We start from the raw sequence: 288,358 nt of genomic DNA on the forward strand, positions 1-288,358 counted from the left end.
ACTCAGACAGCCAGGCTGCTCCGCTGGCACTAGAATCCCTTGAGTCAAACTCAAAACTAGTCAAGAACTGTAAAACAAACCTAAATGCACTGGCTTACTCCAACAAAGTTACACTTAGATGGGTACCAGGGCACTCCGACATTAACGGAAACGAAGAAGCGGACGAACTTGCTAAAAAAAGGGCGCAGACACACCCCTGGTCGGCCCAGAACCCTTCTGTGGAAGTACAAAACGAGATACATATTCTCTGCTCAGCAACTTAGAAAAAACGAGAGCAATCGATTGGTGGAAGTTCGTTAAAGGACAAGAACACTCGAAAGCTCTGATCAAAGGGTTCAACAGCAAAACTGCTAAGGAGCTTTTAAGACTCAAAAGGCACAAAACCTGCGCGGTGACCAGAATACTGACTGGACACTGCAAGTTGAACAAACATATGTTTCGAATTGGCAAGAAACAAGATGCGACATGCAGGTTCTGTCAGGAGTCAGAGGAGACTGCAATGCACATTCTGTTCTTGTGGACTACTAATGTCAAAAAGAAGTACCTACCTAGGGCGACACGTAGTGCAACCCTATGAGGTACAAAACATTACGGCCCAAAGAATCTGGAACTTTCTGGATGCAACGGGTATTAGTAATGAACTTAAAGGGCCGTCACAATAGACCAATGCTGGTCAATGCGACACTCAAAGGCCCACAACACCACATTAATAATAATAATGTCCCGCGGGGGCAGCTTGTGGCGAGCTGACGGTGAGTGGCGACACCGCGGACCCTTATTCCAGAGGGCCCTGTCATCTGGCCCTCGCCTCTGTGCTTGCCTTGATTGGCTGGCCAGAATGGAGTCGCAAGAGCAGGACTTATGCTCCAGGTTGGAAGTGTAAAATGTCATAAAGCCGGCGGCCTGCTGAACGGATTACCGGGATCTGGCTACCGTAGACTCACCTCTCGACAACCTCACAACCACTCCAAAGTGTTGCCCTGTTGTCGCACTGTGCGTGCGGCCATTGCGGGGCCCACTCAATGAGTTGGCGAGTCACCACCTGTCATTTACAATTTTGAGACTGATTGTCACGGCAGGGGTCCGCTAGTCTCTCCCATAGCCCATTATCCAGTCCATCCAACTTTCAAATCTATAGCCCATGACCTTAGTTCCCATCGCAGCACAAAAGTGTTGCACTGCAATAGTCTTTGCACCTGGAGGGGACCATCTCCGGATGTACCACATTGTGCGTTCGGGGATAGTATCCACCACATGTATCCCTTGCTTTTAGATTAAAGTGCCTTAAAGGGCCTCTGCGCTGTTGGCTTCGGCCCCACGTACGCCTCCCAAAGGTCCGGGACCCCATGGTCCCGAGATATGGAAAATACATACAAATAATAATGTTAATTTTATCACATTTATAATACTTAACTCTGTTGGCGAAAGTTTTCTCAACATATTTATTTATATATTTGTATATATATCACGTCCAGAAGTAATTTATTAATGTAATCTACAACCAGAAGAATAACAACTTATCAGAAATCATCTAAACATACTTAAAAATCCTAAACGCTGCATACTCTTACAGTGCAGGTACGCCGCGCGACACAAAACATTTTTTTTAACAGAGTTATGAAAAAAAATGTTTGACAAGTTTACTATTCTGTATAGTACGATAATTGGGCTATTCACAGGTATTTTTTTTCTGTAGGAAATCCTCATAGTTTAAATTTTATAGAGGATTTACGAAAAAAAAATTAAAAGTTTTTTTTTAATTTTGAATTTCTCGAATTTTTTGTATGGGTGAGTGAAAATTTAGTCACAGAAATGAATTCGTCATCCTCGAGTTACACGAAAAAGACACCAAACTTGATATAGTTGCGAGATGTATGCAGATATTAAGCTTAGAGTGAGGCGCGCCGGAGGCACTTTTTCCCCCCCTCCCCTGCCCACCTGCTGGGGGGAACCTCTTGGCAACCGGGCTTAATCAGCTCAGATCACCCCCAGGAATACCTGTTCCAAGCGGTTTGCTTTGTCTCCAAAATGCAAGGTGGTGGACCTTAGATCTCCTGCTATAATGCACAGATGATAAATAATTTCCCACTAAAAATATTCGGAGAAATAATTATAGTCATGTTGTATACCAGGAAATTCACTCATTTTATTTTATATACATTGATAAAAAATTAGGCTGCAGTCGATATCGATACTTCGTATCGATACTTGTAGTACATCGCTAGTTCACTATGAAATTGGATATGAAATATCTAATTTTCGATGTGTTTATAGCCTGCTACACCAAAATAAGGCTAAAAGTATCTAAAGCAATACTTACCGGTCTTCATCTAATGGAAATTTCGCCATAAACTTCCTTTTTTGCGATTTTCGCGAGCGTATCAATTGCCACATATTTCGCACTGAAACAACTTAGTTTTCGGTGGCATTTAAAGAGAATCTATTGACTCACTGTATGTTCTTATCACGTTTGACTGTTTTGGAAAATAACGAAGGCTTTTAAAAAAGAAATTGCAAGAAATACGTAAGTAAAACCTACGAACCGCCATGACAAGCAACAAAGCATTGTGGCTGACAGTTGACTTGACAGATAAATAGCACTGATGTTTTATTTTGTTTTTTTGGCTATGGCTAGGTCACTGAAGTCTATACAAAACCTTTTTTTGTTGCTAGTTGCGTCAGCCTGATCTCCACAACGAACGGTCATTCGCTGCCCTCAACCAACGGTTTCCCGCGACTTTAACCAGATCGTCAGTCCATGGGGCCTTCCCACGCTGCGTCTTCCGGCACGTGGTCTTCACTCGAGAACTGTGGCCACCTCTCCCCCAGCCACTTACGGTATACAAATAAGACCGTAAAAGGGGAAAGGCGGCCACTAATTATTATTGTTTGTGTGGTGTGGGGTGTAAGAGTAACAGAATGCTTGGCATACATACCTTCATCTCCCATGAAGGATTCTTTATCCTCGCTCTCTCTGATCCACTTCTCTTGGGCCAGAGGAGCTTCAGTCTGCTTCGCTTTACTTTATGGTGGCTGGTTGTTTGACCCCGAGATCTGTGGGTTTAATTGCTCATGAATATGGTATTCTCATACAACCATCACCTTCTATACATATAACTTATCTCTACAACAAAAGAGAACCATCTTACAAGGCCTGATGAAGGTTCTAAGGACCCCCCCCGCGGGGGGTCCGCCGACACATGGTCGGATAACCCGGACGCCTAACATCCGAGCCGAGGCAACTGCCGCACATCGACACGCCTCTAGCCGTGCAGCCGAAACCGCCACGGCTCTCGCACACTGGGACGCATCTAGTCTACCCAGGTGGAGATGAAGGTTCTAAGGACCCCCCCCGCGGGGGGTCCGCCGACACATGGTCGGATAACCCGGACGCCTAACATCCGAGCCGAGGCAACTGCCGCACATCGACACGCCTCTAGCCGTGCAGCCGAAACCGCCACGGCTCTCGCACACTGGGGCGCATCTAGTCTACCCAGGTGGAGATGAAGCCTGGGGCACATCAAGTCATACCCAGACAGAAAAACCTAGTTTGCCTTACCTAAGATGGTCTCAGGAATAGCTTCCACGGCAGATCCCGCGGCAAGCTAACCTCATATGAACTTACTGCTCTTGGATAAAGGGGATCATTGCATAGAGAAACCATACCACCACTGTGAGCACCAAGTAACATAAGATACTTAGCTTTAGACGACTCAGGACAGCTGTGGGCTTCCTCACTGTATATTACACTTTTATGCACTCACACGCTTCGCGCCATACTGGTTTTTACCTTACAACTTGCCACGTTGGAATAACTTACCACAGTTCCACTCAGAGGGCGCTGTTCAGTGTTGCCGCTAGGAAATTTGTATTGTGACATTAGATATTCGTGCTTGTCACGACACACCCCGCCTCAGGCGGCAACACGGCGACTAGATTGCTGGTCCATTCCTTGATCTTCTCAAGGGCTCTGAGAGCTGCCGCTCTCTTAGGTCTTGCTTCGTCGTGTTGTTCTTCTGGCGCAACTTCCTCTAGGTGGTGTGACTCGGGAACAGTGTGGTCGTAAAACTCGAGGTCGACGACCGCGAGTGGTTCTGGTTCGGACATAGACTTAGGCTTAGGCTCGTTTAACTCACTAGATATAGACTCAACTGTTTGTTTAGAGGAACACGGTTCCTCTTCTGGCGAGGCATGAGGCTGTACTTCTTCTGGTTGATCTCTTACTTCTTGAGTGGATATTTGCGCAGGTGGAGGCTCAGTAACGTCTTTGAGGGATTCCATCGTCACGTCATCCTTGTCTGGTGGACGTTGAAGATCAGGAATCTGCACCGGTTCTTCTACACTTTCTTCATAAGATGATGTTTGTTTACACTGTTCTTCTCCATCTTCGATCTCTAACGGGTAGAGATGTGCGATAGATCTTGTATACTCTGTATCTCCTACTCGTACCGTGGCGACCCTACATAAACCGTCGGCGCCTTCCTTTAAAGATACTATTTTCCCAACTTTCCAATTTATCCTGTTCTTCGTGTCACCTTTAATCTGCACGATTTGACCTATCTGAGGTGCTAACTTTGATGTTACTCTAGGTTCTTTAGGATGGTGGGAATATCTTTCTCTCAAATTTAGGAGATACCTGTTCTCAAACATCTCTTTAAATTCTCGTAGAATTATCCGTGCTTTCTTCCAACCTTTAATTAAATTGTCCTTAGTCACCGTCCCTTGCGACGTCGTAGGATCCTTATCTGAAGTTTCCATAATGATACACTTTCCCATAGTAAGAAAGTCTGAAGGTTTTAGTACATGATCCGGCTCTGAATCTACGTAAGTTAAGGGTCTTGTGTTAAGAACTGCTTCTATTTCTTTCACCGCTGTTACTAGCTGAGTGTCATTCAACAAATGTTTCTGTAATGTTTTCTTCATACAGTTTTTAACCAAACCAACTAATCTCTCATAGAATCCTCCATGCCATGGTGCTAACTGTGGTATAAATTTCCATCTTATCTCTTTCTCTACGCAGTATGGGTTCTGAAGAATCTCTGAGAGTAACTTGTAGTGAGCCGCATTATCAGACGTTATTAAGGTAGGTACACCTCTTGCTGAAATCATTCTACGTAAGGCCATTAAACCTTCTTCCGCAGTTAGGTCCTTTACAACTTCTAAGTGAATGGCTCTTACGGCTAAGCATGTGTAGAGGCTAATCCACCTTTTACAATTGCCATTCCCATTGTTGACTAGAAGTGGTCCCAGATAGTCGGTACCAACGTATGTGAATGGTGAGCTATAATTGACCCTCTCTTTCGGTAACGCAGGAGTTTCTGGTAGTTTATATGGCCCTCCGTCATGCTTCATACATTCGGAGCACTTCTTCAAAATCTTTTGAACTTGGCTTCTTCCTTGTGGTATCCAGTAAGTTTCCCTTATCTTGTCTAACGTGTGACTTACTCCAACATGCTTATTTTCTTGATGAGTCTTCATTATAATTTCGTTGGTGAAATCTGAATCTTTTGGTATAAGTATAGGGTAGCGTTTATCGAATGTCCAGTCTGCGTGTTTCATACGACCTTTACACCTTAGTAACTCATCTATGTCTTTAAATATGCCTAAATTCAAACTTAAACTAGTTACCTTTCCTTCTACCTCTAGAGGAAAGTATTCAGCTTGAATTTCTTTCAATTTTAGTAACTTATCTGGCATTTGATCATTGTCATGACTCGCTACTTCCCTTTCAGTTATACTGTCCTCCGTTTCCATCGGACTAACGTTGTGTATATCCGGATCAACTATTTCCATCAGTTCTTCATCTTCTTGGATCCCAAGACCCTCCCCAATCAAGAGAGAACTGGTTGGTCCACCGCCTGAAGTTGTTGGCCACGTCTTCGGATCTTGAACTATAAATTGTGGACCACTCAGCCATTTCTCCCTGTCCTCTCTCGAGCAGGTGGGTCTGGTGCCGACGTCAGCTGGATTTAGCTCTGTTGGAAGGTATCTGATCTCCAGATCTTTATTTGTTTTGATCTCTTTTATCCGCCTGGCAACGAAGGGTGGCAATAGCTTGTCAGATTTGCACCATTCTATGACGATCTGGCTGTCAGTCCATAAGACTTGTCTTACTATCTTCTGCTGGAGAAACTTAAGAACGAACTTTATCAGTCTACTGCCAATCAGTACTCCTAAAAGTTCAAGACGAGGTATCTTGAGACTCTCCTGGTCCTTTATTGGTATCAGCCGAGATTTACCAATAATGAAGCTTTTCTCCGAGCCGCAGACTAAAAAGACTGATGCTGCATAAGCCTGTAGAGAGGCATCGGTGAAACAGTGTAGTTGGTAGCCTTTTCCCACTGGTGTCTTCATGTAGCATCTGTCCACCGACACCTTCCTAATGGCTTCTAAATTCTGTCGGATCTTGTTCCATTCTTCCGTTAGTTCGCTCGATAATGGTGAGTCCCATGACACTCCAGCTTTCCAAAGCTCTTGTAAAAATAGTTTAGATGATAGGGTATAGGGTACTGCATAACCACATGGATTAGATTGATGCAATAGTCTTCAGTATTCCTCTTTTTGTGACAGCTTCTTCTTGTAAGTTAGGTTTCAACTGAAGAGTATCCTTTTTTATGTCCCATTCTAAGCCAAGTACCTTTACTTTATCTTCTTTACATGTATCAGAGACTTTCTTCATAAATTCCTTAGAATTTGAACTCCAATCTCTGAGTGACATTGAAATATCTTGAAAAGATCCTTTTAGATTTTTGTAGAGTTTCATCGCCTCATCCGTAGTGTCGGTACCCGAAACAAAGTTATCCACATATATGTCATTTGCTTTCTGTCTGACTTGCTGATCTTCTGCATTGGACAGGTGGTGCTTAATAGTCGCATTAAGCAAAAACGGTGATGAAATGACGCCAAATGGAACTCTACAAAACCTAAGGTATAGTAGGTTGTCTTGAGATACAGGTTTAGAGGTATCTTTGAGCCACAAGAATCTGGTTACATCCCGATCCTTCTCGTGTAATGCCATCTGTAAAAACGCCTTTTCAATATCCGAGGTTAAACCTATCCTATGAGTTCTAAATTTTATAAGTAAGCCCGTGAGGTCTTCTAGCATGAGTGGTCCTCTGTACAAACATTCGTTCAGACTCTTGGTGTCCTTGCTACTTTTAGAGCTAGCATCATAGACTATTCTCATAGGTTTTCCTCGATGACGTACTCCATGGAAAGGTAGGTAGTGAACGACGTTACCTGTTGACGTTCTTGAAGTAGGTACAACTTCTATTATACCCTTATCCAATTGATGTTTAAACGTATCACTGTATGCTAATAACGTATCTTGATCCATACGCTTCAATAAGCTTGATAAACGACCAAAAGCCATTCCAAAATTATTAGGTAAATCCGGTGGATAAGTTATCCAAGGCCAGCTTACCGTGTATCGATTATTTAATTTTAAAGTTGTATCATTAAAATATTTGATGGCTTCTTCTTCTCTAGTTGCTCTTGGGGAATCACTAATACCTATGCATTCTAGTTCCCAAAGGCTCTTTATGTCTCCATTACAAAGAGGTGGATCTGGCTGATGAAGCTTCGTTTCAATGCAAGTCTGAGTGTAAGTCACTACGTACGACTCGTCTCTAAGCTGTGGTTCTGCTCTACCACTAATTATCCAACCAAGTGCAGAGTCGATTAGAAACAAATTGCTATCCAGTTGTACCCTTTTCTCGTAAGTTATGTTGCAGTAATATTCGTTTCCAACCAAGATCTGTACAGGTCCGCTCAGCGACCCGTCGTCCGCTAGTGTATATGACTCCGGTAAGTTCTTCATCTTGACATTAGGTATATAACCTCTGGAGATATGCTCTACGCAGTTAGCCTGTATTACTATGTTCTTGTTTGTTCTAGATAGTAGATGAAGAGTGACTATTGGGCTATGTATCTCTCTGGGAGGATCGTCGCCGAAGGTGAATACTACTAGATGACTCTCTTCTTCGACGGGAAGCTTTAGTTCCTTTGCAGTCCGGAATGTTACATAAGAGCGTTGGGAACCTGGATCTAAGAGAAGTCTATATTTAAATAGTTTGTTCTTATTATCTAGGGGGCTTGCATAAACTGTTGCCGTTTGGAGTGCAGTGATTCCCTCTTCTAGAACAGTCAGGACTGTTTCTTCTCCGTTGTATCCTTCTGAAAATTTGAAGGACATAATGCTCGATTATGCAGTACTTCACTATGGCAGCGAGCGCATTTTTTCTTACTCTTACAGTCTTTTGCCAAGTGATTCTGCTTGAAACAGATGAAGCATCGTCCTTCAAGTCGTTTCTTCCTTTCGGCTAAAGTAGATGCTTCAGGGCAGCTATCGTTATAATGGCCCCCTTTGCAAAATATACAATCCAATCCCTTCCTGACCTCTTGAGGACTTCGCTGAGTTTCTTTCTGATCCTTGCTTGAAGTTGAAGCTTGGTTTGGTCTGTTGCCTCTATTGCTATTTTTCTTGAAACCCTTAAACTTCTTCTGTACAGGTCGCTTATCGAAGTCTCTCTGCTGGTTTTGTTTACTCTGTTTACTGTGATGTAGTTGGGACTGACTTGCGTATCTCGCGCGTTTCGCATTCACATGAAGAATCCCGACCGTACTAGCTTCTGAGTCCAGAGGGCGTTTCATACTCGATATCCTCTCCGCATCCTCCTTGGCAGTGATTATTTTGTCCATTTGGCTTCTCAGTTCTTGAATGGAATCATCCTTAACTTTAAGTTTTATCTCATATACTAGATCAGAAGGAAACTTCTCTAGTAGCATGAAGCGCAGGTGATTATGATTAATGTTCTCACCTAGTGATTCTAAAATCTTAAGGTTCCTTTCAATCTCGTTGAAAGTCCTTCTGCAATCATCCGCATTGCCTTTGGCCATCTTAATTTTATATAATGTGGCATAATGCGCATCTATGAGATGTGAAGTTTTCCCGAACCTTTCTTTCAGTATTGAAACCGCAATAGCATAGTTGGTGCTAGTAGTCGCTAGACCGTCAATAGCTTTTTTGGCATCTCCCTTGACTGAAGTCTTAAGATATGAAAGCTTGTCCACTTCCGGCAGGTTCCTTGCATCGATGTTGCTTCTGAAGGCATCCCAAAATTCATACCACGCCAGTACATCCCCATTATACACCGGCAGCTGAAGCTTAGGAAGTCTGCACGAGGAGTTCGCTTCAGTCAGCTTCTCTGATGGTTTGCTTGATGTAGATATTTGGTCGATCTTCACCTTAAGTTCCGCTAAAGTCTCTTCTGCTTGAAGTTGAAGTCCACTTATCAAGTAGATTTCATCCGATGCGGGTGTCGAAGCCAGCCTAAAGTACTCCGTCAGGTCTCCGTTAAGTCTTTTCAGTGATGCTTCTAATTTACCGTAGGTAATCTGAGCTTGCACTAAATTTTCTAAATTAACAGTAACCGGAATTACTTCTAAGTCTGTTGTGAGTTTGTCATTAATGAGCCTAAGCCTTGCTAAAAGAATGTCGTCCATTCTGGTATTTGTCTAGACCGTAGTCTTGTCTAAGCCTGTAACGCACAGAAACAAACCCGTTTAACTTTAATTCTCTAATAATTTGAACGGTCACACCAATAAAATAATTTAATATTTTAGGTTAATTAACCTTTAATAACTCCACTTATTATTTATTTTAATAATCTCAAAGTATTTAAATTTAAATCCAACTAAAGTTCTCTAAAATCCATTTAAATTTGAAACTAAAGTAAGAAAGTTGAATTCCTTTTAATTTAAATTAATTAAAACCATTGAATTAATTATTAACCGATGTCTCTTTTATTTGAAGTTATTATGAAAGGAAGTAAAATAATAAATTTATGGTAGGCAACATAACATACACACTGACATACAAATGTGTAATCTTTGTTTATCATTTATTTATAGATTACACCAGCCTAAGCCATGTCAAAATCAGCAAGTGACGTTGACGTTTATACACTGATACCACAATACAAAATCTTCTGTCACTAACTTAAGCTCACTCGCAGCTTGATGAAAGTTAACGTTTTTATTTTATTCATTTGTTTGGTTTATTTATTTATTAACCTTTTATTTAGACTTCACTTGTTTGATAGTTAATTATTTAAAAATTATTTAGTTTTATTTCACTCATTTGTTTGTTTAATTATTGGAACACTTCAACGAAACACTTATTTAATAAATCTAAAAACACATAAATGTCACCACAATATCCTGTAAAGAAGATGTTGCTTATATATATACACAGCACAATTGCTATTTTTATAAACTGCAAACCCAATCAGAAAGGAAGCCAGTTGTATTTCTAAACTTACAACAAGATGCATGATAAAATAAAAATATACCTATTTATATATCTTAAGAACCCTAGAAAATGTTCAAAGAGGTCTTTTATAACTTGTAAAAATATTAAAATCCGCCATGTACATCCGCTGCTCTAGAAGATTCTACTACGACTCTAAACTAAACCACACTAATACGAACCGTATTGGCATAATAATAGGGTCTATTTTCCTTTACCATATTTCACCTCGTCAATTCTAGAAAGTTAAAATATTTTAATAAAAGAACGTAATAGACCCGTATTTCCATTGTGATTCGCATAAATATCGAAAGAAACTTCGCTAAATTAGATGATTTTCCTTGTTTGGTTGGACGTCCAAAGTTAGTCCAAACTAAATAATCATGGCTGCCGTCCCACGCCGAAGCAAATGACGATCGCATTTTCTTGTTTTATTTAAGAATTCAGTCGTATTGCTGTAAAGTAGATGCTTAAAAACTTACCGAGAAATAGTCTTGTCCTGGTATTAAACAGTCTTATCCGGGGTTTTCGTCAATTCCGATGAAAATTTTTGTCTCGTCCGGTGTGGTTGACGGAGGCGAGTTCACTGTACCTATGAACGTAAATGAAGACATTTTTGATGATCCTACTTATTTACACGCTAAACACTTCGTCGGTGCACTTTATATTACAATATTTGTCTAAATTACCTGTGTAATTTAAGGAACCTTCCTGGGGAACTCGCAACTGTTCGGTGACCTTCCGCCAACAATTTAAAATGGTGGGACGAGTACTGTACAACTTTCAATGTTGCCAAAGTCAACATAAATTCCCCCAAAATTTCTATAAACTTTAAAACGAATTTCGGACTCTTATCGGTAATTTTCACAATATTTATGTTTATTCCTTATAAATAGCCATACACTTGAATTTTTAAAACTAAATTTATAATTCTAAAGTAAAAAGAAAACATGCGAGGTAAATTATAGAGTTTACAAACCCGTCTTCACTACGCGCATATTTCCTATAAGATACTTATTAGTTATTACGACTAGTATTTCTCTTCTTATTATATTCCTATAAATCAGCCAATCTTTCAACGTGATAACAGTTAATATGTCACAAAATTAAATAGATTACCTACTTATATCTAGAAACAGCTTGTTATAACTTAATTATCCAACCGTCTAATTGGAAAATCAGTTCTCGCATAAATTTTCCAAGTCGAATCCGTTTAGTAACCGATGTCTTCATCTTCTTTAGTTATCTTGATAATCCCGACAATCCGTACTCTTCCGTTGATTTTGTGGGTAATCTTCTTAGTGTAGCAACACCTACTCTCATCTTGCCGCCATTACTAGACATCTTGCGTAGCCTATTCTTGCTATTATGTTGGTAACTCGAAGACACTATTACACAATGGTATTTCTCTTAATAATAAATTAATAAATATCATACTTAATAGATACAGACAAATGCTGCAATATTTTTTACTTTTATCTCTCAATATTCTTCTTGATAATTTACAACTATACTCTAATTGTAAAATAAATCATAAATACAACCTCGACGGAAACGTAGTTGTCCTGTTTCCGGTCACCATATGCAATTTCTTCAAGTTGGTACTCCGTACATTCCGTACAGTTGATATTCCGCTTGTTACGCAAAATAAAAATATGACTTATTTACTCAAATTATCTTCAATTAATAAATACAAATGCCAGCCTCTTTATTTAAACGAGCCTAAATGAATGCCGAACCAGACTTCGTAAGAAAACACTTCAAACATATATTCGTAAAAAATAGTATCTCGCAGCTTTTGATACCAGTAGCGCCATCTATGATTTCTGTTAGTAAAGATGTCTGATTATATTGAAATGTATGCCTTGCATTCTTTATTTATATTATAAGCCTTAATTCCTTATCTACTGGATCCCAGCATCTCCACCATTGTGGCCACCTCTCCCCCAGCCACTTACGGTATACAAATAAGACCGTAAAAGGGGAAAGGCGGCCACTAATTATTATTGTTTGTGTGGTGTGGGGTGTAAGAGTAACAGAATGCTTGGCATACATACCTTCATCTCCCATGAAGGATTCTTTATCCTCGCTCTCTCTGATCCACTTCTCTTGGGCCAGAGGAGCTTCAGTCTGCTTCGCTTTACTTTATGGTGGCTGGTTGTTTGACCCCGAGATCTGTGGGTTTAATTGCTCATGAATATGGTATTCTCATACAACCATCACCTTCTATACATATAACTTATCTCTACAACAAAAGAGAACCATCTTACAAGGCCTGATGAAGGTTCTAAGGACCCCCCCCGCGGGGGGTCCGCCGACACATGGTCGGATAACCCGGACGCCTAACATCCGAGCCGAGGCAACTGCCGCACATCGACACGCCTCTAGCCGTGCAGCCGAAACCGCCACGGCTCTCGCACACTGGGACGCATCTAGTCTACCCAGGTGGAGATGAAGGTTCTAAGGACCCCCCCCCCCGCGGGGGGTCCGCCGACACATGGTCGGATAACCCGGACGCCTAACATCCGAGCCGAGGCAACTGCCGCACATCGACACGCCTCTAGCCGTGCAGCCGAAACCGCCACGGCTCTCGCACACTGGGGCGCATCTAGTCTACCCAGGTGGAGATGAAGCCTGGGGCACATCAAGTCATACCCAGACAGAAAAACCTAGTTTGCCTTACCTAAGATGGTCTCAGGAATAGCTTCCACGGCAGATCCCGCGGCAAGCTAACCTCATATGAACTTACTGCTCTTGGATAAAGGGGATCATTGCATAGAGAAACCATACCACCACTGTGAGCACCAAGTAACATAAGATACTTAGCTTTAGACGACTCAGGACAGCTGTGGGCTTCCTCACTGTATATTACACTTTTATGCACTCACACGCTTCGCGCCATACTGGTTTTTACCTTACAACTTGCCACGTTGGAATAACTTACCACAGTTCCACTCAGAGGGCGCTGTTCAGTGTTGCCGCTAGGAAATTTGTATTGTGACATTAGATATTCGTGCTTGTCACGACAAGAACCTTTCTGCTTTCTGCTGAAGGGATTTTTAAACAGTAAGTATTGCTATTGCGCTGGCGTCGTCATTGCGATAATGGCAACTGCAGAGCTCAAAATAAAAATCCTAAATAAAATAATCGATAATCCAGTGGAAGTGGTTTTCGAGTACAAAATATGTAGGTATACCTAACTAGTTGACCAATAAATAATCGGTTTGCGACCTATTTAACTGGCCGACCATTTCAAGCACTTTTTGCACCACCAGAAAAAAAAACAGGACACGGATCTCAAATCAATTATTTTGAATTTTGAGTCTTGGGTTTCAACTAGGGGCCCTTACAGTTTTTGTACCTATGTCTGTCTGTCCGCCTGAAGCTTAGTTTAATGACCATTTTTAGTAATTCCTCGAAAGCTTCAATTTGGCATGGATATAATACATAGGGACATATTACTCGTACTTATCACACCGACAAAACGTTAAAATAAAATCTTGATAAAAATGTTGTTTTATTAAAATGTAATAGGGATCTTTAAAATCTAATAGCGAAAATATTAACCCTTAAATGCATAGTGTTGCTAAATGTATACCAAGCATTAGACAGCTCACAGATTTAAAAAAAAAAGGTTTACGTTCTTGAACGCACCTTATACCAAACGTCAAGTAGTAGGGTGATGATTTAAGGGTTAAAATTACGCAATATTTTTAATTTATAAAAATTACATTCGATTTAAGACGAAAAGTCGGAAAGCTTGGAAAAATCCTGAAGTTGATAATTTTTAGTATGTGATTTTGAACGGTGTTTTCGGGGTTTGTAATTATTTTATATGTAAAAACTTTATCATAGGTAGGTATATCACAAATAGTGTACTTACCTTTCTAATGGTAGTAAAAAAATTCATATGTCTATTACTGAAAATTAGATATTTACATAAATATGATTTAGCCAATTCAACTTCTAACACTGATTTCGCAGTGAAAATCGAAGTTTTTTTTTTTTACTATTTTTCCTAGAATCGGGTAACAATTATGTGATACATATATTAATTTTGGGCAAAAAGTAAAAATCATTACTTAAAAATTAAATGCCTCGACAGAGTCCAATTTACCAATAGGTACACAGTGTAGGTATTACCGTATTACTGAATTGATTGAGGTGTGATTTGGTGACACTTCCTTAATTTCGATGATACTTAATGCAGCTGTTAATCTGATGATGCAGTCAGAAAGTGGCAAGAAAATCCTCAAAAGTCAAAAGTAAAAGGTAGTATCAAGGAAGGTCTCAAGAGAAAAATCTGGAGGATGTACTTATATTGATAGAAGTTCAAAGGACATGCAAAATAAATTCATTTAAGTAAATATAGACGGTCAAGCAAATCTTGTCAGTAGAAAAAGGCGCGAAATTCAAATTTTCTATGAGAAGATATCCCTTCGCGCCTACATTTTTCAAATTTCCCGCCTTTTTCTACTGACAAGATCTACTTGACCAAGTATAGTTGCTTGTTTTCGGTTTAAGACATCTAAAATAATCAGAATGCAGGACAGCCAATTTAACTTAAGTACCTACTTTGCTACCGCGAAATACTACAAATACAAAACACTTGGGGGCATCTAGTTCCATACATTTAAAATAAGAATTATTGTGCAAATGTGTCGGTTTTCAATATTGACAGTCAATTAATTAAGTAAGCCTACACAGCACAAAAGGAAATGCTACATCTGAAAATATTAGAGTCTGAAATCGCACGGTGCGCTACTTGCCACATACCGTTGTCTGTTCACTTGCGGAAGCTATTCATGATGTTGTAGGTACCTATTCAGTTCGACCTGAGTAAGTATAAATTAGTTTTCTATTTAACCAAGTGAACTAACACGAAAACAGATGTTATAACGGGGACAAAATATACAAAGAACTCGAAACAGAAACATGCCATCAATTGCAAAACAAAAGCAATTCAGAGGTGATCGTTCGGTGAATTTCCGTGGTGGTGAATTTTCCACCATCACTGCTACGTGGTGGTCTCATTTATTCGCCAATTATGTGAAATTTGACCCATAGCTAACATAACAAGTACTAGGTAACATACGCGAATGCAGTTCTTAGGAAGTACCACATAAATTTAGTCATGAATTGTATTTCTGATAGTTGATTCTGACAGACGTAGTCCTTGCTCGTGGCATAGCCGTAAATGTCTTTATCACGAATTTCGCCATGTGTCTCACAACTTTTTATGTTGGCGAATTAGGAGAAGGTGCTGGGTCTAAAATACGGCGTTGCGTGAACAAGAGATTTCTGTTGACAGGATTGGTCGTTAGGACCCAAGGATGGATTTAAGAAGTGGAGCCACCGAGATTTTTGATGTAAATTTTTAGGGGGGGGCCTCTCAACTTGATCTTGATATCTATGTCATTTAAGCTACTAGGCCAAGTTTGGTATCGTTTTCGTATAAATCGGGGATGCCGAATTCATTTATGATATCATAATGACACCATTCCGAATTAAAAACACATAAAATAAAAAATAAAACTTTTTTTTAAATTCCTCTTCACGCCTAAACCGCTTAACCAATTTAGTTAAAATTTGGTACAGAGATAGTTTGAGTCCCAGGGAATAACATAGCATACTTTTAATCTCAAAAATCATCCCTTAAGGGTGTGAAAAGGGAGGTGGAAATTTGTATGGGGATCCAATAACCGCTGAACCGATTTAGATAAAATTTGGTATAGAGATATTTTGAGTCCCGGGGAAGAACATAGGATAGTTTTTATTAAAAAAAAACTCTTAAAAGTGAAAGGAAGGTGTAAGATTGTATGGGGAATCAATAACGGCTGAACCGATTTAGATGAAATCTATGTCTACATCTTTGATTTAGTTGAAAACGATACTAAACTTGACATAGAACCTATAGGTACTTAACAAAAATATTAACCTCAGACTTCACCGACCCTTGTCGTCGCTGTCGTCGACCCTTGTCGTCGTTGACCCAATCGCGTCGAAAGTTAAATAACTTTCGACGCGATTGAATAAAAAATGTGGAAATTCAAAATGACTGCCGTTTTATTATAATTTCGACTACGGATTTATGTTAGGATTTTCAGTTCCTCGACTATGTCTTCGACCGATTTTATTAATACACAGTAAGAGCCTTTTTTAGTCTCACCATATTTTTTCATTGTTCTAGCAGGTACCTCTACCTATAATTAATGGTGATAATGATAAGAGCTATGATGCGTGGGTAGTCGGGAAATTATACAAATGTTCAGCATAGCCTGTGGGTAGCGCCTATAAGGTCAGCCTTGCACCCACACACTCCTTATACGTATCAAAGTATTAAACACGATTGCGATCCACGTGTCAAAAATAGCGTATAAGGCACTTGCGATCCAAATTAAAACAAACCGTAAAGCAGATGTAATAACGTCCAAAATGTACAATATAAATCGTTGCCTTTTCGTTGTTTGCTCTTTAAGAGCTTAGTTTGCAACATTCACCTTTACCTAATCAGGCAAGCGGATTTTAGAACGGCTAGTTGTGGGCGACAGTTGTGAGTAGAGGAAAATATTTTCTAAACGATACCTAGTTTACAAAAATGCTGTTCACGTTTATTGAGTAGATAGAAAATGTGTAATGTAATCGAGTTGCACAATGACCATCGTAAAGATTTTACATTTAAAAAATTACCATTGACGCTAGTAGTATTACGTACCACATATGTTTAGCCATATTACAGTCATATAGACGTTGGCGAACATAATAATATAAGTTGTTTCAAATATTAACCGTCCGGTACAGGCAGGATCAGCCGGATTCAGCCCGTAACTAACCAAATTCAATACAACTCGACTCGCGAAAACAAAGCAAAGGCGTGCTTCCGTGACTCTCGGGTCAACAAGTTTTGAGCTCCGGTCTGCATGGGTCAGGCATGGAGTTGATGTAGTAGACACAACTTTTCACCTTAAGACTAAGAACATAATATAGGCTGATATAGGTAAAGTAGTCTGTCAAACAACTTTGTCAGTATAAAAAGGCCCGAAATTTAAATTTTGTATGGGACGATAACTCGTGCGCCAGTGCTGCCAAGTGTCCCATATTTCCGTGTTTTTCAATGAATGTTTGCCTTCCTCCTTTAAATTTTAATTTAAATTAATGTGGATCCGCTTTTTTAGAGGTAGATGAGAGGCCTAAGATAATATTATAATCCACTATTTTGCATGAAAATCCTTTGGAATCTGCATCTTTAAAGCACTGCTCGCGCAGTTATTGCATCAACTGGCTACATTGCCGTCCAGTTGATATTGACATATTCCAGTGTCATAAGGCCTAGCGCGCACTACGATTTTTTGTCGTGCGATAATTTTGTCGCAGAAATGCAACGTATGTGTTTATATGGCAGTGCGCGCATATGCGACAAAAAAATCGCAGCGATTTTAAAATTGTGATTTGTCACTTTTTTCCGCGACTGCTCGCGACGCGATTGTCGCAAAGTGAATTGCAGCATACGGAGTTGTATGTCCCCGCGCGCACTGCGATAATAAAATCGCACCCCGGACCTCAGTCGGCATTTGGCTCTCCAAGCGTCAACATATCGGAACCTGCTTCTCCAATGGAATCACAAGATGAGACGCTAGATGTTGACCGTTTAATTATGGAAATAGAAGGAGATCACCTTTGTGGTATAAAATGGGTATAAATACTCAGTCATACAGGGATTGCATTTGGATTGCATATTGAAGACACGTTTCACGACAAGCGACTGATACGAAATCCATGTTGAGAATGAACAAATCGTCGACTTTTTCATCGCATTGCGCGCAGTGAATTTTCTGCGATATATTACAGCGCGATTCTACTCGTAAAATCGTGTCGCAAAAATTAAAATCGTGGTGCGTGCTTAGCCTATTTGAAAATAACAGCTGTCAAACGGTGCGATGCAGCCATAGAAGGTAGGATCCTATAGAAGAGCTATACGCGTGCCTCCGTAATATTGGTAACACACTATCGCACCGCACCAAGGTCATTGTGCGACGCACCGATAAGTAAGAGCGATTCATGGATGCAGCGGACTAGGGAAATTGGTGCGATGCACCAAGGTCGCGGTGCGGTGCGGTAGTGTGTTAGAGCCGTAACACATTACCGCACCGCACCAAGGTCATTGTGGGACGCACCCATTAGTAAGAGGGAGAAAGCGATATCTCTTTCTCGCTCTTACTTATCGGTGCGTCGCACAATGACCTTGGTGCGGTGCGATAGTGTGTTACGGCCTTAAGGACAAAACCTTTGGGCAAAACTTACGCAATTCGACACTATGGCCAAGCGCGCACCACGATTTTAATTTTTTCGACACGATTTTAGAATCGCGCTGTAATATATCGCAGAAAATTCACTGCGCGCACTGCGATGAAAAAGTCGACGATTTGTTCATTCTCAACATGGATTTCGTACCAGTCGTTTGTCATGAAACGTGTCTTTAATATGCGATCGCCGTATAACTTTGAGTATTTATACCACAAAGGTGATCTCCTTCTATTTCCATAATTAAATGGTCAACATCTAGCATCTCATCTTGAGACTCCATCGGAGAAGCAGGTTCCGACATGTTGAGGCTTGGAGAGCGAAGTGCCGACTGAGGTCCGGGGTGCGATTTTATTATCGCAGTGCGCGCAGGGCCATACAACTCCGTATGCTGCAATTCACTTTGCGACAATCGCGTCGCGAGCAGTCGCGGAAAAATGTGACAAATTAGAATTTTAAAATCGCTGCGATTTTTTTGTCGCATATGCGCGCACTGCCATATAAACACATACGTTACATTTCTGCGACTAAATTATCGCGCGACAAAAAGTCGTGGTGCGCGCTTGGCCTATTGATTGGTCGAATTTATTTGTTGCTTACCATAATCCATACTAAATTTATAGTGGTAACACTATCGCACCGCACCGCGACTTTGGTGCGCTCTCGCTTTCTCGCTTTCACTTATGGGTGCGACGCACCAAGGTCGCGGTGCGCTGCGATAGTGTGTTACGGCCATTACGGTGGGGAACAAATATAGTGGGTCAAACCAAATTTGTCAGTAAATCAGAACAAAAAAACTATACTTATCCTTTTCTTTTGGGTGCTAGTACTAGCGTAAGACAAAGATAGTATGATTCTCTCTCTCTATATATTTGAAATGAGATAGTCCTTTGACAAACTATAAAATGTGAGACTGTGACAAGGACAAGCAATAATAGCTCTTTCGCTGCTACTCCTACTGAAAGATACATAAGACTATCCTGTTCGGTCACTTCCCCCCACCTTTCATGCCAGATCCAGTTATATACTAGATTCATGGATGCAGCGGACTAGGGAAATTGGTGCGATGCACCTACAGCTTGGCAAAAAAGAGTAGAAATTAAAAAGTAGCAACACTGTATTGTCGTCCCGTTTTCTTATATATATTGGTTTGAAAGGGACGACACTACAGTGTTGCCACTTTTTAATTTCTACTCTTTTTTAGGTCGCGGTGCGGTGCGGTAGTGTGTTAGAGCCGTAACACATTACCGCACCGCACCAAGGTCATTGTGGACGCACCCATTAGTAAGAGGGAGAAAGCGATATCTCTTTCTCCCTCTTACTTATGGGTGCGTCCCACAATGACCTTGGTGCGGTGCGGTAGTGTGTTACGGCTATTACAGCTTGAACACAGAACACATTCTTTGCTGAACATGTAAACGGGGAATCCCTGAATATAGGTACTTTTACAGACTCCTTTAACCTGCAGGCTTAGCACGGTTTTATCATATTGCGCGTGGAATCAACTGTAAAATATATAGCCGGGCAAACAAGTTTGTCAATATAAAAAGGCGCGAAATTAAATTTTAGGTCCCATAGGAAGATAACCCAACGTGCCTACATTTTTTAAATTTGCCGCTCTTTTCTACTGACGGAAATGGTTTGACAGAGTATAGTTGCAAATAGTACTTTAGGATTTTTACTGTATCCAATATACAAAACGACCTTCTAGCCTGGACAGTAGCAATGGCGAGGAGAGCAATTGCCCCTTTAAGCTCTGGTTTCCTAGGATAGCGGTGCCGTCATATAGCGGCCGTCTCCATACAAAATACTACGACATCCATATTTAGCCGTATTATTTTGTGTAGAGACGGCCGCTATCCTAGGAAAACCGAGCTTTAGATATCAACTGCCTCCACCTCAGTAGAAAAAGGCGCAAAAGTAAAATTTTCTATGAGAGCATAACCCTTCGCACCTGCATTTATTAAAATTCCCGCCTTTGGAAACTATAGCTTATACGGACTGCATAGTGTATTTTTTTTGTCGATGTGAAACTGGCTTTATTGCCATAGACCATAATGAATTAATGATAAACCGGAATCCCGCTTACCAATTATTATGTGTAGTAACACTGCTTTGCTCTATTGTCTATAGTTAACATGGCGGGTAATGAAAGTGACAGGTTTGTAATTGTAAATAATAGACATATCTGTAATACTTTATTTTTAGAAACCAAAGTACAACTAAACATGCAATTTTTTATTGAAGCGCATAATATTAATATTTTTCCTTCTTCTAACATATACGGGCTATATGTATGGTCCATATTTTGACAAATGAACATTATTTTGCAGCGATTTAAAGCCATCGAGTGTCGCAATTATACGAGAAGTTTACGATAGTGAAAATGCACACATCAAATTTGAAATGGAATTGGAAAGAGCACTTGAGGCCTGCGTGAGCGTTATAGTTATAGAACCGGAGTCTCTTGGAGAAGAGACTGCAAGGTGGATTTATGTAGGCAACCTATTGCATAAAGTCTCTGTCTACAGTGGACTATGTGGGATTGCTTCTGGTAAACATTTAAAACTGTTTTAGATTTTTTATATTTTAATTTCAATATAATAGCCATGTTATAAAACTTTCAGGTTTAGCATGGAGTTCCTTAGCTTGTACGCCCTTTGGTGTTGCATCCATTCTCTGTGCTGGTTGTTACACACTCTCATGGCAATGGGACCCATGCTGCAAATATCAAGAGGAAAAAGATCGCCGTCATCTATCTACCTTACCTATATTGAGTGACCTAACATCAGCATCTCCGGTTGTGCTAGTGCGCACTGACAACAGGCGGAAAATATATTTGCATAGCTCAGTTTCTATAGCGGCAGCTGCAATATGCTTATGGAGACTTTATGAAACATTCAAATAAATAAAATGGTTCAACAAAACAGTCCTTATGCCAATACATGCTTAACTAGGTTAATCTTGTTCTCAAATATGAAGTAGGTAGTACTATTTTGAAGCTTACTAGTGAATATTGTATCAATTATATTAAATGGTAGGAAGCAGAGTGTAAAAATGTTATAATAATAGTTTTAGATAAAGAGTCTGTACAAAAGATATTTTCATTATATAAAATAACTAGGATAAACAATAAACATGGAATGAAATCAGTTAATCACTGATGATAATTATAGTTGGCAAGGAAATAACCAATTTTAATGCAATAAAATATGTTCCAAGATGTCATTATTTTATTACCAAGATTACATTGCAAAAACATTACATTTTATACAACCTACTTAACCCGTCAAACAACCATCACACAATACCTTGAAGCAATGCAATTTGACCCATATTAACAGTTTATTAGCTAGTCAATTAAATGCAGACATATTATATACACTGTTATTTTTTTTTAATTTGCGTTAAATTCAAGGGTGCATTCCTGAGCTTAAATTATGATTATATGTTAATTTATTTTTATCTGATAAGGCCCCTAAGGAGCGTGTACACTTGCCTTATACAAGGTGGCTAAATAATAACTGCATTCCCATTGCCAGGTAGGTTTTGGGACTATACACTGAGCAACTTTTACTATGAGACCGACCCCGAAATCGCGAAAAATAATGTACCCTCCTATAGAAAATGGACCAGCCAAAATGTATGAAACAGCCAAATTTTTTTTCGCCATTTCGGGGTTGGTCTCAGTAAAAATTGCTCAGGATAATCCCAAAACCTCCATGGCAACGGAAATGCAGTTATTTTTTAGGTATAGGACCTGTTTACATATTGATTCGGTTAGTATGAGTTTATACATTTGCTAATAACCGCGAGGCTAAGGTTGAGGCAGCGTCTCCAGGTCTCCACTTGCGCGGCCTCGGAGAAAGGCAGCCACTGGATCCGAGGTTGCCTCTAGTGGATACGCGGCTATGTTTCACAGTTTTCAATTGTTTGGTTGAGTTAAATGTAATGCCTGTGTTACAACAATGCTATATCCAACAATATATATGTAAATAAACAAGTAATGTATGTACGTAAAGAAAGAGTGGTAACTCCATACATCATTTTTCTTATCAAAAAGCGCGTTATTTCGCAGTCAACATCTAGCGTCATGTAGCGGAATTTATCAGTACTGCTGGTTGGCAATAGAGGTCTCGTACTCAACAATTTTCAGCTAATATTATAACCAGATTAACTAGAAGTCTATTTTCAACCCCTTCTGCTTATATTAGTTGTAAATTGTTTTAGTAGTACATCTTTTGTCAGTAGCTACACTTGTGACATCTGGTGTCAAGTATGGGTACTGATAGTTCCACTACTTGACGTTAGATGTCGACTACGAAATAACGCGCGTTTTGGTAAGAAAACTGATGTATGGGGTTACCACTCTTTCTTTACTTATATTACTCTATGGTACTGATAATTCCACTACTTGACGTTAGATGTCGACTACGAATAACTCCCGTTTTGGTAAGAAAACTGATGTATGGAGTTACCACTCTTTCTTTACTTATATTTCTCTATGTAATAGATAGAGCTGATGAAGGTGGCACGGTTAGTTGTCAAGCGGACCCCAGGCTCCCATGAGGCGTGGCAAAATGCCGGGATAACGAAGAAGAATGGAAGATGGCGCGGTTCGACGGCGCACAAATTTATCTTTCTTTCACATTCACACCAATAATAAAAAAAATATTAACGCATATTTTTAATCCTTATCTCGAGGTCTTACTCAATCGAGTTCTTAGTACTAGATTGAACTCCTAATAAAAGAAGATTTCTACGCATACCCCATGAACTTAATAAGTAAAGTTTTCTTTTAGGCAAGCATTGTCAGACATAGATTGGGGTACCATAATATTAGATAAAAACAACATTAATGAAAATTATCAGTCATTTAGTGATAAACTGCAGAATATCTTAAACTCACATATACCTAAATAAGTTTTTGGCAAAAATTTCATTTTTGGTACAAGCTTTTATCGCTGACTGTACTTTTCATACGACAGACAACTAATACTCATCGAGACAATTCTAAAAACCCCTAACACAATTAGGTTGCGTTGTTTCATCACAGAGTTCCTATGGCCACCTCCTGTCTCCATCATTAGATCAGTTCGACAGTACCATATTATTGTATTGTCATCAGAACTACATACAGCTGCCAATTTTCATGACGCTACGATCCTTGGAAGATGGTTAAATTAGTTACCTTAGATTCCATTACATAATTACATACAGGTCGACCTAATAAAAGCTTGTTAAAAAAGAATCAGACTATACACGTCGTTTAACACTAAAACTTGGATAACTAAAGGCTTAAAAATATTTTGCAAACATAAAAGACAGCTTAAAATCTTCGTTAACACGACAAGAAACGAGATTATCCACGATTTCTATAAAAAATATGAGAAAATGCTGAAAAGATGTATAAGAAAATCCAGTAAAATTAATTACGCAAAACAAATTAGAAAAACTAATAACAAAACCAAAACCATGTGGAGCATAATAAATAACATCACGCGAAAGAAACGAACGACGATACAAAAACATGTCTTTAAAAATTGACGATAAAATTTTAGAATCGCACCAACTAGTAGCCGATGCTATTAACGACCACTTTGCATCGGTAAGCGAGTCATCACCGCCGCTTGACAACGCACGCGCGGGTTGCATAGATGCGCCCGCGCAGCCGCTAGTCGGCCGTTCTGCCCTCACCTTTGTCACTAACTCCATATTTTTAAGTCCAATTACCGAATGCGAAACACTGAAATTAATTAAAAAGCTTAAGAACAAAAAGAGCTTCGGGACAGACGAATTATTTATTAAAACTGTGCTCAAATGAAGTATAAACATTTAATGAACTAGCTTCACCCTTAACACAACTAATAAATCAATCGTTCGATAACGGCATATTCCCAGAGCAGCTGAAAATTTCTAAAATTAAACCAATTTTAAAACCATGTGGTAAGGCAACAAATCCGAATCAATACCGTCCTATCGCACTACTCCCGGCTATTTCAAAAATCTTCGAAAAAGCAATGGCCAATCGTGTGTATAGCTTCCTCGAAAAATATAAAATATTTGACTAAAATCAGCACGGATTCAGAAAACATCACTCAACAACGTTAGCAATATTCAAATACATTAGATACATTCTAGAGCATCTCGATGATAAGAAATACAGCATTGGGTTACTTCTCGATATGACCAAAGCATAAGACAAAGTGTCCCACGAAATACTCCTCTCAAAGTTATACGAAATGGGAATACGCTGTACGACACACAGGTGGTTCAAATCCTACCTTACAAATCGTGAACAATATGTACACATAGACTACTATAATCACGAAGCCCGAGAAGTGACTGAAGTTGCCTCACAAAGACGCCGTACCACTTTTTCTTTGCCACAGGGAAGTATTTTAGCATGTACCCTATTTCTGACATATAAACGATCTGCCGAAAATCCTAGATCCCAATGTGACCTGTGTAATGTTTGCCGACGACGTCTCCTTTTTATTCAGCGCTACAAATACCACAGAATGTAACGCCCAACTTATTTCTATCTTCAACACAGTTAGAACATGATTAGAATGCCACCACCCTGAGAACTCGAAGTGCGGCGCTATTGCGTCGGCCGCAGAGGGCCATAGCTCTCAGGGTGGCTAGAGCGTATCGCAATAACTCGCACGCAGCAGCCGGCCTGCTTGCCGCGAGCCCGCCTTGGGACCTTGAAGCCAAGGACCAGTCCTCGATCTATTGGCGGCTGCTAGCAGCAAGGAGGGAGGAAAACTGGCCCGCCCCTCAAGAAGTTCGCAAGTGGCGGGAAGAAGCACGAGAAATGCTCTATGAAAAGTGGTCGGAGCGTCTGGAGATCCCGGGAGCTAGCCGGGACCTGGTGGCCGCTGTTCAGCCCGTTCTGAAAGAATGGGTCGAACGCAAGCACGGTGTACCCTCCTTCCACCTCACACAGCTCCTGACGGGACACGGCTGCTTCGGCTGGTACCTGTGTGAGAGGGTGGGAAGAGAGCCGACGACAGTGTGCCACCATTGTGATGGAAGAGCCGTGGACACGGCCCAACACACGCGCGAGATATGCCCTGCGTGGGCGGAGCCTCGCGCTGCCCTGGCCGCGGCTGTGGGAGGAGACCTCTCACTGCCAGCGCTAATACGCCGTATGATCAGCAGTAAGGAGGCATGGGCAGCAGTGGCTTCCTTTAGCGTCACCGTTCTGACACAAAAGGAAGCCGCAGAACGATCGCGCGAGGACGACGCGAACTCGCTTCCTCAGCGCCGAAGGAGGCCAGGTAGGCGGAGAAGAGCCTTCGCAGCAAAGATAATAACTCCACGGCCGATTCGGCCACGGCGACTGCTATCAACTCCGTTGCTGTCCCTGGTGTGCTCGCAAGTGGCTGACGTAGCCTATCTTATTACTTAAAGTTTGCGAACATTGCGGGCATGTGAGCACACCATTTGTGTAATTATAATGTATTGCCGCAGGTGGTCTGGCTTTTACTTCGTCGCGCTTGGCATCCAGCTCTAAGCGTCGTCGCGATTCGGTTACGTTGGCATATATTGCTGCCCGCCATTCCGTTCGTATGGCTGCCTGCTGTTCCCATCGCGAGGGCTCTATACGACACTTTTTCACGTGCCGCTTAAGCACATCTTTATACCTGAGGAATTGGCCGCCCTGCCTGTTTCCGCTTGCCCTCCTCAAGCTCGGAATAAACGATGCGCTTAGCCACACGCTGGTCGTTCATCCGTGAAACGTGACCGCACCACCGAAGCTGTAGGGCTACCGCCAATACCGAAAATCGTCAATTGCGGGCATTTTTCTCTGTCACTCTAATTACGCCTTCATTGGAGTAAAAGAGTAAGATCCCCGCAATTTGCGAATTTCGGTTTTCGCGGTAGCCCCTCTGACGTCGCATGAGGTATACCTCGATTCCACCCACATTTGCTCTACGCAGCACTTCTGTATTCCGAACACGATCAGACCATCGGATCTTCAGTATCTTGCGTAGGCATCTGAGGTGGAATCGATCCAGCATGCGAATATGGTGGCGATAAACGGTCCACGTTTCAGCGGAGTATAGAAGGTTGGGCAGCACGACTGCCATATACACGGATATTTTAGTGACCAGTTTTAAGTCGTGTGAGCTGAGGACCTTGTGGTCTAACTTGCCAAAAGCTGCAGCCGCAGCCCCGATCCTGTTGTTAATTTCGGCATCAAGGTCGCACTTGGATGTTAAGGTCGCAGCAAAGATAATGCCGCCTTAACGGGAACCTGCGGGTGATGGGTCGGGAGTTCCATCACTCGCCTGAAGAGGTTTCGAGCTGGAAGCTGTCCAATGAATCCCATAAAAATCTAGTTAGGGGTCATCCATTAATTACGTCACACCAATTTCTAGGTTTTTTTTACCCCTCCCCCCCTCCTTGTCACACTTGGTCACATTTGGCAAACCCCTCCCCCCTGGTGTGACGTCACATTTCTTCAACGAAATCGGCAATTAGTCATTTAATATTATATCAAAATATTTTTGACAAAAGAAATATTAGTAATTTTATAACCAAAACTGATTAAGAAATAAAATTAAACGAATAAAAACGATTATCGTTTCAAAAACTTGTTATTTAAATGTATATTAGCGTATAAAATAATTTAAATACATTTTCGGTTACTGATGAAGTTAAAGTGACGTCACAAAGTTTGTGACTCCTCCTCCCCCTTGTCACAACATGTCACATTTTCTTGACCCCCTCCCTCCCCCTAAACGTGTGATGTAAATAATGGATGACCCCTTAAAAACAGGTTTATTTTTAACTAACATTTTATCAATGTAACTGTAATTTTAATATAAACCAGTCTGACGTCTGACTAGAACTGGCGCCCAAAACCATAACACAAATCAGTCAATCATAATAACTTCCTACCAATTCTTTGAATTAAGCGGTAGACCAATGGTGATAAACTTAAATAACATACTAAAGATAAAACCCAAAATCCCAAATACAAACGAGAAACAGTCATTTATGGGACACTTGTTTTGGTAGCTCTTCTGGTCATTGCCCAATGATAAAGACCTGGCATGTTGTGTCTCAGGAATATTGCTACTTTTGGTAGAAACTGACTGATCACTAGATCATTTTCTTTGGACACTACCATGTCCAGAATCCTGTCTGCAACATACTCTGCAGAAAACCCTTCAGCAGTTGACTGATCCATCACTGGGAACAAAAAGGTACAAATTTATATTTCTGGCTTTCCATCAGAAAAGGGTCCTTATGCTTTATCTGTAATAAGGATGTTTCTATCAGAATTTCTGTTGAAATTTTGAGATGGAAACATACTTATTGCACTTAAAGCATAAGGACCCTTCTGTGATTGAAAGGCTGTGGCTATGGCTAATAAAATGTGTTGTGATGGTGTCATGTAAATTACATTAAATTTTCCTGGACACCATACTTTTTTATTATTTAATAAATAGAAATTGTTTGTAGGGATACCTCTGATACAACAAAACTGTTTTACACAAAGGACTCTAAACTACGACAAATCTGGTCAGGTTTCCTGTGTGGATGGCAGCCCTTGGTGTAAGTACTAAAGCTAGACTTCCGAGCAAAGCGGCTCTGACGCAACGGCCGCAGCGTCAGAGTCGCTGCGTCAGTGTCGCAGCGTTAACTGACGCAGATTCGCTTCCGAGCGGCGCGACTCCGGCGACAGTCGCAGTTGTTATTCCTTACAGTGCAGACGTGATGAACCGATTAATTATGAAAATATTATTAGAAGAAGAGGAGGATGACGATCTTTTGCTTCGTTACTTTTACTGTGGAGCGAAGCCTACCCAACTCAATTTTCAAAAATAGAATAGGGTGAATGCACTTATAGCATCTTGAAAAAATAAATAACCGGGCAAGTGCGAGTCGGACTCGCGCACGAAGGGTTCCGTACCATAATGAAAAAAAAAACAAAAAAAATGCAAAAAAAACGGTCACCCATCCAAGTACTGACCACGCCCGACGTTGCTTAACTTTAGTCAAAAATCACGTTTGTTGTATGGGAGCCCCATTTAAATCTTTATTTTATTCTGTTTTTAGTATTTGTTGTTATAGCGGCAACAGAAATACATCATCTGTGAAAATTTCAACTGTCTAGCTATCACGGTTCGTGAGATACAGCCTGGTGACAGACGGACGGACGGACGGACGGACAGTAAAGTCTTAGTAATAGGGTCCCGTTTTACCTTTTGGGTACGGAACCCTAAAAAAGCATTTAAACGAGAACGATGACAAATTCAGGAGTTTTTGTCCGTTTCATATTATTTTTTTAGATATTTTGAATAATGACATAAGCTCAAAACCACGTGCGATCGCAGCGACTGCGCGACAGTGCTTGCGCAGACCAGCCCATCGACACCCATACTATGATAAATTAGGAACGTACTTGTTACCAACATTGAGGCATAGAAATAATCTTATCGAATTAAAATGACCGCTGTTGCATTTTGGTAGCACATACCATACCTGCTTTTAACATAGACGTATTATACTTACTTTTCTTTAGGTTGGTATGATCGGTAGTAAAACGTCAATAACGTCATTTTAAATTGTCGTGAACGTGGAAATACGTGTTTTTTTTAATTGTAATTTTGGTAAAATAACTTTAGCTGTTATTTAAATGGGGGCCAAATCTTTAAGGAAATGTGAAGTTTGTGGTGGGCGTGAAAGAAGACTTATTTTTGGCCAGATTTTCACTTGATCCGAACAGGTCGGTAAACTGATGTTTGTATGCAATACTTTCATTTTTTACTTTGAGTCGTTAACAGTTACTAATTTAATTAGTTCGAATTAGTTTTAGTCGTGTACAATGACAGCGTTTTACACAAAAATAAAACGCTAATTAAATAACTTACCATATTCGGAACCTAATAATAATATTGAGAGTGGCAACTCTGTTTGTAGGTCGCATTGTCCTTTTCTAGCATATACGTCTCTCTCTCTCTCACACACTCCCACTACAGCAGTTTTGCTTTTAACAGTTACACAAGGCAAATTTTAAAGTCATTGTCTCAAAATTATACATATTTACACCAGGCAGGATTAAAACTTTAGGTTCCGAATATGGTAAGTTATTTAATTAGCGTTTTATTTTTGTGTAAAACGCTGTCATTAAACAACTGTACCGATATTCGGAACCTAATAATAATATTGAGACGTGTTTGTTATCGCCTGGTGGTGGCAAGACGCCAAGCCAATGTGATTATACATGTACTTATTATGTAAGTATATGTAATATTATTATATTATGAGTTTTTAATTAATTATGTAGTACACCCTTTATTTTAACACCTGTGAGGAGAGAGGTATTTAGTAAAACATACAATTTGATATACCATTATATTATGATACTAACTTTACATTTTATATACGTACTTAATGTACTTATAAGTTTTCCAAGAGAATAAGTGAGTCACCACAAGGGTGCTATACTTAATTATATGTATGTTAAACTAGGTAAAAGAAGATGAGATAAGTCAGTCTACTCTTCAAGGAGCATACAACATCTGTGATAAGGAGTGATGCAATTCAAATATGAAAAGATAAAAATCATAAAGTACTCGAGTAGTTTTTATTTATAACTCCCAATTATTAACAAATTTGATAATAATTATCCAGTAAAGTGAGCAGTTGCAGGAATATAACAAGGACAAGTCCTGTCTTATTTCCAGAACCCCTCGGGATTGAGTAGACGAACATTTTAATTATTCGTTATATCACTATCACTAGGTACCCACAAAGTTAATATTGGGTACCTACTTACTAAAATGTCATAGGGAAGTACTGAATTCCTTTAATGACTGTAAGCCAGTGTGAGCTATATACTTGGTTATAGCTATAAAATGCATTTAACCCTTTGTACGCTTTACTAACGCGAACGCGAGCTAAGGTACCTAAACAAACTTACTTACTTAAAATTGTGAAGGTTACTTTGAGAGCTTAAGCCATAACATAACACTCATGTGGGCACGGCGCTATGGGCACGACTAGTTATGACGCTTTTTGGTGTTCAAATGGTTAATATAGAAATGCCACAGAACCTCATCAATAATATTTGTATAGGTGCAGGCTCATTCTGCTTATATTCATGTTTAGCTATCATCCAGTGACCTTAATTGTACTCATTAATTTCTATATATGCAGTAAGAGTAGTTTACCTTATCTGGTGCCTACTAGTAGACATAAGCTTGATTGGTTCTGAACACTAAAGTGGCTTAATTTATGTAAACCATTCATAGACATTGCTTGATTCTGAATATTCAGTTTCCTCTTTCCAATGTGTAAATTATTAAGAATAAGGTACTTAATTCGAAACCTTAGCTCATCGCATATGTGTTTTTAACCAACATGCAGATTTGTGTGTTTATTTAGTGACTTTACATTATTTGCAATAACTGTGCGGAACCATGGGGTCCCCAACCTTTTGCCGGGCACCCGTGGGCCCGAAACCAACAGCGCAGAGGCCCTTTAAGAGGGACCTATTTCATCCAATGCTAGAGTCAACACTTTGTCGAATCTATTTGTTATTTATGTATACTTATCCTCCTTATGAACTAAGGATAATTGTAACTTTTTGATATCAAATATACGCTGATTGTAAATTATTTTATATTCTGAAATATAATATTACTGGATTTGGGCCAGTGTGCTTTTGTAGGTGTACTATATCTCTGGCCTACTATATAGGCTAGTCTATTAACATCCCGCCTCCTGGAAGGCAGTATACAGACTTCTTAGATATATGTTCACGGTAGCGCTAAGTGTGTGAACCTAGTTTTCCGACACACCTTATTCTAATTATCAATATTCTGCCTGGGCTTATAGTCGAAATTAGGTGACTAAATCTCTTAGTATTATCTATGCCGCCCAAGTTATGAGGCTTAGCGTCTCCAGACCACAATTTTATATTAGGGTGCAAAGATTTTTTCATTAAATAAAATGAGTCGAGATAGGCCTGTAATCTTAGGTTATTTTTTACCTATTATAATTTTAGAATTGATATGTAAGTAAATGGAAAGCAGTTTTCACTTTTACCACAGATAATTAGCCCAATTTTGGGTTTAGCCAATAGGGTGTTCGGGACCCTTAGAATAGATTGGTAAACAAAAATGAAAACTCTAATAACGATGCCTTGCCTATTTCGACAGATTTTTTACCCAAAAACATTATTTTGTAAGAACCCTTTTTACTTTCTCTAAAAGGGGATATTTACAAATTCATCTTTGTAATATTTTTCTGATTGTGATACTCGCTCGCCTGTGTTATGAGCATATCATTTATATTTCTGTGAATATGTCTGACATGCCTTGCGCAGGCTTACATAGGTTATAAATGTTATAATATCATCATCAATAACTTGACGTCAGTTTGTGGACGAATCAAAGATTCTTTGGCACACCTTACTCGTACGCAGGTGGAAACATGGCAGCCTTGCGCAGGCTTAGATAGGTACATAATATATTGGTTTCATCACAAATAACTTGACGTTAGTTTGTGAACGTATAAAAGATTCTCTTGGGCACACCTTACGCAGGTGGAACCATAACAGACGTAGGTTTAAGAATATCATTCAAATCAAATACCCTGAATTTATGGGTAATATTCCCTTAGTTGCGGGTTACTTGCTCGACAAGGTGAAAGGCTTTACGCAGGATTTAACAGGCACTTTTAGAAAGTGTCATTCACGGTGACGCGCAGATTTGCCAAAACTAAACTTTAACTCTACAGTTAACTAATATAATTTGGCAATATGAACAAAACCATGCGTCTTCGACAATGAATCAATCTAAAGATTCCCGTATCGTTAATGCCCTTCCAAGTCACAGGCTTCCGATTTTATTTGAAACGTTTACAAGTGTACTATTTATGTAGGTAGGTAGGTAGGTAGGCTTAAGAATTTACCCTCTTGTATGTAGTTACGTATAGAATTCATAATTTCAAAATAACACAAGCACATATATCAACTACATGCAAGAGTTCTTTTCCTTAACCTTTTAAGCTGTAGGTAAGTACCTGCTAAGTTATTTACAATTTAAGTACCTACCTACATTTTAACCAATATTTTTTCAAAATGAAAGATGTAGTTGGAGAGAAATAAGTAGGTAGATAAAGAGTGAAATACTTCACGATTTCGCATGTCATTCTTGCTCAGAGCCATGCTAATCTCTCTCTATGTCTAGTTAGATTTAAGTGTGTGTACTGCCGAAGTACTCACTTTCCACAAAAATAAATGCAATGTTTGCGATGTAGGTTTGTTCGTTACCTTGTGTCCCTCAGAGCGGAAATAGAAGCCCCGCGAAGCGGGGCTTCGTCGACTCCTAAGCAGTTACACGTTATTTATCAGCAAGTTTATTACCAAAAAATTAATTTTGCAATATTATATTAACCCGGAACGGGATAAAATTACAAATTGCTGATAGATACTTGGACAGATAAACCCTGCACGTCTATAAGCTCCTACCTTAATACGTAGGTTCTACGTAACACGTATTAACTATCCGATCCTTTCGTATTCGAAAACACAAATCACTTGAAAACTGAAGGGTATGCCTCCACACATCACCATATAAGTTTTATAATTTCAATCGTTATTATACACACACAAAGATTTAAACTAACAAGACTCGGAGAAGACTGAATGTAGGTATAAAATTAAATTCTAATGGTGACACGTGCACGCTTTACCAGCTCCATGTGTTTTAGTATTTTCATTGGCATAGCCACGGTGCGCGCAGGCAGCCTTTGAAAACACTTGCATATCACTATTCCGGATCGTTTTTATTTGCTAGATAGTTTAACGGACAACTAAATTTAAATATTTATTTCGAACGGCAAAAGCCGTTAGAAACTGTTTTTCAATATAGTCAGCTAAACTGGGGTACAAATTCAAAAACTCACCAACAGTTTAGCTTCACGACCTTCCAGATGGAAAAACAGCAAGCCAATGTCTTTAAAATTTGCCTTGTGTAACTGTCAAAAGCAAAACTGCTGTGGTGGGAGTGTGTGAGAGAGAGAGACGTATATGCTAGAAAAGGACAATGCGACCTACAAACAGAGTTGCAACTCTCAATATTATTATTAGGTTCCGAATATCGGTACAGTTGTTTAATCCATGATTAAAACGAAAATATTTTGTGAATGAATTCTTTTTAAGTAAAAAAACTAAGTAACCTAAGACACGAATAGTGTACGACCAATTTATCGTTAATCTCTTTATTTCAGATGTCGATTATGGGCAAAGCTAACAGGAAATGAGGATTTGGCGTGTTTATTTACCTATTCAAAAGCTGAATGCCTTCAATAAAAAGGGACCAGATTAAAAAAGTATGCGCGCGAATTCAGCATATTGTAATATGCCTACCTACTTGAATAATAAACTATGTTATTTTTATCATGTAAAATTTATATGATGCTTTTTTTTTATTTTATTAATCCACGTGATTCTCAAAATGTACTGTTACAGTAGTACAGTAGATACAGCAGCACGTATCGCATATTTATCGATATCGATAAACAGTAGGTACTGGAAGTGTCGAGCCCTAGCGTTGTTTTTTTTTGTGTTGGTAGTATTGACATATTTAATTACACAAACGGGTCTACCGCGATATAATTTCATTGTTTTTACCTTTAATTCCGACGTTTCAGCTGAGTTGCACCAGCTGTGGTCACGGAAAGACTGACGTCCAAAGAATATAATACTCACTAGGAGAAGAACGATAACTCCATACAAAAAAATGTCCCTTTCAAATGTTCGTTTATACTACTAGCGCTCTGGTAGGATACCATTGTAATTAGAATTGACAACCCGTTTAGCCTAGCGGGTATTGGCAGTAATCCAGTTCAGGAAGCTAATGGTCCTGGGTTCGAATCCCAGAGAGGGAATTTCTTTTTGTATTTTTTTCTTTTTTGTTGGGGTCAGGTTTTTAAGAGCCCATCAACGTGCACACTAGCGCCACTGCTGAATACATTAAACTAGTTTTTATGTTATTGGATTCGTCAATCTACCCGTCCAAAGTTAAAACGGCCGTTTTTGTTTTGAGCTCATAGATCGACGAATCCAGCAACATAAAATCTAGTTTGATGTATTCAAAAGGTACCTAAATACACAATACAGTCCGTAGCGGCCCCTTATTTAAATACATGTCGTTAAATTTAAATAATCACGATTATTTAGCAGTGGCGCTAGTGTGCACGTTGATGGGCTCTTAAATTAGCATTTCACAAATAAGTAAAAAAATACGTTAAAAGATAATGATTAGGTACTATATTCAGAAATTCGTGAAATATAAAAGGTAACAAATAGTTACGTATTATTAAGATATAAATATTTTCATAATACATATGAATACATACACTGATATGGCAAATGGTTACAAGTTGTTATTACATCTATCCGGTTATCGGACATTTTCTGCTTCACAGCTCCGCGCAGCGTTCTTGGTCACCGGGAAACTAGTTTGGATATGCGGCAGATACGTGCCCTTCTGAGCTTTTTCCGAGAAATCATATGACGGCCCAGGATTATATTATTATCTCACGCTCAAGCCATCTGCTGATTCATTCATTTCTAAAACAAAATAGTCAAAAAATTAAACAATATAATCTATCTTCCTAATTACTAACGTCGCTAATTCCTAGGGTTACCAGCTTAAACAATGTGGGGTTTTACATCTATGTTGAATTTTGATTATAATTTCGGACGCGATATAGCGTCCGCGGGACTTACGGGGATAGTAAGATTAAATTATTATATTTGAATTTGGTAATTAGCACGCTCATTTTTATTTAAAGATTAATATATATCTTACCTTGAAATTATCGCTGTTTCTGATTTACTACAACGGTTTCCACACACACATTAGGGCTTTCCATAATCCGGATAAGAATTGTTGATAAAGTCGCCATTGCCGGATACATACAGCAAGGAAGGAAGAGAGACAACGGTTTAAATTTAACTAAGTCTGTGCGAAGACGCATTTAGATATGTTGCTCGTACATATGAATAGTTTTTATTTTTAAAATTAATAGGTAAATAAATATATTTCAAGTGAATAAATCGTTTTATATGAAAATTGATATTTTTGCATTAAATGACTTAAATTACAGCATTGATATTACAGACTTTTATCTTGTCTATGTTCTTACCGGCCAGACCCAAATCAAGGCCTATCAAAGAGGTCAATTGACAAAGATTTTTTTTTATTTTATCAAGGAGGGTGGAGGCACGTCTACCCTTCGTAGATTTTATGAACATAGACAAAGACAAATTGAAATATAATAGATAATAATATACATATATCAAAAAATAAATAATAATTTACATATGACTACTTCATAAAATACAAATCAAAATATATTTGATAAAATAATTTGATTTGTTCCTAGAAATCGTATCTATAGACAAAGCCAGTTCTAGCAATGTTGCTGTAGTAAAATATTTTGATGTTAATTACTGGCAATCTCGTCTGGGAACGGACAACACATGTACAATTTTGAAGGGTCACATCGTTTCAAGGAAGTCAATAGGCCTTGCTGACGTCCCAACAAACATATTTTTTTTAACGTATTGACATGTTTGTTTTTTAACAATTATGGCCTGGATGCGAGTTATTTAAGCCTGTATTTGGTGTGTTGGCACAATGTACGTTCATAATTCGGTTCAAGGCTTGTTCGAGAGTGCCGACTCTTAAAACGTAGTGATTTAATTCTCTTTGGCGCAGACGTAGCACGGCCGCTATCGCCGAGCGATACTGACGCGGCGCCACTGTCGCTGCGATAGTGACGCTGCGCTCGGAATTAAGTTCATACATTTCCATACTGCATAATACTATCGCTCTGTCGCCGCGTCAGTGTCGCTGCGTTAGTGTCACCGGAGCCGCTTTGCTCGGAAGTCTACCTTTACATAACTAAAATAGTATTTTTACATTTTTGGGGTGTAACCATTAAAAAATTATAAACCCGATGCACTTCTACTACTTGTGCTGCGCAAACTGTCAACACGCAGGAGAGAGAAACTGGAGCTACATGTTGTTAAGCCCCCTCCAGACTATGCGCGTGAATCGCAGGCGAAGCCGCGAACGCGAGTGTGGAGTCGATTTCGCTGTCTGCGAAAATCGACTCCACACTCGCGTTCGCGGCTTCGCTCGCGATTCACGCGCATAGTCTGGATGGGGCTTTACAGTCAGAGATGGGCATCATTCAGGATTTATTCGCGAATGATTTATTCGCGGATGATTTATTCGCGAATAATTTATTCGCGGATAAATCATTCGAACACTTTTCAAATGACGAATGATTTATTCGTTATTTCGTTCGAATAAATCCACGAAAAATATTTAAGTTTTTTGGCTTATTCCATTCAAATAAACAACACGAATAATAACGCGTTTAATATGACTTGTTTTTACTGTAAATTTGTTCTGACAAGTTAAAGATTGTTAAGGGTTAAAGGATAAGCCCAGGTAGTATAATAAACAAAGGATGCGTGAACAATTAATTACTCACACACAAAGTTATATAAGTAACTTTCTAGCCAGACCTAGAAAGAGAGCTATATACTAAAAGAGTGAGAAAACCAAATTTTCTTAGCAGTTGTTTGCTTCAGAGCGAATCTCACAACGCGTAATTTATATTTACAGTAACTATTTAGGTAGTTGCAGGACTTGCAGGTAGTTGTATTGCACATCAGACGGCGCGATTCGGGAAATGAGTTAGAGATTAACTAGATACGATATAGTAAAGATATGTGACGTGCCAAAGTAACTGGTAAAGGTACCTTATGGCGGTTGGCGCTTACGCTATTATTAACGCCGCTCCAATATTATTGCGGCGCTATGCGACGTAAGCGCCAGCCGCCATAAGGTACCTTTTACCGTGGAACGTCACATAATTTTACTATTTCATATCTAGTGAATCTCTAATTCATTTTCCGAATCGCGGCGCCAGCCGCCATAAGGTACCTTTTGCCGTGGGACGTCACATATCTTTACTATTTCATATCTAGTGAGTCTCTAATTCATTTCCCGAATCGAGCCAACAGTTGCCAAATCTTTCGAAACCTTGAAAAGTTTATAAGGTATTCCAATAAACAAATTATTCGTGGCAGTTCATCCGACGAATAAATTATTCGCGGATGAATTATTCGACGAATAATTTATTCGAATAAGAATAATCATCCGACATTCGTCATTCGCGATAAATTTTGTTATTTTCATTCATTATTCGTCATTCAAATAAAATTTGCCCATCTCTAGTTACAGTTGTTACCTAAGTTGATTCTGCCTCAACCCGCATGTTTGAGAAACAAGTGTTCTTACCTGCATGCCTTTCTCCACTGCCCTTTAGGGCATTTAGAGAAACTGCAGTCTTCACATATCCAGGGCTTACTACAGAGACATTAACATTATGCTGGTGCATTTCAGATCTCAATGCATCTCCGAATGCCTGCATGGCAAACTTGGATGCTGCATATGCAGAACGATCTGGGATAGCTATCAATCCTTGTACAGAGCTTACAAATACTATATGACCACTCTTTTCTTCAACCATCTTTGGCAGCAAAGCTGAAAGGAAAATATGAAAAGATTATAGGTAAGGAAGCTAGAGAGACAATATACGATCACAAATGTTAACCATCAACCTTCTTCTTCTTTTCATCCTGTTACCCTCTGCTGGGGTGTATCAACCTACCTACTCGATAAAAAAAATATTTTGAGTATTGAAACAAGGAGAAATATGTAATACAATTTAAAAATTTGGTTATGAAACTTAGTTGAAAACAATAAAATATAAGGAAATGGCCAGTATTACCTTTTGTTAAGCACACAGGACCAAAGTAGTTGACATACATGATTTGTTTGTCAACATCTATCTTTGTGTGCAGTATTGAATCTCTGTGAGATATCCCACCATTGTTAATCAAAATGTCCACCCGGCCACAAACAGTTTGTACATTTTTGGCAAAACCTTCTAGACTATCCAGATCTGCTAGATCCAAACGAATTACATTGGGTTCAAGAGTAGCAGTTGGCTGAAAATTAACAACAATCAAGGTCAAATCAAGGTCCTAGACTAATAATTTAGCATAGGAGTATTACTAGTTTAGATGTAATTTCTGCTTACCAGCTTCTTAGATAACAAGTCTGTTTTAACTCTATTAAGTTCAGGTTCCCTTCTAGCAGCTAACACAACCTTACTTCCTTGCTCATAGAAAGCATGCGCCAATGCTTCCCCTATGCCAGAACTGGCCCCAGTTATGAGTACAACCTGAAATAGAAAAACATTAAAACAACATTATGGATACTTGCAACTCTCTGAACTCTCATATCCACCAGAAAACCAGAAACAAACAATAATAATCATATAATTTATACGTGCCTTTCCTTGTAAAGTAGCCCTTCGCTTTTTCTGCGACACTCGGTTGTATACTTTGCATATAGTCACACACAATGCTAAAGGTAGGCCGAAATATTTGAGATACCAAATAATCCCTCCATAATTGTCGAGTTTCATATTGGCTATCAGTACAAATACAATATCTGGAAATATTATAAAATTACAAAACATAAAAAATGAGCACAGTAACTACATGAGCAGTCCATAGCTATCACTAGTAAATTTCTGATAACAAAAGCCGGGTTGCCAAATAAGATGGTCGTACCGGTGAGAGTGGAACTTTGACCGTCGTAGGTGACCGCGTCTTGTATCAGAACAAAATACCTAGTAGATATAGAAATTAAAATACGATGTCGACGATAACGCAAATTCACATGAATCGAATGACAAGACATTGATCACATTGACAATTGACTCTCACGAATGACAGCAATTTTTGACAACCATAGACATCAAAAGAAAATTGAAAATAAGGCAGAGTATTCACAAAGGTAATGCGCAACTGTAAAAGCCATAACAGACTACCGCACCTCAACTGTGCCTCAACGCGACCTTGTTGCGTATAAAATATCTCTTTCGCGCTCTAACTTATAGCTCCGTCCATAACGCACGTACGGCGACCACCATGAATCTAGTATACAGGGGGGGAAATTACCAAACGTCGCACCAATTTCCCTAGTCCGCTGCATCCATGAATCTAGTATATAACTGGATCTGGCATGAAGTGTGGGGGGGAAGTGACCGAACGGGATAGTCTTATGTATCTTTCAGTTTCAGTAGGAGTAGCAGCGAAAGCGCTATTATTGTTTATCCTCGTCACAGTCTCACTTTTTTTAGTCCCCCACCGTAAATTTAGAATGTATTATGGTGGGCAACAAATAAATTCGACCAATCATAGTGTCGCATTGCGTATGTTTTGTCCCTCACGGAGTCACGCGTATACCACTTCTATAGGATCCTACCTTCTATGGCGACCACCTTACCTTGTTGCGCACAATTTTATAGTACAAGTAGCAATATACAAATAAATCATTACTATCATATTGCGTGAACGAACACCTACGTGATGATGGCCTACAGTTGTGCTTGCAGTAGTATAATATATAGGACATCGTGGCCTGGCCCATCGTTAGCCACTGTGTACAGGGGCCTTTTGAAGTGTGCCAATAAAACTGACAGCTTTCCGATTGCGCGCCACGACGGCTAATCGTCCGCCACTTCACTTTTTCTAGCACCATCTTCGTTGAGCTTTGCGCGTTTAACCTCATTTCAAGCTTCATGGTATTTTTGTAACCTGACAACACGATGATGATTTTATTAGTCAATATGGCAACATTGTTTCACGATTCCGTGATTATCTAAATGTTGGAATAATGTTTGGTTTTTTCGGATTTTAGTATATTTTTATTAATTAACATAATGTTTCAGTGAGTATAAGTCGATTTAATATAGCAAAAAACAATTTAATACTGCCTACTCGACGTTGTCCACGAAACACAGGGAGTGTCGTTCAGATGCGCTGACCTTCGTTTTGATGCACAACGCACAACAAAGCATCAAATTGACGGCTGCCCCATTTTCACAACAATCTTTGGATTTGTTGTTGTATTTGTGGAATGTATTCCTTATGATATATCTTCAGCAACTTTAATTTAGTTGATTGTGTAAAGTGTTACGTATGTGGAAAGTAAAATGAGAATGGCATCAGTGACTACGCAAACATCGTCTGGTGTGTGTTACAATACGACAGCAAAGACTTTCTTTTTACTTCTAGGCTAGTGTTAGTGCAACAGAGGAAATAATATACTCCCGAAATTTTATAATCAAGATGAATGAGAGGGATATTCCAAGTGTCCCTATTACAACTTTGGCAGGAGTAGCCAGTTTGACGGATTGTAAGTACAGTAATATAACCGTATTTGTAATAATTTCTGTGTAGTGTAACGATTTCTTCAATATATCTATTACTTTCAATGATATTTAAGAAAATTAGTTTATTTTCTAGTTAGGTGTTGTTTATTTACTACTAAAATTAGAATGTGGATATTTCGTTTATTTTTCCATGCAATACTATGTCATAATAACTTTTTTTGCACCATTAAAATGTAATTATCCGATTTAATGTATAACATTATTGTAGGTTTAACTATTTATATTTAGATTGCTTTTAAAGCACCATTAATTATATGAAAACAGGGTCACTAAATTAAGTTATGGCCTAAAGTATGATTAACTTGACTCTGTCTAAACATAGTATTGAAAGCCTGTTTTGTAAGTAGAATGAAAAGAATTGAAGCCTGCTTTAAATGATATAATTTTCCACAGTATTACCAATTCTACCGCTTCCCACACCTTTACCATCAACCCTCAACAATAAGTCTCAGTTGTTTCATCCACGAGTTGCGGAGGAAGCTGCAATATTACTTGCTACCCGAGATGACAATTTGGTTACCCTTCTTTTGCAGTCTCTTATGAAAACCTCTGTGGAGCATATGTGAGTAATATTATAGTGTTTCTTGTTATTATTCATATAAATTTGTTATTTATTTAAAAGTAATGTCTAATAAAAATGTACAGTGAACCCCTAAATCAGTTTGTAGGCAAGGAATTGGTGTCTTTAGAAGTTACTTGATAAAATTTAGACTTAATTTATGAAAAAAAGTTAATACATACTCTTGATGATGTTATTTGATGTAAATTTCGAATGGGGTGGTGTATACTGCATAGTTATTTCATATTGACTTTTTTACTTTTAAAGTAATTAATCGAAGAAGTTCTGTTCATAAATGCTAACCCATGTGAACTTATGGAATAGTACAATTTTATTGTTTGTGTTTTTATTTGAACATATTTAATATAGTAATTATTTGCCCTATAAATATTAGTAACAAATTACTATCATTCACAGTTTTTTTATGTTACACTTGAAAGTGTAAATAGTTTTTCTCTAAGTCATCATAATCATATGTACTTTTATTAGAAAAATACCCAACTGTTACCAAAGGCATTGCATGGAATTGATATTGATACCCTACTCCAGGGGTCACCAAAATGGCGGGTCCAGATCCGGACCGCCAACCTATTTGTGCTGTACAACACATTTGCTTATTGACTAAAGTCAAGTAGAAACGGACTGCAATGGTCTTTTCATTTTAAAGACCGGACCCCTGAAGAAACTAATTGGTAACCCCTGCCCTAATCCTATGGTTTTAGACAAAGATATTTTTTTTTAAACACTTAACCAAAAACTACCAGTTTTCTGAGACAAATCTAATGATTCCTCATACATTGGGAAGTGTAAGGCATGCCAAATAAATGTCGGGGTTCATAGCTCATAGTACATTCTCATTAAAAAAAGCATAAACCTTGGCATACACATAGCTTATGTAGATACAAAAAAAATAGGAGTGGAAACGACTTGTCAAGGAGTTTTCCCCTCAATTTTATGTTCAAATTTGCAGTTTTGATTTAAGAAAAGTGTTGTTACAGTAATACTGCCAATGAGCTTCAATAGCCGGGTCCACACAGAGCGAGCATATGCCAGAGGCAATTTCCTTGCGCGTATGCTCACTCTCTGTGGACCCGGCTATTAGATTAAATTTGCAACATAAGTCAAACATTAACATCCTTCAAAGACAGCTATTGTAGGAAACTAAATGATGAATATAGTGCGACAGGTGAAAATGAGTAGTATTTTGTAAACTTAAGTAATTTCTATATATGCAGCAAACTGATCTGGGTCTACAAAATTTAGCTATAAAAACCTTTTGCACATTGTTTAAGAGTGTCATACAGTCATACTATAACACTCACACAGTATATATCAATAAAAATGATAAATGTATAAAAGGTAAGATTTATTTGTGAGTATAATTCATCTATAAGTATGGTTCTCTCATTTCAAATAATAAATAGTAGATTTAATGATAATTTAACAGAATTTATTACAAACTTTCACATAAAAAAAGTCTAAATATAATGATAACAATTCTGCATTGAAAAGGGTACAGACAGGTTTATGTACATGTATATGACATATTATTTTGCACTGGTCTTTCCTTTATAGAGTTGGTCATTCTGGTCTCCATACATTTTTTATTTACCACAATTGATCAACATTTTTGAAACTTTTAATGAAGAATGTGATTTTATTAATAAATACTTAATTTGAATAAATTGGTCTGGCTAGTATAAAGTTCCAATTTAAACCTGCATATTAGCATAACTATTAAAGAATACTTAACAATCAACAGGATGATAAATCTCATAATTTATGGCCTCTACTCTAGTTGTAAAAGTAAAATAAGGTGCCAAGAAAAGTTGAATTGTCTTGGTAGACGTAAGTCCATTTTCTGGTTAGAAGATTTTTTTCCAGAATAGTTATCCATTATTTACATAGGAAACCTGGTAGGTATTGATGAAGAGATTTTTACTTGATTTATTTGATTAAAATGTACATTTCAGAGATCTTAAGGAGGAAAGCATACCCAATGCAATAAGCCCTGCTCCTCAACAAGCTACACCAGAACTACTGAAAGCAATATTACATGTAAATCCCAATGTATTTGACCAACAACAGAGAAACCATTGGGGCAATCATGTCACCTCAAAGTTTAATGGATTGTCACCTTCTGCCTCATACAATTACGCATCACACAATACTGCTCACTCAAGTCCGTCTTCAGTTGGGACAGCAGTTCATTCGGCAGCCATTCCAAACCAGCAACTGCTAGCCCCACCATGCCAGTCCTCACCACACGTCAACATGGGCTCTCCACCATCACAAGCCAGGCCTGGAAGCCAAGTAAACATCACTGCGCAGAACAATGTGTCTCCTTTATGGAATAGTGCTAATTCTTCCACATATACAAGTCCCATGTCCAACACTTCTAGTTCTAACCCCCAAAATGGTGGTTTCTATGGAAGTTTGACCCAAGAGAATCCAAGTTTTGGTACTAATTTATCCGAAGACAAAGATCCTCTTGCTATGTCACCTGGCAATTTGCCTGACCAGCAGAGATTAATGATGCAATCTCAGGAAAAGCCATTTGAACAAGGTAACCACAGTTTTTAATGCATTGTTATGTCAGTAGTAATTAAATAATTACTTAAATAAGTGTATGTTGTAGATGGAAATGTGGTAACGGGTCAGTCGCCCGCTCAAGCAAGTGTGGCGCCGTCGCCACTGCGCCAGGAACCCCAAGTGCCTCAGCCGTCGATGGGCGCGCCGTATGCTCCGCAGCAGTTACCACATAATCCCAATCAAGATAAACAGGACTCTAAAAATAATACCGTCATAAATAATAGATATCCTGTTGTCAAACTCGGCAGATTACCTGTAAGTGATATCCTAAGAAAAATTACCCTTATCCTCCTCCCGTGCGCGAGCGGGACAGCGCTATGCACGTATATAATAGCGATATCCCGCCTTTACCAGATACTCGATTACCAGAGTGGCGTATGAAAACCGCCTAATTGTATTTTGATTATAGAATTGTTATATTAAGTTGATGAGCGACGAACCTAGGGCCAGGAAAATTTCATTTCTTCAGTGATCTATTTCACCTCTAAAAATTTTTTTTTTTAAGTAAATCCAAACCTTGAAACTATGGAACACAACAGAATAAGGTAATAACGTTCGTTAAGGTGACGTAGGCCTTAGTGTAAGAAAGAGATAGTGTGATTCTCTGAAATCTTCCATAGTGACACATGTTTGACCTTTTTTTTTTTAAAGAATTCCAGACCATCCCATTTCTTTTATGGTTGAAGTGGTGTTAAAAAAAATTACGCGGGAAAATGTTTTGTTAGAAACTTTTTGATGATGATGGACAATAATTTATTAAAATTTTTATTATAAATGTGATCGTATTGAGATACTCGTTTTACATACTTTTTTCCCGGAATCTAATTAGATCTTTTCTTGAAATTACACAGGAAGGGTTGTTGAAAAGGCATGAGACGCCAGGTGACGAGAGGTCACGAAAAAATAGTACAATGGAATCCGATTCAGATGACAATGCTCCTTTGAAGCCAAAGTCATCAAATATTACTCCACCCGTAGACAAAGAAAGAGAAGCAATAGATTTAGCTAGGGAGAAAAATTGGGAAGCTGTCAAAAGGAAACATGAAGAAGCAAGCAGAAAAGAGGAATGTGAAACGTCAATAGGTAACGGTTTTGTTTTGATTGGGAAATTGTCTCTTCAACTAATACTTTTAATTTATGAATTAAAGACTTATAAAATGTTCATGTCGTAATGATAAATTGTGTTAATTGTCCTACAATCCCAAGAGAGCTCAGGGTAGTTTAAGAACTTCTCTTTTCTAATACCTACTATATCTACAAATATAGTATTAATTTCAGTACTTACCAATTTTTATTTTTTGTTAAAATATGAAAAGTCATTAAATATATTTATTTATATTTTAGTACGGCCCAAGTTGCGGAAAGTTGAACGTAGATTAGTACCTGTGTTGGAGATGTTATCAGTAGACGAACTTATGGAGACTAACACTTATCAACGTTTCAACAAGCTCATTGAAACAGTTTTTGAAACTATTGAAGACGATATCATTGTCACTGATGAGATGGGTACGTAGTTCTTGCTGTTTATTTTGTTGATATGTTAGAAATTGTAATTTAAATGGATTAAGTAGTTACATTTTTATACATCTAAATGTGGTGCAGTAAATGCTTCAATCGCTTGATATTGAAGCACTACCACAGACACAGAAATAAATGTTTCCTGCTAGAACTATTTGCTTGTTTTCTTTACTGTGGTTGTATTACATGTATTTTATGTATAATTCAGAAGGGACAGACATTCCTGAAGACTTGTTGTTGCCGCGGTACCAGCTCCAGGAGCTGTGCACTGAAGCGGCAAAGCTAAAGAACCTGGGTGCTATGGAAGCCATTCCTTCCGATCGGCTCGTGCGGTTATTGTCTATACTGGAGAAAAATATACGCGCCGCTGAAAAGATGTCCTTAGCTAGCGATCCTGTAAGTAATATAAGCCAAAATACAATCAAACTTTATAGAAGCTAAGTATATTTATAGCCAGATGATTTAGAAACTAGGACTTTTGAAAATAATACTTTTGTCTAACTAAAACTTCTCACCAAGTAGTATAGCTATAAGTAGTATATGGTGGTAACAAATTGGCATAGTATCAGGGACCGAATACCGGTATAGTTTCCATACAAATTGATACCAAAATTGAATACTGGTTGTATTCAATTTTGGTATATTGGTTGTTTATGTATATTTTTGCACTTAATTTAGCTAATTTGATCAATCCTTACCTATATACTATTCTATAATATTAAGAAAATAATGTGAAAGCTATGAGATATTTTGATTTTTAGTTATACCGATAATGGTCCCTGCATAGTATGTATCTTTGGCAAAGATTGAGAGATTATTTATATTGGATCTTGTTTCAAATCTTTCATTATTTCATATTTACGTATTTCTAATTCATTTTTAGATGAGAGAAATTCAATTCTACAATCACCTATTTTCATCTTATATATGTTTTTTTAATGCAGACGAACTTTATAATACCTAAAATGAATTTAATCTTCAACAGGAGGACAGTGAAGAAATGCGTCAGATATGGTTGGAGTCGGCCCTGGAGCGGGTGATGTGCGCGTCTGACTCGTGCCTCACGGCGCTCTACATCATGACGTCGCCCAGCATGCCCAAACGCATATTCCTCGAGGACGTCATCGACCGGATCATAATGTTCATCAAATTCCAGCTGAATAATACTATTTACTGCGTCTATGATCCGGTCTACAGCATTCAGACTACTTCTAAGAAGAAAGGTTAGGGTTGAAGACGTTGTTTTTTTTAGTTCTCATCTTCTTATGTTTTTATTTACGATCCTAGTGTCTCACCGCCAAGCCAAGGTCGAAGGTCTTCCTTATCCCGTTGTTAAGTAGCCTTCTCTGGCAAGGTCTAACGTGACGCCTATCTTCGTCACATCTTTTTATCAATAAAAACGTTCATGTACAAAATAGATCAACTATCTATATGAATCAGGTTCTATTTCATGGTGAATCGGGGGAGAGAGGCATCATGGCAGGTCGAGTAGTAGTAAAGACTGGCTTTAAGTGAAACCAGTGAAAGGAATTTGAATCTACGATACAGTAATTAATTACATTCCATATTTACGTGACTGAGGTAATGGTCACGAACTACCGCAGAAACGGTCACTTTAATTAGGAATTTAAATAAAGGGTAGAAATTATTTTGGTCGAGTAATAAGCGCCTCGACTCTGACCATTTATTGGGAATCGTACAAATATGCTCACGGCATTCACGTGCCAACTTGTGGACGTCTTAGAATTAATAACAAAAACCAACGTTCGTCCTACACTACACAATATCTAACCATGTAGTCATGCATATATCGCATCGCAGTGGACGGGCGCAAGCGGCGCGGCGGCGGCGCCGGCAACGCGTCGCGGCGGTCGGGCGGCTCCACGAAGGCCGTGCGCGAGCTGTACACGCACGCGCACGAGTGCGTCACGCTGCTGGCCGAGCTGCTGGCCGCGCACCACCTCACCGACACCACCGTGCTGCACGCCTCCACCGTCGGCGTGTCGCCCTTCTTCGTCGAGAACGTCAGCGAGCTGCAGCTCTCCGCGCTCAAGCTCGTCACCACGGTAAGTTCGCGGCTCCATCGAGGCCGTGCGCGAGCTGTACACGCACCCGTTTTGGCCGAACGTTCATTGCAATTGACCATAACCAGTACAAATTGAACCGTAAACGGTAACGGACGGTTACAGTTGACGGTTCAATTTGTACTGGTTAATTGTCAAGAATGTTCAAGTGCATTAACGTTTCGGCCAACACTGACACGCTCGCACACGAGTGCGTCACTTACCATGGAGCCGAGCTGATAACGGACACAGGAGATGGCCATAGGAACTTAACGCAACTTAATTGGGTTTGTTAGAATTGTCTCGATGAGTATTAGTTGCCTTATTTTTTACTAAAACGGAACTTAATCGCCTAAAATCCGATAATTTAAAACTAAATTTTACGCGATTAAGTCCCGTATTAGAAAATAATAAAGAGTACAGTCAGCGATAAAAGCTAGTATAAAAACAAAATTGGCAAAAAAAACTTTTTTTTTCAGATTTTCACAAAATATGAACAGCATCGAAGGCTGTTATTAGAGGATATCCTGGCATCGATAGCGCGCATCCCCAGCTCCAAGCACAACCTGCGCTCGTTCCAGCTGAGCTCCGACCAGCACATCCAGATGCTGACGGCGCTCGTGCTGCAGCTGGTCCAGTGCGTCGTCACCTTGCCAGAGACCTTGTGTAAAACTCACGATAAGGACAAAGAGCTTTCGGAAACTAACAAAAAGGTATTACTGTAACTTAAATTCTTAGCTACTGATACGAGTTTACGGTACGAACCTAAGATGTTGGCTGATTGCATAATGGCATAAAGAATAACTTATTGTACACGACCAAATAAATCTGATAATTTTTAGTATCTACCACCTCAAAATGTTGATAAGACACTCAAACAATGTGTATTTGCGTCTCACATTTTGCTTAGTGAGAGAGTGAGACGCATTGCACGTTGGACAGGTGGAATACCAACCTTAAATACCATACAAAAAAAAATTGAAATCAATAGCAGTGGAAATAGTGTTGAATTTCTTTTGTTTTGAAATCGTACGAAACAAATGAAATCCAACTTAGTGCTAATTGAAAATGGTTTAAATTACATTGAAGTAATTACTACTAAGGGTACGACTGTGGGCCTTAGTAAGCTATGACATCTTTAACAAAAAATATATCATGAATATTATCGCATGAAAAATCTAGAATTGATCTATTAGTGACAAACTTATAACATTCTCTGGAGCTGCTTGCTGAATACTCACTAACAATATTCCCTTTTCCAGAGCGTGGACAAAGATCTGTTGATAATATCCAAGTACGAGGCAGCGATCAGCGTGGGCGGCACGTTCCTGACGTCGTTTCTGAACAAGTGCCGCAGCCGCAGCGAGGAGGTGGACTTCCGGCCCCTGTTCGAGAACTTCGTGCACGACCTGCTCACCACCGTCAACAAGCCCGAGTGGCCCGCCACGGAGCTGCTGCTCAGTTTACTTGGAACTATGCTTGTGAGTACTATACTATCTTCTTCTTAGTCGGTACACTCTTGCCAGAGTGGTCGTGGTCATCATTGTGAATCTCGATGAGTGATGATCTTGCTAATACGGCGCCATTCGTCGCGGACTGCAGCTTTCCGGGTACATTCGTAAACCGAGCATTTAGTTGCGGCCTTGATCTGGTCTGTCCATCTCATTGGTGATCTACCACGTGGCCTGGTGCCTTCGACCTTTCCCTGCACTACGAGACGCTCTATGGAATCATTATCACGACGAGAAACATGGCCGAAGAAGGTCAGAATGCGTGACTCCACTATGGTTGATAGGCGCTGTCTGCGCTGTGGCTTTTAATATGGAGTCATTTGTACGAAACTCTGTCCACGATACTCCTAGCATCCGTCTCCAGCACCACATCTCCAACGCGTCAACTCTCTTCTTCTCGGTTTCACGAAGGGTCCATGTCTCCGACGCATAAAGGAAAATGGGGAATATTAGGCAGTAAACGAGTCTGGTTTTCGTGGTCTTGGTAATGTTCATATTACCCCAAATCTATAGCCCAATGTTAATTACTTAAATTTCGCTAACTACTCTAGTTCCATAACTAAGCTGCTGCTTAAGCTTCGGTACGCCTTTAAGGCATACGACTCGCTTTATATATTTTTTGTGAAAGCGAAGACCGGATTCATCCTGAGGGTCGGGAAGTTGGAATTTCGACAAAATGCGAATTTTAATTCGTTGGTGGTGAGCGTTCCGACTGAACATCTAGCGACTTTCACCAAGGAGGAGTTTTGGCCGAAGAGTGTCAAGTTTCGGCGGTTCCGCGGCCGGCTCCCAGACACTGCGGGGTTGCGTAATGCATCGCAACCATAATGTGATTTGTAGTGTTTTGTTTTAAAATATATTTCTATAATATGTATGCTAGTTTTAAGGTATTTATGTATGGGCCACTAGTTGCCTGAAATAAAAAATTTCATTCATTCATTCATTACGCAGGGGCAGTAGCCAGCGGCAAGTGACCATACGTGAGAGTGAGAAACCGCAATGTGTTCTCGCTCTCATCCACGGCACTGTGCTCATCGCTGCTGCCCCTTGCGCCGCAAAGCCATTACGTAGGCTCTTAGAGACGGAGATGTTAAGTTCCATGAGAATGGAACATGGCTTAAAGTTCCAAAACTCTACCCCCACTCATGATGTCACATCCCCATTGTTGAAATCGCCAGTTGCTATAATAGTTATGCTTAATAAAAATATAATGTACAGGTAAAATACATGTCGGACAAGTCGATGGAGATGTCGGTGCGCGTGGCATCGCTGGAGTACCTGGGGCTGGTGGCGGCGCGGCTGCGGCGCGACAGCGTGACGTCACGCGCCAAGCTCGCCACTATGGACGCCGTCGTGCGCGACATCAAGGCCGAGGAGGAGAAGGACGGCAACCAGGGCGCGGTGAGCACACACACACACACACACACAGACACACACACAGTTATTACCGCTTCACTTCGATGTCAATGTAGAGATGTTGGACTCACTTAATCTTTCCTTTCAGAACGTCACCGCGGGACTGGACGAAGACGAAGAGAGGACGGAGTTCTTACAGCGCGTCCTCCTCGACTACCTCGCGGTCAACGGCCAGAAAGACCAGGCCTGGAACTGTGCGCGGCACTTCTACATCACGCAGTGGTACAGGGACATGGTCGTGCAGCCCAAAAGCTCCTCGCCCACCAAGAAACCTAAGCACAAATCGAAGAAACGGCACAAAAGCGACACCAGCGACGAGGACTCCGACGACGACGACGACAGCGACGCAGAAACAAAATCCGAACGGAAAGTCAACACCAGCGCTATTGTCTCGGCGGAGAAGTTCAAGACGATAGAGCGGCGGAAAACATTTTTTCTCGAAAAAATCAGGCCGTTCAGATACCAAGGCGGCACTCAAGTACAAGTGATGCAATCCTACATCGACTACGGCGGAGCGGAATTGATCTCGCAATACTTAGCGTCGAAGCGGTCGTTCTCGCAGAGCTTCGACCGGTATTTACGAAAGATACTAGTGATTCTCTGCGAGAACACGATCGCCATCCGAACGAAGGCGATGAAGTGCCTCGCGAACATCGTGGAGGCCGACCCGGGTGTGCTGGCGCGGCAGGACATGCAGATCGGCGTCAACCGCTCCTTCCTCGACCAGTCCACCGCCGTGCGCGAGGCTGCCGTCGACCTCGTCGGCAAGTTCGTGCTCAGCCGGCCCGAGCTCATCGACAAGTATTACGGAATGCTCTCCAATAGAATCTTAGTAAGTGCATCATCATATCTCTAAATTGCTCTTTATTTTCTCACTTAACCCTTTATATACTCAAACGTATTTTTATGTTCCTATGCACATCCTTATGGTTTAGGTACTTATAAGAAGAAGTTATCATTAAGCGAAAATTAATCATGATTTGAACATATAGCTGCGCTGCGTGGTAGTATCTTAATTAACATAGGTTGAAATAAGTCTCGTGCAGAGGGCTACGTTATTAATACATTTTTAGAAAGGCGTTGTCACTGTATTACTTATACTAAAGGATAGATGAAGTCGGAATAAGTGGAAACATAGCGACCTCAAAACAATATTCACTTCGGTGTGAAAAAGTAAATGCTAGTGCTAAGGAGCGCTACGACTACATGTCATTAACAATGTTTAACCTCTTTCAGGATACGGGCGTGTCCGTTAGGAAACGTGTGATAAAAATTTTAAAAGACATCTGCACCGAGTGCCCCGAATTCCCCAAGATCCCAGAGATCTGCGTGAAGATGATCCGGCGGGTGAACGACGAGGAGGGCATCCGCAAGCTGGTGATGGAGGTGAACAACAAATACATTTATTTGCGAGAATGTGGGTTATAAATAGTTGCATGTTTGGGTATATTATGTTCCAATTAGGATTGTTCATTTTTTTTTAAATGTTCTATTTCGAAAACCATTTCGAGATATGAGGTTTTCAAACAGTTTCCGACATTTGCTGCGATATAATAATTGAGGATTGAAGATATTTCAACAAATATCCTTATGACCTTAGTTTGACCTTTCTCGTTGGCTGAATGTAAAGTCATTGCATAATAAAAGTTATCGGACCATAGTAAATCAATCCGTCACTCACGTAATTGTCAAAGTTATCATTGTCATAATGAAATTTTTCAGTTAAACCGCTGCGCTGGTTTGTTATGATTTGATTTATAATTGATACCTAAACAGTAGTTTTCGTTGCTTAATATATCAAAGACCTTGTTCCTACGTGTGGGAATGATTCACAAAAATGATTGTTCGAATCCGCGAAGACCTACGACGTGAAACATGGTGCCGTGAATTGAACTTGGAATACACAGTATTGCTGTGAGGATCACGTCGATGTAAGTATAAAATTAATATTATTTTACTATAATTATTTAAAAGCTCACTTTGTAGGTAGGGTCGCGGGGACCTATGTGTTTTCTGTGGTAATGTAGCCAGAGTATATAAAGGCAAACCGTTAAACAGAGATGGTGCCTACTAGAAAGAAACACTATACAAGAATACATAGTCATACTCAAAATTCAGCCTAAAACTGCTTTAAAAAGATATAATTTCTAATTTCCAGGTACATGTTGCAGTTCAAGCTGCTGATATCATGGTGGACAAGACTTAAGTTAATAGTTGTGAATAATAAAACATGTTTTTGTTTACCTACTTTTTTATTAATTTAGGAAATATATGTATATATGTTTCCCAAAAAAAAGTAACTATACATATATGTATGTTCATCATGTTCTGCACGAGCAGCTGACAATGATGGCTTCTTGTTGACGAACCAGAAGAGAAGTGTATGGTTTGTTATTTACTCTGTTCCCAGGCATTATTTACTGTCGTAAAGTATTATGACGATTAATATGACGTTCGCTTCGATACAAAATGCTCAACTTTGTTCAGGGCCCAAGTGCCTTAACAAAATCAATCTCCTTCGTACATTACGTATCCCACAGCCGTATCTATATAGGAATCACATGATGACCTGAAATTATAGGATATAATTAGCAAAATTGGCATGTACCTAATATAGTACAATATCCAAACAATGGTGACAAGCCGGTAGAACCCACTGGGTGCTAATAAGCTACCTTAGCAATGGACGCTTATAACGATTTTATGAATCCAATCATCTTACGAATCGAATCAGTTAAAAAATATATGATGTAACTTACATTTGTATTTTTGCTCCCCTGATTTCAGCCAAGTTATGGTTGGAGTTGGATGCTATATGGATACATACTCCAATAAAACTAAGTTATATTATATAACTTAGGCAGATTTCTGGAATCAGCTTTCACAAATTTATAGCGTAGGTATTTTGAAATTATTGATTCAGGGATTCAAAATAAACGAGTTTTCCAGACGATATTATTTATAGAAACGCGTGACACTGACATTGTAGACAGGTGACATTACAATCAATTGACAATTACAACTATTTTTTTAATGTTTGTTATTGCTTGTGCTTTATCAAATCAGCCACTACATGTAATTTACGAGAAGTCGTATCTCATATTTTCAATAAATTATAAATATTCAACCGAGCCGTGAATTAATAAATCATTCAAATTGGTATCTTAAATTAACCTATATTTTCAGAAAATAAAATAAAAATGGGGGTCTAAAAAAAATGAACAATCCTAATTACATTCCGCCACATAATAGCATGCAAAATTATTTATATTTGTAATTTTAGGCTAAGTTCACTCATGTTAGAACGATCGGGGTTCGGGCCGATGCGTCCGACACTTCTTTTTCTATACAAAGTATCACTTGATCACCGATCACCCATCAGAAAAATCGACTGTTCTAGTGTGTCATCCTTAGGGTCGGTTGCACCAAACCGTCTGACACCGTTAAAGCGTTCGCAATTTTTTTTTGTATGGTAAATTTCTTACTTCACTGATGTTTGACGTTAATCACTCTGTTAAATGTGGTTGGTGCAACTGGGCCTTAATCTTGGTGCACTTAAATTTAAACAGGAAGTGATTCGAGGTGTGCGTCAACTAGATAAAATTTTAAAAGTGAAACAGAAAATTACTACAAAATAAATTCAGCATGCAATGCAAGAGTAACGTGTAGTTGAATGAGTGGGTATTAAGGTTAGATTATTGTGCAGGTGTTCCAGAACATGTGGTTCAGCCCTTGCCCGGCGACGCGGGTGGCCGCGCTGGACGCCGCGGACCCGCTCACGCGCAAGGTGCTCAACATCACCGACGTCGTCATCTCCTCCCGGGACATGGGCCTCGAGTGGTTCCAGCAGCTGCTGATGAGCGTAAGGCGACTGTCAACATGTCAACAACAACTTTACTCTGCCTTTAGTTTTTTGTATTTTCTTTAAACGATTTATTCCTTACGAAGCTTAGTAGATATCGGTATTTTTGGTTGGTATCTAGGTTGTATCTGCCTTTTGCTGAATAGTCCTACAGGTCTTACATGATTTAAACTGTGAAGTGCTACGTTGGCGCTTACGCCATGTTTAATGATGCTTCAATACTAATGCGTTGTACACAATTATATACAAGTATATTTGAATAAATACAATGTTCACGAAGTTATTAGTACGGTCGGTACCCCAACTTAAGTACCCAAGTTGCCATACTAGTTGTATAGAAAAGTGAATACTTATGTTAGGGAACTGACATGTTAATTATTTATAATATGAATTACCTTTTTTTTCAGTTATTTAAACCGAAAGAGGACAAAGATGACTCCACGAAAATTATATATCAACCGCCTAAGTCGCTTTTAGTAGCCTGCCAACAAATCGTTGACTGCCTTATTGAGAGTTTACTACAGTTAGAAGAAACCAGTGCTGAAGGTAAGTGCAGTTAATATTCAAAGTTCAAATTAATGTGTAAGACTTAGTTGTGTTTCATAATAATAAATATTTTACTTTTCAGGGAGTGGATCATCTCAACGGATACTCGCGTGTCTCTCCACTCTGCATTTATTCGCTAAAATTAGGCCACAGTTATTAGTTAATCACGCCTTGACTCTACAACCGTACCTGAGTTTAAAATGCCAGGTGAGTGGCACAGTCTTCAAAATGGTTTAAAATAATAAATAGGGCTTTTCATCATCAGTAACCGCCATTCATCCTCGCTCCTGTTACGCCACTACTCACTGTATATTAACTTTCTCTTTGGCCTGAGTCATAAACGCACGTTTCTACCTACCCCGGCCACTTCTTCCTTTAATCTCCTTCTATTTTGGCCTCTTATGTAACTGTCGTGTCGTATTAGGTGCCCCAGTATATTGCCTATTCTATTCTCTCGTTCTTCGTAACGTCCAATGATACCTTCCATCTTTCGCAAATATCACATCTCAAACACACACACACACGCAACTTTTATCAGCTTATCAATAATATTGTTTACTCGTAATCGCAGAACCAATACGAGCAACAAATAACGTCGACGGTAGCATCGACGCTGGAGCTGGTGGTGCCTCTGATGGAGCACCCGAGCGAGGTGTTCCTGGCGCAGCTGGAGGAGGACGCCGTGAAGCTGATCCTGCAGCGCGGGCAGCTCGTCATCGCCGCCTGCATCGCGCTGCTCGCCGCCATCGTCAACAACCTCACGCACAACTACAAGCTCATCCGGGACGTGTTCAACAAATACCACGGTACGTCACACACGTTCCTGCTCGATTATGTAACTCTGCTACTGGACATTAAAACATGTTTTCCTCTGTTTTCAGAAGTTGATTACTTGCATTCTATTCTGTCGAAATAGATCGTACAAATTCTACAAAGTAAAACAAGACTTCATTTTAATCCTTTAATTTTAGGAATCCTTCTGCAATGGAAGTCGAGTTGGCAGAGGAATCCTGACATAACGCGCACCCTGCACGCGAGACCTCAGTTCCGGAGGTCGCTCTTCATCGTGGGCCTCCTGTTGCGATATTTCGACTTCACGGACCCCACAGTCATTGATGGCCTTGCAGTAAGTTACATTAATAACTTAATAAGCAACAAACTATATTTTACCAGTTAAATTCTAATACAAATATCTACTATTTTACCCATAATCTAAGTTCAAGTTCTGAATTTGATTTATTCTTTCAGATTGACATCAAAGAACAATTGTTCACAACGTTGATGTTCTTTGTGGGATTGGAAGATGAGGATTTTGTGTCACACACACTTAAAGCGCTGGGTTCAGTCTGCGTCAGGCATTACGAGTTCATGCTAAGGCCGGAACTGAAAGAGTTTTACCACCAGCTGCTAACTTCTGACCTCGCGCCCATAGAAATGAAAGCAGACGTACTCAGGAATGTCGAAATGTATTTACAAGAGGAAGAACAAAGAATGATCAGACAGGACAAAGAATGTAAGTTTAAAAATACTTACACAAATATTTAGTTTTTCTTTCAGTAACTTACCCCTCTGTCAAGAACCTTGCACAATGTGCAAAAAATCGTATAAAGACATATCCATGCGTGATATGTTTGTGTGAGTCAAAATGAGAATGCGTTAAATTTTATATAAATGTGCGTGTGTCTCTTCGCGTTTCGATACTGATCTTTTTTGCATGTGTTATTTCTTCAACTCCCCGCAAAATTCGGCAGACATTTTTGTACGCAAATCAGACCTACAAAGGCTATTCCAGTTATTGTCTACTCTAAGTATAAACCTAACAGAATGATAGAGATGTATTGTGATTTCATTTACACTTCCATTGCCAGTAAGTATATATTTTAATTTCCATTTCATTTATGTTGCCAGAATAAATATTATTCTGTTCATTCGGCCATTAGAGGTTTTAATAAAGTGAATATAGGGTGTTAGTGACTATTGACAGTATTCCATTGACTTCGAATTTTGTGGCGACTTGTAGGAGAGATGTATTGAGGAATCACTCGTAAGTGAGTACAAACAAAAGACAAAAAACGATTTTAAGGATCTTTGCTGCTCCTATTATCCTCCTACTTGCGAGCACGACTAACATTATCTATTCTATTTTGACAGGGTCGAAGCGATCGAAGCTAGAGAACCTGAAGGAGATGGGCGACGTGTCGTCGGGCATGGCGTCGACGGTGATCCAGCTGTACCTGAAGGAGATCCTCGGCGCCTTCCTGCACCCCAGCACGCTGGTGCGCTCCAGCGCCATGAAGGTCGTCCAGCTCGTGCTGGCGCAGGGGCTCGTGCACCCCGTGCAGGTACACTCACACACCTTTACACTCTGTATCTTTAGGTATTTAAATAAATGTAAACAAAATCTACCCTCAAGGGGCTCCTGAAGCCAGTTGAGGGTAGATGAAAACATTACATGATCAAATAATGTAGGTTAAAGTCAGGTCGTTCAGTGACTGATCCAAGCGGTTTTGTATTTGGTTGGTTAACCAATAAATGTTATAACTACCCGAAAGTTTACTAATTGTTTGTTTACTTTTATTTAAATACCTAAAGATACAGCTATACACTCTACACAGAGAGACCCCACACTAGCGTCTCCTGAGCGTCGGCCTCTAGTCAACTCTGTGGCTGCTGCTCGACGCAACGTTGGCGCTTTTGAACCGCAATTGGCGCACCCTTGGACTCGTAACAAATTTGCATTTGTGAATAGGCAATATTACGCAAAACTCTAAAACGTAGGGAGCGCCACTAGCACAAACAGTAAACAAACCTCCTTGATGCATCAATGTCATATATTTATTCGTAACAAGTAATCTGTGAATACTTGTCAAAAAACTGTTAACGGCATAGTATGTAGAGTTAGACCAAGAAATCTCTGCAACGATATTTGATAGCACACTCAGTGCAAGTGTTATTTTAAACGTCAAACTTTTATGAAATTATAAAGTATAAATTAATAACCCTTGCACTGCGTATGCTATCAAAATCGTTGCAGACTTTCCTTGGTCTAACTCTAGTTACTCTATGGTTTGCTGTTTGTGCTAATGCTGCACTCTGGCGGCAGTACATTTCAGTAATATTCCCTATTCGCATTGTGTCAAATTCACAATTTATCAAAGTAAAATGAGAAAATAGTTTGTTAATAAAATAAATTTCTAGGGTTTTATTACTGTTTATTGCTGGCTATTTAATAACGAGTTATTTCTTTTCAGATTGTTCCATATTTGATCTGCATGAGTACTGATTTGGAAGTGACAGTATCTCACACAGCGGACAAAAACCTACAAGAAATAGATAAGAAATACCCCGGATTCATCCATATGAAGGCGCAACTTGGCATCAAGCTGTCTTATCAGTTACAAAAAATAATTCAGACCAGCGTCAAGAATGATGTCATTCGAGGTTTTAGGTAACTTGACAATCATTGAACATTTATGAAAGACTATTGATCTACTATACAAGTATACACACCTCCACCTATTCGCACGTTGAAAACCATTAATAGTTTCAAACATAAATGTCGAATGCTATTATTTTTATTTAACACAAAAACATTTAGCGGTAGCATCAACACCAATAGTTACCCTTCTTTTCTTTCTTTTTCACACTGGGCCAAATTTAAACATTTAACTTTTTCTTACCTTTAATATCTTCATGAATTTCATGATTTGTGTTATGTTTTATGGCGGTATGCTCATAAATTTGTTATCTTTTAGTTACTGTCATATTTATTTTTTCCTGTATGTGTTGTCTGCTTTAATTTAATTATCATCTGTATTCCTTATTAGTTTTAAGTTATTTATAAGTTAGGTCCCCACTGAAAATCAGCACTGCGGCTTACACTGAGCATTACGCTGAGTGCGAGTCCTTTTTAACGTCCATCTGATCTATGTTTTGTATGTAATTTAATTGGTTTGACGTAAGTAAATGTATTTTCTTTCTTTCTTACTAAGAAAAGTTACTAAACTTACTAACGCTATTTCAGGAAAAAAGACCAAGACGAACTACCTTCGTCTCTGAATGGATTTTTATATTCATTACTACGTAATACACGACCGCAAAGGAGAGCGCTGGTTTTATCGTTACTTAAGCAATTTGACGATGTTTCCGTGAGTACCCGTTCTTCAGTTTATTTCCAATATATACGTAACATATCATTAAAATATTCAATAATACACTACCTACGTAAATATTGCATATTTTCATAAATAAACTTGTTTCCAGACTGCGCCTTTGGATCAAATGTTGTACCTGGCAGACAATTTGAGTTACTTCCCGTTTCAAGTACAAGATGAACCACTTTTTATTATTCATCACATCGACATCATCATATCTACATCCGGATCAAACTTACTACAAGTTTTTCGTGAGGTAATTGAATAAAATTTACTAGTTTGGTCCTAGGTGGTTTTATGAATTAATTTGTATTGATCTAAAAGCAAGTATTCTATAAAGACAACGGGAGAGTAAACCGAAAGGGCTATTATCATTTTGTCCTTATCATTGTCTCACTTCTAATTTTTACCTACATCTAAAAAGTACTAAGTGCTGTGTCAAAACTGTACACGTCTTTTTGTTCCCCCAGCAAAGATGGTAGGCAACAATGAACCCGACCAATGGGTTGTTTTTGGTATGATGTCTGCAACGCAATGTTAAAAGTTGTTTTGCTGATCTGTCCCTCACGGGCTCACGCATGTGGCAACTCTATGGTAGAGTCTGTGCGGAAAGAGAAGAGTCGTGGGATTTGAGGGCGCGCCAGTGCTATTTTATGGTTTTTGCTATGCTGACAACACTGGTCACGTGATTATAGTACGATACTAAAGGTCATGATACTTGAATCCCTTTCGTTCCGGTTTTTTACCACGGCTTACTAAATGGAGCCTGGTGGTGGTGTCGGCTCGTCAACTCAATCCTCTGATTTAGCGCAGGCACTAGTTTTCTTTTTAAAACACACTCTTGTTTTTATGTCTCAGATACTAAAAAGTGACAGTGCGATTGACAAAACTGCTAAAACTAGTAAAGAATATGCATTTACAACTTTACAACTGTAATTTTAGTACCAAACAAGATAGAGTCTCATTTATGTACTGCCTAATCTGTGCAGTCCAACAGTTATTTTAATACAAAACCGATCGGGTAGAAATTGGGCAATAGAACTGTAATTTTACTATCTGGGATATATTTCACCCATTGTAAACTTGACTTGTAATGTATGTGTACATTATTAATAATAAATTTGAATATGAATAAAAATAGTGCATAAGTAGGTAGGCCTTATTAGGATATGTCCGGTTCTCTCATCTCACGATATTTTACTTCGCCGAAAAGTCACTGCTAAATATGAAATATAATTTCGTAACTAACAGAACCTAGTAAACGAACTTACAAATAAAGAAATATTTTATTAGAAAAAGTTTTATTCTTTGTAATCGAAGTCTGAATTAAAATATTCAATGTCACTTGTGTTTGAGCTAGCTTCAGAACAACCAGGGACACTCATAGAACTATCTTCATCTGAACTGGATGTGCTTGAATCCGGCACGTAGATTACGAATTCTTGCATATCACCAACTTAGCGGTCTTTTATTCGAGATACCGTAGGTACTTTTACACAATCCTGAAATAAATTTACATAAGAATATGCATAAAATGGCAAGTATCAAGACTATTTGTCAGTTATTTTAAAGATCATGAATGACCTGCATATTTATGAAAATTAATATATTTTGAATGAATATACTTACCGATTATGTACCGGAGACAAGTTACTTAGGGGGCTTATTAAATAGGTAATTATTTAATATTAAACACAACATCAATACCAGTGAATAGCGGAAACACATTCCGCGACTTTTTGTAAGTCGATAGTCGGCTTTTAGCCGTTTTCTTCCCGCTGACAAAACCGAACAATGTTAAATACTTATAATTTTCCTATTTTTCCTTGTGGTTTTATGTACGGTTTTATCGTGTTTTGAAAATATTTTATACATAAAACTTGCGGTTTTTGTTAATAAAAATATACAATGACAGAAGTTTGTTTACATTTTACAAGACAGGTGTCATAGGTTTGATTGCTATATAAAATTTAAAATGTTAGTTCCCGTTTCTGCCACGACTCTTCTCTTTCCGCACAGACTCTACACTCTTGCTTTTAGGTATTGATACTATTCGCGTTACACGCTTGTCATATGAACTCTAACATCATTACCGTATATCGTTCACTTGGCTCGGAAAATCTTATAGTGCCCTCGTCATCTTATAGTGAGAAAACCATAACCTCTGTCGCAGGGTCTGGTGAGCACGAGCACGGAGGAGAAGGAAGAGGAGGAGGAGGACGAGGAGGAGGCGGAGGCGCTGGTGGCGCGGCTGCCGGAGTGCACGCGGCCGCTGGCCGACGCCATGCGCCAGGCGCGCGGCTGTCTGCTACTGCTAGTGCTCAAGCAGCACCTCAAGCAGCTCTACGGCTTCACCGACGCGTCAGTATCACTACACTTTTCATTTACTTAACCCCTGGGCTCTTAGGGATCAGGGCCACAGAATAAATAATAGTACTAGGTACAGAAGACTCACTCTCTAACAAAACGCGTCTGTTACGATCAGCACAGATATGGCCGCTAGGTGGCTGAAATTTGGTAATGGTTTGATCATGGGTGATAGTCTGATAGATTATACCACTTGAAACTGAACATTCTTGGTAGTAAAACATCAAGGTTCTTCATAACCAATTGTGCAACTGTGCTGTCTCTTGTCGAATGTAGCATATTTGTTACAGAAAAATCAACCAGTATTCGCCGTCGGAGAGCGTGAAGGTGTACGAGAAGGCGATATCGCGGCGGCAGGCGCCGGTGTTCGAGCCGCGCGCCACCATCGCGCAGCTGCGCGACGAGCCGCAGGACCTCGAACTCGACGAGCGCGGCCGCCGCCGGCTGGTCGACGACTACCTTGAGGTATGTACATGCCTACAAGTGGCTCTGATGTACACGCCGGAGAGTTAAGAAGGCAAAAAATAATCAAAACACAAGTTAGTGTAGCCTACAGTTTGGATTAGTTTATTGCTCCTATTACAGGCTACACCTTGTATAGGGAGCGTGCATAAACTATGGCCCAGTTAAATTAAGGGTTTCACCTCGGATTGAGAGATAATAAGCTGGAAACTCGTATACCCCTTCGTTATGACGTATTAAAGGTTCTCTTAAAAGTCGACGCATATATCGTGTGCGCGTCGGAAGTTATTCCAGGTCAAAGGTCATAAAAATCGGTTATTCGCGGATATCAAGTTTTCTATAGCTCCAATGTTGTTTACATGTAGGTAAGAATTGTAGGGCATAAAATTTGCGACGAGTTAGGTATCAAAAATTTTTTCATGCCTTTAGCCGTTTTCAAGATATACGGCATAGAAGGCGCAGCGGCACGGAAACGCACTATGACGGCGAACTGGTAATCTGTGTGAATACTACGTTCTATAAAGTTTTTTAATCGTTGAAATGACACTTATGGATCATATTTAGAGTTTAAAACAAAAGTGGCCCCTCCTGTGGACAATAGTTAACAGCTTGTGTGTATGTATGTAATGATTTAATGACATAGTTTAATACAAGAAGGGTACCCCTTTATTGAGATTTAATCAGGAAATTAAGCTATATAGCCTTTAACTTAAGGTACGAGTATTTCTACAGGAAAGAGGTAGATTTTAAGTATTAATAATACAAGAAAATGTTTTCACGCGCTTTTATTTAACTCCCGAAATCTTTATCTGTAGTTAAAATAGCGAGTTGAAGTAGTTTTTTTATTTTTCATTTTAGAACGAATATAACCACAGTTCATTTTTAATATCACATGATCACTACCTAAGTTTTCATTACAAGCCTGCCAGCTAGCATTGGTAGCAATGTCCGTTGAAGCGAATGAGATGTCAGGTGAAGATGTCTGCAGGCTGCCATTAACCCATTTAATGCGCGTGTGTGAACCATCGTTTAGACACACGAAATCATTTTCAAACATAGCCTTGTACACAGCCTCTCCTCTCCGATCGGATTTACATGACCATAGGGCGTGATAAGCATTCATATCACCTAATATTAATTTCCAAATAGCTTTAACAACATCACCATCGTAAAATATTTCTGAACAAAATTCCTAACCTCACTCCAGATAAATTCCATAAATACCTTAATTTTATTTTCAAGATCTCCCTCGGATGACATTGCTTCCTTTATCTTGTCTAAAAACCTATCTATTAAGGACTTTCTTTCTTGATGAGTTCTTCGAGATTGCTGAGTGGGGACTACTTCAATTGGAAGACGGGTACTTTCTGTTTCGGATGACTCATCGACACTCATATTATGTTTCTCTCTTCTCTTCGATTCGCGGCGTCTTTTGTCACTTTGCTTTTTATTTTTGCCTCCCATATTTTTATTTTGAGGTTCACTTTCTTGTAATTCGCTTTCAGGATGCTGTTCTTGGATATTAAAATTACTAACTGAAGGCCCAGCACATATATCTCTATAAGCAGGCTTCGAGGTGTCCGCGGTTGACAATACTGGGGGATTCGGATTCAGTAGCAGAGTTTCTCTCGCCTGGAAGCTACTGCTTACATCAGTATTTTGTTTTTTTTCGTCGTTGATTTTCTTTAAATCTACTTTATATGTGCAATTATTTTGCCCCATGAATATGCGAATGGATCTCTCTTTTAGAAACGCGGGACATAAACTTTTCATCAAGGATAAATGGTTCCCTTTGCAGTTCACGCATTGAAACTTCTTTGTTTCACAATATTCATGTTTTTCTCCGCATTTAGGACAGATTTGTACCTTGGATGGACAAAAATTACTGACATGGCCAAATCGCCAGCATTTCGAACATTGCGTGACTGGGTACTTATACGATTCTACCGCTGATACGACATCCATACGCCTTTACATAACTGGACATGATTGACCCTCGAAAACAAATACGTACGGTTTCACACTTTACCCACTTACCCTGCTCATCTCTTTTGTTCAAACGTTTGACGGATATAATCTCTCTATCTGAATCACACACAAAAATATATTTTAGGTCCTTTTCATCAACATCAAAATCTATATCTCTGACTACCCCGTAACAGAATGGCACCTCGTTAGTATTTCTACAATTCCACTCATATTACTTCACAACTTCACTGTCCAAGAAACTGTTTGCGTTAGTATCAGGGTTGGGCAGTATTTCAATTACATGTATTTGAAATACATTTTAGTATTTTGTATTTGTATTTCAAATACTACTGGAAAAGTATTTTGTATTTGGTATTTCAAATACTGCACTCACGTGTATTTTGTATTTTGTATTTCAAATACTTCAAGCTTCAAAATACATTTCTACAAAATACATTTTATTAAATTCTATGATCCTAAAATGGAACGTTCTTTTTAAATATAATGTACGACTTGTACGAGGGCAAATAGGTACAATGCGCGAGCTATTCTCCGCGGAACTTTTCGTCAACAGCCAGGGGATAAGGTCATTGCAGTAGTTTCCGTCCATGCTCTAGTTTTCGACCACTTGACAGATTAGCAAATAATATACTTATTTCATTTTTCATCAATTTACTATTTGCGAAACATAATTTTTATATGTAGACATTTATATTGTTTAGTTAAGGATTGAAATCAGTCCAAATTTGTCCAGCAATGTAGGTTTATATTCGAATTTCGTCAAGTGGACGAGAACTAGAGCTGGACGAAAACAAGCGCAATGACCCTATAAGTTTTTAGAAAACGATATTCGTTAAAAAAACTAAATGATTAAACAAAAAAATTAAAAGTATTTTGTATTTGAAATACATTATTTTAAACACTGTAATTTGTATTTTGTATTTCAAATATCAGTCACCAAAGTAGTTTGTATTTGGTATTTCAAATACTTTTAAAAATGTATTTTGTAATTTGTATTTGAAATACGTGGAAGCCAGTATTTTGCCCAACCCTGGTTAGTATTGGTATTAAATCTGATCAGTAATTTGAAAGGACTCTTATATTTTTAACTCTTAAGACGCCCTGCACGTTATGACTCAACAATATCTTTGCAATTCCCAATTGTTTTGGAAGAACGTTTTTGGAGCTAACTGAAACCTCATAGATAATTTCGTCAGGAACGTCAGACTTCGGTAGAGGACTAGTCGAAAGGGGGGAGGGACGTACATCTCTACGTTTATGCCTATTTACGACCGTAAACCCATCATCATCAACACCTTCCTCCCCCTCTAACCGTCGCTTATCGCCTCGTTGCTCGTCTAGCTCGGGCTCCGCGGCGCGTTGGTTACCGACAATTATATCTCCGTCATCCCATTGCAAGTCCATTTCACCGTCTTCTTGAGGAGAGGAGCCCTCGGAGCCCATGATAACCTTCCTAATTGATTCTGGGGACATCTCGGGACCCGAGGCCGGCTGCGGGGCCGACTCCTCACCCGAATCACTCATAATCACAAATTGAGGATAGATCTATAAAACCACTTATATTGTGTTTAAACGAAGAAACTAATAATTAACTTAGTTTTTCACGTATTATCACTACTAAAGTCATTATAATCAGTTTGAACACACTCCGAATTATAATACTCTTAGCAAAACACAAAAAATCGGTATTACAAAAATGTAAACAAAGGAACGCGTCCTAACGTAACCGTTGCGCACGCCAGACTGAGCGTGTACATGGTCTAATAAAACATGGTCTTCTATTCCCAGAGTGACACAGGCCTACGTCACAATAACATGGCCGCTATATATAGCGCTATCGCATATTATCATATAGCGCTGTCGCATGATGACGTAGGCTTGTGTCAGTTAGGTGACCTAGAAAAGACGGGAATAGAGTACCAGGCGGAGTATATTATTATACCATGAGCGTGTAGTATTTCCGCGCCCTCGCTGTCCACAACGCTGGTATCCAAAATGAGGTCTTTTCTCGCGTAGATAAGTATACCTCCTCCCTCCTCCTCTTGAAAACAGCTAATCTCATGAAAAAATGTTCGATGCCTAACGTGTCACAAATTTTATGCTCTACAACTCTTCCCTATACATGTAAACAGCGTTGGAGCTATAGAAATCTTGATATTCGCGAAAAACCGATTTTCATGAACTTTGACCTTGAATAACTTGTGATGCGCACACGATATATGGGTCGACTTTTAAGAGAACCTTTAAATAGTATTTTATACAATCGTGATATAATAGAGAGTTTTTCAGTCGAGTACCGTGTTTAGGCAACGAAGCTTGCTGAGTTGCCTAAGTAAGGTACGAGATTGAAAAGCTTGATTATATCACTATTGTATACAATACTTTTTCTACGAGTGAGCAAAAATAATACTTTAAACTAGTAGAATCATACAAACAAACCAAACCAAAAGTATACAGCTAACAAGGAAGGGTACCCAACTGTCCGACTCCGATTTGATTTATTTTGATATATGTTATAGAGTAGTCTATAATAACGGACACTTATTTTTTTTTTAGCTGCCCAAACTCAACCTGTTAGGAGAAAATGGCCTTCAAAGTACTGAAAATTTACTAAACCTTCTAATTTCTGAGAAGAGACATGTTCAAAAAAATTGATAATTAATTACGGCTGCTATTTAACTGATCACCAGATTTAGTAAAATTTAATACCAAAAAAAACTATTTTACCACCCTAAAATAATGAATGATCACCAAAATTATAACACCATTTTAATGTGAAATGATTACCAATTTTATTACACTTTACTATCCTTTTAAAGGAAATGACACCAAACTAATCATTATTAACCCAAAAATACTAAATGATTACCAAATTTCAAACCCCATTTTAATGTGAAATGATAACCAAATTTTTACATCTTGCTATCCTATTAAAGAGAATGACACCAAAATAATCATTGTAAACCCAAAAATAGTAAATGACCACCAAAATTAGAACTCCATTTTAATGTAAAATTATAACCAAATTTTTTAATCTTGATCTCATATTAAAGCAAATGACTCCAAAATAATCATTGTAAACCCAAAAATAGTAAATGACCACCAAAATTGTAACCACATTTTAATTAAAAATGTGCAAATATTTAATATAATTATCGTTATCCTATTAAATTAATTAATCCACTTCTTCACCTTTTTCTAGTAGCATTTTATTTCTGTTACAGTCGCAGTTCTAACCTAACCTAACCCACTTTTCTAGTAGCATTTCGTTTCTGTAAGGTTCGCAGTTCAAACCTAACCTAACCCACTTTTCTAGTAGCATTTCGTTTCTGTATGGTTCGCAGTTCAAACCTAACCTAACCCACTTTTCTAGTAGCATTTTTTTTCTGTAAGGGTCGCAGTTCAAACCTAACCTAACCCACTTTTCTAGTAGCATTTCTTTTCTGTAAGGGTCGCAGTTCAAACCTAACCTAACCCACTTTTCTAGTAGCATTTCTTTTCTGCAAGGGTCGCAGTTCAAACCTAACCTAACCCACTTTTCTAGTAGCATTTCTTTTCTGTAAGGGTCGCATTTAAACCTAACCTATCCCACTTTTCTAGTAGCATTTCTTTTCTGTAAGGGTCGCAGTTCAAACCTAACCTAACCCACTTTTCTAGTTTTTTTTCTTTTCTGTAAGGGTCGCAGTTCAAACCTAACCTAACCCATTTTTCTAGTAGCATTTGGTTTCTGTAAGGGTCGCAGTTCAAACCTAACCTAACCCACTTTTCTAGTAGCATTTCGTATCTGTATGGGTAGCAGTTGAAACTTAACCTAGCCCACTTTTTTAGTAGCATTTCGATTCTGTGCGGATCGCAGTTCTAACCTAACCTAACCCACTTTTATAGTAGCATTTCGTTTCTGTAAAGGTCGCAGTTCAAACCTAACCTGACCTACTTTTCTAGTACCATTTCGTTTCTGTAAGGGTCGCAGTGCTAACCTAACCCACTTAACTGATAGCAGTTTGACTTACTTTTCTAGTAGCATAACGAAATGCTACTAGAAAAGTAGATTAGGTAAGGTAAGTATGCGGTGCGGGGTACGGGGGGTTGAGCGGGAGGGGCTAGTAATTTTGGCATCAGTTTACTTTATTTGGTAATATGTATACATTTTTTGGTAATCATAGTGGTTTATTTAGGTGAAAATATCGCATTAATTTGGTCTTCAAGATTTGGTGATCATTAATGATTTTTGGTGATCATTCAATATATTTGGTATTTGAATACAATTTGAAGTGCAGTCGTAATTAAAATGGTGGTACTTTTGTATTTTTAGGTCTTATTTTTTTGGTGTTCAGTAATTTTTTTGGTAAGCATGATAGCCATTAATTACTGGTTTCGTTATATGTTGGAGAACATGAATAAAGAATGGGGACGTGTTTTGTCATTTCACCACAAACTCGTTTTTTATATAAAAAAAAATATAAATATGATAAATAAATATAATAAATATATTTTTATATTAACAGGTTGAGTTTGGGCAGCTAAAAAAAAATACGTGTCCGTTATTTTAGACTACTCTATAACATATATAAAAATTTATTTTGTTCCGATTTTGTTTCCGATTTGATTTATCAAATCGGAGTCGGACAGTTGGGTACCCTTCCTTGTAAGATTCGCGAGCAGCTGCGATACCTTCATACTGGTACGCGCCCCGGCCGCCGCGCCCCGCGCTCCACGGCGGGTTGGTCAACGACACCTTCTCGTAACTCATGAGGCCCTGGTACTTGCTCCGCGCTAAATTCAATTTTTAGACTGTTGTTTACTCGATTTTCGCCACCGTAGCCTATGGAGACTAACAAGCAACACTAAGTGGTTTTCGTAGTCTATGGATGTTGCTATATTAAGGGTGTCACATGCGCGTTTCTGACTTATGAACCAATTGCTTCTACTATACAACCTGAAATAAATAATTAATTTGAGCTACGGTTTTGTTTCGTCCTCTTGATCGCGGCGAGTTGTGATTGGTCAATTTCATTATAGTTGACTAAACTGTATCGAAATTAATATTATAGTTGAGTTGGGAGCCCATACATTAAAAATACCCAATTGCAGTTTGGTATAAGAAATCTTAATGCAAGAATTACAGTCGACGAGTAGAAAAATGTCATAACGAAGGTGTATACGAGTTTCCAGCTTATTATCTCTCATTCCGAGGTTGACCCCTTTTTTAGGCTTAAGATGACTGGCCCACTATAATAAGGGGCACCAAAGGAGCCGTCAGATTTTTGGCGCGAGGCGTAAATGTGAAGTTTATATATCTATAAATCTATGTGGAGAGGTCTGGAGAGGCCACGCACTCTTTGTGAAATTTTCAGTGCGATTTTTGAACACTAATCTCATAATTTTTTTACTTTTACACACTTATTAAGATCATAATTTTTTTTTAATTTGTCTCGCAAGAAGAACGACACAACCCTCCGTGTTCGCTCCGTATAGTGCCAATCCTCGTTCTATGCAAAGGTTCGTACTTCGGCTTTCACAGCTGACGTAGATGCGGGACGCTTTTCGGGTCCTTATATTATGCAGCAACTCTGGTTGTTGACATTTTAGACGGAGAGCTAGTTACGGAAATAGATTTGCAATTTATAGAGCAACGAAATCCCTCTAGTTTGTGTGCCATACTGCCATTATTTATTAATTCGGGCGCCTGGCAGCTGTTCAGCGGTGGGTGTGAGAGGTGTCAAATAAATTGAAGGTAGCTAATTATGTATTTAATTCGAATATAACATTGCCAGGCGTTTTAATTGGTGGAAAAGTAGTGCCAGATGACGTCCAAGATGCGCGAAAAAGTCATCTCATTTACTGGGTCAAATGTTATCGTGTTTCGTTACCCAAAGGGTGAAAACGGGACCTTATTACCATAAGGTCCCGTTTTCGGTCCTCTATAAATTGCACACCTTCAATTGTTTTTACAACCCCTTTGTTGCCCAACCACTGTCACACCCACCGCTGAACAGCTGTCAGGCGCCCGGATTAATTAATAATGATAGTATGGCACACTATAGTTTTTTTAGCATTAGAAATAAGGTAAACAATCTTGATGTGTCTTTTAATTGAAAAACACATTTTAAAAATAAGTCACGGCAAATATGTAACAATTATGAATGTAATACGATCATTTATATTCTCTTGCTTTCATAAGTAATAGTTTTTGATTTTTAAAAAGCGTTTTTCAATTAAAAGACATGTCAAGATCGCTTACCTTCTTTCAAGTTCTTTCTAATGCTAAAAAAAAAACGAACTATAACTATAGTTCGTTTTTTTAGCATTAGTAAGAAGGTAAGCGATCTTGACATGTCTTTGAAAAACGCTTTTTTGACCGAAGCGAAGCGAAGGTCTACGTTTTGACTCGGGCGTTTTGCTTTTGTATGTCCGGATGTTCTCCTCTACAGGTCGCAATTCTTAACCGATTCTCGTGAAATTTTGTAACCGAATTCTATGAACCGATAAAAAAATTTTGTCGAACCGGTTTTTGAAAATTTTTCAAAATGGAAAAGTTGTGATAGCTCGCGCTTATACAAATAGTCGTATCGGTATCATAAGAGTGTATTCTTTTTGAGATATGTTTATAGATTAAATGGCCAAAAAATCAGAAAATTTATTTCGCTGGTTTCGGAGGTATTGAGATATTTGATTTTAACTAATTGTAACTTGAGAATGAGTAGCTAAATTTCGTCAGCTTATCTATGAACTATTTGGCTCAGTTTGTAAAGGTTCGCTTTTTTTTGTTTGCACAGAGAGTCTGGGTTCGATCCCCAGTATTTGTATGCTGGGATATAACTTTTTTATTTTTTTACACTTAAATTTCGTATTGTTTTTTTAAATTTACTATATTTAAAGCTCTTAGCACCATGTAATTTAAAGCTCTGCTCGCGAGGTCTACAGCTCACAGAGCAACTAGTATAAATCAGTAACTACTACTTATGAAAGCAGAAGAATGTAAATGATCGTATTAGATTCATAATTGTTACATATTTGCCGTGACTTATTTTTAAAACGTGTTTTTCAATAAAAAGACATATCAACATTGTTTACTTTATTTCTAATGCAAAAAAAATGAACAATAGAGGGATTTCATTGCTCTATAAATTGCAAACCTATTTCCGTAGCTAGAGACCATTTGACAATGCACACCACAGGGATGACAAAACATATGCATTTATTTCAGCTGTCAAAGAATGCGATCGATATTTTGATAGACTACTCCTCGTACATCTCCTAGTCTCGTTTATCCATCTCCCCGGTCGAGGTTATAACAACAAACGGAGACATCTCTACGCTTGTCTAATGCCGTTTTAATTTCCACCAGTTCAAGCAGCTGATGCTGAAATTCGACCCCGAGGAGGAGGAGGACGAGGAGTTCACGCCGGGCGGCGCGGGGGCGGCGGGGGGAGCGGCGGCGACAGCGGGCTCCGGCGCCGCGCCCGCGCCCGCCGCGCCGCCGCCGCCCGCGCCCCCCGCGCCCCCCGCGCCCCCCGCGCCGCCGCCCGCCACCTAGCGCGCCCGCCCCGGCCCCGGCCCCGCCCCGGCGCCTACACAGTGAACAGTGCCCGTGCCCAAGCCCGTGGACTTTAATAAATAAAGACGATTAGACTCGCGCGGCCCCGCCGGGGGGGACCCTAGAGATTGATTAATTTATTGCGCTCGGTCGTGCGGCCGGCCCGGACGCGGCGCCGCGCCGGCGCGTGTACAGAGCCCCCGGCGCCGGCGCCGCGCGCCCGCTCCGCCCCGCGCCCGCCCCCGGCGCGCCCGGCGATCTTAAATTTTTGCGTAAGTTAAATCTGAGAAACTCGATTTTGTTTATATTAAAAGTCTTGTGTGTAGATAATTTTTATGAAGAATATAAAGTATATGTACCTCCCCGGACTTGAGTTTCTTGACCGTAGTCTTAACTGTTGTTCCACTAGATTCGATATTGTTTGTCGGTAGGCGGCGGCGAATTCTAATATTTAAGATCGAGGGTCAATTTTAAATGTATCCGTCGATCCGTTTTAATAAAGCACGTTTGGCATACGTTTTAAAACTCGAGTCCATGTAACGAGTGACCTAGCGATGTTGACGAGGACGCTGCAATAATTGCATTTCTTATGATTAAGAAGACATTAAAGTTACAAGGCTAGATTTTTACAAATATTATTTTTTATATTTACAACCCTGTTTATTATTCAAAGATTTTATAGCGAAACGCTTACAAATATCACACTTGAGTAAATAAATGTAAAATATAGTACATATCGTATATAAATTTCACGAACGACACATAAACTTGAAAAGGGACTCCTAGCAGGAAATCTTGTTTGCCCTTTCCTCGGAGATGGCGAACTTGTTGCAGAGGAAGAAGATGAGGTTTTCCTTGGTGGGTTTGACCTTGCCCTCCGCCACGAGCCGCTTCAGGTTGCGCAGGCGCTGCTTGTGCGGGTACTCGCCGCCTGGTTTTGTACCCTGGTAAAATAAATAACGTTCAGTAGAACGAAAAAATGTTCTTGAGAAATAGAACAAAACAAAACTGAAGAAATACATATGCGGAACATCAAGTAGTTGTTACTTGTTACTCAACATAATATAATTTAAAACTATTCTATATTTTGCACTTTGCTCGTCTTCGGTGGTAATCACACTGGCGCCGCTTTCGAATGCGCACAATATCGGTGTAAGATAAATTGCGCTATAGAAATGCATGGCACTGTCTGGCTCTAAGACGCGCCCCGAATACAACCATTTGATGTGCAACGTACAGTAATTCATCAACGCCTACAATTTAATTGAAAACTGGCGAGAACAAAATCATAAAAAATAAACATTTAAATGTACCGCCTATTTCAAACGTTGGTTAAAAACGGAAATGTTAAAAGTGTTGGCCAAAGCCAATAAACGCATTTGCTATCGACAATCAAAGATTAATTTATAGGCGATCTTTAAATTTTGTTTTCCTTGACGTAGCTCTATTCTCGACTTCATCGCAGATATTCAACTATAAATCTGGCACGCTTGTTAGCTGTTTATCTATCTTTCACATTCTTGTTTTTTTTTGTCGTCAAGCCAGCATTAAACCATTTGACGCTCTCTAAGGAATTGCAACTTATAATACATTATAATCAATAAGTCGAAAATTGACCTTTAAAGTGCTATTCTAAGGGACGTTGAAAATTTCATAAACGTGTTAACTTCCAGAAATTGTATTTCGTTTTAAGTAAGTACATACCGTCAACTTTTATCGCTATTCACTCCGTTTAACGGTACCTTATTGGAGTGACTACGAATTGGGAGTCCGTAGGTCAATGTCAAAAAACATATATGATATAGGGGGCTGTCCATAAATTACGTCATCGTTTTTTGACGATTTTTGACCCCCCCCCCCCCCAATCATGCTTCCAAAATCATGCTTCGAATGACCCCGTTTCCTCCTAATTTATGAATAGCCCCTAGGTAGGCGGTAGTAGGTGGTACTAATGGTCTTTCCGGATGCGGCGACTGTGTGCCAGCGGCACAGACACAGACACAGAGTTGCGCCTAACAACTCGCAGCTTCACTTTAAATGTGTTAAAAATATCGACCGAGAAGAACAATCATACCTCATCAGCGTTCGGTGAGTAGTCAGGTGGCGGAATGCCGATAATGGAGCTGTCCCACATGACGGGGTGCCACGGGCGGCGCACCGGCTGCGGCGGCGGCGCGGCGGCCACCGGCGGCCGCAGCGGCAGCGACTTCACGTCCACGTACTGCTCTTCCTCGAACTCCTCCTCCTGCGCCGCTTCTATCGCCGGAACCTCCTCACTGCCTTCCCGGCTCATAGTGGTGCTGAGGAGACAACAGCTGTCTTTAGATCAAGTTCATCAATCAAGACAAACCTACTAGTTAAACACAGATCTTAACAATAAAAGTTATCATTTTCTATATAGAAAGGAAAGCTAACTCCAAATTGAGTTACCAAACAGATAATAACAGTTAGTGTACTACAGATAGACAGAAAAATCTGCAGACTATTTTAGCATGACACTCGTTGTCAAGCGTGACTACTTAAAGTCGCACTTGCTAAACGGTTGGGAGTCTTTTAAGCTTTTCAACTATATGTATACCTACAGTGTGTCCTCTTATTTTTTTTTTTCAAAGATTAGTCATACCTACTCATTTTATGGGGCCAGCTCCACGCAATCGCAAAAAAAATTGTCGACCCATATAATACTTTGACATCCGATTAGCCAATGGGCAGTTTTTTCGCAAGTTCAGGGCAATTTATACTTGGTCGAGCAGATCTTGTCAGTAGAAAAAGGCGACAAATTTGAAAAATGTAGGCGCGAAGGGATATCGTCCCATAGAAAATTTGAATTTCGCGCCTTTTTTTACTGACAAGTTTTGGTATATATATATATCAATTTAAGAAATTTTTGATAGATAAATAATAATATAGTTGTTCAAGCAGATCTTGTCAGTAGAAAAAGGCGGCAAATTTGAAAAATGTAGGCGCGATGGGATATCGTCTCATAGAAAATTTGAATTTCGCGCCTTTTTCTACTGACAAGATTTGCTTGACCAAGTACATAAATGTTTTTATATTTTTATTCGCAGTTTTGTTGTAGCTTTGTCTATTGTTGTAAGTACCTAATACATATATAAATATTAAAAATTCTGAAATTTAGTACCTAGCCAAAGCTGACTTCAGCAGCATTTAGGTTAACCTACTTTCAGTAAAGTAAACAAAAAGTGTTAGTCATTGTTGCATGCCTACATTGAATGAGATCATGGCAAACAAAAGAGACATTTGTCAAGATTCACTGAAATAAATAGACCGCGGGCCAGGAGCAAATATAGTCAGTCATCGCCTCCCGCTTTATAAGTACTTTCTCAGATGATAGTTTAGATGTTATCGTGAATTAAAAAAAATGTCAGCCGGTTGTATCGCGGTGGAAAGACCGTCAGTTGATCACATGAATATGTAAAAAACAAATATATTTTTTTTTTCAGTCATCCCCTCCCGTTTGATACTCTGTCAGATGATAGTTTAGATGCTTTTATAAATAGAAAAAACCTTAAGCCGGTTGTATAGCGGTGGAATGACCGTCATCTACTTGCATAAACATGTAAAAAATAGGCGCCTTACCATTTATGTCCGCAAATCCATAAGGTGTTTATTAAAATGCGTGATGAAATATCAAACGGGAGGCGAAAACAAAATTTATTATATTTTTTTACATGTTTCGCTGGCTGCCATTCCTCAATCCACCAACGGAGCGGCAGCTGACGCCCATGAGGGTTCATCGTACATAAACGTTAACCACTATACGAGTTATCACCCGAGAGGCGATTGGTCATGGAAATCTGTTCCTGGCCCGCGGTCTAAAAAGAAAACGTAATCCGAACGTCATGAAGCTGTAATAAGAACTGCGCATTTAGGCACCGGTTTTTTTTTTTACTTATATTACTTGGCAATGTATCAAAAGCATTTTTATAAGACGACTGCAATACAACGCCATACATTAGGTAGGTTACATGAAGTAGGTTTAGGTAAGTAGTAGATCTATTTTTTCACGGTATGAATTATTGGTTAAGATGACCGAGACATCAATAAAGCCCATATAGGTACTAGGGTGTAACTCACTAAGGCCCACTTGCACCATTCCACTCACCCCCGAGGTTAACCGGTTAAACCTGGAGTTACCATAATTACCAGTACAATTTGAAACTTGGTTGACGGTTTAACCGCTTAACCCCGGGTTAGTGGGATGGTGCAAGTGGCCCTAAGAGTTATATTTATTTATCATGCATGTTTTAGGTAAACTGTTTTTTTTTAAACGTAATGTCTTATTATGTATTATTTTGTCAGTTAATCATTTACCACTTACTGTAATGACGTTCAGAACCACAATCCTCGGTTATCACAAAGCAAAACGTCCGCCGCTCAAAACATGCGCTGCCCAATACCAATTTTATTATTGGCTTTCAATCTCAAGCAGTTTTATTTATATTCACAGTACAGTGTGCCGGCGCACGGACGGATCACGACTGAAATTAATTACTTTCTCCCCCGTGGGTTTGTGATCGGGCAAAACAGTTCCTTCATGACGATAACTTGGACAATTCCCAGTAAAATAGGAACATTAAAACCATTATTGACATCTGGGACGCTGGCCGAAATCCGTGCCAACAATTTAAGATACAATGACGCCTGGTAGTTTCCATTTGGATCATGCCTACATGTAGCTATATGAATGAACGTGATTGCTACGGGAATAGCCTAATACTACCGGTATTTGTGTGCATCTGTTCCTTCGGCATGGAAATTTACCAAATTATTATAGGCTTCATACCTCCTGGGTACAAGTTTCAATATCTGACTTTAGAGAACGTATTTATTCATATTAGCCATAAACTGGGATCGTAAAAATTCTCATTCACAATTGCATAAAAATAGCAAGGATGAAAAAGATTCTTCATCAACTTTAGTACGCGAATTCTACCTATGCAATTCATGGTCCTTCTAGCCGGATTGAACAATACTAGACATTCAAGAACTCCGGTTGGTGGACCATGCCTGTGTATCAAAATCTAACGGGGTGTTAAAAAGTTGCAGTTAAAAAATAAATTTGGCACTAATAATAAGAAATAAAACCACAGTAAACATAACAATAACATAGTCATTTTATTTCAAAAACATCTAAAACTAGTTAACAATGAAGAATCCATGAATATAAAAATATGTATCTACTTAACATTTTTTCTGGGTCATTAACTAACCATCGAGTAAACCAACAATTAATTAACCATCATTAATACTGAAAATTAAAATTTCCTAAACCGACAATTATTGGACTTTGATATAAGAACACATTTAACAACTTTCTATTTTTATATCTTGCTGGTTTTGTTTTTATTTGAAATTTCACGCCTGATTTGCTGCGTCGACAAGCATGGCAAACAGTGAAATCTTAGTTTGATTACGCAACAAGTACCCGTTACCTTCTGATTAGGCTTTATCAAAAACGGTGTTGACAACGGACACGCTCTACTAACACTGTATTAGCAAATAATCTCAGCCTTAATCTCCTATGCACCTGCGACAATTTCATCGAACGAAGCTTCATGCTCTGACCTACCTAGCATGAATTCAGGCAAGGTGACACCTAAAGCCGCACTGTAACGAGGCATAGTTTCCGCCCAATATGCTGCTTTCGAATCGGCGCCTGCGAACTCTTCAGGCCCCAATTCAGTCTCGTCGGCGATTTCGGCGGCAGCTTCGGCCTCAGCGTCCACACTCCTTCTCAGCCGGCGCGCAGCGGTCGGCTGCGGCGCCGCAGCGGTCGGCTGCGGCGCCGCCGCGGCCGCCGCAGGCACGGCGCTGGCGACCGCCGCGACCGGGCTGGTAGCGGCGGCGGTCGGTGTGGCTTGGCTTGCTTTTTTCCGTTTTAGTTTTCTTCCATACCCGGTATTAGCCACTACATATGCGGCAGATTTCTGTGTAGGAGTTGCGTTGGCAGCTACAACTTTACTCTCGGCGCCTTCGCTTGTAGTTACAGCAACCGGAGGTACGGGGGGTTGTGATTGAAACTCTTTGAGTTCCTGATATGCTAGATGACTCCTTTTTGGTGCCGATTCAGATACGAACATGCACTCTTCATTTTTCAAACCATTCTTATCGACGCATTGGAAGCAGGTCATGCCATTTTTATGAACTTGTTTACAAGACGATCTATCCTTTTTCTTGAATTCAGCTAATACGTGCTCAACGTCTTTTTTGGGCTCGTTATCAGTGTAGAACTCGGGCAGAGCTTGCTTGTAGTTATAAGGTTTCACTAGCGGGTCAGCTTTTTCTTCGGAACTTTCGTCACTTGCAGCGCGTAGTTTTTCGCTCGGTGTGGGATGAGAACTGTGCACATAATAAGCTTTATATTTCTCTTTTGAATCGTCCTCTTCACTTTCTTCCTTGGGTGCTTTTAATTTTGCATATTCCTCGGAGGGCTTATCATCCTCTTTCGCTTCTTCGTATTTTGCTGATTTCCTAGGTGCCTCTTCTTTTTGCCCCTCTGGCTCGTCGGGTTCGTCATTACTGTCGAACTTTTTTTCTTTCGAGTAAGCATATTTATTATTTTTTGGCTCCGCAACATAGGAGCAGGATTCGTAGTTACCTCCAGTTTTAGGATCCTTGCACACATTGCATGTCATTCCATCTCTATCTACTTGTTTGCAATTTCCAGGGTTTTGTTTTATCTCAGCTGCTTGCTTTTCTGACAATTCCTTGATGCGTTCGTATTCCTTGTGGTCGTAGCCAGAATCATAACCTCCATAAGGATATTCGTAATCCTTCTTGGGGTCCTTTTCTTCTGTGTACGCACTACTGTAGGCTCCACTGTCAAACGCTTTCGGTCTGGAGATGTACTCAGATTTATAGTTATAGGGGTCATCTTCTTCATCGTCGTCTGCGTGTTTTCTTAAGTGTTCCCTTCTGTGTTCTCCCGTGTATCGCCGCAAGCGGGGAGGTCCTGCAATATAACCATTGGGCTTATAGTTTTGTTCGGCTTCAGGGTTTTCTAAGAGTTCTTCCTTGCGGTATTTAAGCGGGTGAGCTACTTCTAAATTTGTAACGGCGGGTTTAAAATATGCTGCTACTGTAGGATTCTGTTTTAAAGCAGCTAGGATCTCTCCTTGTTCGTCTTCCTCGGGCTTGTAGACTTTGTAGTCGGCATCGTGTATCTGTCTAATGTCGTATTGTGCTAAGGCCGGTTGGCGGTAGGCCGCCGAGTGCTGCACGGGGGCCCGCGGTGCCGGCTGCGCCACGAGCGGCGCCGGTTTCGGTGGAGGAAGGAAACTTTGGCTAGCAATCGGATTGAAACCGAAATTTTCAGCAGCGAAAGTCCTATCTTGAGGGCCTACCCGTCTTTGCAAGGAGTCGAGAGAACTACTGACGACAGAGTCAAACAAGTGGGGGTACTGGCTCGTGTCTAGTTTAAGCAAAGCTGCGGTAACGGGATTTGAAGCCAGGCCTGAAAAAACCATATCGTTAAAGATTTGGTTGTTAATTTGCAAGCCATAATATCTAATTGTTAAAAATTACTTAAAAGACATAAATAAAATGCGGCTTACTAACCAGAGTTATCGCTGGCGAAAATCGGAGAAAAATCCAAAGGTTGAACGAACCCTTTTTCGTTATCTTCGCTGGCGAGCACTGCTTGACATATCGTCCAAATCAACAACTGCAAATAAAATTAATGGAAAATTAAATCACCAAACTTAGATCTTTCCTTGTCGTTAAAAAAGATAGAACGATTCATACCAGACATCCGAGTCTAGACATTTTAGAGATGGGTTAAACCCAAGTGAGAACCCTACACGTCCACTACTCCTCGCTAGTTCGAGTTGCTTTTCTAGTTCTGCTTGGAATGAAAGTAACGCGCCAATATTACAAAGGCAAGGTTTTATAGGCGTGAATATTGCGCAGGTGAAAGATCGGTGCAACCGAGAGCGCGCGCTCGAGCGTATCTCGGCACAATGTCCGCTTACTCCATCGACGGGTCATGACCTGCCGATGGGGCGCCGGGGTACAGCCCTCCCAGATATTCACGGGGGTCCTACTCCGCGTTTCGCAAACGTTTTGCTAACGCTCCGAGCAGCGTTATCCCATATCCGGCTAGCATGCACGCAAAACTAAAGTCAGACCAAGAAAAGTCTGCAGCGGATTTGATAGCCCACGCAGTGCAAGTATTATTTAAAACGTCAAACTTCTATGAAATTATGACGTATAAATAACACTGGCACTGCGACGGCTATCAAAATCGCTGTAGAATTTTCGTGGCTTAACTCTACCTACGATAAGAGTTTTGCAATAAGAGAGAAAAAACGTGAGTTAGATCTGTTCTGTTTTGTAGGTAAGTTAACTTCATGAATCCAGTGTAAGTAGGTAGGTAGATGTTTTGTTTTTTATGTTACGCTTACCTCAACGTTACCGTATCCTAATGTTCGACAGCCTAATTCCAATAGTTGACTTGACAGCCCGTATTCTATTGTCGAGAATTAAGATTGAAGGTGGCAACTATTGGTAACTTAATAGCCAAAATTTCGTAAAAGTAAATTATTTATGTTTATCCCTTTCTTATAAATAAAGTCAACATTACAAATTAAGACAAACGATAATTATCTTTTTTAGGGTTCCGTACCCAAAGGGTAAAAACGGGACCCTATTACTAAGACTCCGCTGTCCGTCTGTCACCAGGCTGTATCTCACGAACCGTGATAGCTAGACAGTTGAAATTTTCACAGATGATGTATTTCTGTTGCCGCTATAACAACAAATACTAAAAACAGAATAAAATAAAGATTTAAGTGGGGCTCCCATACAACAAACGTGATTTATGACTGAAGTTAAGCAACGTCGGGCGGGGTCAGTACTTGGATGGGTGACCGTTTTTTTTTGCCGTTTTTTGCATTATGGTACGGAACCCTTCGTGCGCGAGTCCGACTCGCACTTGTCCGGTTTTTTTAAAGTTTGTCAAAGTACAAGTACTCAGTAGGATGTACGTCAGGTTATTAAATACTCGTATCGACTCTGGCAAAGTGCTAAAAATGTATGGGGACCTTTATGTATTGGGATTAAGGTATGTATACATATTTTTGGTACCTTGCCGGTGTCTATATTGAATAGCCTGACGTACCTACATACATCCTACTGAGTACTTAACTTACCATTCAGCTGGAGGCACTATTTCGTAGAGATTGTGGAGTCATTGGTTTTATTTTTAATGTACCTATGTAACATAAAAACTTATTACAAAAAAAAGAAAACCGACTTCAAAAAGGTTGAAATAAAATATTATCCTTTTTTAAGTCTATGCGTTACCAACTGATATGTTTGAAGTCGGTGCCAAGTCAGATTTAGAAGCATACCATGATTTTGGTGCGATTCGATAAGGATGTACGTTGGATTGCCTTACACGACGACAATGAACGTACTTTCTGTAGGTACCTAAGAATACGATCAAACATTCTTGTCGCAGTCCGTACCATGTTTGTCGGCACGGCACATTAGTGTAAATCCAATGCATTTTTTTGGCGTCGTATTTTTAAAGAGCATTTCTTACTAATGCTCGAACAGACAGTCTGGGACTGAGTTATTTACCGTCCCTTATCCAGAGGACTACATTTCAAAATATAAAACAATTCAAGGAATTTACCTTCTTGCCAAATTTAACCTTTAAAGCGGTTCAGTTGTTTAGCCATGAAAAGGCGACAATGAGGCAGACAGAATTACTTACACATTTATAATAGTTGGACGTAGTTTAGGGTAAAAGATCCAATCCACAAAAATCTGTTAGTAAAATTTGAACTTTCTGTCAAACGGAAAAGTCATTCATTTAAATGACAAATTTTAGAGGATGGATCCTTTACCCTAAACTACGTCCAGTTATTAGTACAGTTCTAATGGGATTTATAGCCATAAAGCTGATTATTTTTGACTGGTATTGTTACTACTTGGCTTGGCACCGACTTCAAACATATCAGTTGGTAACGCATAGACTTAAAAAAGGATAATATTTTATTTCAACCTTTTTGAAGTCGGTTTTCTTCTTTTTGTAAAAAGTTTTTATTTTTTCCATTTTTAGTTTAAACGCAATTTAACAGCGCGACGCACGAATGAAAAACAAGATCATGTTTAACCACTTTTAACACTAAATTCGTGTACCTATTACTTTAATAAATAATCAGGAATTTTCTCGAGTCGGTCTGGGAAATTATAATTCCTGTCACTACACTAAACTAAATCCATCCTCCTCGCCACTGACCCAATCCCTCAACCCCCCGATCACTCAACCTCACAGGGCATCAACCCCTCATCACTGAACCCCACGACCCTGAACCAGCACAGCAATCCTTCTACCGCCATTCCCCGACCCCTTAACTCCTAACCCTAACCCCCGGCCCCCGATCAGTAGCCTTACTACGAGTTTGACATATATATATTCGCTAGTGTGTGTAACTTACTTTCTATGCATCTCGCCCGTACTGGCATATTAGTGCGAGCGAGATGCATAAAAAGTAAGTTACGAAGACGTTAGCGAATATGTCAATGTCAAACTCGTGGTAAGGCTACTGATCGGGGGTAGTGTCAAACTCATGGTAAGGCTACAGTTGCACTACCTCAAATTGGTGGTTTTCGGAAGCAAACGCTCGAGTTACTTTAGAAAACACCGAAATCACTTTAGACGTGCCTTTAAAATTTGAGGAGTTCCCTCAATTCCTCATGGATTCCATCATCAGACCAGAACCAAAAATAATACGGAAACACCTTGGAGGTAACTTCTTCCAAACAAAAAAAGAATTACTCAAATCGGATCACAGGTCAAGCAATCGCTTAACATTCTACATTTAAAAAATCATCATCATTATCATCAAAACAATCATCATCATCAGGTCTACTTCATCAAATTGGTGGTTTTCGAGAGAAAATGCTCAAGTTGCTTAAGAAAACACCCAAATCACCATGCATGTGCCTTTAAAAATTGAGGAGTTCCCTCAATTCCTCATGGATCCCATCATCAGAACAGAACCAAATTAATATGGGACTATGGGACCAACTTGGAGGTACCTCCTTTCAAACGAAAAAAGAATTTCTCAAATCGGACTACGGATGTCGGAGTAATCGGTGAACGTACATAAAAAAAAAATAGCCACAACCGAATACAGAACCTCCTTCTTCTATGAAATCGAAGTTGGTTAAAAATTTAGGTCATAGCGAAATCTGGAGCAGCCCAACTGAAGAAGTAGGGAAGAAGACCACAGCAAAAAGTTTTGATATTTTGGTTCCGCTTGCCAGACCTCTCGAAGATGCATATATTACCTACATTTGTCACTCAGCGCTACTTGCACCATCCTACTAACCCGGGGTTAAACCGTTAACCTAGTGTCAAATTGTACTGGTAACCATGGTAACTCCAGGTTTAACCGGTTAACCCCGGGTTAGTGGGATGGTGCAAGTGGCGCTTAATGTTAGATACATTAAGCGCCATTTGCACCACAGGTTAATAGGTAGGTACATTACTTCATTATACTTATCGCGTCGAATGATGATCCCTATGTGCAGGTTCCTTTTTATATAGAGTACCTGGGTTTCACGGAAGGAACTCTCATAGTTCACAGTTGCAAGTGTCTATTTGGTCTATAGCCTATAGGCTGCAATGAACGGTTACGATATACACAGATATTTGCCCACCTAGGGCTGATTTAGACGATGAGAGAACTCGCATGCGAATTCATACCATTGCGGGTTTTGATCGGTAAGTTGAATTGTACGTAACCAACAGTCCGCAATGTAACTAAAATCGCATGTGAGTTCGCGCGCCGTCTAAATCAGCCCTTATGGTATAAGTAGGAATCTAAATGAAATAATCGGAAAGTTCTTTCAATTTATATTAGATTTATTTTATAAATAAATAATTCATACAATCACAATAATATACATTCAATAAATGCATCGACGCCAAGCTTGAAATACACTAACTTAATGTAATCCGGTAATAAACTAAATACGTTTCATAAATAAATTTTATTCGATCAGATCACGCGCTCTCCTGTAGTTTTTGAAGAAGCTGTTGAGTGGCTCTGCTGTTATCATTCTTCAAGGTCATTAACATGGATTTCTGAAAAAAAAGTATGATCAATCGGGGCAAGTGGCAACTGCGCTGCGAGTTTAATGGCGCTTTAACGCTCTAAGATTATAGACCAGCGGTGGAACAAAAATGGGTTTTGATAACATTAAAGTTTTTTCTTTTTTTGATATGTTATTGCATGCATGTTAAATAACATTTATGTAAAATATTAGAAAATTATAGGTGGAGCGTTCGGCCATATTTAAATATTTTAATTTTGCTAAATAACTATGTAAATATAAAATTAAAGTTACAAAAAACTGTAACATGTTCAATAACACTTTAATTTATTCACAATATTCGGTTTTTAGAAATCTGGAACAGCTGCTTTCTGGTGAACGTAAAAACACGAATTACTTTGTCAATAAAGAATTAAAGTAGCTGATATTGTAAAATTACGATATTATCTATCAACTTAGTATACTTGTAAAAAATTAGAAATGTAGACAATGTGCTTGTCTAGATATTGATTTCTGGTTAAGCAGTATAGCCAATATTGAATTAAAGTTTGTAGAGTTAATATTACACGGTCATAATAAAGATCTTAGTTCCCACACAAAATATTAGAAATATAAAATCACGGCGACACTAAATACTGATACGTAAGTATGCATTCCGCGCTTATATTGAGTTACATTTCAAACGCGCGGCGTTTTCGCGCGCCGCGCTGTGCGCCGTGGCAGGAGGCAGCGATCGACGGTGGCGGGCTAGCGATTAGCGCGGTGCCCGTAAAAAATACGCAAAACGTTTATAAAATTATTATCAATGGTAAATAGTTATATTGTTAATAGTAGGTACACTAATGGAAACTTACCTACACTTATTTATTTCTATATGTACTAGGGATTGCCCGCGGTTTGGTTTACGTAGAATTCGTTATCGTGTTAAGTATAGAAATAATAGATACATTTGAAAATTATTTTAGGTGCATTGTCATACAGATAACCACCCTTGTTAAAGTATTCTTCAAATTCAATAGACAGGTGTCATTTCAATATAATTTTGCGTAATTTGGCGCTTTTAGGTTATAAATGACTAGCGACATATATTTTTTGTTTAAGAGCGATATCCGATATATATATCTCCGATAATATTTACTTTATCATTTAAATCAATTTCAAACTAACGTTATTCAATATTTATCATTTTAAAGTCAATTTTACCAACCAACTGAGCTTTACGAGTATACCTACGGAAACAACTCAAATTTTGCATCAAATTAAATGCCACTCTTCTTATCCGTTTCGAACAATCAAGAGGGCCTTTACGAGCTGATGTAGTGAAAATTTTATTTAACCCTCGTCCCTTGAAACCTTCACTACGCTCGAGGTTCAACTTTACGAACCACTCGCTACGCTTGTGGTTCAATTTTAGAATGTTTCGCTTGTTTGGGTATCAATATTAGCATGATTAATCATCAAATTTTCCCCTTGTAAAACAAATAAATAAGGTAGGTGAGGTGCAGGCATATGAGGCCCGGCGGGTAACAAGGCCCAGCATTCAAAAATAGCAGTTGCTCCCTATTATTCTGAATTTGTACTTGTTGCTAAGAAGATCCACTGTCAGTGCAGGTAAAAAGGTCCAGTCCCGGGCCTTATTGAACGTATGAGATGAAATAATAGATTAAAATATTTTTAGATAATTTTGAATATTTTTAATCTCTCATTAATAAGGCCGATTTGAAGAAACTTCTATGAAATTATGACTTATAAATAACACCTTCACTGCGTGGGCTGTCCAAATCGCTGCAGACTTTTCTTGGTCTAACTCTAATAATTTTTCACTTGCTTTATTGACCTAAAGACGTTTTAAAGAATCAAAAAGTCTAATAACATTTAGACACTTATACTTTTTAAAGGCAGTAACTACTTACTTATATAGGTAACTTTTTTTATTAATACATAGGTAGTTATTTACGATAGAAGTGCGCAAAATTGGAATTTTGCAACGAATGACGAATTTTAAAACACGGCCAAAGGGAGTGTTTTAATGTGCTTATTATAGCACCGGTGTCGTAATGTAGCACCAGGGCCCTATTTCACCAACGTGACATTGTTGCTGACGTCACAGGCATCCATGGGCTACGGTTATAGCTTACCATCGGACGGGCCTTATTCCTGTTTGTCACTATCATTGTATTATTTTAAAAAAACTTTATTATATCGGCAAAAAACAGGTATCTTTCTTGTGATGTTTATGATGATAATGATGACAATTGACACAAGATTTCAAAGAACTTTCGGTAATTCATGACAGTAAATGAGTTCTGTGTCGGAATTTCGTGACAACTGTCGTATTTCTTGTGACAATTGTCCAAGTCCCAGCCCCCCCTTTGCTACAGTCCCGAAAGGCACCTTAGGTCGGCGCTTACGTCATTATTACCGGCGCCCTATTAACTAATGAAATGAAAATGAAATGAAAAATATTTATTTCGAGCAACTATGGACTCATACAGATTTGTTAGTAGACTTACGTTCCTAATGTTAGTACCTAATTAACTATTACAATATATATACACTGCTGGAAACATGCATTTCGCAGCAGTGGCTCATATACGGGCAGTCAAGTCTGTCCGCTATCACACACAGGATAGGGTTGGGGCTGGCCCGCACCCGGCGCACCAGGGATGTGCATCGTGCAAACTAATGCGGTGCTACGCGACGTAAGCGCCGACCGCCATATTCAACGTGGTTTGTCACATAGTACCCTGTAAAGGTATGATTCCAGGGATAAAAAATATGTTATAACGTTATCCAGCGTATAATGGAATTCATAAAAGTTTTTCTTTATAATTACTACAAGTAAATTTGTTCATATTTGCATATTATTAAAAAGGTAAATGAAAAGTAATTGAGTAATTTAATTACTAATTAATGTAATCACAATTGCAAATTACACAGAAAAATTAATTACATGTAATTAAATTTTATGTAATTAAATTACAAACATTTTAATTACATGTAATTAAATTACACGAGTAATTAATTACGCCCAACACTGGTTGGTGGCAAACAACCACACCGCTCGTCTCATGGTAAGCGGTTACCGTAGCCTATAAAGGCCTGTGACGTCAGTAACAGTGATGTCGACAAATGTCGCACCTGTCACGTTGGTGAAATAGGGCCCAGATGTACAGTAAAAATCATGTTAAAAGATAATACTAACTGTTACGAAGAAATATTTATACTGTAAAAAAATATCCCACCAAAAACATTTTCATGTAAAATGTTGCTAAGACGAAACCATAAGCCTAAGACTCGCACTGTTAAAAAGTTATCAGATCTCTTGTCGAGCCAAGCTTCAAACTCTACAAGCCCCTTCACTAACTCTACACCTTAGTCAAAATATGTGGCTTGGCTGTTTTGCTACCGCCACATGGGCATAAGGTGAAAAACTTATTATAATCATTATTTTTAGGGTTCCGTACCTCAAAAGGAATAAAACTGAACCCTTATAGGATTACTCGTGTGTCTGGCTGTCCGTCTGTCACAGCCTATTTGCTCCGAAACTACTGGACTAATAAGTTGAAACTTGTCTATAACCCAAAGACATACATGTAAAGTAAATATGTAATATAAATTTAAATAAAGGGGTCACTTTTGAGATGAATGATAAATAGAAGAAAAAAAGCTATATCTTTGTTATATATCAAATGAAGGGGCTCATTTTAGAATTAGAATCTCAAATATATTTTTTTCATAATTTTAAAATAAATAGTTTAGAAGTTATTTCAGAAAACAGGCAAAAAATTAACATTACCCTTATCTCCGAAACTACTGGGTCTTTTTAGTATGAAAAAAATACACATATTAGCTCTTTACCTATAGATGACAGGAAAACCTATTAGAAATGTGGAGCTAAGCTAAGCGTGAGCAGGCCTATGGAACTCTCTGCGCGAGCTCGGATTAATACCTACGAATCTGCTCCCGTTCACGGTAGAAAAGCAAGCCAGTTGGTTGCCACACGCGCTCACGTACGCACGTCACCGCGCGCCGCATTGTCAATTTTTACGATAGTTACACGGACGGCGGGATTCGGGAAATGAATTAGAGATGCACTAGATAAGAAATAGTAAATATATGTGACGTTCCACGGCAAAAGGTACCATTGCCCCGACTGAATATTGGAGTGGCGATAATAATAAGCGTAAGCGCCAGCCGCCATAAGGTACCTTTTGCCGTGGAACGTCACATATCTTTACTATTTCATATCTAGTGAAGTCTAACGGCGCGATATCTTAAAGTTCGAATCGCGCGGGTAGTAGGTACCTACCTACTATTGAATTTCTTTAATTAAACATGTAATGTTTAATATGTGTGACAAATGTATAGATTTAGATATCTATCTATTTGAAATAGGTAGTACATTTTTAATTTATTTTGGTAAATGTTTATTTTAACGACAGTAAGTTTACACCGGAAAGTGCCTACTCATTTTTGCTCTGGTTAACTTATAATTAATTACCTTTATTCATGGGGTTTCTATTATTTTTCTTTACTATGTAACATTAATCTCTATCTGGTTTTAAATTACACGAAGTTTTAAAACTAATTCTTGCTGGGATTATTGCGCGGTTTATAAAACGGCGTAAACACTGCGGTTACTGCAGGGACATATAACCTTTTAAAATGACTATTTCGCAAACACTAAAGCATAATCGGAATATTAGGTATAATTTAAGATTTAGCTTTCCTTTTATTTCACTCCTCTGTTTAAGTGGGTATTTATTTATCATTTCTAAGCGTCAGCAACCCTAGCGTTGTGCTGGTGCGCGCGGTGCGGGGAGCGGCGCGTTGAAGGTCACTCCATTGTATTTTTGTGTAGGTATCAAAACGGTAGGTACTTGCGTTTTGTTTGAGAGATAAGTATCTGTTCGTAAGAACTATTGTATAATCTGTGGCGTGAGTCGGACTTAAGTACTTAGTTTTTGATCCGATCCCTACGGGTTTTTAAAAGACATTTTACTCACTTTTCACTAAAAAAACATATTGTTAAAAATTGTGTAATGTACGGAACCCTTGGAACGCGAGTCCGACTTGCACTTGGGCGGTTTTTTTATTATACATACAATAGTTCTTGTAGAAACGAAACGGCCGAGCTACATACTTTGACTAAGGTGTAGAGCTAGTGAAGTTAGGGCTTGTAGAGTTAGAAGCTTGGCAAGAGATCTGATAACTTTTTGACAGTGCGAGCCTTATGGTTTCGTCTGGGCAACATTTTACATCAAAATGTTTTTGGTGGGATTTCACTTCTTTTTGTAAGTTGCTTATGACAATCTTCCATCCCCTAATTTAAAGGGTTGGGGGTGATTTACTATTAAAAATCCTGAAATAAGTATCTGGGGGCATCTGTTACACAATGTACTTCTTACTGATTCCCCATATAAACCCTTCACCCCGTAAGGGTAAACTTTGGGGTTGAAATCTGCCTTCAGCCCGTAAGGGTAAACTTTGAGATTGAAATCTATTCTATATCCTTCCCCATAACAATACCTATCTACATACCAAATTTCAACTAAATCGGTTCAGCGATTATTGATTCCCCATACAAGATTAAACCCCCTCATCATCCCCTTAAGGATTAAAAAATTCAAGTTTTTGAATTTATTTGTTGTTTGTGTACTAAAACTATCTTACTTATCAAATTTCAGCTTCTTAGAGGACTTCAGGAAGTACCCTAAAGGTATTGATAATCATCAAGTGAGTGAGTCAGTGACGAAATCGAAGTTTTTACATATGAATAAAATCTAAAGTATAAGAGCTATGCAATTGATATGCTTAATAAGTCCGAGAACTTTGTTTATCTAGTATAATCCAACCCCAAGTTAGGAGGGTTCCAAAAAACGACGAAGCGTTTCGAGAAAAGGTAGATAGTGCCCTTGCGCTTTGCTCGTCTTGGCGGGGGCACTGCCGTGCCCCCAGATGTTAAAACATAATAATAATAAAGCTTTATGTTTAGTGACTTTAGTTACGTACTATTTTCGCGTAAACTAGACAATTTTTATATCTTTAGTTAATAAGGCCCAAAAGAATTATTTTTAACTTATTATAAATATCCTCTTGTTGTGAAGTACCAAATATTGTTATTTGTATATGTATAACTCTTAAGTTAAAAACAATAAAATCTGTTATTGTCTACTGTCAAAATTATTATTTTTAGCGGGATTAAGTAATACCCTGCTAGTGTTCAATAAGGCCCACAATAGGACTTTTATAAAAGGTATATTTTCCAAGAGTATCGTAATATTTTTATAACTATTTTGATATAATGAAGAAACTTCAATAAATAAGATACCTATTTGAGTGAGTTTTTCATACTTAATATCCTGTTTATTAAAAAAAAACATTTTAATTTAAGGTGGGCCGTATATAGGCATATACGGCCGACACGGAATATACAATAAGGTGAGGTCACTTACCTTATTGTATATTCAATATGTATACGTGTAATATTGAGCAGTTGGTTTATAATATATATAATATGATATTGACGTTGAATAGGACAGGACATGACAATAGGAACCAGAAATAGGTATAGTCGGTCAAACCAATTTGTCAGTAAATAAAAACAAAAAACTATATTCATCCTTTTCTTTTGGGTGCTAGTACTAGTGTAAGTCAAAGATAGTATGATGATTCTCTCTATGTTTGAAATGAGACAGTCCTTTGACAAACTATGGTAAAAAATAGTTGTGAATATCATGTACATTTTTATTACAATTTCGAAATTCAAATGTTCTTCCTAATCAACTCGGCCACTAAACTAACTGATAACTTGGTATCCGATCCGCTAACTCGGCGAATGAATCGCCAATTCGCCAACTCTCCGAGCCGAGTCAACGCTATCAAACTGCTACTAAGGCCATTCAAAAATAAACCTTAATTCGAGAGCCCGAAGGTTCTTATATGACAAACAATACATTATGACTTAAAACTTTATGGGAAACAAAGGGACCCCTTTAATTTCACGTAATGTCCGCATCTAATTTATATATGTCCACAGTAAACAAACAAATGAATGATAAGAAAAGACAGACAGTGCTGTGAGCGGGAGGTGGGGCGAGGCGAGGGGCGAGGTATAGGTAGGCTATGATAGGGTCTCGGGCGCCGCGCCGGCGACACTGACGGACCAGCGCGGCGTATGTATGAATTTCGCGCCTTTTTAAATATATTTTACTATTACAATGCAAGCTACACGCCGAAATTTCTTATTTTCCATAATATGGCTGCGTATATTATTTTATAGTAATAGACTTATTTTTACAGACTCTAATTCAATATTAGATATTATAGGACAAAAAACGCATATTCATTCTAAAGCATATATCTTATTCTTCTAAATTTTTAGCTTGCCTATTAACTTAAGAATTTAGATATGTTGTTGTGGATTTATTAAACTTTAATTCAATATCGACAAAATAATAAGCTAATTTGTAGTTTGACTAAGAAGCACGTTAAAAAAAATTCTAATAATTTTACATTATAAAGCGTCATACATATTATAAACGATGGAACTTAAACATTGCACTTTAATTCAATATTAAAAAATCATTACTAAAAATATATAAATACCTAATTTATATCTAACGCTCGTTCTAACTTTTCGTCATATTTTACAAATATGCTTAAAAATATGTCCCATGTCAGATAAGTATCACTTTTTCATCTTTAGAATTATCAAAACTTTTAGTGCAAAAATCCGGTCCCACTATTGGTCTATTAGTCCAGCTATGTAAGATGTGCTAACAATAAACGCCAGAGTGCGTAGCGAATGAAACGCAACTGTCTCTACTCTCTATCACACTAATATGGAATAGTGATAGAGAGAGATAACTACGGTTCGAAGAGTGAACGATTGGCACTTTGTCTACGCACCCTGAACTGCGTACGAATCTCGGGGATGTTATGGGGTTGTCTATGTTTTAATTTGTTATGTTGTGTGCACCGCAAAGCAACTATTTAACACATTCATTGTCACTAAGTGCTACGGGTTACGCTCGTAGCGCGTAGCCACGGTTTTGACGTATAGAGCGCGTAGTCGCTTACCAACATTGTACCCGACAGTCGGGTTCTTGGCCCTGAATGTGTTAAACAATATCAGAAACGCACTCAAAAATTTAGCTTTTATTAACCCATTCAGGGCCAGCGACTCAGCGTATGGGTCATGCTCAAACAGTTCCGCAGGGCCAGTGACTCACATGTGAGTCTTGAATAAATTCTGATTTAAACTTAAACGAAACGTAATTTGATGTAATAACGTAAGTATCATATAAGCTAACAACCATTTCTACAAGGTATATTAGGTTAAAAAATTATAAACACATTTTTTAATGAAAACAGGGTCTAGAATATTCAAGTTTGGTTTACTATCAGTGCAATATAGTAAATATACTGAAATTCTAGATACATATGCGATGCAAGCAAACAGAAAAATCCATATTTAAAAAATACAAAAAATATATATATTTCAGAAGTTATTGACATGGCTCAAGGTATGGGTCACCGTGGCCTGGCGCTACTTGTAAAAACTACTAATGTTTCCGTAGCAGGCTAAAATAAACTTTATTGGCTTGTTTTAAAGCATATTTCATGTTGAAGCTATTTGATATTGTACCATTTTACAACCGATTACTGTTTGGATGATGGTAAGCCACATTTTGTAGGAACCAAACCGTAGTATAATAATATTGTGTTTTGTATGAGGGGTAAGGCAACTAGGATTTTCTCCCACTGTACTTTTATGTCATAATATTTGGTGATCGTTGTATTGTATCTTAGGCAATTACCTACTAACAATGATGTTAAGGTTAATTTTTTTTTCGTTTCAATATAAAACAAGGCGGTTGAAACAGTCATCACTAACTAATATGTATTGTATTACAAATAGTTTGTGACAAATATTTACAAGTTCTTTAAAACGTCGTGGTTTCTACGGCAGATTAGAAAGTAAGTACTATAATCTATATTAATAAACGCGAGCCGCTTTGACGGAAAAACCCAAAAAAAATTATGCTCAATCGAAAGAGCTTGAAAAAATATCACTTTTGAATCGAGAACATATATCCGCAAAATTCGTATTGTCGCGTATTTTGCATTTAAAAGTGAAAAAATTTCGACAAACAATACTAAAGGCTCAATTTGTTGGTTGACATTTGACAGCTATGCGTTGCGTTTAGAAACTGCAAACATGCTTACAAGTTAGGTTGGTCGTTTTTTTTTTAAATAAAAAGCAAGACGAATATTACTGTTTATTTGATGACTTTCCGGTATGTATAATGGTTATTATTTGCATTAAGTTTCGTTTCATATGGATATGTATACCGGTATAATTATTACATAAATTTGTTTTTAAGACAGAACGTGCGATTGTCTGTTACGGCTTTTAAGAAGATAGCAACACTGCCTAGACGTCAACGACGGCTGTTATTCGAAAATACTTTATCCGGTACTCCAGACGTCATAAAAACCTGTTAAATAGTGTATTGTGTGTGTTAACAATAAAAAATAGTCACCGAACATAGTGCAAAGTGCAAACGCCATCGTAACGTAACGAGATTTGAACTTCAAAGCGTTCCATGGGTGTATTGTGTTTAGTATAAACATCGGTCTCTCAGTTGTATTTTAATATTTCAGAATGATTTCAAATATTCTTACATGTCAAGGCACTACTAGCTACCTGGAAATGCAAGTGAAAGCAACCTTGAAGCAGCTGTGATAAACTAATAAGTGAGCGAGATGAAAATGACGTTGTTCAAAGAAACTTTGAGTTAAGTGCCAGCTGACTGTAACTCACTCTAATTAAGTACATTGCCAGTGTGAAACAGTGCAAAAAGCTACAGTGTATTTTGGACATATTTAATAACTGTGCTTTATTTAGACTATGAATCAAATTTGAGGTGTATCGGTGAATTGGAAAGTCAACTGCATAAAGCTAATAAGTTATCTCCGGAGTCAATGTAAGTTGAATATAAGATTAAATATAATAAGATATATAGATAGTATATATGTCGCAGTCAAAAGTGTGAACTGGTCAAAAGAACTTTTAATTGACAAAAACAGGCAAAACTGCTTTTGACTGAGCATGTTGGTCAAAAGTAGTTTTACCTGAAAATCATTGGTTAATAGTAATTGTGTTGTGACTGTTATTATCAGTCAAAAGTACTCGCAGAGATAGGTAGGTTAGGGTTATTTTTTTGCTACGCCCAAAAAACGAAACTGTTCCCAGAGATAGGTAGGTTAGGGTTATTTTTTTTTGCTACGCCCTAAAAACGAAACTGCTGCCAGAAATAGGTATGATTTTCAGGTAAAACTACTTTTGACCAACATGCTCAGTCAAAAGCAGTTTTGCCTGTTTTTGTCGGTTAAAAGTTCTTTGACCAGTTCACACTTTTGACTGCAACAGGTTGGGCTGGACATATGGCAAGGGAAGGTAAAGATAAGTGGGATAGAGAGGAAGCGGAATGGTATCCTAGAGATGGAAAAAGGAGAGAAGGGAGACCAATAATGAGGTGGTCGGATGACATAAAGAAGCATGCGGTACCTAATTGGATAGGGACGGCAAGGGATAGAGAGCTGTGGAGAGAGCTGTGGGAGGCCTATGCCAAGAAGGCAGACTGAAATAATTATTAAAAAGCACTACACAAGTTACTAAGGAAAAAATATTGAAACTAATTGATATAAATGAAATGTGAATTTATTTAAATGTAATATGTGCTGAAATTTAATTTTTTGGTCAATAAAGGCTATTCTATTCTATTCTAATTTGACAGGTGACAACAAAAAAAATATTAATTCCTGCTAAAATTTCAGAGTCATAGTGAAGCGTAGTACATAGTACCAAAACAAGGTTGATTTTTAGGGTTCTGTAGCCAAAGGGTAAAAACAGGACCCCTATTACGAGGACTCCAATATGTTATTAGATCAAAACAAATTATTTTCAGAAAATATTTAATTTAGGCTTAGGGATGGCGAGGCTCCATAAGCCTTCAGTAAGTAGTGCATAAGTATACTTGGAAAAATTCGACCTATGCCGCCGTGGGTGGCCCGGTGGCAGAATGGCACAGGCACCTGCTGCAATAGCAGAGGACGCTGCTTTGATTCCAGCCTAGGGCACTGGAGGCCTTGGTCACTTTTTAGGGTTGCGTACCCATAGGGTAAAAACGGGACCCTATTAAATATTAAGACTCTGCTGTCCGTCTGTCTGTCACCAGGCTGTATCTCAAGATCTCATGAACCGTGATAACTAGATTAACTAGACAGTTTCAATTTTCACAAATGATGTATTTCTGTTGCCGCTATAACAACAAATACTAAAAACAAATTAAATAAATATTTAAGCGGGGCCAATGCAATGCTAGGCTGGATATGACTGATGAAATGAGTAAATTTTTATTAATATGTTTTAATATGACATGTTGGTGGCAAACAAGCATACAAGGCTGTTAATGCCGATGGTAAGTGGGAGTTTAGACTAGACCTCTGCTTCTCCAAGGGACTCACATTGCTGACCGAGTAAATTTTTATTAATATGTTTTAATATGACATGTTGGTGGCAAACAAGCATACAAGGCTGTTAATGCCAATGGTAAGTGGGAGTTTAGACTAGACCTCTGCTTCTCCAAGGGACTCACATTGCTGACCGAGTAAATTTTTATTAATATGTTTTAATATGACATGTTGGTGGCAAACAAGCATACAAGGCTGTTAATGCCGATGGTAAGTGGGAGTTTAGACTAGACCTCTGCTTCTCCAAGGGACTCACATTGCTGACCGAGTAAATTTTTATTAATATGTTTTAACATGGCATGTTGGTGGCAAACAAGCATACAACTCATACAAGGCTGTTAATGCCGATGGTAAGTGGGAGTTTAGACTAGACCTCTGATTCTCCAAGGGACTCACATTGTTGACCGAGTAAATTTTTATTAATATGTTTTAATATGACATGTTGGTGGCAAACAAGAATACAAGGCTGTTAATGCCGATGGTAAGTGGGGGTTTAGACTAGACCTCTGCTTCTCCAAGGGACTCACATTGCTGACCGGTTACAAATCTATTACACTCATACTAGGGTTCCGTACCTGAAGGGTAACTAAAAAACGGGAACCTATTAGCGATTCCGACTCGCACTTGGCCGGTTTTTCTTAGTAGGTATATGACATTTATTTCAGTTTTACTTCATTGTCCGTCTGTCTGTCTGTCTGTCTGTCTGTCACCAGGCTGTATCTCATGAACCGTGATAGGCCTAGGCAGTTGAAATTTTCACAGATGATGTATTTCTGTTACCGCTATAACAACAAATACTAAAAAATATGGAACCCTTCGTGCGCGAGCACTTGCCCGGTTTGACATTTCAGGCTCCGTCACACAGGCGCGTTTCGCGTGCGGCGCGTGAGCGGGGCGCGCCGCTTTTTCATATAAAACGCTCAGGCCCGGCTCTGAAATCGCGCCGGTGTGACGGAACCTTTATTTCAGTTTACTCCACTGTCCCTCTGTCACCAGGCTGTATCTCATGAACCGTGATAGCTAGACAGTTGAAATTTTCACACATGATGTATTTCTGTTGCCGCTATAACAACAAATATTAAAAAGTGTTCCGTTCTTGATGGGTGAGTCCGACTCGCACTTATTCAGTTTTTTTTTGTAAACGAATTTAATATTAACGGATAGGCATTAATATTTAAGAATGAAATAGTAGTGATAATTTCCATACTTTCACTTTAGTGCCATGAAGGGTAGGTACAAAAGGGTTCCCTCTTTTGAGATTGGAAAGTGGGCTAGGTTATAAATGCGGCCTTCACAGAACCGATCTGCGACCAGAAAAGTGGGTCAGGTTAGAACTGTGATCCTTATAGAACCAAACTGCAACCAGAAGTAAGTTAGGTTAGAACTGCGACCCTTACAGAACCGAACTGCTACCAGAAAAGCGGATTAGGTTTTTTTAATTACATATTTGTTTTTAGATATATCGGAATAGTAAATTTTTCGAGTTATGATTGTATGTTACGGATTTAAAGTTTTCTGAGATGAGATAGGTTTGTAACCGCCTTGATGAAGGTATGAAGTCTAAAAGTAAATAATTACTTAATTCAAAATGAGTATTACCTATTACTATTATTTATTTTACCCGAGCGAAGCCGGGTTTTCATCTAGTACATTTTAAGTTCTCTATTGTTACTAATATAATGGCGTTTACCAAAACAAAGATAAATGACCGACCAGGTGTAAGCTTATCGGACACACTTGGACAATAAACAAGGAATGCATCCGAGCGGCGGCGGCGGTATTATTTTTCATGTGGTATTTGACGTATTTGTCACAAGAGTTCAAGAAGTGATTCATCCCATCCCCCCTATTAGAGATGTATTTTGGAGTAACATGGGAAATAAATATTATTTAGTCACGATTTATTCGTGCGCGACTTTATACTCCTCCTGTGCTGTTGTGATTTCGTATTTTGTGACCATGGCTATAGATTACCGGAATTTGAACCCGCCTAACCAAACTGCAATAAGTAATTAGTTTTTTTTGATAGGCACAGAAAAACGGTGGTTAGTAAAAATGTTGCATAATGCTGTTTAACTGGCCGGCTTCATAAGCGGCCATTTATTTACCGTGCGCGCCAGGCTCGAGACCCATAAGCTGAGTCATACGTTTTAGCTAAAAACGGTTTGTATGGTGGCCCGGCGTATTGTGTACGCTCAGCGGTTCGTGGCCATGAATGGGTTAAGGTACTCTGTAGATCGTATACGTACTCTGTACGTCGTATTACATTTACAGAAATAAATAAAATAAAACGTATAATTAAACATTTTTAAGAAATCCATATCCTGCTAAACATAGGTACTTACAGAAAGCCTTTGATTCGTATCCTGTAATTTTTGCGACAGCATCCACAAATTTGCTGCCAGGTTAGCCATCGAGCTATTGTCCAGGTCACCTCGTCGCACAACTCTCCAGAACACTTCCAGGGCCAGGTCGTGCTGTTTCCGAGTCTCCTTGGCGTCGCCCAGCGATTTCAACACGACTAGGAGTTCTTGGCATATGTTGGTGGAATACTTTTCGATGCTGTCTATGTACTCGGCCTCAGATCCGTATAACTTGTCATTGGATAATACTAAAACAGAGAAACCAGACGATTTTCAAGGTTCAAGGTATACTATCATACCACTTTAGGTGCACAAAGGAAGGCGCCTACGATACGAGATTCGAAGTGGCAGAAGAACATTCCGCCGCACTCTAAATATTATGAAACAGTTCAAATGTGAAGTATATGATGTCAATGCGTACACGACCCCATTTAAAATTGGTCCTTTTTACCTATACTGTTATGATTCGATTTAGAGTGCGACTATTTCTACACTGGATTCTCTACAAACCATAAACTGGTACAGCCAAGGTATATAATATCGAAACGGACAAAGTGCCAAAAATATGTATACATGACCTTATTGCCTACTACCAAAGAGGATTTGAAGAAGAGAGTTACTGTCATGGTAAATTATGTAGCTACAGTTCATTTACTGCCATCTTTCGACAGAAAGATCCAGGTTCGCTGTTTGAACGCCATTTGACTTTGATCCTTATTCTTTAACTGATATGTGTTAACTTTTTAAATATTAATATTCACGCCATCTACTCGAGCATAGGCTGAAGGTTGTGGCGCCATCGCTCGAAAACATGGAACCATACCTTTGGCCTTTAGTCGAGTAGATGGCGTGAATATTAATGTTTAATAAATTAACACATATCACTGAAAGAATAAGGATCAAAGTCAAATGGCGTTCTAACAGTTTTAGTTCTGTCGAAAGATGGCAGTAAATTTACAGTGGCTACATAATTTACTTTGACAATCCGTCTCTATAGACTTTATTCTCTTTGCCCGTACACTAAAGTAGTGAGTACATATTTTTCCCACTTTATCCGTGTCGATATTTAATACCTTGATTGTACAAAAAATGACTAATGTTTACCAACCTCCTTCAATGCCATAAGCATAAGTTTCACGAGTCATTTCACAGAGCAGATCGAGCGTGCGCAGAAGTGACATGTAATACACCGGGTCGGTCTTCCTCCAGTGGATTCTCTCCATGGTTTTGATGAACCCGCTCAGTATGTAAGCTTTCACACTGCTGTCCATGTTGTCCTAGAAAATATACACGCCACTTTGAACGACAATCGACAATTTGGTAATATAGAGCGGGTGTGGACTGTAGAGGGCAGAACCTGCTTATAAAGTTTAAATGTCAGAGGGTCTACCGCGAAAATCGTCTGCCTCTCTATCGCTCGAATATGCAAGAGTGATAGAGAGGCAGATAACGAAGTTTTGATTTTCGCGGGTGGCCCTCTGGGTTATCGGTTAGGCCACAAGTTGACAGACTTGATAGCCCAGACCGCGCAAGTGTTATTTTAAGCGTCAAACTTCTATGAAATTATAAATAACACTTGCACTGTCTGGGCTATTAAAATCGCTGTCAACTTTAGCTAAGTCTAGAAAAAGTGCGCCAATTGATAAACCCATTACCACAATCTTAGTCGTCGTGAATCAACATAATTCTTATTTTTATTTATTTATCGTATGGCATTACAGTTACTGGATTCAATTTAATTATTAATCTATTAGAGATTGAAGTTTGCACTTTTCAAGTACTCAATGGCCCTTTCACTGAGGTTCGCAAGGTCTTCAATTCGTCCCTTGAATTTGGTGAGAGGGCATTCCAGAACAATGTGTTCGACCGTCTGCTCAGGGTCACCACACACGCACTGAGGGGAGTCACGCCAGCCCCATTTATGCCAGTGGTAGTTACAGTTGCCAACGCCTGTTCGAATGCGGTTTAGTTGACTCCATACCCGGCGCGGTTTGTCGAAGCCAAGTGGACGTTGGAAGTTGTTCACCCTTGAATTGTTGGGCATTCCACTCAGCCATCCGTGAATCGTGTATATCCCACCCGTTGTCAACATGCAATTCTTATTTGATGTGTGTCTTACCGGCATTATGAGAAGAGTAGAGAGGAAGTCACTGATCAGACTGCTAACTTTAAAGTTGGTCATTTTCTTTTGACCATCCTCCATGATGAATTCGGGAATGTCTGGTATTAAACTGATGAGCGCTTTGAAATTTGCTTCCGCTGAAAATATACAAACACCAAGTAAAATATACAAATGCTATATATCTCCAGAAACCGATTTGGCGGATGACCATAATACTTTTGAAATTACTTAAAATTAAGTTGTAAGTCGACAGTGACATAGTCACAACCCGGGTGTCAAACCTGTGGGTCTACCACAAACAATTTTAACCCCGAAGAGGGGTGTTACACTTTAGACGCCAATATCTTTCTGTGTGTTTGTCTGTGGCATCGCAGCTCTCAAACGGATGGACCGATTTCGATACGGTTTTTTTACGTGAAAACGAGTTTCCTTGCGGTGGTTCTTAGCTATGTTTGATAATAATCGATGCAGCAGTTTGAAGAACCCTTTTCCAAAATGAAGTTGTTCCGATGGGAATAGGAACGCAAGTAAACCATGGAGCGATTCGTATGATGTTTGTCGCGAAAAGTCAGACCACTATGCGATTGCAGGAGCCGTTTTCGTTCCTTCCATTACAGTAGAATAGTAGTTATGGAAAATAAATCAAAAACGAGGGCACAACTAACCCCACGGAAAATCCCATTTTTGCTTTGGATTTTTTTACTAACTGTTGATAGTACACAAAAAATTATCACATATTTCGACGAACTGCAAAGTACTATTTTAGCGTGTGTGAACCGAGATTAAAATATTTGACGAATAAGTTAGAATTTTAAGCAACGGAACAACCAGCCCCATAGCGGGGTTAGTTGTTACGTTCCGACCTATCTCATGAAAAAAATTCTGGTAAAAAACAGTTTAACGACGCACAAAACAATATCACTATTCAGAAACGCAAATAATCATTATTTAATATAGCGCAAGCAACATACCTTATTCATACTGTTTTCATAGATTAAATTTGTATTTTATGAAAATCGGCACGTTTAACCCCACTCTCCCCTACTTAAAGCATTTTTTGGCATAAGTGATTAGCGTAAGGGGTTTTTTAATTCATGTGATAGAGATAGAAAGGCAGATAACGAAACGTTTGCGGTTGGCCTTCTGATTTTGCTGGATGTACCATCAGATATATACGTAGGAGCGGCCAAGGAGTTCACAAAATCTGAACACATGCGTACGTCTAACGCCTTGACAATAGAGGCGTGTTCAGATATTTGTGAGCACCTTGGCCGCTGCGATATATCTGATGGCGACTGTACAGACCTTGTCCGACGCAGTTATTGAGCAGCGCCGCCTGCCCGGACAGCAGGTAGAGCTGCGCGCGCGCGAGCGGGCAGTGCAGCGACGGCACCGTCACGAAGCAGTACGCGGCGCACGCGCGCTGCAGCCAGCCGCGCCCTCCTGCCGTGCTGCGCGCGCCCAGCGCGTTTACACACTGCCGACAAATCATCACCGTCATTTTTTTTAAACAAGAATTAATGGAAACGGTACTTGTTTAAGATTATAGGATAGGCTGTTGTGTGTTTACATTAAACCTATTTCTATAAATCAATCTGCACAAAAGGTAAGCCAAAACACGACCGTCAACTATAATACAACTACTCTAAGCTTGGACGGTTATTTGAGACGCACCTAGCTGTAAAACTTTTTTCTTAGTATATGACATTTATTTCAGTTTATTATTAAACTTACGTGAACGAGAGCCATCAGCACGGCGTCCAGCTTGATGAAGGCGGCGCGGATCTGGACGTAGAAGTTAAGCTGCTGCTCCGGGTCGTCGTGGCTCACGGCGTGCACGTACTTCGTGATCAGCTCCGCGCACACCTTCACTTCGTCCTCCACTATCACAGCGCTGCAAACACGATCTCTTTATAATGTCCTTACGTGAACGAGCGCCATCAGCACGGCGTCCAGCTTGATGAAGGCGGCGCGGCTCTCGACGTAGAAGTTGAGCTGCTGCTCCGCGTCGTCGTGGCTCACGGCGTGCACGTACTTCGTGATCAGCTCCGCGCACACCTTCACTTCGTCCTCCACTATCACAGCGCTGCAAACACGATCTCTTTATAATGTCCTTACGTGAACGAGCGCCATCAGCACGGCGTCCAGCTTGATGAAGGCGGCGCGGCTCTCGACGTAGAAGTTGAGCTGCTGCTCCGCGTCGTCGTGGCTCACGGCGTGCACGTACTTCGTGATCAGCTCCGCGCACACCTTCACTTCGTCGTCCACTGTCACAGCGCTGCAAACACGACCTCTTTATAATGTCCTTCTTGTATTGGGACGGATCAGTTGAAATCAAATCAACACATATTTAACGCATTCACTGCCAGGGGGCGTGGCCTAGGAACAAACTTGTATGACGGTGAACGCACATGTGCGTTGGGGGCAGTGAATGTGTTAAGGTTGGTATTCCATCTATCCAAAAGCTTGGTCCAATGTGTATTTGCGTCTCACATTTTGCTTAATGAGAGAGTGAGATGCAATGCACATTGGACAAGTGGAATACCACCCTTACGGACCTAATACGAAATAAAGTGTTCTTTAAATTTAAATTTAAAAAACTGACTATTCTTGAAAAACGTGTTTAAATACAAAGATGAAAATTGTTATGATGTTAAAACTTTACTTATGTTATTTATGTAAAGTATCTGTCTTCTTTTTCGTTCTTACTTGATAGACTCGTGCAGTATACAGCAGAGGCGCATTAAGCTCCCGATGACGATGGGGTCCTCTATCTGTACCAATTTGTACTTGGCAAAGAATATAGACAGAACCGTTTTGGCCATCATTGTGCGAGCGTTGGACGTTTGTACGAGTTCCACAAGCGGCATGAAAGCATCCTGCAAAGAAAAATCTAATTAATTAGGTACGAGTATCCTTGCAAAGATTCATTAATTGTATAGGAAGTAGGTATAAGATAAATTCATCGCTGAATTTTTTTAGCTATCAAACTACGAGGCACATTTTTTTCTTTGACTCTACACATCTAATATAGGCAGCGTATCATTGGTTGGTACGTCATGCGGTTCATATTGTTCTCAGAGGTTAGATTTGATAGTGGATGTCGACCTTATTACAAGAAACCAAGGCTTAAACTATTGATGTACCTAGTGACAATTTCTTGTTTAATTTTCTCTATAGTTATACATATTAATAAAACGAATCTATAGCGTAAATTACCATCAAAAATAGCTCCTCGACGTCTGGTATCGAGTTCAACATCCGCCGAACAACAAATTGGAAGCTCCCAGAGAACTCATCAGCGGGCTTCCCGCATTTGATCATGTACCTGATGGTCCCGCGGAGGATGATATTCACGTGTTGCGTCTGAAAAATGAAAGATATTTTGCAGATTTCCAAATTAATAAGAGTGTGAGTATACTAATGTCAAAAAGAAGTACATACCTACTTACGGCGACCAGTATTGCAACCCTATGAGGTACAGAACATTACGGCCCAAAGAATCTGTAATTTTTTAGATGCAACGGGCATTAGTAATGAACTTCAAAGGGCCGTCACAATAGATCAATGCAATGGTCGATGCGACACTCAAGGCCCATACCACCCCAATAATAATGATAGTAAAGCTATACTTAGGTGACTTTTGGGGACTCATACCTATCTGTTGAAGAAAAGTAGAAATGCTGAAACCTTCTGCTCTGAGCATGGTATAATAATATACTCCGCCTGTGCTCTCTTCCCGTCTTTTCGTGGTCACGTGACTGACACAAGCCTACGTTATCATGCGACAGCGCTGTATGATAATATGCGATAGTGCTATATAAAGTGGCAATGTTATTGTGACGTAGGCTTGTGTCACTCTGGGAAGAGAAGACCATGTTTTATTAGACTATGGCTCTGAGTGAGAAAGAACAAGCCGATTAACCGTTTGACCGCCAAAGACGTCAACTTACGCGCGCGGCTACAGCCTAATATCAATCTTCGTGCCGACAAGATTCACGATGACGTGACGTTCAGAGGGTTAAAAACAATTTTACCGTCTTATAAATAGGGTTCAAATTCATATATCTCATTCGAAGATTACACTTATCAAAAATACTACTTTGGCAACGGATATTCAAGCGTCCAATACGACCCAAAAGGATTTTCTTATAAATAGCTATTTTTTACGATTTTGATTTGAACCTTCTAGGTCAGAGTTGCGTTTTGAACGGACTTTATTTAACACATTCGACACCGCGTACCCGACTCTCGGGCACTCGTAAACTTTACTCAGATGCCGGCATACCCGCTAGTCGGGCAAGAGCTATAAACCTACACGCGACGCCGAAGTGCCCGACAGGCGGGCAAGCATTGCATCTTCACTACCTCAGGGCTGCCACTGACACTAACAGAAAAAATTGTAAGTCTTCTGATTATTATGTGGTCGAAAAGTTGGTACAGTTGATTATTATATTTTATTACTTCACTTTGTATTTTTATTTACTTTACCTAATGCGATTACAAAATAAAAATTCTTATTAGTTGGTTACGTGAAATTGCATACACGGGTATGTATCAATAGGAGTTAGAATTTTCGTAAATCGTACAACCTAATTTGTGTTTACGAATATTTAGTAAGTATAGGTATACATCTATTTCATGAGTACTCATAGGATGATTTTTGTGAAACAAAATTCGGAGAAAAATAAACCAAGAAATTCAACTAAGTACCTAACAACATTCTAACTTCTAAGCGGCAGTTCTCAGAAAAAGACAATAGGTCAGTCATCATAAAACAGCACTGCACTGCAACTGCGTGGAAGCAAAACGTAACAAGTAGCTTTGAATAGTTACGATAATTAGTACGTTCGTACACATACAATAAAGTCGCAACTTCTTTGACAAAAGAATGTAGTTACTGTGATCATACACTTAACCCTGGAGATGTTGTTTACCATCCCTTATCTATTTGAAGTTTGCGACCCGGGTTTTTTTTCAACCCGGTCTCGGTGTAAAATTGCAATCGGAGCCATTCCGTAATGGTTTGTGATGTGCTTCGGACGTTGTTGTGTTGTGTTAATTTTCATTTTGACGACTCGGCTTGTTTTTTGGACAACTGTGATTTCTGCTTTCTTACTGGACTTTGTGGTTTTGCCTGTTGATGATTTGGCTTTGTGTGATCTTATTCATTTCCTACTGCCCCACTGAATGCATTGTGATAATTGATAAAACGGGGAGCCTAAACAGATGAGACAGCAGATTTAATTTTATCCACGTACTTATACGAAAGTTACTTGGCACAGCCCTGAGCGTCCGCCGCTTGCCCGACTAGCGGGTTCGCGGCGTGCGGCATTGAATTGCACGTCGTTGCCCGACTAGCGAGTACTGTCGGTTTCTGGGGTATTGTTTGAAATTTTGCCTGGTTGCGAAAGTGTTAAGAGTTTGTTAGGACTGTGCACAGTACAAAGTCTAAACTTACTGATAGATGCATGCAAGCAAACTGTAGCCAAGGAGCCAGCACTTGAAGGAAGCTGGTGGTCGCCTTCATGTTGTTGGCGATCTTCCACCACGTTTGTATCAGCGACTCGGACGCCACCTGGTGGTAGCTGTCGGCGGCGCACAGGTGCTCGCCCAAGGCCGTCAGGATTTCACTTAGCATTACTTTACAACATAGGAAAGGGAAATATTTTTAGTCTACTATAAATATTACTAGGCAACACAACATAGACAACACCTAACGTAACGCGAGGTATTGGCCCTAAGACACTGGCCGCATTGTATGGCTAGACTTAGTCTTTGGGAGATAGAGCCAAATATAAATAAAATATTGTCAAAAATAAATAAAAAATAAAATGTGGCGAAGATAAAAATAATACCTAAACATGCGCTTAAGTCTTAAGTAAATAATATTCTGAATTGTAAGTACCTAATATATGAAAGAGTACGTGTACGCAAAACGATACACTAAACATACCCATTTTCTCTGCGGAACTCTGCACCATTTCCAATATTTCGGTAGATTTCTTATTAACGCTTGTAGAATCAAAAGCCGAAACCAGACAGTACAGTAATAACTCGCTGAAAACATAAATTAATCAAGTATATCATACTTTACTTGCCTAGTGTGAAGGTCAGTAAAAACTGTACCTTTGTGAATATTCATTAGAAATTAAACATTTTATTCTTATTCATCTTATATACTAGTGTACTCCATAAAAAATATTTAATAAATTTCATACTTATTTTCCATGTTCTCGCACTTTTGTAGCAAGTCCTCTAATAGAGTTAGCTTACATTTGTTGGAATTGACAGTCCCATACATCAACCAGTCAACTGCTGGCACATACAGGCTCAAGTACCTGTCAAGGGTTAATAACTGGACTTCATATTTTTTTCGAATGGCTGGTTGAAAAATCTGAAATGAAATTTAAGAAATACGTATACTGAAACACACCATACTTGTTAGTAGAAAAAGGCGCGAATTTCAATTTTTTTATGGGAAGTCAACACTTCGCGCCTACATTTTTTTCTGACAAGGTCATTGTGCCAGAGTTTAAATACCTAATTATTAATAAAAGTGAAAGTTTTCCAATACGCTCACTAATGTATGATAAAATTACCTGTTGATATTCCTCAAGAAATTCTTTCAAATTGCTATAAAAGAATTCCTCACATTCTTTCCCCAGTAAACTAGAAGCAACTTTGCAGAGGTATAGCCTCAGGTAGGTAGCAACCAATGGGTTGCCTATGCCTCTGATCATCTTAGTGAGCCTTGCAATGGCTGGCTTTATTTCGTCTTTGGCAATAAATGAGTAGCACTTTAGTAAAGCCATTTCCATGTACAACCTCGGCAACAACTCTCTTATTGAAGCCATTTTGAATAGCCAATTCTGACATGTTTCCTTGGCAGCATCAGGAACCTCAGTGGGGTCAATGTCTTGGTCTTTTTTTGTCACTTTGGCGCTAGAAAAAGTCGGTAAATAATTAAATATACATGTAAGAATTATAAGAACAAAATAATAAAGATGAATGGAGACTGAGATTTTTATCACAAATTTGAATCTTTTTGCTAAGACATTAAAGACGTTATTTGAACATGATTTGAACACACGTTATAATCAAGAGAGAAAACTTACCCATAGCTCCGCTCTTTAAGTCTAGCAAACACTAGATTACCAAATGTGTCTAAAATATCAGTGATCAATACAAACTTGCTGGGATAGAATTGCATTACATTCACGTCAGATAATAATTTAGAACATTGAATCGCGATTTTGAATGCTTTGACGCGTTGTTCAGTAGCCCATGCCTAAAATATGAAAAAGGAAACAAATAGAAAAAAATTATACAGTATAACAAAGCTTTTATGAAATTGACCTATTGCAAGTGGCTAAAAATGGTTTCCGAAATACCATTAGGTTGTAAAACACATAATCCCAAATTGATTTCGTAATTTACGACATATCAAACATATTGATGAATGTCTTAATAATACAATAATTAAATTAAAACTTATTTGCTGGTGTCAACCCTACTGATATTCGCCCGCTATGTGGGCACTTTGGCGTAGTAGCCTGTTGATGTTGTTATCTATGGCTACCAAGAGCAACCTAGTGGGTTGTCTGGCATGTAAGCAAAAGTTACGAGCGCCCACTAGGCGGGTTCCTATCAGTGACTGTGTCAACCTTATTTTTTAAATACCTTTTTGATTTCTTCATTCAGCACATTGATTTTGGTGACAAATTCCTGCTGCGATAAACCCATTGTTTTTCGCACAGTGTCTTCATCAAAGTCATCCAGCTGTTCAAGCCTGTGCTTTACTTTCTCATTTAAATTGGAAACCTGGCGAATAAGAGCTGAAAAGGAACTAACTTAAAAGAACCAAAAAAATAAATAAAGTGAAAATTAGTCATGTGAAGTGCACATAATAAAAAACCTAACCTAGGGTGTCGCCAGCAGCGGGGACAGGCTCAAGCTGCAAGGACATTTATAATTCAGAATCAGTGTGGTACCGCACCGACTGGACCGAACCATTTGCTGCGTCCTGCAACACCGTCGACGCTGCTGTATGTGTCCCGTCTACATTACCTTACGAAGGTCGATGACATCGTAAAGTATGTGAAAACGAAGACCGGATTCATCCTGAGGGTCGCGAAGTTGGAATCTCGACACAATGCGAATTTTAATTCGTTTGTGGTGAGCGTTCCGACTGACCATCTAGCGACCTTCACCAAGGAGGAGTTTTGGCCGAAGGGTGTCAAGTTTCGGCGGTTCCGCGGCCGGCTCCCTGACACTGCGGGGTTGCGTAATGCATCACAGCCATAATGTGATATGTAGTGTTTAGTTTTTTAAAGTTTAGTTATAAAATATATTTTTATATAATATGTATGCTAGTTTTAAGGTATTTATGTATGGGCCATTAGTTGCCTGAAATAAAGATTTTCATATTTCATTCATAATTAAGCTATTGTAATGTGAAGGCTCATTGTGAGCTCCACAGGATAACACTATAAGCCTAATGGTCTTTATACCAGATATATATGAACATTAATAATATTATATACCTTTTTCGCCACCTGGAAGAAAACTGCTGATAATAGTCAATTTTTCTCCAGTAGTATATTTGTTGAGAATAACGGCACGTCTGGATGTCCAAGCCTTTGAATAATTTATGCCGCCATCAGATACTTCCACAGGTAGCACCTCCTAAAAATTTAACATATGTTTTTATTATTTCATTTCATTAATTACAACATTTGATTGATAGCTGTATTACTGTAGTTTCCTTTGCATAGTCAATAACTACTCAATAAGGTAAATTGCTCAAAGTCAACAAGTATGTGGCAATGGTATAGGGAAGCAGAGGGGGTAGTGTCACAAGCCCTTATTCCAAGTGTGTGTCAGCATAGCTAGGATTCTGTAAATGTAATAAATCAATCAACTAATTTTGTCAAAGGCAGAGAAACTATAGTTATGACATTGGTTGCATTGTTCTATTACAGAATTCCATTATGCCATATTTAACCTCCATTATTAAACATATTTCAGCTCAAGCAGAAACTACCTAGCAAGTAATACAAACCATAAAGTTTGTTAAACAAAATGAAAGACAGGAATAATAGAATAAAAATACTAATTTAAAAAGAACTACCTCCAGTTTACAAATGGAACTGATGTATTTTGAAAATCTTACCTCTGCCAAGTCCATTTGCTCAAACCTAAGTAGGGGATCAACCTCTTCAAATGCAGAACTCCATTTATTCAAGTTTTCTATAAAGCTTGTACTTGAACTTATTTTCTGAAATAATTCAAATGTGGGATAAAATCAATATTTAATTTACATTAAACCTTGTTCTTGTGTCATTCTCATAAATAAATAGAAAAGGTTGATTGTATGAATGAATATCTCCAGATAGTTAAGTGTTAGGGAACTTACTGCTGTTACAATATTCGATTTAAGTGGATGATTAGTTACTTCAAATTTAGGGTATTCATGTTTACCACTTCTACGATTTTTCTTTGAACACCTGTAATAAGTACAAATAAATTTTAATTTGATTTAAAACAGTTATTACTTACACCATTTTAAAATATATAAACAAAACAACTGTATAGATAAGCTAAGAGTGCTTATGATGTTTTTTAAATAATTCTAGATTAAGATAATCTTACCATTCGTAGTAACTAGGCATAGTGAAAGATTTTAATTGATTTTATTAACTTTTAATTGCTATAAAATGTTAGGATAACATAAAACTTTAAACTTCTATACATTTACGCCTCCTATTTGTATTTTGTATTTCTTGCTTGAGTTGAGCTGTCAAGAATGTCATGTCATCTCATCTCATCTCTCATTAAATAATATCGTTTTTTTATCACAATACTTTGGCATGTATTGCGTCAGAACTTGGATATAACCAAGACATAACGTACAGTTACACTTTACAGTATAGCATTACAAAACAGTATAAATTGAAGTTTACACGAGCGTTATATAATATTAAATATAAAGACGAAAACTTAAAAAATATACCTGTTTCAGTATTTTATAGGCTTCCTCACGAAATCTAGGGAAGTATCGAAATGTACTCACGTCGGTCAGAAGTCCGCTCCACACTCCGCAAATCGATTCAACATATACTTGGTCAAGCAGATCTTGTCAGTAGAAAAAGGCGGCAAATTTCAAAAATGTAGGCGCGAAGTGATAACGTCCCATAGAAAATTTGATTTTCGCGCCTTTTTTTACTGACAAGATTTGCTTGACCAATATTCTTTGATTCACACTCATGCGATTCACGCACTTGTGTGGAGGGGGCTGTAATCGATTGGATTGTAGTGGTAACACACTATCGCACCGCACCAAGGTCATTGTGCGACGCACCGATAAGTAAGAGCGAGAAAGAGATATCGCTTTCCAGCTTACAGCGGTATCCAGACAGCATGATCAAATCAACCGATTTGATCAGAAATGAAATTGGCGTCAATCTCCAATTTAATCACCAATTTTAGATTTATCGTGATATTAGAGCCCTCTAAATTGAAAAAATGCCCCAGACCCCAGAACGAAAATTGAGTTGGCGTCACAAATTGGTATTCTTGCGTCCGCACCTCATTTTATCGGTAATTATCGGCGCTTGAATTCGGCGAGCCAATAGGGAATATTGGGCAAAGCTCTGCGTAGATGGCACCATTGTGGCACATACAGTAAACAAACCACATTGACACATGGCCTACCGCGAAACAAAAAAATCGAAATTTCGTTATCTAATCTCTCTATCACTCTTGCATATTCGAGCGATAAAGAGGCAGGTAACTAAATTTCGATTTTCGCGTTTACCGGTAGGCCCTTGTTAACAAACCGCCTTGATGCATCAATGTCATATTTTATTGTCTGTGAAAACTTGTCAAAAAACAGTTTAAGGCACAGTATGTATAAGTTAGTCCATGAATTTACTGAGTCGGTAGTGCTGCACTCTGGCGGCAGAACATTGCAGTAATATCCCCTATTGGTGTTTGCGTCCGCACGTCCTGATTCGATGGGGCAATTTAATCAATTGGCGAAAAATTGACTGATCTGGATACGCCTTAACACCGAGGGCCTACCGCGAACCACGCGAACTCTCTGTCACACTTGTAATTTCGATGTTCGCGGTAGACCAAGAGGCGCGCGCGTGCCGCAGACGGTCTTTACTATGGTATCAAATTAGGTATTTTCTAGTGTCCGACCGAAGGTTCGGTTTCGGTTTCGGTTTCGGCCAGTTTCGGCCAAAAATTCATGTTTCGGCTGTAGTTTCGGTTTCGGCCAAAAAACGGCCGAACCTTTCGGCCGGGCCGAAACTTACGAAATGGTACTTGGGACAGAGACCAAAAGTTGGGGAATAAGTAGGACAACGATATTAATACCTAGGTACATATACTGATTCATGTATAGGTACAGAAATTAATTGGTTTATTACATATACTGGACGGTCGACGCAGTCTTAAGAGGCTGTCAATACCTATAACGCGCACACTGTCTAATTGTATCGGAGTGAATGAGATAGCACTGACGCATGTTACTGGGCCCTGGGCAAGAGAATAATAAGAAAACTCATCATGTTCCTCGCGTAATCCCGGAATTTTTGCCGAGCCGTGGCAATGGGAATGGGAGCCTGGGGTGCAATTGACAACTAATCCCATGCAAGAATTGGCGTAGGCACTAGATTTTACGAAAGCGACTGCCATCAGACTGACCTTCTAACCCCGAGAGTAAAGCATGCATTAAGCATGTCGGCAGGCAGTGCAAGGTTCGGGGCCCCCTACAGTTAATTCTGCATACAATATGTTCTGTTGTTCAGTACAGGGAAATAAGTTTGCGTTTTTAATTTCAATCTTCAGGTGTTGGCTGAGTATCAGCTCGGCCTGAGTCGAACGATGTCTTTTTCGCTCTTATTCACTCACTTATTCAGTAATTTTCCTATCTACCTCTAATGGCAAATTTTAAGCGAGGCTATAGGGCTCAACTAGTGCCGCAAAGTTGATTTTCTCAATAGTTAATATTTTGCAAGGCTGAACAGCTGACTATTGATTAAAACGAACAAAAAACCCTTAAAATTGTCCCCAGTACAGTTTTTTTATACGAATGCTCGACCTTAGCCTCACTTTTTACTTCAATTTACCATTGGTTTGTGTTCCACATGTCCTCTATACTTCAGCTTAGCCTTTGGCCTCGCTGCGCCTTGCTCGGCCTGCGGTCTCGCTTTTTAATACAATGGACATTGGTTGGAGTCTGTGCTCAACTACTTATCCTGAAGCACGGCTTTGACTTCGCATGAAAGTTCGCCTTACTGGGGAACTTCGGACTTTTAGGCCCAGGTGAAGATCGGTACACGGCCTTGCGATATTGTCAACAGAAAATTCTGCAATGATTTTGATAGCATATGCAGTGCAACTAGTGCAAATGTTATTTATACGTCATAATTTCGTAGAAGTTTTGACGTTTAAAATAACACTTGCACTGCGTGTGTTATCAAAATCGTTGCAGAATTATCTTGGTCTAACTCTAGTAATTTTCTTAAAAAACTGCTTAAGTAACATCAATTTCAAGGACATTGGGTGTTGACAGCCCCATAATATGTGTGTAAAAGCGGTTTTATGACATTTTTTCAACGATTTTAACAAGTCTACAAAAGTTTCGGTTTCGGTTTCGGTTTCGGCCGAAACTAGAGCCAAAGCCGAACATTCGGTTTCGGTTTCGGCAAAAAAACATGTTTCGGTCGGACACTAGTATTTTCCATTGGGTTGAATTGAATAAATTATGATGAAATCAATTGAAAAATAAAATCTACATCTTAAATAGGTACTTGTACATTTTATTTATAAATTTAACATTGAAGGAATAACTTCCAAACCCGCTTATTCACAAGTTGGCATCGGCCTCAGACTATGAGGCGCAAGTGGCCTAACCTTGCCAAACTTCGCTCGTTATATCTGGCAGAATCGGCAGACACGTGTAGGTAGTTTAAGCAGCTCAACTACTTCGTCTTAATCACGTGTGACTTGCTGAACGAAATCGGTCGATTATGACGGACGCCCTCGCGCTGTCTACCCGTGTCACGAGACAAAGGTCACCAAGTCTTAGACTATATATATTCTTCCCTAGTTAATAACTAGCGTAATACAAACTTTCATGATAATTATCGTAAAATATATAGTAGTATGTACAAAATTCCTTCCTTCATTTTATGTGATGATGTAACGGTTTTTTATAATTAATAGCTTGGTCACGAATGCTACTTGGTACTAATAACACCAATAACAAATACTTTTACAGTACATATGGTCCTATTTTACGCACTAGTGCGTAAAATAGCACTTTTCGTGCGATGTCAAAAGTTTAAAGGGCCATATGTACTGTAAAACGTTGTACCATACACGTGCGAATAGGTAATTCGCAACTCGTGTCGATTTAAAACACTCCCTTCGGTCGTGTTGTAATTTATCGCCACTCGTTTCGAATTTCCTCTTTTCCGCACTTGTATCGTAAATAACTATTTTCTACAATAATATACTCTAGTACACATGTTAAACACGTAAATAAATTTAAAATGTAGGTACAATGTACATCAGATCCCAGTATTTTTTGTAATTCTAAAATATATAATATAAAAATATCACAGATACTTCCGTATCTAAAACATGTTATAGTATTAACAATTCCATTTGTAACAATAATGATGCATTCTTAGTATCTTAGTAATACAAAGATTAATACTTGTAATAAATACAGATTAATACTAGTATTCATATCAAACTTAACAATAAATTATATCACACTCATCATTGTGCCTAACAATAACTACAATTGATCTAGCTACAGCTGCAACCTTTTTAAGGCACAGGTGGTTTAAATTCCTTATTACATTAAAGCTGTTTTATATATGAATTTTGAGGAGTTTAGTAGATGATGGCATTATACTTTCAGGAACCTTTTCCTTCTCTAAATGTTTCATGTAGGCCAGGAAGCAGGTCCATACCAGACTGCATAGGCTGATGAAGGGCACCCGGTTCCTCGCGGGGATGAGGCAGAAGTTGATCATGGCTACAGCGGGCCAAACTGATGCTCCAACCTGAAAAATAATTAAACTGTTTATACCAGTTTTGCTTGATACCTGGTTTAAATATATCTAACATAATTTTTTTATGAAAATAGGATCCAATTAAAAAAATGTGTTGATATTACAAGTATTACAACTGCAGTCTGCTAACCTAGAAAGAGTTGGGGGCTAAGGGAGCATGAGAGGCAAGTGGATATCAATTTCTCAGGGGTCCCTTTTCTTAAATGTATCACTGTTCATTAAACGCTAATTGTACATTAATTGATATGACATGGAATTGGCCTACTTGTAAGTCTGAATGTTAAATATGATGCAATTTTCAAATATGCATATACTAAAGTAGACATATACATTTAGATTAGACAGATAGCACACTAAAACAAATATATAAAGCTAATAATTCTTATTTTAAATTGATAAAATTACTTACCTTATATGTAGGCCAGAATTTGGATTGCACTTCTGCGATAGCTTCATTCAGAGGCTTCATTTCCAAAAGACTCATTCCAAAATAAAAACTACACATTGCACATGGTGTGTATGTGATAGTTTCAACAAATGTCTGAAATGTAAAACAATTTATATACAGGGTGGAAAGGCACGACGATCCTTCCCGGAAGTATTAGGTCGTTTAAGTGATACAGAGACTATTGGTAATGGTAAGAATCGTTAATTGAGTAAAAAATAAAAATTGCAAAAATACTACTTTTTAACTGTGGTGATAACCCTATAGCATGTGCACATGACGGCTAGATTAAGGATCTCCGTCGGGAAAGCTCGGGACTTTACACTTTTTTCCGATCGTTGACAGTATCGCAATGATGTATGAATGACGCATAAATGTCAAATAAATCAAATGCATGCAAAAATATTACAAACAATTTTATTACTTTCTTAGATAATTTTTTTTTTCAATATTTAATACTATCTTCTTTTCACATACGGTGTTCAAATGTACCTCCGTGTATTACAACGCCGCCGCAGCCCGTACCCGAGTATGTCGATGCACATGCGATATAGTGTATGCTCTTCGTCATTTATCCTCCGCAGAAAGCACCAATTAGCCTTTGTCTCATTTCGTCCGCAGTTTCACATTCCGTTTGGTTTGGTACACCATATCTTTTACACAGCCCCACAAATTTAAATAGCCACGAGCATCTAACATTTTTATTTGAAGAATATGACATTAAATAAGTATAGTTCAATGAAAATTTAATTTCAAACATCAGACGTCTTGTCTATTTCCTACCACGCAAGAAGGTTTGTTAGTTTGGTATTGAAGAAGTATTTATTCTTGATTTATTCTTAGTATTTAATTTTTGCAAGTTCATTTGGTGCAACTAACACAACCTACTTGTTATTTTTAATTATTTTAGATAGTTTCCAATTATTCGAAAATAATTTTGTGAAACGTGTTAAGAAACTAAAACCTTTTTATCAGTCAAGGAAACCAGAGATATTTATAAGACGATTGCGTACTTTTGAGTGGTTGTCAATGTCACCATTTGAACTGTCGTTGTAAACAATGTTGTGGTTAGTATTATTAATATTAAGGAATAACATAACTATTTCATTCAAGTATTGAACAAGTGGAACCACTAAGAAAGCGAAAATCCTGCAATGATTCTTACCGTGCTGTAAGCAGACCTAAAAATGGTTAGATGGCAACAAATTAGCATAATTTCCTGTCGAATACTGATTGTTTACAAGTAAGTTCATTGACCCTGTCACCTGTTAGGGTTAGAACAAAGTAGTTTTTTGCGTGGATGTTTAAAAGGTCATAATTTAGAAACGGTTGCCCATATTAACATAGTTTCTATGGAGAAAATATAGAGCTTAGGCTAAACTATCTCCCATTTCCGGAAAGGATCGTCGTGCCTTTCCACCCTGTATAAAATACCTGCATCATATTTTATATTATTTTTCTTTTATTAATCCTTTTGCAATACAACCCAATGAACAACATGCAATTACAAATAATTTACTATAATATATATAACTAGCAACCCACCCCAGCTTCGCACAGATAACAAATTATACACAAGCCTTCCTCAAGAATCACTCTATTGATAGGTGAAACAGCATGAAACTCCGTTCAGTAGTTTTTGAGTTGATTGCGAACATTTGTATGTACACACAAACAGACAGATGCAGCGGGGGAATTTGTTTTACAAGGTGTAGTGATTACTGTGACATGTTAACACATTTCAGATAATTTCTTTCCTTTATATACTAATAGATAACAGTTAACCTTGAATAAATTAAGCATACAATGCAATATACATACAATACACAAAAAAGTGTTGGAATTAATATACTCATTGACTAAGAAAACCCATTATTACATCATTGGATTTTCTATAGTTTATGTTTGATAATATAATGGAAGTGATTTACATTTTTATTTACCTTAATAATGCCAGCTCTTATTGTATTTCCAGGCCACATTATGCTGGCAACTGTCAACCAAGTGTAAAGTGTAGGTGCAACATAGCAGGACCCGTACAGGCCATAACGAGCACACCTCCACCAGTCATAGCTTTCTGCAATAACAATAAGCTGATTACTCCAGATAAAATGAGCAATAACTACAATTCATGACTTGGCAATATTATGTGTAATATTATTCTAGAATGTTCTATTGTATTGGATAATGGTTTCAAAGTACTTACCTAAATCCTTGCCCTCGAACGTTTGTTGTATGAGGCTGGATGTAGGCCAGATGATACTATAAGATGCCATTCCTCGTAAAAGAGGATACTTCTTGAAAAGCACTTTGCATTTACTATAAACAGTCATGTCGTATAGGCGATTGGTGGGCCCGAAGGGATATCACGAAACAAGGAAGTCCTGTTATGTAATTATTCCCATAGAAAAATAAAACTTGACCTTCAGTGTTTTCTAATGGGAAACGACCGTGAAAATGAGCCTCAGCAATGTAGGAAATCATTATAAATATGACAATTTTGTTTGGTTATATGCCAAACAGACTAGTCGCGAATGTCAATGTCAGTGTCAAGCGCATAGAAGGTAGGATCGTATAGAAGTGGTATACGCGTGCCTCCGTGAGGGACAAAACATACGCAAATGCGACACTGTGATTGGTCGAATTTATTTGTTGCCCACCATTATCCATACTAAAAAAATGGTGGGGAACAAAAAATATGTGAGACTGTGGTAAGGACAAACAATAATAGTGCTTTCTCTGCTACTCCTACTGAAAGATACGTAAGACTATCCCGTTCTGTCAGTTATCCCCACCACTCATGCCCAATCCAGTTTAATACTAGATTCATGGTCAAGCGTGACCGTGACAGCAAAGGCCTCCACAGACGTCCGATCTCAGAATCGTAACACACTACCGCACCGCATCTATATGTGGACTTGCGCAACCTTCATGAACCGTGCGCAAGTAATTGTGTAATGCGTTTTGGAACGTACTCCTTGTTGACAGTTCAAAAGTGTACCATGTTTTATTATCTGTGACACTCTGGATTTCAAGTGTTGAAGCAGTGTTGAGTTGTTGTAACTTCGATTTTTTACTATTCGGAAAAACACAAATATCAAACCGTGATTGCGAAAAGGATGCGTTAAAATGTTTTGCTGCTCAGAAAAAATGAAGTTTGAAAAGTTGCGAAGTTAAAAGGGGGGTAGCTCTGTCTAGAAAAATTATTTAAAATAAAGGTTGTATTTTGTATTTTAGTATTTTGTGAAATGTCTAGTAACTCTTTATTGTTTTCTCTCAATAATGAGGGCAAAGTGTATGCATTACCTACAAGTGGATCATGTTGGAGGGAATTCATGTACCTCGGTTTGGAATTTAAAACTTTATCAGCTGTGCCACATTTCCTTTGGGCAGTAGGAGGGGACCGGCAAATCTACCTCCACGTTCATGGATTAGAAATCCCTATCAGGGTACAAGAGGAGTCCTACGAAAATGAACGTTGGTTGCCACTAGAAGGGTTCAGTGGAAGGCTCCTGCCAACTGATAGGTATCACTTTTCTTCTCAAGATGGCACTCAAGATAGAGCAATACAACGCATCAGGTTACCCTCCATGGCTTGGCAATGGGAAGGAGAATGGCAACTCGAACTTACATTAGATGGACACCCTTTAGACCATGATGGATGGACCTATGCAGTTGATTTCCCAGCCCAGTTTGGGCCCAGTAAGCAGTGGAAGTCTTGTGTCAGGAGGAGAAAATGGATCAGGTATAGAAAGTTTAGTGCTATGAACTCATGGTGTGCTATAGCACCCCTTCACAAAGACCCCCCTCAGGAACCTTTTATTGATGTAAGCATTGGAGGAAACCAAATACCATTTGCAGGGCCTGGTACACTGTCAGTGTGGGCAATTACTGCTCATGGGCGAGTCATGTACAGAGCTGGTGTAAGTGCTACATCCCCTGAGGGCTTGAAGTGGACTAACATTAGCATTCCACCTAATTGTGATATTAAACACATTTCTGTAGGAGCTACAGGCTTAGTATGGGCTCTGCTTTGGACGGGCCGAGCCATAGTAAGAAAGGGTATTACAAAAGACTCACCTACTGGAGAAGGTTGGCTAGAAGTGAAGTCACCCAGTGAAACAAAGCTCAGTGTCATCTCTGTGGGATATAATGCTGTTTGGGCTGTTAGTTCTGACAATAAAGTTTGGTTTAGAAAGGGTGTAGAAGGCAACACGGCTGGCACTTCTGAAGTATCTGCAATGGGCACTGGCTGGTTAGAAATCACAGGAAACATGACTCATGTTTCAGTGGGAGTGAATGATCAGGTGTTTGCTATAGGAGAGTCAGACAAGAGCATATATTGGCGAAGCGGAATTACACCTGCAGAATTAACTGGAAAGAGGTGGAGAATGGTACAAGCCAATATGCAACTAAGTCGAACATCAAGTTCTGCAAGCATGGTTTCATCAGCATCTAATAATGCAAAGCACCATAGTTTGACCATGCTGAATGAAACTACACAACTAAAGTCTCATATTAATATTCACAATTCTTGGGAAGAATCCCATTCGGCACCAATAGAGCATACACTGCCAATAAAACCACCAAAGGAACACATTTCCAAAAAGACTACAGCAGCTACAGATATTGATTTAACAGGTAAAAGTTATGAAACAACATTGAAAAATCCTCGAGCTTGGAGTCCAGTGCGGAGTGTTGGCTCAGTGGTGGGGATGGAAGCCCAGCCGGACAGTGACAGCAGTGTGTTTGATGTCGACTCTGGCATGTATTTTGATGAGGAAGTTAGTCAGACTGCATGGGGAACATGTGACACAAATTGGACTTTTGTTGAGGCTGGTGCTTGCTGCATTGATCCCGTACAAGTGCCACATTGGTTTACAGATAGCCAAAATTCACTAAATTCAGACTTAAATGCTAATTGGCGTATCCAGATACTAGATTGTTTAAAAAATAGAAATAATCAAGATCTTGACCTCTCCGACTATGGCATAGCTATTGATGAGAAGGGCTGGACTCGCAGTTGTGAAGCTAGGTTAATCACTACTAACAATGCTGGAGAAGATTGTATTCTTTCACTGTACTGGCATGCCTTAGAAAATACAGGGACATTATCAGTGTTTAAGCCTGATGGTACAATTAAATTTATTTTAAACCTGGGTGAAGTCACAAGTGTTATGTCAGCCTCTGAACCAGGAAATCCCAGATTAGCCTTAACAGTGCCGCGACAAAATAAAGAGGCTATTAAAATACAGTTCATGACAGAAATGGAACATGAAGAATGGCTAAATGTACTGGTGGATATCACTTCACAAATAAACGGACTCTCTGGAAAGCCTTCTGTAAGTTCTGTGTGGGCTGTTACTAGTTCTGGTGACATACTGAACTGGGACCCCATGTCATCCCAACAAAACACTGAAAATAAAGGGTCCTATAGCAAGGAATACCAACTGATAGGAAAAAATATAGTACCAGGATTTGTTACAACATTGGACAATAATTTCCCACCAGGCACCTCTCTCAAAATTGTTGGCAGCTTATTTGATGAAGTTGGCCGGTTTCATGTAAATTTACAAGGTCCAGAGGTAAAAAAACAGAGGCATAAAATCGAAACTGAAGTACCTGAAGTTCACTTTCACTTTAATGTTCGATTTGATCAGAACACAGTTGTATGCAACACAAAAACATCTGGTAACTGGGGTGTGGAAGAGCGCTATGATTTACCTCTAGCTCCTGGTCAAGAATTTACAATCAACATTATTTGTATTAGAGAGGGCTTCAAGGTTTTAGTTAATGAGAAGAAAGTTTGTTTTTATAGGCACAGATTAACTCCAGATAGCATAACATCAGCACAAATTCTAGGCCCTATGAAACTCTATACAATGGAATACACCTCCACAAGTCCGATTATAGGTCCTGATGAAATGTATTGGCGAATGATAGGAGGATACCTCAGAAGGATAGAGAGTGGTCAAAATGGAATCGTTTGGGGAATAACACACGACCACAGAGTTTGGGTCTACACTGGTGGATGGGGTGGAGGTGTTTTGAAAGGTAACTTAACGCATTCTCTTTGCGCATAATAGTAGGTATAGTTTGTAGCTTCCTAATAGAGCCCGACCGCTAATCCTATTGTCTATTGTTAAGTAAAACCGCTCGTGCCACGTGCCACAACCACCTGCATAAAAAATCGTTAGTTCACTTTACCCAGGTAATTGAATTACAACTCCTATGGAAATTGCAATAAGATTCAAAATGGATAAATATTTTGTTAGGATGTGTGTGGTCCGTTCAAATCGCCGGCACTCAGTGCTACGGTTACTGAGTGCCGGCGAGTCGAACGCTACAGAACCAGTCTACAATGTGTCATCGAGATGCGTAACAATGGCGCGTTATCGGAGAGCGCACCTACACTGGTTTTTTGAGCGTTGGACTAGCCCGCGCTCACTGCTCAGGTGCCAAATAGAATAATTAAGACCCTTTTTTTCAGGTAAGTAGCACGTGCGGTTTTACTTAACAATAGACAATAGGATTAGCCGTCGGGCTCTATTAGGAAGCTACAAACTATATACCTCGACTTTGTCCGTGTAGTATTCACTAATCATACTCTTATACAAATTTCGTAGCCTCAATTTTTCTGCCTCTTTCTAGGGATTATTTCTGGGATAAAACGTACCCTAACGTTATTTCAGCTAATAAGATACCTAGTTGCCAATTTTTATTTAAACAGTATATTTTTTCTATAAAAAGCAGTCATCTATCTATTATACACTCACGAACGTCGACTTCAGGACGCTTTTAGTATTAGTTATAGTATTAATATGATTATGACTTAGTCAGATTTACAGAATACATATTTTTTTTTTTTCACTACAGGAATAGGCAGCAATGATGGCATCAACTCAATGAACGATACTCAAACATACTGCATATACGAGAACCAGCGTTGGAACCCCCTAACTGGCTACACGTCAGTTGGCTTGCCTACGGACCGCTACATGTGGAGTGACATTACTGGGAAACATAAGAGAACAAGAGAACACACAAAGTTGTTGAGTCGCCATTGGCACTGGGTAAGTAGTGTTAGAGTCTGTGCGAAAAGAGAACAGTCGTAGAATGTATGGGGCCCAATACATTCCACGACTCTTCTCTTTCCGAACAAACTTTTAAACAAGTAATTATACTAACTACTATACAACACGACCGTTATACCACGATACCAGGCATGGCTCACTCCGCGATTTCGTCGCTTTGCAACAGCCATAAGTAGCACCTAGCGGCCATATCTGTCCTGATCGTAACAGACGCGTTTTGTTAGAGAGTGAGTCTTCTGTACCTACCTAGTACTATTATTTATTCTGTGATGACACTGAAAATCAATAAAAACGGGACAATTTCCACTCCGTTTTTATTGATCTTGTCATTCGAACATGCACCTTCTTGCGCGAGATGTTTGTGATAATGTTTACAATTCAATGAACTTTCGTTTCGAATGCAGTGTGCTTGTTGGGACAAATATGTAGGTATGTACAGCAAATGTCTGATATTCAAAGTTTCGTGCCCGGCTGCCTGCAAATAAGGATCATATTGCTCAGTAATTGAGCAATTAAGTAGATTGATCATTTTTCATTTTATCTTTCTGCTGTCTCAGTGACTGTCTGTAATCAGATCTTACAAGTTAAACTCGATCCACTTCCCGGTTACCGATTATCTTGCAATGTTATAATACCAATATAACAATATAACGTTCATGAGTCAGTTTTGATAATGCGGAAATGATCATTAATATCTTTAAAGAACGTGACTTTATCGAATTGAGCTAAATATCATTATATCGAGATCTTATCATTAATAGCAGATGATTGTTTGACGATACAATTTTTTTTTTCTAACATATTGGTTTTGTCTTGTCACAACACATCCTTTGTTTCGTTGCTATTTAATTTGATGTATAGGACCATGATTCAGGAGACAAGTATAATAGTTAATAACAATACTTTATATTGTTGCAGATATCAGAATGGATGGTGGACTACAATACGCCAGGAGGCGTGGACAGCGACGGCTGGCAGTACGCGACCGATTTCCCAGCGCCATACCACGGAAAGAAGATATTCACGGACTGTGTTCGGCGCCGACGGTGGTACAGGAAAGCTCAGATTATAACGGAGGGTCCGTGGGTCCGAGCCGGGAGTACCCCGCTGCTGGACATATCTTTATGGGCAAGTAATATGATTAGTAGCTAGAACATTTTGGGTCAACATTATAGTACAAAGAAAAGAGCGTACCATCTTAAACGCCGGCAAGGCACTTACAACCCCTCTGGTGTTGTGGGTGTCCATGGGCGACGATAATCGCTTACCATCAGGCGATTCGACTGCTAGTTTGCCTCCTATAACAAAAAAAAGTTAACCTTTTGACCGTCAAAGACGGCCACATACGCGCACGTTTGCAGTGCAATATTAAAAGGTTTACTATGGCGCAAGACGTATCATATGATACGCGTGGCGTTCAAAGGGTTAACCTAATGTAAATTTATTAACAGACTTTCAAAAAGGAGGAGGCAAGTTACAAGTTGATTGTTGTATTTGTTTACCTCAGTGTCAGGTGACAACCGAAACTCACTAATTACCCTCCCATTGAACGCTGTATTTTTGCTCAGAATGACGGTGACACAACCTCAGTGTGGGCCGTCACGCTAGGTGGAGATGCGATATACCGGACCGGAGTCACAGTCACAGCTCCCGCGGTAAGTGTTCGAAAAACATTATCATAAGGTTATCAGCTGATAGCTGGCAGATGATAGGTGTAGTTAAATCGTAATTTGGACTTCTCCGGTTTTGACGGTTGACTGTTTGTCTTTTTTAGGGTTCCGTACCCAAAGGATAAAACGGGACCCTATTACTAAGACTCCGCTGTCCGTCCGTCCGTCCGTCCGTCTGTCCGTCTGTCACCAGGCTGTATCTCACGAACCGTGATAGCTAGACAGTTCAAATTTTCACAGATGATGTATTTCTGTTGCCGCTATAACAACAAATACTAAAAAGTACGGAACCCTCGGTGGGCGAGTCCGACTCGCACTTGTCCGTTTTTTTTTTTAAATATTCATATTTTTAAAGTAAGTTGAAATTGCCTTAAAAGTTGGTCATGAGATCAGTGTAAATTGTATTTCGTCTTATTAAGTATATAACATTAAATTTATCAGTCGAGCTGTTGATAGCTATCATTAAGCAAACATATTTTTTACTAAGAATTGTTTCTGATGGGATCATTTTAACTACATGTAACAATGAACAAATTACTGCATTTTAGGGTACTCACTGGGAACACATTAGCAATCCACAATCTTTAATCGCTATAAGCACGAGTTGCGGAGTTGTCTGGGCCGTTGGCCGAAAAGGAGAACTTTACTATAGGGAAGGCACCTCCACTGACAACTCTGCAGGTTCCAACTGGAAGTTGATCGAAGCACCTAAATGTACTATTGGATTTTCGCACAAGACGAAAGTTACTGCGAAGTCAGTATCGTTATGTAATGGAGCGGCCTGGGTCATTCTAACTAACGGTATAGTGGTTGTCCGAACGGGCATAACCAATACCTGCCAGGAGGGAACACACTGGAAATATCTGACAGGTATTTATAACAATTTTGGATATGAAGATGTATTCGTAACTAATTACAAATAAATGTCTATCCTGTAGTCGTAGAGCTAGCTTAGGCAAAATTATACTAACCTATTAATATGGACTATAATATGGTGCATTGTGTATATATGCTTGAATATAATAACCCTGTTAAAATTTTAGTTCCATTTACGGACGACAAGAGCATGCATTCGGTAAAAGCTTTATCACTGCATCGATTTATAATGCAATTGTTCGGTAGGTATACTGGAAAATATGCTGTATAAATTTCAACATCCATTCGCTACACCTGCCATTAGACTTAATTGGTACTACGACTACTACGTCAATACACCTGATCATTATACTAGTATACTATACTATACGTATAAGGTTTACTCGGGTAATTCCGCATGTCGAAAACTGTCGGATAATTCCGAAAAGAGACTTTTATTATGATGGAATTAAGGGTGATTTTCATCTGAATTTCGGAATTATCCGACATTCGGTATTACCCGAATACACCTTAATATACTATAAGAATAAAATTGTTTGTCCTTACACTGTTATCTTGAAAGGAACTAAATATAGCATTTTTTGGAAGAATGCCGTCTGCTGATCTGCTCTGCTACGTTTTCTACCGATCGCGTATACTACAACGATCATTACACTTTTGCACAGGTGTAGCGACGTAAAAATGTTGAACATGGTGAAGCGAGTGGATAAATGCAGTACTTAACCTGTCCGTTACATTTGTAGATAACGAGATGACATTCAAACAAGTGTCGAACGGGGAGCAAGGAGTGTGGGGAGTGGACTCTGACGGGGTGCTGCACCGCCGGCTCGGGGTGTCGACCACCAACCCGGTCGGCATCGCGTGGCAGCCCGTGCTGTCCGGCGGCGGCGCCCTACTGCACGTCTCGGCCCGGGGACGCCATCTTTAAATATACTCTACCTTATTTATTATAGTCATGTGAAAACGTGTACCAAAGCTTGACTAAGTTGTGGCCGATTTTATCAACTTGTCGATTAAACGAAGGAACTTAAATATTTCTACCAAAGAAACAAAGAATATGCTAGAGTGAGTATTAACTACAATGAAACTTCCATACTACTGCTGCCCCCGCTTTATATGAACTACATATTTTGTATGACTGTTGTAATTTATCCGAATTCGTGTCTTTCGCAGTCTATAGTTGGAAAAATTGGCCCATATCCCATGCGTCCCTATAAGGATCTCTAAAAAAATTACTTGTGATATAATCTTCCAAGTTAGACTGCAGTTAAAAGGCTTTTATTTATTATGCTCATATCGTGTTAAATTTATGTACGCCCCAAGGCTTTAGGTAAGCGATTATTATATAATTATATTTAGAAAAAACGACCCAATGAACTTAAAACTGTATTTGACTGAATATACCTATTCGAAATCAGTATGATATGCATCGGCTTATTAAATCGTGCAGTTTACTGAAATAGTCACTTCGCACACAATGCTTAACAATAGAAATGTACGTACCTATGTTTTGGGATATGTATTTATTTTTTCGTCGCCAGTGATATTATGAGTGTAAAATGTATTTCTAGTCATTAAGGAAATTGTTAGATACTTTAAGCTCTCATTTTAAATATAAGCTTGAGCAGAACCATAATATAATAAAAATAATATATGCATTTTACAATGTGTTAATATTCGTCCATTCCAGTTTCTGATCGTTCTATATTACAACATTTTTGCGAGTAGTCGTATGGTAATTTACCTTTCCCGGAAATTTAGTAAATTTCCGGTAATATTATGACTATTTCTTCCCCACTGTATTGCAAGTTGTGGAGACAGTGGAGTAGCGTGGACTAATCTAGCCGTGGACACAGAATAAATAATAGTATGTACTAAGTACAGAAGACTCACTCTCTAACAAAACGCGTCTGTTACGATCAGGACAGATATGGCCGCTAGGTGGCGACAGCGCCAAACGCGCGGCTTATGGCTAGCCACCAAAATTGGTGTGGAACGGATGTACTTTTAGCTACCTGTAGCAAAGCGACGAAATCGCGGAGTGAGCCACGCCTGCCGTGGACGAAGTCGCATCTGCGAGGCCCTTTTCTTTCACTGTGCCCGAAGGGGCCTCGCACGAGGCCACTTCGCCCACGCCTAGCTACGCCACTGTGTGGAGACCCAGGCAAGGAACCGTTGATTTATTCCCGACATGGACCAGCATGACCGAAACGTACAACGTTTGAACACGATAACAATATGGATTTTCCAATATAGAGCTAAAATATATAAAAGATAAACTAGAAAATGTTCGCTACGATATTCCCGTTAACATCCCAAACACATGGGAATGGTCAACCTTGAAATGGACCAAACAACATCATCAAAAGGATATATTCAGATAAAAGTAAAGGGAATATATTATTTATTTTGATTTTCAAATAGAGAAATGATAACCATTTTAATCTTCTTTCTAGTAGCAGGTAGTTACAAGATTTATTAAAGGCCTGTGCACACCGGGTCCGTGTGCGTAGACGTGCACGTGCGCGTTGTAATATACAGATCCTTTATGAGAGACGGCACACCGATTGCGTGACGAGCGGGGTTATTCCCACTAGTTACCACCAAGTTCTTACCAGTGCTAACTACTGGGAATTTTATTTCCCACCTTTTACCACTGGTAACTACTGGGAAAAAAATCCCAGTAGTATTGAACTGTAACAATATTTTGGTGGTAACTACTGGGAAAATAAATTCCCACCTTTTACCAGTGGAAACTACTGGGATTTACCACTGGTAAGAACTTGGTGGTAACTAGTGGGAATAACCCGACGAGCGTGCGCGTCTCAAACATTTTAGCGCACGCGCATGTGCACTTGTACGCACACGCAGCCGGTGTGCTTTGGCCTTTAAGGATTAGGATAATTAAGAGACATAATCTTTTATACTCTTTATTCTTAACAATTTCACCTAATATGAGTCAAATAACCTCACAGGTTTACCTAGTGCAGGCAGAAATTACATGGTACATACAGACAGATAATAAGACGGAGTTATTGTACTCGTAAAGAGCGCGTATTTCATTCGTGATAGTAAATGATCTCTTGTAAAGACTACAGCCTGGCAAAAAAGTAGAAATTAAAAAGTGGCAACACTGTAGTGTCGTCCCGTTCTCTTATATAAATTGATTTGAAAGGGACGACACTACAGTGTTGCCACTTTTTAATTTCTACTCTTTTTTGCCAGGTTCTATGTTATTATACTTATTATGTTGGTGACTGACCACATTTTATAGAAGTCAATTATATTGTTATAAACAAAAATGCTTATGTGGTAATTACATGTCATATGGGTAACTGAGTTTTGAATTTTTCTTGGTGAAATTTGATGTGACAATAAAAAGAGATATAACTTATATTTCCAATGTAGATCAGTACTGTCATCACGACAAAAAGTGCCGCTGCCGCGCATAAAGAATTTCTTCATTTTTCGAATTTTATACATGATACATCTCTATCGACGTTTGCATACTATATTATGTAGCCGTCGCGCATGGAGGACATTGATCACAGTTGAATGACTATTACTGAAACTCTTCGTGCACTGCGGCTACACTTATGCATGGACAGCAAGTAGCTATTGAAATACAAAATAATATAAACAACCTACTTAAACAAGTCCTTTAAATTATTTAACTCTCGGCAAAATAAAACCATAAATATAGTCGATTAGCGTCACGCACTATAATCTACCTAGACTTAGTTTACAGATTACAGCAAGTAATCTAATTCATATCTTATGAAGTGATTGTTTGGATCGTTTTGTATCCGCGGGTAGCCGGCCACGAGCGCGTCTTGGCCGCCGATGTACAGTGTGTTGTAGATCTTCCAGTAAACGTCGCGTACTTTTCTGGCTGGGTGGAACAAACCCTGGAAAAAACAATAGTATTTAGACTAGTGGCAGTTTTATGTAATTTTCTGATGATCACTTAGGGCCAGTTGCACCAACCACATTTGACAGACTGATCAACGTCAGCCGGCGCCCCCCGGCGCTTAACTTTGAAACTTTCCATACATAAAAATTTAGCGAACTCTTTAATGATACGAACAGTTTGGTGCAACCGACCCTTAATCTTGATATTACAAATATATCCACTTATGAATGAATTCGCTGTACGGTGGCAGAAACAGAGTAAAACCAATTTACTAAAAGCGTTAAGGGTTTAAGCTGAGTCCTGAACACGACCGAGCGGAGGCGACCAGAGAGGTTTCTGCGGCTCGGCGTCCATGTGAAACGAATGCAAACGTTTGCGAGCGGCCTCATTGCACACTATTCAAATATCTCGAAAGTTCGACGCCACGTACACGCCCTACGAACTCGCCGCTGGACTTTCGCCAGACCGTACTTACACTTATACAAAAACATGAGAAGTTTCCGATATTATTCCATGTGCCTTGAAAGTTTCCATCATCACTCACTTGTAACGCGTACTGCAGTATCTTGATGGGCCCGAGCGCGACGCGCATGCCCTCGACGGCGTCCATGAAGGCCTGCACGAGATGCGGCGACGTCTCGAAGATGTTGGGCCACACGTGGTTGAGCAGGTGCACCAGCGCGTCCTCGCACCCGAACCCGTACACGCCGAGCGCCATGTGCTTTATCGCCGCGCACGCCGTTTGTCTGTGCACTAGATCTCTGCAAAATAAAATTATACACGACGGTTATATATTCTCCAAAATTATACAGGTGGCAGGTGTGGATGTATAACTAAAGAAAAAGTAATCATAACAAAAGTATTGCAAAAAGCTTATTAACCATTTGAACAAGTTTCTTTCATATTTAAAATATCCACGCTTTACTGGCCATCGATAAAGTTCAATAAAGTAACGTACGTACGGTCTATACTTAGGGTCGGTTGCACCAAACTGTTCGTATCGTTAAAGAGTTCGCAAAATTTTTATGTATGGAAAGTTTCATAGTAAAGCGCCGGGGCGCGCCGGCTGACGTTGATCAGTCTGTCGAATGTGGTTGGTGCAACTGGCCCTTAGGGGCTATTCATAAATTACGTCATTTCAAATTAGGGGGGGGGGGTCTGGACATCGGATGACGGTAGCATGAAGTAGGAGGAAATGGGGTCATTTGAAGCATGATTTTTGGATGATTATAGGGGGGGGGGTCAAAAATCGTCAAAAATCGATGACGTAATTTATGGACAGCCCCTTAGTCCTAGATGTAACTAAAATGATACTATGAAATACCACGACCAAGAAGACTAATTTCAGCCTTATTTCAAACTAAGGAGAATATATATAATCAGCATAGTCAACAGGGCAAACGAGCCCGGGTCGATTTTTTTTATACCACATCGGTGGCAAACAAACATACGGCCCGCCTGATAGTAAGCAGTCACCGTAGCCTATAGACGCCTGCAACTCCAGATGTGTTACATGCGATTTAAGGCGTTATTAGCTTTCAGAGTTAATCTGATAGTAAACGTGAATACCAAGTATACCAACCTGTCCATGAGAGCATCTTCGAGCAACGGGCACACGGCGTAAATGTAATCCTTGCCCATTTCACCGATATACTCGAACAGGAACGACAAGGACTTTAGCACGCCGTTCTGCACGTTCAGCTCTGGTACCCGGTACTCGTTCATGAGAGCCGGCAATACTGTGAATGGTGAGCACGTCTCGGCGACGATTGCAATGGCGACTGTTGTGCACACTCTGAAATAAAAGTAACAATATGTTATTATGAATATCATATACACGATATTGATTTTTTTTTATAAACCTTTAATATGCATTATAAAACTTCGCATTTAAAATTGCTCAAGAACATCACAAAAATGGCTAAACTATTTTAGTATATTCCGTATGTTTCATTTTTGATTACCTGGCTGGCTGGTAAATGATAAGCAAACCATAAGATATGATAAGGAATATGTTTTCTCGCGAAAAAAATATATATATATTCCATTACGGAAAACCATCACATGATGGCCTCTGTTAAAAGGTTAAAATTAGTCCTATGACTAGCTAGTCATAAAAGGATCTCACCTGTTTTGTCGCTCCTGAACTTTTAAGTTGTTCAACAACGTCGCCAGCACGTCGTGAGGTCCAATAGCTTTGGCAATGTAACCGAAGGTGTTTACAGTGGCTCTCCTGATGGCTTTCTTGTGCGCCTTGAGAAGCTCCAACAGCTCGAAACATATTCTCATCCACTCTCTGGCCGAGACAAACTCTGGACCTCTGTCTGCGATTCGTCCGACTAGATCAATGCAATTCTCTTGTACTTTTTCGTGCCTGTGAAACAAAATAATCATTAAAATAACATTGACATGGAACATAGATATTAGATTATGCAAACATCAAACAGATACATACAGCTAAAAAATGGTTTAATAAGTTTTTTTGACAAAAATTTCATTTTTAATACAAGCCTTTATTGCTGACTGTAGTTTTCTTTCAACAAGTAACTAACACTCATCGAGACAATTCTAACAAACCAAAACATAATTAGGTAGTGTTTTATCACCAGTTCCTATTCCACCTCCTGTGTCCATCATTAAATCAGCTCAGCGATGATACCATCATATTGCATTGTCACCCAACTTACATATGCAAGTGTAGTTTTAACTCAATCGAATAATGGGAGCTTGCAAGACTTGACCCGAATATACATACAATAAATAAAGTTAAATAAAGGTTTGTAAAAAATCATTTAAAGAAAGTTCATGTCATCTAAATTATTCTTATGTACATTTTTTTATTTATTAACAAAATCTTCGAGCAACACGGAAGGGAGGCGGCATTCGCACTATTTCCCCTCTGCCGAGGTACAAGATTAGCGCGTCAATCTAATCTAGCGCGGGTAATAAAACTAGTTGCACTTGGATTTTTCACTAGACCGAGTCCAGACGCGCGCGTGAACTCTGCTGCACACTTCGAGCAACACCGGCTTCCGACACATCGGAAGGGAGGGGCCCAAGCGATATCTCACCGTACAAATCTTTCTGCCATTTTTCGCGGGGGGAAAGGTGCACACAGTCGCACTTCTCTCACACTTACATACAAATTCCAATCTGTAATGACGACACAAATACATAGAAAATAACACACGTCAAAGACAAATCTTGCAACCTCGATCTCTTTTTGTGTACGGACGAGTGACAAGTGTCACAACACGCACACTAACACATTTTCGTTGAAGTATGTTATTGTATTCTGAGAGATGAGAAGTCGGATTTGTCGCTCGACCGATCCGCAATTTGTACTGAGCGAGCAAAATCGATAAATCCAACAATTACATGAGACTAAAATATAATAATTGTGTTTGAATGTAATTAAACGTATGATATGTAAAAAAAATATTACATGTGAAATGTAACACTTTCTTTTTTTAAATTTGATGTCCTCTTATAACAAAAAACCGAGCAAACAGGCATTTTTGTGCAGCAGTGTTCACGCGCGGCGCGTCTGGACTAGGTCTAGTGCAAAATCCAAGTGCAACTAGTTTTATTACCCGCGCTAGATTAGATTGACGCGCTAATCTTGTACCTCGGCAGAGGGGAAATAGTGCGAATGCCGCCTCCCTTCCGTGTTGCTCGAAGGCTGCACAAAAATGCCTGTTTGCTCGGTTTTTTGTTATAAAAAGAGGTCGGGGACATCAAATTTACAAAAAGAAAGTGTTATATTTCACATGTAATATTTTTTTTTTTACATATCATACGTTTAATTACATTCAAACACAATTATTATATTTTAGTCTCATGTAATTGTTGGATTTATCGATTTTGCTCGCTCAGTACAAATTGCGGATCGGTCGAGCGACAAATCCGACTTCTCATCTCTCAGAATACAATAACATACTTCAACGAAAATGTGTTAGTGTGCATGTTGTGACACTTGTCACTACACAAAAAGAGATCGAGGTTTGCAAGATTTGTCTTTGACGTGTGTCATTTTCTATGTATTTGTGTCGTCATTACAGATTGGATTTTGTATGTAAGTGTGTGAGAAGTGCGACTGTGTGCACCTTTCCCCCCGCGAAAAATGGCAGAAAGATTTGTACGGTGAGATATCGCTTAGGCCCCTCCCTTCCAGCGAAATGCTATACATGGAAGTATTCTGTCCGCTCAATTATGACCCAACGCAAACTACCCCGCGATAGGCGGTACTTACAAACTGCTCGATTGGCAATCTCAGTACCACCGAGATGACAGTCAGTGACAAATGGCTAAATTGATTTATAAAAACAACGTTTTTTTCTAATTAAAAATATATTCATGTGTCGTGAAGTGGTGCAGAAGTTATTTTAGTTCATACCAAGGACAGTGGAATCACTTTTCACTTGTAGTAAACAGATAACTTCAGTAGAATTTGGAAAAAACATGACGATTTGTTTTCAATACTACCGTGCTAAGCTAAAACGTAACAACTGCATACGACTTTCATAACAACATACGACTTTTTAAATTGCGAGGATAATAGGGATGGTGTTATGCTAAATGAAGTAGACTATTTTATTAACTTGTGTTTGGTTTAGGTATTTTCTATATAATTATAAATGTAGTAATAAATTCCTTCTCACAGGTTTTTTTCTTCTTTTTTATTTCATGAGATGGAGCTATAAAAAAACTACCTAGTTATTTCAAATTAATAATCAAATTTGGTATTGTCATTTTACATTACTTTCCATTCAGATTCCCACAAGATGCTATTCGCAGAGAACTATGGAAAAAAGCTGTCCAATTAGAGACATGAAATTGAGTTGATGCCTGGCAAGATATCTAGAATATGTTCTATTCATGAGATATAACCCGTGAGATAATCATACCCGGTCTCCTATATGTAGATACATTTTTCCTATCATGCTTTCACTGAATTAATTTAACAAATACACACAATATCTGAAAATGTTGATCATTTGAATCCACCCTCTACTGTCACATATATGTAGGTTCTCTCTTTAGCCATTTCCGTCAGTAGAAAAGAGCGGCAAACATATTAACTCACATTATAGACGGGTCTAACGCGAATTATATTCAATTACCTTGATTTACCGACGTAAGTAAATCAGTTTCGTTTCGTATAATGTGAGTTAATATGTGTTCAAAACGCGAAAGTTTAAAATATTATAAGAGCGGCAAATTTAGAAAATGTAAGCGCGCGAACGGCTGTGGTCCTATACAAAATTATAATTTTGCACCTTTTTCTACTGACAAACTTGCTTGACCGGCTATATAGGTACATATAAAATATTCTGAATTGAAAGTGGGGATTTATTGTGACTCCGCCTGTTCAAATATTTTTGACCCGATTCGTGTACCCATGTAAATTTTGCAGACTGTATAGCCAGTCCGATTTCTAAGATCAAGTTCGCCATACATTTACTATGGCGTACTTGATCTTCGAAAAACGGACAGACTATACCTGAACGTGACTTCGCACTGCCATGCAGATTGATAATAAAATATACAAAATACTTATTATAGCGGAATACATTTATACAACAATGATATATTTAGTTATGTTGTTTTAGTCTGTCATGTCATAACAACATTTTAACTAGTTATCTTTTAATCTGCATTAAATTATTATACGTGAATTATTTGACTGGTTCTTCACTGTATGGCATAAACCTATCCCTGTCCAAGTCATATTCTAATCAAATATGAACCGCGAACTCTCAGCGGCCAGTACGTACAGCAAGAAGGTTATTAGCGGATTAATGTCGCTGATTGGTAGTTATTGACATTATATGCATTTCATCTACACTTAGCTATGTACCATTAGTGTAATAAAGATGACTCTTATTTTGTTTACCAGCTTTGATTACAGGCTCTGTAAACGCGTCGTCTTATTTGAATGTAGGCGTAATTGTGTATGTGTGCTAATTTGGCCCGAGAATTTGAACGGTAATGTTCCTAAAGGCGGTATCCATGGTTATGTATGATCGCAGCTCCCTTCCGATGTGTCGAAAGCCGGTGTTGCTCGAAGAACAAAATATAATGATATCCGTTTGAAAACTAGAATTCGTATTACTTAAATAGTTTGTATGTAATTAATTACCTGTTCTTCAAGATGGGCGTTAATCTCGGGAGTAGATCCTTGATCGGCGGCGTCATTTTGGTCATGCCGATAACGTTCACGATCGCCTTCAGCGCCCCCAGGATGGAACCCAGCACTTCCGGGTACTCTTCACCCAAATATTCGTAGAGTACAACTCCAAGATGACCCATCAATTTTTCCTATGAAGATAAATGGAAATTAATTAAAATTAATAATTATCAAAGACATATGTAACTTCGTATAAGATGAATAAAGTCTCAGTAAAAAACGTGCCTCGGAAATCAAGAAAAGTCATTCTTGGATAGATGGCGCACACACCTTTGGCCTATGCTCGGCTAGATGGCGTGACGACACCGTTTCATATTTAACAATTTTAACACATAGATATCAGTGAATGAACATGGGTCAAACTGATATAAAAATAATAAAATCATTCATCCATATATATACATTTTTTTTATAATTTTATACGTTTTCATTTTGAGTTTTAGTCGTCTGTCGATAGATGGCAGTAAATTTACTGTGACTACAAAATTTACTATGACAGGACCCCTCTATACTATCTATTCTCTTTGATAATTATAAAGCAATTTCATGTCCCCAGACATGTGTTCGCCTACTTATGTACAGACAAGGTGATATTTTGATGCCGCATTTATTTTTTAACAACTGTTCTCAGTAACATATATTTTCTATTGTTATTTTTACTTTCAGTTGATGGTTTTTATGTAGACCCACGCTTTTTACTTATTTTTTCCCCTACCACGGTGGTAATTTTTCCATGCAGCTGATAACAATTAATTTACTAACCAAACATAACTACGTACTTATTTAGTCTTCCTAACTTCCGACTGTTGATAGGTCTTATAAAAACCTGACTTTCTCAAGACTAATTACTTACCTCAGGCTCTTAGTATAATGTACCTATATAAAAACATAATAACTAGCGACGTACCTCCTGACACGTCTTCATGACTACGGCGATGCGCGAGATGAGGTCGGCGGCCTGCTGGCGCACCTTGGCCGACTTGTTGTTCATGCGCCACAGGATGATACCGCAGATCTGGGGTAAGTACGGCTTCACGCGCTTGCCCAGCTGGTTCACTATTGTGCCGAACCCGTTCAGCATTACCACATCCTGTGCAACAAAAATTGATGATAAAGCTTTCATCATTCGGTGAATCGTTTCTACATGTATTAGTTACTTAACACATTCAGTGTCGAAAACCCTACTATCGGGTATTTTATGATTTCGTTCCCAGGCCGGAAGACCCGATAGTCGGGATCGTGGTACTACTGCTTTATATGAAGAAATTGTTGTGGCCTGGCGCGGACGTCTTATTTGGCTGGGTGACAATGAATGTGTTTAATACGTTCGGGAGACGAATCTGCTTCAATACATCATGATAGCTATACGTAATGAACTTTCAATCAACAACCCGCTTAGCATGACTTACGTTGTCGCGCGCGACTCCATACTAGTAGTCGCACTTGATATGAATCCAGAGCGCAAATTATGCTAAGCAGTCAGATTATTAAGATTCTGTTTATCCAATTTACTTTATTTTTGAAGGATACGCAAGATTCACACAATCATCACTCTAAAGTGTTTGTGACTAATGTAGGTATTTTATTAACGATGCATTAAACAACGCAAGTTATTAAGAGCGCTCTTACAAGAAAAGTCGAAATAATGCAAAATTGATGATACTAGTCGACGAAATTCAGGACTTTGCGCTCATTATTAGAAACAATGAGTACTTGTTCCAGTAAAAGCGTCTTCTTATCTTTATAAATATCGTTGTAAATATTAGAAAAAGGACTTATTAAATTAGTAATGATTTTTTTTCTGATGGTCGTTTCCGAAAAACCCCGTGAAGCACTGAATGGCGAGCTCTTATTTGGAAATGTTGAGAATTTTACTCTGCTAAACCTGGCTATTTTGTATTACTAATACCCTGTACTTTAGGCATATCAAACTATATTTTTCCTACATACCTTTGAGAAAGAGAAAATCAAAGTAAAACGAACTCGATTTTCTCTCCGAAACAAGTGTCAATTCCTACGAAAATCTACTTAATATCGAAGTCATTTTCATACTCAAGCAATCTGCAACGTTTGCTTATACTGTTGGTATACATTAGTGTTTATGAAATTCTACTATAATTTTTTGGCAATTTTTTGAAAACTACTCTATATTACCGATGACGCGCGCTGCGCCAGCTCAGTGCCGCGGCAGAGCTTGTAGAGGCAGGACGTGTGTCGGTCGGCTCCGCACATTTTCAACGGCGACGACGAGGTTTTTTATCATTGTGTGCGGCGGGCGCCGTGTAAAACGCTATACTGTGTGCGTGTAAACCGCAACGAGAGACTTTGATCCTAGCACTGTTTTTATAGTATTATAATTTATAATGGTACAGTTTAATAAACTACCGGACAGGATTAAAAATATTTGAAACGACCTGACATTCTATATGTATTTATTTGACTCAAGATAGTACTCAGGGTCTGATGATGGAGCCGGAAGGTGGTCACCGGTACCAATCAACCATGCAACTAAACCACTTCGTGTTTAGGCTCGTTTTATTCATCTCAACAAGATCTTTGACACAAGATAGTACTCAGGGTCTGATGATGGAGCCGGAAGGTGGACACCGGTACCAATCAACCATGCAACTAAACCACTTCGTGTTTGGGCTCGTTTGATTCGGCTCAACAAGATCTTTGACTTAAGATAGTACTCAGGGTCTGATGATGGAGCCGGAAGGTGGTCACCAGTACCAATCAACAATGCAACTAAACCACTTCGTGTTTAGGCTCGTTTTATTCGTCTCAACAAGATCTTTGACTTAAGATAGTACTCAGGGTCTGATGATGGAGCCGGAAGGTGGTCACCGGTACCAATCAACCATGCAACTAAACCACTTCGTGTTTGGGCTCGTTTGATTCGTCTCAACAAGATCTTTGGCACAAGATAATACTCAGGGTCTGATGATGGAGCCGGAAGGTGGTCACCGGTACCAATCAACCATGCAACTAAACCACTTCGTGTTTAGGCTCGTTTGATTCGTCTCAACAAGATCTTTGACACAAGATAGTACTCAGGGTCTGATGATGGAGCCGGCAGGTGGTCACCGGTACCAATCAACCATGCCACTAAACCACTTCGTGTTTAGGCTCGTTTTATTCGTTTCTATAAGATCTTTGACACAAGATAGTACTCAGGGTCTGATGTTGGAGCCGGAAGGTGGTCACCGGTACCAATCAACCATGCAACTAAACCACTTCGTGTTTAGGCTCGTTTGATTCGTCTCAACAAGACCTTAGACACAAGATAGTACTCAGGATCTGATGATGGAGCTGGAAGGTGGCCACGGGTACCAGTCTACCATGTAACTGAACCACTTCGTGTTTGGGCTCGTTTGATTTGTCGCAACAAGATCTTTGACACAAGGTAGTACTGAGGGTCTGATGATAGATCCGGAAGGTGGTGACCGGTACCAATCAACCATGCAACTAAACCACTTCGTGTTTGGCTTCGTTCGATTCGTCGCAACAAAATCTTTGACACAAGTTAGTACTCAGGGTCTGATGATGGAGCTGGACTGTGGCCACGGGTACCAGTCTACCATGTAACTGAACCACTTCGTGTTTGGGCTCGTTTGATTTGTCGCAACAAGATCTTTGACACAAGGTAGTACTGAGGGTCTGATAATGGATCCGGAAGGTGGTCACCGGTACCAATCAACCATGCAACTAAACCACTTCGTGTTTGGCTTCGTTCGATTCGTCGCAACAAGATCTTTGACACAAGTTAGTACTCAGGGTCTGATGATGGAGCTGGACTGTGGCCACGAGTACCAGTCTACGATGTAACTGAACCACTTCGTGTTTGGGCTCGTTTGATTCCTCGCAATAAGATGTTTGAGACAAGATACTACTCAGGGTCTGATGATGGAGCTGATGATGATTGACAGGTACCCGTCGCCACCTTCGCGCTCCATCATCAGACCCTGAGTACTACCTTGTGTCAAAGATCTTGTTGAGATGAATAAAACGTGCCTAAACACGAAATGGTTTAGTTGCATGGTTGATTGGTACCGGTGACCACCTTCCGGCTCCAACATCAGACCCTGAGTACTATCTTGTGTCAAAGATCTTGTTGAAACGAATAAAACGAGCCTAAACACGAAGTGGTTTAGTTGCATGGTTGATTGGTACCGGTGACCACCTTCCAGCTCCATCATCAGACTCTGAGTATCACCTAGTGTCAAAGATCTTGTTGAGACGAATCAAACGATCCTAAACACGATGTGGTTTAGTTGCATGGTTGATTGGTAATGGTACCTTCCAGCTCCATCATCAGACCCTGAGTACTGTCTTGTCTCAAAGATCTTGTTGAGACGAATCAAACGAGCCCAAACACGATGTTGTTTAGTTACATGATAGACTGGTACCCGTAGCCACCTTCCAGCTCCATCATCAGACCCTGTGTATCTTCAGTGTCAAAGATCTTGTTGAGACGAATCAAACGAGCCTAATCATGTTACTACATGGTTGATTGGTATCCGTGACCACCTTAATCATCATCAGATCCTCAGTACCAGTTCGTTTTTAAACCCTCATTGATACAAACTTTACAACCTATAGGTACCAAATGCAATGACGAAACATGTAAATAAGCGAGTAGGTACCTATAATTTCTTTCGAGTAATATACCTTCATAAGTACGAGTATGGGGCTATTCATAAATTACGTCGTTTCAAATGGGAGGAGTGGGGGGGGGGGGGGGTCAAGGCTCAGAACCGGTTTTTTCTCCATATAAAAAATACCGGTACTTATTATTTCGTTCTTTTTCGTTCTTGCCTCCAATCAAGAAAAGAATATGACCTTACCTTAGGGGCTATTCATAAATTACGTCATTTCAAATTAGGGGGTGGGGGGTCTGGACATCGGATGATGGTAACATGACGTAGGAGGAAACAGATTCATCCGAAGCTTGATTTTTGGATGATTTGAGGGGGGGGGGGGGGGTCAAAAATCGTCAAAAATAGATGACGTAATTTATGAACAGCCCCTATGTACATTTGCACTGCATTTAGTATTTTCGTACTTACCAAATAACAGTTATAGAACTTTAAAAGTTAAGTACAGTTAGTGTTGTTATGGTTGATTTCAATATGCTTCGCGAAGGATCAAGAATGTTTAATCCATCATTGTAGTGCGAGTGTGGTAGAAGGGATCGGCGTACTGAGCTCGCACGGCCTGCCGCAGCGCGTAAAATACCTAAACTCGCTCAACGCCGAAATGTAATAGCGCTCTTAATTACCTCAGTGGTCTGTTCTTGGAAGGCATACAGGATGCCGTCAATAAGAGCCTCCTCGAGCTTGGAGTCGATGTCGGCGGCGCCCAGGTTGGCGAGGATCTTCTCGATAGACTCCATCACCATCTTACGGTATTGCTCGTTGTCGTCTTTGAGGTCGTCTACTATTCGGTTTATGATTTCTGAAGCGCCCACCTGTACAATCAAATAAATACAATTACACATTGACCTTTCGTATGTGGATAACTAAAAACATATAGAACAATCATCCTCCTAAGGCCCAAGGTCCTACCTATAGGACTTATTCAGTTCGATGAAATTTAAATCATATTCAATTAGAACAAAGTAGAATTTGCTTAACATTTCAAACAAAACAAAATCAACTCTATTCCCTACACTGTAGGTTCAAATTTCAGTAACAATTTTCATTTGCATAGCTGGGCCTTAGGAGGATTAAGAACAGTCATCCTTTAAAAATGCAAGAAATAAACTCAGACGAAAGGTAAATAATGAATATGAATGAAAGATTGAGTATTGAATGTTCCACTTTGTCCCCGAGGAAACTACAATGTTATTATTTAAATAGATGTGGGAATGAAATAGAATATTATGACCTTTATTTATTATTTTACATTTTATTTACTCTACCTTGAAAGACTTTACGCCTTAGTAACCTTTATGCAAAATGTCTAGGTGATTAAAAAGACATGAAAAACTGACCTTATTAGCAATTTCAACAGTAGTATCAACAAGCTGTCGGTAGTTACGCCTGTCGAGAGCCATACGATGGTTCCAGAAGTGCTTGAAGAAGTGTGGTAAGATTTCGTCCATAATGTATTGTGGTTCTACACCGTCGGTGCCGCAGCACTGTTTCACTACCTGAAATCATTTGTAAGTTATAGAGAAACAATATTTATAAAGCATAAAGATCATGATTTACATACATACATTGCGTTAATAATTTAGTAAGGTGATGGGGTGAGAGAAATATAGTTTTATTTTGCTTGGCGCAAGAAAAACAGTATGAGTACGAGGAACAAAGATTCCATACAAGTATTTTTCTTGCTCCGTAATGCAATACAATACAATCTCGTAATGCAATACAATACAACCTCGTAATGCAATACAATACAATCTCTTTCAATGGAGTTTCAACGTACCATAAATTTATTTTTGGTACAAAAGAAATTAAACATAATTGACTATACAATTAGATTCAAATTTCCCAATTAAACATTTTTAAAGGTACGAGCACAATTTTTTAGATCAACTGAAAGTGTAGTTGAAAAAGCATACCTTTAGTACAATCTTCTTCATTTCCTCATCAGGCGACTGGAACTCACGAATGAGAATCAACATCACTTCACGCGTGTAATAGTTGGCGTATTCGGCGTCCATCAAGGGGATGAGGTAACCGATGGCCTTGAGGAAGGCGGCCAGACCTTTGCCTCGGTGGGTGCGGATACCCTTCCACAGGGGCTTGAGGACAGAGTCGAAGGACTCGATACCGTACGGCGTGGCTGCCTCAGCCAAGGCGGCGCTCGCCAACGCAGTGATAGTACGGACTTTTTGTTGCTCGTCAACCAGACCTAAATGATACAATATGGGTAAATTATTGCTTATTCACAATAATCATAAAACCAGATTTTTTTAAATGCATGGTCTGGGCAAACGTGTAGTCGGACAAAAACAATCGAACTCTTTCAATTTAACACTGAAAGTAACAACAATTTCATACAATGTGACAAGTATCATTTAGCGCCACTTACATCATTCCACTAACCCAGGTTAAGGTTAAACCTAGAGTTACAATGGTTACCAGTACAATTTGACACTGGGTTAACGGTTTAACCGCTTAACCCCAGGTTAGTGGGATGGTACAAGTGGGTCTTAGTATGAGACATTTAGTGCACCGAGTACAAATGAAAAACTTCGACTTTTATTTTTCACATTTGTAAATCGTAATGCTATAACGCAACTGCGTTTTCAGGATTTCAGGATCAACTGATCCTGAAATCCTCATAAAAATGGGATAAAAAGTACAATCAAGATGCATGAGTGAGGTATTGCTTGTGCTTAAAAGTAGTAACTCACCATGTTCAATAATTTCAACAAGCGATTTAAGATGTGGTAATATGGCACACCCCATCAGAATGGCGATCTGTTGCACAATCTTTATACCAGTGTGGCGCGCCTGCCATGATTTCTTTGATCGACACACAGCCTTCAAGAAGGGCAGTAGAGAAGGTATACCTGTAATTTTTAATAAAACAGTTAAAAAATATTAAAATGTTGAATTAAAATTATGACATGCAACTCCTTCCAATCTGTTTGAACGCAGTGCCCACATGACAAGCCTGAAGCACAATCTCTACTCTACAAAGATTCTTCTGTCAAAAACAAAGTCTGCGTCTTGCACGGGACTTACGATACGGCGGAAGAAAATATGGACGTTTTTTCATGGCCGCCGGCATCATTAACGGGACAACAATAAAATTACACGCGTGCGATAGAGATAGGGAATGTCAGGTCAATGTACGAAATTCTTCGTTCTTAACGTCCTTACTTTATATGAAGTATATTCTTAGATCACAGACCTCCAACAAGATGGGAGGATGATATTAAAAAGATAGCAGGAGGAGAGAAGCAGCAAATCGGGCTGCTTGGAGGAGATTTGGAGAGGCGTATGCCCAACAGTGGGCGCATACTCGCTGAGGAAGAAGAGAAGAGATATTCTTACCCAAAGCAGAAGCAACGACGGCGAAAGCCCTGGCGGTAGTGTTTCTCACGTATTCATCAATGTTGTCGATATCAGGTCGCATGGTGGAAATCATGGTGGCTAGACCAGCGGCCTTGGCCAAGTTAGAGATGATCTCACGACCTTCCACACGCGCGTAGTAATCTTCATCGATGAGAAGAGGTTCTATCACGACCAAAATCTGAAATTATACGTATTTTATTTTATAAAACAAAACAACAGCATATATGATCGGCTAAAGTCGCGAATTTCAGGAGACAACGGCTTAAGTTACAAATCCCTTAACTCTGTTTGATGGAGATACTAGTTTTTAGCTAAAGATATATGGCGATTTTTGTTAATTACTATAGGTGCTTTACTTATCTCTGTATCTTTAGGTATTTAAATAAAAGTAAACAATATCTACCCTCAAATGGCTCGTTAAGCCAGTTGAGGGTAGATGGAAACATTACATGATTAAATAATGTAGGTTAAAGTCAGGTCGTTCAGTGACAGATTCAGGCGGATTTGTAATTGGTCGTTTAATCAATAAATGTAATAACTACCCGAAAATTTACATATTGTTTGTTTGCTTTTATTTAAATACCTAAAGATACAGACATAGTTAGCATACAATTTTGTGGCTATACATATTGTATATTTTCATTGCAGCAAGCTTTATCTCCAATTTCAGCTTAATTAGGCATCTTCTTTGTAATTCGCTGAAAGGCAGACCAGACGCACATCGTTACAGATAAAGAAACAAATGATAACATTACAAACCTTGTGCACATAAGGGCGCACCAAGTCGTCAAGTTTGTACAGGATCCTGTCAATAACTTTCACCAACAGATGGCGCTCCTGATCCTCGAGCGTGGGGCTCATGAGCAACGGCAGGATTTGGTTGAACAGCGGACCTGCACCGAACTCGCGCGCCTTGTCTGTGATCTGGCGGAGCGCTGCTTTGCACATAGGCGGGGTCCCGTTCTGAAATAAATAGTTGTGGTTTTATTTGTTTTAGTTTTTTTTTATCAAATTTATAAATCGGAAATCTACCGGTGTACACCCTATACTAAAAGAGTTAATAATGCAAGTGTCGCCTGAATGTTTACCTTGATTTTAAGCAAGAGTTTCATGATCTTCCTTTCTTTGAGTTCCTCGGGCGAGAGCGTCTCCTCGTCGACGTCAATGAGCAGTTTGTCAAAGTACTGAGCGTCCTCCGGCTTCATGAAGGGCAGTTGCTGGCTCCCCTTAGGCTGCGGGTCCAGCAGGCGCGCGGCCGCCGCGGCCGACCCGCCCACATCCTCCGTCTGCATGAAAAAGCCGATTGGGGTACCAGCCAAGGGGGTAGGTGTTGCGGTCAGCTTACGAGCCGGCGTCCGAATCGGAACATAACCTGGGCGACAACATAACAAATTAACGAGTCGGTCGAGAGCCATTGGACGATTAGCGGATGTACGCGAGTGCGACGTGGTGCTAATGTAACAATGCTAGCAGTGAGTGCCGTCTCGGCGCGGCCGGCGTGACTTCAGGCGACGGCGACTATCCAAATTGAGTTTAGTTATTGATTTATCAGGTTTTCACGTCTCACGCGGCCGCCTCGACGTGGCAAAACTAGAAAGGCAAATGCAGTTTCCATTCCTTCCATCCTCGCTCCCCGCAGTCGCACCGGCGTGACATTCGCATAAAAAACAATATAACATGCACAGTATAACTGAAACTAATATAAGCAATTCATTTCATTGTTAAAGCAAAATCTGGCAGTCCAACGGCATGAGACCATAAAGTCCTATTGTCATCAATCATCTGAAAGAAAAATTGAGTATTAAATAGAATATTCTGTCTGTTTTAAATTCAACAACACATGTATTTTTTAAATGTAATTACGATGGTCGTTTTCCACGTGTAGATGGCTTTGTTTAATACATGTGTCCTGAAACTAAAGCGGGAATTAATTTTACTACTGTGTTCGCCTTAAAAACGCCTCAATTTCGTTTGATCAAGTATTGTTAAGACAACATTGTAAAAAAAAAACAGAAATAAAGAAAGGGGTGGGCAGGTTATGTACGTACCGGCAGGCGGCGGCAAAACCTTGTACCCTGGTGGGAACATGGAATCTAGTTCTTCGTCGGTGTAGGGACGGTTGCGTTCGTCTATTTCTTTCTCCCAGCGGTAAGCTTGCAGCTGTTCCGGAGTCATGGCCGCCACGTGCCCTGGCGTCGGCGTGGCCATGGCCATGGCTTTCATTCCCACTGGTGTTGACTAAAAGAATACAACCATATTAATATATTTCCACATCTGAGTTATGCATGTCTATCTTTGAGCATGTAAAGATAGTGTTAGCCTCAAATGAGAGAACGGCATACTTAAACACAAGATCACTGTTTGTAGATGTGCATATTGATATTACAAATAATCCAAAGAGGTAATTTATAGTGTTTTTGGTACGTCAGCTCTAGTGGAGGTGGAGGATTAACGGAGTGCTTCTGAAAAAGATGTTTTGGTGTGTACTTACTCCTCCAGGTGTAAAGACGGGCGTGTGCGGAGTGGATGGCGTGGCGTGTCCGGGCGTATGGCTCGGCGTGGCGTGGCTGGGCGTGGCGTGGCTTGGCGTGGGCGTGGCGGGTGCGGGCGTGGCGCCCGGCGTCTCGTCCCAGCGCGAGCGCCGCTTGGTGCCCGGGGTGGGAGTCTCTTGGATGGTGTCCACGCCGGCGCCCCGGTCCGTGCGAGGAGTCTCGGCCCAACCGCTGTTGTGCCCGGGAGTTTCTGTAGGGAAAATAATAAACGCAAAAGGTGTGTAAACGTTTCGGGCTTATAAGCACGTGTACATGGGCCTTAGAGCATTTAGTAACTGGAGACGCCTTGTCAGTCATTTTCTGTACGAAACGGTCAGCCGCTTTTTGCGGGGGAGGGGCACGTCAAATATATGTATGGCTATTTATGGCGTCGCGCGTGTTCGCACGCATTTAAGCGTCAACTTGCAGTTAATAGTATGGATTTTTGGCGCGCCGCCGCGGTTGTAACCGTCACAGCGTGTATGTGCCTTTAGATGTTTGTAGCTTTTAGCCACACAAAGTAAAGAAATCTACGTATTATGGTGTAACAAACTTATAGTCGCTTGGGAGAAAAAAAACACAGACTTCAGCGTAAACTAAAATGACGATATGTAACTCTATTAGTATCACCTCTGTCCGTTTTGGGCGTCTCATCCCAGCGGTTCCGCCTGGAGGCGTGCTGGGCCGGGGTCTCGCGGCCCGGCGTGGCGTGTCCGGGCGTGATGTGTCCGGGCGTGGCGTCCCACACGCGCGCGGACGGCGTGGCGCCGGGCGTCTCGCCGCCCCGACCTGCGGCGCCGGGTGTTTCCTCCCATGCGCCTCTCTAAAATAACAATTAGTTTAAGACCTAAAAAAACGCCTGTAATCGATTTAATCATCAATCCCATAAGTTTTGTAAGGAGTTTAATGGGTTATGAATTCTTGTTAATAGTGTTGTCATTGTTATATAAAATGTGTTATGTTTTTTTTTCTATAAAGTAAATACTTCTTACAAGAACAACTGAATTAATAATTACTGCAACATTTTGTGTTAAAACACTTCAAATCTTATTTACTGATTTATTCAGCAATATCTGGGAGATCCAGCTTTGCTCGGAAAACATATAAAAACTCAAAAATGCGCGTTTTCCCAGAGATAAGACCTAGCTAGGTCGATTTATCGCCCCCGAAAACCCCCATATAGCCGTTTCAGATATCTCCGAAATATATATATGTATAAATAAACAAGAATTGCTTGTTTAAAGGTATTAGATATATAATGCCAATATTATCTCCTTATATCTATATAGGTTTTAATTTTATTGCAAAATGTAGACGATGAAATAAAGGGGAATTTCGTAGTATAGCAGTGTAACGGTAGCACCGCCGGCAGTTCGCACGGAATGCCGGCGTCGAGCGAGCTTCGAAGTCGATGGGTGCATCGGAATGCTTCGTTACTGCTCGCCGCAAAGCCTCGGATTTTTGCTTGTTGCACTCCTGAAATGCTAATCCTGGCGAATATTCTTCATGTTTCGACACTACATGTTCAGAATAAGAAATTACATTTATGTTAATCATATTTATATGTTTAGTCAGGTGCATTCAGTTACCTCATTATCCCATGACGGCGTAGCTTGCGAGCTTGGAGTAGTAGATATAGGTTTCTTCACCGAGGGAGTGTCTCCAGAGCTCTGATCCCAACGACCTTTGCGTTTAGCCCCAGCTTTAACTGCTTCTCCATTTGATTGTGCAACTGGCTTAAGAGTTCCCTCTCTTGCCCTTTCAAGCAGCTTTTTTCGTAACTGCAAACAAATTATATTGTGTTTTCAATCTACTAGACAAAATATAAAATATTGAAATTTAAACTTACAAAAATGTATTTCTTACCTCAGTTTCCTCAGCGCGCAAATACTGTTCTTTCATAATTTCAGTATATGTTCTGGATCCAACATCAGGTGTTTTTCCACCTAAAATTCAGTCACATTGTAAGTATTTGCAGTAATAATTAATAATTTCTTATCAACACTAATATTACAAAAAAGAGTGCAAGTCTTTTTTTTTTCTTCATGCTAAAGACACTAAGCCAATCCAGGCAGACAGGAACTGTATAATTAATAAGTTCTTGTTGACGATTGTATGGAAAGTAATTTAAACATTAATTACAAAATTATTATACCTTCAGCAAAAGGATCCATACGCTCCGGAGAAATGATCATCCTACGCCTTTTTTGCCTGTACTCATCTTCCCTGTCTGCAATGGTTGGGCGGCGTTTATCTGCAAATGGGTCATAGTCCTTGTCACTCTGAAAACATCAAAACAAACAGATATTTATTTGAATATTAATATTTTTTGCAATATTCTAATATAAAAATTATTCTGATTTAATTTTTACAAGCCACAGATGGACATTGTGGTTTTAAAACAAATGAAATGAACTGCTTAAATGTTATTCCTAAGTTTACCTTTGATTACTATTTTACACCAAAATTAGAGGTTAGAAAGGGTTTGATTTTTAACATTTGCTTGCCATAAGATAAGTAGTCTGTTATTGTAAGTTTGATATTGAATGGTTACAATATTTTATCCTTAAGATATTTATGTATTAACTTAGTAACAATAGCAACCTCTTGCAGTAATGTGATTAGATAAATAGCATAGCACACCTTTTCCAGCCTTTTGAAAGGGCTTCAAACTACTCTGGGAAAATGTAGAGATGGTAGCTCTAGTTAGACTAAGTTTAAAAAAGAAAGTATATGTTGAGAAAGCACAAGCAGTTTTCTTCATAATTTACAACTTATCAATATAAATGTATGTATGTTGCACTTACCTGTGCAATATCATTCAATAAGGAAGCTGGTGCTGTGTATCCTGGTCTTTTCTGGGATATGGGAACATTCTCCACATCCTCGTCTTCCACTTCATCATTGGCCGCAATGGAAGTTACATATCCATCATATCTTGACTTGCCACCCTGGCCCTGGCTATCATAAATATCACTGTCATAGTATGTTTCACCAAGGGAAACACCTTTATTGTTACCATTTTCTGATTGAATTTCTTTCTTTTTTGATTGAATTTCTTTTATTTGAGCTTCAATCGCTGTAAAAAAAGGATTATAAAATTATAGTGTCCGAAAAAATGTGGTGTTGACAAAGTATTTGTCAACCATGCATTTATATTTTACATAGGTTACATATAGGCTTTGTATTAATGTAATACTTGTATCCCTCAACATGATATACCTAATAGTCCAATCTAATAAAGAACGGGATTGATTAAAACCAATTTTACCACCGAGTAGTACAAAATTAGTTATTTCAGGCAGGTTCGAAAGGGAGTTCCACACATTCACTGTTTATAAATTGGGTATATCAACAACCAGTCGCAAAAATATTTATATCTCGTTTTTAGCAGCACATTTTGCTCTAATGTAAATATAAAAAATACAGAAATATATTATAAATAAAGCAAAGGTGGCAAAAATGGCTGGTTGTGGTTTCACAGCAATCATTGACTTACCTTCGTGAGTCCTCGGTATTTTCTCCATGATTTCTCATGGAGATTATTCTACACAAATATTTCCAAATCAGAACAATTGCTACAAAATAATAACGATTCACACATAAACTCAACACGTTCTAAATTTTATTATACCGATCGAGACGCGTATCGTGTAGCCACAGATAAAGAATATCGAATCGTATCGTGTATTTGTCATACACTGAAAAAGTGGCAATAACTTAAAAAAAAACGGTAGTGCCAACATAGACTACTCACGCCCACTGCCCGGTCTGTTTGTCTTCGCTTGATTTTTGAACGCATCCTACAGCCCCTGCTACACGGCAGCCGACAAGCCCCCAAACCGCGTGGCCTTGGTCTGTCCCGGACCGTGTAGACAGTTGTTACCAACAAAATTTCGTTTGACCTCCGGACGCCCTTGGCATGCGAGCGCGCGCCAGCGACCGCGGTCTGAGCGGTCGGTCCGGAACCGTGTAGTCGCCCGACGCCGACCGCACTAGGCCATTTCGCTTGAAGGACGCACCGTGTGCGCTCGTGTGGTTAATAGCCATGCCATGGGTACTCAGTAGCATTTCTAATAATTCATCAAATACTTTCCTCTTCATTCTCAGAAAGTTATGTATGTCCCCGTAGCGTAGAGTCCAGCGAATTCATTACGTTGAAATGACTCAACAAATGCCGTTTTTTGAGCCAGCGTTTCATTCATATACCCTTTTCTTTTTTTACAAACTTTTTATTAACTTGCAATATACCTAATGTATGTAAATATGTTTTTATGGGTCAAATCTTGCAAGTTAAATTAGACCCACTTTCTAGTTTCCGATGGAGCTGAAAATTTGCATACGTATATAAGTCGGGTGACAATGCATTATTATGGTACCATAGAGCTGATCTGATGATGGAAACAGGAGGTGGCCATAGGAACCCTGTGATAGAACAACGCGACCTAATTGTGTTTGGGGTTTTTAGAATTGTCTCGACGAGTATTAGATGCCTCTGGAAAGAAAAGTACAGTCAGCGATAAAAGCTTGTACCAAATATTCTTTTTTTGCCAAAAACTTATTTTTTTGTCATTGCACTAGTATATATGAGTAGGTAGGTTATGAAATTTGGCGCCCCGGCCAATAAGTTTTGCCGCCCCAGAAGTGAAGGAAGAAAAACAAAATGCAATCCGCCAGGGGTGGCATACGCCGCCCTTAGGGCCATACGCCACTGAGTAGGTACTAATGCCACGCCAACTTTCTGAAAGGTTAGGGGCCATTTTGTGCGCTTGCAATACGTGTTGTCTGTCCGCGAGTTCTGAACACACTGTGGTTTGCCACCGTCTAGCCAGACAACTCAGACGGACCCACACACCAAGGACAGACCTAGGTCAGACGGTTAGTAGGCTTGTCGGCTGCCGTGTAGCAGGGGCTTAATTGGCTAATGACATTCAACGCGTTGGCAACTCCAGAATTTTTGACATCTTTCTCGCTCGCTCACTTGCTGCAGCACAGGGTACGTGTGTGTAGCGGAGATTATTTTTTGTTTTCTTCAAATACTTAATTAATTTGGAATATATTTTCGCACAGGAAGGAGAAAACCCGATCCTGGCGTCTACAGGATAAACTTTCAGGTTGATTGGCTACAGTACTTTAGGTAAGTCTCGACTTATTATATCGTGACGAGTTCCACGTCAAATGTGTTGGGAGAAAGAAGGTGACACGTATTATCACGAATTCGGGATGCTGATATTTAATATTTCATATAAGTAGCACCGTAGACCAGTAATGTATGTACGTTTAACTGTATAACCTACTTGACTTCTCATCTTCTTAATTACGTCGATTCTAAGTAAAATGCTATAAGCATGTCAAAACAAGAATGTGTGCCATGTCTTGTATACTTTTATCAGATAACTAAATTCTGCGGGCGGTTTATTTCAATCCTCTGTCTCTCAATCAATGCAATAGCTATTATCCTGTAGATATCCTGCATGTGCAGACCACATTTTACATTACTATGTCTGCTCTAATAATTTAAACTTATGTTGTTAGAATTATATTCTAATTTTTTTGTAAATAAATGTGGCTTTATTGTTGGACTTTACTCAACTCTATTTGAATGCCATGTTTACATTTGTTTTAGTTAAGTAGGTATGTGATTGGAGTTTTTAGAAACATAAAAATATTATACATTATACATTTGTTACTTCTTATCTCTGCTCTATTTATACATATTTAGTCAATTGAAGACATTGATTGATCATGACACCTATTACCTAATTAGGGAAATATTTATTGTCTGATTATTTGTGTGGAAATCACAATTGCACATGGTAATCTTGACTCTCTCATTTGTAATATTTTTTACATATTTAACAAATATATGGAAGGCAGGATTGAAAAGGCAAGAAAAGAATTACTTATCTCAGCCAAGTAAAAAATAATGTGTTATATGAGGAAATTAAAAGACTGGCACACGAAAGAAATGATTGGCAATTACTCGACCGACAAGAGCAAAGCTCTTAAGTTATGATGATGATGATGATTTAACAAATACAGTTACATGATTAGAACTGGATAAATAAAACTAAATCTAAAGATAATATAATTACTTTAATTAGATAAGATTATGAATGTGATCATTGGAGCCATTTGATAATGTCATAAATTTTTTATCCAATTTAGGCCTTGGAAACAACATTCAGTTTAAAAATCTGCTTACACAAATGAAGTTGTAAGATAAATCTTTTTTCGCTTGCACTTCTTATGATTGTAATATCTTACTGATAACAACATGTAGGTTATCAATTACTCTTGTAAAGTCAAGGGGTAACATACTGAAGTTACATTGCACCCATACCTATCATGTAGGTGCATGTCATGTCAGTGAATGTTTTATATGCCATGTTCATATCTGGTGTTGGAATAATGTTAGCTACTGCCATAAAATTACTTAGAGCTTGGCAAGCGCCTCAGGGAGAAGGGGAATGACCCACGTTCTGAGTCATGGCTTGTCCAACAGGTCTCCATCGCCATACAGCGGGGTAACGCTGCTAGTGTGATGGGGACTACGGGTTTTAGTTTCTTAAGTTTTGTACATATTGTTAAATCTATCCTTTGTGTTTTTGTGAGATAAATAAATTTATTTAATTATATCTTAAAAGTTTGATTAAATGTAATTTTAATGAAGAATTGAATCTGAATTTCAGAGTAATACATTTGGGACTTATATGGTTTAAATTGATATCACAACTACATATTCAACTTTTTGTTTTGACATAATTGTATTTTAATTTAAACAGTTGTTCAAACATCAGTCGATGTAATGCTTTAATGTGCATGTATTGTAATGTATCTCTTTTACACTTGTAAAGCTAAGTAAGTATAAATGAGAAAGCAGTATGACCTTGGTTGTGTCGGAATTGCAGCAATAAATTGTATTATCTTTTTTGCTGTAGTACTGTAACGACTTGGCGCGGACAAGGACTGCTGGAGGAGACGAAAATGATGCATCAGCAATCCATGATGGTTGGGGATATGTTGCCGGTTCACCCGGAGATTCCGCACGGCGAGGAGATGAACAACGTGGGCTACGAAAATAGCGGGGCGAACGCCTACGACGACCTGTTCCCGGCGCTGCCGCACTCGGCGCCGCCGGTGCAGCGCCACATCCAGCAGGCTACTAGCAAGCTGCGTGTTGGCTCCTCGCTGCACACCCAGGTGATCACATAATATATTTTTTCATGCATTTTAATTTAAAAGTTTTGTGTGAGATAGGTACATCAATAGCACTAAATATACAAAGTACACACCTTTACTATCTAATATACATACTAATTATAACAACAAAGCATTAAAAATTTTCGCCTTGTATCTGCATTGGGACCTGACCAATCCAACAGATGAATTTAGATATAATTTTCATTCATAAAATTCGTAAGCTTAAACAAAGTATTGATAGTAGTATGAATCCTTATATCCATTTCAGTAACATTTAATCTTGATATCATACTTATTCTCAATATGAAATGTTACAATCTAGACCAAGCAGCCCAGAATTCAAACTTGCTTTTTTCGTCGTCAATATCATATAAACATCTGCCTTATGACAATGGAGTAAGGTTCAATGTTTTAATGGTATAACCTGAGGATATGATGTTTTACTTCAAACAAGAAGGGAAAAGTGAAATAATACAGGTACGGGCTCCGCCACGTGCCGCGCGCACCACCGACCCGCCGCTCACACGCTTACGTAATCACTATGATATTTTAATTTCATTTGCGCCATTTACGACAAGTGAAAACAACTTTTTTGTGTACGCAATAAAGTTGATAATCAATCGCGTTCTCGCCATCGGTATTTTTACCGTATCGCCTTTCTGTGTATAAATTGATTCAAGTGTAGCCTCAATTATTATCTGCTTTGTAGCACAATGTAGGGACAATGATAGTAATCAAGCTATAAATACTTAGAAATTGACCCCAACGAAAGCTTATTAAGCTTAAGTTAGCAATACCCTTGCAGCGTGTATCTGACTAAGTGTTGTGTTTTTGAAGATGGACTATTCTATATAAAATGTATTACGTTTGTAGGTTTTCCATGTGCCATATGAAGAGCGGAAACTGGATAACGCTAACACGTTTGGCGAGGGTGAATCGTTGCGGACATGTCAAGCCATCACCAAGGACACCGGAGCACACATCGAGATATCTACTAGCAAGGACGGTAGCCTCACTTTCCTCCTAACTGGAAAACATAGTGCCGTTCTGGATGCGCGTCGCAAGATCTTGACCCATTTCCAGCAACAGGTATTTAATTAATCCCATGTATACTGAAAAATATATATGTACTATGTTTAGTATTATAATTTTTTAGGGTTCCGTACCCAAAGGGTAAAAGCGGGACCTTATTACTCTGCTGTCCGTCTGTCTGCCACCAGGCTGTATCTCATGAGCCGTGATAGCTAGGCAGTTGAAATTTTCACAGATGATGTATTTCTTTTGCTGCTATAACAACAAATACTAAAAACAATATAATAAATATTTAAGTGGGGCTCCCATACAGCAAACGTGATTTTGCCTTTTTTGCGTAATAGTACGGAACCATTCGTGCGCGAGTGGGGGTGGTCTTTTCCCCTTCTTTTTGCGATTTTTTTGGTCTACTCTTATTTTAGCGTAAACACACAGCTTGACCACACGATTTATTATAATTCATGAAATGAATATTTCTATAATTATACTATAATTTATTGCTATATCTACTTTGCACTTTTCCAGGCTAGCAAGCAAATCTCGATTCCCAAGGAACACCACCGCTGGATCCTCGGCAAGCAGGGCCAGAAACTGAAAGATCTTGAGAAGGTGACCGCCACCAAGATCAGCGTGCCCGCCATCGGCGACACCAGCGAGGTCGTCACCATCACCGGCACCAAGGAGGGAATCGAAAAAGCCGAACATGAGATCAGAGTCTGCTCGGAGGAACAGGTAAGGAATCACTTTGTCTTTCAACTTGACTAAATTTCCTTATTGTATTATTATAAAGGCTAATATCACATAATAATCATACTTCTGAAAAACTTTTTGGGTCCAAATTATGGTAAACTGGACCAAATAAAGGTGCAGGCTACCGATGCAAAGTTGCAATTTCCCGCGCTTTTTTTGCTTACTCCAGTCGAGCATTATCAGGTTTCTCGCGCTGATACATGCTTAAGTAACGAACTACACACTACGTCATAATATTGCTTGCACGAGTATTACCTAAGCTCCATGTTTATATAGATTCAAAAATTACATTTAATTGACTTATGACTTTTTAGTCTTCTAAGCTCTCCCATCTCCTTGGCCTGCTTTTTCTTCACAAACCCCAGTGAACAAATAAATAATTATTGGCTAACATTTTTTTTACAGTCGCGCAAGGCTTTCGAAAGGATCACCGTCCCGAAGATCTACCACCCGTTCATCCAGGGCCCGTACGGCGAGCGCGTCGCCGCGCTGACGGCCGAGACCGGCGCGCGCGTCCACATCCCGCCCGCCTCCACGCAGAGCGAGGAGATCGTGGTCGCCGGGGAGAAGAACGGAGTGCTGGCTGCTAAGGCACAGATTGAGCAGATCGCTGAGGACATGGTATGTAGACATCTACCACCTATTCATTTAGGCGTAGTTGACAACCAAACTTTATAATGTACAGACTTTATGCGGTAACTTTGGTCTTCAATTTAAGAGCTGTCAAATTCAAGGGGACGATTTTACTTGGACTTTACATCTCTACTTCAATCAATAAATTCTTTGGTATGTGGACTTACTGGCTACATTATAATCATTGGCATCTAGCTCTATCACCCAATGACTAAATTAAGATGCGTAATAAGATTGCCTGAAGCATTTTAAATTTTAAAAAGCAGTAATGTAATAAATCTATCGCCAACAGGCTAAAAAATGCTCGACCGTCCGCGTGGAAGTGCCGAAGTCGCAGCACAAGTACGTGATCGGCGCCCGCGGGACCACCATCCAGGAGATCCTGAAGGAGACAGGCGTCTCCGTCGAGATGCCTCCGCCGGACTCGCCCACCGGCACCATCACTCTGCACGGACCTCACAACAAGATCGGCCTTGGTGAGTTACTTAGGCCTTGGTCTCGCGCGTTCAAACGGAGCCCGGCCCTAATTCTTTCCAATTTTTTGTGTATTTTCCCCATTCCTTTTTGTGTAATATATGTATGTTTATCCTATAAATTTTGTATGTATGTATATCCTTTATCTTTCTGGTACCTTGTTGTACTTTTGCTGCATTTGTCACCCTCTTTTTACGTTCTCCTCTCATCTACTCAAAGGTTAACTGGAAGAGATCCCTCAAAAGGATAAGTTCGCCTTTGTACTTCTTACTAATTGTATGTTATTTTTAATATGTCTATTTGTACAATAAAGAGTTTACTACTACTACTACTAAGCCCGCGGACTGGACGCACGCGACCGGCGATGCGTCCGCCGGTCGCTGCGTTCAGTCCGCCGCCCAGGGGCATTAGAATTCAATTCACTAAAGGGACCTTTATACAGGTTGATTGTAAATTCGACGTATTCTTTGAAAGGGGTAATTCTATAGCTCATTTGTAATGATTTACCAGTCCACCAGGTGTCTAAAAGTTATTTGAGGTTTTAGTTTTTTTGCCTTTCGACCTAAAACTGGTATCTTTATACCTACATCGCCTTATTTGACTTAGCACTTGGCGTGAAAATTCAGCGCGGTCGGAGTCTATTTAATGCGAATAATGCGATCTTCGCATACGACTCTCTTGTTCGATTTGTTTACTCGAAAATAATTATATGGCATCTGTGATATTCAATGACGCAAGTCTTTTATGTTAATGACAACTGATTTTATTTTATTCAATTTCATTGTGCCTAATAACGTCATGTCCTATACATATAAAGCATTTTGATATGTACATAAATAAAGATTTTCCTACTACGCGGAGATCGTGCCTATGTCCAGAGTGAACTAGAAGTACCTATTTACTTATTTGTGATATTCATCAATCAATTCAATTGGTATGCTCGACCAATCGATTCGATATCGATCGATAAGCATTCCATTCATGTGTGGTACCTTGACTAATTAATTATATGCCACATAACATATTTTTAACTTGGCGTTATAGTGCTACTAGTATAGTGCTACTGGCTGTTATATAACGTTTTTTAACTACCAGTGTGGGAGCAACATTTTTTTGTCCAATGTGTATTTTGTCTCACATTTTCCTTAATGAGAGAGTGAGACGCAATGGCATTGGATCATGATATTGGACAGATTGAATACCACCCTAAGAAGAAGTTTGATAATTTTATAATGATGAAGCCCAAAAATAATAATATTTTTATGTCTACTCACAAAATAGCTTATTAAATTACACTAATTAATAAATAATTAATAATTATTAATTAATTAGCTTTGACTAATAGTTATTTTCGTAATTATTTAAGATGTAAAATTCCTATGTATTGTAATTAAATAAATAAATATTTAAATAATTAATTAGATATTTAATTATTTTTGCTCTTTGACAGCTTTATCGAAGGTGTGTGAAAAAGCTAACTCAGTGAAAACGGCAACAGTTGACGCTCCCACATGGATACACAAATACATAATCGGAAAGAACGGCTCGAACATTAAAAAGATTACTCAGGACTTCTCTAAGGTACGTTCACCCTTTAGTACGTAAATGTAGGTCATAAGGGAATTAATATATAAAATATAAAAAATACTGCTGATAAAGAAGGGAAAAGGTGTTTACCAAAAAAACTTATGGCGAGTAACTGAAAAATATCTTCAAAATCAGAGGAAAAAAATCAACAACAGATAAAAAATTACCCATAACGTTCTCGGGAAAAAAAAGATTAGAATACTTGGTCCATAATTTGTACAATGTAATGTTTATTTTGTAGGTACATGTTGACATTACGCATTCCGAGGACAAGGTTAAGATCGACGGGCCCCCAGAGGAAGTGGAGCGCGCGCAAGTGGAACTCAACGACTTCGTCAAGAATCTGATCGCCACGCTCACATACGTTGAACTCTCCGTCGATCCCAAATTCTTCAAACACATTATTGGCAAAAGTGGAGCTAACAGTAAGTTTGCAAAGTGTGCATAATATTCGAAAAGTATTATGTTACATTTTTTAAATCTGAGTTTTGACTGACAGAGTCATAAATACTGTTTTTTTCGTTTCATTGAGCAGACAGGTGACTCAACATATAGCATATTAGAAATATCCCTATTGTTCCATTTAGAATTAAGGTCTGGGTTCAATTATTAAATTACACCGTATAGTAAAATACACCGTATTTTTTTATTTTATTTTCAGTAAACAGACTGAAGGATGAGACTGGTGTAGTTATTAATATTATTGAAGCAGAAGGAAACAATGTAATTCGTATCGAAGGCAGCCATCAAGGGGTAGCTGACGCAGAAAGGAAGCTAAGAGAAATGGTCATGAAATTAGAAAACGAAAGGTCTAAAGAAGTCTACGTTGACCATAGGTATATTAAGTCCCTCATTGGCGTAAGAGGGGACAGGATTAAAGAGATACGCGAGAAATTCGAGCGCGTGCTGATCACTTTACCCGACCAGGGACAAAAGAGGAGTCCGATCAAACTGAGAGGTCCTCAAGAGGACATCGAGAAATGCGAGAAGCACCTTAACAAAATGATCAAAGAAATCGCAGAATCGTCATACGTCCAAGAAGTGCCAATCTTCAAGCAGTTCCACAAGTTTATCATCGGGAAGGGTGGCGCTAACCTGAGAAAGATCAGGGACGAGACGCAGACGCAGATCGATTTACCGGCCGAAGGCGATGACAGCGACGTCATCACGGTGCGCGGCAAGCGAGAGAACGTTGAGGAAGCGGTGAAGAAGATCCAACAGATCCACAACGAGAAGGCGAATGTAGTCACCGAGGAAGTGACGATCCCGCCTAAGTACTACAACTCGCTGATCGGCGCCGGCGGCAAGCTCATCCACTCCATCATGGAGGAGTGCGGCGGCGTGCTCATCAAGTTCCCAGCGGCCGATAGCGATAGCGACAAAGTCGTTATTAAGGTAACTTTCACCGTTATCTCACTCTTTTTTGTATTGTTGTAGCGTCCGAATCTTGCGACATTCACTAGCTACGTGATAGATAGAGCGTGGCAAGTAATTCCTCACTACCAGCGAGGAATTACGTATACCCATGTACCTACCTATATACTCGGCCCGTTTTCATAAAATCCTTACCTGATATTGGAAATCGCTCGTCGCTCTACCACACTATTAAACTATGGCTTATTATTAACCGGGCAACTAAAATATTAAACAGGAACTTTCATTGGCCTTATAATAATATAATTTGGCTGTGCATTAATATTTTAGCGCCAAAAAAAATATATTAGCCTCAAATATAAGCATCATATTATTAATAAAACTGGCAGTAAAATCAAGCCACCCAAAAAAAATATAGGGAACTTAAAGTGATAGGTTGGCGACTAAAATAATAAATTGGCAACTAATATTGTAAAGTGATCATAAAATTTAGTTGTCAGCTTCTAGTTGTTCACACCTAAGTAATCAACTATAGTCATAACTGAGCATGTCGTTTCAGCTAGGTAGTATTTTAACACGAAAGCAGTTAAATTTAATGAGTATTGGTCACTTTTTACACAAAACACCTCAAATTAATTTACCAATACGTAATGGTCAGTATACTTATAATCGAAATTTCTAATCATGAAACGCCTAATGGCCATTATACCATTATAGTTCGTTTTTTTTTTAGCATTAGAAATAAGGTAAACAATCTTGATGTGTCTTTTAATTGAAAAACACATTTTAAAAATAAGTTACGGCAAATAAGTAACAATTATGAATCTAATACAATCATTTATATTCTTCTGCTTTCGTAAGTAATAGTTACTGATTTTTAAAATGCGTTTATCAATTAAAAGACATGTCAAGATCGCTTACCTTCTATCAAGTTCTTTCTAATGCTTAAAAAAAACGAACTATAGATCATTAAATTTTTTATTACTAATTTCAATTGTTACCACTGTGTTCTGCTAGAGTCAACAGATAGGTGCGACGACGAGCAAAGCGAAGAGGAGCGTGTTAGGTTGACCGTGTAATGATCTAACCTTCGAGCAACACGGAAGGGAGGCGGCATTCGCACTATTTCCCCTCTGCCGAGGTACAAGATTAGCGCGTCAATCTAATCTAGCGCGGGTAATAAAACTAGTTGCACTTGGATTTTTCACTAGACCGAGTCCAGACGCGCGCGTGAACACTGCTGCACAAAAATGCCTGTTTGCTCGGTTTTTTGTTATAAAAAGAGGTCGGGGACATCAAATTTACAAAAAGAAAATGTTACATTTCACATATAATATTTTTTTTTACATATCATACGTTTAATTACATTCAATCACAATTATTATATTTTAGTCTCATGTAATTGTTGGATTTATCGATTTTGCTCGCTCAGTACAAATTGTGGATCGGTCGAGCAACAAATCCGACTTCTCATCTCTCAGAATACAATAACATACTTCAACGAAAATGTGTTAGTGTGCGTGTTGTGACACTTGTCACTCGTCCTGACTCGTCCGTACACAAAAAGAGATCGAGGTTTGCAAGATTTGTCTTTGACGTGTGTCATTTTCTATGTATTTGTGTCGTCATTACAGATTGGATTTTGATGGGATTTTGTATGTAAGTGTGTGAGAAGTGCGACTGTGTGCACCTTTCCCCCCGCGAAAAATGGCAGAAAGATTTGTACGGTGAGATATCGCTTGGGCCCCTCCCTTCCGATGTGTCGGAAGCCGGTGTTGCTCGAAGGATCTAACAAAATATTTTAAAAGAACTTCATTTTTGAATTAATAGATAGCCGTTTTCTTTTTAAAATGTGCTTCATAAATGGTCTCCAATATAATAATTCAGTTGCCAAATAAATACTTGGTACCTGCCTAAAAATAATCAAAAGCTGTAACGGCATTAAAATACAACTCATATTGATATATTTTAAGGCTCCATTTTTGTTGCCAAACTTTTAATTTTAGTACCCATTTCTATTTTTTTAAACTACCCAAATTCAATTAATTAGTTGACCGGTTAAATACGTGCCTTAAACTATACTACAAATTATCTTTAACATTCCAAAATCCTTAGGATATTGAGAAGATTCTTTACATAGTTTTCATTTTAATATAGTCAGCATCAAATGGACAGTGACGGCCATACCGATATATTTAGCTATATTAGCCGCCACTATTTATTTGATGCTGACTGTTTTATTGTGATCGTTCTATCTTTGACATGTTCTCTACACATTTTTACATGGTCTCTGTTGTCTATTTATTTGAAAATACCATTCTTTTGTATTTCATATTATTCCCAGATCTAAATGTAACATGTTATATATTTGTTCTCAGGGGCCAGGTGAAGACGTAGAGAAAGCGAAAGCGCAGCTGCTCGCCCACGCGTCCGAACGCGAACTGACATCTCACACGGCCACCGTGCGCGCTCGCGCCGAACACCACAAGTTCCTCATCGGCAAGAGCGGCGCGAACATTCGCAAGATCCGCGAACACACCGGCGCTCGCATCATCTTCCCCACTGATAAGGATGAGGACAAGGAAGCCATCTTTATCATCGGTGAGTTCCTATTCTCACTGTGTTCTACCTTATGACAAAGAGAATTGATATTGATAGAGAGGTAAAGTCTAAGAAGAAAAACCGCAAAATGTATGGAGCTATACAGCGCCATCTTGTTTACCTGTCAAATTCGAAACGAAATTGTCTTAGATTTTACGCATCTTAATCAATGTATCTTTTCTTATGATAATGTAATGTAACTTTTGATAAGTAAGAGAGCAAACTAAATTGAGGATTACTATTTCACTCTCTTTTACCATGACCACGCGAGTGAATGAGAAATTTTACTGCCCGTCTTCCGCTTAGATTGCGGACAGTACTTACAAGCATGGTCTAATAAAACATGGTCTTCTATTCCCAGAGTGACACGGGCCTACGTCACAATAACATTGCCACTTTATTTCAACATAACATGTTACATGGGTACATTATACCTATGGTTAATAAGTTAAAATATTTCTTTATAATTTTATAATTTTCATTTATATGTATTTTATCTTAGATTTTACAATAACACGTCATTTTTAATTATTCGTTAGCATTATCTTCCGATTCACGAAAGAAATTTCAGACGTTCGGGTAATTCTGTTTACATTACTGGCAACACAGGATAGCGCTGTCACATTTGACAATTCGGATCTAGATAACTTCATGCCCTAACCGTCATCCTTGTCGAACACGTGTTAATTGTTATTTCCTTCTCGCTCAGTGTCAGCAGTCGCAGTGTTTTCCAAACTTTTCACGTCGTAAGCTTGGTAATTAATGTGTAACTGTGAATTAGTTTTTCAAACGTTTGTCTTGTATAGATAAATAAAGTTTAATTCAATACATTAGATTTGTTTTATTTTACTATGTTTCTACATGAATAACTTAAAATTAATGCCGTTAAAATAATTTTCACCGTTGGTTAAAATTCTCCCACATTTTAAAGTTTGAGAACCTGTAAACAGCATGATGACGTCGGCCCGTGTCAGTTAGGTCATACGCGAATCTCGGAATAGAGTACCAGGCGGAGTATATTATTATACCATGCTTACAAGTAAGCGTCGTAAGTTCTTGATCCGTTATTTTCCAATCTTGCTCGTGTGAAGGTAAAAAATCGAAAAGAACCATCCAAAATGTTAGTGCTCGTTAACAAAATTTCATGTTAAATGAGGTTGTACTGCGCCGTCTGAACTGTGCAATCTACTACCCAATGTATTTGATTTGGTACTAAAATGATCGTTCGATTACGTAATTAGGTAGATCGGCCTCGATTTGTCTATTTTGCAAAAGTGACACTTCGATTATGTTTCGTGCATACAGGCCGCGAGGAGCAAGTCGAAGCCGCCCGCAAGCAACTGGAAGCGGCCGTGGCTGAGATCAGCAACGTGTCCGAGAGCGAGATGGCGGTGGCGCCGCGCCACCACCGGCACTTCGTGGCGCGCCGTGGCGAGGTGCTGCGCCGCATCGCCGACGACTGCGGCGGCGTGCAGATCTCCTTCCCGCGCCAGGGCGTCAACAGCGACCGCGTCGTGCTCAAAGGGCCCAAGGACTGCATCGAGGCCGCCAAGCAGAGGATCAATGAGATCATCGAGGATTTGGAAGCTAAGGTCGATTACTCATCTACTACACTTTATTGTTTATGACAATTTATAAGACTTGGGGCCGTTTCGCGCCGCGGCCGCGTGCAGATCTTTCTGCTTTAGGGCGTCAACAGTGACTGCGTCGTGCTCGAGGGCTCCAATGACTGCATAGAGGCCGCTAAATAGAGGATTAATGAAATCATTGAGCATTTGGAAGCTAAGATCGGTTGCTAATGAGAGAGCAGAAAGAGATCATGAGAGGCTCCGTTTGTGTTAGCTTACATGGAACTTCTCTTTAACTTTTATGAGAATTATAGGACTTGTAGCCCGATTCACGAACGGAACTCTTTTGTCACCTTTTTAGGAACTCTTACATGCTAGAAAACCTTATAGAATATTTAACGCACACATTAGTTTCTTGTGCAATCTAACTTTAGAGAATTGTGCCTAGAATCCAAACTTCAATACACTCTGCAACTAACCAAAATATTGTCACACGCAGGTCACGATCGAATGCGTGATTCCGCAAAAGCACCACCGCACCGTGATGGGCGCGCGCGGCTCCAAGGTGAAGGACATCACGGCCGAGTGCGACGTGCAGATCAAGTTCCCGGAGCGCGACACGGCCGAGGGCGCCGACATCCCGGTGCGCAACGGCGACGACGAGCACGCCGCCAACGACGTCATCCGCATCACCGGCCGCCCCGAGAACTGCGAGGCCGCCAAGAAGGCGCTGCTCGAACAGGTAATGACACATATTTTTTTAGGGTAAAAGCGGGATCCTATTTCTAAGACTCCACTGTCTGTCTGTCTGTCACCAGGCTATCTCATGAACCGTGATAGCTAGACAGTTGAATTTTTCACAGATGATGTATTTCTGTTGCCGCTATAACAACAGATACTAAAAAGTACGGAACCCTCGGTGGGCGAGTCCGACTCGCACTTGTCCGTTTTTTTTTATAATATACTACTCTAGAAGGCAAACGAGCAGAGAAGTCGCACATAGGGGTATTTCACTAAAAAAGCTGGCCATTAGTAGAATGTATCAAAACGTAGAATCCCGGGAAAAGGGTAGCCGAATTCCTTAGTCATATAATTCATAGATACTAGAACAATATTTATTTTTCGCTGCGTGTGGTGGGTATTTGTCAAATCGGTGTCATTTAACCGCTCTTACTAAAAGACATCTACGAAAGCGGAAATTCGATAATAAATATTACAATTGTTATGCGTTGTTTAGACAACAAATAAGGTGATATTTTAAAATGTCTGTTCGGGAAATGGATTCACCAGGTATGCTTAATTTAATTTGTTTATTATTATTTTCTTACTAAGGGTTATATACATTTAATATCAAATTTCAGTAAGTACTCTCTTGCACTATGAATTTACGAATTTGACTTGAACTCAAAAGGCCGAAAGTTGTTCTATTGGGCTATATTGGGCTAAATTTGTAGTTCTATTCAATCAATCAATCAATCATTTATTTGCAGATAAAACATAGTAGGTACAATGCATGCAAATACAATTATATTAACATTACACCACCGGTAATGTCAAAATTAATTACAAAAATCAAAAGAATAAAAATCCATTACAATTAAAACCATAGTAAGAAATAAATTATACGTATATTAAATGTCAGTTAATTCGTGATTACCAATAAAATTAAGAAAATAAGAAAATAAGTTAAAACAGAAGAAATACAAAAGAGAACACATAATCAGAGTTAAAATATAAATGTCAAATATTAATTTAATCTAAAGCTCTAGCAAAGTATTCTTTAATGGAATAATAGGGCTTACTAATAAAATATTGTTTCAGTTTTCTTTCAAATGTTTTTAAATCCTGGCATACCTTTATATCTTTATCTAATTTATTATACACCCTTACTACGGTGTTGTTTATACTCTTGTCAAAATATCTAAAATTACTTTTAATTACTAACATGTCATCCCTATTTCTAAAATTACTGCGAACATTCTGTCTGGCTGTTTTGAATTGGTCTTTATTTTTAAAAACATATAGGCATATAGAGTATAGGTAAAGAGAAATAGCTGTTAATATTTTATGCTCTACGAATATATATCTACTATTGAAACTATTGAAAAGGTTCCATCGGGCAAGTATCTGGGGGTTATTCTAGACCAGCGTCTCTCATGGCACAGACACATAGATTATCTAAATGGTCGAGTCCGAAAGCTCATATGGTTATTCAAAACTCTAAAGCATGCCGCTACTACAGAACTTCTCACTCAGATATACACGGCACTTGCCCAGTCCATCATGACATACTGTATTCCAATTTGGGGCGGAGCCAATAAAACCAAGTTTCTGGAAGTTGAAAGAGCACAAAGGTGTTTGCTAAAAGTTATGTTTTCTAAGCCCTATAGATACCCTACTGATGACTTATATAAAGAATGTAACTTACTATCTATAAGGAAACTATATGTATTGAGATGTATTACAAAACTGCATGTGTCAATTAAGTACATAACTACCTCTAGGATTAGAAGGCGAAAACCTAAAGCTGCACTAGTGCCAGCATTAAACTCAAAATTCGCAAAAAGACAGTTTCACTATCAATCACCTAAATTATATAATTCTATTAACGAACGACTAGATATATATCCTCTACAAATGCATGAATGTAAGATAAAGGTCATAGAATGGTTAAAAACCCTACACTATAACGAATTGGAAGCCATCGTATGATAAATAGAGAATATAAATATATACACACAAACACACACACACACACACACACACACACACACACACACTCACGCATACATACACGCGCGCGCTAGCTATAAATTAGGTTAAGTTAGTTAAATATGTAATATTATTAAGTATATTAAGTTCGAAATAATTTTATAGCATGTCTTATAGTAATTATAAGTAACATACTTTATTGTAACATACTAAATTATATTATGGATTGTACCCTCTCAAATTATGGAAGAGCGGGGCCTTCTGCCACAAGTATATTTTATACTTAAAAGAAGGTTCCAACCTTATTACTATTGTAATGGAAATTGTAACCCTTAATAAAACAATTTTTCATTTTTCATTTTCAATTTTTCATATCTATGCGTTACAAGAAACCGTAGAGCCTTTTTCTGTTTTATGAGCACATCTTGTATGTTTATGCCATTGCCCCAGACTTCTATGCAATACCTCATAATGCTCTCGAAATATGCATAATAAACCATTTTTAGAGTATCACTATCTGCAAAACTGGATAGGCTCTTTAAAGCATAACAAGCACTGGCCAGCCTGTTGGAGACTTTTTCAGTTTGTTTGTGCCATCTTAAAAATGGGTCTAATTCAACACCTAGAAATGTAATGCAGTCTGATTTTGTAATAGGAATGTTACAAATAGGATCTGCGCTATTAAACCCACGACGAAATATCATGTAAAAACTTTTATCACAGTTCATTTTTAAACAGTTAGCCGAGAACCACTTACATAAATCTGACCAGCATTTTTGCATTTTCATATTTAATTCATATTCAGTGCGAGCTTTAATAATGATGCTGGTATCGTCAGCATAAAGATACGGTGTTCCGGTGGTAATACAGTGTGGTAAATCATTAATGAATATAATAAAAAGTAGAGGGCCTAACACAGATCCTTGTGGAACGCCGTATTTTATGATAGTTTCATCCGATTGAAATATACTCTGGGCTTTTCTAATCTCTACATACTGCGAACGTTTAGTGAGGTATGAATTTATCAGATTCAAAGCCATCCCACGTACACCGTATGATTCGAGTTTTGTGAGGAGTATTCCGTGATTCGACAGGACATTTAATTCTCTAGCAATTTTATTTAAAATTAGGGTGCCCAGAAGTGCCCATTAACGAATTACGAGAATTTTTACACTGAGGGATATTACCAAACAAAGTTTCTTTTTGCGGTCGGGAAAAATAATTTTCTGATTTATCATGGCAGGTCCTTCTGGCGTGAGAGTAGTGACCAGAGAATACATTTTTCGTATAATGAAAAACTGTAACGAACCCCAATTTCTACAAAAACTTGATGCAGTCATGAATAAAATTACTAGTTCTGCCACATTCCCACAAGACCAGAAAGATAAGTTTCTCCTCAAGTTTGCGAATGTTCATACATGTTACCAATCAAAAAATATCAACAGACGTTAACAAAAGCAGAAAAAGATATTATGAATACCAGGAAACTAAAAATACAGAAAGAATTTAGAGAACAATTGGGACTCGTAGTTGATATTCCTAAACAGGGCTTTGGAACCAGCAACGACGGGAACACCAGCAGACGATTTTTTTCAAATGCAGAGATTTCTTCCAACATCACGGAGATCGATTTAAACTTGATACAGAAGTTTGCTACAATTCTCGAAGTAATATCGAGTGGCCAAAAAATTGATTTAAATAAATTTGAGACATATTGCGACGACACGGCCAAGCTCTATGTCCAATTGTATCCTTGGAAGCCAATGACCCCAACCGTGCACAAAATTTTACTGCATGGTCCTGTTGTAATGAAACATGCCCTTCTCCCTATAGGAAATTTGTCCGAAGAGGCAGCCGAGGCCAGAAATAAGCACTTCCGAGAATTTAGGAAGAGCTTTTCAAGGAAGTTCTCGAGAGAGCAGTGCAATTTGGACGTCTTAAATCGGCTGCTATTTACGTCAGATCCGTTTTTGAGCAGCATTAGGCCTAAGCCTCTAAAATCAGCGAAACCATTTAGCCTTGCTGCTAGGGACATGATGCTTGGCCCAAACATAGACGCAAACGCGATGTCAGATGACTTATCATCAGATTCAACAGGTGAAAGTGATGAAGGGTCGTCTGATTGATCAGATAGTAGCTGTTTATCAAATAATTAAAACTTGAAGAATGTTTTATTCTGCTATTGACCGGTATATAAACGATACAACACTACACCAACCGGCAAATGTATAAAAGTTGTATAAAATAAATTAAAATAGCATATTTGGATTCACACAATAGAACTCCTGATACAAATGTACATAAATCATTTTGGCCAGCTTTTCTAGTGAAATACCCCTATGTGAGTCGCCTGATGATAAATGCTAAAGTGATTACGCAACACCAGAGAGGTTGTAAGTGCGTTGCTGGCATTAATACGCTTCTTCATTGGAGGTTTTAAGTTCGTATCGGTCCGGAAATACCGCAGACGACATAGATGTTGTATGTAACAAAAATATTTTGAAGAAATAAATAGGCGAATTTCATTAGTTAATAAGCATTTACTTGTCGAAATAATTAACTATACTGGACTAATTAATCTGATTATATTAACCTCATTAATAATCATGAACAGTTTACGTAAATGAAGTTTAGTGATTAAAATCAACAATCAATATTGTTCCATTTATAAACTAAATACAAACGCGATATGCTTTACATTGATAAGGCAAATTGGTATGCACACTTTATCAATTTCTATCTCGGCGCTTTATTATTTTCGTCGTTCGTCAAATAAAATATTTTCGCTCGACGGCAAATTGAGCCCTTTTTTAAAACGATAAAATATTAAATTAAATGATGTATTTTCGTGTAATATGTATGTGTCAAATAGTAGTACATTTTGGGCAATAAACATGCTGAAAAACAAAATAATCATGTTATCACTTCTGTTCCCGAAAGTTAAGGGTGCTGGAGCTTTATTTCTTGTTATGATTTATATTGACCAAAACCATCCCAATGTATTTTTGTTTATATCCAAATTGTTGGCATTTGATTCACCATAGTTCTTAACTTTCAGGCAACGAAAAGACAAATCAAAACCCGAATCTGGTTGTGACCTTCTTGTTCAGCTGGCATCAAATATAAATCATATTTATGGCCTTTCATTTATTTCAAACATACAAATAAAAATTACACAGAGTCAATACAAAAATATAGATGGCCAAAGCGGCCAAATATATCGGAACACATTCTTATTTCTATGATAACAAATGTGTGTCACGATATATTTGGCTACTTCGACCGTCACTATTTATTTGATGCGGACTGTACTGTTTGATCCTCGCTGTAGCGTAAGAGTAGAAGGAGACCGTTGCTTAGTTAACCTTTTCGACGCCGTATCAAACACAAAAGCTGTCACTCAGACGCCACATCACCAAAGTGTCAAAACTGAAATTGAACTTTATGCATATGCGCGTAGGTCTATGTTGCTCTTTGGTCTCTGACGGATTAATCCGTCTTTGACGTTGGACCTGCGGTTCGTATATATCTGTTGTTGGCGTCGAAAAGGTTAATATCCACAATACAAATGCAAAAAGGGGTGACTTGGACACATAAGAATTTGGGGCCCTTTTGGAAAGTAAAGAAACCGAATTAAACTAACATTTTTCTACTATGATCTTCTATTTATTATGGGTATTCAAATATACTGTTACTGTCTGTCTTTCTGGCCCCCCTGAGGATGGGGGCCCTGGGCACGGGCCCGTGTGCCCTTATGGTAAACACGGTACTGGACTTCAGTAGAACTAATGTGAGCTTGATATTAACGAGAGTTGTATTGGCAGGTCCCCATCACCATCGAAGTGGAAGTCCCGAACGACCTGCACAGGCTCCTGGCGGGACAGAAGCGGCGAGAGCTCATGCAGACCTACGACGTCCATATCCTGCTGCCGCCCAACGATGAACCCTCTGACATCGTTAAGGTACGATTTAACAATTTTGTTGAAACTTTTATTAAGTGGGATTAAATACTTTATGTTATTCAATAGTTTTATTATATTGTATTGTATACCTAACAGGTAACTGGAACGCCTACAAATGTTGAAAAGGCGAAAGAAGCACTTGCCGAGAAGATCGTCGAGATGGAAAAAGAAAAGGAAGACAGAGCCTTGAGGTACGTACAGACCGACCGACTTTTAATTATTATTAGTTTCCAAATTACGGCATGTTTTATAAGTATGCATAACTAGTAAGTGCCTTAAACAAGTTAGCTGTATGAAGCATCATTAGAATGCTTGCGCCATCTCCATTGCCGCCGGCTCTGTGACGTCAAAAATAAAATTACGAGTATATGGCGGGTAATGATCTCCACTCGCGCGACCTAAAGAAACAAATCTTACACCGCCCAACGAAGTGGGGCATTCAAATTAAATCATCCCAAAAATTTACTTGGAAAATTTTATTTCACCGTACATATTTTCTGAACCCCTTAAAAAAATCTAGTCTATATTCAAGATTTTCTTACTTTATTTGTACAAACAGCAACGCTCATAGCTGTCCATCGGTGGACCTTATTACAAAAGGCATAACGTCCACTGATGGACAGTTAACAGTGTGGGTGACGGTACTAGTGTGTTACTAACGGCTTCTCATAACGTACAATTGCGCGTCGTGACAAACATTTATTTGAAGTGGACGTGTAATTGTGCGAGTGTCGTCATTGCCCTCATACATATGGATTAGGGCCGTATAATGAAACATTCTGCATAATTTTTAAATTCTATCTTCACTTCTGTTTCGTAACCATTGTTTTGAAAAACACATAATTTAAAAATAATTTGAGAACCTATGGTACCTTTGTGCTGTTGGTTGTTACAAATTTACCGCGTTTGCAAGATACAAATAAGGTGTATTGGGGTTATTTTGATAAGTGTGAGCTGGTACTATTAGTATTCGAAAATATTCATCTTTGTATTTGATAAAATAACACTGATTCCGATTTTGTTTCATTGGATATATGTAATATATGTATTAAGTAATGATTAACGCTTTACCTCATAATCATAATTGGATTTAAGAAAATATTAATAATAGTTACGTAAAACAGGACGATAGCCTCATGCGTATGAAAGGAGGCCTGTGCCCAGCAGTGGGACGTATATATGCTGAATTAGTATTATTAACAAACAAATAAAATTTAACATTACAAACCTTTATCAATAACGCTACATGAATCTAACCTAATCTCTCCCATCACAGGTCATACGAGCTGAAGTTCAAGGTGGATCCCGAATACCACCCCCTGGTGATCGGCAAGAGCGGCGTAGTGATCACCAAGATCCGCACCGACTACGGCGTGCAGATCAACCTGCCCAAGCGCGGCGAGCCCGACGATGACGTCATCACCATCCAGGGCTACGAGGACAAGGCGCACCAGGCCAAGGACGCCATCATGGCCATCGTCCATCAGCTGGTAACTATACTAACTTTATCCTTTCAACTCGCTCGAAAATTGCCAATGTGAAAGGGAAACGTAAAATATTCAAATATTTGCTGCGGGAAATTTTTTAACAACATTAAAATACGATAAAACAATGATTTGAATCAACTAACAGCTCTCCATTTTGTAAAAGTAACAGATGAGAGAGTTCTGAAAGAACCTAAAAACAAAATTTTAAATAGTGTGTATATTTTGATATGTCCCGCCCCACGTGACAGAAGTTAAGGGACGGGCCCACCAAATGAGTATAGAAAGCAACAAAACCACTAACTCGTTCCTTTATCACCAGGACAACCAATACCGCGAGGAAGTGGACATCGACCCGCGAGTCCACAGACGGCTGATCGGGCAGCGCGGCAAGAACATCCGCAAGATCATGGACGAGTACAAGGTGGACATCCGCTTCCCGCGCCAGGGCGACGACAGCATCGTCGTCATCACCGGCGACGAGGACAACGTGCTCGACGCCAAGGACCATCTGCTCAACGTGGCCGAGGAATACGTAAGATACTTCCAATAGTTTGTATCTACAGTTAGTGCCCCAACTTAAGTACCCACTTGGTCATACCGGCTGTACAAAAAAAGTGGATACTTATGTTAAGGCACCAAGTGTACTAAGTGGAGCAGGGCTATAACCGCGGAAATGGAAGGTCGAAAATTGCGGGCATTTTTCTCTGTCACTCTAATTACGCTTTCATCGGAGTCAAAGAGAAAGATCCCCGCAATTTGCGAATTTCGGGTTTCGCGGTAGCCCCTCTGTTTGAGACTCGATAATGATTTTTAAATAAAGAACAAAGGGAACATTCTCCGCCTCGGGATTTCTTCAGTAGTTATAATACGATGAAATCAAGATAAACAGATCTCGCCGTTCAGAGCTCACGAGTCAATATTTTAAAAAGCCAGGGCAACTTGTAATGCTACAACGGTGTTCCCTCAGTTGCAAGACGTCTCGGACCGGTACACGCGGCCCGCGGCGCCGTCGCTCGACTTCGGCGAGGCGCTGGCCAGCGAGCCGGCCGCCGCCGCGGCCGCCCCCGCCTCGTCGGGCGCGGCGGCGGGGGGCGGGCCGCCGGCGGCCGGGTTCGTGGTGCGCGGCGGGCCGTGGGAGCAGCGCGCGCCCGACACGGCGTCCACGCGCGACTTCCCCACCATGCCGGGCGCGCCGCGCGCCGCCGCCGCCGCCGCCGCCGCCGCGCCGCAGCCCGCCCCCGCCCCCGCCCCCGCGCCCGCCCTAGCCGCCTGGGGCCCGCGCCGCTAGTCGCCCCACGCTCCGAGGGTTATCCAGCGAGCCGCAGTTATATGAGTTACTTTCCTTTACACTGGTGACTCGTGCGGTGACGACCGTCGCGGTTGTGGCCTCCTCGAAATTGTTGCGCGGTTATGTTTCGCGCGCGCGTTCCGCCTTCGCGTCCGTGCCGGAGGGAGCGGGAATTTTTTGTTCTAAAAAGATTTACACGAAAAAGGAGCGTAACTTATATAATCGAATGTTATATATTTACATAAAATTATGTATTTTTGTTCATAGTATAGAACGATTATTATTATTAATTATCGATGAAAAGAAATCAAGTTTTTGATTCCCCGACGTGTGCGGGCCGCGACGCGATCGGTCGGCCTATTTCGACTGCGCGGCCGCTCCGGGACATGATGATTTACTTATTATATAGATTAGCTGTCATTATTTAGGCGACAATCTATTTTTACGCGTCCAGTGAGATTGCTGCATTTTCCGATAATTCATTTTCGTTCCGAACTATAGCAACGAAATTGGCTGATCGATTAGTTATTATTTTAACGTATTTGTGTACGCATGATGTTATTTTTAATGAACTATATACCATGTAATGTTAATATGGAAGATGCCATTTGACTAAGTTGTTGATATCGCTATTCTGATATACGAAATATACCCGTTTTGTTTTAAGAATCCTCTGAACCGCCTTGAGCTATGCTATCTTTATCGATATACTAACACAATTAATTTTCATAACACGTTGGATAATTTTAAGTATTAAACGCTATTCCTATTTAATCTAAACCTAACAATAGTCTACATATGTATACAATATTTCATAAGTTTCTTTCTCGCGTCGTTCCGGAGGATCCTTACCATACATTTCGTGTTTTGTCCTAGTTGAGTGCATAATTTAAATGTTTCTGTGTACTTATTGTTTAAAATTATAATAAAATGTCTATTTTTTTCATAATAATTTTCATATCTTATTTTTTCTATACTGTGTTTTGTAAGTGTTGCCTATAACAATAAAATGAATCAGTAATATAAAACTCGAGAATGAATATTTTTACAAAGTAATTTGTACATAGCAAATTGTGTTTGAAATATATTAATAATAAATCTTTTACAAGAATTGAAGTAGTGTTTCCTTTCAAAAATGCTGACAATAGAATGCTGACATATAGTTGGTCAAACCAATTTGTCAGTCAGTAAGAACCAGGAAAACTATACTCATCCTTTTCTTTTGGTTGCTAGTACTAGTGTAAGATTAACAAATTATATTATCTACCGACAACATCATCAAAAAAAGATTACCGCTTCACTCATCTAAAGCGCTTCACACACAAAGAATATAATACTCACTAGGAGTTCACACACCTTACTTTTTTCAGTAATTTCATTTCATTAAGTAGGTAATGCGTATGAAGTGTTTAAACGTGGATAAACGCGCAAATCTCAACACAGAGTGAGAAAGCGGCAGTTTTCAACCCCTTTCGCAACAAATACAACTTATTGCGCTTGCACAGGCAACAAATAATATATAAGCTCTTAAAGGTGCAGGCTAATACAAATAACTCGCTTGCTTGCTTGCGCAGGGGTCGGCAAACCGCGGCTCTTTGGAGATACAATTGCTTCTCTTCAAGTGAGCCAATAAATGAACTGTTATAGTTCTTAGACCTCTGAAACCATTATTTGCGGCTTTTTGAGCTTCTTAAAACTGGTGTCTTCTACTGCTATAATTTTATGGAAGACACAGGGCCGGATTAAGCATGTCGGGGCCCCTAGGCAGTGCGAGGCTCGGGGCCCCCTACAGTCAATTCTGCACACAGCATATTCAGTACAGGGAAATAATTAGTTTGCGTTTTTAATTTCAATCTTCAGGCGTCAGCCCAGCCGTCCAGCCGATCCGAATCGAACGATGTCTTTTTCGCTCTTATTGCGTGGACGTATAAAGCTTTATTCTATTGGTTTTTGCCGATTCCGTCGCGTCAAGTGTGGGGAGAACCATTTAGGCTTAAGGCCAATTCCCAGTGGAATACCAAAGATGTGAGCTTCAGCGTCACTTTCCTATCTACCTCTAATCGCAAATTTTAAGCTCAACTAGTGCTGCAAAGTTGATTTTCTCAATAGTTAATATTTTGCGAGGCTGAACAGCGATTGTCCGACCATAAGACCAAACGCCGAGCCACATGATTAGAATTAACTTAATAAGTAATAGTAAAGAATTTCCATATGTTAAAATTATTAAAATTACTAGAATTAGGCCAAGATAAGCCTGCAAAAATTTTGATAGCACTCGCAGTGCAAGCGTTATTTTAAACGTCAAAACTTCTATGAAATTATGACGTATAAATAACACTTGCACTGCGAGTGCTATCAAAATTGTTATGCCATAATTATAATTTATATATAATTAATTAATATATTGCGTATGCTATAAATATCATTGCAGACTTTTCTTGGTCTAACTCTATTCATTCACCAGTCAAGCTAATATGTAGATGATACAGGGTCAACTAAAGAATCAAAAATAAACGCGAGCGCAGCGAGCGCGAAATTTTTTGCTAACAATATCGCTAACAATATTCAAATTGTGAAAGCGTGTTAAAAGGCCGGGTACCTATCGATCTTCATCTGGGCCTAAAAGTCCGAAGTGCGCCAGTGAGGCGAGCTTTCATGCGAAGTCAAAGCCGTGCTTCATCAGGCTTCAGAATAAATAGTTGAGCACAGACACGAACCAATGTCCATTGTATTAAAAAGCGAGACCGCAGGCTGAGCTTGGCGCAGCGAGGCCAAAGGCTAAAGGTGGGATCAGACGGTTCACTCGACACTCGGATGAATGTTCACTCGAGTGAATGTATAATTTTCCTTTCATTTCACGTTCACACGGCTGCTGGAAGGACTATTCATTTTTTTCTTTTCTTTCACTATGGCGTCGAATGAAGTTGTACGTCTTGGTATAAGAAAGTTTAATTTGTGATCATTTAATAAAGATTTTAACAAACAAGAAGCAAAGAAAACACTTTAATGAGAGACAGTCATGAGACAGACACCTAGCCGAATAAAACTCCAAATTGTACTGCGATATCTTACTACTGGCGATTGTTTTGGAACTCTGGAATATTTATACAGTACCTAGAAAAACTATATCCTATAGAAGTTTAAGTTTAAATCAGTAATTAGAGATTTTATACAATTGATCTGTCTTTATACTATACTCATCAATTTTGTGGTTCCAGAGACATTTATTTTGTTCGTTCCACTTGAACGCCATTTTTTGCTGTTACGTTATCTTTGTCTAGATAACCACAGGATTCGAGAAAAATATGCAAAATCCGAATGAACGTTCATTTATGTGTTCACACTGTTAATTTTTAGGGTTCCGTACCCAAAGGGTAAAACGGGACCCTATTACTAAGACTTCGCTGTCCGTCCGTCCGTCCGTCCGTCCGTCCGTCTGTCACCAGGCTGTATCTCACGAACCGTGATAGCTAGACAGTTGAAATTTTCACAGATGATGTATTTCTGTTGCCGCTATAACAACAAATACTAAAAACAGAATAAAATAAAGATTTAAATGGGGCTCCCATACAACAAACGTGATTTTTGACCAAAGTTAAGCAACGTCGGGAGTGGTCAGTATTTGGATGGGTGACCGTTTTTTTTTGCTTTTTTTTTGTTTTTTTTTTTTTTTGCATTATGGTACGGAACCCTTCGTGCGCGAGTCCGACTCGCACTTGCCCGGTTTTTTTTTTGTTCATTCGGAGTGCGAGTGAATGATGCCGAATGAAAATATCCAACATTGTTGGATTCTTTCACTAATGAATTCATTTTTCATTTTTGGTTCATTTTGTGTTCAGTCGTGTCACTTTGAGTGAAAGATGAATATTGAAACTAGAAAATGAACAAAACATGAACCGTCTGATCCCACCTTAAGCTGAAGTAGAGGAGATGTGGAACACAAACCAATGGTAAATTGAGGTCGAGCATTCCTATGAAAAACTAGGGACACTTTCGTCTTCTTCCCCCTTTCAATTTTGACCCTATGAAACAAGATTTTATTTGGTGCGCGCTGAGCCGCCGGGGCCCCCTAGCCGAGGCGGGGCCCCTAGGCAGTTGCCTACTTTGACTTAGGGTTAATCCGGCCCTGGGAAGACAAAGAGAATATAACACTTGGAAAAGATAGATATGAGACATTTCAATGCTTAAATAGCTAAACCACATAAATCTGGCTCATTCTAATGCAAAAGTGCATTCGTAAGGCGTATCCAGATTAGTCAATTTTTCGCCAATCTGATTCAATTGCCCGATCGAATCAGGAGGTGTGGACGCAAATACCAATTTGGCTCGCCGAATTCAACCGCCGATAATGACCGATATTACCGACAAAATGAGATGCGGACGCAAAGAATGGGAACACCCAAATATTCCGAAATATGTTATTCCGACTTTCATAACCTCGATTTTCATAATGCCGATTTTTTATATGTCCGAAATATCGAAATTACCTTTGGTCCGTTTTCATAACTATGGTTTTCGTAACTGGCTGCCAAAGAAGATTTATTTTTCCTGTTTCATAATTAATTATCAAACAAGAATTCACTTTCTGCTTTCGTAATCGAGTATTTTTTCTTCGTTCGTAATTAATTATCAAAACTTATTACTTTTTCTTTTTTCATAAGTGGACATTTTCGTGTAAAACGACACAAAATAACTACCGGGCACTGCGTTGAGATTATTGCTCCATTTATGTATTAGGTCATTACCTATGAAATTGGCGTTTTGTTCGGAGAATTTCAACGAAACACGAATTTCCATACAATTAATTTTGCGGATATTTTTTTGATGGCTAATTCAACCCAAACAAAATTTTTCCAGTAATTTTTGACACCTTTAAGGTATGTTTTCAATATCTCCATTTCTTGAAAATTGGTACCATTAGAAAAATATAAGTAATTTTAATACTCGAACCGACAGCACATGAAAAGACCTATTTTCAAGGCTTAATTCTGAACACTTAACAATAAAAAATAACAATTAATTGCTGTCAAGCAGTTTGGCGAAATCATATTGTAGTTTTATTGTAATTGTGTATGTACTTTTGTAAAAAAAAAAAAACTAGGATCAGACTTATATCTATGAACAAAAACGCCAATTTCATAGGTAAGGACCTAATATTAGATTAGACTAAGAAGAATTATTACGAAGTGAAAATTATATTTTTTGTTAAAGGAAGTTAGGTCATATTTTTCTTTTATTTTACTGTTACTAAGGGTACTCTGTTTTAACAAGCTTTTGTATCTATACAAATCTAGAAAATTAAAGTAGATGATTTACAATATTCGTATTTTTATTTTCTCTAATTTACTGTAGGGATTATCTATGTAGGTAGGTACTTTTATTGTATCTAAGTTTTTTTTTAATCAAAATTGGTACAGAAAGAGCCTGGATGTTGCTCTCTTCTCTTTTGTAGTCAATTTACCCAGTCAGTCACTCACAGGGTAAATTGGCAACAAAAGGGGAACTTAACTTCCAAAAAATATATCGAAGTTAATAACGAAACTCGATTACTAAAAGAGTAATAAATTCTTGTTTGATAACTAATTACGAAGCAGCGAAAAATAATTCATATTTCGTAGCCAATCCAGGCGAAAACAGAAAAAAAAATCTTATTTCATAACCAGTTACGAAATTCGATTACGAAACCAGAAAGTAAATTCTTGTTTGATAATTAATTATGGAATAGGAAAAATTAATCTTCTTTAGCAGCCAGTTACGAAAACCATAGTTATGAAAACGGACCAAAGGCGAAATTACGACTTTGAAAACCACGAAAGAAGAAAATCACGACTGTGTTATTTCCGAATACTTAAAATACGATTTTCATATGGACGAAAGTTTAAAGTTCCGATTTAGAAAAAATCCGAATATATTTTTTCCGAATTTGTCTATTCCGAAAAATCATTGACCGATCGGAAATAAAGTAATTCGGTATTCAGAAATTCGATCTTTTGTAAACTCGGAATAATGAAATTCGTGATTTTCAAAATAAGACTTAAACGCACTTTTTTAAGTCTAAGTAACCAAAATCCGAATCGGAACACCCCACTATCCACGTGGTCTTGTCTGTCTTACCCCTAGAGTGTATGTAAAAAGCCGGAGGCGCGGAGGGGAAGCAGCCCTCGCCCGCCGCATTAGTGCCTGCGCTTTGCTATGCAAGGGCGAAGAGGCTGCTATGCCCGTAGCGTCGGAGCAGATGCGGAGCCCAACAAAAAAACTGTTGCCAGAAAAGTGGCTTAGGTTAGGCTAGAACTGCAACCCCACGAAAACAAACTGTTGCCAGAAAAGTGGGTTAGGTTAGGTTAGAACTGCGACCTCACGAAAACAAACTGTTGCCAGAAAAGTGGGTTAGGTTAGGTTAGAACTGCAACCCCCAAGAAAACGAACTGTTGCCAGAAAAGTGGGTTAGGTTAGAACTGCGGCCCCACGAAAACAAACTGTTCGGTGACCAGCAAGCCGAAGCTGCGGAGACAAGCATTAATTGTGCCTGCGCTTTGATACGCAAGGGCGAAGGGGCTGCTTTGCCCGTAGCGCCGGAGCAGATGCGGAGCACGAATCGATAAATTCGGAATTTAAAAAATGGGGATATTTAAAATAGGAGTCACGTGGAATCGGAATTCAAATTTTCGGAATAATGGCATTTCGGGATTCGTGATTTCAAAATTTTCATAAAACGTAAATGTTAAATTCGGTATTTATCACTATCGGAATTATGTGGTTCGGAATTTAAAAAAATCGTCTTTTTTGCTCTTCGGAAATATACACTTTCGTGATTTTCATCGTTCGTAATTACGACAGTCGGAATTTTGATGGGTCGAGCCATGGTCGAGCATTTAAAAAACGGAGTAATAAAATTCGATATTCTAAAATTCGGCATAAAATATTTCGGAATTATGTAGTGTACTCCGCAAGAATACCAAGTTGTGAGGCCAGTATTTTCGTTCTGGGGCATTTTTTCAATTTAGAGGGCTCTAATATCACCATAAATCTAAAATTGGAGATTGCCGCCAATTTCATTTCTGATCAAATCAACTGATTTGATCAAATCAACTGATTTGATCAGTCCCGTCTGGATACCACTTTAGTCTGCTTGCCTTAAAAGATATAACCAAACGGAGACGCCATGTCTGTGATTTTCGGTACAAAACAGTCTGCCGATTTTAGCGGGGGAGGGGCAATAGCCATGTCAGATAAACGTCAGTCCATACAATGTGCTTGACCATTGGCCGCCTATTTTCGACAGAGGGGAACGCCCGTTAATGGCTACTCCGTTTGGTTATATCCTCTAAGGGTCAAACTGAGAACCTCCTTTTTTTTTGAAGGTGGTTATTAAAATTGGAGATAGACGCCAATTTTTCTTCAATTCTGATCAAATCGGTCGATTTGATCATCCCGTCTAGACTCCACTTAATAGATGCCTGTATTGCCATATAAAAAAAAAATCATTGCAAAATGACAGACGCATGACACTGACAGTCTGACTTCTGACTGATTGTAAATTGTAGATGAATTTGATTCATATTTGATTTGAATTTGTAGGTTTGGTTTAATAGTTTGACTATGTAATTTTACTTTACCTATCTATGTGAACTGTAATAATACGAGTTAAAATGCAAGAACAGTGCCCTGACATCAATTTGTACGTATATCTTAAACGTTTAACCAATACAAATCACGAGTAGGTTAGTTTTGTTTACTTAGTTAAAATATTTTATACAATTCAAGAAAAAAAACATTAATCATACATTCTTGGGTTTGGACCAACGATTCTACTACACAAGGCGCCTGGTCGTACATAAACACCGAATCATATGTCCAAGTGCAATCTTGAATTATCAAATGCATTGCTTTTCTTGAGTGCTGACTGAATAGCATTACGGTTATATTGAGCTTAGTTCTCTTAATCTTAAAACAACATTATTTTGATTACCTCTTGAGACCCCGCATACATACGAGGGTTGCACTGAAAATGTCGGGAATAGAGAAAACTGTCGCATCTAGACGGTCAATCTTTATTTTAATACATACTTAAACTCAAACTGACCACGCATATAAATTTTCTTTTGAAAGTAATCATTCTGTAATGCACACGGCTCATAATCCCAAAGTCCTTTTTGTATGGCGATTTTGGGGCCTTAGTGGTTTTGTATGAAATTCGTGGAGTAGCCAACGGAATTGAAGTTTTTTTACATATATATATATATATAAAAGATTTTTTTACTGTTGTCATATGAATATTTAGGAATGTCGAAATCTGCCGATATGCAACTTTTTTGGCAGTCTTTTTAATTAACAGCACAAATGCGATTTTAATTTTTGACGTCGCTTTGGAATGACATGCTTCTTTAAGATCACCCATGGGATAAAATGAAAGTGACTTTCATATTTAATTTTAACTGCAAACGAGCGTACTATGAACTCTAGTTCATAAAAAAATAACAGAAGCCCATTGTAACTTTTATTTGTTCGCTGAGGGCATATTGAAAACCGTTTAAAAATATGATCCGAAAAATCACTTGGCCAAAAATTCAAATAATGTTCGACATACAATTTTCAAATTGCCAGTAATTCTTAAATACAAATGACAACCAAATGGAATATACCTTAAAAGTTTTATAAAGAGTTACATTTTTATAAATTATATGCCTGTTTCTATTATGTTATTTCTAAGTGTCCCATTCCCGAATATTTCAGTGCGACCCTCGTATTCTACAATCTGTTCTGAACTTTTATAGGGTAACCTAAGAGTTCCAAATTCAAAAACAAAACATCTGCTTCAGGGTGTCAGGAGGATAGAAACTATTTAATAGGAATAAACACTTAACTGACCTAAGGAAATAGATCAAATTTAATCTTAATATTTCAGATGTTTGACAATACCATTTCAATCAGCCGAGTATGCCACACTGGCTTGTAATGTTTTGAATGTTGACAAAGAATTGAAGGGAAGTGGAGTCTCACGGGATATAACCACAAATAGTGAAAGTCTTGTAATGTAAGTGTGTTCAATAGTATATTTTTTAAATGTTTACATAGTTCATGATACTTCAGTGGTGGATTAGCAGTGTTGGCCACCCTTGGCCCCAGGCCTGTAGTAAGTACTAGCCGCCCCTTTCTCATACCATCATATAGACTGCCACCCCTAGTATTTGGCCGCCCTAAGCCTGAGCCTACTGGGCCTTAGGGCAAATCCACCACTGTGATACCTGAACAATCATGGGAAACAAACAAAATATCCACAGTAATTTTACCTATGTTTTATTACAGAAATTTAAATGGGCAAGATTTGAAAAGACTGAGAGTATCTGCCAATTCTATGCTCAAGAATGTTATTCTTATAACAAAAACATTTAACCAGTTTGAACAAAATTGAAAGGTTCCAAAATGCCGGAACACACACCAGCTCCTACACCTGCAAGATCATTATATGGATTTTTTATGTACTTGTTCAGCAAAACAGTACTTGCAATATATTGTATATGGGCTTTTGTTCCTGATGAGTATCTTAATTATTTAAATATATACTACTACCCACAAAAATATTGGGCCACAGCAGTTCCAATTCAATGTTTAGTAACACTTACATTATTTGTATTTTTTATATATCCCAGCATCAATTGGTGCATGACCAGTAACATAGACAGCGTAAATACTATAACAGATCCGCATTCTAGTTATTGTGTTACAAAAATGGATACTCATTTCAAAGTGCCAGACACTTGTGTCTGTACAGCAAAAGACAGTTGTTTCAAAAGCAGATACATTGTTACTGATAGTGAGATTAAAGAAAATTCTGTGCCTCATCTGCATGATCTGGACATTAGGTATGTTTGCAAGAAACTGTATTTAAATAGATAACTATGTACATATAAAGTTGAATTGTTAAATAAATGTAGGGTTATTCCCAGTTATCACTGAGAAACACAATCATATTAGTAACCAGTAAACTCTATGCTATTGGCATAAGGTTTACTGCCGGTTGCGGGTAGTAAGTACTGAGAATAACCCTATTATGTAGAACACTTAATTGTTTAATTTATATGCTTCTGACATTTACGCTGTAATGCAAATCACACTTTTGTTTAGTTTCCACCGTTATTCATTACGCTCCGGCCAAGCCGTATTGTCCCATACCTACGTACTCCTATGAAATACCTATGCCGGCTATGCCTTAGGTTATGACTTGAAGGCTTTTCTAAAACTAAATTTTAGTCTTTTCAAAGCCACCTGTCACAAAATATTATCCTGTCATAACTAATCAGATACCTACAACTCATCATATAAATTAGCTGACCTAGATAATACAAAGTTTGATTAATCAAAAATTATCAAAACAATAGGGGAAAAGGCTTTTCTGAAATTTCATAGGTTCATTGCCCTCCTAAGCCGAACAGCGCTATCTCAAAAACAAATGATTTTGAAAATGGAATTCTCAGTTATAGAAACTAAAGTATAAATTAGAAATGCATTTTCGTTTGAGATAGCGCCACTCGGCTTAGCAGGGCACTTAGCAATTAGTCGGAAGTTCAGAGGGCCTACCGAGAACACCGAAGTTAGTAAATTGCGGGTACCTATCTTTCTCTTTCACTCTCATTTCGCCTTAATTGGAGGAAAAGAGAAAGTTGGCGGCACTTGCGCTAGTCACTCTGACTAGATATTATACCTACTTGTTACCGGCGGCCGATGGGGGCGATTTATAATTGCATCCTTGGGAGGAACTCCTTATTGAGAATAGGCAGTAAATTACCTTGTGGTTGAAAAAGGCACATATTTCATTTTTTCCACTCCATATAGCCCAATCCAAACTGCTTGATATAGGAACTTATTTCATTCAAACCGTTGCGCTATTAATAGAGGATCTTAAGGGTGGTATTCTACCTGTCCAGTTTCTTTACCCAATGGGTATTGCTCTCAAATTTTGCTTTAATGAGAGAGTGAGACGCACTGGCATTGAACAGGTGGAATACCACCCTTACCACCAATAAAATTAGAGTAATTAGACCATATAAAGTACAGTCCCCAAAACTATTAGCTTAGTACTCCTACATGCATATTTGCGTATGCGGATGCTAATGGTTTAGCGGACTGTACCTACTTTGTCTCTAATTTGTGTCATTTGGTGGATCATTTAAGTCTGGGTCTATTTGAGCCTTGATTTTTCTTTTTTTCTCGCTGACTATATTTGTCAAAGTCGGAGAAAAATGTCCTCGATATCTATATAATCTAGCAGCTTCTCTTGGGTAGGTAATAAAAAGTCCTCCCTGTAGAAATGCCTTAAGTCTAGTCTTTGACAGTTAGTTCAATAAGAAAGTTAAACACAAAAAAAAATCTGCCTTCCTATATGCTTCGCCCGACAACCCTTGGCCTAACTAATATTTTTCTCTCGTGTCGACTGTACTACTTGCGTATCTGCGTTGTAAACCTATAGACAACTAAGGCAGTCGTAAGCTTAATGATTATTAGCAGTAATTATGTATACTTACTAGCTTTACTGTCCTGCTATGCTAACATGGCCACCAAAACGCGCGATAAGAGCATTGTCGAGGTCATTACTCATACCCATTATCTATATACCTTTTATATTTACACTTTCAACCAGAGTTATGTTATCGATACTTCTCCATGCGCTCTTCCGAAACTAGCTAGAACCAATGATATCATAAAACTACTCGTTTCCGATGTGTCGGAAGCCGGTGTTGCTCGAAGCTACTCATACATACTTACAATACCTAAGGAGCACAAAAATCGCGACTATATAACTGGCAACCTGTACAATTTGTGCAAGGTTAGCGATTCAAGTTTGGAATGCCTATAACCTACGTATCTGTACTGTACTTATTGACCGAAGCGAAGCGAAGGTCTACGTTTTGACTCGGGCATTTTGCTTTCGTATGTCCGGATGTTCTCCTCTACAGGTCGCAATTCTTAACCGATTCTCGTGAAATTTTGTGACCGAATTTTATGACTAAATAAAATTTTTTTGTCAATCCGGTTTTTGGAAATTTTTAAAAATGGCGGAGTCGTGATACCTGGCGCCTAAACAAATAGTCGTATCGATATCATAAGACTTTTTTCTTTTTGAGACATGTTTACAGAGTTAATAGCAAAAAATGCAGAAAAATATTATCGCTGGTAGGCGGTATTTAGATATTTAATTTTAACTAATTTTAATTTGAGAAGGAGTAGCTAAATTTCGTCAACCCATCTAAGAACTATTTGGCTCAGTTTGTAAACGTTCGCTTTTTCTGTTTGCACAGAGGGTCTGGGTTCGATGCTGGGATATTATAACTTTTTGTATTTTTTTACACATACATTTCGTATTGTTTTTCTTTAATTTACTATACACCGTGTTTTTATTGAATTCCGTTAACTTCGGGGTATAGTTAAGTACGTTTATAAGAACTAAATGGCATAGTTAATTTAAAAAAAAAATTTTTTTTTTCTTTTTTGTTTTTTTTTTTGTTTAAAAAGTAATTAAATGTAGCATATAGCGTTGTTGTAACACGGGCATTACATTTAACTCAACCAAACAATTGAAATCTGTGACATATCAATGTCATTTCGTACATCAATCGACCGAGATTGTACTTAAGTTTAGTAGCAAATGTATGAACTCATTCTAAACACTAATCAATATGTAAGCCGGCCCTAAGGCAAGTGTACACGCTTGTAGAGGCCTTATAGTAAAAAAATAAATTATGGATTATCTCCGAAATGGACTTAATTAGAACATCGGTGTCTTTGAGAAAGTTACTTGATTTAAGCTCAGGAATGCACCCTTGAAATTAACGGAAATCAAAAAAAACACGGTGTATTTAAAGCTCTTAGCACCATGTTATTTCAAGCTCTGCTCGCGAGGTCTACAGCTCACAGAGCCACTAGTAATATCATTGGCTAGAACGAGGACCACATTCTCGTGCAATTTATTGATTGAATTGCTAATCGTTCGCTGGAAAAGCGGCGCAGTGCTTGACCTTGCTCAACGTGCTGCAAGAGGTCCCGGATTCGATCGAGTAATTTGCACCTTCACGGGGTACGAGGTACACGTCTGCTCAATGCTTTTTAAATTTACTTTATGTATACTAATTGTCTTGTTGGTGAGCGCAGTTGCTCTCACTCATTAGCGAAATAGGTAGGTAGGCACTAAAATTATAATCGGTAGGTAGATATTCCAGTTTTAAAGGTTCCGTCACACAGGCGCGTTTTCCGGGCGGGGCGTGAGCGCGGCGAGCGGCGTGAGCGTTTTATATGTAAAAGCGGCGCGCCCCGCTCACGCGCCGCCCGCAAAACGCGCCTGTGTGACGGAGCCTTAAGTGTAGTTAAACAGTATCAGTGGGTTTACAGGGCGTAATCGTTAAGTGTAGCCAGGCGATCATTCCGTAAATATAACAGATATCAGAAAACTTTAAATTGATATCGAAAGTGCGTTACCCAATGAGTAAAATTACATAAATATATTTAAAAAAAAGCAGAAATATTCCAAACATTAACTTCAAACCCTCCCATACATTTAGTACGACGAATCACCCCTCAAAGAACGTCGGTGTCGTAAGAAATAAAACTGATTGAGATTCATTATTTGCGATAATAAACTGTAATAAAATAATAAAACTACAGTTTATGAAATAATAAATCTAACAGTTTATGAAATAATAAATCAACATTTATTTTAAGAAAAGTTCATTTAGAAACATTTAAGGCCCGTCAATGTATCGCGCAAGAAGGGCGTCACTTCTAGCAACTACTGTAAACAAAAGCCGGACAAGTGCGAGTCGGACTCGCCCACCGAGGGTTCCGTACTTTTTAGTATTTGTTGTTATAGCGGCAACAGAAATACATCATCTGTGAAAATTTCAACTGCCTAGCTATCACGGTTCATGAGATACAGCCTGGTGACAGACGGACGGACAGCGGAGTCTTAGTAATAGGGTCCCGTTTTACCCTTTGGGTACGGAACCCTAAAAAACGTACTTCCTTAAAAAAATGTTAGATTTATTATTTCATAAACGGTAGTTTTATTATTTTATTACAGTTTATTATCGCAAATAATGAATCTCAAGCAGTTTTATTTCTTACGACACCGACGTTCTTTGAGGGGTGATTCGTCGTACTAAATGTATGGGAGGGTTTGAAGTTAATGTTTGGAATATTTCTGCTTTTTTTTTTAAGTTATTTATGTAATTTTACTCATTGGGTAACGCACTTTCGATATCAATTTGAAGTTTTATGATATCTGTTATATTTACGGAATTATCGCCTGGCTACACTTAAGAGCCAACAGGAGTGGTCATTCCTCCATACAAACGTAGTCCTCGTTTTCCTCCGTGGTTTTTGAAGCTAGAGCAATGATTTTTTCAACACAGATTAATATTGTCAATATCTGTGTCGGACCGTTTTGCTTTTTTTGATATTTTTGTTTTTTAAGGCGCTAGAGCCCTTCAAAAACGGCCAAAATGGCCTAATAGACTATGCCGCAATGAGAGGCGTGGTATTCAAAACTGATATCAATTAGCCAAAAAAGCAAAACGGTCCGACACAGATAATTTCATAATCATTTAGATTTCCAAATTTGGTTACGATTGGTTAAGTTTTGGGGGAGGAAAAAGAGGACTACGAAACCTCGATTTTTGTCATTTTTACGCAGGATTTTTCGCCTCAGCTGCAGTTGTCCCTATCGCACTAATTTTAGGGGCGGAGTCAAGTTTCTAAATACGTACACAGCCAGAAAAGTGATGGGCAATAGTCGACATTTAATGTCGATAATCTAGTGATGTAAGAAGTTATCGATAAACCGTCTTGTGTGAAAATATCTAGATCCTAAGATACAAGGGGTTTTGGGTTGAGAGTAGGGAACACATTTTTGTAGTTATGATATACAATCTATTATGAACTTTTTGATTGTAATATTTCAAATTAGAAATCAAAATCAAAAATATTTTATTGCATGGTTAAAATGGGTTAACAAAATTTTTAGGTACCTACAGGCACGCTTCGTAATTGTCGAGCAATTTAGGGTCCTAGCTGAATTGGTTGTTCCATACTTACTCGTGCTCTATGGAATGTCCAATTTAGCTAGAACCCTAAATGGCTCAACAATCACGGAGCGTGACAGTACAAATGATTCATGTTCTGTATATCCTGCCCTACAATGGCGTTAATATTTGGTTGTCATGTCTATACTTCGTTTTTAAGCATTATTGAAAAAAAAAAAAGTAAATACTAATATTAACCACTAAGTACATAACTATTACAAAAAAAGCTAAATAATAATTATACGATTGCATGCTTAAAAAAGACACGTCACGTTCACTCTAATGCTAAACAAACGAAGAATAAGAACTAAGAGCGATAAAACTGCCTGTTGCTACCTTTATCTACATTGTAAATCGGTTTTAGGGTTCCGTACCCAAAGGGTAAAACACGGGACCCTATTACTAAGATTCCGCTGTCCGTCCGTCCGTCTTTATCTCTGTATCTCACGAACCGTGATAGCTAGACAGTTGAAATTTTCACAGATGATTTATTTCTGTTGCCGCTATAACAACAAATACTAAAAACAGGATAAAATAAAAATTTTAGTGGGGCCTCCCATACAACAAACGTGATTTTTGACCGAAGTTAAGCAACGTCGGGCGGGGTCAGTACTTGCATGGGTGACCGTTTTTATAAATAATGGTACGGAACCCTTCATGTGCGAGTCCGACTTGCACTTCGCCGGTTTTTTTTAATTTGTTTTTATGTTTGTGGTGTATTATAGAATATTTTAGAGTCAGACCAAGAAAAGTCTACAGCAATTTTGATAGCACACGCAGTGCAAGTGTTATTTATATGTCATAATTTCATAGAAGCGATGTTTGAAATAATACTTGCACTGCGTGTTCTATCAAAATCGCTATAGATTTTTCTTGGCCTCACTCTACTTTAAATTACAAAGTAAGGCCTAAATTATAAAATAAGGCCCATCAATGTTTTTTTTTTTTGTGTTTATTAAACTTGATATTTTGTCTATAGTATTAGCGGACATGGCCTCAAAATTTAAACCCGCTTAAGAATCGGGCCTTATTTCGTGCATTATATATGTCACCGTAAAATTGTAAACACTCGTCAGTTTATAATATCGCTAGTTAAATTATAAACTGACGGTAGGGAGATTACAATCTAACCTAACCTAACCTACGTTAGATTATAAACTAACGGGTTCACAATTTTACGGTGTCATATACAATACTACCCATTTTTGTGTAGTCATTATTTATACTATAGAAGCATTGTTTGAGTAGCCAATTATTTAAACAGTATTTTTTTAAAGGGCAACGGTGGCAATATTTTAAGGTCTGGATAATAAGATACAGATCTTAATAAGGATATCAATGTAAGTGAATGTTACCATGACTACCAAACAAACAAATGTGATAGAATTTGCCAGCTGGCATTGTAACATTCAGACAGTTACCTATGTACCTAATCTGAAATATGAATAAATTAGTAATATTTTAAACAGGAAAGTAAACCGAATTTTGGCCTTTTGCTGGACACAATCACAATAGTAATTTGTTTTACAAGAGGGCAAAGTTTATCGCCACCGGTTGATGCATTTGCAGCACCAATGGTAGAAAATGCAAGCTCATCATCAACTGCATAATCGACGTTTGATATGACTATTGAATCCGAGCTTTTTGATCATGAATCATGATAAAACAAAATTTTAGAAGGTCGCAGAATAGTGGATTTAAAATATTTATTTTCTGTGATCTCAAATATCAGGCACGATTATACAAATTGTACATTTGCTGATCTTGCCTTTGTCATTGAAAGACGTAAGGATTTACACAGAGAATATATATTTAAGTGTAATATGTGCAAAAAAAAGGAAACGATACACTCTGAAGACCCAAAAAGAAAATGTTAGTAAATACTGCTCCTCCCCATGGTTACTTGGTTCCTTATTCAACCTACCTGAAATTAAACGAGTAGGTTAGTAAATTATATCATTTTACATTATAAAGTTAAATGTTTAGGTATCTCAATCACTTACTCACTGGTGGACATGGACGCAAAATTTTTGCCCATCTACTTATACTATCTTATAAAAAATGAAATTTTGAAAGTTAGCACGCTTAAAGTTCGTTTTTTTTGCATTAAGGTAACAGATTTTGACATGTCTTATTAAAAATTACCATTGAAAAATAAGTCATAGCAAATATGTTAGAATTATAAATCATATTAATCATATTAATGAGCAAGAGCACCCTAAACCGGCGAGCGTGTATGAGGAATGTTATGAATGTGAAGGAAGCGAAAGTGGTATGTCAGGATCGTAGCAAGTGGAAATCCGTGGTCTCTGCCTACCCCTCCGGGAAATAGGCGTGATTGTATGTATGTATGTATGTATGTATGTATTAATCATATACTTTTTTATATTCTTTTGCTTTCATAAGTAATATAAACTAATTTTTGAAAGCGTTTTTCAATAATTATTAATAAAAAGACACGTCATGATTGTTTACCTTCTTTCTAATGCTAAAAAATAACGAACTATAATAACCGGGCCTTATTTGGTACAGAACCTTGATTTGATAGGTACATCGGATATTCTGGGCCCCTGAGTTTGTTACGTAAAGGACAAAATGGTGACATGTGGTTAGAGCTGATACTGTTAAACTAGTGGTTCTGTGCGCTAAGTATAAAAAATAAGCTTCAGCGAACTCATTAAGCCTAGAAAAAACCCTACACCCTACTGCCACTTAAGTCAGTCTTGAGTCTTTGAATCAATTTCCGTAGTAGTACTACTACTACTAAGGTACCAGGAGGTAATAAGGCCTATAGTAGGTATAATAAGGCCTACCTGAAAAATAATGTTCTTACAACAGTGTAACCGTGTTAGTTATTTGAGTAACATATATGTAAAGTGATACAATTAAAAGCTAACAGCAAACCAGTACATAAATTATATCTTATGTACTTCTTATGAATTACACTCTTATAAAGGTTTCGGCTAATTACGCTTAATTACTTGAATAAAGGTAGATGAATTGCGTGCGGTCCAATAGGTAACCACAACTCACGGAGTCCAAAACAATAAGCTGATCAGCAAAGTCAAGTAAACAAAGCCAAGTCACAGTAGTAGAAAGATTATCGAGTTCCGTAAACGTAAGCCGGGTCAAAAAATTCAATCGCAACACAGTAAGTAATAAGTGAACGCCTCGTGGCAGTAACGCACGAAAAATAACATTGCAAATTGTCGGCAATGAGGCGCGCGCGGGTGCAAGCGTACGCATCTGTGTGCGTGCATTACACACACAAATACAGTCTCTCACGCCCCGTCAGAGCGACGGGTATATTCAGCTTGAAATCTCAAAATTGACTTTTAGCTCAGCTCCCGTTTCGTCTTAACGATTACCTACAGCCTGTATAGAGAAGGGGTGAATATATTTTTGAATTCATTAAATAACGTGAGTAAATCTTTTTGCAGCTGACTGTACCCACAGATGACGACTAACCCTGCACCTGCCCTGCTACATCCGACTGACAATGCCACTATTAACATATCTGAAACGAAATTATCTTATATAAATAGGTACCGTACCCACTTACTTAGAGGTACCTACCTAGTCATTAATTTTCCGTTTTATGTAGGTATACTTACATATAAGTATTTCATATCCATACCTGCATTCACTTACACATTTTGAAAATAGGAATATCATACTGCAGATGTAGTTACATCAGGTACTTCACAATAATATACAGGGTGATTCAGGAGACGTGAGCAGGACTAACACTGCGCATACCGTTAATTCTAAGCAACTGTTTCGTATCAGTATTAGTGAGGTTAACGTTAATTTTCTCGTCGTGTTGAAAAAAAAAATTATTAATTTTTTTACGACCCTAAAATTAGAATACTAAACTACCGATATTCTGTGTCAAATTGAATGTCATTACTGTCATCACGGTCTGGTTACTTTTTAAAACTCGTATCTCACTCAAGTTTGACAGTTTATTTTCTTCGTAATTAAAATGCCATTACGGTTAAAGAGGTTTTATGTTTATTAATTAGGTCCTGTAGGGTGACCATGATTGTTGAGAATTAAATTTGCCCTCACCAAAAAGTTAAAAAATAGGAAAAAGTGTTGTTGTTTCTCCTAAATACGACGGTGATCGATCAATTATCAGTTACTGAGTGTGCAGGATTAGTCCTGCTCACGTCTCATGAATCATCCTTATGTTATTCAACTGGCTGCTTCGTAAGCGGCGATTTATTTACCGTGCGCGCCAGGCTCATACCCCATAACCTGAGTCATACGTTTTGGCTAAAACGGTTTGTATGGTGGCCCGGCGTAATGAGAACGCTCGGCGGTTTTGGCCATGAATGGGTTAATGCAGTTTTCCGATGCGGCGCCAGTGTGATATGATATACCTACTGATTACCGCCTTACCAACACAAAAAAACTTTGCACAAAAGGTTTGCATAAGGTTTGTGTTTAAGTTAGTTCCCCGTGTAAAAAGTGATATCTAGATTCATCAGGACAAAGGTATTGGTAGGTACCTACTACCTATTGCTAGCCAGAAAGTGCATCGCATCGAAACTATTCGAAACCACCACTATAAGTGTGATCTCTGATTACAGAAGAGTTTTCATATGATTTCGAGGTCTACTTATACCAGACGAGAAAATCAGGCTCACGTGCTGCTCGGGACCAGAGGGGCTACCGCGAAAACCGAAGTTCGCAAATTGCGGTCGCGGTTATAGCCCTGTGACTTATATTATTATTACTTCGTAAAGACGGGCACTACGAAATGGGCCAGAAAATTGGTGCGCAAATTGCGTTTGTGCACATTTCGTTGGTGCGCATGTTCGCGCGGGATTCCACCAGTGTGCGGCACAAGCATATTCAGTACAAAAATGCTTGTGCCGTACAGTGCCGCACACTGGTGGAATCTCGCCATTATGAACGGGCCTATCTTTACTTATGAAATCTTTGCTCGGGACAATTAACGAGGTTGTCACTCACTCGATCTTAGGGCACCTGCAAAATGCACCGATTTTAGCGCTGGATGAAGCAAGTAACGAATATGACTTGCAGCTTTCATGACCTTAGAAAGCGGTAGACTTTAGTTTCTTTAGACTGTATAGGTAGGTACCTATAAGTACTTACTCATGAATTCTATGGCCAACATTAATTTAGGTGTTACCAACTAGGATTATCAGTATGTAACTTCACGTTCTGTGCCTATGATGACACAGCAACACGACAGGAAAAACAGACTCCTACATTATTCTCTTGCTTGATGACATTATTCGCTGACACGTGTAACTATCCTACTTAATAAAATTTGAAATGGAAAACTAAACTGAAAACTCCATTAAAAATCAATTGTGCAAATTAATTGATAAAAAACAAGTTTTTATTTTATCCTACCTACCATTTGGTTTTTTTTTATTACAAGTCTGATGATAAAGCCAATATTAAGAGAGCTGGAAGTTAGGATTTAAAATAATGTTACTGGGCAGGCCATGCCGTGCCTAAATTAAATGGTAGGTAGGTACACATACTTAACTGGGTATGGGTAGGTACAGAAATTGCATGCTATATACTTAGGGTTGGTATTCCACCTATCCAATGTGTATTTGCATCTCGCATTTTGCTTAGAGACTACGCAATGCACATTGGATTCAGAAATTGGACAGGTGGAATACTAACCTTACCTAATTAGTACCTAAATAATAACAGTTAAGCAAAAGTTACGCGTTATATAAATAAATGCTTGTGTTGTATAATTGAATGTGTAATATCGGTGGGTACCTAATGTACATATACATTTTCCCTAATGCAACTTAATATAGGAAAAATAATCAACATTTTTGTAATAAGGTCTAGCGGCTATTAAAAGCTTTTGTTTTACACGCTATGGTTTTCTGACATGCAAACTTTGTAGGTCGCTTTATAATTGCAGCATGGTAGGTAGGTACCAAACAAACCCGTTAAATCTATCCCAACAAAGCCTACAGATAATGCAGATAGTATAGTAGATAGTTAATTCGTAAATTGTAACAAGACAATGCATTATAGTAATACGAATATAGGTACCTACTTGTCTTGTTGCCTACTGGCGATATAAGACAAGTAACGCTACGGCGGGCGCGTGGTTAATAATGGTGCTATATATACATACCTTCCTCACGAATAAATTAATTACCTGCAAGTCTGCCAACACTATTACGACATGGTGCCTGCCGTTGGATGAGTCATTGACAAAATAGAGACTACACATTGCTGTTACCCACGGACTGCAAGATTCCCAGTGACAAAAAAAAACCGGACGAGTGCGAGTCGGACTCGACCACCGAGGGTTCCCTACTTTTTAGTAATTGTTGTTATAGCGGCAACAGAAATACATCTGTGAAAATTTCAACTGTGACAGACGGACGGACAGCGGAGTCTTAGTAATAGGGTCCCGATTTACCCTTTGCGTACGGAACCCTAAAAAGGGTTGATGCTGGCTTTTCACTCGTTTCGTGTCCCACCATAAGTAAACCAGTGTAATCGCGTGAACTCGCACTTCGAATACTGATGGTTACGGGTCCCGAGGTCTTACAGTACTGGTTTGATTGAACCGAAGGCTGGGCAGGTTAAGTGTGTCAGAATGACTGGGTGCGGTGGACCTCTGAGACCTACCGCGAAAATCTAAATTTTCACACACCTCTGGATAAGCAGATGTCGGTATTATTTTTATAGAATCTAGAAATTCTGTTTATTCAACAAGTCAAAGATTACCGCCCCAAGGAAAAATGTATTGGGTTTCATGATTTGTTCTATTAGTTATACTGTTTTTGCTAGTATTTTACTCAAGTTATTATAACTAACTTAGGATCAGTAGTACCCGGGTAGGTAGGTAGATTGCTAACAATCAAACACTATTCGTAACTTCCTTTTTAGGTCATACCTACCCCAGTCATAATTATCTACTTCATACTGAAGTTAATTTATTAAAACCATAATATATGGAGCTCAATGTTAATATATTTTATAAGGATAAAACAACACTTCCCATGATTAGTACAAAATAAAATTAAATATATGGTTAGTTTTTTACATAGGTAAAATTTATTTAAAAGTACAGAACATATGAAGGACTACACACTGAATTGAGATAAAATACTTAGTACTGACTTTGAAAATGATGTAAGCCACTTTTAGTATTCACATATGAACTTATTGCATCGATTAATAATTATTTGGCAGACCAAAAGAGATTTTCCAACAGTGCATAGGTCATTTAACCATACATTATTATTATATAAGTGAAATTTGGAATAGAAGCTGTAAGAAAATCTGCAATTAGACTAGCCACTACACCTTATATACCGAAACATTATGGCTAAGAAACTTTAATATGTGATGTTCCAGCATACAAGTTCAGCTGCATGCAGGCAACGAGGGGCCAGCATACACCCAAATATAAATTAAATTTAAGTAATAGTTCATAGATAGTAATTTTAGTATATTTTGTACAATAAAATACAATTAAGTACAACTTGTAGCAAAGATATTAAAGAGAATAATATTTATCTCAAGTGTTAAAGCTGCAATAACGTGTGTGTACGCACGAGGCATATTTACACAGCACACACGCACGGCAACGACACACCATGTGCTGCACACTATAGTACATAATTATTTTTATTACTTAAATAGAATATAAAGACACGCCCAAAGCCGAGAACTTCTCTGCTTACTTTACATATTTCAATGCATGATTAGCCAATGAACATGCCTGTACTCCACTAGCGGATCGCTATTAAATAATACACTGATCATCGCTTAATATCACAGCTAATTATGCTTTGAAAATTATAGACATGTCTAATTTTCACTAATGTAGATAACAATGTAGAGTATAAGTAGATAATCTGAATAAATTTACATTACAATATCATGTCTTTTTCATATGAAAAATTTAAAATTACATTACCAAAAATTAAACAGTGCAGCGCATTATAAATAAATGTGCATTCCTTAATATTTAATTGACTAAATAAATTTGTTGCCTGCAGATCTGACATACTTTAAATATCGAGAGGTAATATCTTAAGAGAAATTTTAATTTCAACTATTGAAAAAAAGTTAAATCCAAATTTAAAAATATTTTGTATCTATTACAATTCCCTTCAAATCCACCTAGTATTATGAATGTGAAATATTATCATTCCAAAAGCTGAGTCTCCTTCACACATATTTCACTACCACTATAATGTGGATCAAAAAGTAAGGATCGAAGAGAAGATGGAGCTAACACTTCACGAGTGTGCATTGCTGTTTACATGAGGTTTCTTGTCCTGAGGATCAGGTGTGCGCTGCCCGTCACGCCTTGGGGGCATGCGCTCATTGATGGCATCCAAGCCCTTAGCTTCAGCAAATGAAGTGATTTTGTGGTTGGGAGAGAAGCCTTGCAGGGCATTCTTGAGAGATGTCTTGCCACCTGAGAGAGCACCCAGAGGCAGAGCTCCAGTGGGGGTGAGTCCCTTGAGCTGCAAAACAGATTCACTCTCCTCACGAAGCACAGAGAACACATGTGCCATTTTTCCAATGGCACGGATTTTATTGCGGATGACTTCTTTTCTGAGATTAGCTTCCTCCAACGCATCCTCACCCTCGGTCATTAGCTCATCATCTGAACAAATGTTAAGGACGTTTACCAGCATCTCTGTCACTTTCTCGCCCACAAATGGAAGAGACCAGGTGAAAACATCCATGAAGTTGGGCAGCCAGTAGGGGTGGGGAGAGCAGTTGAATTGTCTGATGTTCATCACATTGTTCTCATACTTGAGGACAGCAGCCTTGTTGTTGTAGACATCCAGGTAGTTTGGAGCGGAGAAAATAGTAATAAGACTTGGGAATCCAGTGGTTTGACTTTTACGATACATTCGGTACCCAGCATCTTGAGCTTCATGGGCGCGAATGATAGACAACAAGTTGTTCCTTTGCAGGAAATCACAGCATGCTGCATAGCTATAGAAATATGAACAACCTCTGACAGAGTTGTGCGAGAAATGTTCTGCATTTTTTTCATTGCCAAAGTCCTCAAGGGGATCAGACCACAGTAGATCACACATAGCTCCAAATGCAGGTGGTTCTTTGAATCTATCTAGTTTACGGATATCATCTAAGTTGTTAATTTCCGGGGAGAGCCCTCCATGCACACATAGGAACTGCTGGTTCATGAGAGCAGCTAGTGGTAAGCAATCAAATGCATCCATGCAAGCATCATACACTTTCTCAGAATACTTGATCTTACATTCCTGTTTGAAGGTAAAATATTCTGTCAAATGTCGGCATTCATGGTTGCCGCGTAATAAGAATAACGTCTTCGGATAACACAACTTCAAAGCCCAGAGGTAAAGAACACATTCTATACTGAAATAACCTCTGTCGACATAATCGCCTAAGAATAAATACTTGGTGCAAGAGGGAGAGCCTCCCACCTCGAACAATTTCATCAAATCATAAAACTGGCCATGGACGTCTCCGCACACAGTCACCGGTGAATCAATCTCGATCATCGTTTTCTCAGATCGTAATAGGGTGGCACCATCTTGAATGATTCGTAAAGCTGCATTTTCCTCGATTCGACCTTCTAAGATAAAATGTTGCTTCAGTACATCTGGCAGAGGCTGTCCAGTTTTCTCATCGAATACTTCCGATACAGTGAGCTTGTGGCTTGGAGGGAAAGCAACACTTTGGATCATACGCTGCGTAGTCGACACTTTATCATTGCTCCCGGACATATTTGTCACATAAAAAACACTAGGTCTAATCCATACACGCCACTATTTTCAAAATGGCAGAGTAGATATAATACTAAAACAGAATCCCGATTTCACGACAGAGAAACTACTGCGCACTGGAAAACAATGCGCAAACATCTGGCGAGTGGTCAATAAAATAAACAGGGATATCGAGCGCGTTTTATTACTTTTGAAAATATCATTAAATAGTAACACTGAGTTTTTAAGAAACAGTTGCCAGTGCGACTATACCGTAATCTAATTTAGGACATTTTAATATCATAAATATAAAACTATTATCTAAAATCCAGCATCACTAAAATAATTTTATTTCTGGCCGCCTCTTTTATATGGCAAGAAAAATGAGATTTACGAGATCCTAAAATAACTTGCAAAAATCACAGTCGTTTATTCGTTTAAAAGATCTATGATAATTTTAATCGCCGACAAGACAAGGTAGGTAGGTTAAGTAGGAGCTAGCTAAAATTTTACTCTCATTCGTTATCTATACATTTAATTTTCCCCGAGCTGCTCGCAATGAAACTAGCTAGCTGTTGTCTAAGATTAGATTAGATTTCCTCGAGGTATCTCCCAGCCACACTGGTACGGCAGCGGCGGCAAGTCAAAAACAAATGATTAGGTAACTTTTTAATACTCGAGTCCGCCGTTTGTCCAATTTTTTGTGATACTGAAAAATAGTACTGAATACGAATTGACTAAATTCTAATGAGCAAACATAACAAAATTTAGTAAAATAAATTAAGGTCTTATTTTGTTTTTAATTTTTTATTCGCGAAATAAAGATGAGGCATGCGGCTACATTTTATGTTGCTAGTGTAAAATAACTAGGCGGAGCCGAATCGATGATATACTTTCGATTCGATCACACAAAATTAGATCGATAGGTATTTTCACAGCCAACGGGTATTATTGTATAATTTCATATTAAGATTAGAATTTTTATATTGTACCTCGAACCCGTACACATCTTTGTTTTTTTTTGTTAATATAAATTCGTCAATTACTGGCCACTGTTTAATAACTGACCGTCTTATTCACCTATAAACATAATTCATTTTAGTATAACTGGCCACCCTTCAATAACTAGCCACCTTACACTAAAATGAATTCTGTTTATAGGTAGATAGAGTTCATTTTTAGTATAAGGTGGCCAGTGGTCAGTAATTGACGAATTACCCTAGCTGTTAAACTGCATTTAATAATTTGTTTTACAACGCATCCAGGCCATAATTGTTTAAAAAAAAAAAATGTTTTACAAGGGGGCGAAGTTGTTAATACCCGTCGTGATATCAGAGCGAGCGAAAGATTCCAAAATTGAACCACGAGCGTAGCGAGCGGTTGGAAAAGTGTAATCTAGTATATAACTGGATCAGGCATGAGGGGTGGAGGGAAAATGACCGAACGGGATAGTCTTATGTATCTTTCAGTCGGAGTAGTAGCGAAAGCGCTATTATTGTTTGTCCTTGTCAGTCTCACTTTTTTAGTATGGATTATGGTGGGCAACGAATAAATTCGACCAATCATAGTGTCGCATTGCGTATGTTTTGTCCCTCACGGACGCACGCGTATAGCTAATCTATGGGATCCTACCATCTATTGAAAAGTGGAATCTTGAGCGTTGCGAGGGTTAAACAAACTTTGCTCCCGAGTGAAACACAAAATTTTTCATCACACTACGCGAGGTAAATAATTTGAGGGACTTTGCCACACGCCACACGTGTGGATAAAGTGCAACTTTCTCATCAGTACAGCTTGGCAAAAAAGAGTAGAAATTAAAAAGTGACAACACTGTGTCGTCCCGTTTTCATATAAATTGGTTTGAAAGGGACGACACTACAATGTTGCTACTTTTTAATTTCTGCTCTTTTTTGCCAAGCTGTACAAAGAGAGCCTTTACGAGCTGGTGTGGTGAAAAATACTTTTCAACAGATATCTCTTTCTCGCTCTCACTTATGGGCGCAACGCACCAAGGTCGCGGTGCGGCGCGGTAGTGTGTTACTACTTTTAACATTGACGTCCTGGCTGGCCTAGTCGGTGTGGCCTTGTCTACAATACAAATTAAGTCAATCGTCCCGGGTTCAAATCCTGGTTTACTTATTTGTGAGGGGAGCACGGCTATTTGATGCAATACAAGCCTTATTGAGTTTACTGTCGGGCTTATAATAGTTCATTTGTGTATTACCTAATGTCCTGCCATAGCCACCCCACCACCCAGGTTTCATAGTCGGGGATAGTTCTTACCTGTTAACACATTCACTGCCAAGAACACGTATGTGTGTTCATTTTGTACTGGAAACGGGGCGTCCCGCTCGCACGCGAGTGTAAATCGGTGGTGCGGAGTCGCCTAAAGCCCCCCATTCACACTCCTACCTTGTAGTCCGCCTCGTTGGGAAGGATTGTGTATGGGGGTTGCGGACTACGAGCCGTCCTACCGTTTAGCCGTTTGTAGGACGGCTCGTAGTCCGCAACCCCCATACACAATCCTACCCAACGAGGCGGACTACAAGGTAGGAGTGTGAATGGGGGGCTTAAGAGTAGTAACACACTATCGCACCGCACCAAGGTCATTGTGCGACGCACCCATAAGTAAGAGCGAGAAAGCGATATCTCTTTCTCGCTCTTACTTATCGGTGCGTCGCACAATGACCTTGGTGCGGTGCGATAGCGTCTTACGGCCTTAATGTCTGATTTACATGCGTGCCAAACCTCAGGGTCCTCAGTGACGGCAGTTATGCGTCCCTTGAGGCTTGTCGAGGGAAAGAGGATAATTATAGGTAGGTAGATAATATTAGTTACCAAACATCCTGTATGTAAAGATCTTACTTAAAATAGTTTCTTCTAATAAATATCATTTAATTAAATTGCTTGTACACATCACTGTTTTATTATCCACTAAAAATATAGCCAGTATTTATTTTTATTTCAATCTGAAAAGGATAAAAACCGAAATAAATTATGTATCTTTGGTGTAAAAAATCGTAGCCATCTTAGGTAAAAATAATGGCTTCAGGATGTTATGTAGGATGTCGTCGGCATAATATAAAAAATATAAGTAGGCTACTTTGCGACCGGTACATTATTTTGTGAAAAATAATAAGACATTTCGTAGGCCCAATATTGCGAGGCGGACTACGAGGCGGCCTACACGGTAGGAGTGTGAATGGGGGGCTATAGTGATATTAAAGCCCCGCATTCACACTCCTACCTTGTAGTCCGCCTCGTTGGGTAGGATTGTGTATAAAACGGTAGGACGGCTCGTAGTCCGCAACCCCCATACACAATCCTACCCAACGAGGCGGACTACAAGGTAGGAGTGTGAATGCGGGGCTTAAGTCGAATGTCAACTATCTTGAAAATGTACCAAACATAGAACTTGGTAATATAGAGCCAGCGATTAGTATTTTAATATTAGTTCAAGTAGTTTCAAAATAATAGGAGTTTATTTGACGCTTTTTTACTTTATCGTCATGACACAATGGAGGACCAAATTGTATGAGATTGTATGCAGACGCTTTTATGTAACAGTAAGGCCCCATTCGCACGACAGCTTAAAAAGCGTTGCGTTAAAACCCGACGTTGGCGCTTTTTTACCGTTTCCAATATTTGTGTTCATATGAACGCTTAAAAATCACTTGTGAGTCGTACTGCCACGTACGCATCTCAGAAAAGCCATACTTTTTTGCTATTACTACTAATATAGCTTGAATATTTCAGGAATTTGTAAGCATAAGTTGACATTTTTAAGGTGAAACTAATAATAATCTTGACGATTGACACCAAAAATTGACACTTGACAGCCAACTGACAGCAGCGCCGGCGCTTTTTCAACGCTTGTGAGAACAGATACACGGATTTCCGTATGGTCTATTCAGTTTGACGCCAACGCTCAACGCCGAAAATCGAACAGTGCTCGATAAAAAAGCGCCGCGCTTAAAAACCGCCTTCGTGTGAATACATACATGGTTATCCATTTGTGTCATTCAAACGCTTTTTTAACGCGCGTTGAAAAAGCTGCCGTGCGAACGGGGCCTAAATCGTCGTATCGTGGACGACAAAATACGTGTATCGTGACGTACCACGATATAAAAAAAAAATATATATGTGATGCAGCATTACTATCTAAGGAGCTTCTATTTCATTCCATAAGCAATGTAAATTTATTTAAAATTATTTGTAAAAAATATTCTCATTTTTTATGACCTCACAATAGGACAAATTGGTATGACCTCACTGTTTGAAGGTCTCCGAGATTCAATATTAACTATTAATTAAAAATGTGTAAACATGATAATAAAAACTGTATTTTTTGAAATAATTGAATACAATGGTTTTAAATTAAATTTGTCTATCTTCCCAGTTGTTATCCATAGATATTTGCTTACATGAAATATTGTCGTCAGTTTACAGAAACTGTTGGGTCAATAGTTTTGTACTTTGGCTTGCTGTGGGTAAACGGTAAATACCGGTACTTGATCATATGCTGTAACAAGAAAAAAACATTGTATTAAACAGCTAATAAATATATGTAGCTAAACAGGTATGGGTAGTATAGGGTGGTCCAATTTTGCATAGGAAAAGTTCAAACTCTGGTTGGAGGTCATCCCAATCCCCCCCCCCCGCAGTTTATTATTTTCTATGAATAAAATAATTTAGCTAAATTCATATTTGTTTCAATGAATCTCAGGACCCAATTTTAATAAGTATGTGGAATTACAAATACCTATATGAAATTTACAATGTTTTACTGCAATACTAGGCCAGTTTAATGGTGGGGTATAAAACGAACCACACAGCCTCATGAGTTTTTAACATTGCTCTTGATGTAAATTTAACTAGTGAACTATTGAACTTAAAAGATTTAATAAAAGTGTAAAAATAAAACTGGCTTACCTTAATTTGCCTCTTCATAGTAATACAAAATAGGGTTATAAAATACATAACTAAAATAGGCCAGAATACTGGAACATTGAAAGCATCAATGAAAGTGCAAAAGAATCCAATTATTGTACTCTTGGTGACCGACAGCCAGAATTTGAATTCAGGCAATCTCCTGATGAATGGTCTGAACTCCTCACTAGATCGCGTTGGAAGGGCTGGCCCATTATCATCATCACCTGAAAATCATTTATTCATTTTTTATGTGTTTGAAGTAGTAATATACTTTTATCTATTTTTTGTCATTTTTTCAATAAAAATGAAGATAATGATTGGCAGATTTAGTTCAAGAAACATTTAATTTTGTGTATAGGCGGAGACAAGAAAACAAGAGTGCATTTTTAATAAAAAAAATGTGATGGGAAAAAACAAGAGTGTATTTTTTAATAAAATAAATGTGATGGGGTTTATAGCTACTCATGGATGTAGGTATAGCTCTATAAGTTAGTGTCCATTAACATCCATTATATCCATAGGAATATAAAAGACATAGTGGTCAATACACCAGTCACAGGCAGGAAACAATACCATATACCACTGATAAGCCTTGCAAAGATAATATATGTTTATTATTGTATTTATATCTGTATTAATACTTTGATACAACTGTACATGGGAATGTATATATAATTATCTATAGTTCCTTAATTTATATTTATGATATTTATTAACTTACCATCAAAATCCATAGCTGGATCAATCTTCGGAGTAAGGAATGCAATGAATAAATTTAAATGGTAGATACCAAGTGCATAAGTCACTATGTACCAACCCTGTGAACATAATATATTAGTAAGTACCTGCTTAGCTCTAAGTGTTAAATATAGTTCTGTAACTATCCCATAAACAATTCTACTACATAGTTTATAGTATACAAAATACAAATCAAAAGCACAGTCACAGCACTAGTCAGTTTTTCAACCTTCAATATAGGTACGTAGGGAGTCCATACATACTTATATTAAATGTAGGAAAATAGGGGTAAGCAGGATGTTTGACATAATTATTGCAGTAGTTTAAATGCTTTAAAAAATATTTCATAAATCAGACACAAGTGCCACATGACATTGGTATTACTCACTTGCTTAGCAAATATTCGAAGCATAAATACTGCAAGTAGAAGGATAGTTCCAATCCATCTCCCTCTTGTGTATGGGGTCCATCTATCTAGTGTGCCCTGGTATATCTAAATAGACAAATGATGTGGTTAATTCTAAGTAGAAAACGTAAACTATACATCATTGATATTGGTCGAATGTTATTTGATTTAATTACCGTTCCACAAGTAGGTTAGGTATCATGTCTACGAAATTATACTTGTAGTAACATATTATTATAATTATATTGCTAGGAGTAGGAGAAAATAAATGTTTAATAACTATCTAATTACCTGGGATATACGCGTCCATCCTTGTGAAATTATGCCCTTCCGCGGTGTTTCAGACGTTAAATCATTTCCATCCATCATATCGACAAATTTCACTTGGCAGAAGGATCTAAGATTCTTGTTAGACTAGTTTAAACACATTACTAAAAGGTTACAATTGTTGTACTAGAAATCTAGTTAAAGAACATGTGTACACTAAACTAATTAATTAATCACTTTTACCAATATAAATTTATATCCTAGCCGAATAATTATCGTAGGAACGAAATCCGACTTCGGCCCACAGATAAAACCATGATGATGACATGTATGACATGACACAAGTGTGACAGATAAGAAAGATTCCAAATTTTTCTCCCTGGTAGCAATTTTTTGACCAATCAGAGGTCGTAAATTTATTTAATTAAAGAAAATAACCAATCAAGGTTTTTATTAAAGAAGGTTACGTGGCGTAGCTCTTCTATAATCACTATGCTACAGGGGATATACAGATTTAACAATTTGCCTTCAACTTTCATTTGCAATTTGATAAATCGACTCATTTCGTGACTTGTTATCGAGTTGCATCTCTTTCCTCAATATGCCAAACGAAAAGGGCTCACTCTTCTTTTTCTACACCTCATCTCTTTCTCCGAAGATCGATAGTACTGTGTTTTTAAAGGACCGGCAACGCGCATGGTACAACCCATGAATTGTAGGCGTCTATAGGCTACGACAACAGCTTATCACTGCTGTAACATGCTTGTATGGCACAGATGTGGTTAAATAAGAATAAGATATGTGTTGGTAAGAGGCAAATAGAGATTAAATTACAAGTTATTATGGGTGCATGTTGCTTGCACACAGATCAGAGGTAAAGGTGCGGGATTAATACTTGTTCATATGTTATTATTGGTAATTTTATTTAAAGTTGTACCCTAGCAGTAGCCGAGGCCGGATTCGAACCAGCGTCTCCAGCATAAAAGTCTGACGCCATAACCTAGGTATAAAGTTTCCTAATTCGGGACATCAATATAGGAAAGTAAGTGGGTTGAAGACAAAATAAAACGATGCAGCTGAAAATGCAATCATATAAAGTTACGTTTTAAGTTGGAATGCAAAGACAAATGTAGCTTATTGTTTAAGAAATTTAATGAAATAATTGTTCTAATTACATTTTTTACATTGTTATATGGTACATTTTATAAAGATAATTTGCTCCTAGTAATTAAGTCTAACAATACTATATAATAAAAAAGATAAAATTAGAATAATTATTATGCTTTATCTAATTTCTATTACTTCTATTATTGCAGGTTTTATTTACAAATTGTATCGAATATCATACAATAGACATTTGATTTGTAAGTAGTATCTTATAAATATCATCACCCTTCATATTCAAATAAAATTTTGGTCCAGCTAAATTCTATACAAAATCAAATTTCTAGTAAACAATGTCGGATATTGCTATAATTTTATCATTATGTTATGAATATTTATGGAACATTTACAATGTATTAAATACATTATTACAATTGGTATAACAACATTTCCATTAATTACATCAAAATTACGATGTTATACATTGATTAAACCAATAAGACAAAGATTGGCTTTCTTAGAAAGAGGATATGAAATTGAAAGTTAACATTTTTACTGTTATTTGAATATGGCGGCGGAATACTAAGGGATAGATATCTAAAGATAATTTAGTTGAACATTATGAAACCGAAATGAGAGTGCAAAGGGTTTGTAACGTAAGTAACATTAATTGAATTAACGCACTCTTGGTTTTATTGCCCCATTTTACCTAATAATTTACAACAAGGAAAAACATTTTTATCGTAGTACAAAGGCCTAATGTAAAATATTGCCAACATAGTTACTACGCCAAAATTTACTACTGTGTCTTGCAGACTACTAGTGAGTAATAGGTTCCATCTAGAAATATTACATTATGTGTAATATTGATAATAGGTACTTATAAAAGTAGTATGAAATCAGAAAGCGTACAAACGTTTTATTGGCTAGTCAACATTGTATCATACATTCTATAATTATTTCTCTTCTGGTTCAGTTTTCTGCACTTTTGATAATATTTATAATTACTGTAAATATAGGAACATAATTCGAATAAGAGATTGCTTGAATTTTGTACGATCTTAATTCATCAACCTACTCTAGACTCATCAATATAATTACGTACTGGTAGGCTCAACTGTTCAACAAAACAAGAAGAGGATAAGCCATTAGTCTCGATAGCGCTATTTACACACGACTAGAGGCTTTCCGCTTTCTTTATGACTAAGAGTAAAATACGTGTAATGAATAACGATGGTCTTATGAAAAAAGTTTTTTGATGGTATCTAGTTTCGGGAGTCAACAATATGGAACTTAAAAACGGTATTACGATAGAAATGTCCATGTCTTGGAAACTATGGATAAGTAAGTGGCTTGCGGAATGTACCATAAACATAGCAAAATAAAAATAAAACATAAATGCAAATAGTTAGTTAACATTTGTACAGTATCCAAAATGCGATAAGAGAAAACTGACGCACTGTGGGAGTAATATCATGAAATTACCACAATGTCATACAAAATTTTAAACACATTCCCATTTTTATCTTTAGGGTTAAATCACATTTTTTTTAAACTGCTGTCAGTTTGGAGGTCCTTGGAGGGTTCCAAGGAGTTTTTTTGACTTCTTACAATTTATTTCTTCCAACAAAAGTTTATACATACATAAAATTCCATAAATTCTATGGCAGTTTACAATGTCTAGCTTGAGTAAGTATTATTCTTTATAAAGCAAATTAGGGTATAATATTGACATTATTGACGCTTGTACATTTCGCCGTTTTCCTTTATACCCGTTATAATTTTTTTATTTGGGTGGCCACAAATGAATAGTTGAACAAAAAAAAAAAACAAAAACTTAAATCTCACATCTTATGAGCATTACTTATTAGATTTATAAATGTACTCCTAACATGATGTATGTAACTCATGGAATGCTCTTATTTACCTTTTAGTTTAATATTAATAACATAAGATGACAATAAATAATCGTACTTCGATTAATTAACTAACATAATTTTGTATTCCTAAAGATTCATTGTGACCCCCTATAAGGGTGGACATAGTTTGCCTAACATTGATATGTACAAATTTCATACTTTATTTTACTGCTGAGAAATTTTGCATTTGGTTGTTGCTATTAGAGGCCACCCATGAACTGAAGACGTCCCTGAAAATAAGACAAGTCTTTTATAACAAAAAGCCTCTTGCGTTGTTAAAAATATCATGTTTGTCTGTGAAAAGGTGATGAACCTTTTGACCGTCAAAGACGTCAACTGACGCGCGAGGCTACAGCCCAACCAATATCAACCTTCGTGCATTCCAGCAAGGTTCACGATGACGCGGCGCGCACGATACACGCGGCCTTCAAAAGGTACCCCTGGGCGCTCCTCAGGCTTTATATTTCAAGTGGTATTTTGAACAATCAGCCTAACATACGGCAAAGTCGCCAAGTCACGTTGGAATAAATACGACGACATATCCGTAAATACAATATGTTCATAAAGGGTTCGTCACCATAAAAGTTTGAGAACCAGGTATACAGGGGCTGATCTGAAAGTTGCTTACTGCCCCGGGCCAGGCGTGGCTCACTCCGCGATTTCGTCGCTTTGCTACAGGTAGCTAAAAGTACATCTGTTCCACACCAATTTTGGTGGCTAGCCATAAGCCGCGCGTGGCGCTGTCACCACCTAGCGGCCATATCTGTCCTGATCGTAACAGACGCGCTTTGTTAGAGAGTGAGTCTTCTGTACCTAGTACTATTATTTATTCTGTGCCTGGGCCTACTCATACAAATCGAATATTTATACCTTTGTGAGGGATCTTTCAGTACTTATTGAGCGATGTAAAATCTTTTTAAGAAAACGCTTAGTCATTCGTTCATGCTAAATTTAAATCAGATAAACATATTTTATAAATACATATTTGTTTAAAAAATGATAACATTTTTAGGTGTTGCTAATTGCAAATCTGGACTGTTTACTTCCGCCTAAATCATTTTATTGAGTAAATTTTTCTTAAAATGATTTTACACCGCTCAATAAGTACTGAAAGATCCCTCACAAAGGTATAAATATTATTCAAATCGTACTAGTAGAGCCGGAGCAGCTAACAACTTTCTAAATATATGACTGTGTTAAGTGCAATTGTATCCGATGCAGTGAACAATATTGGTATGGAGTTTTTTAAAGGAATATTTACCTGCAATGGCTGACAACACATTCATTAGAGCAATATTCATCCTCCCACTCACTATTGGCTATGGCCGGGTTGGTACAACCTTGACGGATGCACGATGGCGTGCTTCGGTTTTCATTTTGCTGCGGACAATTGATCATATTTGTCAAATGTCTAATGCTAATCAAGGCCTATTATTAAATAAAAATAAAATGGCCTCTTCTGTTTTATAGTTAATAACGGATCAAAAAATATTGGCAATAATGGTGGTTTTTAGGAAAAATTATGAAAAACCCTACTAAATTTGTCAACATTGAAAACTACCCTTTAAGCGCAGTAAGGTAAAATTGTCGAATTACCTCTGGAGAGTGCTGAGGCATGCCAGAACTTCCATTGCTATTAGGCGAATGTGGTTCAGATTTAAGAGTTTGGTTCTGGGACTGCTGCTGGGGTTGTGCTGATTGTTGTTGGTGTTGTTGTTGTTGAAGCTGCTGATGTTGGATTTGCTGTTGCTGCTGTTGAATTTGTTGCTGCTGTTGCTGTTGAATTTGTTGTTGCTGCTGCTGTTGTTGTTGTTGCTGATGTTGCTGCTGCTGCTGTTGTTGATGCTGCTGTTGCTGTTGTTGATACTGCAGTTGTTGGTGAGATTGTTGCATTTGCTGAAAAAAATCAGAACATCAAATTGTAATTATCATTTTCATAATAACATGACTTAGGTGTAAATACATTTTTATTAGGTGTGCAATTTACAAGCTAGATTTTTTTCTAGATTTGAATTTTTTACATTTTGTTTGTTTGTTTTTTAGAGGATTTATGAGTTATTTGCATTATTGAGGTCAAATATGATTCATTCAATGTCCTATAATATTTATTTTATTTTATTTTTATTTATTTTATTTTTATTCACTTACAATTCATTGCTTTAGGAAAATGATTGTATTATCTTGTATGTTTTTTTATTTAAGAACTAATCTGCAAAGCAACCAATTAAAAATTATTTACCTGCTGAGAATGATGGTATTGCATAGCATTGTGAACTTGTCCCATAGGTGGAGATTGGGAGGAAACTTGTCTGTATCCCGGAGGTGAAGCCATGCCAGAGGTTGGGGCATAGTGGGAGGGAGACTGGGCTGGCGGGTAGTTCCTCGGTGATTGGGCAACATTGGGTGGGCATGCTTGAGGTGGTGTTGTTGGATTGCCTTGATAACCTTGGGGGTTTTGCCCTGGAACACCCTGGAATAAAAAAAATATTTATTAATAATTATTATAATAGTTGGCAAAAGTGTTGAAGTACTTACATGTTTTGAAAGGAAAAAAGATTAAAATTATGACAAACTATCACTAAATAATAACTAAGATGAAAAAGAGTTGATTAGTTTAATATGATGCTTCATATTCTTTTACATTTCAATTAAATATGAAAATTATTATTAAATGCAGACATCAGATATGTTAAAAAAGGAATAAAATAAAATTTATATGTCTGTATTATTGAAATTAGTAGTAGTAGTAGCTTCAGTTTACAATAAAAAAAAAAACATACCTGGTATGTAGCAGGGTTATGTGCAATGTTGCCTTGGTAATTCTGTGGTGTCTGCTGTGGATTTTGTGAGTAACCTTGAGCAGGCTGACCAGTATAAGCAGCTTGAGGCTGTCCACCAGGGTAGTTCTGGGGGCTGTACCCCTGAGGTGCTGCATTTTGCACATATCCCTGCGGCGAATGTCCATTTCCATATGTCTGTCCTTGTACTCCTTGGTAGTAATTCCCATATGTTGAGTTGGTACTATTGCCGTGATTAAACATGGCTGGACTGTCCTGTTCACCTCCCTAAAACAGGCCAGGTTTTATAGGAAATAGAGACTTAGATTTGATGTTATACTACTAGTATTATTGTAAATATTGTATTTTAATTTATGCTACACTGATCTGGTAAAATCGTATAGAGACAATGCGACATGTAAAATGGTACCATCATATGTAAACATACAATTTATGGCAAATAAATAAATGAAAAAATGAAATGTATTTGATATGGAATAAAAGAAATATGTTTTAAAGTCGCGGTAAAAAGAGGATATTTTGTTACGACGTAATGCAACAATGCAACGTTTTAATACTAAAGATAGTCAAACACTTTTGAAAGCTAGCGGCCAAATGTCTCACATTTATATATAATTTTTAAAAACCACACAAATCTCATGGTTCCAAATTAAAATTGCAACCTTTCAAATTTATGCCGCTGCTTGGTTTTACCCGCGTATTCGTATTAAATAACCTATTTAACCACAATAAAATTAAAGCACCACCCGATATGTAAAAAAAGACACTTCTCACTGAAATAAATGTAAAATGTGTTCAAAACACTTCATTTACCAATATTTATAGAAACAAAAGCTCACTGAACACACTTCGCTTCAAAAGCTTCTACTTTTTAAATTTCAAGGTAAGCGTCATATTCGGATTCTAGCTAAGTTGCCAGGCGAACATTGATCGGTTCAACGGCGGCGGCGCAACTGCGAGACAGCGACGGAGAGTTCGTCTGTCCCATTCGACGCGCTTCGTGGCTTGGCGGTTATTTTGTAATTTTCGAGCGAGACAAAGAGAGTGAGCAAAACTTGTTTCCGTCGTTCAGACATGTTTCGATTTATCTTACGAATAATAAGGAGTCTTCGGTATCGACTATTGTCTACATACTGTGGATTAAATACAAAGACTGAGTCTTACCTTTGAAACTAAACTAGCTCTGTAGGCAGCAAGTGCTTTTAGGTATTCTTTCTTGGCTACTTCAGTTTTTTGTTTGTATACCTATAACAATAAAGTATACCTATTATGCACGATTTGAAACATAGGCCCCGTTCGCACGGCAGCTTTTTCGACGCGCGTTAAAAAAGCGTTTGAATGACACAAATGGATAACCATGTATGTATTCACACGAAGGCGGTTTTTAAGCGCGGCGCTTTTTTATCGAGCACTGTTCGATTTTCGGCGTTGAGCGTTGGCCGTTAATTGAATTGATCATACGGAACTCCGTGTATCTGTTCTCACAAGCGTTAAAAAAGCGCCGGCGCTGCTGTCAGTTGGCTGTCAAGTGTCAATTTTTGGTGTCAATCGTCAAAATTATTATTAGTTTCACCTTAAAAATGTCAACTTATGCTTACTAATTCCTGAAATATTCAAGCTATATTCAAATAATACGTCGTAATAGCAAATAAAGTATGGCTTTGCTGAGATGCGTACGTGGCAGTACGACTCACAAGTGATTTTTAAGCGTTCATATGAACACAAATATTAGAAACGGTAAAAAAACGCCATCGTCGGGTTTTAACGCAACGCTTTTTAAGCTGTCGTGCGAATGGGGCCTTATTGCATATACATATTAAGGCCCCAGTACACAATGGGCCATCGCCGGCCACTCCAAGGGACGCATTCATGCGTTAGAGGGAGCAAGTGATATTGCTCTCTCATTCTACTGCATGGCTGCGTCCCTTGGAGTGGCCGGCGATGGCCCATTGTGTACTGGGGCCTTAAGCCCCCATTCGCACGACAGCTTTTTCAACGCGCGTTAAAAAAGCGCTGGAATCTGTCCGCACTCTAATTTCGACTTAACGTCCAAGGCTTAAAGTCGAAAATCCAACAACGCTTGATAAAAAGCGCCACCGCTGTCGTGTGAATAAATACACACGTATCCATTTGTGTCATTCAAACGCTTTTTTAACGCGCGTTGAAAAAGCTGTCGTGTGAATGGGGGCTTAGGCGGTCTTCACAGTGGATGCTGATCCGCTCCCTGCTACGATGTGCAAGAGGGACATCACTATATACGTCTTGCTTACGCACTAGTGTGAAAACTGCATTAAGAGCTTGTTACTCATTTCTGAATTTAGTAATGAGTAAGTAGAGGGACGCGGCAATATGTGAGACACGATATCCTATCGTAGCTCACGTATTGCGATGCGGTGTCCCTCTTGTCAGTTAGTAAATTCAGGAAAGTGTAACAAGCTCTTTACTTATAAATTATAATATAATATACGAATATGGAATGGACTCTGCAAGGCACAGCAATCTAAGAGTCAGAAAACATTATATGTAATTATTATTCTTAACATATAATATGAGATCACAATAGATATGAGTTAAATAATAAATTTGCGGTACATGGAAACATGAATAACTGTGGTATCAAATACATTTTTATCTGTAAAAATAATCTACCTAAACTAAAAATTGATTTATCTATTTCTAGAACATGTTGAAAAACAACTGTAGCATAATTGTATTATAACACTACAGTTAATATAAACAAATAATGTTTGTTAAATATTGTTGCTTACTTGCTGTATATAATTCTATAATATCTTAAATAAGTTACATAAATCGTGTTGGTTGTTACTAGTTACTACTATTGCTAGCAATCTATAATTATAACGTGCGAAAATGTGACTTACACTTTTATGTTCAGAATCAAGACCGTCCCACATGGAAGCCACAATTTTGGAGACCTCTCCAAAACTTGCATTAGGGTTTTGGCTTTTTATTGCAGCCTGGGTATCTCGGAAGAACAGTGCGTATGCTGATACTGGCCTGCAAGAGAATAACAATTATAATAGGTAAAGTTAAAATGATTAAACTAAGGTAGTGTAATAATTTTATTCATCAGTAAGAGGTACACGCAACTTACTTTTGTGGTTCATTAGGATCACGTTTTTTCTTCTTCTTTTGTACTTTAGGTTTTTTTTGCATTTGACCGCGATTCATTCCATTATCCATTGGTTCAGGTGATGATCTTTTAACACCCATGTTGCTGGCACCAATCTGTAGAGGTAACTTGTTTAAGAATGTAACTACTAGCATAGTCTTTTAAATTTCAAATATAGTTCATTGGCAATGTATGTAATGTAAGGATAACATATTCCTAGAAATATGTATGTTAAGGGATAAAGTTTGCCTATACCTGATGAAGCGTAGTTTGTTGCTGCCGGCTCGCTGAGCAATAATGGATAGGCAGAAGGCTTTCCGCATCACCAGGCAACTACCAACAAACAACCAATCCATTAGAATTTTCAATGTTCTACCACTTCTCTCTAAATTTTATTATTTCTATGAATGAAGGAGTTGATATGCCAATGAACTATATTAAAATATAAAATAATATACAAGACAGTTTCATTTAGTATATTTTACACACAAAAAAAAATCAATATCAATTGATATGAAATTGATTACATGTCAGATGCCACTAGGCTAAGATGTAGTTCTCAAGAAAAATAACTAAGAATAAACCATGCATGCATGCCTAGTATACCTATTTTGTACATAGATCAAACAGAGATCCTTAGAAACATGTATGTAATGTGAGTTAGAAAATTACACTTAAAACATATTACTATACTATAGCTTATATATAAAATGTGTTACAATCAAATATAAATAACCTATATATTTTATTTAGATTTCATTTCATTGCAATAAGGTAAAGATAAAACATTTTTAATATGTGTGATCCTCCAAAGCACTGTTCACATCAAAAGTAATCCTATAAATTCATAGATTAAATCATATATCTCTATACATAATCAGAGGTCTCTGCCTACCCCTCCAGGAAAAAGGCATGACTATATGTATGTATTTATGTATAATCAATCATATACACACAAATACAATAGAATGTTTATGCCATGTTTGTATATGTTGCATTAATTATAGGATTACTTTAGATGTGGGTACATGGGCTTTGTGGGGTGCCCATTTTTAAAATGGTTTACCTCCATCATATTTGTTTGCTACTAAACATTTACTAAAGTTGTTAATTGGCAAGCTGTGAAATGGCTGATGAAAGATGTACCTGTGAATGGTGAGAAGGCACACTGTCATCGGAGTCATCACTGGTGGTTCCAGGTGGGGAGGCCCTCTGGGGCGAGCTGTAGACTGGGGCGGAGTTCTGAGTGACTGCGTTAGGGGTTGGTGGGCCATTCATTACTTGTGATGGTTGCATCATCAGTAGCCTCTGTTGCCCACCTGGCTGCTGCTGAATTACATAGTTTCCTGCAGGGGCACCAGCACCACTAAAAATAAAATAATGGTCAGTACATGTTCGTCGTAGATTTATATTGTAATATTTATAATACCTACATTTGAATTTCCGTATGACATTAACAAGATTATATAGTATTTTTTAATTACAAGATTAAATTATTTCTAAGAATAAAGATTTTTAACAAATAAAATAGTAACAGTTATGAATAATTTAAGGTTCTCATGAGTATGTATTTGTATTAAAACGAAGTCTTTAATAACTTCAGCATTTACCTGTGTGAAGTGACTGGTGTATGTGGTTCCTGCAAGTACAGAGGTTGTTGGTAAGACGGAGCACCACCCGGCGGCGCCAGACCGTCTTGGGCGGGGTTCATCATCCCGACCTATAAATTATACTATCTTTATAGGGTTTGATTATCTGATATAAAATGCAAAAAATAGTCGGTTACAACAAAGCGAACATTTGTTTACAAATCTAAGACGAAAGTTTAGGACTATACTATAGTTTAGCTATCGGTTCCTAGTTGGACATCTAAACTAATCATTATTAAAATTTACGATAGGAAGATAAGACAGAAGAAGCGGAAAATAATAATAATGTTTTTTTTTCTGCAACGAAAGCAAAGAAACGAACGAGATGTGGTCAAAATTAAGGGGAATGACGGAAACAAAGAAAAGGAGAGCACCACATAACCTGTCAACATGACAACGCTGTCCGAGGCAAGTATTAAGGCTTGTTCACACGGTGCAACAAATGGCATACGATTTCAACATAGATGGTAGGATTCTATAGACGTCGATAGTTTAACGATATGACTTTATCGACATGGCCCAGCAAGGTGGTTGCACATTGTTAATCGTACATGAAAACCAAGTGGCGACAGTGACAGCTCGCTTATGCTCTGGTCAGGCTGACGCAACTAGGAACCAAAAAGGTTTTGTATGGACTTTAGTAACCTAGCCATAGCCAAAAAAAAACAAAATAAAACGTCAGTGCTATTCATCTGTCATGTCAACTGTCAGAAGGATGGCATAGACATAGACATAGACATAGAAAAACTTTATTTAACATCACAAACATCACATTAATGGTACATTTGAACATAGATCTAATGTATTTAGTCTAAGCATTTAAACATAAAACCTTAAAAACTTTTAAAACAAATTAAATTTATGTTTACATATAAACAAAACAGCGTGATGTTAAAAAGGGGCTCGACTCAGCATGATGTTACAGTAAAATTAACTGCAACGCTGGTTTTCAGTCGGACCCTAATAAAATAATAAAGAACCTAAAGTAGGTAAAAGAGGAAAATAAAATATGTGACGGAACGGAGAGCGGAGTGCAAGTTATAAAAAATATATATATGTGTAATACCTACTGTGTATTTTATGTGTGTTCGTTAGTTTGTGTAATACAGTATCATATTAAAATATACATATTAAAAAAGGAACGTTTTGTGTATATAGATTGGGATATATATTGAGTGTGAAGTGCATACGTATTTGTTAAGAATATAGTCTAGTGTATTGTTTGGCTGGGCTATTATCAGAGATAAGAAGGTAGGTAAGAGGGTATTGCTCTACCGCCAAGAGGTAGTTCTTTTTGAATCTGAAGAAGATGTCGCTTAAGTCGGGTTTTGAAACTATGAAGACCATTTAATATCTGTGGTTTTACTTACGTATTTCTTGCAATTTCTTTTTTAAAAGCCTTTGTTATTTTCCAAAACAGTCAAATGTGATACGAACATACAGTGAGTCAATAGATTTTGTTTAAATGCCACCGAAAACTAAGTTGTTTCAGTGCGAAATACGTGGCAATTGATACGCTCGCGAAAATCGCAAAAAAGGAAGTTTATGGCGAAATTTCCATTAGATGAAGACCGGTAAGTATTGCTTTAGATACTTTTAGCCTTATTTTGGTGTAGCAGGCTATAAACACATCGAAAATTAGATATTTCATATCCACTTTCAGTGTGAACTAGGGATGTACTACAAGTATAAGATACGAAGTATCGATATCGACTGCAGCCAAATTTTTTATCAATGTAAATAGTAAATAAAATAAAATGAGTGAATTTCCTGGTAACTTGCATACAACATGACTATAATTATTTCTCCGAATATTTTTAGTGGAAAATTATCTAACATCTGTGCATTAATGGAATGGACATTATATTATATATTTTTGGAATCTAGTAATAGGGGATATTACTGCAATGTTCTGCCGCCAGAGTGCAGCACTACCGACTCTAGTAAATTCATAGACTAACTTATACATACTCTGCCTTAAACTGTTTTTTGACAAGTTTTCACAGACAATAAATTATGACATTGGTGCATCAAGGCGGTTTGTAAAGTTGTATCCAGACGAGACCATTTTTCGCCAGTCTGATGAAATTCTTCGATCGAACAGGGCCGTGCGGACGCAAATACCAATTTGATTCCTCGATCACATCAGCAGGTGCAGACACAAAAATGCCAATTTTCATAGTAGAATGCAAATTGGTGATTTAATTTGTGTACGTGTGGACGCTAGATGAGATTAGACCAATTATTTTCCTGAACAAATTGACTGATTTCGTCAGTCCCGTCTGGATACCCTTTTAACCAGGGCCTACCGGTAAACGCGAATTTTCGCAGCGAAATTTAGTTATCTGCCTCTTTATCGCTCGAATATGCAAGAGTGATAAAGAGGTTGATCAGGATAAAGCAATTTTTAAGATCTTAGTACTATCTTATGGTCCCCGAGAAGATGCATATAACGAAATTTCGATTTTCTTGTTTCGCGGTAGACCCCCAGATTGTGACAGATAGTGGTAGTGGCGCTACGGCTACGCAGAGTTTTGCGTAATATTCCTTATTATTTAAGATTTTAACTTAAAATATAAGAAAATGTATGTGTGTCTGTTTTAATCATTAAATGTTTTCAGATGCAGGCATTGGGTCAAATAAGTTGTAAAGGAAGACTTAATTTTATTATTCAAGAATATAATACATAGAAAAAAAACATTTAATCAGGTGAACACACATTTTCCTCTGTTACCTGTGGACCATCGAACCTTCGGGATGTATTTTAAATTAATTATATTAAATTATTAAAAAAAATCATTTTACATATTTTTATTTTAACAAATAAATATCGTGTTCACATTTAAGTCCAACCATGTATTAATCCACTTAGAGAACACTATATATAACATACGATTTAAATATGGACTCGATTCTAACCTGATTTCGAGTACGAAATTTGTTGACAGGGGCCCATGTTTCAACCCTACAATTTATCGATATCGATAAAATACGCAAGCGTGTAGCATACTACACTATTTAAGTCTGTTATGTTGGTACTATTGCTCTTTGACAGTTGTCATACATGTTGGTAATGATTGGGTAACCAACATGAATCTAGGATATACCTGGATCTGGCATGAGTGGTGGGGGTAACTGACAGAACGGGATAGTCTTATGTATCTTTCAGTAGGAGTAGCAGAGAAAGCGGTATTGTTGCTTGTCCTTGTCACAGTCTTACTTTTTGTTTGTTCCCCACCTTTTTATTAGTATGGAGAATGGTGGGCAACAAATGAATTCGACCAATCACAGTGTCGCATTTGCGTATGTTTTGTCCCTCACGGAGGCACGCGTATACCACTTCTATGCGATCCTACCTTCTATGGTAACCAAACATACACACAGACCATAGACCTAGTATTACATAGATGAGCTATACGCGTGCCTCCGTGAGGGACATAACATAAGCAAAGCGACAATATTAAAAACACGTTTTCACATTCCTGACAACATACCAAAAACAATCTACGTAATTCGGTCGGGTTATTTGTTGCCCACCATTTAACCATACTAAATTTTTGGTGGGGAACAAACAAAAAGTGAGACTGTGACAAGGACAAGCAATAATACCGCTTTCTCTGCTACTCCTACTGAAATTTCCATAAGTGCATCTCGTTCGGTCGTTTGGCCCCTCCCCCGTGTCATCTCTATGTTATTGTTCCTCTATGACACAGACTAATCAAATCGCTAGTATGGAAGTCCCGTCTCTTAAAACGTAGTGATTATATTCTCTTTGGCTCTGGTTTCCTAGGATAGAAGAGGATAGCGGTGCCGTCATATAGCGGCCGTCGCCATACAAATACTACGACATCCATATTTAGCCGTATTATTTAGTATGGAGCGGCCGCTATATGACGGCACCGCTATCCTAGGAAAACCGAGCTTTAGACTCCGTCTCTAGGGATATTACATCTATGGTGCAACAAGACTGGGCCATTATTTAAAATTTATTTTATTTCATGGTAGAAAAACTAAATTACAATAGCAACACTAAACCACTTATGTCAGTGTCAAAGCCATCACATCATTAGTTGTTTCCGGTTGTTTTGAAATGATTTAAAATGAAATATAAGCTGTTGCTGGGATATTGGGTAAGTTTTTCATTTTATATGTATTGCTTTTTTCTAGCTGGTAGTAAACTAAAATTATTATTATCCAGCTCGAATTAATAATTAGTTGGGTGGTGCGAGTTGTCCATTTTAGAAGCGGCGTGTGGTTCGATTTTATTTATGTACGTTAGTTACATATATGTCTAAATCATGTTGATTTTTATATCGTCTTAGTATGTATATGGATTCACTTGAGTTGCGTATAGATTATACCCACCCCCAATTCACTTCGTGGTTTTTTACCGGATTGCGATTTGTATTAGATTTAGACCAAGAAAAGTCTGCAGCGATTTTGATAGCGCACGCAGTGCAAGTGTTATTTTAAACGTCAAACTTACGTAAATTATGACGTATAAATAACACTTGCACTGCGTGGGCTATCAAAATCGCTGCAGACTTTTCTTGGTCTAACTCTACCTACTTTCCTCTATGTCAAATGAAAGAGAGCGAGGCATAGTCACGCAACAGCCCAACTTCAAGTACCTACGTTGCCATTCATCTCTAAAGAAAGGGGGATACCTATGTCATTGTCAGGGAACTGACCCATAAAGTGAGTTATTTTGGGATTAGGTTCCTAATATAAATTGTTTACCTGTGGAGCTGCATGATGCATTTGGCTGTATTGTATGTGAGGGGGTTGGCCTCCGTTCGCATGTTGCCCGTGAATGGAGGGGATGTCGAATTCTTCGTCGCCGAAAGATGGTGTATGAAAAGTCTAAAACAAAAATAAATAATTACAATTTCAATAAGATTTCACATCAATCATATGACACACATACCTAATAGGTACCTACCTACATTGCGCGCATTTTGGAATTTGTGATGAACCGAGAACGCCAATTTTTGCGATTAGGTATTTAACATATTTATTCCAAAAAAAAGTCTGGGGTAGGTTTTTCACTTATCTGAACACATTTGGATTTGATTTGCAATGTTGTACAGTTAGCATTTTCCTCGCGTTGGTGTAGTGAAAAATGTTGTTTCACTCGGTTACAAAGTTTGTTTAAGAGCCCATCAATGTGCACACTAGCGCCATTGCTAAATAATCATGATTATTTGAATTTAACGAAATATATTGAAAAAAGGGGGCCACTACGTACTGTATTTTATATTTAAGTACCTTTTGAATACATCAGACTAGTTTTTATGTTGCTGGATTCGTCGATCTATGAACTCGAAACAAAAACGGCCGTTTTAACTTTGGACGCATAGATGGAGCCCATCAGGCTCTTAAGGGTGGTATTCCATCTGTCCAATATCTTGGTCCAATGTCATTGCATCTCAGGCTCTCATTAAGCAAATTGCGAGATAAAATACACATTGGACAAAGAAATTGGACAGTGGAATACCTCCCTAACCCTCGTGCCTCGAAACTTTCGCAACGTTCAAGATTCCACATATCGTACTTTTTGAAATTTGTAATAAGTTTGTAGATAGGTAGGTATTACATGGGCCATACTGAAAGTTTCTGGATTCTGATATATGAGAAGACTTATTTTTTCTAAGTGGCCAGTCCAGGAATTTTCAGTATGCCCTAAGTAAGTGTTTCCATTCTTAGACTACTTATATATGTTACCGTAAAAACACCCGTTTTTAGTGAAGAAGTTAAAACTAGTTTCCCGTATCAGTGTGGTGAGCCTTACTTAGATCAGTCTTTCTAACTAGCATTCTTACTACAACTTATTGCTTATTGGCTAAATGCAATTACACTTAGCTAGTGACATTTAGGATTCTGAATTTAGTAAGGTATATCAAGCGCTTTAGCTACTTTTCCTGCTGATAGTAGGTAGGTACCTATGTAAATGTCTAAGGTGAGCGTAAACGCCCGTAATGAGGTTAAGAACCCACAGAGTGTACTAGTACCAACTGGAACCAAAAATCTGTAGTCCATGGATGTTTCTTTCTGCCACATCAGGTTTGTTTTAAACAAAGCGCCACCGGCGTTTATTTTCTCCCTCTTCACCGGCTGCCTAGTTCAAAAACCGGCCAAGTGCGACTCGGACTCGCGTTCCAAGGGTTCCGTACATTACCCAATTGTTTGGCTATTTCTTAAATAACTTCTAAACTATTTATTTTAAAATTACAAAAAATATATATTTCAGATTCTCAAATTGAGCTCTTTCATTTGATATCTAACATGATATAGTTTAAAAAACATTATTTTTAATTTTCTCATTTACGCCCCAAAAGTGGACTCCATGTTTAAAATTCATTTGTTTCCGTAAGATGTCCGTCTTTGGGTCACGAATTTACATATGTGTACCAAATTTCAACTTAATCGGTCCAGTACTTTTAGAGAAAATGGGCTGTGACCGACGGACAGACAGACAGACAGACGCACGAGTGATCCTATAAGGGTTCCGTTTTTCCTTTTGAGGTACGGAACCCTAAAAACCATAGGTACCTATTCGTTTCTGGCAATCTACTTGTTTTGCCTAGCTAGAGCATCTCGCCAGTTAAGTCACTGTCACTTACTACCCTGTTTTGTCCTTCCTCAGACGTGCTCAGACAGACAGGGATAACAATAATATTGATCGGTTGCAACGAGTAGGATAACTTCTTTTTATACTGTACTTTAGATGCAACGATATTAATTTTATACGGGACGTCATTATTTGCATTTATTTACATACATACATCGAATACTGTAAAGTATTAAGTATTTTCTTTCGGCATTTTTGCTTTTTATTGACCATATTTTTTTTATCATGTTGCAATGTTGTAAGTAGATACATTTACGTTAATAACTTAATATGCATGCGAGGTTGTTCTTTATGCAAACGAATGCCTATTAATATTCTGAGCCTTTTCATATTAACTTTTTTACTGTATTAATTATCAATATCGTGCACCAACCTGTACTAGTACCTACTGTGCCTATCTTTATGTTTATTTTTAAAATATAAACACTGGCAGTGTAAAATGATATGATCGAAAATGCTCAAACAAGGACCTGAACTTAATTTAAAACACTAATACCCTGAGATAATTGTTACAGGTTTAAACATTTCCTATCGGCCAGTACTAACACTCTTCTCATTCAGGCTCTTGTGCTTCCATTCTTAGACTACATTTATAGTGATGTGTGCCTTACTAACATTTCACAAGGACTGTTAAACAGGCTGAATAAATAGGCTCTTATATAACTGTATCTATCTATATTACTGTTTGATCTCTGTTTGGCTTGAAGGTTAACTGGTAGAGAATAACTACAAGCATTTAGTCCGCCTTTTGTACACCTTTTACTGTGCAATAAAGTACCTAAGTAAAAACTTTTTTTTTTCAATATTTGATATAAAAAGCATCGCGGAGGTTGCGGGTTTAAGTCCTGCCGGAAGCGTAATTTTTCCATTTTTTCTTTTAATATAAAATTTGGAATATCGCTCGCAGACGTATCTGCATGTTTAAAAAAATGATTTTGATATAAAAAGCTATTTAAAATATAACGAGTAATTCAAATGTATATTAACACGTAATGTTTCGGTTATGTATTGTATGTATGTATGTATACTAGGGATGTACCGACTAGTCGCCGACTAGTCGGGAAAGCCGACTATCCGGCCACATTTGTAGTCGGCGATTAGTCGGCGACTAGTCGGCTAAATTGGCCGATTAGTCGGCACTTTATTAGTGAAAGAAAAACAGAAAAAAATAAATCAACAAACAATATTTACCATATGTTTTATGTCTTTTTTACCAAATACCTATTCAGGGTGCATACGAAAACTTTTGTTCATATTAGTGATGTACCGACTATTGATTTGGCCGACTAGCCGACTAGCCGACTAATCGGCGCTCGAATGGCCGATTAGTCCGCCGACTAGTCGGCTAGTCGGCCAGATCATTAGTTTCGTATAAGTTCAGGTGAAAAACAATAGTTTTGCTCCTTTGGTTGCGCTATTCATCATATTATCTTGGCTAAAAGGTATTCTCTACAGGTTCAAAGACCTATCACAAGGATCCTCGTTCAATTTGTCTTTCCTTTATTTTGCGATCCTGAGCAGACTGTCAGTACAACTTGTAGGAGGTATTTCCAAGGCTCTATTTCCTGTATGTAGTCGCCAGTTAAGAACCTATCCCCTGTGGTCAGCGTCTTTACGAGCAACGTGCCCTGTTTATAAGTCTCTAAATTTTGCAAATAATTAATAGTTGCCCATGGCTCCACTATTTAAAAAAAAAAAACTCAATAATAATGAAATCATTTAACTATAGAACTTGGCCATGAAATTACACGACAATCAGTTGAGATCGACCTGTAGAGGAAAACACCAGCCCACCAACATACGATACGATCAAACGGTCAATTATATGAACAAAAGTTTTCGTATGCACCCTGAATAGGTATTTGGTAAAAAAGACATAAAACATATGGTAAATATTGACTGTTGATTTATTTTTTTCTGTTTTTCTTTCACTAATAAAGTGCCGACTAATCGGCCAATTTAGCCGACTAGTCGCCGACTAATCGCCGACTACAAATGTGGCCGGATAGTCGGCTTTCCCGACTAGTCGGCGACTAGTCGGTACATCCCTAGTTCATATAATTGACCGTTTGATCGTTATCGTATGTTGGTGGGCTGGTGTTTTCCTCTGCAGGTCGATCTCAACTGATTGTCGTGTAATTTCATGGCCAAGTTCTATAGTTAAATGATTTCATTATTATTGAGTTTTTTTTTTAAATAGTGGAGCCATGGGCAACTATTAATTATTTGCAAAATTTAGAGACTTATAAACAGGGCACGTTGCTCGTAAAGACGCTGACCACAGGGGATAGGTTCTTAACTGGCGACTACATACAGGAAATAGAGCCTTGGAAATACCTCCTACAAGTTGTACTGACAGTCTGCTCAGGATCGCAAAATAAAGGAAAGACAAATTGAACGAGGATCCTTGTGATAGGTCTTTGAACCTGTAGAGAATACCTTTTAGCCAAGATAATATGATGAATAGCGCAACCAAAGGAGCAAAACTATTGTTTTTCACCTGAACTTATACGAAACTAATGATCTGGCCGACTAGCCGACTAGTCGGCCGACTAATCGGCCATTCGAGCGCCGATTAGTCGGCTAGTCGGCTAGTCGGCGAAATCAATAGTCGGTACATCACTAATGTATACGTATAAACAAGAGATCGGGCCAGGCATCCTCTAGGCGCAAAACCCAAGGCGTATATGCCTGAAAATTTAATAAAATTCTCAGTTGCAGAGAATAATCCAAGCAAATTATACACAAAATTAATGTTCATAATGTCATAAAAAGCTCTTACTGCGCTAGTGTTTTGATAATACATATATATAAGGCAACACGTTAATTCTATTGTCATGTTGTGTTGTGCACATATATAGCAAACAAAATATAATTGCATAGGGTAATTTATTGTTATTGCTATACTAGGTGTTACAATAGGACTGGTATGAAATTGGAAACCTCCCTTTGCCGTTCGCTCCGGTCGCTAGCATTAGGTAGAGTCGGACCAAGTTAATTTGGCAGCGATTTTGATAGCACAGACTGTGCAAGTGTTATTTTGAACGACCAACTTCCATGAGAATATGACGTAAAATAAACTTGCACAGTCTGTGCTACCAAAATCGCTGCCGAGTTAGCTTGGTCTGACTCTAGGTGTATGTGAGCTGTGATCGAATTTCTGTGCTAACTGCTGTTCGTGGTTTACCGTCCCATGTGTCCCACTTTACCTCGTATAATTTTTTTTTCTATTTTACTGAAATAGGTATAGGTACCCCATTTATGGCCTGTATGTTCAGGTCCAAACAAATTTGTATAAGTATAAAATAAATGAACTTTAAATCCCAATTTATATGCCGAACTTAAGGTGCCTACTGATTAACAGTCCGCCGAACGGTATCGGCCTGTCAGTTAGAACAAAATTTTGACAGTTCCGAACAACTGACAGGCCGATATCGTCCGGCGGACTGGTAATCAATGGGCCCCTTTATAGGCATGTTTTAAACTTCTACCTCTATAAATGTGTCGCTTAACTTCAAACTCGGGTAAATCCATTCGGCCCTCTCAGCAAATATCTACCATACCATTATTAACCTTTTGTTAATACCAAAATTCGCATAATCTGGTTACATACATATATCACAGATGGATTTACTCGAGTTTGAATTTGAGCGACTCAACTTAGTATGCTTATCGTCTTAGTAAAACGTACCATAACTATTTTTCCGGTACGTTTTGACCCGTTCTAATTGAATACCTACTGTCCATTATTAGCTCGCAATTATGACGAACATTATTCTCAATTCGCCTAAAACCTAACATAAGGAATAATCCTAATATACTTTTTAAACGAAAGTTATGGCAATTAAAAATTAAATAGTAACACGGCTGTTTTAAAGGGGGTTAAAAATAAATGAGATGAAAAGATCCGGCTTGTCTAAAATGGGAACAGCCATGTTAACAAAAACAAAATTAAATCAAAATTAAATTACGTAAACTGAATGGTGTCTAAACCATGCTGAAGGAAAGCCAGGAGGAGAAACAATTAAACAAAATTTATAACACAACTTTATTACCTAATCAATCTCTCTAAAAGCTCAGTGGTAAAGCTGGGCCGCTTCATGGGTCCAAGTTAAAAGGGTTTACACCAAGTATTCAAAAACTAAATTTCGATATTACTAAGTTTTATGCACCCAATATGAATTTAAAGAATTACCTAATGCTAAATATAGAACCACATAGGCCCTACATAATAATTCCTGTATTACCACGTGTTGTCTACATTTCCAAAGTCATAAAAATAATCGTTATCCTTAAAATATAACGACGTAATAGCAGTGCTTAAAGCGGATTTTATCAAGGTGGCCTCGTATAGCTTGGAGGCCGGGGCACGACGCCGAAGGGGTATAAATTAAATTTAACACAATATAAAGTTTTGCACGAGTTCATTTAGTCTAAACGTGCATAACTACATTAGTACATAGATACCAAAAAGATTTAGGTAGCTACCTATGAAAAACATCTAAATTATTCTCTCCTGACCTGACACAAATCAGCATTTAGTAAGGTTAAGATACGCCTGCGATTAACTTTTTCTTTCGATTTATAATTTGAGGCAACTCTAAAGTTCACGCATACCTATCATCGAGTAAGATCTCAATAAGTAATTAAATTAATTCAACTGATATTATTATTATTTGACGACCGGTCTGGCCTAGTGGGTAGTGACCCTGCCTATGAAGCCGATGGTCCCGGGTTCGAATCCTGGTAAGGGCATTTATTTGTATGATGATACAGATATTTGTTCCTGAGTCATGGTTGTTTCTATGTATTTAAGTATTTATATATTATATATATCGTTGTCTGAGTACCCACAACACAAGCTTTCTTGAGCTTACCGTGGGACTTAGTCAATTTGTGTAAGAATGTCCCTATAATATTTATATTTATAATATTTATATTTATTATATTACACAATTGTAATATGTAATACAAAGTTTGAATTCTTATAGAGCTACTAATTGCATTCTTTGTGTAAAATAAAATAACTCACTTGATCATTCATAGCGTACACACTAGATTTAGTGTCACGGGGGGCTGACAGCGGCAACTCGAGATTGTCTGGTCTCTGCAACAAAGATAAACGCCGTCAATAATAATGATAAATAACAAACTGTCTATAATACTATTAATGATCCTGTTTTTTACTAGAGTGTACTTAAGTACCTACTACACTAGGATAAATTCTGCGATGGCCAGTACTTACAACGGTTATAATCATATACAATAGGCTCCTTAAGTTCCCAGGATGATAGTTACCATCAATTTTACTTTACTTATTGCTTTTTATAATATCAAGCAACCAAGTTCCCTCAATCTTTGCCGGGAAAATTGCTGATTAGATCCAACTATCGGGTGGAGAGCAAATTATTCGATCCTGGTTATTTACTCTGCTTGATTGAGAATTGCGTGATTGATCCCTTCGATGCGGAAGTTTCAATTCGGGTTCGGAAACTTGGGATATAAAATGCATTGCTAATTAAATTGAAATTGCGGTGTATAACCGCAATTGCATTTCAATTTTAGGTTTATAACCAAGCCAATATTGGCTTAACTATTTAATAAGACTTACGATTTGATAAAGTTTCAAAAGTAAGAAAATATTATTAAATGAAAAATGTCACGAGGGATAGTTTACATGATAACCAGGCGAACAAATTAGAAAAATACAGTACCTATACGATACGGATTATCTGCTTGGAAACTACCGACTAGGGAATGCAATCTCGATATCGCAATTTCGAGATCTCGCGAGATCTCGCACGAATTTTCGAGATTCAATCTCGTTGACAGGAAATCTCGATTTTAGCAATCTCGGTCGAGATCTTGATTAATATTTTCGAGATCTCGAACGAGACTGAAAGATTGATCCGTGTGAATTACTTTGTTTTGAGTAATCTTTTTGACCTTATGTTCATGATTTTTGCTCGCTTACCCTACATTTTTTTGTAAGTTGCTGACTGCTTTTCAAGTTATCAACTGAGCATGTAGTTGCCTCTGCTTACAATTTTGTAAAATTAAAAATATCTAATACCACTTTTTCATAATTACATGCAAATTAGAGCAACATACATATTATTTGTTTTTTTTTTAAATAAAAGTAGTTTTTTTATTATATGTTGATTAATTTGTTGATCTTCTTCAAATCTTCGTCAAATTTCGATCTCGAAATTGTGACGGTCGAGATCTCGAAACATCCTATCTCGATTCAGATTTTTCGTGCGAGATCTCGAATCGCCAATCTTGGTGCGAGATTGCATTCCCTACTACCGACGTGTTTTAACACTTGTAGCCACTTAAGGCCTAAAGTCATGTCATAAAAATATTACTCTACATTTTTATTCCTAAGTATTACTTAGTCGGTACGGCAATTCTCGTTCCAGTTTCTATTTCTTAAGATTGCGATATTGACTGGCGTAGAGAACTGAGCTTAAATGGCATTCTCTGTATTACAGCATTTAGTTTGAGTTCTATGTAGGTATGTATGTATTTATTTATTTGCAGTCCGTGTTTTATAGCCGAACTATGATTGAACCAATGTGCCGTTGCGAGTTCCGACAGCAAGTTTTACTGTTTACTCTTGGATAAACTGCAGAATATAAAAATAAACACGTTTCTATTAAGCTATGTTTAATACCACATTGTACAATTAGGGAGGTATGGCCAAAATTGTTAACGAGAGGGCATTAAAAGTATTTCTATATTTTTATGGACTCTACAATCTACAATTTGCCTGTAGGCGGAGGGAATTTATCACTCCCTTAAAATTTTAATGCCACTCGTGTTATACACAATGTTTTTCATCACACTTGCGAATAAAAAAAAACAATTTTTAAACGAAATAAATGTTAAATACGGTAAAAATGTAAATTCAAAATAAAATATTGTAGCACGATACCTCGATACCACGGATCTCAAAGAAAACGTCAAAAAATTCGTGTTCCAAAATTTATTAAAATATAGCCCAGCAGTGGGCCACACAAATAGGCTAAAAAAATAGCTAATGTAGTTTTTGAGTAAAATGGCTGTGACATACGGAGAGACAGACGGACGAACATGATTAAATAAAACGCTACATTCGAGTATATGTCCTGTAAAAAGAGATGTAGGTATTAAATAGTTAAGTACGTAAATGTTTCAGTCGATTCAAAATCCGATTGATCAACATTGTAATAGTGGTACCTTGAGCCACAAGTCGGTCTCATTCCTTTCGGACCGGTTTTGTGGCACACCGGCTGCGCTCCCAGCGGGCAACCAGCACAAAATACAATATTATCAATAACCAAGTGAAAGGACATGCCTGATAATTGTTTCTGTGTTATTTGTATCATTAAGTAAAATAATAGTTTGCATCAGACACTCAGGGAGCGAGTTTATAAATTCTACAGTGTATAATTATATCCTTTATACAAACGTTTATGCCACGGCGTAATTGCCACAATTACTCAACATCAAGTAACCTACATTATAATAAACGTTAACTTGAAAGGAGATATTATGATAACAAGCGGAGCTATTTTTCTAACCGATATATCTCAATAATTGTCAATTAAATCTGGCATCCATAATGATACGATGTATCTAATATGTTTTTAGAGCGTGGAAAGTAGAAAGTTTTGTAATAAGTAGGTAGGTTAGATTAAACCGTTCGAAAAGTAAGCTTGTATAAAGTTAAGGGTACCTATATAAGTGTTAATTTAGAATTAATTATTATTTATGGAAGTTCTTAAAAAGGGAGCTGCAAAATATTTTTTTAAGTGACTTATAATATCTACATATATGTAAATTTTATATTGATACATTTTCTCACGTCCAAGACTACAAAAACATTAGTTAGTTTGTTTTCAAAATTTTCCTTTATTCGTGAAGTAATCGATCGAATATTTAGATATATATATATTAGTAGCGTTAAATACCTAATCTAATTTGATTATTATACTAAAACAATATTATTCAATAACTAAACTAAACAAGAAAAACTTATTATTTCTATTCAATGAAAATGTAGAATAAGTATTTTGTGTAAGTGGTTCGTCAATAAGGTTCGTGTACGTGGTACCGGCCAGAGTAGATGGTAAGTATTCTCTAGGAGGACATTATAATTGCCGGTCGGTGACCTCGTTCTGCTCCTCCCACTGTTAGAGCGTTAAATCAATTGATGTTATTATTACAAATGGAATGTGTCTTTCATCAGAAACATAATGTCTTCCTATTCGTAGTAACCTAACCTAACTCGTAGGAGGCAAGGGATAACTACATGTAGATAATAAAACATATTCGCAATGTATCCTCCTAGCAATCGTTTATTCGGGATCGGTACAGACTTCACTCATAGTTGCTGGCAGAGGCTAGTACCAAACAATACCTTTAGACACATGGAATTTGTGTACAGTACAATATATGACATTTATGGTTACGTACTCCAAAAGATGCTAAATCTGTTTTCTAACCTAATTTAACCCATACCCAAAACATAACATTACATGTTTAATTTCATGCAGCTATAAAAAACTGTACACTCGTAAAAAATCCATTATCAGCGTCAATAAAGTTGATGTAAGAGGTTTTTATATGGGAAATGTTCTTCGGAGCTGCCATCTATCGTAACAATTTAGTAGCGACTCATTTCTTTGCCAGCAAACATGAACCTGCTCTACCAGTTTTTAGGGGTCCGAGGGATTGTGTAGAGGGCGGTTAGTTTGTTTTTATACTTTTCATTTGAATGTTTTAAACGCGTTTCTTTTATTTTACTTTGTAAGTAGGTAGAACGGCTAAACAAAGGGAGTATGTCTGGGGGTTTCGTAGTATTGAGAGCGTCTAGCTCAGTTTAAACTTAGATAAAAACATTTGGATATTTATTTATTAAACAGTGATAGTTTGTAATATTTATATTTACCGCCGGGATGATGTTTTGGTTTGCCTGTTCCTGTTATACAATGACTTCTAAATTTAGCGAAAAATAAAAGACAAATGTTGAAAACTTTCCTACGTCAAGTTAACACTTATGCCTGTGCCTATATATGTATAAGTAGGCATAAATTGAACGGGCCATAGGTGGTAGCATTCTTTGTTGAAATAAACTTAACCACCTACGCATTATGTATTAATGTACATAAGTACATCTATGTTTTTTGTGTACTCTAATGTCCCTGATTTAAAATAAGCACGTTATCATTATTCAATACACTAATGGACACATTTAGAGGAACACAAAAAAAAAAAGTTTAATTACTAATTTTGAAATTACTTTAGGTACTGTAATCCAGCAACTAAACCTTTTTTTATGCGTTCTTCTATATTAGTCCATGAGTCTATTTTTATATACACGTATAGAGCAGATCTGTTTTATCAAATTAGTTCTTACAACCCACATTCACAGTTACGTTAGATAGAAATATTGGAAAGTCTACGGAACCCACGGAATATTACAAGACGAAGGAATTTACATTTCACAATCTTAAAAAGGCCTAACAAAACAAAGAAAAAGATGAAAGCGAACAGTAAATAGTACCTAGATACCACGACGTGGAAGTTGCAGTCCAATTGGGACGATTAACTTACTCGATCCTTATTAGAATATAAATGCGTAGAGCCACATAAGTATACAACATTTTTATGTATACCTATAGTTTCTAGCTAGCTAATACTAATTAAAATAAATATAGTTAAATTATTAACAATAATAAATATAACTAAATTAGGTTACAACTGTAGATAACATAATTGTAGATAATATGTGGAACTACTACTGAAACTATTTCATTAAGAAACGACATCTTATCTGGTTATCAATATACATATATGTACGTTGCGAACTAGATAAGTGCGTACGTAACGTGAGTAGTTTACGAAAAGTACAAATAATATTGTAATCGTATTTTAATTTTGGCTTTATAAATATTATTTTTACTTAATCATGACACTAAAATATCCTGACGGTGTTATTTATTAGGTCCGTACAATAACGTTCACTAAAATAATGCGGGTAGTAGAGCCGTAACGAACCTACGTTAAATGTTCTTAATGGTGATTAAATTGAACAGCACTTTAAATTGCTCTGACATCACTTACATAAGCACATATACCTATCCTTTGAAATACTATACTACGACATACAGATTTAAACTTATTTTAATACTTTATAAACTACGTATACACATTAGTAATTAAAGTTTACCTACCATTTAAAATTCAATTACGGCCACTAAGTCCTTCCAGCGGAGGGTTTCATAAATTCCATACATTAATAATGCGTTCCGGTCCCATGTAAGATCTTAATTAATGTATTGGAAGTAAAAAGAGCAATGCAATTACCAGCAACTTTAATTGATAGAGCACTGAAGTCATTACACAGTACCCTATTAAATGATGTAATTGATCACATTAAAAGCACAAGTTGCACTAATTAAGTCCGGTTATTTAGCACTTGATTGTGGTTGTTTCTCGATAAAGTTAGTAATATATAGTATCACGTGGAATGCAGGCTACAGCACGTGCGAGTAGCGCGGGAAGACTGCGTGGCGTTCGCGCTGCGGGCCGGGGGGCCGCTAGTACCGCCGCCGGCCGCCGCCGCCGGGGGCGCCAGCCCTGCCCGATGCCCGACCAACAAACATACCATCTCAACATCTACCAATACCACATACTCAGATTGCTTTCAGCCAGACAGACCAGCAATATGAAATTCGAAGCGAATTTTCCACAATTTTCCGCTTCATACTTATCAATCAATTAGGACGACTACGATACATTCATTCTTCAATGTCATTCAGAATATTCGATTTAATTAACGTTTTCAAACAATTTAATGAAGCTTACAATAGTTGTTAAAAATTTGAAAATTGGTACAATAGGTACCTACTGGATACCAGCTGACTCTCTTGATTGTTCAAAAACTGATGAGAAAGTTGCATTTTATCCACATGTGGGACAAAGTACTTAATCAAATGCAAATTTTGAGTTGTTTCCTTATGTTGGCTGGTAGAATTGACTTTTAAATGATGATTTTGAATGATAAATATTTAATAATATTCATTTTAAAATTATTTGTTTTGATTTTGTTTGATTTTTTACATTATATATGGTGCTATTTTACCGCCCTAGTGCGGTAACTAGCACTGTAAGGTGTCATTCTATGGAAGGTTACATATCAGAATACCGAAAACTGATTTACCTAATGTTGAATCACCTATGCTTGATTCACTTATTTTTAAATTACCTATCGATCATTTTACCTAACCATTTACTGACCTAAGTTTATAATACCTAAGCTCAAATAACCTAATGGACGAAACACCTAATGCACGATATACCTAATGCACGTTTTACCTACTGCACGTTTCACCTAAAGCTATTATACCTAATGCACGAATCACCTATAGCTGATATACCTAATGGACGATACACCTAAAGCTGATATACCTAATGAACGATGTACCTAAACTTGATTTACCTAATGGACGAAATACCTAAAACTGTTAAACCTATCGCACGACATACCTAAAGTTGATATACTTCCTGAACGAATTACCTAATTTCGATATGCCTAATACACGGAATACCTAAAGTCTATATACCTAGTACAAAATTCATATCATTTTGCCGAATGATCCAGTGGCAACTCCACCCAATAAATCGTATGATTTCCCAACCTTACAGTAGAAACTGTTTGGATAACAACTTAAAAATATACTTTAAGAAACGCTACTTTTTAGGTAGTACAATGATTTCGTAAGTCTAATACAAAATTAATTAACTTATCAAAAACTTAATTGTTGTAAGTTAACATCATGACGATGAATAAAAGTCGGTTTTGGCACTGTTTGGTCGTAGTTAACCTAACACGCTCCTCCTCGCTTTGCTCGTCGTCGCACCTATCTCGACTCTGGCAAATGACTAGACCTTATATTATAATAAAATTGAAAGCCAATTGAATGATTTGGCAAAAAATTATACCTATGTCCTAATAATATCTACTAAACAATAATTATACAGTGGAACCTGGATAATTGCAATCTCAAGGGACCGGCCATTTTTTGTCAATTAACCAGGTTTTTCATTTAAGCAGGTCGTGTCAATTGACGAGGTTCAAAAAATCGTTGTGTCAATTATAGAGGTTTTCATTAATAGAGGTTGCGTTCTGACAAATTTCTTTTATGGAGGTGCAAATAACCATTGAAAGTAGATTTACAGGCGTACGTTCTGGGTTTCTGGTCTATATACCTATTAGCAGCTTCTGTCTATACTTGCACTTTTACACTACATTAATTACTACTTTATTTTCTTATTAATCATTTGGGTTTAAAAAATTCCCTTGAATTGTAGAAAAAAGTTTTATTAGAATGTACAAAGCATACTTTGTTTTTGATTTAATCAAAATTATTTCACCTACTACAGGCTGTGATAGATACCCAATAAATAAATTGAATTCTGGATGAAGATATAAATAAAATGATCATTGCTATTAAAATATTGTTGCTGCTGTCTACAACTACATTATTTCAATTACAGAGGTAATAAGTAAGACTCCTTTCAATAATAGAGGTAAAAAGAAGAGCAAAAATAACGGATTTTTTTAGCACAGTATCAATTATAGAGGTCTTAGTTGCGATGTGGTCAATTACAGAGGCAAAATTACGAAAAGCCCTGAAATCTAAATTGCAATTATAGAGGTGCCAAACTTTCAATTATAGAGGCCTTTTGGTCTCAAGGGACCGGGACCGGACTTTTGGTTGCAATTATTGAGGTTTTCCATTTATCCAGGTGCCAATTAACCAGGTTTCACTGTATTTTTGATTTTAGGTACATATTTCGTTCATTAAGTGCATCGACTTCAGGTATTTCGTGCATTAGGTGTATCAAATTTAGGTATTTCGTTCATTAGGTATGTTAACTTTAGGTAATGCGATCATTAGGTATACCGACTTTAGGTAATTCGTGCAGTAGGTATGTTAACTTTAGGCAATTCGATCATTAGGTATACCGAGTTTAGGTATTTCGTGCATTAGGTATATCAACATTAGGTGTTTCGTGTATTAGGTATATTAGCTTTAGGTATTTCGAGTATTAGGTGTTGCAACTTTAGGTAAATCGAGCATAGGTATTCTGAGCTTAGGTAAACCAATTGTAGGTGAAACGTGCAATAGGTAATTCGCTCATTAGGTGTTATGAGCTTAGGTTAATTGATCATTAGGTATTTAAAAAAGTAGGTGAAACGAGCATAGGTGATTCAACATTAGGTAAAGCGATTTTCGGTATTCTGATATGTAACCCTATGGAACTTGCTAACTATGTAAACAAACCGCCATATTGAAATTGTCTCTGAATAATGAATTTACTAGTGAATTTTGTTTACATTAGTTAGCAAGTTCTATAGAATGACACTTTACGTGCGTATGTCAAGAATTTAAAGGGCCATATGTAAAACTCGTGTCGATTTAAAACACTCCCTTCGGTCTCTCTCTCTCGTTACGCTCGTGGTTCAATTTTGGAATCTTTCGCTTGTTCGGGTATCAATATTAGCACGAGAGGTTAAAAAACAACTTTGCCCCATTGTAAAACAAATAACTATTGTTGTAAGGAACTACGAACTCAAGTTTGGAAATACATATATAATTATTTTAGAATCGTTAGTTTATTTTTTATATTACGGGTACCGATTTTTAAGTTACTGACTTACTATGAAAAATTTAATTCTTTGCCTGTGGGCATAGCTATTCAAGATTTCACTAAATAGAATTCTGAGGTAGAATCAAAGCTTCGACATATAATTTCTTAGCGGAAGAAAAATAAAACCTACTGTGGGGAATCCGCCACTGGCTATCGGTGAATTTAGTAACTACCCAGTACCTACAAAAAAAAACTATTATTTACATCTCATGCTTATTTCGAATAAGACCGGAGCAAGCAAAGGTTCGGTTCGCAAGCTTGTGGTTAATAAAGTAGAAACTAGTGCGTTGCGAGAGGCAAACAAACTTTGCTGCCGTGTGCAATATACTCGTAGTTACAAAAACTAGGTGTAAAACATTCTTAATCGAAAACAAATAGAAAAAAATATTATTATTTAATATTTATCATTCCAAATAAATCGCTTAAAAGCCCAGCGTGACGAAACAACTCAAAATTTTCACAAAATTAATTTGCTATCGTGTGGATAAAAAGCTTTTGTGACCCATCATTTTTATAATAAAGAGAGCCTTTCCGAGCGTATGTGGTGAAAATAATGTATTATATTATATGTATTAAGGTTTTTTCCTTTGAAGTAAAGAGTATGTCTTGATAATTTTTTTTTCTGAAATCCAAGGCTTTGTACAGGGTGGGCCAAAAGGATGTTGGTAGTTTTAATCTTGAATTTTTCAAAACCGCTTGGCGGGGTGCGGTGGGGGGGTATGTTGCTATACGCCTCGTTTCGTGGAAATTTTATTGGCATAGAGCAGTACACAGGAACGGAGCCTACATTTTGTGTATGAGCTTTTTACCAGAAACCTAAATCGTTGATTACTGCACCATGGGTGTATCGACAGGAATATCATTTACGAGATTAACGTGAGGTTCCAAGTGTTAATGTTATACGCAAATTAATCATAATGGTTCAAACAACCAGCTCGACCATAGCAATAATGCCTGGCGGACGTCCAGCCTATGAGAGAACGGCCGACATTGTGGAGCAAGCGTTCGGCAAAATCCGCAACAATCAACGCGTAAGAGAGTTTGGGCTACGGACAATAAAAAATTCAACATTGCGACAAGTTTTGAAGCATAATTTGCATCTTAAGGTTTAAAACATTCAGTTTGTTTATGAATTAAAACCAAATGATGCGAATAACCAACTTCATTTTGCCAATCAGATGCTCATCTCATTTCCGAAAGGAATGATAACAAATGGCCACCACCCCAGGGCTCGGAACCGGTATTGAAATACCTGTTAATATCGTTCCAAAACCGTTATATTATTTCGTTCACTAAAAAACCGGTTAATTGATGGAACGCGAACTAACAAATTACGTTCTCTCTCCTAACCGGTAAGAAGAGGGACGGAACTTTATGGTTCGCAGGGAACGATATAATACCGGTTACTCTTGGCTTTCGGAGACTCTCGGTTAAACTCATTGTCATACGTGAAAGAGATAGAAATACTTACTCGTTCTATCTCGCTTCGATATTTTCAATTTAACCGGGCAATTTCGTTCCTCGAGAACGAAATGAGAATGTATATGGCATAAACCGTTATCTCAAAAGAACAGTTCTTTAACCGGTAACCGCAAACGGAAACGAAATCCTTTTCGTTCCCGGGCGAATGAACGAAAGCGGTTTGACAAATGAGAACGGTTTCCGAGCCCTGCACCACCCAGCCCCGATCTCGGTCCTTTTGATTTTTTTTCTGTGGTATTACCTCAAATCTGTAGTCTTTGACTCAAATTCGAAAGATTTTGAGCAGCTCAAAAGGAAAAAAATTCGGAAAATCGCCAATATCCCCGATGGGAATATTTCGAAAAAAATCCATAATTTGAGATTTTGCCTTCAAGATCGCCTAGAAACTCAGGTTGGCCACTAATTTAAACATTATTTTGAGTCATAAAATTTCCATAACTTGTGTTTTTAAAAGTAGTATTAAAAATGTTGTACGATTTAAAGTTTTTTTTTATTCAATTTTCAAACTGCCAACACCCTTTTGACCCACCCTGTATATGCTTTGTATACGGAGAAGGTATTACTTAGTACTTATGCGGAAATAGTTATTTGTTTGACAATGCTTAATGTTCTTGTTTACCCCCCGTGCTAATATAGACACCCGAGCAAGTACAAGACTCCAAAATGTAACCACAAGCGTAGAGAGAGTAGTTCTTACAGTGGAATCTTGAGCGATACGAGGATTTCAAGGCACGAGAGGTAAACAATCTTTGCTGCCGAGTGAACCACATTTTTAACCACGTCAACTAGAATAAAATACCAGCTGTAAAATACTACAAATCTATTTCAAATTAATGTCATTAAATATTTGTCATTTAGAAGTCCACCCTAACAGCTAACATGAGGAAACAAAACACCTCAAAATCAATAGTAGATTGTACAACAAGGGCATAAAGTGACCCATTTTTACCAGAGGCATTTTTTTGGTCTGAGCGAAGTGAAGACCAAAATAGTAGACGAGGGTAAAAACGGACATTTATGCCCTTGTTGTACACTCTGCTTTTCACTTCGATTGCAAGGAAAATAATTATATTTTTCACGGCAATTTACACCACGAAATTGTCGTAAAGCGAAAGAACATAATACATAACCAATTCCCGCCAACTAACTTTTTAAATTTTTAATTATTATTTTTTAATTTTCAAGATGTGATCAGAGTTTCAGACGCTTAGTTTTCTGCCAAGTTAAACATTTCGGAGCATTTTTGAACGATAATCGACTCCTATTTTATGTGATTTACTAAATTTAATGACAGAAAATACGGATTTCTAATAAATAGAAACAAAAAAAAATAATATAACAAGTATTGTCATCTACACAATTTTATTGCTCAGTAAAATTGTGCAATATGTTTTTTCACTTCTCATGCTCAAAAAGTGCACCTTTATGTCGTGCGTAGACGACATAAAATCGCATTTTATGCTCTAGAGCATAAAAGTAAAATTTTCTTCTAAGACTAAGGTAATCGGTCTCAACAGCCATGAAACAGTTAAAACATATTGCACAATTTTACTGAGCAATGAAATTGTGTAGATGACAAAACTTGTTATATTATTTTATTTTTGCTACAATTTATTAGAAATCCGTATTTTCTGTCATTAAATTTAGTAAATCACATAAAATAGGAGTCGATTATCGTTCAAAAATGCTCCGAAATGTTTAACTTGGCAGAAAACCAAGCGTCTGAAACTCTGATCACATGTTGAAAATTAAAAAAAAAAAAATTTAAAGTTAGTTGGCGGGAATTGGTTATGTATTATGCTTTCGCTTTACGACAATTTCGTGGTGTAAATTGCCGTGAAAAATAGAATTATTTTCCTCGCAATCGAAGTGAAAAGCAGAGTGTACAACAAGGGCATAAATGTCCATTTTTACCCTCGTCTACTTTTTTGGTCTTCGCTTCGCTCAGACCAAAAAATTGCCTCGGGTGAAAATAGGTCACTTTATGCCCTTGATGTACAATCTACTATAACTGTTTGGCTGTTGAGACCGATTACCTTAGTCTTAGAAGAAAATTTTACTTTTATGCTCTAGAGCATAAAATGCGATTTTATGTCGTCTACGCACGACATAAAGGTGCACTTTTTGAGCATGAGAAGTGAAAATACCTTTTTTATCACACTTGCTCGAAAAAGATAATATTTCATGCATGTTTACTAAAGGACAAAGTTCTATTTGTTCCCGCGGGAGTTACGGATTGTGAAAAAAAAAGCTAGAACTCACTAGGGAATTATAGCTTTTTTTATTAAGTATCTTACTAATTCATACGAATTAACTAGATATAAATGAGTTTTACTTTTAAAATACTGACGTTTACAATTTAGTATTTATGTTTAAAAATATTTACTTAATTTGATAAATTTAAAAGCTCTTTAAAATATTTTTACACAATTTCCAATTGTGCCTGAATGCCGGATAGGTCTGTGCCTTCGATGCTTATTTAGCACTTAACCCGTCAAAACAAGACAATATTATGGCGGATGAATGTTTAAAATGTCACCGTATTTAAGAAGAATATTTCGCTTAAAATTTAGTTTTTTCTTCACAAGTGTGATGAAAAACATTGTGTGTAAGAATACTGCAAACTCGGCCTTTAATTCACTCTGACCTGCGACTGTCGTGAATCCAATGACCTCTTTTCCAATATTTCACTTACTCCCCTCGTTGCAGAACTGTAATATTGCACTATAGAGGATACAATGCATCATTGCCCACTGATTTCAAAGAATAAAGAGGACCTTTCCGAGCCTCTTTATATTTGGACAAATATTTAATGGCATTTGGGGTGTAGCGGAGTGTTCTAAATATTCATAACTATTAACCTCTGCAATCTCTTTCCTAGTGGCTCCAAGAAGCTGTAGTTATAGCGGCTACACCCCGGGCAACCACGTCAGTGGGCTAAACCTAGGAAAGGGGACTACATCCACGAGCAGCTGTGGAGTAGTTAACGGATGATTCCCGTGAATGCAAAGTCTACATCGACACATATCCTCCTAAAATGTCGATGTAGCAGGGTAGTGTGGGAAACCTTAAGGGCGTTAGTCAGAATCCATTTAGTGACTTTCGGCCTTTCCGCTGCATCCCGACCTCTGCCGATCGTACCGGTTTACCGGTCCATTGGGCCACAGAGGTAGGGATGAGTGAAGTGGACTTGCACCCGCGCAACGCTGGTCCACTATAAATAAGTTCACGCGCAGATGACCTTAGCAACCCAATCTGGACTCGAGCTAAAAAGTCCTGCGGCGACGGGGTTTTGGCGGTGGGGTTTAGGTATCGATGTACCAAGGCCTTAGTTGACACCCTGCACGTAGGCGGCCAGGAGAGAGTGGTCGCTCTTGGAGTCGACTGAGGCGGGACTCTGAGTTCGGCAGCACATCTGCCGACAAAGCAGCCCTATTTAGGATCGCTCTGCTTTCCTCTGCACAGAGGAGGGGCCTAGAAAAGGTGGCCCAAAAATAGTCTGCCTCTCTATTACCTAGGTGCCTAACCGCGGGCATCTGGGCATCGAAGAAATGCGGTCGAAAGACACATAAAAAACAAATGATAATAACTAACCGACAACTTTGCATAGCTACCTGGAATGTTCGAACTTTACTGGACAACAATCGCAACTTATGTCCAGAAAGAAAAACTGGTCTGATAGCGAGAGAGCTGGCCAGATATAAAATAGATATTGCTGCCATTAGCGAAACCCACCTGAGCGATTGCGGAGAGCTACGTGAAGAGCTTGGAGGCTACACATATTACTGGAGCGGACGTCCTGCCGGTGAAAAGGCGGGTAATGGTGTGGGCTTTGCTATACGCAATAGATTGGTAAGAGATCTGAGTGACCTGCCTAAGGGTGTCAATGACCGCCTCATGACTCTGCGCCTACAAATCACAAATAACAAATACGCCCATCTGATAAGTGCCTATGCCCCAACTCTACCTTCATCGGACGAGGATAAGGAGGCATTTTACCAAGTACTTCACCGAACTCTTGAAGGAATTCCAAAGCACGACAAAATTATATTGTTGGGAGATTTTAATGCCCGTGTAGGCACCGATTACGAACACTGGAACGGTGTCCTCGGCAAACATGGCGTTGGAAAGTGTAACGACAACGGATCACGCCTTTTGTCGTTGTGTGCTGAATTAGATCTTGCCATCACCAACACTTTCTTCCGTCTTGCCGAGAAATATAAAACTTCGTGGATGCACCCAAGATCAAGGCATTGGCATCTTCTAGACTACGTTATCGTCCGCCGTAAAGACCTGCGTGACGTTCTTGTAACGAGAGCGATGCGTGGGGCGCTGGGCTGGACTGATCACCGTCTCATCAGAACGAAGATCCAATTAAATCTTAAAGCTCCACGTCGTGCACCCCACAAAAACCCGTCAAAACTGGCCTTTTCTAAGCTTATAACATCACCGGAGTTGGGTGGTGCATTAGATTCAGCTTTTGCTGCGAGTGTTTCGCAGACCGAGTTTTTGACAACAGATGAAGAATGGCAATCATTTGCAAAAAACCTCCATGCCTGTGCTCTGGAAACTATTGGAAAACCGGAGAAGAAGGATCAAGACTGGTTTGATGCGTCGGACAGCAGTATAAAAGTGCTCGTTGAAAGATACAGGCATGAATTAAACTCGAAGTCTGCGGGCACCCCTACTGGAAGGGAGGCTCAACACAATCTAAGATCTAAGGTTCGTGAACTGAAGGATAAGTGGTGGAAGGGAAAAGCTGCTGAACTACAACACTGTGCCGATACACATCAGACTGGTAAGATCTTTGAAGGCATACAGGCCATCTTTGGCCCACGAGTCCGAAAGGTCGCTCCAATGTACTCAAAGGACAGGCAGTACCGAGTTACGGATAAAGATGCCGTATTAAAGCGTTGGGCGGAGCATTTTAACTATGTTCTAAATCCCGACGCGCTCAGTGCAAACCTGCCTTATATCGGAGATGTCTCCGATTGCAGCTCTTACCGTGGAATATCGCTTCTCTCTTGTGCTGGTAAAATCCTCGCCCACATTATAAACGCCCGCTTAAGTGAGTTAGCTGAACAACACCTCCCAGAAAGTCAATGTGGATTCCGTCCTAGCCGCGGTACCATTGACGCTATCGCTGTTGTAAGGCAACTCCAAGAAAAAAGCCTTGAGCACCAACGGCCTCTCTACATGTGCTTTGTGGACTTGGAAAAGGCGTTTGACAGAGTCCCACGCGAAGCCTTATGGCTTGTTCTGCGAAAATCTGGATATCCAAAGAGGTTCGTAAACCTCATTCGCCAATTCCACGATGGCATGAAAGCGCAGGTTCAACATGAAAACGAACTCTCTGAGGAGATCCAGGTTACAAGCGGAGTGAAGCAGGGATGTGTCATGGCACCCACACTCTTTGCTATATACTTCTCAGTGGTGATGAGAGACGCTTTAAAGTGTTGTGGCAACCAGATACAACTAAATGTGAGGACTGAGAAAGGTGTCTTTGACATATCAAGGTTCAGGGCGAAATCTAAAGTGCAACAGGTCTCCATATTGGAGATACTCTATGCTGACGACGTATGCCTTATGTCTGACAGTATGGCGCATCTCCAAAGCTACCTGGACGCATTAAATCGCTCTTGCCAACAATTCGGCCTGGTAATAAGTACTTCCAAGACGCAAATCCTCAAACAACCACCCCGGGGAGTTGAATCTGATTCAACACCGCTGAATCTAGATGGGAAACCACTAGATGAAGTCTGTCATTTTAAATATCTTGGGAGCACTATACGCCAAGACAACACCCTGGCTTCAGAAATACCTTCTCGCATTGCCAACTCCGCTGCCAATTTCGGGCGACTCACTGATCGTGTCTGGAGGTCCCATGATATCAAGCTTGAGACTAAGATAAGCGTCTATAAGGCCCTGATAATCCCAGTCCTTCTGTATGGCGCAGAGACATGGTGCCTGTACAAGCCAGATGTCAAAAAACTAGACACGTACCACCTAAGATGTCTAAGATCTATACTGAGGATTCAATGGCAGGACCGTATTCCCAACTCTGAGGTGCTGCGTCGTTCCGGGATGTACGGCATGGAGGCACTATTGATGCAGCGTCAGTTGAGGTGGTGTGGGCATGTTCTCCGGATGGACGATCGCGGCTTGCCTAAAGCTATATTCTACTCAGAATTAGCAGAGGGTAAGCGAAAGCACGGCGGTCAATATCTCCGATATAAGGACGTGCTCAAGCGTCACCTAAACGCGTGTGCCATCGATCCTGCACGTTGGGAGGAGCTCGCTGCGAAACGGTCATCTTGGCGGTCTACCACCTTTGAATCCATCAAGTCGTTTGAGGAAAACCGCCTCGCGGCACTAGACGTAAATTGCGCAAGGAAAAACCTAAGCCCTCCTACGTGTATACGTACAACACAGCCGGTCAACTCTACTGCCGTGAATGTGACAGAGTTTTTAAGAACAAGTTTGGCCTGGCCAGCCACATAAGAGCTCATAAGAGGAAAAACCCTTGATTGCTGAGGTCGCCGTCATCGAAATCGATGTGGTGGACTATATATACATTTGGACATAGTTTACCACCTATATATGTCTACCAATATATAGGTGTGCCTATATGTAACCTATGTCCAAAACTGACATCATGGTTTTACGAAGACTAAATTAACATTTACATAACATAACTTCCACAACATAACGTATGTATGTAGATTATTATTAACTCTGTGTATTAACGTTACCTGCGGTACAGATAACGGTACAATTTAAATTGCTTGGCTACCCCAGATTTTAATAAAGTCGCTACGTATATTATGAGTATTATGACGTATAAATAAACTTGACTATACAGTTAGAAGAAGTGTACGTATTTAACATTATTATTACCAGCCTAGTGTCGGTATTTCGTCTAGAAACAAATCTTTTAATATCGGCATATGTCGCTGCGTTTATAATGATACTTCCACACTCTATGCTATCAATTACGGTTTACGGTGCAAAGCTATACTGAAAATCATAATTAGATTCCATAAAAAAGTAAGACAATGTTGCCACTTTTTACTAGTGCGTCTTGTATTTATGTAAAAATAAGTAAGTAAAAGTAAGTATAAAAGTAGGTAAGTAAGTAAGTAAATATAAGTAAAAAAAAAACAGACTGTGATTTTATGTAACAAATGAAACTCTAGGTCTAAACTTTAGCAATATTGTATAAGTACTGTTTGTAAACGACTGTATGTTTCTAAAATATAATAAATAAAAAATAAATAAAAGTACCTTTTTAGATCGTAGGAGTAAAATTACCAATAAATAAATTATCTTAGCGTGTTTATTTATAAAAAGGAATTTACTATTTTACAAACAAATTATTGCAGTGGCAACATTGTCTTACTTTTTTTTGGAATCTAATTACGATTTTCAGGTTAGTTTAAACGGGCTCCAGTACCTTTGTAGGTTCAATTCAAATAAATGTTCTAAAAATGATTCTTAATAAAAATAAACACTAAAACAAACCAAACGTGTATTAATTTTTTCGTTTAAGTTCTTACGTAATATAGGGGTGATATGGGGAGGGGGTCGGCCTATTCTAATTTTTTTTTCTTACATGGGGGTGGGAGGGGGTCAAAAACGGGCAATAATCGTCTTACGTAATAAATGAATGGTGCCTTTGCAGTCACTTCACGCTCTTCTCCTAGCCATTTGGATCCTTAGGATCCTAACAAATATGCGGAAAAAGAGGCCAGGAAACAGATGGGGATATTAACGCGTGATAATTGTGTAATACCGCGATTGACTTGAAAAAAATCGTACAATAGCGAGTTGGACTCGCGCACGAAGGGTTCCGTTTCCGTACCATTACGCAAAAACGGCAATAAAATCACGTTTGTCATATGGGACCCATATAAATATTTATTATATTCTGTTTTTAGTATTTGTTGTTATAGCGGCAACAGAAATACATCATCTGTGATGTATTTGAATTTCAACTGCCTAGCTATGGCCTGCATGGTGACAGACAGACAGACAGACAGACGGACGGACGGACGGACGGACAGCGAAGTCTTAGTAATAGGGTCCCGTTTTTACCCTTTGGGTACGGAACCCCGAAAAATTGTGTTGAAAAACCTACCTATCGTTTTGATTTAACTTAAGTATTGAACAATGAGTGAGTCTAGAAGTTTCAAGACTCCTTAAATAATACAATTTAACATAGGTCCGTACTGCTTTCTCCTTCAAAATATTATACTTACGGATATACAATATACAAATAAACTTCTTGGGTTCGAATCCTGGCTCGTACCAATAAGTTTTTCGGAACTTATCTACGATTTTATTAGATTTTTACCAGACGCTTTTTGGTGAAGGAAAAAAATGTGAGGCAACCGGACTAATCAAAGTAAGGCCTAGTTTCTGCTGTAGGTTGGGATGGCAGGTCAGATGGCCAGTGGCGTAGCTAGGCGTGGGCGAAGTGGGCCGTCGCCCACGGCCTCCCGCTCCAAGGGGGGCAGATGCGACTTCGCCCACGGCTAGATTAGTTCACGCTCACGCTACGCCACTGCAGATGGCAGTCGGTATCTCATCTCAGGTCAGATGTCGGTGATATTCTTGGGATTAGTTGCCAAGCGGACCACAGGTTTCTATGAGCAGTGGCAAAAAGCCGGGATAACGCCAAGAAGATGATGATGATGGCACATGAATTTGGGGGCGTCCATTATATTACGTGAGGGGTTTTTAACTTTTTGAGGATTTTTTGAACAAAAATCTTCGCTTGCGACTTTGCGACATAAATATGTTTTTAACGAGAATAGTTATTAAAACATAGTAAGTACGAGTAAATACACACTGTCCAATTCTTTTATGTCTTGGTTTCTGTAACTTAAAGTGCCAATTAATCGGCCTGTTTTGCCGATTAGTCGGTAGATACATCCCTATTTTCTTGTAATATCAATTTATAACTCACCGTGTACATATACATTTTATACGCTCTCTCCTGATCGCGGAGTGTCGTTTGTATTGGCTCCATCTTGAAACATCCACTTTTCTGATTTTATAATCTGCTTTTAAAATATTACGGTCCATTTGACAGATTCATTCAATTTGACCCGTGAAAAGTAACAATAAATTAACGTAGGCTCTGGATAGATTAGAAAAATCACTGTTATTTGCCTGCCTTATGCTTGAGTTCAAAGCCCGGTCAGAGGTATAAACTATGTATTTGCCTTAATTTTAACGGAATGTCTTCAAACTTTGGACAGCCGTCGGCAATCTAATTCATACTTATGTATAGATATAATTTAAAGATATGAACCGTTTAGTTTGAATGACGTCCTGTATGTTCATATTATTTAATATTGGAATACGTGATGAGTGGTAATAATAGGGGTGGACGGTTGGTAAATTGGGTGCTAAATTGTAGGTATATTTAAAATTCATATATAGAAGGATATTTTAGAAACTTAATGTTTAGTAATAAACTTCCAAATCAAAATAAATTATATGAATTCCTAACGTAACTGTCCAAAGAATTTCATCGACTTTGCGTGGCAAGCTACATCGAAGATGAACGGGAGCTCTGCACGCAAGCAAAAGGCATTACTGAACTTAATCGCCTGGTCATAATTACGTGGGATTTTATCAATGGGGAGCGCGTAAAAAAACTGGAGTTTCGTCTTTTAAGTGAGAGGCCACGTGGGCGGCACGCGGGTCCGCGCGACCGCGGCGGGATACTTGCGAATCCGCGAGGGAGCGCCCGCCGGAAACCGAGGTGTACCGGGGCTCCTCGAGCACAGAGAAGTGGCGGCCCGCGGCGCGCCGCCCCGCGCCCCGGGCCGCTCCGCGCCGCGCACCCCCTCACACGCCCGCATATGCACTGACTCCGCGGCCTTCGTCTCCACACCACCCCACTACCATGTTTGTCTTAATCGCGAATTAAGGGTTCCACCAATGTTTTCTATTAAACTCGAGAACTTACATTGGAGGTATTTCCTTCAAGCATGAATTTCATTAGCAGCTTCTTAAATAGAAATTGTCATTCTTGAAGAAACATCGCTAAATGCCTTGCCTTGCCTTGCGGTTAACAACACTTTTTTTTTACAGCGAACTTCATAAATTAAAAATTACGTATAATTATAAAAGAATAAGTATAAAAGTTAAATTTAAGAAACCCATAATACCTAAATCATAAATCTCATAATCCCCATCGCTACATATATTGTTAGCTACATAACGTCTCTATGAATGTTAATTTACAGAACGGTCGATATCTGGAAGAAACATTGCTTTATTCAGTGCTTGTTTTATTAGCCGCTTTAGAACAATTTAAGAGTAAAAGCTTAACTTTATTATAACGACTGTAATGGTGTAGAATAAGAAAATGGCAGCAACAGTAATTAATTGAGCGTAAAACAGGGCTGTAATATCAAGAGCTGAGCCACTAAACACGGCCGGACAGTGCCTTCACAAAACATTCACTAATTAGGGTGGCGCCGGGCCTCCCCTGCTTGTAGAGCGTGTTCAATTAGTCCCCTTTTGTTTAAATGTATCCATGTCAATCTCTTTTAAATTACTTCAATTGTTTCAAAGGGTGACTCGGTAGTAACTTATTTGAAATCAGGTTTCAGCATTCTCTGTCAAGCATAAGGTTCGAATTAGTCTTTAACAAGATAACTCGTGAGCAGAAAGGTACGTTAGTAAGGACGTGTCACTGTGTCAATGCACCGAGAAGGATAGTACGCGTATCTGACGCAAAAAGGTGGTCAAGTGCGCTAGTTACCGGCGGGCTGGTGTGTCGTCGCTGTGCGGATGGAGTCGAGTGGGTCGGTCTATTTGTGGTGACAGGAGAAGCGTGGGCGCCGCGTGTACTGAACTGGAGTGGCAATGACCTTGACACTAAGCGAGTGGCCTTGGGTAGCACGTGGCGGCTGACACCCGCTGTCTGTTGTCGGAACGCCGCCGCCGCCTTTCCCAGGGGAGCTATTGTGGATACGCCGCCAGATTAACCGACATTGATATTGCGGACAAGGAAATATTCGCACGCATTCTTTCTATCACTGTTTTGTACAAAGAACCTAAATGAACACAAAGAATTTGTTTTGCTATTTGTGACGTGGAATAAAGTAGTAACAAACGACTTTCTAATCCAAGCAAGGTTGAAAGGCATTAGCAACCTACTGACAGAAATAGAGAGAGGCATTTAAAGAACCTTGCTATCTGATCAGGAAAATACTTACTTCACAATAGGTCACTCTGACAGATAAAGTTAACAAACAGCTTTACAATCAAAATGCCAACTTAAACTAAGTTATAGATAACAATCATAGCTATAAGTTTATTGTTACCTATAAGAAAATATCTAAGGCTGATACATATAAGTATTAAGCGTGTGAAGTTGTAATCAGATTTTAATTTTATCTCCGTATTTTCTGCCGGCTTTTTTGCGTGTCAGCGTTTTTTGCAAAAACATAACACGAATATAGGTATTAATCGAATTATCGCAAGGATAAAAATGAACTATTTTGAAAAGCAAATAAAAAAGGAAGAAACAGTGGGCATATCCATTCTAGTGTTATTGTGTGAATGGGTGCGATTCAGCGCGTCGGCGACGTGCGGCAGCCGGCAGCCGGCGGCGTGTCGAGTGCGGTCGCCGCGGGGGCGGCCAGCGCGCCCCCGCCCGGCCGATACGTTTATGAGCCGACAGCCGACACTAACTTTAACGGTGACCCCGCCCGCTGCTTTACATCCCGGCTCAATGAAATACGTCACGTTACACCTAACCTCAAGATTGCGTGAACGAGCGAGCGTGTCCTAACAACCCACTACTATCGCTCGAACTACACGCCTGTCTGACGAACAGCTGATCGAAACGTGTTGTACGAGTACGCTACGCATCGTCTAATAACCGTTCGTCATATACGTTTTTGCTATTCATTCGTACTTTGTACAAAACAAATCCTGATCCTTAACTTAAGCCCTCGTATGCCGGAGCGCGGATCCGCGTACGAGGAAAATATTAGAAAAAAATAATCACGGCACACGAGAGGTTAAGGATATGGAACCAATAAATACCAAAAATATACTTAGTTTACGCATGCACATACATTAACAAATGACGTGAGCGTTGCGTATCATTTCTAAGAGAAAATGTATGGTCCAAATGTCACTGTTCACAGCTGACAGTTCATATCCATGACATTCTTGTTAGAAATCATAATCAGATTAGGCCTCCGGGCTTAAAGTTAGCCGGCCCGGTGTGTGTATCTTCCCAATAAACCACCGGAAGTCCATACGTAATACGAATTACGATTCACCTGACGTGAGATGTCATTGTAGTGAATCGAGTATAAGCATAACAAAGGTAAACAAAGTATCAGCTGTCAGCGTGCGGCGGTCGGCGGCCGGCGCGTGGCGAGCGCCCGGCGGCATGAATGGACTCGCGTTTTATCATTATCACCACTTTGTTGGAAGTGACGCGACGATTCCGACTGTAATTTGCCGCCTTGAGACACCGAGACGCGTGCCGATGATATTTATCTCGGCTTACGGGGCGACGAGCGGCCTGACCTAGTGTGGGATTTATTATCCGTTTTGTTATAAAGCAATGGCATTGTTTGAGCTTTTACGTAGCAAAGGAAAAGTGAAATTGATAAAATTTGCAACGCTATTATGTTAACGCAGGTAATTTTATTGACGAATAAGTAGACCAGATTTTTAGTCTAGGCGGATTGACTTATTAAAATACTGGATGTCCACGTCTTGGCCCTTACTATTGCATAGCATTCTTTACACCGTTTGGGCGGTTTTCTAAGGGTTGGGTGTGGTTGACTTTGGCATCATCTAGAGAAGTCTTCAGTTGAAGAGAGTTGAAGAGAAGAATTCAGTTGGACTTACGGCGATGTACAGGGTGGGCCAAAAGGGTGTTGGCAGTTTGAACATTGAATTAAAAAAGAACTTCAAATCGTACAACATTTTTAATACTACTTTTAAAAATACAAGTTATAGGAATTTTATGACTCAAAATAATGTGTAGACTAGTGGCCTACCTGAGTTTCTTGGCACTCTTGAAGGCAAAGTCACAAATTCTGGATTTTTAGGGTTCCGTACCTCAAAAGGAAAAAACGGAACCCTTATAGGATCACTCGTGCGTCTGTCTGTCTGTCTGTCTGTCCGTCTGTCACAGCCGATTTTCTCCGGAACTACTGGACCAATCAAGTTGAAATTTGGTACACATATGTAAGTTTGTGACCCAAATACGGACATGTAACGTAAACAAATGAATTTTAAACATGGGGGCCACTTTTGGGGGGTAAATGAAAAAATGAAAAAAATTAATTTTTCAAACTATATCATGTTACATATCAAATGAAAGAGCTTATTGTAAGGATCTCAAATATATTTTTTATAATTTTCGAATAAACAGTTTAGAAGTTATTCAAGAAAATAGGCAAAAAATGACCATCTCCCCCCCCCCCCCTTATCACCGAAACTACTAAGTCTTAAATTTAAAAAAAAATACATAAAATAGGTCTATACCTATAGATGACAGGAAAACCTATTAGAAATGTACAGTCAAGCGTGAGTCGGACTTAATTACAGTTTTTGATCCGACCCCTACGGATTTTTTAAAGAGATTTTACTCACGTTTCACATAAAAAATACATTGTTAACAGTGCCGGATTACTTAGAGTAGTAGTTTTCTTAGAGTAATTGGTGATAATTTTCTGATAAGATAATCATTTTAAATATTTAACGGTCTTACCTACTTACGAGTAATTGTAAGGTCAAATTAAAAATAATGTTTAAAAAAATATGTTAAATTGAGAGCTAGCTCAAAGTTTTTTGTACTCGTCGACTTTAATGATTGAATTAATAAAGACTTTGTAACCAATAAGCAAAACAAGCACGTGCTTACGGCACCACGTTCAGGGGGGGCACCAAAATGCCAGGTTGAAAAAGGTGAACAAATTTTAAAATTAGGGACAGACACATCGTTTTTACCACACGATTTTTTTAGCTGTCCAAAAGCTAATTTGCAAAAATAATGGCGCGTAATTCTTTGGGAAACAATCGGTAGCAGTAGAAGAGTCGTGATTACATGCATAGATTCGACTTCAACCCACTCTTTTGCGGTTCGGCGTTAGGTCTTATGCGAGGCCTTCTGCCTTACGGCAAAGTTGATCTTCTGCCTTAATTACACTTGGGCGTGGATCCAAATCCAAGCTTTCCTCTTTCGCAGCTGGGCCTACTGCCTTTCTCACACTTCGCCAATTCAATTCCAAGCTCTCTGCTTTCTTGCATATTTTATGCATGAAAACAACCTCGCTGAGACCCTTAAATATCGAGCCCTATGCGAAGCTAGGCTGATAGAAAACTGTCCCATCCCTTCTCTGTATGAAATCCTGCATTCGCGCCTGGTTGGGACTAAAACTAAAATTGCGTTTTTATATCGAAAAATTTTCGCGCTCGCTTCGCTCGCGTTTTCAATAACTTTATACGGTATGATAAAGGTGACATTCGGGTGGCGACTGCAGCAACATTACTCTGTTGCAACGTTACTGCTGCAGTACTGTCAACTTCCGTGATAAAATGATGTGACTGATTTCCATACTAAAAGTAAAAATGTACAACTGTCTATCATATTGCGTTTTTATATCGAAAAATTTCCGCGCTCGCTTCGCTCGCGTTTCTATTACTTTCTAAGCTATGATAAAGGTGACATTCGGGTGGCGACTGCAACAGCATTAGGTACTCTGTTGCAACATTACTGCTGCGGCACTGTCAATTTTCGTGATAAAATGATGTGACTGATTTCCATTCTCAGCTGTAATGCGGCAATTACTTCTCTCAATTTACCAAACAATCAATGTAATCTTGATGACCCTAGGGAGAGGGGGCACCTAGAAATGCTTAGGGCATCAAAATATCTTAATCCGGCACTGATTGTTAAAAATTGTGTAATATACGGAACCCTTGGAACGCGAGTCCGACTCGCACTTGGCCGGTTTTTTTCGAAATATTCGCCTTGGGGATATTGGCGATTTTCCGAAAATTTTTCCTTTTGAGCTGCTCAAAATCTTTCGATTTTTTCTCAAAGAGATTTGAGGTAATCCTACGGAAAAAAAATCATACGGACCGAGATCGCCATTCGTTATCATTCCTTTCGGAAATGCGATTAGAGCGTCTGATTGGCAAAATGAATCGGTTATTCGCATTATTTGATTTTAATTCATAAACAAACTGAATCTTTTAAACCTTTAGATGCAAATTATGCTTCAAAACTTGTCACAATGTCGAATTTTTTAATGTCCATAACCCAAACTCTCTTACGCGTTGATTGTTGCGGATTTCGGCGAACTGAACGTCGAACTTGCTCCACAATGTCGGCCGTTCTCTCAGAGGCTGGACGTCCGCCAGGCATTATTGCTATGGTCGAGCCGGTTGATTAAACCATTTTATGATCAATTTGCGTATAACATGAACACTTGGAACCTCAGGTTAATCTCGTAAGTGGTATTCTTGTCGATACACCCATCGTGCAGTAGTCACCGATTTAGGGTTTTGGTAAAAAGCTCATATACAAAATGCAGGCTCCGCTCCTGCACGACGAAACGAGGCATATAGCAACATACCCCCCCGCCGCACCCCGCCAAGCGGTTTCAAAAAATTCAAGATTAAAACTACCAACACCCTTTTGGTCCACCCTGTATTTGCAGTATGTAATTAACGCTTTTCTTGGCAAATAAAAAAATGTGAGTCATTTATTTTTATTTATTTATTTAAATTTTATTGCACAACAAGGAAAATTTTACAAATGGCGGACTTAATGCCAAAAGGCATTCTCTACCATTGTGTCAAACAGAGAGAAATTGAACCACCTGCTTACGCTTGCTAGAGCAAAAAAAAAATGCTCTACGAAAAAAAGATACAAAAAGAGGTTGCAAAAATTAGGATACCTTGCCAAGAAAAGGGTATAAAATAAGATTTTCCATAACACCCGAGCACAATTTAAGAGCATAAGCAATAAATGCAATGCTGCAATGCTATAGACAAACGTTATTTTTGAAAATTTAGCAGTTAGCTCTCTTTAACTCATTTATTGCTAAGTGCTAGGCTACGGTCGTAGCGAATACTTATGTTTTGTATAGAGGCGAAATGACACCCTTTAGCCTTTGCCGTGATTTCGTAGCACCGACGTAGCCGCATCGTCGCGGTTTATACATAGCTGCTAGGTACTATCGGCCCGATTCGGAAAATGAATTAGATTTCTACTAGACTTCAACAAGTTACGATATGGATAATTTAAAGATATTTGTAAGATAGATATGTCAAATTTGACGTTTCCGCGATTCTGGAGATCCTCTTGAACGATTTCGACAAGTTATGACTTAGATATCCAAGTTACATCTAGTCCATATCTAATGTAGATCTAGTTGATCTCTAAATCGTCTCTAGATCTTGTGATTATCTCGAAATCCGAATAGGATAACAATACGACTTTAGATAAAGTTTATAAAAAAAAATTATACCTACGTACCTACGCTTACTCAGCGAAATTATTTTTAGGGTTCCGTACCTCAAAAGAAAAAAACGGAACCCTTATAGGATCACTCGTGCGTCTGTCTGTCTGTCCGTCTGTCAAAGCCCATTTTCTCGGAAACTACTGGACTAATTAAGTTGAAATTTGGTACACATATGTAAATTAGTGACCCAAAGACGGACATGTAACGTAAACAAATGAATTTTAACATGGGGGCCACTTATGGGGGGTAAATGAAAAAGTTGTTCAAACTATATCGTGTGCAAATGAAAGAGCTCCTTTTGAGAATTTTAAATGTATTGTAAGTATGTATTTTTTATAATTTTAAAATAAATAGGTTAGAAGTTCTTTAAGAATATAACCGAAAAACTGACAATCCCCGCCCCCCCCTTTATCTCCGAAACTACTGGGTGTAAAAAAATTTGAAAAAAAATTACAAAATAGTTCTTTACCTATAGATGACAGTAAAAACTATTATAAATGTGCAGTCAAGCGTGAGTCGGACTAAATGTACGGAACCCTTGGAACGCGAGTCCGACTCGCACTTGGCCGGTTTTTTTAAATAGCCTATTTTGTTTTTCCACTGCTGGGCAAAAGCGTCCCCTTTTCGCTGCAAGATGCGTCGGGGTCGTCTCGCCATCTCTTTTTTGGTCTGCCTCTGCCTCGGCTAACCTGCGGTGTCCATTCGGAAGCCAATTTGGCCCACCGCTCCGGGTGCATTCGGCAGGCGTGTCTCGCCCAATCCCACTTGAGTTTGGCGGCCTTAGCACCCACGTCTATGATACCATACCAGTTTTGGAGCGCAGTTCGGTATTCCTTACCCTATCGGTTCTGCGGACTCCAAGGATGTTGCAATTTATATCTTCTTATAGGTAAAAATAAATATTCATGCTATTATTTAGTAAGATAAGCATTTCTATAAACGTATCTCATTACATACACTTAGCAAACGTTTTGCCCTATAGTTGCCTGGTATTAGAAAAATTCTTGAGAAAGTATAAGTTCTTACGCAGAATTTGTCATAGGTTAATTCCTACTTCATAAAATAAAATCAAGCCGTTACTAGGTTATCTCATTATAGATCTGCAATCATATTTATTTTAAATAGTGCTTTAATAATAGAGAATTCATTAACTGGCCGCGCGCACATGGAAAAGCTTTTCAGTGAAAATTAAAATATTAATTGAGATTTATCATATTTTATACACAAGCCCGAGATTACCAGCTTTATTCGAATAGCTATATAAAAAAGTTAACAGGATTAAAAGGAGAATACTTTTGAAGCAATAAACCTATTTTACATATTTCAGTTTCATTTCAGAGTTCTGCAAAAGTTTTCGTTTGGCCGCGTGAAGTACGGGACTCGCATAGCGGAAAATTATTTTATGGCTTTTGTTGGACTCATTACGAAACTTATTTTGAAAAATATGGTTGCCTATACAATGTTAGGTTATTTTTAACCGACTTCAATTTCATAGAAGGAGGAGGTTCTGTATTCGGTTGTGGCTATTTTTTTTTTTTTCTATGTACGTTCACCGATTACTCCGACATCCGTAGTCCGATTTGAGTAATTCTTTTTTTGTTTGAAAGGAGCTACCTCCGAGTTGGTCCCTTTTTAATTTGGTTCTGTTCTGATGATGGGATCCATGAGGAATTGAGGGAACTCCTCAATTTTTAAAGGCATGGTGTTTTGGGCGTTTTCTTAAGCAACTCGAGCATTTTCTCTTGAAAACCACTAATTTGATGAAATAGACCTGATGATGATGATTATTTTGATGATAATGATGATGATTTCTTTAAATGTAAGTATGTTCAGCGATTACTCTGGCACCTGTGATCCGATTTGAGTAATTCTTTTTTTGTTTGGAAGAAGTTATCTCCAAGGTGTTTCCGTATTATTTTTGGTTCTGGTCTGATGATGGAATCCATGAGGAATTGAGGGAACTCCTCAATTTTTAAAGGCACGTGTTAAGTGATTTCGGGGTTTTCTAAAGTAACTCGAGCTTGCTTCCGAAAACCACCAATTTGATGTACTGCAACTGTAGCCTTACCACGAGTTTGACATTGACATATTCGCTAACGTCTTATGCATCTAAATGTAACTTTTTATGCATCTCGCTAAGAAAGTTACACACATGCCAGCGAATATATCAATGTCAAACTCGTGGTAAGCTGGTAAGGCTACTGATCGGGGGTTAGGGTTAGGAGTTAAGGGGTCAGAGATTAACGGGTCGGGAAATGGCGGTTGAAGGGTTGCTGGTTCAGGATCGAGGGGTTTCTGGATCAGGGGTTGATGTGCTGTGAGGTTGAGTGATCGGGGGGCTGAGGGATTGGGTCAGTGGCGGGGCGGGCGGATGGATTTAGTTGACAGGAATTATAATTTCCCAGACGGACTCGAGACAATTCCTGGTTCAGGGTCGAGGGGTTCCTGGATCAGGGGTTGATGCGCTGTGAGGTTAAGTGATCGGGGCGTTGAGGGATTGGGCCAGTGGCGGGGCGGAGGATGGATTTAGTGTAGTAGTGACAGGAATTATAATTTCCCAGACGGACTCGAGAAAATTCCTGATTACATACATATTTATTAAAGTAATAGGTACACGAATTTAGTGTTAAACATGATCTTGTTTTTCATTCATGCGTCGCGCTCTTAACAATGCGTTAAAACTAAAAATGGAAAAATAAAAACTTTTTACAAAAAAAAGCAAACCGACTTCAAAAAGGATGAAATAAAATATTATCCTTTTTGAAGTCTATGCGTTACTAACTGATATGTTTGAAGTCGGTGCCAAGCCAAGTAGTAACAATACCAGTCAAAATAATCAGCTTTATAGCTATAAATCCCATTTGAACTGCACTAATAACTATTACAAATGTGTAAGTAATTTTGTCTGCCTCTTTGTCGCCTTTTCATGGCTAAACAACTGAACCGCTTTAGGTGAAATTTGGCAAGAAGGTAAATTTCTTAAATTGTTTTATATTTTGAAATGTAGTCCTCTGGATAAGGGACGGGAAATAACTCAGTCCCAATCTCACACTTGCGTGCTATAGACTGTTCGAGCATTAGTAAGAAATGCTCTTTAAATAATACGACGAAAAAAAATGCATTTGATTTCCACTAATGTGCCGACAAACATGGTACAGACTGCGCCAAGAAGGTTTGATCGTGTGTTCTTAGATACAATCGACGTCAAAGATATATTTACACTTTTGCACCTTACTCCTTTGTAATAAGGCGAAAACTGTAAACATAATTTTAACGTCGACTGTACCTACAGAAAGTACGTTCATTGTCGTCGTGTAAGGCAATCCAACGTAGGTACATCCTTATCGAATCGCACCAAAATCATGGTATGCTTCAAAATTTGGCTTGGCATCGACTTCAAACATATCAGTTGGTAACGCATAGACTTCAAAAAGGATAATATTTTATTTCATCCTTTTTGAAGTCGGTTTGCTTTTTTTTGTAAAAAGTTTTTATATTTCATGCATTAATCGAGCAAATAATGAATTAATGATGAAAATTGGTACACAGACGTGGGGGCCGATTATTGAATTTCGAGCGTTCGATTTCGTCACTCGAAAATCGGTGGAAAACAGCGAAATGCTAATTTTTGAAATACGAGCGATAGAAGTTGGGAATCGAGTGGTATTGACCACTCGTTTTCAATTCTATTAGTAGAATTTAAATGCCGGGTACTGGAGATATTATTGAACGAAATACATGAAATCGAGCGGTCGAAATTCAAAAATCGGCCCCCTGTTCCGGAAATTCCGTAAGGATGGAAGTTGTATGAATGAGTAATGAAAGTAAATAAATTGTTTAGTAAATTTTGTTTTTATGGGATTTTAGTGAAATACGCGTTAATTTTGCCCACTAATTGATTTCATTCCGGAGCTTACTTTTGTACGGCCATAATACGATGCCGATCTAAATATTGTTTTACAACCATTCTCCTTTTTTTGGTAAGGTAACAATACTCTATCTGCATTCAATAAGATGAATTATTGCGTAAATATTACAAGAAGTATGTACATCGAACAAAACGATCCATAACGCAATACGGTACGCGTGCATTTAAATTTAAACCCAATACCAAAGGAGATTCGTTCCAAAGCCGCATGCTTACGGATTTTCTCCAGGCTGATGTCAGGAAATTGTGATCTTTGCAATGCAATTGAGTTTTATTATTCAATTTAATATTATGCCCTACTACGTCGAGCGCTTTAAATTTAATTATTTGGGGACATAATAGCGAAGGCGTAGAGTAGATAGAAACGGGATTTCGCGCATACCTATTAGGATTTTCGTAACTTTGTTACACGATTCATTCCTAAAGTAGAAACACAGATAAGTTTAAGGTTAAGTAGTAACAAGCAACCATTATGTAAGTAGTAATAAAATGTTGATATAATTACAGACGTCGTTAGTGCCTAAAAGTAAATTTATTCGATAGATACTTAATGAATACAAAGTGCTGATACGAGAGACATCTACTTACATGGCATTCTAAATGCGATACGGATAATATAATAAAATAAAATTGCGATGCGAATTCGTGAGAAAATTTAAATAAATAACTTTTCTGTTTGCACATAAAAAGAAATATATTGCGGCACAATGAATGTTGGGGGGTAGAGTGGGGTAGTGGGGACAGACAGGCGGACGAGAGACGCTGTCGGAGGAGGGGGAGGGTGGCGGCGCGGCGGGCGGGGGGCGCAGGGGGTGACCCACTTTAACGGGACAAGTAATATTACTTTTTACTTTTAGGTAACTATTTCATATTTTATCGCGATTAATATTACTACATACGAATACATAACTTTTCCTATTTGGCTAAATTGCTATGACTCCAGACCAGACATAAATCTAATACGGCAAGTAATGGGTTTACTACGTTAGGGTCTAACCAGGAGAAGCAAACAACGTTCAATTTCAACAAATCTATGCATAAATGAACACCAAGCAGAACCTTATATTACATGTTTATTGTACGAGTAGGTATATATCACTACATTATGTATTTCACAGTATTAATAATAAATATAGGTTTTGTTTTGTACATTTAATACTGAATTTGACACATCATTTGATTATTTTATTTATTCATTTGCGTATGTATCACTTATCACTACACCTTTATAAAACAAAGTTCCCCGCCGCGTCTCTCTGTACGTATCAACTCAAAAACTACTGACCGGATTTTCATTCGCTTTTCACTTATCAATAGAGTGATTCTTGAGGAATGTTTAGTTATATAATTTGTTAAGATTTTGTGTAACCCGTGCGAAGCCGGGCGAGTGATATCAATAAAGTGATTTTTGAGGAATGTTTAGTTATATAATTTGTTAAGATTTTGTGTAACCCGTGCGAAGCCGGGCGAGTGATATCAATAAAGTGATTTTTGAGGAATGTTTAGTTATATAATTTGTTAAGATTTTGTGTAACCCGTGCGAAGCCGGGCGAGTGATATCAATAAAGTGATTTTTGAGGAATGTTTAGTTATATAATTTGTTAAGATTTTGTGTAACCCGTGCGAAGCCGGGCGAGTGATATCAATAAAGTGATTTTTGAGGAATGTTTAGTTATATAATTTGTTAAGATTTTGTGTAACCCGTGCGAAGCCGGGCGAGTGATATCAATAAAGTGATTTTTGAGGAATGTTTAGTTATATAATTTGTTAAGATTTTGTGTAACCCGTGCGAAGCCGGGCGAGTGATATCAATAAAGTGATTTTTGAGGAATGTTTAGTTATATAATTTGTTAAGATTTTGTGTAACCCGTGCGAAGCCGGGCGAATGATATCAATAAAGTGATTTTTGAGGAATGTTTAGTTATATAATTTGTTAAGATTTTGTGTAACCCGTGCGAAGCCGGGCGAATGATATCAATAAAGTGATTTTTGAGGAATGTTTAGTTATATAATTTGTTAAGATTTTGTGTAACCCGTGCGAAGCCGGGCGAATGATATCAATAAAGTGATTTTTGAGGAATGTTTAGTTATATAATTTGTTAAGATTTTGTGTAACCCGTGCGAAGCCGGGCGAGTGATATCAATAAAGTGATTTTTGAGGAATGTTTAGTTATATAATTTGTTAAGATTTTGTGTAACCCGTGCGAAGCCGGGCGAGTGATATCAATAAAGTGATTTTTGAGGAATGTTTAGTTATATAATTTGTTAAGATTTTGTGTAACCCGTGCGAAGCCGGGCGAGTGATATCAATAAAGTGATTTTTGAGGAATGTTTAGTTATATAATTTGTTAAGATTTTGTGTAACCCGTGCGAAGCCGGGCGAATGATATCAATAAAGTCATTTTTGAGGAATGTTTAGTTATATAATTTGTTAAGATTTTGTGTAACCCGTGCGAAGCCGGGCGAATGATATCAATAAAGTGATTTTTGAGGAATGTTTAGTTATATAATTTGTTAAGATTTTGTGTAACCCGTGCGAAGCCGGGCGAGTGATATCAATAAAGTGATTTTTGAGGAATGTTTAGTTATATAATTTGTTAAGGTTTTGTGTAACCCGTGCGAAGCCGGGCGAGTGATATCAATAAAGTGATTTTTGAGGAATGTTTAGTTATATAATTTGTTAAGATTTTGTGTAACCCGTGCGAAGCCGGGCGAGTCGCTGGTTGTAAATATGCCAGGTATGCTACACATTACATATACAAAACAAAACCAATCCATAAATATGTAGGTTGTTTGGGTAGCTAACTCTGCACTGACTTCGTGAGAAAGTGTGGCAGTGCCATAATAAACTCCATATTTTACGTTATTATTTCAAAGTCTGTGCAGAGTTAGCTTGGTCCGATCGTCGGCACAACTATGAAATAATTGATCAATATCATGCTGAGCAACTCATAGATGGATAAAATAAAAAAACGATTAAAGCTTATACATATTAAAAATTAAGCATTAAATTTGAACCTAAGAATAACTTCAACGATGCTCTTTCTAGGGTCCCAGCATATTCATTTCTCTGTCGTTCGATTCAGGTTTTTTTTTATTAAGGCCATTTTACTCTCTAGCTACCTAGACTTTGTATCCGATCAACGGCGGTAATGATTTTAATCAAATATCTGTTTACTTACTTACTTACTCCGTTGGCTCAGCGACCCAAAATGAGACTTGGCCTCCGACACAAGACAGCGCCACTTTTCTCGGTCCTGTGCGACCTCTCGCCAATTGCTGACTCGAAGTTCGCGCAGGTCCGCCTCCACCATGTCGCACCAGCGATATCTGGGGCGTCCGATAGGACGTCTTCCTGCTGGACGGCCCAGGTATGCTCTTTTCACGTTCCGATCTTCATCCATTCTCTCAAGGTGGCCCAACCAACGGAGTCTGTGAGCTTTAGTCTCTCCCATGATGTTAGGTTCAGCCACTAGGTTTTCGATTTCACGGTTCGTAAGGACTGACCAGCTTCCGTCCGGTCTTTTTTTTGGGCCCAGAATCTTACGGAGGATCTTCCTCTCGGCTACTAGCAGCATGTTTTCTTCCTTGAGTGTCAGTGTCCACGCTTCGCATCCGTAGGTTAGAATTGGGCGAATCACGGTCTTATAGATTCGGATTTTGGCGCGTCTACTTAGGAGCTTGGACACTAACACCTTATGAAGGGCTGCACTGCATCGCAAGGTATTCTGGATCCTGATATTGACATCCTCGTCACGATTGTTGGTGTCTGTAACGGTGCAGCCTAAGTATTTCAATTTTGACAGTCCTTTGTACTTTATATCTCCTACATTTAGATTTTGGGGTGGAGCGCGGGTATTTTTATAGCGTCGCATGTGGAGATACTCGGTCTTTTCGTGTGAAATACTCAGGCCGACCTTTTTAGCTTCTGTTGCCAGAACACTGACGCTTTGCCGCACTTCGTCTACAGATGCTCCAAGCAGGGCTAGATCATCCGCGTAGCCGATCACCTTATGACTCCCATTTAGCTCTATTCCCCCTTCCTGTGACAGAACTTTTTCTAGGATGTACTCCAGAACCAAATTAAAGAGCATGGGTGACAATGCATCGCCCTGTTTCAGCCCCGTAATCACCGCGAATTCATCCGTCAGTTCTCCGTCGACTTGGACCAACATTTTGCTCTCCTTCGTGGCGACTTCAATCATGCTTACCAGTTTTTGGGAATTCTGAAGTATTTTAAGATATTAAAAAGACTGTTCCGGTCAATACTGTCATAGGCTTTGGAAAAATCCACGAACACCGAGTGAATACTCTGGGCATACTCCCACCTTTTCTCCATCAACTGTTTATCTGTTTAACAGATATAAATAAATAGTGTGGCCATTAAATATTTATTTATATGTACTTTATTAGGCACACAAAAATAGTATCCATGACATGCCTCGTCCGATTAAAAAAAGCCCTCAAACAAGTCTCGTTAAAAATTACCTATTCTAATAATTAAGCCCCGAACTGTTCCCTGCCTGGCCCAAACGTTCCAAATATGCTAGCTGGGTTCCCACCCTGAATAGCTAAAGATAATGTTGGACCAGATAAGAGGCACCCCGGGGGTCGCAGCCCCTATCCCTTAATCGACGCCCAATCTCCCTGACCAGCTCCTTGGCCTCGGCGCACCATGGCCCAGCCGTAAGGCCCCAGTAGGTACACAGTGGTCAGTGGTCAAGGATGGTCCATGACAAGCCATCGCCATTGTGAACAGGGGCAATGGTATACAATACTGGACGACTGGCCATCAGTTGTGTATCGTGGTGCGCAATCGGGGAGCTATCGGTTTTTTGACACTTCAAATGAATCGTATGGGAATCGTGGCGTAGCGTGGCCTGTGGTGTTCACACAGTCGTCCATGGCAGTGGCTTGGCATGGCCCATCGTTAGCAACTGTGTACTGGGGGCTTATACACTGATCCAAGGTTGGCGTATTTACCGTGCCTCAGCCTCAGCCGCTGCACCTGCCTTCTTGCTCGTGTGAGTGACATGAGTGGGAGAGAAAGTACACACGCATATGGCACCCCACAGCAGGCTCCGGCATTTTGCCCAAGGGACCAGTGTATGACCGTCCGGTCTCTTGCCATCTGTAATCTGTACGGCTTAAATGCAGGGAGGCTCTAAAATGCAGGGTGTAGCCATTTGTAGTGACGGAATAACTTTAAAAATTATGTGGTAAAGAAATTCTAAGAATCGTCGAATTTAGCAGTTGTATATTCAAAAAGGTTAAATAGTCGGCAGAAAAATCGTCGAGAAAGTTATAAAAATAAATACCATTACCACCCTGAATTATGAAATTCTTTTATTTTTGTGTAAAGGGATCAAAGTTCTTAAAACTAACTTTTTGTTTGCCAATGCTTTGCCACTTCTAGCCCTCGGGGTGTAGCCCTCAGGAGATCTTCCTCAGTGCACAATGCACATCGTTGAGCACAGAGAACACTGTCGCAGGATGTATCACCTTATCGCCCAATTCCATATCTCAGAAGATTATATTTTGACCGACCAACTCCCGTCCTAAGTCTGTTCATCTGTTGAGAGCTTTCCATACTGCCCACTTTTCCTTTCCCCCTGGAGGCAGGTGTTCCGCAGCTGGTATTAGTAGCGATGTGTCGCTGAGTTGCAAGTTCCATAACTTGATGCGAGCCTCCTGGGGAGTTTGCTGCTGGTGAGCTGAATTTGTAACGAAACTCTTCCGGTACTTTAGCCTGGCAGTAACTGAAATTATGTATTATGAAATTTTAGATTACACTAAAAACACCTTCTTCCAAATAAAACAAAAACTGTAGCAATCGGTTTAAATTAATAAAGAAATATCCCTGAAAAAACAACATACATACAGGTCGCGCATATTTGTTAGCTAATTCGCCGATACATGGCGCTGGGGGCCGATTTTTGAATTTCGACCGCTCGATTTCGTGTATTTCGTTCAATAATATCTCCACTACTAGGCATTTAAATTCTACTAATAGAATTGATCGAGTGGTCAATACCACTAGATTCCAAATTTCGATCGCTTGTTTTTCAAAAATTAGCATTTCGCCGTTTTCCACCGATTTTCGAGTGACGAAATCGAGCGATCGAAATTCAAAAATCGGTCCCCTGTACGAGTACACAGTTTTGCTTAGTATTAGTACCTATACTTCTAGTCAAAAGTCTTTAAGTTACATGTATCATGTATTACCTCATGTTACTACATGAGATTCTTAGTTGAAGGTTACCTGCCTCTTTATCGCTCGAATATGCAAGAGTGATAGAGAGGTTAGATAACGAAATTTCAATTTTCTTTTTTCGCGGTAGACCCCCAGATTGTGATGGATTGTGGTAGTGGCGCCCCCTACGCAGACTTTCGCGTAATATTCCCCTATAAGGATGATTAAGGAATTATAACTTATTTCATAAATAGGTACCAATTTTTCTGTTGGTACGTTCTGCTGGGCGAACATTGGTAGAGTTTTCGTCAAGTAAATAGACTGATGCAAGAGGCATGTCTATTTTTGTCTATAGAAATTTAGTGAGAAATTAATAGTTTTCAGTTTAGTCAGAAAATTACGTCAGTATTATTACCTATTAAATATCAGGTTAAGATTTATTCACATTTAGCGACTAGCATCGCAGGGTTGAAAATTATATGCCAATTAAAGTTTATTTTCCGAGCTGCTAACTTAAAATAAGATACTCGTAAAATATCGGTTGGCCTCGTAGCAAATTTAAAATTGTTGTTCCTATCTTTGCTTCTTTCTGATGCAGATATCATTCATCGTAAATAAACATAATGGTTATGGATGGTTATTTAAGTGGCTATCATATGTGTTTGATGTATTTTTTATTGCGAAAGGTGGGAAACCCTTGGGCAGTTAAAGGGTCGAGTCTTAGCTAAGCTGAATATATGAAATAGAAATGCAAATAAAACATTATTTTACTGCGTGAATAATGTATATGTTTAGATTATTATTCACAACGACGGGACTTAATCGCGTAAAATTAAGTTTTAAATTTACCTCCGATGTTTCGAGGACGGCGTTGTCCTTCGAGACACTCACGGGTTAAGTCCCGTAGTTGTGAATATATAATATATTATAATAATGAGTAAAAAGTGAAAGTTTAAATCAATTTGATAAAGAATACAATAATTTTCTTGATTAAATCTCAACATAAGTTTGTAGGCGAAACACTTTTTAAAAACGAATTTCGTCCACATTTTAGCTGTTCGCAGGACCACAAATAAGTAGATATTTAACCGTACCTACTGGCAAATCTAATCCAAGATTTGTTGAGATAACCGGAAAAATCTTCATTAACGTTATCCTTAGAATTGTTCACTACAAACCTGATTCTCTGTAACAAAACCGGGTACGTCCGGATGTGACTTCCGGAGTTTCCGGACATCATGATGTTTCGGTTTTTTTGGTGTAGGTAATAATTAAATTTTATACAAGCCACTGGCTGGGGTGGGAAACTGGAGCGAAATGTGGCTATCTATGACTGAAATCGAGTGCTTATATATAGGCTACATCATATCGTTTTTTCAAGCTTTTAATCAATTTGCAATGTTTGTATGTATGTTCGGGTTAAATCTTGCAAGAAAAATTAGACCCACTTCCTATTATTTGTTTAAGCTGAAACTTCACACACATGTGTAAGTTGGGTGCCAATGCGATATTATGGTACAGTCAAGTGTAAAAATATGGGTAGTTACATATAATACTTACTCAAAAATATGTCCTTGGCTGCTTTAGTTAATTTGCTGACATTAAGAGCTATGGAACATATTTTTGAGTATGATGTTTGCTCAGGGGCGTATTTTGAAATTCGGCGCCCCGGGCCAATACGTTTCGCCGCCCCAGAAGTCAAAGAAGAAAAACAAAAGGCAATTCGGCAGGGGCGCCATACGGCCCATACGCCGCCCCTGGCGGATTGGCGCCCCGGGCCATGGCCCGGATGGCCCTAGGGTAAATACGTCCCTGTGTTTGCTCCCATATTTTTACACTTGACTGTACCATCCAGCTGATCTGATGATGAACACAGGAGGTGGCCATTGGAACTGTAATAAAACAACGTAACCTAATTGTGTTTGGGTTTGTTAGAATTGTCTTTGAGGAAAAGTTGTCAGCGATAAAAGCTAGTATCAAAAATGATATATTTGACAAAAAAACTTATTTGTTAGGGTTACGTGCTTCAAAAGGAAAAACGGTACACTTGGGATCACTTTGTTGTCCGTCCGTCCGTCTCTCCGGCCGTCTGTCTGTCAAGACCCTTTATCTCGGGAACGAGTGAAGGTATCGAGATGAAATTAAAACCATATACTCAAATCTACAACCCCTTGAAGCTGTAAAAAACTACAAGTACAGGGAAAAAGCCGAAAACTATTTTGTAAAAAAAAATATATTTGTACGGAACCCTCGGTGGGCCAGTCCGACTCTCACTAGACCGGTTTTTATGATATAGGAGGCGAACGAGCAGACGAATCGCCTGATGGTAAGCGATTACGGTCGCCCATGGACACTCGCAACACCAGAGGGGTTGTAAGTGCGTTGTACTCTTTTATTGAAGGTTTGAAGGTTGTATCGGTTTGTAAATACCGCAGGTGACAGTTCATTCCACAGCGAGGCTCGAAATCGGTTTTTTCTTTATACAAAAAATACCGGTATTACGTTCTTTTTCCTTCTTTGGTTTATTATTTCATTTTTGATGAGTCAATCTAATAATACGAAGTCGTTACCTAAATACATGATTCAGTCCTATGGAAAGAGCATAAAATAATTAAAAAAAAAATATTGGGCTATTTTGGGATTTAAAAAAAAAACCGGTTCCGAGCCCTGTTCTACGGTTTTACTGTTAGGTAAATAGGTTAATACAAACAGCTAGTGGCTCAGTAAATGCATAACAGTCTTATATTCTTTTTATTATTCTTTCCAGTTTTTAATTATGGGCTATTTTAATCGAAAAAAGCTTATAAAATGTAGGTTTGTTTTCTTTACATGACCGGAGTAAGGTGACTGAAGTTCAAACCTACACCTGGCGCTGTCGTGGCTCATTTGTGTGTGTCTGTCACAAATAACAACACAATTTCGGTCCTGAACCTGTGTCTGCCGGTAACCTGGAGTTACCATGGTTACCAGTACAATTTGACACTGGGTTAACGGTTTAACCGCTTAACCCCGGGTTAGTGGGATGGTGAAAGTGGCCCTGAGTAACGGAAAAAGGTGGTATTTGAAAACAATGTTCATGTGTAATACAATTAATAGATCATTTTGTGTTTTTGACAGGTAACCCTATCAGCTTGGTTAAATATGCTTTGGTGCCGGATGTTCGCCTCCGTAGGTTGCATTTCTAAACCGATTCCCGTAAAATTTTGTGAGTAGGATAGTTTTTTTTTGTTTCGTCGAATTAGTTTTTAGGCTTTTTTTTTTCAAAATAATGGTCCCATACGGGTTCGCGAAGTTTACAGCTCACCGAACCACTATAGTAGACCCAAACCAAACAACCGACCGGGTTCATATCTCTATCTCTCTCACCGTACCTTCGTCTACGCGAGCGCGAATGAGACGTTTTACGACCCCGGTCGTCTGTTTGGTTTGGGTCTACTATAATTAATACTTGTTCCATATGTTAATAATAACTGTATAGTAACTAACCAAGAAATAAAACCCTTACTTCTCTGATTTCATTAATAACATTATTGGAAGATTTGGCGTCTCAACAAAACCAACAGAAATAGGTAGATCATTGACACCATCTAACCAATCATAGTTGATGCGGTTCCATATTCTACGAAACATACTTTGCTTAAAAATGCTTGAGCAATTTCAGGAATGAAACGAAGACGAGTGCTCGTTTATAAGCGTGATTTAACAACTCCGGCATATTGATTTTTACGTCGCCTCGGGCCCGCCTCCTCCCCGCGGGAAGAGTTGCACGGGGGTAATGCTAAAATGCTTGTTCCCCTATTTGAGAGTACATGCCGCGGGGACGTTCAACTACGTCTTCGCGAATTTTCTTTTCCTAACAAGGATTCATTTAATCATTTATGTTGGCATTAGATTTAGACAAGTTAGGCTCTGAAGCTGAGACTGTCTGACTGCCAAGCCGGACACCCTCAAAGGCTTGCGCTACGGCCAAATACAAAACGTGTCCCACGTGTACTCATATGCAGAAATGGCCGTACAGCGTTGCGGGGTTCCCGCTTTTATTACAACTAGAACATGCCAACTTGTGATTGATTTGAAGTAGGTAATGGTTAAATTGGTTAATCCTGGGATGTTTGTTTGTGTTATGAATATTAATTTGAAATATAAATACTTATACATTAACATTATAATTATTGCATATCAGACAACTTGTCTTAACAAGGCAAGGTTGATAACTACTCAGGAGGATTTGGGTTTTGCTGATGATAACTGTATGTTTTTCTTACTTCAATATCATTAACACTTTTTTCCAGTTTACTTATCGTGAACAGTTTACGTAAGATTTACGACCGGATGCGTCTTCATTCAAACGTGAATGTGACACACTTTCTATCGTAGTTACATTCTTATCTCTCGCTTATTGTGTTTTTAACAACTGGTTTACTAGCAATTTTTCATGTTTTATTTCAATCACCCACTTGTCGAGTTGTAAAGGGAAAAATGTGTTAATTGCCTTTTGCCTTACGTTCATATCTACATATGTACTTGTGATATGTGTAATGGACGTAATGGTGTATCCAAAGTATTATAATAAACGTATGTAGACAGGTTTTTAAACGAATAGGAACAGTAAAAAACGTGAAATCGATGAATTTAAAAATTCAGATAATATAAAATTTATAAAACATTAACTCGTTTATTTACCCAAACAAATAAATGTCATAAACCGGAAGGAAAACGGGGAAAAACTGTGAGCACGCGGTTGGTAGTCCCCGCGAGTTTGTTCAGCCCCACCCGCGCACTTTTCAGTGGGCCGCCCCGCCGCACCCTCCGCTGCACCCCATGTGTTATTCTCCGGCCCGCGCGGGACGCTCCTTCATCCAACTCCAATTTACAACTGAAAAAATTCTAACAAACATTTCCTAAATTAAATTTAATATGGGATTTTAAGTCACTCGCTACCATAAGGGATGGTACAATCCAATTAAACCACTTATTTCAGTAAATGTTATCATAACCGGTTCATTATTCTAAAGTAGGTTATGAAATATTTTTGAATATTGTATTAAGTATTAATTAACGGGTTTTATTTAATGGTAGGCAAATATAGGGTGTAACTAAAACCGGTGATGAACTAGTGATAGATTTCAATATACCTATCAGATAGTTATCTTAAATGTAGTAGTTAAATTAATGTAGGTAGTTAAAAAAACATTGATTACGTAAACGACAGTACGTCGTACGAAAATGTATCCAGAGAGAAATTTAGTTTGTAATAACAACGAGGGGCGCCACCCCAACCCTACTGAGTTTGAAATGGAAAGCTTTTAAGAGCTTTTTGTTTTGTAATTAATTATGTTTTTTATTTACATTCCTTTACAATGTTCGTGATTTATGTTATGATGAAATTAATTAAATAAGGCATTTTAGATGGTAATATTGGAATAACATTTTATTGAACGACATTTTTTATCCTTTATTCTGCTTTGCAATAAAAGATCCCTTTTGTGTAGATATTCGTATTATTACTTAACAACTTACTTTAGCCGATGTAAGTAAATAAAATCCTTCTGTATCACTTTATAATCTTAGGCCCACTTGCACCATTCCACTAACTTGGGGTTAACCGGTTAAACCTGGAGTTGCCATGGTTACCCATACAAATTGGCACTATTATGTTAACTGTTTAACCGCTTAGCCCCGGGTTAGTGCGATGGTGCAAGTGGGCCTTAATCAGATATTGTCTTTTCTACTTTTAAGTCATGTAAGATTTAGAACTGTCAACCTTTTGTGGAAGAGCGGTAGTCTCTTAATATAGGTATCCTGAATACTTAAAAAGAGGCACCAGCAGCATGGATACTGAAATGTTACTTAAATTTTATTTCATTTATTTGTTATTGTATTAAGCTACATGGACCGCTTGCAACAATAATAAACAATGTCATTTCCCAGATTGAGGAAAAACGCCGAACCCTAAAAACTTCAATAAAATATGGGGAAGGCAAGAGCGAGAGAAGGAGACAGCAATAGTTCAGACAACATGAAACTTTGTCTGCGATCGCTTGTTAGGTAGGTATATAAGTTCGTTTGCTCTAACCTAATTTGTACTTTTTGTTTTAAGACCGAGTACTACTTCTTTATAGCTATTAACTAAGAATTATGATAACTAAATATCATAGTTTGTTTGCTTCTTAGACTACATCAGGCATTATGGAAAATCTATAGTTTTATTTACAATATGTGGTTTTATGTTTCTAGGAGTAAATTAGCTGTAGGTCGATGTATGCTAGAAGGACAAAGTAAGAAAATAAATCGAAGTAGTTTTCAGAGAAATAGAAATGAAATATCACAAAATAACTCAAAGCCTTTGGAAGCTTTAGGAAGCGACTTAGTAAGCCTAGAACGGACGCTTCATTTCCGTGTTAAAAACTATCCTGTATGTCCTTGCCTGGAACTCAAATTATCTCTATACCAAATCGGTTCAGCGATTTACGCGAATTACGCGAATTAGTACGCGTGAAGAGGCAACAGACAGACAGATTAAACCTGAACACTGAGGTTACGCACATTTTGTTTCCTCGAACCGAAATATCGAGAATTGATCTCTCGATATATGTATAGGTAGGTATCTGGTAGGTATATTATTCTCACAAGGAAAAATAAACTCTACATTTTACATTATTTTAATATTACACAAATATGTATCCCTATAAAATGTACTACAATGTAAAGACAATCCAAAATATTATAACTCTCTGAACACAATAAGCTATAATAGCATACATTTCCATACATCAAAGCTCTTATGGGCTAACTAAAGGTTTTAAATTGTTTCTCGATGTTAATAAATTTTAAACAGATAAACCTGTACATCTCGAGCTCGCGTCTTAAAAAACGAGTATTGTGAGTAGAATCCAGACGAAAAAAGTAGTCGCGCAACATTTCACAAGGCACAACGGCCCGCAGTCGCATTGTGCGCCTTAACAATATCCACGAGACGCAGACGACGCAACACAACAAACAGAACGCCAACCAACGTCATTTCAACAAATCAAATACCCGGCCAAACAATCTCAAACCGACTATTTCAGCCAATTCCAATTTTATGCCCTGCGCTGGATGTAATATGCAACCGGATGAGAGAAGTATTTTCATACTGGGAGGCTACCGCGAACATCGAATTTTGAAGACCGTCTATTTTTGTCTCTGTCTTGGAATATTATTATAAATAAACAAAAATGGAGAGTACTTAACTTACACGAGTTTCGATATTCTAAGTTCGTAGTAGGTGTGACATTCAAAGCCTGTGTGCAATTTTAACGTATTTTATACACACACACTCTCTCACACCCAAACAACATATTTTAACGGCTTTTATCATTTTTATAAAATGGTCCTTGACCCGTCAGCCCGTCACTGATAATGTCTCCTGCCATCTTCATTTTGTCCAGTCGCCTTTTCCGGCAAATGATTTTATTTCCTGTTTCCCTCTACTTATAGGAACCTGTCCTGACCAACCCAGAAATCTCAAAAAAAATTTACCGTCACATAGAAAATGGACCAGTCAATATGTATGTAACAGCAAAATTTTTTTTCGCGGTTTCGGGGTTGGTTCCATCGTAAAAGTTGCTCAGTATAATCCCAAAACCTCCATGGCAACGGAAATGCAGTTTTTTTTTAGCCATCATGTATAGTAGGTACTCTTCCGAGAATATTTTGAAATCGATATTTGGTCTGGTGATATTTCATAAGCGGTGTGGTCGTAACGGCGAAACTAAAAATCCTTTTCCTATCATTTTACTAAGCGACACTCTAGTAGAATGCTAGCTTAAACGCGCTCATATCCTTTAACAGCCGGGTAAAAAAAATGACTATATTAGTGGCAGTATCTATAACTATGTTATACTTATGTTATGTATCACTACACCTTATAAAACAAAGCCCCCCGCCGCGTCTGTCTGTTTGTGGGTTTGTACGATCGCGATAAACTCAAAAACTACTGTACGGATTTTTATGCGGTTTTAAATTTTTCACTTATCAATAATATGTTTACCCGTGCGAAGCCAGGGCGGGTCGCTAGTTAATAATATCAAAGACATATGTAACTTCGTCTAAGACGAATAAAGTCTAAGGAAAAAACGTGCCTCGGAATTCAAGTGAAAGTCATTCTCGAATGGATCTATATCTGAATCCCTAAAATCTTTTCTCCTATCTTTGCATTCCCTAATATTGTTTGTCATAATGATCAGATGTCCTAACGCGCGTATTCCCTAATTTTGGTTTCCCTATTATCGAATGGGCGATTTTTTTTTGTCCTAATATCTTTTTCCCTAATGACACTTTCCATATTGAGTATTTATCCTAATGTTATGTAGCATAATTCTTTTTTTGCCTAATTATTGTTAGGCCTAAAAATTATATATCCTAAACATCATGTTACCTAATTTCACTTAGCCTATCGTTGCTTGACCTAACACTCGTATGCCCTAATTTTGATTTCCCTATTGCGTTTCGTTTTTACAATGGTCGCAGTTCTAACCTAACCTAACCCACTTTTGTGGCAGCAGTTCGTTTTTGCGAGGATCACAGTTCTAACCTAACCTAACCCACTTTTGTGGCAACATTTCGTTTTTACAATGGTCGCAGTTCTAACCTAACCTAACCCACTTTTGTGGCAGCAGTTCGTTTTTGCGAGGGTCACGGTTCTAACCTAACCTAACCCCCTTTTGTGGCAACAGTTCGTTACCATTCATTATGGAAAGTAATTGTTATGATAATTAATCAATAGGAAAAGTAACTGTTATGACGATTGATCATTAGGGTAATAGCCATTAGGTCAAAACAGTTAGAACATGTTATTTTATGCCAAACATTGTTAGGGATTTCGAAGAATATGGTAAAAAACATTAGGGATCTTGATAGTTATGGTACAAATGCTTAGGGCAAATGAGTCTTAGGCTAACCATTACATTATGGAAAATAATCGTTATGACAATTGATCGTTAGGGCATGTGCCCATTAGGACAAACCAGTTAGGGCAAGTGACTTTAGGACAAACGTTGTTAGGGATTCAGAATGACACCCTTCTCGAATAGATGGCGCACACACCTTTAGCCTATCCTCGGCTAGATGGCGTGACGACACCGTTTCATATTTAACAATTTTAACACATAGATATCAGTGAATGAACATGGATCAAAATGATATAAAAATAATAAAATCATTTATCCATATATATACATTTTTTGATAACTTTATACGTTTTCATTTTGAGTTTTAGTCGTGTGTCGATAGATGGCAGTAAATTTACAGTGACTACAAAATTTACAATGACAGGACCCCTCTATACTATCTATTCTTTTTGATAATATATAGCTTTTTCAATATAAATTTGCATTTAATTTCGTACTAAAATAAAATCATTAATCCGTCTTAAGAAAGAATCGTTTGAAATGGGCTTCGAAGAGCCGGCCGCGTAGCCAAAATGCCAATCGCTTACGCTCCGTAGCGATCGAAACGCAACTGTCACTATCGCACTAATATGGAAAAGTGATAGAGAGACACAAAGCGTTTCGTTGTCGATGCGATAGCGATTGTAACCTTGGCTAGGCCCGCTGTTTCGAAATTTCTCCTAAAGTTTTCTTAGTTAATCGCCAGGCTCAGAAAATATATTTGCATTACATATTAGTTAGAGTTAGACCAAGCTAAGCTGGCAGCGATTTTGATAGCCCAGACTGTGCAAGTGTTATTTAAACATCAACATTTCATAGAAGTTTGACGTTTAAAATAACTTAAATAACACTTGCACAGCCTGGGCTATCAAAATCGCTGCCAACTTAGCTTGGTGTAACTCTATAAATTTTATTTCATTAAATATTAGACATATTTATTATAACATATCGTTCTATTGCTAGTCGAACTAGCGGTCCAGATAGTTGTTTTTCCTTAAGAAAAATTTGTAAACAATTTTATTTATGGGGAAAATATGTTTCGAATGTTCATCAATCAAGGGAGTCAAGGGCTCGGTCACAGCAAGACAGCCACAGCCGCGGTCTCCGGGAGGGGTCACAAACAGGTTATGACCCCGACAAGTTACTTGTCCGAGACTCCGAACGTGACCACTGAGAATGGCCCCTGGAGGCTGGGAGCTCCCCGGGACGGGAACACTTGTAGCGCGGGCCCCGCGGGGCAGGGAGGCTCCGCCGGCCCTGCCGCAGCGCGCACTCTGTCCTGTCCCGAACCAGGATAATATAAAATAATATTTTGATGTCGTGTGACTCTTTGAGTTTCACATGTTTCGACAGAGCAAATAGTTTTGTCAGTTGATACGTCGAACCAATTTTTAATAGTACAGGTTATTTAACATTATAGTTTTTTATTCAAATAGCTTATATGCATGTAGCTTAAAAAAAAAAATTATATGACATTTTTTACACAAATTAACTAAGCCCCACAGTAAGCTCAAAAAGGCTGTGTTGTGGGTACTCAGACAACGATGTATGTAATATATAATAAATACTTAAATACATAGTAAACAACCATGACTCAGGAACAAATATCTGTGTTCATCACACAAATAAATGCCCTTACCAGGATTTGTCCCCGGGACCATCGGCTTCATAGGCAGGGTCACTAGTCACTACTCACTAGGCCAGACCGGTCGTCCACACCTGTAGGTTTTTAATATTTGAAGCATACATACTTTCATCATTTAAGTAAGATGCAGGGCGAAATATCTTCCATGTTTTACATTATTAACTAGAGTGCCATATATGTCCAGATCGCGAAAAATATGTGTTGTGTGTGACCCTAGTTAATAATGTAAAACATGGAAGATAATTTGATTAGTTTAAATTACCCCGCAGTCTAAATTGTCCCCCTGCACCTTATATATGTTAAAAAATCTGAGTAAACAGAGTTTTTGGACGGGGTTATTTTTCTTAGTTTAGGCGGAACCTGTCATCGATTCCATGAATTTACATACTTCAATTGGATTACAGTGCCCCGTTAATTATTTGTTTGGCCACTTTTTCCATCGTACGCAAACGAATATATTTCTACCATTACCACATAATACTCCATTGTTCTTCAGTTCGTTGATATTTCTCCAACATTTTCAACGGTTGGACGCTACTTAGTACTACACGTGTCTAGCGATCCATGAATACCATATATTGTTTGTTACAGTTCGTGCCGGTATCATAGCGGCGCTAATAGTACTCTACTATTTTATGATTTAATTATATTTGAAGAAGGTACCTCACCTTTGTTGTGACTTATGACTACTTAACGAAATATATCAATAATATCAAAATGTATCTCCTAAGCCGTGCGTTGTAGCGCAAAAATAATCAAATTATTGTTCCCCTTTACCCCACGCACTGAATAACCTATCACATTAAGACACGAACCAATCATCAAAATATTTTTATTTCATTGCAAGTTTGATACAAATCTCGGCGAGAAACGGGGTTGCCGGCCGCGTATCCCTATCTACATATATCTACTTGGCCTGCAATCCTTCGTTTCCCGGCCTCTATAGTAATGTACTATTATTGTACCTGTACAAGTGTCATTATGTATTTTTCCCAAGCTTATCAGGCCAATTCGAACGTACACTAACATCAGAATGATATTCGAATCATGTTATTTGGTGAGTGCGTCTGGATCACGCCAATGCATGGACAAGTACGAACGAAGTGCACTATACCTATGTAACTAAATAAAATGATTCAGATATCATTCTCATGTTCGTCTACGGCACATCTCGGGACTCGCATAATGACACACTTGCAATAAAATTCACATACATAGGTATTATGCACGATGATGTCGATGATTTTATAAAACGGTATCCTTTCAAAATGTTTGTCTTTAACTGTTTTTCACGCCACTGTTCGGAAATGTGGCAATAGATGGTCTAAAACCAAGCTGGAAAGTAGGCAATAGCTGTAGCACCTGGACCACCACTACTACAATGTTTCATTGTTATCATCATCTGTCATTGGTGACGGTTCGCTACAGCAATGAGTATCATTTAAAACATAAAAAAAACCGGACAAGTGCGAGTCAGACTCGCCCACCGAGGGTTCCGTACTTTTTAGTATTTGTTGTTATAGCGGCAACAGAAATACATCATCTGTGAAAATTTCAACTGCCTAGCTATCACGGTTCATGAGATACAGCCTGGTGACAGACGGACGGACGGACGGACGGACAGCGGAGTCTTAGTAATAGCGTCCCGTTTTTACCCTTTGGGTACGGAACCCTAAAAATCAATAAAAGGTCTTTTTTGGCGGAACCTTTTCCTTCAAAAATAAAATTAGGTTATTTATAGGACCAATTTCTTGTTTAAAAAAAAAGAAATGTCAAAACCATTCAGTTAATTTTTTTTAGCAAATATCCATTCAGTTCACGCTTAAGGCGTTTTTTACCTTTGTACCTGTTTGTGGTTTTTTTTAGCAAAAACGCTTCTAAGTTTAGAGTCGGTTTGAAGCAAATAACAGAAAAACGCCTCTTAAAAGTGATAAAAAAGTAAAAAAGGCGGGATCTGGTAATACTTACTGATTTGGATAGTGTAAATTGTGTTTGACTAAAAAATACAAGAAACACGTATCTACGCTCGCTATAAAAATGAGTTCTTCTAGTGAAGAAAATGATATTCTTACGCTGACGCCTACCGAAATTCAAGAGACAGCACATGCAGTGGCTAGTAATTTGCTACCAGAGAAATCACGGGCTAGTGTACTGTGGGTAGGCACACGGCGTGATGAGTGTACTTATAGTTATGCAAATGTTTTCTTATTTCCTCGCAGTAGTCGTGAAAAGCACTATGTAATGCCTCGGCCGGAAACGCTAAAGATGGACTCGTATTATTTGAGGTCCTCCACTAACGTGTCGGCCCTCAAACGCACTCGTCCATCTTTTAGCGGTTTTCCGTCCTCTTCTACAATGTACTATTGTTCTTAAGGACACATTCATGAATAATTAAGGGGATATTGTATTCTAAAAAATGATAAAAGCTTTAAATAAATTAAGAAAGAAATGTTGGAAACAATTGTTATTTAAAAACGAGGTTATTATACCAACCTAAATGTATTATTTGTATACAACCCGACTGCACCACACTACCATTGTCTGCCGCTGATTTATTTGAGAAACCCTTTGCATCGATTTGGTTAATTTTTCTTTTTATATGGTTCAGTAATGAGAGAGGAGAGGACAAAGGCTGTTCTGTTTGTTTTACTCTCATACAGCCCTATTGAATGTTTGTATCTGAGATGAAACTGGCGATTCATCTTAATACGAATAAATAACGTAAAATGTTTTAAGGCGGATTGGTTTCATCTTATACCTAACTGAGTATCTAAGGATTTGGTATCGAAAATATCGATACTAATAATGAATACTGCAAAATATGAATATTTTATTATTATTCTTCAAATTGTTTTCTTTTATAATTTCTTAAGGCGCGGTGTGTAGTAAAATGCGCTTTTTTGTCACCATATTTACAGACTTTTACAAGGATTTCATGCATTATTTTCTAGTATGTATAACTTCAGTCCTTGAACTACGTTATTGCTTGTCAGAAACACGACGGCTCATTATTTTCTCGATAGAATCTTAAGTTGAAAACATGCCTAACACTGTCTTTATTTACTTATGTTAGAAGTACTACGACGAAAATGTATATGAAACTTACTTCAGTCGATAGCTTTTAAGTAAATTTTCATTATTGCTTGTCCTTTTATCGATACGTTAATTTTTTCATTCATCATTTGATGAATTCAACATTTTGCCTACTAAATTACATCCTACGCGGCAATACCTTGCGCCCATTCCTCACGCCAGTACGCCCGTGACCACTGTCAGCGTCGGACCTATGCTAGTTTAGCGGACGTTTCATAAAATGGGTAATCACAGTATAAATATGCAAATATGTTATACACACAATGTTTTTCAACATACTTGCGAAGAAAAGCAAAATAATTCTTAAATACGGTGACATTTCAGACATTCGTCCGTCATATTGTCATTTTATAGCAAGTTGGGCAGCAAAGGCACACACCCATCTAACCAATCCGGAATTCAGTCACGATTGATAAATTGTGTAAACATATTTTAAAAGGCTATAAAATTAATCAAATTGAATAATTTTTAAACATAGATATACAGGATTCAAATATTTTAGACTGGTCATATTTTTCATAAAATCGATTTCAATTGGCAAATCGTATTACTTTTTGGCAACCGGGTTTTTTAACCTAATTAGACCCCGCTGAATCCGAATTTGCTGGTTGCTTGATCGAATTCTTGACCGGAAGTGAGATATTTAATATTAAAGGACCCTTTTTTTAGTTTTTCGTAAATAACTCTTAAACGGTGGCCAATATCAAAAAATGTTATAAAACGTTAATAATCTACACAAAATTTTGTACCAAAAAGATTCAGTACACTTTTCGCAGGGATCAATATTCAAAAAGACAAAGCAGCGGGTAAGTTAATTATAATCAACTTTAAAGTCCCTTTTTAGTTTTTTGTAAATAACTCGTAAACGGTGTCCCATAGCAAAATAGGTTTTAATTAATAAATAATTTACATAAAATTTTCTCCAAATACATCTTGAACTTTTTTTCTCTAAGATCAAATTTAAAACGATATTAAAGGAAGAAAGTTAATTACAATCAGTTCACAGGTCACTTTTTTTTTAGTTTTTTGTAAATAACTCGTAAACGGTGGCCCGTTGCAAAAAAATATTATACATAAATATTGAACATAAAATTGTCCACAAAAAAGGTTCTTTACACTTTTGCGCTACGATCAATATTTAAAGAGGTATTAAAGGGGGTAAGTTAATTAGAATCAATTTCCAGGTCCCTATTTTTAGGTTTTCGTAAATGATTCGTAAAATAAGGCTTATAGCAAAATAAGTTCTTAATGTTCTTGTAAATAAATAATCGGCATACAATTTTCTACGAAAAACATAACACTTTTCTCTAGGATCAATATTTGAAACGACGAAACGTTTTCTTAAATCAACTTTTTATCTCTTTGTTAACTTTAACAACCCTAAAGTATTGATCGTAACGTAAAAATAAAAAGATCCAAATTTGTAGGAAATTTTATGTTAAAACTTTTGTTATTGTTTTGTACCTATGCGATTCGTACAGATATTCGAGATATGAGCAAAAATATGAAAAAACAACCTTCACCCCCCTCCCCCCTACACCCTCAGCACACCCGCTAAGCTCGAGGACATTAAGTATGGTTATCTGGACACCACAAGGTATAACTGTGCCAATTTTCAAAATTATACGAATTATTTCCGCAGATTTTTTTTATTTTCTTGAGTTATTAACTAACTCGAATGTCGAAGTAGAAGTGTTTTTTGTCATTACAATCTTTAAATGCTTGACTTTTACTCGTCAATTCAAAATTAGAAAAATAGTAAGTAATTACAGTTAGAGTTATAAATTGTTATAATTCTTTTTGTGAAGATAGCTAAATTATCTTAGCTTTGCTAGTATTCTTCCTTATTTTTACTACCTACTTGCCCGAAATTGACTGCTAGAGTTAGACCAAGTCTGCAATTTGCTAATAAATCTTATTCAATATTAATTGCCGGAAAAAATCCCGGAACTGACAATTCAGAATACCGATGTCGTCAGAATAAGGACGTAGACGTGCTGCGCGGGAATGGTGCGGTGCGCCGCGCGGGGCGCCCGCCTGCCCGTTCTACCACGCGTCTGCTTCACCCCCTTGAAAACGTAAAACTCGAGTATAAGAGCGCCTTAAAGTCATGAGGGTGCTGCTCATTGCTGTTTACACGGTGTGCTTAAAGCGCGGCCTACATGGAGCTTATATTAAGGAAATATTTAAATTTATTTGCATGGAATTTCCTGCAGATGGTTTTGGCCGCATTGACCTTTTATGTATAAAAAAATAAAAATAAAAAACAAAAATTATACATAAATAAAAAAGGAAAAAATAAAATAAAAAACAAAAACAAAACCAAAATGACTTAATTTTATTTCTTTAAAAACAAAAGGGAACCGCCTTCAAAAACCAACTCACTGAAAAGCATTAAATAATTTTTATATACCCCACCCCTATCCTTATCCATTCCTTATCCCGTCCTAAAGCAAAATTCTGCCAAAAAGTAATTAATACCCAATAATAAGCAAATTAATAACCATCCGGGTAATTACTTAGTTTTTGAAGGCGGTGCCAAACCAACAACAACATACTTTGCTGCCAAACAGACAAAATAGGAGTAGTTAGTAGTGCAAGAACTAAATTAATGAGTAAACTATGTATATCTCTTTTATGCAAGTACTTAAATGGAGCGTTCTTCGTTGTCTAAAATTTTGGTTCTCTAACATTTTGGTTTGGCACCGCCTTCAAAAACTAAGTAATTACCCGGATGGTTATTAATTTGCTTATTATTGGGTATTAATTACTTTTTGGCAGAATTTTGCTTTATGACGGGATAAGGAATGGATAAGGATAGGGGTGGGGTATATAAAAAATATTTAATGCTTTTCAGTGGGTTGGTTTTTGAAGGCGGTTCCCTTTTTTTAAAAAAGAAATAAAATTAAGTTATTTTGGTTTTGTTTTTGTTTTTTTTATTTTATTTTTTCCTTTTTTATTTATTTATTATTTTTGTTTTTTATTTTATTTTTGTTTTGTATTTTATTTTTATTTTTTCCTTTTTTATTTATGCTTTATTTTTTACATTTTAGTGACAGGTACTTTATTTATTGTAGGTTTTGAGCTAAATATTAGTTTGTTTATACTTAGATCGGCTCTCCATTTAGGTTTGAGCTAGTACTAGTGTTGGCGATGGTTAGGTATCCTATCGGATAATCGCGACGAAACTTTGACGTTTCGGTGTTAAACGATATGTAAATAGTTAAGTAGGTATAGGTAATATGTTTGCCTGTAACTTAGTTTGCCTAGGGTTAAAATCAATATCTCTCAATACATATTATAAAATAAAACAAAGTCCTCCACCTCGTCTGTCTGTATGTTCGCGATAAACTCAAAAACGACTGAAAGGATTTTTACGCGGCTTTCACTTTTCAATAAAGTGATTCTTGAGAAAGATTTACGTGTATAATTTGTAAATTAGTTGAACTACCCATGCAGATCCAGGGCGTATATTATATATCTGCCCAAATTGATTAAGATTTATAAAGAAAATGTTAACTCTCAAAAGACTCGACAAGATACGAGTATAGGCATGTAAATGATAGACCTTACTCCCACTCCCACTCCTAACCGCACTCCCACTACCACGCCCACTACCACTTCTACCCGCACTCGCACTGTTGTCTCGTACTTCCACTCCCACCATTTGATCTATCTAATCTAAACACGAAATTTCATTTAAATCGGTCTCAGCAAATTAAATTTGACGACATACCGATAGCAGCGCCACCTATCGGGTCCAAGTGGTACCATCCATGTATACTAAAACCTTCTCCAGAATTTAACAAATACTTTTCCGAAAACCGCTTCAAAATCAGTTTAGCCTTACGCGAGATAATCGCGAACAAACATACAGATATACATACAAACCAGGGATGTTACGGAGCTCCGTTTCCGTTTCCGTTAAGGCGGAACTTCCGGTTGGTATTGCACATCCGTTTCTGTTCCGGTTCCGTTATGTTTGAAACGGAAGTTATAACGGATGTCAATGCTTCGCGCGGTGGCGGCGTACATCAAAAACAAACAGATTCTTACCAGTCATTCGCTCATCGCCCCACTTGCCACGTGCTACGCTAATTTGTTGTTTGTTTGTATACTTTGTTTTATTCGTGTTATTAAAATTAAAATCGTATGTGTTCTGTTGTGTACCGACTACTGACTGTGTGTAGTGTGTAGGGTTGCCAGATCGAAAGGCGCTGTTATCGGGAAAAAATGTCAATTTTTCGGGATTTTGGGACTTAAGTCGGGAAAAAAAACATTCAAATTAAAGTACCTAATTGTATTAAAAACAACGATATTGTACATTATTGCACCGGCAGTCGGGTAAACGCGCGTGGTGCAATTCCAATCCAAAATAAAGGCCTGGCATAATAAAGGCTGATTAATATTTGGAATTTTTGTTTTTAATAGACCTACTCTTAACATCTCGTCCACCTATCACTCAGGCTCCGATTCTGGTTCCGGTTCCGTTTTCGGTTCCGTTTCCGTTTTCGGTTCCGTTTCCGTTTTCGGTTCCGTTAAACTAAATTAGGATTGTTCATTTTTTTTTAAATGTTCTATTTCGAAAACCATTTCGAGATATGAGGTTTTCAAACAGTTTCCGACATTTGCTGCGATATAATAATTGAGGATTGAAGATATTTCAACAAATATCCTTATGACCTTAGTTTGACCTTTCTCGTTGGCTGAATGTAAAGTCATCGCATAATAAAAGTTATCGGATCATAGTAAATCAATCCGTCACTCACGTAATTGTCAAAGTTATCATTGTCATAATGAAATTTTTCAGTTAAACCGCTGCGCTGGTTTGTTATGATTTGATTTATTATTGATACCTAAACAGTAGTTTTCGTTGCTTAATATATCAAAGACCTTGTTCCTACGTGTGGGAATGATTCACAAAAATAATTGTTCGAATCCGCGAAGACCTACGACGTGAAACATGGTGCCGTGAATTGAACTTGGAATACCTACCTACTTACACACAGTATTGCTGTGAGGATCACGTCGATGTAAGTATAAAATTAATATTATTTTACTACAATTATTTAAAAGCTCACTTTGTAGGTAGGGTCGCGGGGACCTATGTGTTTTCTGTGGTAATGTAGCCAGAGTATATAAAGGCAAACCGTTAAACAGAGATGGTGCCTACTAGAAAGAAACACTATACAAGAATACATAGTCATACTCAAAATTCAGCCTGAAACTGCTTTAAAAAGATATAATTTCTAATTTCCAGGTACATGTTGCAGTTCAAGCTGCTGATATCATGGTGGACAAGACTTAAGTTAATAGTTGTGAATAATAAAACATGTTTTTGTTTACCTACTTTTTTATTAATTTAGGAAATATATGTATATATGTTTCCCAAAAAAAAGTAACTATACATATATGTTTGTTCATCATGTTCTGCACGAGCAGCTGACAATGATGGCTTCTTGTTGACGAACCAGAAGAGAAGTGTATGGTTTGTTATTTACTCTGTTCCCAGGCATTATTTACACTGTCGTAAAGTATTATGACGATTAATATGACGTTCGTTTCGATACAAAATGCTCAACTTTGTTCAGGGCCCAAGTGCCTTAACAAAATCAATCTCCTTCGTATATTACGTATCCCACAGCCGTATCTAAATAGGAATCACATGATGACCTGAAATTATAGGATATAATTAGCAAAATTGGCATGTACCTAATATAGTACAATATCCAAACAATGGTGACAAGCCGGTAGAACCCACTGGGTGCTAAGCTACCTTAGCAATGGACGCTTATAACGATTTTATGAATCCAATCATCTTACGAATCGAATCAGTTAAAAAATATATGATGTAACTTACATTTGTATTTTTGCTCCCCTGATTTCAGCCAAGTTATGGTTGGAGTTGGATGCTATATGGATACATACTCCAATAAAACTAAGTTATATTATATAACTTAGGCAGATTTCTGGAATCAGCTTTCACAAATTTATAGCGTAGGTATTTTGAAATTATTGATTTAGGGATTCAAAATAAACGAGTTTGCCAGACGATATTATTTATAGAAACGCGTGACACTGACATTGTAGACAGGTGACATTACAATCAATTGACAATTACAACTATTTTTTTAATGTTTGTTATTGCTTGTGCTTTATCAAATCAGCCACTACATGTAACTTACGAGAAGTCGTATCTCATATTTTCAATAAATTATAAATATTCAACCGAGCCGTGAATTAATAAATCATTCAAATTGGTATCTTAAATTAACCTATATTTTCAGAAAATAAAATAAAAATGGGGGTCTAAAAAAAATGAACAATCCTGATTGAAAACATCTGTTTCCGTTTTCGGTTCCGATAAAACCACATCCGTTACATCCCTGATACAAACATACGGGTCAAACTGAGAACCTCCTTTGTTTTTAAACCCTGCAACATAGGCACACGACGACGAGTCGTTTAACCAAAACAGTAGGTGCCTATCTTGCACCAAACCTGAGTTCCACTAGGTACAGCCAGGGTTCAGCATCAGCTCTATCTTGGGTACTGCTCTCCCAAGCGCTCTTCAAGATGTGACGGATGACCAAAATAGCGTGGACCTATGTTGCACCAAACCTGAGTTCCACTAGGCACAGCCCGGGTTCAGCATCAGCTCTATCTTCGGTACTGCTCTCCCAAGTGCTCATCAAGACGTCTTGGATGACCAAAACAGCGTGTGACTATGTTGCACCAAACCTGAGTTCCACTAGGTACAGCCAGGGTTCAGCATCAGCTCTATCTTCGGTACTGCTCTCTCAAGTGCTCATCAAGATGTCTTGGATGACCAAAACAGCGTGTGTCTATGTTGCACCAAACCCGAGTTCCACTAGGTACAGCCAGGGTTCAGCATCAGCTCTATCTTGGGTACTGCTCTCCCAAGCGCTCTTCAAGATGTGACAGATGACCAAAATAGCGTGGGCCTATGTTGCACCAAACCTGAGTTCCACTAGGTACAGCCAGGGTTCAGCATCAGGTCTATCTTGGGTACTGCTCTCCCAAGTGCTCATCAAGACGTCTTGGATGACCAGAACAGCGTGTGTCTATGTTGCACCAAACCTAATAGTAATAGACAGCAGTGAATAATTTATAATAATATGTTTATTTACAATAAACATTAGGGATGTTGCGGATATTCGCATCCGCATCCGCGGAACATCAGCATGATTTTCAACATCCGCATCTGCATCCGCATCCGCATGAAATCGATGCGGAGCATCCACATAATGCGGATGTCGACCAAGTCGGTAACAGGAACGTATTAGCGGCGGCGCCGGCGGCGTAAGTGCTAGGCGGCTAAATTTCGTCATTATATATAACAAAATCGTCTAGATCCCGAAAAGTCGGCCAAGTTACTGTTTATTAAATAAAACGCACCTATATTCTTGCTCAAATACTAAACGTTTCGTTTTTTTTAAATAAAAATTGTTAAAAATGTAATATTTGGCGTTTTTTAAGTACCAAATCTTGACATCCGCATCCGCGGATGTGAGACTTTAAATATCTGCATCCGCATCCGCATCCGCGGATGTCAAAAAATCTGCATCCGCAACATCCCTATAAACATACGTCACAGTTAAACTTAATCAGCGTAACTAATAGTAGTTATACGTAGTTAAATACACTGGAGCAGATCGATTTTTAGAGATAAGACCGCCTGTTGTTTGCCTCTACTCATGTTGCTGTTTTCTTTTCGTATTATTTTATTTTATAGAGGTGTGCAATAAAGAGTATTTGTATTGTATACCTACTGCTTTATTTACACACTAGCTTTCTATGATGTATGAACTAAATGTTACGACCGGCATTGTTGCTCGGTCGCGGATATCAGGTATAGGTATAGCGCCTCCGAAATATCATGATCCTTCATTTAATGCGAAAGTGAATGGTGCGTAAGTTAGTTTATAAACATCAAAACAAACTATTTTTGCGACAAGATTAACTGAACTTGAAATGGCTGTATAAGATCGGCCCAACCGCCATATATCGTTCGATATCAAGTAACATATGAGATTTGTCAAAATTGTTTGCAATTGTCATTTCATTCGAATAACGCCATCTCTACTGATATTACATTATTCAAATGGAATTGCTTTGTTTTTCAGAGTTTTTAGAAATTTTTAACTTTATTTTATAATTCGGTGGGTATGCAACAATAACATTTTCAAAGATAAAAAATATGTTCTAACAAAACAGTTTATCCTATATGCTATTGTGGTTTTTGATCGCATCATAGAGGGTTCATGATATGTGCTTATTTTCATGTAAACCAATCTTTCAATAACGAAACCATACACAACATGCTACAGTGTGAACGCCATCTGGTGGCCATCATCCAATCCGAAAAAATACACTCGCTGTAAAAATAAATAAACACAACTTATTAATAGACATTCTCGGTTCGTTTACATAAACTGACATTTTCATTTTGTACTCCTAGGTACCCACGTTAAAGTTTACTTCCTGAGCTGTAGATATGCGCCGACATTTAATAATGGTTTTAATATTATAAGCTGGCAATTCAAACCGGTCTCACGATCCTTTCAAATGTGTTGTAGTTTGTAGTTACAATTTTGATTGGTTCGTTATAAGTAGACACAGTTTTGTTGTTGGGCGGGTACATGTGCGTAACAACATTAATAAAAATAAGGAAGAGCGCCAATAAACTTAATTTATATTTATTGAAAGAGAAAAACAAAACTACATTTCTAAGTTATTATTGGCATAAACGTAACTAGGTACCTAGGGGGTCATCCATTAATTACGTCACACGGATTTCTAGGTTTTTTTACCCCTCCCCCCTCCTTGTCACACTTGGTCACATTTGGCAAACCCCTCCCCCCCTGGTGTGACGTCACATTTCTTCAACGAAATCGGCAAATATTTATTTAATATTTTATCAAAAAAAAATTGACAAAAGAAGTATTAGTAATTTTATAACCCAAAACTGATTAAGAAATAAAATTAAACGAATAAAAACGATTATCGTTTCACCTTGTTATTTAAATGATAATTAGCGTATAAAATAATTTAAATACATTTTCGGTTACCGATGAAGTTAACGTGACGTCACAAAGTTTATGACTCCCCCCCGCCCCCTTGTCACAACATGTCACATTTTCTTGACCCCCTCCCTCCCCCTAAACGTGTGATGTAATTAATGGATAACCCCTAGTAGATTTTTATATTACAAGGAAAATTCACCGCTTCCGGCTTCTTTTAATATAAAAATTTGTAGTTATGCTCGCAGACGTATCTTGATTGATAAAAAATAGTTAACCTATTAGATATCTAGATTTAGTCAGGCACTACTTTAAACAAGGAAAAATATGAACAAAACTATTAATCTAAAATTATTACCCAAATGCACATCACGTTTGAAAGGTTACCTATTGCTCTTGGGCCTCTTGGTTTTTACAAAAATGATATACTTTTGTGAGGAATACCTATGTAGGTTCGTAGGTAGGTATGCGCCAAACTAAAACCTTACAGAGTGCTACTCCATTAAGTCTATGTTCTGTCTATTTATAACTAGCTACAGCTTTGTAGGTAACTATGCAACAAAAGCTAATCGTACAAACAATGTTTAGTTTAGTCTGAGCGTCATGTACTTATACAAAAATGAAAATAATAAAAAGAGAATAAAAATTGTAGAACCGGTCCCCGTGGCTCGGAGAGCGTCGGAGGAGTGACCTCAGTTGGCCTTGACAGCTGCGCACTCGTCCACCGAAGCCTCCACTCTGACTCAACCACCACTAGCCTCACCTCACAACATTATAATAAAAAGCTCTCGCTGCAACTATGCGTTACATTACATTACCATGCCCGCACGCTCGTAAAGGAACGCTTTATATTATATTAAGTACTATGTCGTCAAACCGTGATTTGTAGACATTCATTAGTCGTGGAAAAAGGACGACTCTTAACTTTGTTTGTCGAAAGGACCGTGGGTCTCTTATGTGCGTTGTCCATTTGTCATTCCGTCTAAAAAACAGTGCTGCAGATTGTCGTGTAATAAATAAGATGTAGAGTCTGTTGTATGAAAGTAAAATTAGTTCAACCTTTCCTTAACACTAATGCTGTGTACAAGCGTTTATGTTTTAGAGATTATATGGACAAAAGTATTGACATAAGTGGCTTGCCATAACATCATATCGGGGGACAATGGACATTCCATTAATGGCGGGCGGAGTAGTGGGGAGGGGAAGGGCGTGGAGGGAGGACATTTGTATTGTACCATGATTTCTAGACATTTCATGAATAATTTACATGATCCTGATTAAACATCATGACCGTTACCCGCGTTCAAAACCAAAATAATGGCAAGAAAAAATAAAAATAACTCAATAATTTATAAAAAAAAAAATCCGTGTTGGTTGTAGTTTTATAGTTATAATTAATTAGTATAATTCTTAGATTTAATTGTATAGTTTTAGGTTAAGTTTGATCTCACTGCAATACTTTATCAATGTTATGTATACTCCATAATTAACATATGTAGGGTAAACCCTCCAGTGAATGAACACCCCCCAGTGAATGAACAAAATCACGTTTTTTGTCTAAAATAAGAAATATAGTAATTTCTACCACTTGTCGTATTTTTTTTCTTATTAACAACTCTATTTCCTATGCAATTTCAACCCCTGCTAAATTTATTTTCGACCAGTTTGAACGTGACTGGCGTTTGAAGTTTACGTATTTCTGGTTTTGAAGTTTTGTATGCAAAAATTATATCCCAGATAAGAACAGTGTACGTTTGGAGCAACATATGAAGTACTTATTTAATGTTTACCTGTACAAAGTTTGGTTATTTGGTTAGATTAAGAGTTAAACCTTCTACAAATGTACACTTTGTCGACGTATTATGTGATTAAGTCTTTATTTTTTATAGTTCCAATACTGGCTTATCAAATGTTCTGAAACCAGTAAATGAACGGTGTGTTCATTTACTGGTGTCGTCTAGATATAATTTTTTTTCTAAATTTATGTGTAAACGAATTGGTATTGAGCTTGTTTTTTGTAATCCTGCATAGAAAATGATTCTGATTCTTTCAGCCAATATTGGAACAAACAAAATTTCTATAGTCCATTTACTGGATTTTTCATGCCTATGTATGAACAATACAACATTTGGGATGTTCATTTATAAGATTTCTACTAATTCTATGTTTGAACAATGTAACCACGAACAATGCAATGACAAGTTTATTATTTTAAGCATTATTTGCTAATCCTAACTTTTTTCATCAGAATATGCTGATTGTGTCTTGTTTTAAAGATTGATTCTCTTTTTCTTAATAATATGTAATAGGTTCTGGTGAATAGCCATCATTTTATTACATTCTAATCTATTTGAAATCAATATGGAGGGGATAAAAATATATGAACGCTTTCGCTATACCTACTAAAATAGAGCTGGAAACGTTTATAGTGTTAAAAATGTTTTTTTAAAGCTGATTAAAAATATCTAAATTATGTTCATTCACTGGATTTTGCGGTGTTCATTCACTAGTTTTTATGTTCATTCATTAGGTTTTTGGGTACTTTTTGATAAATTCTGCTATAACTCAAAAACTATGAAAGTAATAAAAAATCGCAGAAATTACTTTCTTATTTATTAAATGAGGATTCATTAAATTGCAGATAATTATTGAAATTATTAATGAATGCTGAGAAATGATTTTTCAAACATGGATAATTCCTTAAGTGTTCATTCACTGGAGGTCTTACCCTATCAGTATTTATTACCTTGTAAAATGTTTTTAGCGTAAGTTATAATATGTATGATGTGGGTGTACTTTAATAAATAAACATAAACATAAACATTTTTCTTACTCCTTACTACTTACTCACTACTAGTATATCATAGGCTCAATGCAAATCTACATTCAACATATATTTTATTGTTGTTTGCGAGGGTTTCCTATCATTTAATCGGTTTGTATGTAAATGCATAGGCTTTGAAAATCATCTTGTTGATAAATTAACCTTGCAAATGATGTAATATTGTTATATTAGATTGCACACCTAAATTGTGTTCGACGCCTTTAAATGGATAGCTGATAACTTGATCGCCGTGTTTGTATATTAGATGTGTGTTATATTTAGTTATAGATGCCTCTTCTCTCTTAATAAACGCTGCCGTTATCAGATGACATTTTAAAAGGTAGGTTTCTAAATAACTTGGCAAAGAACATTTACTGAGTTTGTTACTTTTGTTAGAAGCGATATTGTTGTGTCAGTCGCTGCGTAATGTGCTTATTTCATACTGTCTTAGTTATTTACCTAAAATATGAAATGTAGAGTCATTCGGGATCAGAGCCCACTGTGGGCAAGAGATCGCAATGTGCCATTCTCCGTCAATTCGGAATCATGTGACGAGCGGATGCAATGTAGTGCAGTTCAACACACATCTCATCCAAATTTCAAATTGCATTGATGGACTATTTATATTATTTAGTTATTGTACTATTTGAATAATTTATTTATTTAGAAATTTAATTCAGGCAACAAGGCCCATATTACAAATACCTTACAGACTAACAAATAAATATTTCGCTATAACGGGGGCATTCCTCAAGAATATACTGCCAGTTTGTTAGAAATGTAAAAAAAAATGTTAATATAATAGCTTATTATTTTTTCAGGATAAGAAAATACCGTACGAAATAGTTTTTATTGATATAAAAAACAAACGATGGCATACATTTTCGAGGAAAACTGTTACAATAGCAAACTTAACCAATTATATACTTATACAATATAAATTTTCCGAATATTTTAACATCAGTGGTCTGATAACGATACCTACTAAAAAATTGTACTCTTAAAACCATCCAATTCTATTCGTAGCCGTTATTAGTCACAACAACCAATGCGGGCGGTTCATTAAACAAACAAATGCAATCTATTAGTTTAATTTCATGCCTACAAACATTGAACAGGAATGTAAAACAAACGATAAAGATGCATTGGTTCCAGGTTAGTTATTTATGATTGTCATAACAATTTTATATCATAGGTACATACCCCCTTATTCATAAACGTTTACTAAAGTTGACAAGCCGATATTAATCGTATGTCCCTTTCCATCATACCAATATGTCGGAAAGGGACAAACGATTATTATCGGCTTGGCAACTTTAGTAAACGTTTATGAATAAGGGGGTTACTTGGTAACTACCTACATCCTACATGTTATAATATAATACTTATAATTTAAAAAAAAAATCATGTAGCTT

General features: G+C 38.3%; 16 protein-coding genes, 1 long non-coding RNA gene, 1 other non-coding gene and 1 pseudogene across 25 annotated transcripts; 6 read left to right on the plus strand and 13 right to left on the minus strand.

Annotated features, from left to right (window-relative positions):
• Nucleotides 1–2,969: 2,969 nt before the first annotated feature.
• LOC134793124 (uncharacterized) lies at nt 2,970–6,506 on the minus strand. The gene is made up of 2 exons (XM_063764672.1): nt 3,821–6,506; nt 2,970–3,054 (listed from the first exon to the last, which is right to left on the minus strand). Exon 1 carries the CDS (start codon nt 6,352–6,354, stop codon nt 3,880–3,882), a length of 2,475 nt encoding a protein of 824 aa, XP_063620742.1. The 5' UTR covers nt 6,355–6,506; the 3' UTR covers nt 2,970–3,054; nt 3,821–3,879.
• Nucleotides 6,507–7,421: 915 nt separating this feature from the next.
• LOC134793152 (uncharacterized) lies at nt 7,422–11,131 on the minus strand. The gene is made up of 3 exons (XM_063764732.1): nt 10,999–11,131; nt 10,792–10,901; nt 7,422–9,539 (listed from the first exon to the last, which is right to left on the minus strand). Exon 3 carries the CDS (start codon nt 9,502–9,504, stop codon nt 8,146–8,148), a length of 1,359 nt encoding a protein of 452 aa, XP_063620802.1. The 5' UTR covers nt 9,505–9,539; nt 10,792–10,901; nt 10,999–11,131; the 3' UTR covers nt 7,422–8,145.
• Nucleotides 11,132–20,700: 9,569 nt separating this feature from the next.
• On the plus strand, nt 20,701–21,833 carry LOC134792862 (transmembrane protein 11 homolog, mitochondrial-like). The gene is made up of 3 exons (XM_063764290.1): nt 20,701–20,771; nt 20,944–21,164; nt 21,238–21,833. Exons 1-3 carry the CDS (start codon nt 20,749–20,751, stop codon nt 21,516–21,518), a joined length of 525 nt encoding a protein of 174 aa, XP_063620360.1. The 5' UTR covers nt 20,701–20,748; the 3' UTR covers nt 21,519–21,833.
• Nucleotides 21,834–27,514: 5,681 nt separating this feature from the next.
• Nucleotides 27,515–39,436, minus strand: LOC134792863 (dehydrogenase/reductase SDR family protein 7-like). The gene is made up of 6 exons (XM_063764291.1): nt 39,306–39,436; nt 39,023–39,183; nt 38,768–38,911; nt 38,456–38,675; nt 37,963–38,208; nt 27,515–27,817 (listed from the first exon to the last, which is right to left on the minus strand). The coding sequence occupies exons 1-6, from the start codon at nt 39,433–39,435 to the stop codon at nt 27,621–27,623; spliced, it is 1,098 nt and encodes a 365-aa protein (XP_063620361.1). The 5' UTR covers nt 39,436; the 3' UTR covers nt 27,515–27,620.
• On the minus strand, nt 32,754–32,857 carry LOC134793296 (U6 spliceosomal RNA). Its single transcript, XR_010144536.1, has one exon. It is a non-coding gene; the product is annotated as a U6 spliceosomal RNA (small nuclear RNA).
• A 1,058-nt stretch (nt 39,437–40,494) lies between the features above and the next one.
• LOC134793048 (nipped-B-like protein) lies at nt 40,495–71,548 on the plus strand. Its single transcript, XM_063764573.1, has 27 exons — nt 40,495–40,935; nt 41,366–41,534; nt 43,505–44,097; nt 44,170–44,378; nt 44,975–45,206; nt 45,468–45,629; nt 45,850–46,037; nt 46,627–46,864; nt 47,463–47,707; nt 48,184–48,417; nt 48,967–49,185; nt 50,434–50,616; nt 50,720–51,463; nt 51,868–52,017; nt 54,338–54,493; nt 54,901–55,039; nt 55,122–55,246; nt 55,611–55,845; nt 56,011–56,165; nt 56,288–56,552; nt 57,191–57,381; nt 58,291–58,487; nt 59,064–59,187; nt 59,303–59,449; nt 61,367–61,554; nt 61,851–62,025; nt 71,360–71,548. Exons 1-27 carry the CDS (start codon nt 40,869–40,871, stop codon nt 71,546–71,548), a joined length of 5,919 nt encoding a protein of 1,972 aa, XP_063620643.1. The 5' UTR covers nt 40,495–40,868.
• Nucleotides 62,716–65,535, minus strand: LOC134793049 (uncharacterized; annotated as a pseudogene).
• A 623-nt stretch (nt 71,549–72,171) lies between the features above and the next one.
• LOC134792864 (uncharacterized) lies at nt 72,172–76,127 on the minus strand. The gene is made up of 3 exons (XM_063764293.1): nt 75,891–76,127; nt 73,623–73,848; nt 72,172–72,492 (listed from the first exon to the last, which is right to left on the minus strand). Exons 2-3 carry the CDS (start codon nt 73,839–73,841, stop codon nt 72,331–72,333), a joined length of 381 nt encoding a protein of 126 aa, XP_063620363.1. The 5' UTR covers nt 73,842–73,848; nt 75,891–76,127; the 3' UTR covers nt 72,172–72,330.
• Nucleotides 76,128–76,667: 540 nt separating this feature from the next.
• On the minus strand, nt 76,668–79,574 carry LOC134792865 (nucleolar protein dao-5-like). 2 transcript variants are annotated; one of them, XM_063764294.1, is made up of 3 exons: nt 79,316–79,574; nt 79,130–79,235; nt 76,668–79,025 (listed from the first exon to the last, which is right to left on the minus strand). In XM_063764294.1, the coding sequence occupies exons 1-3, from the start codon at nt 79,334–79,336 to the stop codon at nt 77,092–77,094; spliced, it is 2,061 nt and encodes a 686-aa protein (XP_063620364.1). In that variant the 5' UTR covers nt 79,337–79,574; the 3' UTR covers nt 76,668–77,091. The 2 variants fall into 2 exon arrangements, with proteins under 2 accessions (XP_063620364.1, XP_063620365.1); XM_063764295.1 differs by having other exon boundaries at nt 76,668–78,524; nt 79,316–79,567.
• A 3,940-nt stretch (nt 79,575–83,514) lies between these two features.
• On the minus strand, nt 83,515–109,452 carry LOC134793122 (VPS35 endosomal protein-sorting factor-like). Of its 2 annotated transcripts, none has more exons than XM_063764670.1 (18): nt 109,325–109,452; nt 109,089–109,179; nt 108,846–108,950; nt 108,217–108,358; nt 107,354–107,508; nt 106,789–106,961; nt 106,273–106,615; nt 105,892–106,067; nt 105,627–105,730; nt 105,132–105,313; nt 102,890–103,036; nt 102,380–102,549; nt 101,405–101,564; nt 100,976–101,147; nt 99,668–99,807; nt 98,657–98,825; nt 97,531–97,796; nt 83,515–83,672 (listed from the first exon to the last, which is right to left on the minus strand). In XM_063764670.1, the coding sequence occupies exons 1-18, from the start codon at nt 109,342–109,344 to the stop codon at nt 83,592–83,594; spliced, it is 2,796 nt and encodes a 931-aa protein (XP_063620740.1). In that variant the 5' UTR covers nt 109,345–109,452; the 3' UTR covers nt 83,515–83,591. The 2 variants fall into 2 exon arrangements, with proteins under 2 accessions (XP_063620740.1, XP_063620739.1); XM_063764669.1 differs by having other exon boundaries at nt 107,354–107,523.
• A 3,030-nt stretch (nt 109,453–112,482) lies between these two features.
• Nucleotides 112,483–116,759, minus strand: LOC134793168 (mpv17-like protein). Its single transcript, XM_063764755.1, has 4 exons — nt 116,421–116,759; nt 116,158–116,291; nt 114,179–114,310; nt 112,483–113,760 (listed from the first exon to the last, which is right to left on the minus strand). The coding sequence occupies exons 1-4, from the start codon at nt 116,545–116,547 to the stop codon at nt 113,566–113,568; spliced, it is 588 nt and encodes a 195-aa protein (XP_063620825.1). The 5' UTR covers nt 116,548–116,759; the 3' UTR covers nt 112,483–113,565.
• A 454-nt stretch (nt 116,760–117,213) lies between these two features.
• On the plus strand, nt 117,214–125,520 carry LOC134793176 (tectonin beta-propeller repeat-containing protein). The gene is made up of 6 exons (XM_063764764.1): nt 117,214–120,268; nt 121,091–121,287; nt 122,227–122,436; nt 122,877–122,963; nt 123,527–123,848; nt 124,598–125,520. The coding sequence occupies exons 1-6, from the start codon at nt 117,463–117,465 to the stop codon at nt 124,780–124,782; spliced, it is 3,807 nt and encodes a 1,268-aa protein (XP_063620834.1). The 5' UTR covers nt 117,214–117,462; the 3' UTR covers nt 124,783–125,520.
• Nucleotides 125,521–126,770: 1,250 nt separating this feature from the next.
• LOC134793113 (splicing factor 3B subunit 1) lies at nt 126,771–148,175 on the minus strand. The gene is made up of 21 exons (XM_063764648.1): nt 148,024–148,175; nt 147,332–147,603; nt 146,680–146,806; nt 146,391–146,470; nt 146,114–146,305; nt 145,155–145,347; nt 144,485–144,735; nt 144,042–144,231; nt 143,082–143,365; nt 142,753–142,956; nt 141,973–142,171; nt 141,327–141,485; nt 140,529–140,821; nt 139,953–140,111; nt 139,239–139,427; nt 134,865–135,047; nt 133,910–134,088; nt 129,896–130,141; nt 129,350–129,562; nt 128,312–128,528; nt 126,771–127,762 (listed from the first exon to the last, which is right to left on the minus strand). The coding sequence occupies exons 1-21, from the start codon at nt 148,049–148,051 to the stop codon at nt 127,604–127,606; spliced, it is 4,017 nt and encodes a 1,338-aa protein (XP_063620718.1). The 5' UTR covers nt 148,052–148,175; the 3' UTR covers nt 126,771–127,603.
• A 1,270-nt stretch (nt 148,176–149,445) lies between these two features.
• LOC134793115 (vigilin) lies at nt 149,446–172,311 on the plus strand. 3 transcript variants are annotated; one of them, XM_063764650.1, is made up of 18 exons: nt 149,446–149,520; nt 149,595–149,657; nt 151,463–151,727; nt 152,601–152,816; nt 153,285–153,491; nt 153,915–154,130; nt 154,435–154,618; nt 156,067–156,197; nt 156,445–156,628; nt 156,865–157,598; nt 159,956–160,178; nt 161,484–161,770; nt 162,246–162,488; nt 168,283–168,420; nt 168,517–168,611; nt 169,697–169,910; nt 170,227–170,439; nt 170,875–172,311. In XM_063764650.1, the coding sequence occupies exons 3-18, from the start codon at nt 151,512–151,514 to the stop codon at nt 171,193–171,195; spliced, it is 3,822 nt and encodes a 1,273-aa protein (XP_063620720.1). In that variant the 5' UTR covers nt 149,446–149,520; nt 149,595–149,657; nt 151,463–151,511; the 3' UTR covers nt 171,196–172,311. The 3 variants fall into 3 exon arrangements, with proteins under 3 accessions (XP_063620720.1, XP_063620721.1, XP_063620722.1); XM_063764651.1 differs by lacking the exon at nt 149,446–149,520 and having other exon boundaries at nt 149,524–149,661; nt 151,466–151,727; XM_063764652.1 differs by lacking the exon at nt 149,446–149,520 and having other exon boundaries at nt 149,531–149,657.
• Nucleotides 172,312–175,660: 3,349 nt separating this feature from the next.
• Nucleotides 175,661–176,513, plus strand: LOC134793243 (uncharacterized). The gene is made up of 2 exons (XR_010144521.1): nt 175,661–175,932; nt 176,356–176,513. It is a non-coding gene; the product is annotated as an uncharacterized LOC134793243 (long non-coding RNA).
• A 2,213-nt stretch (nt 176,514–178,726) lies between these two features.
• On the plus strand, nt 178,727–181,097 carry LOC134792866 (phosphatidylinositol N-acetylglucosaminyltransferase subunit P). The gene is made up of 3 exons (XM_063764296.1): nt 178,727–178,873; nt 180,101–180,229; nt 180,502–181,097. Exon 3 carries the CDS (start codon nt 180,619–180,621, stop codon nt 181,090–181,092), a length of 474 nt encoding a protein of 157 aa, XP_063620366.1. The 5' UTR covers nt 178,727–178,873; nt 180,101–180,229; nt 180,502–180,618; the 3' UTR covers nt 181,093–181,097.
• A 12,139-nt stretch (nt 181,098–193,236) lies between these two features.
• LOC134792867 (serine/threonine-protein phosphatase 2B catalytic subunit 3-like) lies at nt 193,237–196,236 on the minus strand. The gene has a single exon (XM_063764297.1). The coding sequence runs from the start codon at nt 196,019–196,021 to the stop codon at nt 194,534–194,536; it is 1,488 nt and encodes a 495-aa protein (XP_063620367.1). The 5' UTR covers nt 196,022–196,236; the 3' UTR covers nt 193,237–194,533.
• A 4,087-nt stretch (nt 196,237–200,323) lies between these two features.
• On the minus strand, nt 200,324–202,661 carry LOC134792868 (protein RER1). The gene is made up of 5 exons (XM_063764298.1): nt 202,368–202,661; nt 202,059–202,163; nt 201,654–201,750; nt 200,933–201,156; nt 200,324–200,522 (listed from the first exon to the last, which is right to left on the minus strand). The coding sequence occupies exons 1-5, from the start codon at nt 202,443–202,445 to the stop codon at nt 200,439–200,441; spliced, it is 588 nt and encodes a 195-aa protein (XP_063620368.1). The 5' UTR covers nt 202,446–202,661; the 3' UTR covers nt 200,324–200,438.
• Nucleotides 202,662–203,473: 812 nt separating this feature from the next.
• On the minus strand, nt 203,474–244,559 carry LOC134793136 (TOX high mobility group box family member 3-like). 4 transcript variants are annotated; one of them, XM_063764704.1, is made up of 15 exons: nt 244,395–244,559; nt 243,732–243,905; nt 224,610–224,684; nt 217,687–217,809; nt 212,908–213,017; nt 212,444–212,663; nt 211,553–211,630; nt 211,280–211,413; nt 211,047–211,182; nt 209,329–209,409; nt 208,147–208,431; nt 207,606–207,836; nt 206,963–207,262; nt 206,628–206,746; nt 203,474–205,596 (listed from the first exon to the last, which is right to left on the minus strand). In XM_063764704.1, the coding sequence occupies exons 2-15, from the start codon at nt 243,792–243,794 to the stop codon at nt 205,527–205,529; spliced, it is 2,025 nt and encodes a 674-aa protein (XP_063620774.1). In that variant the 5' UTR covers nt 243,795–243,905; nt 244,395–244,559; the 3' UTR covers nt 203,474–205,526. The 4 variants fall into 4 exon arrangements, with proteins under 4 accessions (XP_063620774.1, XP_063620777.1, XP_063620775.1 ...); XM_063764707.1 differs by lacking the exon at nt 211,553–211,630 and having other exon boundaries at nt 244,395–244,557; XM_063764705.1 differs by lacking the exons at nt 243,732–243,905; nt 244,395–244,559 and adding an exon at nt 229,931–230,125.
• Nucleotides 244,560–288,358: the final 43,799 nt, after the last annotated feature.

Source organism: Cydia splendana, chromosome 8 (genome assembly GCF_910591565.1).
Source record: "Cydia splendana chromosome 8, ilCydSple1.2, whole genome shotgun sequence".
NCBI lineage: Eukaryota > Metazoa > Arthropoda > Insecta > Lepidoptera > Tortricidae > Cydia > Cydia splendana.

Bases quoted from the DNA above. Each gene is read 5' to 3' on its own strand.
- LOC134792867 (XM_063764297.1), bottom strand. From the start codon at position 196,021: ATGTCCGGGAGCAATGATAAAGTGTCGACTACGCAGCGTATGATCCAA.
- LOC134793136 (XM_063764704.1), bottom strand. From the start codon at position 243,794: ATGGAGCCAATACAAACGACACTCCGCGATCAGGAGAGAGCGTATAAA. The intron at 224,685-243,731 runs GTGAGTTATAAA...TCTTTGTTGCAG, and splicing joins ATAAAATGTATATGTACACG to AGACCAGACAATCTCGAGTT. The intron at 209,410-211,046 runs GTAAGTCACATT...TTATTGTTATAG, and splicing joins TTGATTCTGAACATAAAAGT to GTATACAAACAAAAAACTGA.
- LOC134792865 (XM_063764294.1), bottom strand. From the start codon at position 79,336: ATGTCTAGACTCGGATGTCTG. The intron at 79,236-79,315 runs GTATGAATCGTT...TTTTATTTGCAG, and splicing joins TGTCTAGACTCGGATGTCTG to TTGTTGATTTGGACGATATG. The intron at 79,026-79,129 runs GTTAGTAAGCCG...TGGTTTTTTCAG, and splicing joins TTTCGCCAGCGATAACTCTG to GCCTGGCTTCAAATCCCGTT.
- LOC134793122 (XM_063764669.1), bottom strand. From the start codon at position 109,344: ATGCCTAGTTACTACGAATG. The intron at 102,550-102,889 runs GTAATTTACGCT...TTTTCTTTGCAG, and splicing joins TCGAGGAGCTATTTTTGATG to GATGCTTTCATGCCGCTTGT. The intron at 101,148-101,404 runs GTAAGTTTAATA...ATTTGTCGGCAG, and splicing joins TGCTGATGGCTCTCGTTCAC to TGTGTAAACGCGCTGGGCGC.
- LOC134793115 (XM_063764650.1), top strand. From the start codon at position 151,512: ATGATGCATCAGCAATCCATGATGGTTGGGGATATGTTGCCGGTTCAC. The intron at 154,131-154,434 runs GTATGTAGACAT...TATCGCCAACAG, and splicing joins AGCAGATCGCTGAGGACATG to GCTAAAAAATGCTCGACCGT. The intron at 168,612-169,696 runs GTACGTACAGAC...CTCCCATCACAG, and splicing joins AAGGAAGACAGAGCCTTGAG to GTCATACGAGCTGAAGTTCA.
- LOC134793124 (XM_063764672.1), bottom strand. From the start codon at position 6,354: ATGAAGACACCAGTGGGAAAAGGCTACCAACTACACTGTTTCACCGAT.
- LOC134792866 (XM_063764296.1), top strand. From the start codon at position 180,619: ATGCCGGAACACACACCAGCTCCTACACCTGCAAGATCATTATATGGA.
- LOC134793176 (XM_063764764.1), top strand. From the start codon at position 117,463: ATGTCTAGTAACTCTTTATTGTTTTCTCTCAATAATGAGGGCAAAGTG. The intron at 121,288-122,226 runs GTAAGTAGTGTT...ATATTGTTGCAG, and splicing joins TGAGTCGCCATTGGCACTGG to ATATCAGAATGGATGGTGGA. The intron at 122,437-122,876 runs GCAAGTAATATG...ATTTTTGCTCAG, and splicing joins TGCTGGACATATCTTTATGG to AATGACGGTGACACAACCTC.
- LOC134793168 (XM_063764755.1), bottom strand. From the start codon at position 116,547: ATGACTGTTTATAGTAAATGCAAAGTGCTTTTCAAGAAGTATCCTCTT. The intron at 116,292-116,420 runs GTAAGTACTTTG...TTGTTATTGCAG, and splicing joins GTTCGAGGGCAAGGATTTAG to AAAGCTATGACTGGTGGAGG. The intron at 113,761-114,178 runs GTAAGTAATTTT...ATTATTTTTCAG, and splicing joins AATTCTGGCCTACATATAAG to GTTGGAGCATCAGTTTGGCC.
- LOC134793152 (XM_063764732.1), bottom strand. From the start codon at position 9,504: ATGGACGACATTCTTTTAGCAAGGCTTAGGCTCATTAATGACAAACTC.
- LOC134793048 (XM_063764573.1), top strand. From the start codon at position 40,869: ATGAATGAGAGGGATATTCCAAGTGTCCCTATTACAACTTTGGCAGGA. The intron at 45,630-45,849 runs GTACGTAGTTCT...TGTATAATTCAG, and splicing joins CATTGTCACTGATGAGATGG to AAGGGACAGACATTCCTGAA. The intron at 51,464-51,867 runs GTAAGTGCATCA...AACCTCTTTCAG, and splicing joins TGCTCTCCAATAGAATCTTA to GATACGGGCGTGTCCGTTAG.
- LOC134792868 (XM_063764298.1), bottom strand. From the start codon at position 202,445: ATGATGGATGGAAATGATTTAACGTCTGAAACACCGCGGAAGGGCATA. The intron at 202,164-202,367 runs GTAATTAGATAG...TTGTCTATTTAG, and splicing joins GATGGACGCGTATATCCCAG to ATATACCAGGGCACACTAGA. The intron at 201,751-202,058 runs GTGAGTAATACC...TTATGTTCACAG, and splicing joins TTCGAATATTTGCTAAGCAA to GGTTGGTACATAGTGACTTA.
- LOC134793113 (XM_063764648.1), bottom strand. From the start codon at position 148,051: ATGGAGAAAATACCGAGGACTCACGAAG. The intron at 134,089-134,864 runs GTACGTCGCTAG...TTATCTTCATAG, and splicing joins TCATGAAGACGTGTCAGGAG to GAAAAATTGATGGGTCATCT. The intron at 129,563-129,895 runs GTGAGATCCTTT...CTTTTATTTCAG, and splicing joins GTTCAGGAGCGACAAAACAG to AGTGTGCACAACAGTCGCCA.
- LOC134792864 (XM_063764293.1), bottom strand. From the start codon at position 73,841: ATGAGCCGGGAAGGCAGTGAGGAGGTTCCGGCGATAGAAGCGGCGCAG. The intron at 72,493-73,622 runs GTATGATTGTTC...TTATTTTACCAG, and splicing joins ACTCACCGAACGCTGATGAG to GGTACAAAACCAGGCGGCGA.
- LOC134792863 (XM_063764291.1), bottom strand. From the start codon at position 39,435: ATGTCTTGTCATTCGATTCATGTGAATTTGCGTTATCGTCGACATCGT. The intron at 38,912-39,022 runs GCACGTATAAAT...TTTCTATTTCAG, and splicing joins GGGCTACTTTACAAGGAAAG to GTTGTACTCATAACTGGGGC. The intron at 38,209-38,455 runs GTAATACTGGCC...TTTTCCTTTCAG, and splicing joins TCCTGTGTGCTTAACAAAAG to CTTTGCTGCCAAAGATGGTT.
- LOC134792862 (XM_063764290.1), top strand. From the start codon at position 20,749: ATGGCGGGTAATGAAAGTGACAG. The intron at 20,772-20,943 runs GTTTGTAATTGT...ATTATTTTGCAG, and splicing joins GCGGGTAATGAAAGTGACAG to CGATTTAAAGCCATCGAGTG. The intron at 21,165-21,237 runs GTAAACATTTAA...TAAAACTTTCAG, and splicing joins ACTATGTGGGATTGCTTCTG to GTTTAGCATGGAGTTCCTTA.